This window comes from Pogona vitticeps, chromosome 2, assembly GCF_051106095.1.
Source record: "Pogona vitticeps strain Pit_001003342236 chromosome 2, PviZW2.1, whole genome shotgun sequence".
In the NCBI taxonomy this organism is placed as follows: domain Eukaryota; kingdom Metazoa; phylum Chordata; class Lepidosauria; order Squamata; family Agamidae; genus Pogona; species Pogona vitticeps.
This window is the reverse complement of record NC_135784.1, coordinates 312768035-313011827: the sequence shown is the minus strand read 5'-3', so window position 1 is coordinate 313011827 and position 243793 is coordinate 312768035. Positions and strand designations below refer to the sequence as shown.

General features: G+C 54.3%; 8 protein-coding genes and 1 long non-coding RNA gene across 27 annotated transcripts in view; 6 read left to right on the top strand and 3 right to left on the bottom strand.

The window, feature by feature from the left end:
• Window positions 1-810: 810 nt before the first annotated feature.
• On the top strand, window positions 811-17081 carry TMEM8B (transmembrane protein 8B). 3 transcript variants are annotated; one of them, XM_072993097.2, is made up of 13 exons: window positions 811-974; window positions 3226-3415; window positions 5816-6023; window positions 7411-7544; window positions 8021-8295; window positions 8923-9266; window positions 9610-9706; window positions 9898-10021; window positions 10683-10810; window positions 12106-12284; window positions 12879-13025; window positions 13452-13568; window positions 14125-17081. In XM_072993097.2, exons 1-13 carry the CDS (start codon window positions 899-901, stop codon window positions 14485-14487), a joined length of 2382 nt encoding a protein of 793 aa, XP_072849198.2. In that variant the 5' UTR covers window positions 811-898; the 3' UTR covers window positions 14488-17081. The 3 variants fall into 3 exon arrangements, with proteins under 3 accessions (XP_072849198.2, XP_072849199.2, XP_072849197.2); XM_072993096.2 differs by having other exon boundaries at window positions 813-974; window positions 10683-10825; XM_072993098.2 differs by lacking the exon at window positions 13452-13568 and having other exon boundaries at window positions 10683-10825.
• Window positions 17082-25387: 8306 nt separating this feature from the next.
• Window positions 25388-37217, top strand: LRPAP1 (LDL receptor related protein associated protein 1). Of its 3 annotated transcripts, none has more exons than XM_072993093.2 (8): window positions 25395-25612; window positions 26020-26170; window positions 28059-28183; window positions 28961-29081; window positions 30713-30874; window positions 31755-31837; window positions 32197-32373; window positions 35423-37217. In XM_072993093.2, the coding sequence occupies exons 1-8, from the start codon at window positions 25436-25438 to the stop codon at window positions 35486-35488; spliced, it is 1062 nt and encodes a 353-aa protein (XP_072849194.2). In that variant the 5' UTR covers window positions 25395-25435; the 3' UTR covers window positions 35489-37217. The 3 variants fall into 3 exon arrangements, with proteins under 3 accessions (XP_072849196.2, XP_072849194.2, XP_072849195.2); XM_072993094.2 differs by having other exon boundaries at window positions 25396-25612; window positions 26023-26170; XM_072993095.2 differs by lacking the exons at window positions 28059-28183; window positions 28961-29081 and having other exon boundaries at window positions 25388-25612.
• A 7604-nt stretch (window positions 37218-44821) lies between these two features.
• Window positions 44822-97632, top strand: LOC110082844 (uncharacterized). The gene is made up of 15 exons (XM_078384100.1): window positions 44822-45078; window positions 45164-45310; window positions 74857-74946; window positions 75520-75855; window positions 77208-77368; window positions 80435-80523; window positions 81934-82090; window positions 82274-82472; window positions 88785-88919; window positions 89849-89938; window positions 91255-91548; window positions 93067-93245; window positions 94629-94717; window positions 95783-95953; window positions 97047-97632. The coding sequence occupies exons 1-14, from the start codon at window positions 45003-45005 to the stop codon at window positions 95928-95930; spliced, it is 2190 nt and encodes a 729-aa protein (XP_078240226.1). The 5' UTR covers window positions 44822-45002; the 3' UTR covers window positions 95931-95953; window positions 97047-97632.
• Window positions 45319-63363, top strand: LOC110082823 (B-cell differentiation antigen CD72). Its single transcript, XM_078384199.1, has 5 exons — window positions 45319-45441; window positions 47829-48122; window positions 49118-49287; window positions 59344-59423; window positions 62010-63363. The coding sequence occupies exons 2-5, from the start codon at window positions 47996-47998 to the stop codon at window positions 62143-62145; spliced, it is 513 nt and encodes a 170-aa protein (XP_078240325.1). The 5' UTR covers window positions 45319-45441; window positions 47829-47995; the 3' UTR covers window positions 62146-63363.
• A 2983-nt stretch (window positions 97633-100615) lies between the features above and the next one.
• LOC110082841 (uncharacterized) lies at window positions 100616-116110 on the top strand. Of its 2 annotated transcripts, none has more exons than XM_020800741.3 (7): window positions 100616-100781; window positions 100873-100962; window positions 106999-107088; window positions 108856-109014; window positions 109963-110114; window positions 113717-113814; window positions 114626-116110. In XM_020800741.3, exons 1-7 carry the CDS (start codon window positions 100715-100717, stop codon window positions 114753-114755), a joined length of 786 nt encoding a protein of 261 aa, XP_020656400.3. In that variant the 5' UTR covers window positions 100616-100714; the 3' UTR covers window positions 114756-116110. The 2 variants fall into 2 exon arrangements, with proteins under 2 accessions (XP_020656400.3, XP_020656401.3); XM_020800742.3 differs by having other exon boundaries at window positions 114607-116110.
• A 1728-nt stretch (window positions 116111-117838) lies between these two features.
• TESK1 (testis associated actin remodelling kinase 1) lies at window positions 117839-143648 on the bottom strand. 2 transcript variants are annotated; one of them, XM_072993087.2, is made up of 10 exons: window positions 143197-143648; window positions 126754-126875; window positions 125486-125534; window positions 125212-125358; window positions 124997-125079; window positions 124762-124852; window positions 124492-124575; window positions 121908-121997; window positions 120559-120709; window positions 117839-119828 (listed from the first exon to the last, which is right to left on the bottom strand). In XM_072993087.2, the coding sequence occupies exons 1-10, from the start codon at window positions 143488-143490 to the stop codon at window positions 118843-118845; spliced, it is 2097 nt and encodes a 698-aa protein (XP_072849188.2). In that variant the 5' UTR covers window positions 143491-143648; the 3' UTR covers window positions 117839-118842. The 2 variants fall into 2 exon arrangements, with proteins under 2 accessions (XP_072849188.2, XP_072849189.2); XM_072993088.2 differs by lacking the exon at window positions 143197-143648 and adding an exon at window positions 143018-143133.
• Window positions 143649-185247: 41599 nt separating this feature from the next.
• RUSC2 (RUN and SH3 domain containing 2) lies at window positions 185248-227423 on the bottom strand. Of its 4 annotated transcripts, none has more exons than XM_072993078.2 (12): window positions 227284-227423; window positions 205968-207980; window positions 203213-203998; window positions 201792-201986; window positions 200473-200616; window positions 199272-199348; window positions 193492-193666; window positions 191019-191124; window positions 189861-189907; window positions 188428-189391; window positions 187563-187757; window positions 185248-186882 (listed from the first exon to the last, which is right to left on the bottom strand). In XM_072993078.2, exons 2-12 carry the CDS (start codon window positions 207871-207873, stop codon window positions 186702-186704), a joined length of 4776 nt encoding a protein of 1591 aa, XP_072849179.2. In that variant the 5' UTR covers window positions 207874-207980; window positions 227284-227423; the 3' UTR covers window positions 185248-186701. The 4 variants fall into 4 exon arrangements, with proteins under 4 accessions (XP_072849179.2, XP_078240320.1, XP_072849178.2 ...); XM_078384194.1 differs by lacking the exon at window positions 227284-227423 and adding an exon at window positions 224643-225125; XM_072993077.2 differs by lacking the exon at window positions 227284-227423 and adding an exon at window positions 218713-218953.
• On the top strand, window positions 220258-232312 carry LOC140705025 (uncharacterized). Of its 4 annotated transcripts, none has more exons than XR_013541005.1 (3): window positions 220258-222252; window positions 229046-229157; window positions 229271-232312. It is a non-coding gene; the product is annotated as an uncharacterized LOC140705025 (long non-coding RNA). The 4 variants fall into 4 exon arrangements; XR_012084598.2 differs by lacking the exon at window positions 220258-222252 and adding an exon at window positions 225309-226931; XR_012084596.2 differs by lacking the exon at window positions 220258-222252 and adding an exon at window positions 225640-226904.
• A 3701-nt stretch (window positions 232313-236013) lies between these two features.
• The window catches only part of LOC110082805 (phospholipid-transporting ATPase ID), a 64139-nt gene continuing 56359 nt past the window's right edge, over window positions 236014-243793 (bottom strand). For all 7 annotated transcript variants that reach the window (XM_072993081.2, XM_072993082.2, XM_072993080.2 and 4 more), the window contains 6 exons: window positions 243762-243793; window positions 239758-239841; window positions 239106-239351; window positions 238185-238323; window positions 237535-237665; window positions 236014-236855 (listed from right to left, as the gene is read on the bottom strand). The exon at window positions 243762-243793 is cut by the window's right edge and continues 192 nt beyond it. In XM_072993081.2, coding sequence (XP_072849182.2) covers window positions 236625-236855; window positions 237535-237665; window positions 238185-238323; window positions 239106-239351; window positions 239758-239841; window positions 243762-243793 — 863 coding nt within the window. In that variant the 3' untranslated portion in view covers window positions 236014-236624. The remainder of the gene's footprint in view (window positions 236856-237534; window positions 237666-238184; window positions 238324-239105; window positions 239352-239757; window positions 239842-243761) is intronic.

Here is a 243793-nt window from a genome sequence, read left to right as displayed (position 1 = left end):
CCAACTTCATGATTGTATGATTCTCTGAGACAGGAAAGAAATCAGAGTTCCCCTCTCTGGAGCAGAGTAAGCTCAACGTAAATAAGTGGGCAGTCAGCCCCACTGCAGACCCATAATAAAGGCAGAATAAGAAGTTACAAATCAAGTAACTTTTTTGGGGGGGGGTGAAATTACCTTGGAGGTGGAAAAGTCTAAATCCTGTTCCTAACGAGATAGGAGCCCTCCGCCGAGCAGCTCCCTTTCTCTGCGCAGCTCATTTCGGCCATCCCCGCGAGCTGTGGACCTGGGGCAGGATCGAACCAGGGCGGAGGGGAGGAGGTCCAGAGGCAGGACCATTTCTTCCTCTGGGGGGGGGCTCCTCCTATAGCAAGACCACGAGTACTGGAGGGGGAGGGCAAGGCGCCCGCGAGATCTTTTCCTCGCGGGAAGGCCATGAGAAGGGACGCGGACTACCGGCTCCCCGAGGGCCCCCCCAGAAGCTACCCTCCTTCGAGGCTCCGCCGCCCCCTCGGCCGCCCCCTCCCGGCCCAGCTGCGCCCCCTCCCCCGCCGTCTTCCTCCAGGCGCCCGGCGGCGGCAGCTGCGGCGCGGCGCGGCGTGCGTGCGAGTGGCACCTCGGGCAGCCAATGGGCCGCGCCGTCCCCGGCAGCCCCGCGCGTTGGGCCAATGGGGAAGGCGCGGGGGCTCCGGGGGCCGCGGGCCTTGACGTCACGGCGGCGGCGGCGGCGGCGGCTGCTTTCTGCTGCTGCTGCTGCTGGTGCTGCCGCTGCTCCCGCCTCCGCTGCCGCCTCCGCCTCCGCCGCCGCCGCCGCCGCCGCCGCCGCCGCCGCCGCCGTGGCTGGAGCCCGAGAGGGAGCGCGGGTGCGGCGGGGCGGCGAGCGGGGGGCTCCGGGCGCAGCATGGGCCCGGCGGCTCTCGGGCGGCTCCAGCTGCTGCTCCAGCTGCTCGCCTGGCTCAGCCTGGGACGCCCGGCCGGTGAGTGCCCGGGGACTGGGGGGGGGGGCGGCGGCGGCGGCGGCGGGCAGGGAAGGAGGGGGAAGGCCCGGCGCCGGTGGGGGGGGGGGAGAGCGGGAGACCCAGACCGGCCCCCTCGCCTCCGCCTCCGCCTCCGCCTCCGCTGGCGGGCGCCGGAAGGGCCGCGGAGGCTGAGCCGCCGGAGCTGTCCAGGCGGCCGTGGTGCTGAAGGCTCCCTGCCCGCCCCGCGCGAGGGGCCCTCGAGAGCCGCCCCGGCGCCCGCCTGCCCAGCGCTTGGGGAGGGGGGTCAGACGCAGGAAGGGGGCCCGGCGTTGTGTCCCCCCCGGGGGAGGGCTCTTCTGGGAGAGTCTGCCCGACCGACCGACCTCCGGCTGCAGCGGGTCCGAGGGAGCTCTCCACACCCCGGGTCCTGGACGCGAGCTTGGCGGGGCGGGCGATGAAGCTTCCTTCCGGGCAGGGGAGAGGCCGAGGGGTGGGGAAGGGGCGGTCGCCACCCACAGTCCCTGCCCCCCCCGCCGCTTCCACGCCCTCCCACGGCCCCGTCCTTCCTGGAGACTCCTCCGAGTGTCCGTCCCCTCCCTGTCCCGAGGCAACCCTCGCGGCCGGGAACTTCCCGGCGATCGAGGCTGGGCGGACGGAGACAGGTCTCTGCCCCAGGAGCTTCCAGTCGGCATCTCGGCAGCGCCGCGGGAGGTCCACAGGGCGGGGCGAGTGAGGGAGGGGGAAGGGGACGAGGGAGGGCAGCCTGGAGGGAAGAAGCCAAAGGGAATCTAGGGGGCGCGAGCCTTGCCCCTCATCCTCCCCGCCTACACCGCCCCCACCCCCACCCCCACCCCCACCCCCGCTTTCCTCTCCTCTCCGCTAAAATCCAGCCCTTGGTGCTCCCCCTTCCCCTCCCTGTCCCCCCTCCCATTTCTTGGCCCTTCTGTCACTGGCGTTAAAGAGGTGCGCGGGGGGGGGGCCGACCCTCCTCGGATATCTCAGGATCCAGGGCTTTCTTGGCCAGCCCTCTCCGCACACACTTTGAGATCGACTCCCCTCCTGGCCATTTCTCACGGCACCTCCTCCTGCCCGCGTCTCCCCGCTTGCAGGTTAGAGAGGGGACGGGAGGGTTTGCAGGCTGCCCCCCCCCGACCCCGCCTGGACTGGTCCCTCGAGGCTTGGCTGGATGGCCATCAGGCCCCTGGCCTCGGAAGGAGCGCTTGGCCGCCTCCAAACTGGGGGGAGGGGGCAGCGGGGAGATTTACTGATCCTGTCACCAGCAGCCCAAGACATTTAATTACCTGGTAATTGATGGCTTTCAGCAAGAATAATGAGATCATTTTCACGAGGAGGGAAATGGCTGGCGGAATATTATATATGCTCCCATGAACCTTTAAAAAAAAAAGGTTTTATGGCATCGGCTGGCAGCACTTACCGTGATTTACCGAGGCTCAGCCTTTGCTCCCTCCCTCCTGGCAACGTGTGTGCAATGGCACCCTCTGTTTACATGCAGGCCTGCCTTCGTGGCTGAGGTGGCAGGGCGCAGGATTTCTCCCAGGAAAGCCCCCTTCTCTGGCTGCTCCTCCCCCCCCCCACGAGACTCTGAAGAGCTTTCCCATTAGAGCAGCCAGTGAGCGTTGGGGGCGGGGGGCGGGCACTCCCTAACGAAAGCATGCCCCCCCATCCCACTTTGTCCTCTCAGAAGACTTGGAACGAATGCTTCGCTGATCTCTGTGAGGAAAGCTGGCGAAGCCTTTGCCCCGGGATATCAGACAAAGACAAAAACAGAGTAACTAGAAGCGGTGGAGCATCTTAGAGGCTAGCCTGCAATATTTTAATGCGAGCTTTGGTGGACAAATCCATTTCTCTGATGCCACGACTCTGACATCGGAGGAAGTGGGGGGGGGACTGCAAGAAGTCCCCTTGCAGGAGAGGCCCCTGGTCCTCAGCCCTGGGCCCCGAGATGTCTCCTTGCCTAACATGGTCTTTTGCTTTCCCTTTGGATTCCACCCCTCCCTCTCCAATGAGCCTTGCTCCCTGCACAGCCGTCCCTACGGTCTGCCCTCCTTGGCTGCAAGGTCCATTCCTGGCAGTGGACATTATGGGCAGGGTGGGGGCAGGGGAGTTCGTGGTCCGTGGGGAAGGCAGATGCACCGTGGGAGAAAAGGGCGAAGACCAAGAGGCGCGCTCTGCCCCCTCCTCCCGCCAAGGCTGCCTGAGCACCACCACCCCTTCTCTCTCTCTCTCTCTCTCTCTCTCTCTCTCTCAGGAGGGCTCTTTGTCACCGACTATTTCACCCGGACCCCCCGCAAGCTGAACGCCTTCCGCTCCTTCACCAGCATCGAGCTCTTCCATTTCCGCATCCCGGAGGACACGGTGGTAGCTGTCTGGAACCTCATCACTTTTAAAGAGCAGGGGGGCACCTTTGGCGACCAGTGCCCAGACCGGAGCATCACCGTGTGAGTCAGGGAACAGAGCTGGGGGAGGGGGGAGCTCACCTGATCTGCACCAAGAGCGTTATCCCTGCGTGTCATGCTTGCCGCCTCCTCTCAACCCTTGCCTGCGTGGCCTCCATAAGAGGGTCAGAAGGCGACAGGGTTTGGGCCCTGAGATCTCTGGGGGTGGGGTGGGGGATGACATCCACCTGGAGACCCTGCCTTCAGGAGGACTCAGGATCTGAGGACAGATGGTGGGGCTCAGCTAGTAGCTGAGAGTCCCTCACCTGTGCTGGATGGGGTCGCCCTCCTTGTGAAAGCACAGGTTTTTAGCTTGGTGGTGCTCCTGGATTCATCTCTGAGCCTGGATTGCCAGGTTTCAGAAGTGGCCAGGAGTCCCTTTGCACGGTTAAAATGAGTGCACCAGCTGCACCTGGTCCTGGAGAGGTCTAGTCTACCCAGGCTGACACACGCCCTGGTTACTTTCTGGCTGGATGACAGCAATGTCCTCTATGTGGGGCTGCCGGTGGGACGGGACATGTCAGGAAACCTCAGTGGGTCCAAAATGCAGTAGCCAGGTTGCTGACTGAGGCATTTCACAGGGAGTCAAAAAGCCCACCCCCACCCCACCCCACCCCCTTTACAGCAGCTCCCCTGGCGGCTGATCCATTTCCAGGCCCAAAGTGTGGTCCTAACCTCTAAAGAAAGCACTTACAGTAGCTTGGGCCCAAGGCGGTCTCTCAAGGACCGTGTCTCTCTTTGTGAGCCTGCTTATGTGCTGAGATGATCATCTAGTCCCACCAGGCGCCTTTTGGTGCTGCTTTTGTTTAATATTTTTAGTGTGATATTTGTTTGATTTTTTAAAAAAGATATTTCTATATTTCTATATTAATGGTTTTTAGCTTCTTAAACATTGACATCTACTGATGTAGGTCATTCTGGGTCTTTTTAAGAAGAAAGATGGGGTGAACATATTTTAAATCACTCAATCAATACATTTCTGGGATCTGGGGTTGATCCAGCTTTTGAGCCCTTACTGCTGGCCCTCCACATCACCCCTCACCAGATGCCAGCCTTCCTAAGGCATGTCTTGTCATTTCTAGCCAGCTGGGATGGGACTCTGGTGGAAATGAAGAACCTCTTCAGTGGGGGAGACTTCCAGTGGGTTTTTTGGTTTGTTTTTGGTCATGTGCCACATGCTTCTGAAGCTGGTTTGGCTGGGAACCTGCTTCTTTCCACATCCCGTGGTCGGTCCCTAAGGGGTTTGTGACAAGGCCTCCTTTAAAAGGGTGAATGGCAACCTGGCCATCTGTTGTCTGGACCGCTTGCTGAGATTTCCAGAAAAGGAAAGGGTCCCCCACATTAATCATAACTCTTTGGCTCCCTCGGTTCCAAGCCACACACGCATGCACCACAGGACTGGAAATCAATATTAATAACCCAGCACTGAAATGAAATTTTGTGAGTGCAAGCTGAAAGATGGGAAGAACCAGCTGCACGAGGGCTGAGAGGCAACCGCGCGCTCTGCTCTGCTCTGCTCCTCCTTTCTGCACCTGTGTCTCCTCTGGAGAAAATGAGCTGGAGGAGGAAGAACCACGTCCTGCCAAGACCAGGGGCGGCCTGCCCTGCTGCGGCCTCCCCCTCCCATCTGTTTCCCCCCCCTTGGGGGATGGGGGGCACCTTTGCAAGGACCTCCCTCTCTGGGCTAGCTAAATGGGGGGGGGGAGGAGAGGTTTGGAGGTGCCAGGGATGACTCTGGGGATCTCAGGCCGAAAGGAGCTTGCCACAGAGCTTCTGCCTTTCCTGTGCTGGATGAGAGGGAGGGCGAAAGACAGGCCGAGGGGCTGGGCCCTGCCTGCTTTTCCTTCTTATTTCAAAGAGGAATTGCATCCACGCCCCAGAGGGGACCGGCCAGCCCTCACGGCGACCAGGATGGTGCTGAGGTTGATTCCTGGTCCCCAGGGCCTTCTCTGCCTGTCCAGAACTGAGAGAAGAGCTCAGTCAGGAAACAGAAGAAGGGCCCACGAAGCCACTTCAGCCTTCTCTGTCTGAGAAAGACTCAGGCGTCCCTTCTAGGAGGGTCTCCCTGAGAGTCAGTCTGGTAGCTGCTGGGACAGCTATTGCTGCCGTGCTGCTCTGAAGTTAGACACCCCTCACTCACCCCCCCCCCCCCGTACATTAGACTGGTGCTGTCTTGCTGTCCCACACCTCCAATGGGTCGGCTTGCCTTTCCCTGACTGGGCTGGGCTGGGCCGGGCTGATTCCCCAAGTGGGCCCATCCTTTTCCTGCTCCCAACCAGTCAGCTGAGCTCCTGTTTCTCCCCCGCCTTCTGCCAGCCAGAGGATGATCTTTGCCCCTGCCTCCCTGCACCCCATTGCTCTCTCTGGCTCTCCCTCTCTCACCTTCTCCTCTCTCCTTGGCAGGTATTTCCGCTCAGGGGCCCCACCTGTGATCAACCCGCTGCACACCCACTTCCCCAGAGAGACAGCCGTGCCTGGCTCCTTCGCCCTCACGCTCACCTGGACGCTGCCCAACCGGACCACGGGCGTCTTCAACATCACCAGCCCACTGCCTGGGGACTGGTTCCTGGCAGCTCATTTGCCCAAGGAACAGGGGAAGATCTCTGTCAAGGTGCGGCCCCAGTGAAAGCCTGGGCCTTGGCCAGCCCTACGGGGAGGGGGAGGGGCTGCTGACCTTCCCCCAGTAGGCTGGGAGGGAGGAGCGCTGGGTTCGAACTGGTTACCTCCGGGAGGTGCAATTTTAGAGCCTGATCGGTAGGAAGATCTGGTTTGAACCCTCCCTTCATGAAGCCACCGAGACCTGATGTACCTTTGAATCCCCAGACAATGCAAGCCAGACTGGGGTGGGCTGGCACCCCGGGCGCTGACTTGCTCCGTCCTCCTGGATCAGTTCCGGTGGTTGAGGCCCAGGGGGCCTGGATCTGCCCTTCAGGCGGGCGGTGCGCTCAGCCCTTCTCTCACGTTTGCTCCTTGCAGTCCATAGATCCAGCCTGAGGACATGGATCCAGCAGGCGATCCATGCTTCCCAGAGGGGTGGATGATTGTCTGCCTCTTTCACAGAGGCAGTGGGCTGTGCTCTCCTGAAGACGCTATGGCTCAAGCCGGAGGACGGGCGTCCTTCTGCATCAGGGTGAACCACCCATAAGGGGGCCGAGGGACGCGGTCGCTAGTCAACTCCAGCTTTTCTTCAGGTTCCTCCTGTTTTGATGACACTGAGGAGAAGGACCTCTTTCCACTGGGCTTCAGCCCTCCCTGGTTTCGGAGCAGGGACAGCCTTGGTTGCCAGAACAAAGACGTGGAGTCTATTGCCCTTGTGGGTGGTCTCAGACCTCTCCATAGCTCTTGGCGGCTTTGGATCCCATGGGCTCTGGGGTCCTTCAGGAGAGGCTTTTCTGAGTGGGAAGGAGGAGGAGGTTCTGCCCCATCGTGGGTCAGAACTCCTATCTGGGCAGCCAAGTCCAGGAAGCACCGCTGCTGGTGGTGGTGAGGCCCAAGTCAAAGCCTTTGGGTTCACCCCCAAACCCTGGAAAAGTTTAGTGCCTGACCACTCGGGTAATGGCTTCCCTCACCTGGCCCTGATTGTGAACAGCTGCCTCCCCAGTGGCGCTTCTCCAGGACATGCTGCCTGCTGAGAAGACCCTCAAAGCCTTTCCACTGGGATGCTCTGGCGGGGAGACCCACAGGGCCCCACCCTCACTCTGCCCTCTACTGAGAAGTTCCCCAGGATCAGCTTTCTTTGCTGGCAGGCATTGAACCCTAAATGTGTCGCTTTCAATTCTGTTCTGCAGCTGACTTTTTTTAAAAAAACACCCTAGTATTTTGCCTCTGCTATTGTCCAAGTGGGCAGTTCCTTGATCGGCTTGGGCTCTTCTGATTGCAGACTGGAAGGGGGTCTTTTGAAGGGATGGGGAGTGGATCTGAGCCACTCACAGGACAGCCCCCTGCTTCTGACTGGTCCCCCCTCCCTCTCCTTCTTTTCTTGCCTGCCTGCCTGCCAGGGCCTTGCCGAGGACTGCCAGTACCTCTTCCAGCCCCAACTCATTGTCCAGCGGCTCCTGGGAATCACCGTGCTGTACCCTGGCTACGTGACGGAGCACGTCCTCTCGCGCCACAACCGCTCCCTGCTGTGCAAGTGAGTGCCAGGAAGGCAGGGGTCTTGGGGGGCACAACGTGAAGCCCTTCTAGGGGAGGGGGAAGAGAGGGGAAACAGTCTCCCAGCAGAGAAGCGACGGAGAGGAGCCGCCAGGAAGGGCCGCCGGACCGGCCGCGACCCGCACGCCGCCCTCCAGGGGCTTTGGCCGCCGATCCTGGCCGGCTGACTGGGCAGGTCACACCCTTCCCTTGCTCTGGGAGAACAGGACCGACACCCCGTCCCCCGCCGCCGTGCCCCACGATGTCAGTCCTGCTCAGGGGCCCTCCCGGTGCCCGAAGAAGGCGAGAGACGGCCACGGGGTGGCGCTTGGGGAGAGGCCGCGGAGGGAGAGGGTCGCCCTGCCCGGCACGCGCGGAGCTCTTCCCCCTTGATGCGCGGAGCGAAGGGGCCCCTCGGCCTGTCCCCCCCCCCCCCGCCGTCTCTTTCTCTCTCTCTCTCTCTCGGTCTGCCCGCAGGGTCTTCATCCCGAGCTACACCTCGCAGGTGCTGGTGGAGCTGCGCGCCTGCCGCGGGGGGGCCAACCAGAGCGCCGAGGGCTGCCCGCTGTGGCTCAAGGCGCGCGGCAAGGCCCCCCCGCTGCACAACTCCACCGCCGTCGACTGCCGGGAGCGCCGGCCCTGCCGCCTGGCCCTGCCGCTCCCCTTCTGGCAGCAGTGGTACTACCTGCTGGTGGAGAAGCCACCGGGCCTGGCCGGCAGCCTCGGCTTCCAGCTGGTGGTGCAGCTGAAGGGTGAGTGGGCGCCTCGGGCCCCGCGGGGCGGAGGGCGGCAGGCAGGCACGCACGCACCGGGACACACACGCAGAGGCACGCGACGGGGAGGGCGAACCGGGGCCGCCAAAGGCGCGGAAGCGGGCAGGCCGGGCGGGGCCGGAGCTCCAGGGCCCGTGGTCCCCGCCGGCGTCAGGACCTCCAGGCGAGAAAGGAGCCGATGCCTGCGGAGCGGGGGGGGGGGGGGAGGCGAGAGACTAAAGGCAGATGTAGCAGCCGCCCGGCTTTCGCCGTCTAGCACGCGTTAATAGAAAGGCGTGGCGTGGCGCCGGCAGGGAGGCGCGGACAGGACTCCTGGGTTCGCTTTCAGCAGCCCCCCCACCCCAGCCCACCCCCCACCCCCGGCCCTGCGCACCACTGTTCGGCCACCCGAAAGAAGTGCTGCGGCCCCGCGGCAGAGAAGAGGGAGCTCAGAGGCCGGAAAGCCTCCGGGAGGGAGGGACGCCCCCCCCCGGCAAGCCCCAAGCGGGCCCCCGAGGGGTCGGGCCCACCGATCAGTTGTGGGGGTGCGGGGGAGGGGGAGAGGACTGCCGGCCCCAGGGCCCGGCCGCCGCTCCGACCCACACCTCTCCCCTGCTCTCCCCACAGACTGCGCCCGGAGCGGCCTCAGTCGCGCCCTCCCGGCCCCGAACATGCCTCTCTCCTTCGGCTCGGCGGGAGGGGCGGTCTTGGCGGATGCCCCGGGCCCTTCCGCGCCGCCCCCCCGCCCCCACCGCCTTCCCGCCGCCCCACCGGCCCCCACCGCCCGCGACCACTGCTGGCCCATCCGGCCCACTCTTCGCAACGAGCTGGACACCTTCTCGGCCCACTTCTACATCTTCTTCGGCCCCAACGTCTCGGTGCCCCCCGACCGGCCGGCCATCTTCGCCATCAACCTGCTGCCGGTCCTGGACAGCGGCGGAGCCCTCAACCTGGAGCTCAAGCTGAACGTGGTGCGTCTGCGGGCGGGGGGGGGCGGGGGCGGGAGGGGGAAGGCCCCGCCAGAGGTAGGATGGGGTGGACGGCGTGGGAGGCAGCCCCTCCCCTCGCGAGAGGACAGGTGAGAGATGGGGAGGGAGGTGGGGCGCTGGGCGGGGGGGCACGTTTTTGGGGGGGCGTCATTGCCAGCCGCGGAATGGGAGGGGAGGGGAGCCCAGGAGGGGGCTCCGCACTGCAGCCGAGGGGCCTGGGCGAGGGAGGAAACTGAGGCTGCCTTTCCGTCACACCGCCCCTCTTTCTGGTACAAGGGCCCCTTTTGCAATGCGCCAGAACCTAACGGGGCGCCTCTTCTCTTAGTCCTCTCTGCGCGGGGAGAACGCCACCGTCTTTGCCTGCTTGAACCACGAGGTCCCCTTGGCCTCGGAAGAGAATTCCACGGTCACCTGTGAGACAGGTAAGGGCCCGGGTGGGGGGGGGCACCCTCCTGCACTGTTTTTGGGGCCTCCGCAGATCCCCATTTCTGCAGTGGTGGGGGAAGCTTCCAGAGGGGCAGGCAGGTCATCCGGGGGTGGGTGGGGGTGGTGGGGTGAGGAGGGCCAAGCCTGTGGGCCACTCTCTTGCTGACCTCCTGCCTTTCCTTGGCAGAGCTGCTGGCGGGATTCCTGCTCTCCATCCATGCCAAGGCCCCCCTTGCCCGCCTGCGAATCCCCTACCCACAGACGGGGAGCTGGTACCTGAGCCTGCGCTTGCTCTGCGCCACGGACAGGGGGTAAGGCCGCTGAGGCAGCTGAGCAGCAAACTGCCCCCCAACGCCCCCCCCAGCCCTTCCTTCCCTTCTCTTGACAGCGTCCCTACAAGACTCGTTAGGCGAGATAAAGGAAAGAGCTTAGGGCAGCCCAGGGAGGCTGCCTTCAGCCGCTCTGCCACCAGACCTCTCTCTGACCAGAGCCAGCCGGCTGCCTGCCTGGTCCCAGGGCCCCCCCTCCCAGGGCATCACTTCTGAGGACTCCGCCTCAGCTGAGGGAACCCAGGAAAGGGTCGCCGGAGGTGACAGCCCATAGCCATGCCCAACATCCTAGTGTTGGTTCAGGCAGGTTCCACCCTGAGTCCATCTTCTTTTCTTTTCCCAAAAGAGGAAGCCACCTTAGTGTTTTTTAAGGCATGGGTGCCAAACCCAAAACAAGACACGGGATGGTGTCACCCTCCTTGAAAAATCCCCCAAGAGTCGGTCCTTTAAATGGCTTCCCGTTGATTCTCCAAGACTTGGGCAGGGCACAGGCTTAGACACCACCCAGGGAGAATGAGGTACAGCCCCCCCCTCAGGCCTTTTACTCCGAGGCACCCCTCAGGCCACTCCACCCCCTGGATCCTCCCCCACTCCCCGGGACTCCAGGGGCCATGGCTGACTTCCACCGCTTCTTCCCTCCGAGGCTGGAGCCCTGTGGGAACGTGACCGCAGAGGTGTACCTGCGCACCTACCTCTCGCCCTGCATCAACGACTGTGGCCCTTACGGGCAGTGCAAGCTGATGCGCACCAACAACTACTTGTATGCTGCCTGTGAGTGCAAAGCTGGTGAGTGGGGCAGGGAGGGAGGGAGGGAGGGAGGGAAACCGGCCGGCTGGCCGGATGGTCTGCTGCCCGGCTGTCACTCTGCCATCATCCTCAACTGAGCCAGGCTCTGTTCAGGATGCCGGTGGGGCCGAAAAAGAAAGAAAAAAGATCCTCAGCGCCTGGGGAGGTGCTGAGCCTTGCCTCCGAGGCCCAGGTGCCTGGAGCGGGCTGCGTTTACTCAGGGCTAAGGGCACGGCCTTCTGCCCGTGTTTAGGGACCTTGCCTTGCTCTTTCCTGGTACGATCCAGGGCTGATCCGGAGCATGAAAGACCAGTTCCCGCTGGGAGCACTGGTGCAAAGGGAACGCCATCCTCCGTGAAATGACTCCAGGGTTCCTCTCCCACAGAGCCAGGGGTAAAAACAAACTTCGGGGGGGGGGGTTCCCCAACAGAGGGAAACCATGAGAGGCCAAAATGCCCCAAATAGTCTTTGAGTGGGAAAAGCCTGTGGTGACCCCCAAGCAGTGTCCTGCAAACAGACCTCAGGTTCATTGTACCAGTTTAGAGCATCTATTTTCACTTATTTCGTTCATGAAATGTCTATGCCGCACCATCTATTATTATTATTATTATTATTATTATTATTATTATTATTATTATTATTATTGTTGTTGTTGTTGTTGTTGTTGTTGTTGTTGTTGTTGTTGTTGTTGTTGTTGTTGTTGTTGTTGCCTGGTTCAAGAGCCTGGGCACTTAACACTTCCAGGCACAGGAGTGGTGGTGGCAGTTGGGAGGACAGGAAGGTTCTCTCTCCCTTCTGAGTTAGGACCGGTGGCCCCTTTTTTGTGCAAAGGCATGCTGCCCCCCCCACTCCCCCCGCCTGGTAGCTTGCCAGAGTGCAGGCTGGAGCCTCCGTTTGTTCCACCTGCTTCTCCAGGCTCTGCAGGCATGGACACAAATCTCAGGGTGAGCTGGGCCAAAAAAAGAGGAGGAGGAGGAGGAGGAGGAGGAGGAGGATTGGTCGGAGGGCTGCCCGGACAGCTGGCTCTTCCCCCTGCCCAGCTGGCACCAGGGCTCAATGGCCCCGGCATGAAGGCATTCACACCTCTGCAGTGTGAATAGCATATTTTCAGGAGGCAGTACTTCTGCCCCCCAAGTCCCAGCCACTGGGAAGCCGCTGGCCTGTCTGACCACCCCCTCCTCCCAGCCCAGCCCAGCCCCGTGGATAGTGGGGAGAGCCCCTTTTGTATTCTGGGCCCTCTGTGGCTGCCTGCCCTGACTCCTGACCACCCACCCACCCAGGCTGGAGCGGCTGGGGCTGCACAGACAACACGGCGGCCTTCTCCTACGGCTTCCAGCTGCTCTCCACGCTGCTTCTCTGCCTCAGCAACCTCATGTTCGTCCCGCCGGTGGTCATCGCCATGCGGAGCCACTACCTCCTGGAGGCTGCTGTCTACATCTTCACCATGTTCTTCTCCACTGTGAGTGTGTGTCTTTTGCCAGGACCCTTGTCCACCCCCCACCCCCGTAGGTCTTGGGGCTTAATGGAAAAAGAGGTCTCTGCAGGGGGAGGAGGGGGAGAAGGATTAAGCAAGGCTCCGCCGTTTGTGCTGGTTGGCAGGAGGGGCATCTTCCACCTGGAAGAGTTTTAGCAAAGCAAGCAGGCCCTGTCTCAGAAGGAGCCGGCCTCTGTGCAGGGAGGTTCAGCTTCCCTCTTTAATACTGATCCCTGCCGGGCGCACAGGACCCATCTCTTGCTAAAGGGACTGTAGCGGACGCAACCCAATAAACTCCTCCCCACTGCACTTGGCAGTGAATTCTACGTGCCAGAATTAGCCATTTTGAACCTGCTGCTGGTTGATTTCATTCAGGGGACCAAAGACAGGGGTGAAATGATCTCCTCTGATCACTGCTGTTTTATGCTCCCCTTTCATGTCCTTGTTCTGGGCTGCCTTCTTACTAAACTATCTGACCTGCAGCTGGAAGGAGGTCTTTCCCAGTCCCAGGAGGGGGGGTGGGGGGGAGGACAGGGGTTCTGGGGGGGGGCTGTCTGACCTCCACCCTCTTTGCTTTAGTTCTACCACGCCTGTGACCAGCCAGGCATTGTTGTCTTTTGCATCATGGACTATGACGTCCTGCAGTTCTGTGACTTCTTGGGCTCCCTCATGTCCGTCTGGGTCACGGTCATCGCCATGGCCCGGCTCCAGCCGGTGGTCAAGCAGGTGAGGGGAGGAGCCACACCCACACCCAACCTGGCCTGGCAAGAAGGATGGGGGAGGGAGGGCTCCCCCAGGGGTTGGCATGCGCCACCAGGGGGCATGGCTGCCCGTCAGAAGCATGCAGGCAGATGGGAGGAGGGGGCTCCCCTGAGTTGTGGGATGTCCACTGTGGACCTCAGGGGTGGATTCTCTGGGACTGGAGCAAAGGGGGCGGGGGGGGGGCGTGAAGAAGCAGCTGCCCGAAAACTGAAGGCAAAAATGGCCCTTTGCTAAGCACCCATTTGTCCTGTCCCTTTAAATGCCCTCCTCCACAAAGGGTCGTCCTGAGCTGAACCTGGGGCAGCCCACTCCCAAGCCAGGCAGGCAACCGCTTGTGCCCCCCTGGGGCTCCCGCTCACCTCCTCCCTCCCTGTTTTCCTCTCTGGGCAGGTGCTCTACCTGTTGGGCGCCATGCTGCTCTCCATGGCCCTGCAGCTGGACCGTCATGGCCTCTGGAACCTGCTGGGACCCAGTCTTTTTGCCTTAGGGATCATGGCCATTGCCTGGGTAAAGACAAGATCAGAGTGGGGTGCATGTGTGTGGGTGTCTGCTTCCCCCTCTGGCAGGAGAAGGGGGCCAGCCGGGTCCTCCTCCCTCCGCTTGGCAGAGACCAGACGGAGCTCCCTCGGCTCTGAAGAGTCAGGACATCACCAGGTTCTGCGCTGGCCTACTTTCTTGGACAGGTCATTTCGCCTGCTGTGCCGGTGAGGCCCGGGTCCAGGTGATCTGTTCCCACACAGTGGGTTACATGCATGCCAAGCATCCCGGGAAAGTTTGGTGGAGGGTGCCCTCTCTGTTCTGGCTGACAGAGGGCTTCGGATCTCCTCCACCTAGGTAGTGGTAGCGGGATGATGACCACCTCTTTTTGGCTCACAAATCCAGACTCGGAGCCTGGAGGGGGTAAATTGGAGCTGGACCTGGGCCTCACCCACACCTTTTTCATCCAGGACTAAGGCTTGTGCTGCCAAACACTCTTTTGAGAAAAGATGCCAAGGCGGTGGCCCACGGTTGGCAAGGGTGGGCTTCCGAGCTCAGACCTCCTGTCTTTCTCCTTTGCCTGCAGACGGCCCGGAGCATCCGCCGGCGGCACTGCTACCCCCCAACCTGGCAGCGCTGGATCTTCTACCTGTTGCCTGGGGCGCTGATTGCCGCCTCGGCCATCCTGCTCTACGCCTTTGTCGAGACCGAGGAGAACTACTTCTATATCCACAGCATTTGGCACATGCTCATTGCCGGGAGCGTGGGCTTCCTGCTGCCCCCCCGGGCCAAGCCCGACACAACGGCCACGGCAGCCGGTGGCCTGGCCGGCCCTCTGCCTCGCCGGAAAGGCTGCGGTTACCAGCTCTGCATCAACGAGCAGGAGGAGCTGGGGCTGGTGGACCCCCAGGCCGGGAGCGCCTCCGTCACCAGCGTCTGCACCAGCTGATGGGGAGGCTGGCCGGCCGGCCGGTTCTGGACAGACTGAGACTGGCCCTTGCGATGGAGGGCAGGGCTGTAATGCACCCCCACCCCCAGCCCCTGCCATGGCTGGGGCTCTGTGCCAACCTCCCCCCCCGAACACACTCACTCTTCACACTTGGGCAGCAGCCAGTGGAACTCCAATGCCAGCCTTCTCCGATGCCTGCCTGCTGGCCCTGACATGGGTGGCAGCAGCTGGAGCGGGAATGCCTTCCTCACCGGGGGGGGGGGGGAGAGGTTACCTCAGCCCCCAGGGCCACCATGGTCTATGGTAAGGCCCCTGGGTGGGAGGTTACCTCACCCCTGCGGCCCCTTTGCCCTGAGCTCCAGAAACCCAGAAGCCAAGCCAAGCAGAGCGGCAGTGACAGGAAAGGGCTGGATGGGTGCGTCTGGCTGCCTGCGTGCTGAGGTTCCTCCCTTCCCAGGCAGTGGAGGGGGGGGGGACACACACCCTCCTCTTCCTCCTATGTGGGAAAGGAACTGTGTGCGGGCAAGGCTACTCCTTGGCTGTCTCTGGGATGCTTCCGTGTGTATACTGGTGGCACTGGTTGGGGGGGGGCAGCAGGGGAGGGTGAAGCAGGTACCCCACTGGAAAGGCCCAGGTCTCATCGCCCTGATACTCACGAGGCTGCATGAGATGAAGGCCCCTGCTGCCTGAGGGGGGGGCGCTCTGCTCCGCTCCCCCCACCCACCCAGGGGCTGATTGCCATCCTCACAGCTCACCCTGGGGCATCTGTTCCTCCCCCTTCTTCGGGCAAGGGAGACCAGCTCCTGGTGGGGGGGGGGGCGTGGGTGTGTGTGGGGGGGGGAGAGACATTCCCTGACTTAGGAAGGACAGCCAAGCCAAATCCCCTGCTTTTCAAGGGCTGGCGGGGCTGATGGGCCCACATAAATGGAGAGAGGAGAGTCGGCCCCCTTCCTCCACCCCTGACCTCCGTGGCCCTCAGCAACTTCCCTTAAAGGGGCCACAGGAAGAGTCCCCAAGTCCTCAGTCCTGCTGGAGTCCCTTTCCAGCCTCCAGGATAGGTTGTTCTCTGCCCCCCCCCCAACTCCAGCTCCCCCCATTCCTCCTCCAGGCTATCACTCATGGGACTCTTCCCCCCTCCTCCAACCTCCTCCCAGTTCCTCTATTCCAGGAGCCCGCAGGAGCCCCTCCATGGGGGTGGTGGTGCAAGGGTCAGCATCTGCATGGGTCCATGGACAGACCAACCCTGCCCACCCACGGGGGTCTCTGACACGAAGGGCAAGGTCTGGGAGGGAGGAAGGCCATCCATCAGAGGGAGATCGAAGAGGGAACATGGCCGCGCGCCCCCTCCCAGTTGCCTCCTGGAAGCGTGCCTCCCTTCACAGCCCCTTCTCTCCCCCCCCCGCCCAACAACAACCACACCATCGCCCTTCCCTGGTTCACTTAAAGGCAGTACCGCCTATCGAAACACCCGGCGGTGCCCATGTAGGTGGATCAAAGAGGTCACTGGCAGCCAGGAGTTCCGGATCAGGACCACTGGGAATCAACTGGGGCCTTCCCTGTCAGGAGTCTCATCCTCCCCACCGAAAGTGGAGGGCCCCCGCATGTCAGAACGCGTCATGCCAGCCCAACACACCTGAAGGAGCGCAAGAGGGCAGCCTGCTCGTCCGAGGGCTCCAGAAAAGCCGTGGTGGCCACGGTCTGGGGGCCTCAGGGCACGGCCCCAAGGGGAGGAACCTCCAGGGACCCTGGACGGCTCCCGGAAGTGCCAGGAAGGAAGGCTGGAGGGTCCAAAGGTCTCCCATGGAGCCGAGCCCCCGGGCAGGGCTGCTGGTGCCCTGTGGCAGAGGGACGCTGCCCCTGCCCCTCCCTCTTGGGTGGTACAGAAGGCCCCGGACTGGCCCCCACCTGCCCTCCTCCCAGCAGCTGGGATGAGGGAGGGAGGAACCCACCTGAGATTCCCAGGACATGATCCTCAGGTTCTCTGTTGGCGCCGAGCAGCTGCAGGGGTTTCTCTCTCCCCCCCCCCGCCCAGATGGAGGCACTGCTGGTCTAGGGGGATTGGGGCAGGAAAAGGGCTGCTGCACCCCATTTCTTGGAAGTAGGCCTGAGGGCCCCTCCTCGGGATCAGCGAGGAGGAAGAGGAGACACCCTGTCCAGCTGGGCATGGCGGGTGGGGGGGGGCTTTGACCTGAGCAGAGGGGGCCGAAGTGCCGCTGAAGTGCTCCTGAGGACCACAGAGCCCTCTCGTGGTTCACCCCCAACTCCTCCCTGCCCCCCCCACACCCTTCCAGACAGGCTGCTCTGAGGCCTCCCCATTGAAGTGAAGGTTGCCTGCTCCAGGGAGGGGCCAAAGGAGAGTCTGCCAGGTCAGGAGATGGGGGGCAGGTGGGGGTGCCTCTTCCTCTGCCAAAGGAAAGGACTGGGGGGCGGGAGGAACCGCCTTCTGGGGTTTGGCAAACTGTGCGCAAACCCACACCGCAGGATTCTGAGATGGGGCCACCACCACCCCCATTCTGAGGCATAGGAAAGAAGTGTTTTATTTTCTATTCCATCCAGTTCTTAAATAAACCAATGGAATAAAGCTGCCAATAAAATGGGGTCAAATGTCTTTATGCCGGAATCACACCAAGGACTGAAATAATCCAGCCCAGCTGAGACAAAACACAAGAGAATTATCTGAAGCGACCCCCCAGGAAAGGAATGGCCAGCTTGCGGAACAGCCCGCGTGCACACGCACACACCCCATGCGGCCAATCTGGCAGGGGCACCTGGTAGAGGACAGAACCACGGCCGGCTGCGATGGGTGGGAGGGAGAAAGAAAGAAAGAAAGGAGGAGGGCACCACTCTGACTCTGTCCACATCTCGATGGTCCCTGCTGCTGATCCGGGTGGGAGACCAAGACACATGCATGCATGCATGCATGCATGCATCCTGCCACGGAGGATGCAACCCCCACAGTTACTGCTCTGCCCTTCCACCTCAGTTGCAGGGCCTGAGGGGGGGGGGGAGAGAAGCTGCTTTAAGGCCTGGGCTTCCTTGGAGGAGAACATGGGAGAATTCTGTGGCTCTCACCTGGCATGCAGGAACCAAGGCTCTTTTCAGAGGAGACACCTGGCTTGACCTTTGCATTTTCCTTGCCTGCAACCGGGATGCCAGAGCCATCTCCCAGGAAAGGTTGGCATTGTCTCAAGAACAGGGGCAGGCCGCCTTTGGGAGCAGAAGCTCGTCCTCAACCCTGGGGGAGAGGTGGCGTCTCCAGAGGGCAAGGAAACCAGGTGTGGTGGCCGGTTTGGAGGTGAGGCTGGGCCCAAGACAGGCTTATTTGAACTTCCCTGTTTGGAGTGTCTTCTCTTTATTTTCCGCTTCCTCAATGCGCCTGTCGGCAGCTTAACCATTTATTTATTATCTTTTAAAAGGCTTGTACCGGGCTTTATCTCTGCAGAGTTCTAGGCGGTATACAAGCCGCCAGCAATCCTTCCAATGTACAGCAATTTACAATAAAAAGAGAGGAGCTGATTTAACTGCCAGGCAAACATCTCCCACCTGGAAGGTGATCTATGTGAGATGCGGAGCAAGGCCTTCCTTGGAAAGGAGTGCCAATTCCTGGCACAGGGAACCGCTCCCTAACCATCCCCAGGCCTGTCCGGCCGGGCAGGCCAGAGGTGGACCAAGGAGCATCTGAGGGATGCCGGTGAGGAGGGAGCAGCCGGTCTCTCTGGCATCTGGTTCTTCGGCCCCTCCGGACTTTACTAGCCCTTCAAAGTAGAAGGAGAAGTGTGGCAACCCCAGACCTACTGGAGTATCCCACCCTGTAGTTATGCTGCCACCAACCATTCCCTATAAGGAGTCACACAGACCAGGAATGGATTTTAATAAACAAAAGAACAAGGTTTATTGAAACAACAAACAGGGTAAATAAAAGAATCAGGTAAATAGGATACTGTAATGTGGCATAGTCCTAATCATACACATACAACAGATTGGTTCCCACTGAACCCTTTAAGGTAACGCACAGACCCTGAACCTATCAGTTCTGGCTACCTAAATAGAAACCTGAACCTATCAGGTATGTACTAACTGACAAACAGTTGTACCCAGTCTGACACACAGACTCCAACTCCTAACTCTCCACACAAGCTCCAAATATATATACAGTACAGCTCCTCCCCCCTGATGTCCCGCCTTCCACTCCCCATAGGATGGAACTTTCCCTCCAAACCCATGACAGACAGGTACCATCAGTGCTGTATGTGACACCTCCCCTCTTTATAAGTTGTTTTGCGGGGGAAAAGCTAAAGTGCTTTTCTCCAAAAAAACAACCAGGATCAAAACACAAAAACAGTTATACATTATAACACAATCCCATAACCCATACTTACTCTAAACATTAATATTTGCAATACATTAAGTTACCTTTATTAATACAAACCAAGCCTGTTCAATAAACAGGTACATTTAACTTTTGGTCACCAAAATATACACAGTCCATGGTTTCTTCGCCGTCTTCACTCGTCGGGTCTTCTTGACAAGGCGTCAGCAACACAGTTCATTGACCCTCTGACCACCTTCACTTCGAAGTCAAAATCTTGCAGGTTTAAAGCCCACCTCATAAGTTTACTATTATGGGTTTTCATTGTCTTTAACCACTGCAGTGGTGAGTGATCAGTGCACAGAATAAAATGTCTTCCCCAGATGTAAGGTTTGGCCTTCTGAATCGCGTATACTATGGCCAGGCACTCCTTTTCCACGGTTGCCAAATGTCTCTCACCTTTCTGGAGTTTCCTGCTCAGGTAGGACACTGGATGCTGGTCACCATTTTCATCCTCCTGGCAAAGAACTGCTCCTACCCCGCTGTTAGACACATCGGTGTAGATGATGAACTCCCGGTCGAAGTCGGGAGCACGCAGCACTGGATACTGGACGAGCGCCTCCTTCAACCTCTGGAACGCCTCCTCACAGTCGCTGGTCCACGGGATGCGGTCATCAGTCTTCTTCCGCGTCAGATCGGTCAGCGGAGTCGCCATCTCGCTAAACCTCGGGATGAACTTTCTGTAGTAGCCCACCAACCCAAGAAATGATTTGACTTTTTTCTTGGTGTTGGGTCTAGGCCAATCACGAACGGCTTCTATCTTGGCCTCTAGAGGTTTGATCACTCCTCCCCCTACTATGTGACCTAAGTATTTTATTTCTGGGCTACCCAGCTGACACTTGCTTGCCTTTACTGTTAGCCCTGCTGCACTTAACCTCTGCAGCACTATCTCCAGGTGTTTCAGGTGATCTTCCCAGGTATTGCTGAAGATCCCTATATCGTCAATGTAGGCCACAGTAAAGTCACTGAGCCCTGCTAAGGTCTGGTCCATCAGCCTTTGGAATGTGGCTGGTGCATTTCTGAGACCAAAACTAAGGACTCTAAACTCATATAGACCAAAAGGGCTGCAAAATGCAGTTTTTTTCCTGATCCCTGGGATCAATCCTTAATTGCCAGTAACCCTTTACTAGGTCCAACGATGAAATGAACCGACAACCCCCTATGGTTTCAATCAGGTTGTCTAGCCTGGGCATTGGGTAGGCATCAGGAGTGGTTACGCGGTTTAATTTCCGGTAATCTACACAAAATCTAATGCTCCCATCAGGCTTGTCCACCAGGACTATCGGAGAGGGCCAAGGACTAGAAGAGGGGACGATTATGTTCTCCCTAAGCATCTCGTCCAGCTCCTTCCGCACCTTGTCCCTATAGGGTCCCGTCACTCGGTATGGGGATACTGCTAGCGGGGTTGCATCCCCTGTGTGGATCCGATGCATCACTCCCTTCACTATCCCCGGCTTATTTGAAAAAACCTTATGATATTTCGTGAGCAGCACTTTTAGTTCTTGCTGCTGGTCTTGGGTGAGTGCAGGACTGATCTTCACCTCATCTGGGTTGTATTTCACTTCCCCTCTACCCTCCCAGAAGGGTAATTCAGCTTCCTCACTCTCAGCTGCTTTTATGGCAAATAAAACCCTCTGTTCCCCTCTGTAGTAGGGTTTCAGGGCATTCACATGTACCACCCTCCGTGCTTGGTGTTCCTCCTGTTCTATAAGGTAGTTCAGATCTGACATCTTGGAAATGACCCTGTATGGTCCTGCCCATTTGAGCTGCAGTTTGTTCTCTTTGCAGGGCCTAAGCCAAAGCACTTCCTCCCCTGGGTTAAAGTGCCTCTCCCTGGCTTTCTGGTCATACCAGGTTTTCTGTCTGACCTTCTGAGCTTGCAGGTTTTCTGCTGCTAGCTCTAGGTTTCTCTTCAGGTCATTCATTAAAGTGTCTATATACGTCACAACATCTTGTGGGTCATCCTGGGTGATCTGCTCCCAATTTTGTTTGATTAAATCAAGTGGACCTTTTACTTTTCTCCCAAACAAAAGTTCAAACGGACTGAACCCGGTACTGGCTTGGGGCACTGATCGACAAGCAAACAAAAGGGATTGCAGCTTCTGGTCCCAATTGTTTGGATTCTCTGCCAAGTAAGCCCTAATCATGCGCATCAGAGTCCCATTGAACTTCTCCGTTAACCCATTACTTTCGGGGTGATAGGCAGTGGTTTCCTTGTGTTTAATTCCACAGATTTGCCATAACCGTTTCATGAGCTTTGATGTAAACGATGTGCCCAAATCTGTGATTATTTCTGAGGCAGATCCCATCCTGGACATATACCCCACCAAGGCATCTGCCACTGTGTTAGTTTCGATGTTAGTCAAGGGTATGGCTTCGGGGTACCTCGTGGCATGGTCCACAATGGTGAGAATGAACCGGTTCCCCCTCTTTGTGGCCTTGGGCAAAGGTCCCACAATATCCACTCCTATACATTTGAACGGGGTGTCAATCACAGGCAAAGGGCACAACTTCGCTTTGGTCCTGTCACGGTTATTCCCCTGCCTCTGACACACATCACATTGTTTACAGAACTCCTTGATCTGCTTCCCTATTTCAGGCCAGTAAAAATTTTGTGTGATTCTCTGCTGTGTTTTGTTCACCCCTAAGTGCGCAGCAAACATGTCAGAGTGCCCCCTTTGTAAGATCATGGGGCGATACTTTACAGGTACAACTAGCTGACTTCTGATCCCATCTCCCCCTTTTGAGATATTCATCAGGGTCTCTCTATATAAAATTCCCTTTTTCTCGCGAAATCTCGCTGGGGTTTCAGGTGTTAGCTGGGTGTCTGTCACCTTTTCAAAACACTTTCGGAGAGTGGCGTCTGCCTTTTGCTCTTGGCCAAATTTGCTGTCTGTGGCTAAGGTTTCTGCCACGGCTTCGGGACTACCCTCATCTGCTTCAACCTCGGGCTCTTCAGTACCCCCCGAACTGTCCCCGTGGTAGCTTGTGAGCGTGTAATCACTAGCACCCGTTTCACATGTTCAGCCAGGTCATTTCCCACGAGCACGGCTGCTGGCAGAGTCGATGAAATTGCTAGCCGCCAAACTCCCCTCCAGCCTTGAAAGCTCACAGGTACCTCAGCTACTGGCAGTGAGATCACCTGCCCCTCAATCCCTGCCACCTTCAGGCTCTCATTTGGGATCACATACTTCCTAGGAATAATGTCTGGATGGCACAGGGTCACCTGAGAACAAGTATCCCTTAGCCCCCTATACTGATGGTCAAGTATTCCTACGTCCACCCCTGCGGTCTCAAATAATTGCGAATCTGTCCTCACTAGTAAGCAGCGCTTGACCTCCACAAGAGGACCATTTTCCCCAGCCTGATCAGCAGATGTAACTGGTCCAGAGTGAGTAGCCATAGTAACAGGCTCCCTCAGTGGCAAGGAGCTTTGCTCTGTCTGGACACAGAACACAGCTTTTGGCTTGGTTCCACTCAAATCATGAGGCAAATTTCCCTTTAGCTGCTTTAACTTCTCACACTCTGAGATTAGATGGCCCTTTCCTTGACAGAAATAACATTTTCTGCTGTATTTGGAGTCTTTCTCATCTGGTTTTGGTTTTCCCTCCAAAATCTGAGGTCTTGGTGGTTTCATATCCGAGGGCTTCCCTTCAACATGGGCCCCTCCCCCTTGCTGGTTTTTCCCTGGTCCCTGAGAGTACCTGCTGTAGGTTTCTTTGGGCTTATCCACAGATTTCCCCTCAGCACCTAAGGGCTTCCTTATTTGGGAAATAAAATCTGCGATCTCTGCCGCTTCTGTCACCGATTTAGGTTTCCTCTCCCTCACATGGAACTTTAGTTCCCCATGCAGGACTGAATAAAATTGTTCCAGCGCTATCAGGTCTTTGAGCTGCTGGAAGGTCTCTGTCCCCTCCTGAGACAGCCATTTCTCTAGCAGCCTCACCAGTTGGGCCCCCACTTGGGTAAAAGTCTGCTCTGGTTTTTTTGTGAGTGACCTGAATCTTTGCCTCAGCTGTTCAGCATTTATCCCATGCCGGGCAAACACCAGTTTTTTAAACTCAGCGAAGTCCTTCAGCAGTTCCACTGGCATCTCTGCATAGACTTCTGCCAGGCTGCCACTGATTAAAGATCGCATAATGGTCATCTTCTCAGTTTCCCTTACTGAGAAGTCCACAAACGCTCTTTCCACGAGGGAAAAGAACACCTCAGGGCAATCTCCCTTGTGGTACACAGGGAATTTCTTCAGGTCAGTTTTAGACAGGCTGCCTTCCCCATTCCCTGGGTTCCCCTCATTATTATTGTTATTCCCATTTCTACTCATTATCTCCAGCTTCTTCAGCTCAAACGCCATTTTTTCTAACTCAAATTGTCTTTGTTTCTCCCTTTCCCTTTCCTGTTTCTCTTCCCTTTCAAACGCCATTCTTTCTCTCTCTAATCTTTCTTCTTTTTCCATTACTAATTGTTTCATCCTAAATTCATGCTGTTGGGCTAGGAGCATTTTTCTGAGTTCTGATGTCAGTTCTCCCGTGCTCTCATCCTGCACTGAGCCAAATTCCTCCTCAGAACCTTGGTCTCCCTGTGGTTCTCTCACTTCCCCCATTTCTGCCATTTGGCTTCTAGTCAAGGGCATAATCCCCCCAGAACAGGCTGCCTTCAAAAGTCACGCCTCAGAATAAAACGACGACTTTTTTCCTTTTGCCTCAGAAACAGCCTTCTATAGACTGCTGCTGTTCCTTCAGCACCAACTTGCAACTGTTGCCAGGCAGAATCCACCCCCTCTGCTAGGCCTCTCAGCAGACAGGCTAGATCACTGTTACTTCACGCAGCTTTGCCTCAGCCCTTTCCCGCCAAAACGGGTTGCCTCAGAGCTCCCTAATCTAGTCTCCCAATCTGAGTTTGCACGTTCTTCCACTAGCCTACCTCCCCGTGAGGTAAGCCTAGAAGATTACCTACGCGCCCTCAGATCTTCCCTGACTAGACCCCCCTTGCTCTGGGCACACTTGCCAAGGCTTTGCTGGACCACTGGACAACTGGACTAGTCGTATCCCACCCGCTGGACACCAATCAATGTGGCAACCCCAGACCTACTGGAGTATCCCACCCTGTAGTTATGCTGCCACCAACCATTCCCTATAAGGAGTCACACAGACCAGGAATGGATTTTAATAAACAAAAGAACAAGGTTTATTGAAACAACAAACAGGGTAAATAAAAGAATCAGGTAAATAGGATACTGTAACGTGGCATAGTCCTAATCATATACATACAACAGATTGGTTCCCACTGAACCCTTTAAGGTAACGCACAGACCCTGAACCTATCAGTTCTGGCTACCTAAATAGAAACCTGAACCTATCAGGTATGTACTAACTGACAAACAGTTGTACCCAGTCTGACACACAGACTCCAACTCCTAACTCTCCACACAAGCTCCAAATATATATACAGTACAGCTCCTCCCCCTGATGTCCCGCCTTCCACTCCCCATAGGATGGAACTTTCCCTCCAAACCCATGACAGACAGGTAACATCAGTGCTGTATGTCAGTGGTTCTTAACGTGGGCGATAATGCCCCCCAGGGGGCGATTTCATTTTTCAGGGGGGCGGTAGAACGAAAAGGGGCGGCGTGGGGGCGCTGGAGCAGAAGGGGGGCGGTAGGGGGGTGCTGGAGCAAGCCAAACCTGTTAAGATGGCTGCAGCCTTTTTACAGTGTGCATGAATATATATTTTCCTCCAATCTTAATTTAGTTTCAGAGTTTTCGTCTTGAAATTTTTAGTTCCTGCATTGTGGTTTGTTTTTATGCCCTTTTAATATTTCTTTTTGCATCTTAAAATTCACTTGCAACTAAATCATTAAATGTTACTTTTTTGGGGCATTTCATTTTCTTGGAATTGAATTTTTTTTTAGGGGTCATTGGATTTAAGTGTCATAACTAACTAACTAACTAACCAACTAACTAACTAACTAACTAACTAACTAACTAACTAACTAACTAACTAACTAACTAACTAACTAACTAAATAAATAAATAAATAAATAAATAAGAAAGATATCACCGTGGGGAGGGGACGATGATAACTTCCTCAATGGCTCAAGTGGGCGTTTCTTTCTAAAAGGTTAAGAACCACTGCTGTATGTGACAGCCCTTCAAAGTAGAAGGAGAAGGAAGAGGGTCACTGGCACAGCCCCTCAAGAGCAGGGTCACGGGGGGGGGGGGAGAGAATGGACCGTGTGGGGGGGGGATCAGTCCAGCCAGGTCCCTCCCCTCCCCACCCACCCACCCACCGACCCCACCCTGGTGGGGGCAGAGGCCCCGCGGCGTCTGCCAGAGAGAGTCTGTGCCAGGGCTCCCGCCGCCCGCCTATCCCCTGAGGCGCCGCCAGGGGCCGCTCTCTCCTTCCTTTCCCCCTCTGGGACCGGCGGCGGACGGGGCGGCCAACCGGAACGCGGGGGGAGGGGCTCCGCCGAGAAGCCACGCCCTCCTTCCGCCCGCGCGCCGGAAGTCCGGGGGCGGGCCCCGAAGGGAGGGCGGCCGTTCTCTCCAGTACTGTAGTATTGGGAGCGGCGCAGGCGCGATGGGGTCGGCGTGGTGGCCGCTGCTGCTGCCGGGGCTGGCGGGGCTCCTCTGGGCGGCGGCGGCGGCCTCGGCGGGCAAGTACTCGCGGGAGGCCAACGAGGGGGCCCGGAACGGGGGGCCGCCCGCCGAGTTCCGCCTGGTCCGCCTCAACCAGGTGTGGGAGAAGGCGCAGCGGGTGAGTCGGTCGGTCGGTCGGTGGGAAGAAGAGGAAGGCAGGCAGGCGGGCTGGAGCCTCTCTCGCGGGGCGGCTTCCCTTCCCTTGGCCTCGCCCCGGGGAGCCTCCGCCGCTGCCTCCGGGCTGGTGCGAGGGCGGGGTTGGGGAGGGGTCCGGGGGGGGGCAGCGGCATCAGCCTGAGAGGCCTTCGTGCCCTCGGCCCCCCGGCGGGACTGACTGGCTCTCTCTCCCGCTCCGGGCCGCCCCCCCCCGGCCTCCCGTCCGGCGGGTGGGGGGGAGGAGGAGGAGGGCGAGGGCCCCGGGCGGGGCTCCGGCGGGGGCCAAGGGCCCAAAGGCGGGCGCTGAGGGGAGGGCCTCGGCCTCGGTGTGACCCGTTCCCCTTCTCCACCTCCTCCTCCTCCTTCCAGCAGCTCCCCCACCTCTCGGCCGTCCGGCTGGCGGAGCTGCACAGCGACCTCCGGCTCCAGGAGAAGGACGAGCTGCGGTGGAAGAAGCTCAAGGCCGAAGGCCTGGACGAGGACGGCGAGAAGGAGGCCAAGCTGCGCCGGGACCTGGACGGTACGAGCCCCCCCCCCCCAGGGAGAGAGAGAGAGAGAGGCGGAGGGGGGGGCCGCTTCCCGGAGAGTTGGAGGCCGGAAGGGGCTACTCGGCGCTTGGGAGAGAGAGAGAGAGAAGGAAGGAAGGGCCCGGGCCGGCGTCCTTGCAGCGCTTTCTGGCTGCAGAGTTTTTCTAGGGAGGAGGAGGAGGAGGCGAAGGGCCACCGTTTTGAGGGAGGGGGGTTCTCTGAAGAGAGGGGAACGGGGGGGGGCAGAGGCGTTGCAAGCCTTTGGGTTCCCAGGAACCCCCCCCGCCCCTTGGCCTCCATGGTGCAGAAAGCAAGGGGTGCCGTGGGCTGTTAAGCAACCAAAACTGACCATCATCCTGGTCCCATTCATGCCCAGGCCCTCCTGAGCTCCTCCCAGGACAGGCGGGAGCTGCTCTCCTTCCCCAGGGGGGAATCTTTCCCTTTGAGGAAGGTCCCTCTCCCCCCCCCCCCCCCCGGAAGCACCAAGGCTGCCAGATAGGAGAGGAAAGACAGTCGCCGGTTGTGACATGGGCACCTTGCTGAGAGCAGGGGTGGGCTCAGCCCAGGCGCTGACGTCTTGGTCTCGTCCCCAAGAGTCCTGCCTGGAGGAAGAAGGCTTTTTGTTTTTAAATATCAGATGGTGGCTTTCTCTTCTTCCAGAAGCAGTACTTTTGACCTTTGCGGGTGAGGAAACCTCCCTGCCCCCACTGTAACTGCCCAAACAAGCCCACCGAGGAGGAGGTCACGGGGACCAGAGGAGGCCCCTGCACTGGCTTTCCCCTCTCACGGGGTGACAAGAGGTGAAGTTGCCCCAAGGAGCAGAAACTGGCTCTGATAATTTGGTGCCAAATTCTTCCTATTGGATTACATGAGCTACTCTTATTCATTAATTAATGATTACCTAGAAGACCCCAATTTCTAAGGGCACTTCCCCATTGTTTACTCCCTTAGCTTGCACCCTTTCTTATCAGTAATCTGGGGAAGAGAGCCTGCACTGTCTTAACTTCATTAACAAGTGGGCTATTTATTCGAAAGGCATTTCCCAGCAGAAAGGGTCATGACCTCTCACCCTAAGGTCCCTGTCTTGGACTTAAGTGCTGGGTGATGACTACGATTAGGGTGTCTCCTCACTTTTCTGTAGTGCGCTGAGTAGGGCACAAGGACAAAAAAGTAAAAGAAGAAAGGGAAGGAAAAAACAAGGCAAAATCACGTAGCACTTGAAAAACTGAACTAGTTTATTTCATTGTAAGCTTTTCTGGATCAAAATCCTCTTATTCTGACCATTTGTCAATACATTTCAGTTATGAAACCCTCTCCCTACAGAGGCTCAGTGGGTAAAAGACATATGCTGCAGTCTTTTCCATGCCAAATTGAGAGTTTTTTGATGTGTTGTCGTATTTTAGTCATTTGAGGGAATTATGTCTTTCATTCAGATATCCGGAGGTGAGCAACTTTGGTGCCACAGCAGCACATCCCAAGTGTTCACCTCCTGAAGAACTCTCCACCAGAACAGGGGGGCAAAAAAGCAGAGCAAGGGGGGAAGCATGGAAGTGCAACAGCTTGACTGCATGTTTGGAGAAGTTGTGGCTTGTGGATTAAAACCTCTAGACAAATTGTCCTTGCCCCACCTGGTCAGAGACAGGCACGCTGTCCCTGCTGAATCAGACCGGACTCCCATCTGGAAATCTAGATTTCCTTCTCCTCTAGTAGCTCGTTTAGAGGGTTGTGGAATGGCAGCAAGTACTAGGTGGTTGACAAGTGGACCATTTGCCGATGTCTGGTTTTCCTTCGGCTCTTCCCTTGCTCTTGGAGACAAAACGTGTGGGTAACTTAATAGCCTTGGACAAAATGGTCAAGGCTTTGCTTGTGTTTCCGTTGCAGTAATTCTGGCTAAATATGGAATGAATGGGAAGAAAGATGCTCCACTTGGGGCCACAAACTACATCAAAGATGGTCTGGGAGATGATATACTTGATGACCCCAGGTTGGAGAAGTTGTGGAACAAGGTCTGTATGAATTCCCAGTGATGTGTGTGTGTGCACGTGCGCATGCATGCACATGCTTGTTTATGTTGCATGGGTTTTGCATTCAGCTCCTTTTGGGGGTGGGTTTTTTTAACTAAAGGAAAACAGTACTAACAACGCTAACGTAAAATACGTATACATACATACCATACATTACTACTAAAGTTTCCCCCATGCCACCATCACCAGTTCTTTCCGCTTTGACTAGAGAGCTTCTCCCCTTGAAGCTGGAATTTGTGCTATTCGTACTGGCCTTATGAACTGCTGCGTAGGAGTAGCAACTCGTTGCCCCTGCAGGATTGAGGAAGAAGGAAATGGTCTTCCCGAGGACAACACTGTCCTTCTTTCTGCCCTTCCTCATAATCAGAGACCAAAGCATAAGGCAGAAGTCATGACTCGCTGTCTCTAGCATCCTTGTGGTCCTCTTGGTGTTTGGCAGATGCCTGCCTGCTGCCTCAGGATGTGGGAAAAGACTGGTTGCCTTTCCGGGCACAGTGGAATACTTGCTTGGGCAATAGGGCTGCATTTCGCTCATGGAAGGCCTTCCATGACCCTTTTCTGGTTGTTAGTTGGAGATGAGGCACCACAGCGAAATGCTCTTGATAAGACAGCAGAGAGAACAAAATGGATCCCACAGAACATCTCCCAAAGTGCTGTTCTCCAAAAATAAGGGATGCGTTTCCTGAGGCTGTTTCATTTGGCGAAACGTGGCAGATCCATCCTGCTTATTGGTATCCCTTGGGTCTGTCTCTCTTCAAGGCAAAAGCCTCAGGCAGGTTCTCAGATGAAGAACTGGAGAAGCTGTGGAGGGAGTTTAAACACCACAAAGAGAAAGTCCACGAATACAATATTCTGCTAGAGACCGTGAGCCGGACGGAAGGTAACTGGAGGCCTCCCTGGTGGTCTGGGGCACAGGAGGGGGAGGGTAGGAACAGTATGTGTGTGTGTGTCGGTGGGAAGCTGAGTCTCGTTACAGTGTCACAGAATCAGGGAATCCTAGAAAAGGGAAGTTGGAAGGGGCCTAATGAGGCCATCAAGTCCAACTCCCTGCTCAGCGCATTAATACCATCAAAGCATACCTGCCAGGTGATGATCCCAGTTTTTCTTCAAGGCCTCCAGGGTTGGACCTCCCCTGGAGGTTGTGGGTTCCACGGTCGGACTGCTCTAGTTTGAAGTCTTGAGGTTTCGGCTGCATGTCTTTTATTTGTTGCTATTGTCCTCTTGCCTTGAATTAAGAAAAAGAGGTTAAGGTAGCCTGAACAATGGGCAATAACCAGTTGCAGTAATATAATAAAGGGATAAATCATGTGGTACGATTGTATAAAATCAGGTAAAACAGTTAAATGGTAATGAGTCAAGAAGAATTATGACCCAAGTCCTCGTGTGCAGCTTAATGTTGCTCAAGCAGTAGCTGTGTTGTGGCTGAAGGGGGGAGGTGGGATCCCCAAAGCTCTTCTGCCGGCAGTCCCCCTGAGGACGTGGAGCCGATTGCACAATTTCACGCCACAGTGCCTTATCGTGGGGCGTCATGCATGCTGCGTTTCTTTACGTTACACCTGTGCAAACAGGCTACTGGTTCTGAATTGTGTTTGCGCTAATCAAAGGCTGATCTTGAAATATTTTGTGTCATTGTTAGTGTTGCTCTGTGAAGTGCAATACAGCATCAAAGCTAGATTTTCCTACAGTATTTCCCTATAACCAGTTTTCCCAGAGAACAGGATATATACTGAGAATCTGTTTAAATGGGACTGTTTTGTGTTATATTCAAGAGTGGTTTTTACACTGTTTGGCACAGAGGTATCATAAATATTAGAAAATGATACCACAATGAAGCACTATGAGCTAAAACAGGACACACTGCCCACAGCATCTTGACGAGGCACAAGGCCAGGTGGAAACTGGAAGGTCTGGGCCTTTGTGTTCACTTTCAGGCTTCTTGGCCAAGAAGCCAATTGTCTGGTTTTGAATGTGGAAGGAATTAAAATCTGCAGGCAAAAGGCCACACATAATGTTCCTTTTGGTTCCAAGCAAATAAAGAGTGGGCGTTACTGCTGATGTCTCTTCTATTGCTGAATCCGGAGACACAAGTTATTTCACACTGGCTGCACAAGGTCACAGCTGTTCCCATTTTCAGTGGGGGGTGTTAACAGAGTTTCCGTAGTGGTTTTGTTGTCAAAATACACAGCAGTGAAGTCTAGAAGCCTGCCAAAGGTAGAACAGGACTGCCAAGAGGCCTCTACCTTTTGGCAGCCGGCTTCACATAGCGCTGGTCCCAGGGGTGCCACTTGGCCTCAGGTGGGTTTCAGAACAAATTTAGGAGCCCTGCTCGACTGGCCTGGTGGAGGGGGGGGCTTGTGACACTCTGCCCGCTCCGTTTTGCCAAGGGGAATCCTTCCTAGGAGAGCTTCTGCGAGGACACGGGTCCTTTCACCCAGACCAGCCGCTCCCTGCTGATGGCACCAGATTTCCCTCCAGTTTTTTCCCATTGACCATGTTTCTCTTAATTATCAGACAGCCACAAGAATGTGATCAGCCTGGCGGAAGAGGAGAGCCCCTTCAAGGAGGAGCTGCTGCACAACAAGCACTCGGAGCTCAAGGAGAAGCTCCACAGCATCAATCAAGGCTTTGAGCGCCTGCGGAGAGTCAGCCACCAGGGCTACGACTCCACCAGTGGTATGGCCCCCCTCCCCTCCCTGTGGCACTTGGTGTGGGAGGCAGGGAGGATTTGGGCCCAGGAACTGACAAAGGCCTTTGGTCATTCCACCAGTGCGCCCCCCCCCCCCATGGCCAGTTAGTTTTCAGACGTAGAAGCTCTGGAATGTGCATGGGTCCCGTGTGATCTCTCAGCCAATGCCGGAGGAAAGGAAAGTGTCTGCTCTCTGGAACCGGCCCCGTCGCAACCAGGGAGGGGAGATGTGGGCCGGCTGGTCGCTTTCCTACTGGAGTTGTTTAGGTGGAGGAGCAGGTGGGGGCCGGGGATCTGCTGTCATCAGCCAGGATGGACTTTCTGATCCAAGAACCCCATCCCAGAGGCTGTTCCTGGGAGGCTGGAGGGGCAGCTCTGTCCAGGGCGCCCCATAGCTCAGCAGACAGGCAGGCAGGCAGGGAGCGGAGAAGCCCGAAGGCCCTCTTTCGCCCTCTTCCCTCCCAGCCCAGGGCATGAGCTCAGCAGCCTGTCCCCTGTGCCCACACAGATTGCTCTCAGGGCAGGGAGTGTTTTTGAAGCCTACAGCGTAGCCGCTGTTTCTCAGCTCCCACCCTCTTCCGCCCATTCTCTCCCTCGCTTTTATGAAGACAGCCTCTGCTTGTTCCAGAATGGATTCCCACCTGGTGATGGGCAAGAACGTTCTCTCTTGGGAACTGAATAGAAAGGGTTGCCAGGGCAGGTTTTAGTTGGTAGCAGGGAACACGTTCCGACCAGCTGCAGAGTCAGGGGGCTTGTGCTGTGTGTTGTGTGTTTCCTCGGCACAGAGCAGATGGCAAGAAATCCCGTCATGCTGTCGCCGCCGCCGCTGCTTATTAACTGTAGGACTCTTCTTGTTTCTCCCTCCAGAATTTGAGGAGCCCCGAGTGATTGACTTATGGGATATGGCCAAGTCAACTAATTTTACACAGGAAGAACTTGAATCACTTCGGGTGAGTTTCCTAAAGGTCATACGTTTTTGTTTCTTTTGCCAGGGGTGGTGGGGATGGGGGTTTCTTATACTAATGACCCCAGTATCCTCCTTCTCATTCTCTTGGGTGACGTGAAGACCTGGCAGTGTTGACTCTCCAGGAGGGTTAATGCATCCAGACAAGCCCCTTTCTGCTGGACTCACCTTCTGGGAAAGGGCTTGAGGCCTCTGCCTCGCGTCATTGCCATGTCTGGAGCACAGAGTGATGGCCACCCAGGGTACAGGTTGGGAGGGGCACGAGAGAGAGAGAGAGAGAGAGACCGGCTGGCAGGGCGACTGCCCGCTGCCTCTTGTTCAGGGTGTCTCTGTGCTTGTTTCCAGGAGGAACTGAAGCATTTTGAGGCCAAAGTGGAAAAGCACCACCACTACCAGAAGCAGCTGGAGATCTCTCACCAGAAGCTGAAGCACGTGGAAGGGATGGGGGATGATGAGCACCTCAGCAAACACAAGGAGAAATACGCCATGCTGCAAGAGAAGACCAAGGACCTGGGCTACAAGGTGGGGAGAGAAACAGACCCAGCTGGGATGGATCCGCTTTTGGAGCGATGGCAGGGTCAGGTCAGGTTGGGTCGCCCTGTGGGAGAGAAACCCCCTGGAGCCTTCAAGCAGGCGCCCTTCTTTAGGGCCCACTGGAGTCCCAGACCGCTGGGAGAGGAAACAGGCCGTGCAGGCCCTGGAGTGCCAAGTTCCAGGAACAGCCCCTTGCCCTCCCCCTTCGCTTTCTCAGAGGCTCGTTTGCCGGTGGGCTCTCGCCTCCCGCTTGGGCAGGAGAGATCAGAGTCCAGAGCAAGAGCCACCGAGGCTTCTGGGCACCTAAAGGACTAGCAGTCGTCTGGCGGCTTCTGCTTTCATGGGCTGGAGCCCGAGAGCTTGATCTGATTTGGTAGACAAGGACTTCAGAGGAATGCTGCGCCGGGGCCAGGCAAGGCAGGGCTCCCGGGGCCAGCCTCTCATTCCTGCTGGGGCCCACCCAGAAACCCTGATGGGAAACGATAGGAAGGACATGAGGCCGATGTTGCCTTGAGGAAAAGGGGGGGGGGGGAGAGAACTGTATCTATATTTCCACTGTTTCACTCTAGTAGAGGCCTTAAGAAGAGCGACCATTAGACCATGAAACTAGAGCTACATCAATAATTAATTCAAGTTAAAATCTCTTAGAACAACAGGTGCAAGGGTAAAAAGTGGTAATGGCTCATAAAATAATGTAAGCTGAGCATGTTTTTATTTAATAACAAGAAGAATAAGAATAGCAATGCTTGAAGCATGAGAAATTGTGAAGTGACAATGTGATTAGTGTAAAAGGCAACAAAGTAATGCATGAAATGACAAAAAATGATATAAGGTTAATATATTATGGTAAGGAAAAAAAATAACTAGTGGCACTATTAAATAAGTGAAAAATAGGTATAAAGTTTATAAACCTGCCAGCATCCTCCAGGCAAAGTACCTTAAAAGCAAAACTGAATAAATCCTTTACTCAGCCGGTAAGGGATGACTGAAGTGTGCTAAAACCATAAAGGGGGGGGGGAAGCAGATGGGCATTGCTATAAACCACAGGATCTCCTGAAACCTGTGAGTCCCCAAGATGGTAGAATTAAGAAAATTCCAATGAAGGTTTCCAGGCAAGGAATCTAAAAACAGAATTTAAAAAAAAGTCAGAGGAAGCCTGGAGAAGTTCAGAGTCCAGCTTAGGCAACAGGGCGAGAGAGGAAAGCGATGGCCAATCATTACCTCCATGCGCCCCATATCCTGCCCAAGGATGGAAGGAAGATCTTAGAAGCAGTCTCAGCAAACAGTGGCCTTCTCTCCAGGAAAAAAAAAGCAAAGACGGCCCAAGAAAGTAAGGGCTGGGAAATACTTCACCAGGGTTGATAAATAGCCTTTTCTACTCTTTAAAAGTTCTTTGTCATTTCAGTGGTTTTCCCTTTCAGATTTTGTTAGGAACTTTCTCCCCCACTCCCTGCTCCGCCAGTTAAGCAGTGCTCTGAAAGTGTTAATTATTTCCTTGCTTTCTGCTTTTTTTAACTGGGACCATTCTTGTAAGAGCATTTGGCGATCACCAAACTTCACACCTGGAAACAGATGTGGGGGAAGAAAACCCGACTCCATTACTGCTAGAAAGAGGTAGTCATGTTAGTCTGTGCTCACATCTCAGGCAGAAACAAAATAAAAATAAAGAAGACAGAAATGTTGTTGCATGTAAAAATTAACTACTATATTTTAAGGTGAGCTTTTGTGGACAATCCACTTTCTAAGACATAAGGGTGGGACTATAGGGCAAATATTTATACCTTTATACATGGTGGCCCCAAATCAGAGACTGTATTTGGGCACAAGTTGTTGACCTGGCAGTAACCTTTAAAACTTGTTGCTGCTCAGTTCCCCTCCCAGGAAACACTCTTCTGTAAACAATGACAATCCCAGGCTATAGATGAGGAGCAGGAAGAATAGAGTACCAGTGGGCCTTGGGAAGTGGCACTGGTAGATAAAAAGGAAATATAGCTGGGAATTTCAGCAGGTACAACACAAGATCTTTCATTTTATAATGGCCTAAGAAACCTTGGCTTATATTGAGTCCACTGAGATGAGTTTAAAACATGTGTGTATATTTATCACCGTGTCATTCTCATGCTTCACAGAACCATCCTCCCTGGAGCTAGATAACAATAGGAGTCTTAAAGGTTCTTGCCAGGTCAACAGCTTGTGCCCAAATACAGTCTCTGATTTGGGGGCATGTATAAAGGTATAAATGTTTGCCATGTAGTGGCATGGCACTACATGGCAACTCTACTAGCTGCCATAAGTCTTTCTTCCTCACTAACGTGCTGGGCTTTAGAGAACCCATAGCACTCGGCAGAAATTCTAGAGTAAGACATATTTTAAAAGCAAATATCGGCATCAAGATTTCAGACCTCTGTGGTTGGTATAGAATATCTCCTTAGACATCACAACAATTCAGTATTTGTTGTTTAAAGATAACAGAAGAGACACCAAGATGTGAAACTACATTATTAATGTAAAGCACCTTTGTCTCATTGATTATCTACACCATTTGTTATTTCAGAGCCAGGCAATTGAAACCTACACTCCCCTTGGGGAGCTTATGCAGGAGTCCTGCCCTTCTTTCCACATAATCCTCAGGCAATTGAGCAGTCAAGGAACACCCCTTCTCTTTCCTTTAGTTGAAAATGTATCTGTAGTTTGCAGTGGTTCTGGTTCTGCTGTAACATGTCTGTCAAAGCTGGGGGGGACGACCCATCATTATGTTTAGGGACACCCGTCCCCTGAGACCTTCCACTGAAGAGAGAGGCAGATTGGCCTCCCTGCCTTTAGGGGAGCTGGAGGGCAGGCGTCCGCAGCGAGTGGAACGGCCTCTCGTGGTGTGTGAGAACTGGCTTCCTTCTTCATGCAGGACTTCCCCCCCTCCCCCCCCCCAGGTACGTGAACCTAGAGATAGGCTGTGGTCATCATATTTTTGTCTTGCCATCTTGACTTGCCTTTTGGTCTTGAGAAGCCAAGCCTAAACACTCTCTAAATATCTTTTCAGGTTAAAAAACACCTGCAAGACTTGTCCGGTAGAATTTCTAGAGGCTTTCAACACAATGAACTTTGAAACTCTCCCGTCATCGTAGGATCTCCCTGCTCTGGTCAAAATATAATATTGACTGTATGCTGAATTTTGTATAGTGACTTGAAATCCTGATGTAAATGGTCTTTGCTGACAAGATGTGTTTCCCTGCTGTGTCCCTTTCCTGAGACCTCCTTGTGTTCTGTAACTTTCTCTCCTGTCAATCCTGTTGTAACTTTCCCTGTATACTTTTAGAGAAAAGAAGCCATCGACATGAGGCACCATGCAGGGGGAAAAGGAGGGCTTTCAAGGTTTTGGCTGAAAAGGGTGTAACATTCAGTTGCATCCACTGAAAAATTAACAGCTCACTGCTGAGATTCTTGGAGGATGGGCAGACATCCTAGCAGTTTTCAGATTCCTAGTAAGGGTTCATTAATGGGCCGTTAGAAGTGACCGCATGAGGCACCATTTGCCATCTGCAGGCACAGCAAAGCAGTTGGATTTTGACCACAATGTCACCTTTTTTTGTTTGAATAAAGAAAAAGAAAAAAAGGACCAAACGGTGTGGTCGCTGAGCATGGAATAAGAAGGAAGGGCTGGCCTGTCCCCCAGTGTTCTTCCTGAGACCTTCTGGGCCTGCCAGCGCAAGGTTGTGCTGACTGTGTGTCGTGCAGATCGGAGGGCTTTTTGAGGAAGGGCCCAAATTGCAGCCTCTTTCCTCCAATGCTGCTTGCAAGACTAGGAGGAGCCGGGCGGGGGGGGGCAGCAGGAACTGCTGTGGAAGGCGTTTGGCTTCTGGGCGCCGGAACACGCAGAGCCTCGCCTGTTCCTACTTCTCCCGCCACTTCTTCTTTCTCTTTGTCGCCAAGCAGGCATGGAGCTGTCAGGACCAGTTTGACACCCTTGCAAGCCCGAAGTGCTCTTTTGTGGCAGCATTTTGGAAATTTGTGACATTCCAACTAAGCAAGAAAGTCAGAGGTGGAAGCCTGTTGGGGGGACATCTAGCAGGCTAGCTGTGGGAAGGAGAAGGAAAGCGTCACACTAGGAGATGCAATGCCAAGGGAGACTCATGGGTGCTGTTTGTTTTTCTGGCCATTTACTTGGGATGGGGTGGGGGCGCAATCCTACTCTCTCAGTCATTCCCCTACTTCTGCTCTGTCCCTGTGCTTTGCTTTTTTTGCCACATTTCTGTTCATGGAGGCTGGGGGGAGCCCTGGAGCCCAAATGTGCATCTCCTTGTCACAACCAGGTGGTATTTAGGATGGAAAAAAATACATTGCCTCCATATTTCCCTACAGAAATATCCTTTCTGCACCTCTGGAAGCTGGCAGTGCAGTTCCATGCATTGTACCATTGAAATCTCTCCACTACTGTGACTTGTGGAATGTTCCAGTGAGAAAATACTGTATGCTCAAATTGGTATGTGTGTTTTTAAAAGTACGTACACAACTGTGCATAGATTTCCAGCTGAGAAGAGCAAAACTGTGAAACTTCAGCACAGAAGAGTGATAAAAGGATGCTGGTCGGATTTCTGGAAATGGAATGAAATGAGGCGTGACTCATTTTCATGTGCAGGAGTTACTGGGGGAGCCTCCCCAGTCAGAGGGCAGCTCAGGACCGAAATGCTTACAGGATAAGCTTCTGTACCAGAGGCTTCCCGTATTGTTAGAGTAGGGTTGTCGTTTTCATTAGCTAGTTTCAACCATTCCTGATTTTGTTTCGTTGCGCCCTGTTTTTCATACATTGAAGTGTTCTAATAAAGTGGATGAAATAATAGCAGACTGCTGAAGTATTGACAGGTGGGTGGAGGAGACTCTTTTGGTAATGGTTGCTGAACCCCTCAGAAGACTTGGGCCAGGGAGGGAGAGGGAAAGAGAGGGGTTGTACAGCAGCCATTTGGGGGGGGGGGAGGCAATGTCGCAGTTCTTTCTGTGTGTCAGACACAGTCCACTTCCTCGTGTGCCTACTAGACGAAGAGAGTCTTCCCCCCCCATCAGACTGTGCAGCCACAGAGGGAGAGAAAATGCAAATGCAGATATAGAAAGAAAACACAGGTTTGCAATGAGCTTAGGTGAAAATGAAATGCAAGAGGCCGACCCTGTGAGGGTTAGCAAAACAGTTACAGCAACCTTTGGGGGGGGGGACAGCTTAGATGAACACCCTAGCTTTGAAAGGAAAGCAAACACACCTTTGCTTCCACCTGTAGCTCTGCCCTGAAACGGCTCCAGGACGGATGGCCCGTCCCCCCCTCGACGACACCCCTTCCCCAGGCCTTTGCTCACAGAGGAAAGCCCCTGACCCTCTGCAAGAACCCCTCAGCACCAGGCAGAAGAGGTCCACCCCGGAGGGGCTCCTGTCCCCTTCCAGGCCAATGCCAGTGGCTTCGGGGAGGTCCTTCGGGGGACATATCAGAGGCGAGCAGCAGCGAAAGGGAGGTCAAAAACTCTGACCTTCTGTCCTGGTCAACCTGTTGTTTCAGGATGTGGGAGGGAGGGGGGGACAGGGCGAGATTTTAGCCATGGTCTCCTGTGACTCCTCATCCAGACACTTGAGGATCCTTGGTAGTTCCTTCACGGCTGCCCTTCCGAATCTCGGCCCTTTTCTGATTTATTGCGTGCCTGAAGTCTGTTTGCATTGAGGATTGGACCACGAGGTACGAAGTCTCCGGACTGTTTCCATTTCTTCCTTACCGGCATTAAAGTGCCGCGCTTCTTCCATAGTCACCGTTTTAGTCTCCAGGTCGAACTGCAACCCTTTCTTCCCTGGCCTCCATCAGAGAGGGCTTCAGGTGCCGCTCCTGCTCTCTGCTCTAAGGCGGTGCCGGCGGTTGACACACATCGACCTTCCCTGCAGGGCTGAGGTTTCCCAGACGGGAACTCCAATCGCAGGAGTCTCTTGTCAAGGTGGCCTGAAGTCGCACCAGTGACTCGACTTGGACGCAACTCAGGCTTTTTTTTCTTTCTCAAGGACTCCGACACTCAAATCGCAACTCCCAACACACCCGCCCCGCCCCGCCCCCCCTTCCTTTTTCTGGTGGGGGAAAAGTTTGTTTTTAATAGGGACTCAGCCTTGGGACTTGGGACCAAAGACCGAGATGTTTCCCTCACCCAGAGAAGAGAGACGCTGCTTCTAGGCCAGCCGTTCTCGACAAGGGATATATATAGTCGGGGGGAGGTGGTGGGGGCTGCCCATTTGAAAGGGGGGGGGTTCACAGACTGGAAACAATTCCTCACCCTCCACCTTACAAGGTTTGTAACGCAATTTATACCATCCTAATTTGACCAGCCCCCCACCACCCAGTGCAGCGGGAGGACCCAGCGGGCGACCCTGAAAGGATGTCGTCGGCTGGGGGGGGGGGAGTTTGGAAGCAGGGGCTTGGTGGAAGCAGCGCTTCTTTGGCCCTGCCGGGAAAGAAGGGAGAGGAAAGGCGGCGGCGGCGGCTGCAGGTGATGGGGGGGGGGAATTCCTGGGGCGAGGCCCCCCGCACCCCCCCCCGGCAGGGGAAAGGGAAGTGGCCCCCCTCCCGCCCCGCGGAGCGGCACCAGGGGAATCCTCCACCCACGGGACGTATTCCTTCCAGACCCGTTCCACCAGGGGGCGCCTCTACTCGTTTGCATCTCTGTGGAAGTGCGCTAAGGATGCGGGTCCGCCACAGAGATGCACGAAGAAATAGACACGCCGACACCATTCCCACGGACATTTGGGGGGCGGGGGGGCAAAGTGCCTGGGAGAGTTACTTTATGGGGACAGCACCCCAGAGATGGCGCGTCCTCCCCACTGGGACACCCTTGGCGCATTGCGATCGTTTTGAGGCCCAGCGAAGCTCTTTGAGGTGGGGTTTTTTTTTGCCTTTGTTTCTTATTTAAAGAGGGAACTCTGTTCTTTGAAGATTTTAAGGTGATGGAAAGTTCTCATAAATGAATAAACAATGCTTTAAACGATGCGTCTTCCTTTTATTCCAGCAGGAAGGAGAGAACCCCAACGTGCCCTGTGTGTGTCCCTCCTCAGTGTCCTCTCTCTCCTGAGCACAGGGGAGGCTTGGATACTGACCCCTCACACCCAAGGCAAGGAAAGCCACACCAGCTGCGCTGTCCTTCCCTGCCATTCAGAGAGGAGGAAACAGCACGGCAGGGCTGAAACACTCGCGGAGGGCTTTAGAAGTCCCGCGGGGGGGGGGGAGGACCGAGGAACAGCCCCGAAGTCATCCTGACAGGAGGCGGCAGCCTCGTCTGGGTCTGTGTTAAAGGAATGATGCCCCAAGGGTGAAAAGGTACTGAGATATCTATATACGCCAAGCTTCACTTCTGGCAAAGCAGGACCTCTTCCCTGCTGTCATCTTTGTGGGTGAAGATTTGCCAATCAAGCTGTGTGTTGTTGTTGTTGTTGTTGTTGTTGTTGTTGTTGTTTTGTTTTGTTTTGTTTTGTTTTGTTTTGTTTTGTTTTGTTTTGTTTTGTTTTGTTTTGTTTTGTTTTGTTTTGATTGCCTGGTGCCAAAGCAGTTTGGCTGGAAGTGGAAGGAGAAAGAGAGACGGGCAGCGTCAGTCCCACAGTCAGAAGACTCACAGAATACATTTACCTGAGCACCTAGCAAGGCGCCAGGCGCAGGGCCCGGCCAGGGGAATGGAAGGGTGAGGCCAGGACAAGGGAAGGGCAAGACAGGCCCAGGGAAGGGAAGGGAAGGCAACCTCAGATCAAAGGAAGGGAAGGAAAAGGCAAGACTGGACAAGACAAGGGCCAAGGAAGGCCAAGGCAAGGATGGCCAGATGACCAGCAGATGGCCTTTGTCTAACGGGAAGGAAAGGCCAAGCCTCCTGGGTTTCAAACAGCCTTTCCTCAGGAAGGCAGCTTCCATTAAAACCTCTACGGCCTGAGGTCAAGCCCTGGGACACCCGTTCAAGGACAATTCTGGTGCTGCACCCTCTGGTCAGGATGAGGAGCCCAGTCTTCGGCTTCCCCCACCTACCCCTTGGAGCGTTGCGGTGCTTGGCCGAAGGAAGGGTTCCTGCTGGACTTCAAAGCTGGCTTCTTTCCCATATGTTAACAGCCCAGCGTTGATCTGTCAATTTTTAATCTGTCTTGATGGATAATTGATTAGCCGTGCTGCTTGATCATCTGGTGCCAGTCAGAGAACGTATTTTCAGGCAATAGGTGGTGGCCGCAGGCCTGCACAGGGGCTGCACAGCTGCCCTATACAAAGGCCACCATGGCTGGTTTACTCATTTATTCACTGTTCATTTTCTTTCTACACCTCCTTGGGATCCAAGGCAGCTCACAACAATTAAAATAACACATTGCTCACAGATTTAAAGCACTATACAAAAACTATACTAAAAAAATAAAATAAACTTCACTGTTAGGCAATATTAGAACCAAAATTTGCTGAGGGTGATACAACTTTTCCCCAGCTTGTGCAATCTCATAAAGAGAGGAGGGGATTTTTGAACCCTCAGTTCCCCAAAACAGTGCAGACCAGAAATTTGGGGAAGTCCCCTGCCTTCTAGAAGGACATGACAGTAATCACGCAACTCAGATGACTCCATGGAGAGGCTGGGCTGGTGCTGGGCTTCACTTGAGAGAGCCCGCAGTCACTACTGCCCTAGCATAAATATTTGGGTTTGGTGCAAGGAATGCAACAGCCAGACATGACCTTGTTCAGGACTAACACACACTGAGCTCCATCCTGCCTGGCCCTGGAGGTGCCAACAGGTCAGGAGCGTCACGGCAGCCTCTGCTCTGCACACCTTGGTGCCAAACAGGATGGTCCTTGAGCTGCCGCCCTGGTCTGCAGAAGCAGCGCTGAGTGCCTTTAAAAGTGGACCCTCGCTGCGCTTCCCTGGCTGGAGAGTTCCCACCAGGGCTGGCCTCCTCTTTCTCCTCCCACCTCTTGTTCAGTCCTCCATGGTGGGTGTGACCTGCGAGGGCTTTACCTTGCTTTCCTCTCTTGTTCTCTGTTTCCTTTCTTGATCCTCTTCACAAATGTGACTTCATCATCCCTCGAGTGTGTCTGTGTTGGAAGGAGAGCTGGGTGCAGGCTCCGATTCTTGGGCTGAATGGATACGTGCTGTAAGAGGGGCTCCTCTGGAGTCACCTTGGCCAGGGCACCTGTCGTCCCACTGGGATGCTTCCAGTACAAGGCCAGGATCCAGCCCTAACCTTCTTCCATCGCAATCAGCCCCTCTCGTCTGCAGAAGCCACCACTGGCTCCACACAGGTGTAGGGGGCGAGGGAGAGGTGGCCATATTGTTAGGTCTCGGTCCTCAGAGGAAGGGCTGGCCCGCCATGCCAAATCGCCTTTAAAGATCTTAAGAGCCTGGTAAGATGTTGTGGGGGAGGGGAGGGGGAGGAGAAACCAGACACATTCTGGGTCCAATCAGTGTCTGGAGAGGCGTTTTCTGCTTCCCTCCTAGATCCTACCTGGAAACAAGTGGTCTTTCTCAGTGCGATTTTAAAATATATATATAAAATCCATACCAATGTGAATGGAAATGGAGCCCAACATGATTCAGGAAAAAACAAAAACAAAGCAAAACCGAAGCAAAAGGAAAATGGAAAATCCTGCTGTGGCTCTTTAAAGGACAATGCATGTATCCTGCCCTTGCGGGCTTGCAATCCCCTTCCTCAGGCACTGAGTGGCTCCTAGGTTTACAGACCGTGGAGGTCCAGAGCAGGGAGGGAGGGAGGCAGCAGAGAGGGGCAGGATACTGAGAAAGAGGTACAGTAATGGCTCTTGGAACTCAAGCCTGTGGCTTCCTTAAGGAGACAATCCATCTCGGATTTGCTTTTCCTTTTTTTTTCTGTTGCCCTCAGCCTTTCCCAGCCTTTTGCCTTTTCATGAGGTCCCCAAAGAACACAATACAGGAATCTGTGCTAATTCTTCATGGAGCGGCTGATCAAGGAAGAGACCTCTTTTTTTAAAAACGAGAGTCTGTGCAAGCAGAGCGCAAAGATGCATCGGCTGTGGCAGGTTCTGAAGGGGACGAAAAAAGCCCCTCGGGCTGCCTGCTCTCAGAGACCTGCAGGCAGACCTCGACCTGTCCAGGCAACTGCTCTGTTGGCTAAGGTCAGCCGGCCGGAGGGACAAGAAAGGGTGAGAGAGAAGGGAGACCAGGAAGGAGGAGCTGAGCACAGACCTCGTCCCCAACCGGGGGCCAAAAACCAGGGTGTTCCAAAGTAATTCCCGACACCCCTGGACTGGGAGGGGGGTTCGATTCCACACTGTTTCCGCTGGCCCTCTGCCATCTTGGCCTCTGCTGGGTTTATATTTTACAAAGAGCATTTTATGTATTTATTTATTTTATTTATTTATATCCCGCCTATCTGGTTGGTTAAGTTAAGAGAGGGAAGGACAGGCAGGTGAGATTGATAAGTTGATTGACCTTGAGAAGCCCTGAACACCTCTGAGTAAGATCAGTATAAAGGCGCGCGGGGGGGGGGGCAGCAGCAGCAGCATCAGTGAGTGTGTGTCTGTCTGTGTGAGTGAAAGCATGAGCCGCAGAAGAAGCAGACTGGCAGGAGAGAGGAAGGAAGGAAGGAAGCTGCATAAGATGAAGGAGCTGCAGAACGAAGCAACAGGATGAAAATAGATGGCCAGGTGAACTGAGAGAAGCCTGCATGGATATTTCGTCAAGGGTGGGAGAATACAGAAAAGAAACTAAGGATTTATGAACCCTGAAATTACAGAGGCTGCAAGCAACTAATTTAAAAGCAAATAATAAGCAATGAAAAGCTGTTGTATCTTTTGGACTAATAATATTTAAATCACATGAATTAAATGTGAATCATGCTTTTGTAAAATAAATAACTAACTTTATTCAAGTTAAGTCTCGGCCATTGTGCACTCTGCTATATACAGAGGGGACTACTATGAGGCCTGACCTCATAGATGATTTCTAGGCTTCCCCAGAGGAGCATAACCTGGGAGGATCTTGAAGTGTGGACAGCCACAACGCCCACCTACTGCTATGAGTGCGAGGGGCTCCTGTGGGGCATTGCACGGCAGGGGATGCGCTGCACGGAGTGTGGGGTCAAATGCCACGAGAAGTGCCAAGACCTGCTCAACGCCGACTGTTTGCAGAGTAAGTCGCTGCTCTGGCTCCGCAGCTGGGGTGGTGGGGAGCTCTCCCGGGCCGTGGGGAAGAGCCGCTGCCTTTCTTGGCAAAGCAAAAGACGTCTGTAGGGAGGCCAACTTTCTTGGGCTCCGTGATGACTGCAGATGGTGACAGTAGCCATGAAATTAAAAGAGGTTTGCTTCTTGGGAGGAAAGCAATGTCAAACCTTGACAGCATCTTAAAAAGCAGAGACATCACCTTGCCGATAAAGGTCCGCATAGTCAAAGCAATGGTTTTCCAGTAGCAATGTATGGAAGTGAGAATGCTTTAAGTCTAAAATGTGGATTTCCTGCTTCCAGAAGGGCTTTGGATTCCGTGGCCCTTTTGAGGGGTGTTTGTCCCTTCCCTTCTACAGGGCTATGATTTGTCAACCTTGCAATCCCATCTCGAACCTTTAGTCTAAATTGAAATCCTGCATTTTTAATACCTGTTATTGTTGTGTGCTGTCAATTCTCTTCCAGCTCTTAGCACCCCTGTGAATTAATGCCCCTTGAGGGGGGGGTGTGGAACACCATCCTTTTATTAATAGTTTTAACAAAGCCTTACAGAGGTTCTTTTATTGAGTCAACCCGTCTCACGCTGCGTCTTCCTCTCCTCTCTGTGCTGAACTTTTCCAGCATTACCTGTACGCTCCTCACCAGGACGATCGGAGAAGAGGTCCCCCACCCCCGCCCCCACCCCTTCCAGGCCAAGATTCGCCATGTCCAGCCTGAGGAGCTCACGGTCTACTCAAAGTAGAGATCACCTGACCTTGATTTGGGGCCCTCCCCCCCTCCCCCCATCTATGGCCAGAGAGCGTCTCCCTGGGACAACGCCGGGTCTCGTGCTGATAGAGACAGCCCTGGGGCAGAACAGGGGCTCCCCTGCTGCTGGGGGTGATGGTGGCGGCGGTGCAACCACGCACACACGCACACACACACCCCGCCCGGTTCCTCCTTCTGGAAACCTCCGGCCATCCTTTGGTCCTTCATAACCTCTCTCTGCATCTTGCGGCTCCCTGTTTCTGTCTCGCTCTGCGTCTCCATGGCACTTGGGTCCCGGTTGGCGTGGATCGGGGCCTTTGCCTCCTCTCTCCGATCCTCTTGGGAACCAGCCCAGCTGCCACCCCCGCGCGCCCGTTCACGAGGCGAAGGCATCCGGCGCGGGAAAGAAGGCACGTGAAAGTCAGCAAACCCGAGAGGCCGTGCTGGGCAAGGAGGAAGGGAAACCACTCTTTCGGCCCCTGGGAGCACGTGGGAAAGGGCACGAGGTTTCCCTTTTCTGCGCCCAGCAGGCCCGCCACTTTCTGCGGGCTTTCCGGGACCGAGGCTCGGGGGACGCACTTCTGCTTTCCATCGCCGGCTCAATCGGAGGCTTCTGGGCGGGACGTGCTGCACCTGGTGAACCTCCGCCCGCCGGGCGCCTTCTCCTCTTTCGCCCGCTGGTCCTGAGCGGGTCCTCCCAGGGCCAGGATGTCCCAGGAGGGGGTGACCTACGCCGACCTGCGGTTCGTGAGGAGCCCTCCGGAGAAGAAGAGCCCCCCGAGAGGTAGGGATCCGACCCGCGACCCGCGCCCCCCACCAGCGCCCCCCTCTTCTCCCCCTGATCTCTGTCTCGCCCGCTCCTCCCGCAGAGCCCGGTGGTGGCGGCGGCGGCGGCGAGGGCGACGGGGAGCTGACCTACGAGAATGTCGAGGGCCCCCAACTCCGCCGAGGAGAGAAGCGGTTGGAGGAGGAGGAGGCGGCGGCGAGGAGGAGCAGCAGCTCCGGGCGGGCGCCGAGTGAGTAACCTCGGGGGATCTCTCTCCTGCGCCCCGGCGAGGGCCGCCTCTCCTCTTCCGTAGCCCTGCGGGGCAACTCCGGGCTTTGGAGGAAAAGGTCTGGAGGTCGGTTCCCCAGGAGGGCAGCGCCGGTAAGGGGGGGGGGGGCGCCAAGTGCGCGCCCACTTCTGCGCTCTCTCGCGCTCGCGCTCTCCCTCTCCGCCTCCCCCTGCCCCACCCGCCCACCTCAGGGAGAGAGAGAGGGAGGGAGACCGGGGAGCGGCCCCTTCCCCAGCTTCCCACGGACAGGCGCCTTTAGCACGGCCGCCCGGGCCGCTCTGGACGTCGCGTCTTTCCTCCCCAAGAGAGTCTCCGGCGAGCTCGAATTCCCTTCTACTCATCCAGAAACCGCGGAGAGGGTTAGAAGATCGTGGGCGCTTGTTTCCCGCGGTCCTCTGTCCTCAGGAAGCCGCTGTGACTTCCAGTCACCCGACACGGAGGTTTCTGCAAGATGTGCGGCGAAAACAAAACCACAATTTTAAGAAATAAGACATCTCAAAAACGAAGTGCGACATTTTAATGGCAGCTTTTCCTGGACCCCGCCGCTTCCTGCCTCATTCTTATGTCTGACCAAGTGGACTGATCCAGGAAAGCTCACATTAAAATATACCACTTGGTTTTTGAGATGTCACAATGTTTGCCTCTTCTTCATATTTTAATTTTTCTTTGGTTTTGTTTCGTTCCGAGATGCTCACCCAGACTAACAGGGATGCCTCTTCTGAGAAACTGATTTAGTTCAGGCCTTCAAGGACTCTTCTGTGATTGAGGCCCCAGTGTGAGTTCCCAGGGCTGAGTGGGGGTTTGAACCCAGGTATCTGGAGCCCTAGTCTTGACAGCTGCCCCCTCCATCACCTCATCCTGCGCAGGAATTGTCTAGCCATCACTTATTTCAATCCCTTCCTAATCTGCTTTTTTGGGAGGTCAGCTCTTGCCCAACCACCACAGATGGGGGGAAATGAAACCAAAATGATCAAGGACCAGTTCTATGATATTATTTTGAAAATATATTGCAGGCTTCAGCTTGGCACATAAACACATTCAACCTATATATTCATATATATGTATGTATGTATTCCGGCCAGGCAGGGCTTGGCATCTCTCCCACCCAGCTTCCCAGCTAACCTCCGTGAGTTTCTCTTGCAGAGTTGGGCCCTTGGACCTGGCCCCTGACCCTGGCACTGACGGGCGCCTGTCTCTTCCTCCTCGCCAGCATCATAGGAGTTGGGATCCGATGTGAGTGGTCGCAGGTGCCTCCTGCTCAAACGCAGTCCTGGGGGAGGGGGAGGGGGCAAATGGCCGAGAGGGCAGAGGGTGCAAACGCCTCCCAAATGTAGCCTGCTTGTCCACCCGGGGGGAGATTATGGAACGTTTCTGTGCAGTTTAATGCTGGTGAGCAGCTGGCTTGAGGGAGAGGTGGGAGGCCAGGGTCTCCACCCCCCCCACTCACCCACCATGCCAGCTGCTCAAAAGTCCCAGGGATGGGGGGACTGCCTGGTGGTGGAGCAGCTCCTTTCAAAATGATCTGGATAGGCTGGGTTGAAAACGACCAAATGAAACTCAACAGGGATAAGTGCAAAGTACTGCACCTCAGAAAAAAGAAATCAAATGCACAGGTACAGGACTGGGGTGCTTAGCTTAGCAACACTACAAGCAAGAAGGATCTTGGAATCGTCGTAGATTACAGTATGAGTCAACAGTGTGATATAGCTCCAGAAAAGGCAAATGCTATTTTAGGCTGCCTTAACAGAAGTATAGTTTCCAAATCCCACAAGGTGCTAGTCCCCCTCTCTATTCAGCACTGGTTAGGCCTAAATTTGAGTATTGTGTTCATTTCTGGACACCACATTTCAAGAAGGATGCTGACAAACTGGAACCAGTTCAGAGGAGGGCAACAAGGATGAGCAGTGGGCTGGAAGCCAAGCCCTGTGAGGAAAGGCTGAAAGAATTGGGCACACTTAGCTTTGAAAAAAGAAGACAGAGGGGAGATAGGAGAGCACTTTTCAAAGACTTGAAAGGCTGTCCTTCAGAGGAGGGGCAGCATCTGTTCTCGACCATCCCCAAGTGCAGAACAGACAACAATGGGCTCGAGTTATAGGAAGCCAAATTTCAGTAGAATATCAGGAAAAACTCCCTAACTGTTAGAGCAGTACGAGAGTGGAACCAGTGACCTCCGTGAGTGCTCCAATCCTGGGGGAGGTGATCAAGAGAAATGTAGACAACCCCCCCTGGCAGATCTGCTTTGATCTGGACTCCTGCCTTGAAGGGGTGGATGGACTGGATGGCCTTTGAGGCCCCTTCCAACTCCATGATTCTAGGACAGCTGTCCAAGAGGCCAGCCTCATCCCCAGGCAAGAGTCCTGTACAGCTGAAATGGGGGAGAGGTGTGACAGGGTCCGACGGGTGCTGTGCTGGGGGGCGGGGGGCCACAGGGTGAATGTCAGGGGCAGGGGGGCTGCCTCAAAAGGCCCTCTTTGTGCAGACTGGCAGGTTTCACAGCAGCTCCAGCAGGCCTCCCGCGACCGTGCGGCAGAGAGGGAGGTCCTGGCACAGAAGATCCGCGCCAAGGAGCACCAGCTGGAGGAGGCCACGGGGGAACTCAGCTCCCACAGGCTGACCCTTCAGGGCTGTGAGGCATCTGGAAACAGGATGCAGGCGCGGCTGCAGGAGCTGGAGCAGGCGCTGAGCCGAGCCAACGATAGCCTGGCTCTCCTCCGGGAGGAGAAGAGCCGAACGGAAGAGGAGTTGCTCCAGGCCAGATCCTGCCAGCAGGCGGGTAGGTCCATTTTCACTGTTCCCAGGCGTCCATGGCCCCCAACTGTGGGGCCACTTACTCTGGTAGGGCAGGTGGAGCTGCCCTGAGACCTCTTTGCCGATTGTCATTCTAAAAATGGCCCGGAGTGTCCAGCGAGTGGTTGGGAGGCATCCCTGGAATGGAAGCAGAGACCCTTGGACCCGGTGACCCATCCGTGAAGCTAAGGGGATGGGTCACCGGCTGGGGTGGGGTAGGGACACCTGCTGTGTGAGACACAGAAAGACAGAAAGATGCTGGGGTGCTGGTCAACCCCAGTGCCCCCTCACTCTTCCCTGTTCATCTTTAAGGACAAAATCCCAGTGATCTTCCCAAAGGGAGCAAGCCCTTTGAGAGGGCGGCCAAGCCCATCTTGGGGCATCAGCCAAATTCTCAAGGAATCTCTCGAGCAATATCAGAGGCTTGGGGGGTGCCTGGGGGAATCCATTGTTATTGTTGTCTTTGTGGTGGTTTCAAAGCCTGGGTGCCCTTGTCCGCCCATTCCCAGGGAGTGCCAGGGCTCCCAGGCTCCCAAGGAAGTCGTTTTCATGTGTGCGGCTCTTGCATTGCATTGGTACATCTAAAAGCCTGGCCTGAGGGGTGCAGGCCGGGCCAGGAGAGGGAAGGGGCCAGCCCCGGGGGCTCACGTGACATTTGGAGCCAGGCCAGGCATCGTACAGACGTGTCAGAATATGTCAGCTTTCCTGTTGACTATTCTAAACACCAGCTTCCATGCAGGCGGACAGACAAGAGGGCAAACCTGGGGCCGCTCATGCACGGGTGAATTTGCCTGGGCCCAAGGTTCTTCCTCCATGGGTGCTGCTGGGAATGGGTCACCGGGGGAGCAGCTTAATCTCCTGTGGACGGGGCCTGTTAGGGACAAACGGCTGGGATCGCTCCACAACAGCAAGGACTGCAGTGCAGAAAGCATCTTCTGGCCCCCTTTCTCTCTCTCTCTCTCTCCCCCCCCCACCAACCAGGCTGCTGTCCACTTGGGTGGGAGCACTTCCGGCAGAAATGCCTGTGGATTTCACTATATTCAAAGAACTGGGAAGACAGCAAGACAGACTGTGAAATGATGTCATCTCGGCTGGTCGTTTTGAAAGAATCCTGGGAGGCAAGCAACCTCTGGAATTCCATCCTGTCAAAGGTAAGAAGGAGGGAAGAAGGCCATGGGCCCCTGGGGCTCAGGTGTCAGGTAAGGCCATCAGGCAGCCCATGTCCTGGACGGGAGAAAGGAGACAGCACAGACAGCAGAGAGAGCCAGCGGAAAAAGCCAAGGAAGAGAGACCAAGGCCTCCCAGGGAGGAGGGACCCAGAACCCGTCCAGAGGATCATTCTGTCCCTGGCCCTGCAAAACCAGCCACCCTGTCCCTGAACCCCCCAAGCTTCCCACCTTTTACTGCTGGCACGGTCCAGGAGTGAGACCTTTTCGCCTCATATTTGACATCAGGGTCTGCCCTGATGGAGCCTCCTTGAAAGAGGCTTACACTCTGGGCACATTAGCTGCTTTATTGTTACCAATATAAAGCAATTTTGTATCTCCTGCCCATTGAATAGCAAATCCATCCACAGCAGCTTATAAATCACATGGGGAGGAAAAACACCAAGTTAGCACAAAATATTTTAATTTATTTATTCAAAAAGTCCTTCTGGTGTTGGAGAGCTCTATGAAGGAAGGGGAGCCTCCACCCACCCACCCACCCAGAGTCCACTTCCAAGGGAGCAGGGCCAGCCCCTTTGGCTCATGATCATCATAATCATCATCAGGAGTTGCCACCTTAAAGGCCTTGGCAACTGCCACGCCATGCTTGATGGCCACCATACCTATGGCCAGAAAGAGGCTCCACTTTTTGGCTTGGAGGAGGGGGTTTCCCATGGGGACCCCCCCCCCCCAGCCTGCTTAGGCCCACCGAGAGATTAACACTTCAGGACGAAGGAGAACGGCAGGACGTTCAGCTGCCCAGTGATACCCATTGCCCTCCCCCAAGGCAGAACCGGGATGTGCATCTGGCACAGCCATTCCTTCAACCCAGCAACTGAGAGACCCTCCCGGGAAAGGCTCCTTTCTCCCCCTGTGGTTGCTAAAAAAACAAAAATCTTCTTTGGGACGTCCACATATCTGGTCATATTTATTTGCATGCTTTGTGCACTTTTGAAGGGCGCACTAACCAAATTTCTTGGGTGGGGGCCCCTCTATTAAATTACACAATATTTTAAAACATAGCAGAAGTACAATGATGTGATGCCTCAAGAAACAGAGTACTGTGTAAGATGAAAGCAACCCATCAGCAGTGAATTTATTTATTTATTTATTGGATTTCTATCCCACCCATCTAGACCAAAGGTCTACTCTGGGCGGTTTACAAATTTATATATATATATATTATGCCCGGCCTGGCTGGAAGGAGTGACTGGAACAAGTCAAAACATTTCAACATATACATAAAACCAAGTTAAAGCCAGCAGAAGGATAAGCATGCAAAGTTAGAAAAAAGGGACCCTAATCAGTGCCTAAAATGGCTGGGAGCATCCAGGGATCTCCACCGGGCATGAAGATGACCGCAATGAAGGTGCCAGGCCAGCCTCTCTGGGGTGGATGTCATTAACTGGTCTAAACCACGCTGATCACCATAATCACCCATTCTCCTGAAAAGGACAAAAGCTGATCCCACAGCTATAAATACTGGGCTATCCAACAAACTGTACCAGAGCACAGACAGAGTTATGACTCTGTCCTCTGAAGAGGCCGGCCACAGAGACTGGCAAAACGTTAGGAAGAAAAACCTTAAGAATATGGTGAAACAGCCCAGAAAACCCACAACAACCATCAGATCCCAGCTGTGAAAGCCTTTGAGAATACATTGCTCATTTATTTATTTATCTTAAATATTTTTACTCTGCCTTTCTCCTTTAAAAAAAAAAAATCAAAGGCAGCTTACTTAATTAAAAAACAGTATTAAAGCTAACAACAGTGCTTATACAAATACTAAAAAGTATGAAATTAATACCACACTAAAAGACAGTAGACAAAAGCAATACTAAAAGCACATTGAATGCACAGCAATCTATTTAAAAACCCCACTCAGGCCATTAGTTAGTGAGGGAAAGCTTGCCTAAGAAGAAAGATCTTTGCCTGCTTGCAGAAAGACAGCAGAGATGGGGCCAGCCTGGCCTCCAGTGGGAGGGAGTTCCACAGAACTGGGAGCAGCCACAGAGAAGGCCCTGTCTTGTGTCCTCACCTAACACAGCTGTGAAGGTGGCGGGTGTAAACAGCCCCGTATCTCCAAAGAGATTTATGGGGGTGCAGGAAATCGGGACGAGTAAGAAAACCAGACAAACTTCTAATTGCTGAGCAGAGCCAATTGAACTCAGCCAAGTTCTGTCTAAATTTTCTTCCTCAGAGGCCAATCTCCTTATTAAGAAAGCAACACAGACATAACCATGAGATATACTCAGAATGATTTGGCTCTGAAAGTTTGGTAGCAAACCCACGTGGCCAATTAGACATTCAGCTGGTCTGTTCAAGAAACAAAGCTTCTACATAGAAATCAATCATTACTGTTTTATTAAAAAGAATTACTTTAGAAAAGGTTTCAGTTGATAGTAAATTAAGTCAGTAGGTACATTTTCATTCAAGACTAACGGAACACACCACACCCCCACTCCAGCTAAAAAAATAAAGAAATGAAACTATGCTAACTAACAAAAAGCATAAATCATCCATCTCACGTGTCTTGGGTCTTCAAAGGCTGATGCTAGATGAAAACCAGTCCATTATGGGAAAAGCACGTGTCTGCCCCTTTCTCAGGCAAACTCCATCTTTTTTCTCCCCTCCTTACTCTTCTTCTTCCCAGAATGCCTCCTGGGTCTTGTTGTTCCGCCTAACTTTCTCAGGGAGCTTCAGTTGTTATCATTCTTTGTGGCAGAATTATTTTGACTACGAAACTCTCTGCTCTCCACTCAGCTTAGCAACGAGATAACCAGAGAGCGAAGCTTCTCTGAAACAGCATTGAAAACTTTCCTACTACAGAACAGACTTTAAATCAAAATGGATGCTATTGGGACAATCTTAGGACTACATATCCCATTCTAATACACATAAAAACACAAATCATCACATGCCCCCCCTGATTATCGTTAAAATTCAGAACAGTTAATCTGATCTAATTTTAAGAAATCAAGTAAAAGTAACTAAAAAGTAATTCAAAGTAATTAACTGGTTACATTTCAAAATTCAACTACAGATTAACTATTACAATACTGAAACATAGCACACTGTTGAATACATTGTTTCAACGTTCAGGTTCATAAGAATCTTCACAGTACATTCTAGAAAGACCATCTGCCACTACATTCAATTTTCCAGGTATGTGTTGAACTTCAAAATCAAAATCTTGCAATGCTAGACTCCATCTCAACAATTTTTGGTTGTGAGATTTCATCTTCTGCAACCAAACTAAAGCTCTGTGATCTGTTTGGAGTGTAAACTTACGACCCCATAGGTAAGGTCGAAGTAAATTGAGAGACCAAAATATAGAAAGAGCTTCTTTTTCAGGTACTGCGTAACTTCTCTCTCTATCCAAGAGTTTTCTAGAGAAGTATGAGATAGGGTAAAGGTTCCCATCTTCTCCTTGCTGTAACAAAACAGCTCCCAGTCCTAATTCAGAAGCATCAGTTTGTAAAATGAATGGTTTGTCAAAATCAGGGGATTTCAGTATAGGCGCATCCATAATCTTAGCTTTTAAAGCTTCAAAGGCACCTTGACACTCTGGTGTCCACTTTACCTTGACAGGCTGTCTCTTCCTAGTGAGCTCTGTCAGAGGTGAAGCCAAATGACTGAAATCAGGAATGAATTTTCTGTAGTAGCCAACTAGGCCCAAAAATGAGCGTACCTGTTTCTTAGTTTTAGGGATAGGCCAATCATTAATAGATTGTACTTTAGCTTGCAAAGTCTGAATTTCTCCTTGCCCAATCAAATGACCTAAGTACATGACTTTTCCTTGCATCCACTGACACTTGCTGGCTTTGACTGTCAGTCCTGCTTGCTGAAGTCTGGACAAAACAGTTTCAATATGAGACATGTGAGAATCAAAATCAGAACTGAAAATGGCAACATCATCAAGATAAGCACTTGCAAAAGGTAAACCTTGTAAAAGTTTGTCTATCATCCTTTGAAATGACGCACCTGCATTCTTCAAACCAAATGGCAATCTGCGGAAACGGAAAGTTCCCACGTGCGTGATGAAAGCGGTCTTATCTCGTGAATCTTCAGCTAAATCAAGCTGCCAATAAGCATTCTTTAGATCGAGAATGCTGATAAACTTAGCCTTTGAAAGATGTTCAATTAAATCATCCATTCTAGGCAATGGGTATGGATCTGGAACAGTAACACTGTTTAACTTTCTGTAATCAACACAAAATCTTACTTCCTCGAGAATTTCACCCAAAGCGTTACGTTTTGGCACCAGAACCACCGGAGAAGCCCAAGGGGAGAATGACGGTTCAATCACCCCCAAAGATAACATCTTTTGTATCTCTTGTTCAATTTGGATAGCATGATTACCAATTGCTCTATATGGGCTAGACCGTATGGGCTGGGCGTTGTTCTCAGTAGTTATCACATGACTGATCAATTTGGTGTAACCTGGTTTATCTGAAAACACATCTTGGTATTGTTCTAAAATTTGAAACAACCTTTCCTTCTGATCAACGGTACCTGTTAAAACAAGATTATCAGACCATGTACCTGCATCTTGCAATTCAGACAACATATCAATAGGTTCATTTGCAGCATGAAAATATTCAGCATGACATTGGAAAACCATTGCAGATCTATCTTTGTACAGTTTCAAACTATTGACATGGTAAAGAACAGGTTTCTTATTAGAATCCAACATTTTGACAAGATAATTGACATTTCCCAGTTTTTGAACAATTTCACCTGGACCTTCCCAGACAACTTCTAGCTTAGAAGGTCTGAGTGGGTTCAGAACAAGTACCAAATCACCCACAGAAAATTCCCTGTGTCTGGATCTCTTGTCATGGAAGAACTTCTGACTTGCTTGAGCGTCCAACAAATTGTCTCTGGCTAACTCCTGGACAGCCAAGAGTTTCTCTTGAAGTTTTCTAACAAAATCAGCAACTGGCACAGTACTACTTTTAACCACACCTTCCCAATTGGATTTCAGGAAGTCCAATGGTCCTTGTAGATTTCTTCCAAACACCACCTCACTTGGAGAAAAGCCACCTAGTGACGAATGAGCTGAGCTACGGTAAGCAAACAAAGCAAAAGGCAAAAGCTCATCCCAAATGTTTCCATATTCTTGGGTCAAAGTTTTAATCATCCTAAGCAAAGTTTGTTGACCTCTTTCCACCATACCATGAGATTGAGGATGATGGGCCGTGGAAAAACTGATGGTTATTCCACTTATCTCGCAGATCTTACGCATAAGTTCACTTGTAAAGGCTCCTGCTTGATCACAAATTATTTTGGATGGTACTCCAATACGCGAGCACAAGTCCACAATAATTCTAGCTATGGTGGTAGCTGTCAGGTTGATAATAGCGTAAGCCTCGATCCACCTACTGGCAGAACAGATGAAAGAAATGATGTATTTCTTCTTAGATTTAGTAGGAACAAAAGGTCCTAGTACATCCATTTGCAAACACTGGAACACTTGGTCAGGAATTTCCATAATCTGCATTTCGGCCTTTACCTTGTCAGTTTGATGGCCTGTGCGTTGGCAATAGTCACAAGAACTGACATAGTCCTTTACAGTTTTTGAAATACCAGGCCAGTAAAAATGTTGAGAAATCCTCTTTAGGGTTTTTTGTATTCCCTGGTGCCCACTACTCGGATGGTCATGAGCCATTTCTAGTATTCTCAGTCTATATTCAGTAGGCACGACTAACTGTTGAACAGGTTGGGCATCCAAGTTGGATTTGGGGAAATATTCTCTGTACAAAAGTCCATTTTCTCCCCACAGGAAACTAACTTGCTGATGCGCAGGACGTTCAGCATAGTTGTCTGCTTGTGACCTCAAAGAAGCTAGAGAGGGATCATTAAGTTGCTTCAGTCTAAAGTCCTCTGATCCCTTAGGTATCACCTCCTCCATTTTAGTTTCAGTTGTAGCTGCATTATCAGGTTCGGTCACAAGAGGCTGCTGTTGGGTAAGGTCTCCATCTGAGCTATCCTCAGTGGATTCCTGCTCCCGTTCAAGATTATGTATCTCTCTACTTTGAGAACGCGTAACTACCGACATTGAAGTTGCATTTTGACTCTGCATGTGATCCAAAAAAGCAAGATCATTTCCAAGAAGAAAATCAGGTTTTCCCTCATGGGTTAAAATATGTTTTACCCCTGACCAGCTCTTATACGAAATTTTGACATAAGCTAAAGGAATGAAACGCTGATCAGTCTCTACAGATCCATAAGTTTTTACTGGACACCTCAGGTTGTTCAAGATTAAGGTGGGGTCTAGAAATCGTTTGCTTATCGAAGAAATGTCGGCACCCGAGTCACGAAAAGCACTTAAAGCCATATCACCTCCAGGTGTGTGAAGAAAAACCACCTCAGAAAATGTGCGGGTTGCCCAGTCCCTTTGTGCAGTTGGTACTATGCAATCAGGATCCATAACAGAAAACCTCTCTCCTGATGCAGTCTCTTTTACAATTTCTGAGGAAATTGAAGCAATTTGTAAGTCCAAAACTCTAGGCACATATTGGTTTACTGCTGCCTGCATTCCACTGGCTTGCGAAGGGGTTACAGTTAGGTTAACTCCTTCCTGACTCTGTGAAGGCACAATGCTTGACTGGTGAGGCACAGAAACTGCATTACTGGCAGCTGGCACTTGCTGAGTTCCTGCTGGCACAGAACTTACATACGCCATCTTGGGTGTGCCTGCTTTAGATCTGCGTGGAGCTGGCACAGGTGTTTTCCTAGCTGGCTCCTTAACTTGGCTAGCTGGCACATTCAACCTTGGGCAATCTCGTCGCAGATGAGAGCCACCACATTCAAAACATTTAAGAGGTGTTTTACTCTGGCTAGGAGCTAGACTCCTGCGTTGCTCAAATGAACTTTGCCTGGGCTCTTGAGGAAAAGACTTTCTAAATTCAGGCTGACTCTGTCTCTTAGGGACTATTGGTGTAGTCTTTGCCCTAACCAGTAGGTCATCATGGTAGTAAGGTAGATTGCTTCTATCAACACTGGCTGTTGAGTCCTCAGACTCCTCTTTTTCCTTCAGCTTATTAACCAAACGCTCCACCTCTGCCTCTCTGTACTGCTTCAATAACTCATCATCAATGTTCTGATTATGAATAGATTGAGTGTGACAAGCAACAAAATCAGCAAACATCATTGTTAACTTATCCACTTGTGATAGACTCTTGTTAGGATCAGGACGCACAGCACCGGCTGCTGCTGCTGCTGCTGCTCCTGCTGTCCCATCAGAAATGCCTCTGCCTGGCACTCCCCTCCCTACTGGAGTGCTGGCACCCGCCATTTCCTCTGCCTGATCCATCTGTTGCAACTTAGTCCAAGTCTGATCTGAATCAGATCTAAGTAGATCCTGGACGTCCTGTGCTGGGAGTTTAGCCATTATATTTCCCTTCTCAGTTGTGAAGAATCATAAGTAATCCTTTGCTTAGCACCACTTGGAGTCAAGACGTCCTGTTCAAGAGCCTCCAAAAGCTCTTGGTGCCAGGGCTTCGTATCTGCACTACCAATCTTAACTTTTCTCTGAGTCACAAACAGCTCTCCAGGCAATTCCAAAAATTCTTCTCCTGCTAAGTGTTGATCCATATAAGCTTCAACCAACGCAAACACCGAGCTGACCCAAAAAGTAAAATCTCTCTCTGCCCATGTAGCCGAAACTGTAGGGCGAGAGCAAAGCCATAAAACACTCTGGCAGGAACAGCCCTAAACTGGAGCTTCAGAAGGGCGACCGTTTACTTGCATGAAAATGCCCACTCATTAAACAGCCCAATTAAACAGATTTTAATGTCTGTTAAAACCTAAGCGTTGTTTCTTATCAGACCTCACTGCAGCTAAGTCTTTCCGTAAGATCCTTAGCTGGAAAGAGAAAAGCAATTTGGCTAATTTACAGCCTGTCAGCATGCACGCACTCCCTCAGCCAAGGCTTCCGGAAGAATGCCTGCAGCTTCACTTACAAAGCAAGCACCATAAATCCATAAATCACACTAAAGCACGTGTTCCGTCCGACCGCTGCCAACCATGTAAACAGCCCCGTATCTCCAAAGAGATTTATGGGGGTGCAGGAAATCGGGACGAGTAAGAAAACCAGACAAACTTCTAATTGCTGAGCAGAGCCAATTGAACTCAGCCAAGTTCTGTCTAAATTTTCTTCCTCAGAGGCCAATCTCCTTATTAAGAAAGCAACACAGACATAACCATGAGATATACTCAGAATGATTTGGCTCTGAAAGTTTGGTAGCAAACCCACGTGGCCAATTAGACATTCAGCTGGTCTGTTCAAGAAACAAAGCTTCTACATAGAAATCAATCATTACTGTTTTATTAAAAAGAATTACTTTAGAAAAGGTTTCAGTTGATAGTAAATTAAGTCAGTAGGTACATTTTCATTCAAGACTAACGGAACACACCACACCCCCACTCCAGCTAAAAAAATAAAGAAATGAAACTATGCTAACTAACAAAAAGCATAAATCATCCATCTCACGTGTCTTGGGTCTTCAAAGGCTGATGCTAGATGAAAACCAGTCCATTATGGGAAAAGCACGTGTCTGCCCCTTTCTCAGGCAAACTCCATCTTTTTTCTCCCCTCCTTACTCTTCTTCTTCCCAGAATGCCTCCTGGGTCTTGTTGTTCCGCCTAACTTTCTCAGGGAGCTTCAGTTGTTATCATTCTTTGTGGCAGAATTATTTTGACTACGAAACTCTCTGCTCTCCACTCAGCTTAGCAACGAGATAACCAGAGAGCGAAGCTTCTCTGAAACAGCATTGAAAACTTTCCTACTACAGAACAGACTTTAAATCAAAATGGATGCTATTGGGACAATCTTAGGACTACATATCCCATTCTAATACACATAAAAACACAAATCATCACAGCGGGGTCAAGAGAAAGGCCTCTCCTAATGATCTTTACACCTGAGCAGGCTCACAATGGGAGATGCAGTCCTTGAGATAGGTTGGACCCTAGTCATTTAGAGCCTTATAGGTTAAAGCCAGCACTTTGAATGGTGCTCAGGAATGGTAAACCATTTCTGAATATTCTCTACCTGGAAAACCCTGAGAAAGGTCACCATCACTCAGAATCCATTTGATAGTAGATGATGATGATGATGATGATGATGATGATGATGATGATGATGATGATGATGATGATGATGATGATGATGATGAAGATGATGATGATGATGATGAAGAAGAAGAAGCATAGATTGTTTTTTTTAAAAAATTCTTTGGTGCACTCCAGTGGCCAGTATGATGCTGAGTGCCTGTTCCTTTTCAAAATCCAGCTTGAACATCAGGTATTTCTCATTTCATACAAGGTAAAGCCTTTGTTACAATGCCTTGAGCATTGCTTCACCTGTATGGGAGATTAATGCAATGGTCCTATAATTACTGCACTCTTGGCATCTTTCTTGGGAATTGGAATATATAGTGAATGTTCCCAGTCTGTGGACCATTGTTTGTTTTCCATGTATGTAAGCATATTCTTGTGAGCATGCTGATATACTGTATTCCGTTTCTGTAACTGGGAATAGTCCTATCAATATCCCATCTACTACTACTGATTTAATTCATCCAAGTACTTTGAAAGCAATTTTCACTTTCTAAACTTGTCAGATTACGGGATTCTTCTTCAAAGGAATTTATTTCTTTGCATCTCTTTTGTATAGTTCTTTACTGCATTGTTTCCATTATGTCTTAATTTTATCCTAGTTATTTTATCCTTTGGTCCATCAAAGCAAGCTCAAATGAGCTCTCAACCAGTCTGTTTCTCCTCCCAAGCCACAGGGCAGACTGAGCGTGGGCTGCCTTGCCTGGGTTAGATGAAAAAAGGCGTGGGGAAGGGGCCTGGCCTGCCGACACTCGGCTCACAGAAGCAATTGCTTCATGGCAGGAACAGCCCGAATGCTCCCCCAAGACCTCCTGATGAGCAAATCACTTCTCAAACTTCTCAAACATGGGTTTATCAGTGTTTACTTTTCTCCTCTAGCTTTCTTGGGAACAATTTTGGATTGGCCTTTCATCAGATGGACAGTGGCTGTCTTGGGCTGATGGATCATCTGTTCATAGGTAAGTGAAGCATCTTTTGCTTCTTGTCAACCCCAGTCTTCTGGGCCGAGTGGTGGACGACCAGTATGTCCCACTAGGACAGGCAGCCTCTGAGTGCTTTTAGCCCCTGCCTTCCTCAACTGAGCCAAAGCACTAGTTTATCCAGCCCCATATTGAGCAGCAAGCCCCCCCACCCCCGACACACACACACTAAAAGACACCTCTCATGGCTGGAGAGCCCAAGAAGGGTGGTTGGAGCCATTTGTGCACAAAGTACAAGGGCGTGGCCTCCAAGTTCTGGCCCCTTTCCCTCGCCCATTCCCTTTGGAAACCCTTAAGGACTGACTAGGCGCCTGGATGAGGAAGAGATGAACGGCAGCAGGTGACTAGACATTAGTGCATAGAGAAGAGAGACATTAAAAAGGAGCACTTGGAAGGCAAAGTCTCTGGCAAAGGGAGTGTGCTTCAGCCGCTAGCATGCTCTCTAGGGCAAGAGGCTGATCCTGATGCCAGATCCATGCGAACCTCCTACAGTAGGCATGTGCACGCACCAGAGGCAGGATGCAGCCAACTCTCACTTGCATATTAACTTCTTGAGAGGGCTTAAGCCTGAGGAATGAGTTCCTTAGCACCTGTCCAAGAGGCAAGACCATGGATGATAACAAGAGGGTCTTGCAAGAGACCAGGCCCTGAGGAAGGGACTGTTCCTGGGGGCAGAGCCAGCTGGAGGCACACAGACTCAGCAGGTGTCAGTTTTAATCCTGGGGGCAGGAGAGTTGAGGGGGGGGAACTTTGTGTTGATCCACTGAGCCTTGTAGTTGCTGACTCAGAAACATGAACAACAGCAACTATTAGCATAGGGGTGAAAAAACTAAGGGAAGCCCAGTGGCCCCCCCACCCCCTTTCTCAAACTCAAGTAGGTTTTAAGGCAGACAAGAAATCAACTCTTCTCCCACCTACAGGCAGGCCCTAGAATGCTTTTGGTCCCCTTGCCTCTCCCAGTTTCCCATCCCGCCTGCTCCCCTTGCTCGCTTCGGCTCCAGCAGTAAAGGCTGCGGAGGGCGAGATGCCCTCTTTGGTCAAAGAAATGGGCTGTTGGTCAAAACAAGGAAAAGGGACTAACGAGGCGCCACGCAGAAGCCCACAGAGTGGAATAGCCCTTGGTGAAAACAATTCCCCATCCCCACCGGAGGATGCAGGCTCCACTTTTCCCTCTCCCCTCCTCCTTGCAAGAAGATCACCATGGTGGGACAGTGAAGAAGGGAGGTGGGTGGTTCATGTGGATTCAGAAATGGCCACTCAAGTCATGACAGTTACAGGGAAGTAACCGGTTCTTCTCCATAGTCTCTGTGGTTCACATCTGCTCAGTGACCAGCTGGGGGGCAGGGGGGGGCAGGTTCTCACACCAGAACAGAGGACCGTACCTGCACAGTCAAAGGAAGCATGTGCTGCGCATAGGTGTCCAGCCTGCAGTGGACCAGGTGGCAGCTTGACAAACACCTTAAAATTGTGCATCGCTCAGAAAGGTTGTTCATACAGTCTTTTTTCTACGTCAGAAGCCTCTGTGTGTGTGTGTGTGTGTGTGTGTGTGTGTGTGTGTGTGTGTTTGTTTGTTTGTTTGTTTGTTTGTTTGTTTGTTTGTTTGTTTCTAACAGCAAGCCACTACTGTGGGCAGATACAAAAGAAACAGAGGCAAGAGGGGTGACAACACAGGTTGACCTTGGCATGGGTCTTGGTGGCAGAGAAACTACTTGTTTGGTTCCCTAAAAGCTGTAGTCGTTAATATAAAAAGCCAGATACGGCAAGCATCGAAGGAAGGACAGGATTTTTCCAGAGTTGTTTGGCAAAATTCATGAGAACATCCTGCGAAATTCTGACACTTCTTTTGGAAGATGCCGGACCTTGTCTCTTTGCAGCTGCAGCCATGGTCTCTCCCCTTCTCTCACTCTCCCCTCAGTTTACTAAACTTTTACTCTCCAGAGCTGTACCACTTCGCTGCCAAGCCCTTATGAAGTGAAATGACACTTACCATTTTTTTAAATCATCGGTTTCCTCCTGCTGAGGGTGAGAACAGAGAGGGTGTGGGGGGGGCATGGTGGCTGTCAGGGAAGAACAGACCAACTAGGGCCCCTCTGAGGTGCCGTGTGGTTTCCTGTCCCAAAGCGCTGTTCAGAACGGGAAAACTTCACTGGGTAGCTGCTCTCGGTTGCTATTATGCTTTCAGCATATTGTGCGAAGACAGGAGTTGCTAGAAAAGAGAGCAATCCTGCGAAGAATTGAGGGAAGCAGGAAAAGAGGAAGACCGAACACGAGATAGAGGGACTCCAAAATGGAAGCCACAGCTTGAGTTTACAAGATCCAGATAAGGCTGCCAAGGGCCAGATTGTTTCTTAGAGTTTAGTAACTCTGACCATAAGTCAGAAGTGGCCTGATGGCAGAAATAAATGGCAGAAAGATGCTTACTTTGCTACAGGGAAGGGGTGGGCAGAGAACGCTCCCTCCCCTATCATTTTCCTGCTGCAACTCATTTCAATGTATTTTTTTCTCCAGTGAAAATGATATTTTTACTTTGGGCCTCCTTCCTCATACACTTTTTACACTTTTCAGCACTGATGTCCGGGGCAATGTTTTCTATGGGATCCTGAGTAATGGAGCCATATCAAGAAAGTACAGTGGAGCGTATTGTCGGTACATCTGTGAGAAGGCGGCCAGGCCCACACTGCCAGGGGCTTTGGTTTCCTGAATGAATTGACCCTGGCACATCTCAAACCTGCACCTTCTGGGAGGTTCCCTGGAATGTCCACACTGCGTGCAAAAAGGGTGGATGCGTTCTTTTATCCTTGTTAACCACCTCAAAATGTCCTACCTCTTAGACCAGTATGGCCATGGAACCAATTGCCTTGAGGGGTGTTGAGCCCCCTCCCCCCCCCACGGCTGGAGGCCTGCAAGAGAAGACTTGGGCCACCAGCCGCCTGTCCGACCAGCACCGATCTGGATCCCAGCACAGACGGAGCAGGGCTCTGGACCTGACAGCCACCTGGACTCCTTCCTACTCAGCTCTCCAATGATTCTAAGGGGTGCTTCTGCCTCTGGCCCTCTGGGTCTGTCCGTGTGGGTGGCGTTTGTTCTTTTTCAGCAGCTTAGACCTTGGCAGCCGCCACCGTGCCATCCTCCCCTGCCTGACCATGCCGCTCCTTCCTCGGAGCAGCAGGGCAATGAAGCGCGGGCGAGGCATGACCTGGGGCCTCTGTGCCCCACGGGGGGGGGGGGGGACAGGCTGGCCAGGCAGATCTGACGGATGGGCCAGAGACACCCCTCTCTGCTACAGGCAGAGCTCCCAGGAAAGCGGAGAGGGCTTTCATCGGGAGACTTACTTCATCTGGAGACACACACACACCCCTTTGCCATCTAGCCAAAGGCAACAGCTACAAGCAGGGTGGCCATGATTCAGGTGAGAAGGGCAGAGATAGCTAGGAAGCCTCCTCCCTTCCCTCCCTCTCTTGTAGGAGGCTCACCATTGCTGCAGCCACCCATCGCAACCCCATGAGACGCAGAAAGCCACGGGACACGTTGGGTCTCCCACACTGTCCCCATGTCCAGGCCCAAAGGCCACCAGAAGCAGCCTCTGTGGTTCTCTGGCCTTGCCCGTGGGCCCTACTGGGATTCCTGCCCCCACTGCAGCTGGCCCCTGGCCCTCTGGCCTCTGCAGCTTCAGTTCTAACAGTGGCCAGGACCCTGCATAGCAGAAGGCAGGATGGTACCCCCTTGCCCAGTGGCTGCCACCTCTACCCAGATGAGCAAGGACTGAGGGTTTTCTGTTTGGGAGAAACAGAGAGCAGAGACAGATCCTGCCTCCCACCCCCACCCCCACCCCCACCCCCACCCTGTTCACGTCCTGCCCATCTGGAGATTGATTGCACAAGATCCCTGACCTGGATTGTGAGGGATCTACTTAAGAGGTGAACAGTGTGACAACCCCAGACCTACTGGAGTATGCCACCCTATATTTATGCTGCCACCAACCATTCCCTGTAAGGAGTCACACAGACCAGGAATGGATTTTACTAAACAAAAGAACAAGGTTTATTGAAATAACAAACAGGGTACATAAAAGAATCAGGTAAATAGGATACTGGAACGTGGCATAGCCCAAACATACACATATAACAGAGTGGTTCCCACAGAACCCTTTAAGGTAACGCACAGACCCTGAACCTATCAGTTCTGGCTACCTAAATAGAAACCTGAACCTATCAGGCATGTACTAACTGACACACAGTTGTACTCAGTCTGACATACAGACTCCCACTCCTCCTTCTCCACATCAGCTCCAAATATATATATAGTACAGCTCCTCCCCCCTGATGTCCCGCCTTCCACTCCCCATAGGATGGAACTTTCCCTCCAAACCCATGACAGACAGGTACCATCAGTGCTGTATGTGACACCTCCCCTCTTTATAAGTTGTTTTGCAGGGGAAAAGCTAAAGTGCTTTTCTCCAAAAAAACAACCAGGATCAAAACACAAAAACAGTTATACATTATAACACAATCCCATACTTACTCACTCTAGGTCAAACATATCAGTTATGCATTTAAACATTAATATTTACAATACATTAAGTTACCTTTATTAATACAAACCAAGCCTGTTCAACAAACAGGTACATTTAACTTTTGGTCACCAAAATATACATAGTCCATGGTTTCTTCGCCGTCTTCACTCGTCGGGTCTTCTTGACAAGGCGTCAGCAACACAGTTCATTGACCCTCTGACCACCTTCACTTCGAAGTCAAAATCTTGCAGGTTTAAAGCCCACCTCATAAGTTTACCATTATGGGTTTTCATTGTCTTTAACCACTGCAGTGGTGAGTGGTCAGTGCACAGAACAAAATGTCTTCCCCAGATGTAAGGTTTGGCCTTCTGAATCGCATATACTATGGCCAGGCACTCCTTTTCCACGGTTGCCAAATGTCTCTCACCTTTCTGGAGTTTCCTACTCAGGTAGGACACTGGATGCTGGTCACCATTTTCATCCTCCTGGCAAAGAACTGCTCCTACCCCGCTGTTAGACGCATCGGTGTAGATGATGAACTCCTGGTCGAAGTCGGGAGCACGCAGCACTGGATAATGGACGAGCGCCTCCTTCAACCTCTGGAACGCCTCCTCACAGTCGCTGGTCCACGGGATGCGGTCATCAGTCTTCTTCCGCGTCAGATCGGTCAGCGGAGTCGCCATCTCGCTAAACCTCGGGATGAACTTTCTGTAGTAGCCCACCAACCCAAGAAATGATTTGACTTTTTTCTTGGTGTTGAGTCTGGGCCAATCACGAACGGCTTCTATCTTGGCCTCTAGGGGTTTGATCACTCCTCCCCCTACTATGTGACCCAAGTATTTTATTTCTGGGCTACCCAGCTGACACTTGTTTGCCTTTACTGTTAGCCCTGCTGCACTTAACCTCTGCAGCACTATCTCCAGGTGTTTCAGGTGATCTTCCCAGGTATTGCTGAAGATCCCTATATCGTCGATGTAGGCCACAGTAAAGTCACTGAGCCCTGCTAAGGTCTGGTCCATCAGCCTTTGGAATGTGGCTGGTGCATTTCTGAGACCAAAACTAAGGACTCTAAACTCATACAGACCGAAAGGGCTGCAAAATGCGGTCTTTTCCTGATCTATAAGGTAGTTCAGATCTGACATCTTGGAAATGACCCTGTATGGTCCTGCCCATTTGAGCTGCAGTTTGTTCTCTTTGCAGGGCCTAAGCCAAAGCACTTCCTCCCCTGGGTTAAAGTGCCTCTCCCTGGCTTTCTGGTCATACCAGGTTTTCTGTCTGACCTTCTGAGCTTGCAGGTTTTCTGCTGCTAGCTCTAGGTTTCTCTTCAGGTCATTCATTAAAGTGTCTATGTACGTCACAACATCTTGTGGGTCATCCTGGGTGATCTGCTCCCAATTTTGTTTGATTAAATCAAGTGGACCTTTTACTTTTCTCCCAACCAAAAGTTCAAACGGACTGAACCCGGTACTGGCTTGTGGCACTGATCGATAAGCAAACAAAAGGGATTGCAGCTTCTGGTCCCAATTGTTTGGATTCTCTGCCAAGTAAGCCCTAATCATGCGCATCAGAGTCCCATTGAACTTCTCCGTTAACCCATTACTTTCGGGGTGATAGGCAGTGGTTTCCTTGTGTTTAATTCCACAGATTTGCCATAACCGTTTCATGAGCTTTGATGTAAACGATGTGCCCAAATCTGTGATTATTTCTGAGGCAAATCCCATCCTGGACATATACCCCACCAAGGCATCTGCCACTGTGTTAGTTTCGATGTTAGTCAAGGGAATGGCTTCGGGGTACCTCGTGGCATGGTCCACAATGGTGAGAATGAACCGGTTCCCCCTCTTTGTGGCCTTGGGCAAAGGTCCACAATATCCACTCCTATACATTTGAACGGGGTGTCAATCACAGGCAAAGGGCACAACTTCGCTTTGGTCCTGTCACGGTTATTCCCCTGCCTCTGACACACATCACATTGTTTACAGAACTCCTTGATCTGCTTCCCTATTTCAGGCCAGTAAAAATTTTGTGTGATTCTCTGCTGTGTTTTGTTCACCCCTAAGTGCGCAGCAAACATGTCAGAGTGCCCCCTTTTTAAGATCATGGGGCGATACTTTTCAGGTACCACTAGCTGACTTCTGATCCCATCTCCCCCTTTTGAGATATTCATCAGGGTCTCTCTATATAAAATTCCCTTTTCCTCGCGAAATCTCGCTGGGGTTTCAGGTGTTAGCTGGGTGTCTGTCACCTTTTCAAAACACTTTCGGAGAGTGGCGTCTGCCTTTTGCTCTTGGCCAAATTTGCTGTCCGTGGTTAAGGTTTCTGCCACGGCTTCGGGACTACCCCCATCTGCTTCCACCTCGGGCTCGTCAGTACCCCCCTGAACTGTCCCCGTGGTAGCTTGTGAGCGTGTAATCACTAGCACCCGTTTCACATGTTCAGCCAGGTCATTTCCCACGAGCACGGCTGCTGGCAGAGTCGATGAAATCGCTAGACGCCAAACTCCCCTCCAGCCTTGAAAGCTCACAGGTACCTCAGCTACTGGCAGTGAGATCACCTGCCCCTCAATCCCTGCCACCTTCAGGCTCTCATTTGGGATTATATACTTCCTAGGAATGATGTCTGGATGGCACAGGGTCACCTGGGAACAAGTATCCCTTAGCCCCCTATACTGATGGTCAAGTATTCCTACGTCCACCCCTGCGGTCTCAAACAATTGCGAATCTGTCCTCACTAGTAAGCAGCGCTTGACCTCCACAAGAGGACCATTTTCCCCAGCCTGATCAGCAGATGTATCTGGTCCAGAGTGAGTAGCCATGGTAACAGGCTCCCTCAATGGCAAGGAGCTTTGCTCTGTCTGGACACAGAACACAGCTTTTGGCTTGGTTCCACTCAAATCATGAGGCAAATTTCCCTTTAGCTGCTTTAATTTCTCACATTCTGAGATTAGATGGCCCTTTCCTTGACAGAAATAACATTTTCTGCTGTACTTGGAGTCTTTCTCATCTTGTTTTGGTTTTCCCTCCAAAATCTGAGGTCTTGGTGGTTTCATGTCTGAGGGCTTCCCTTCAACATGGGCCCCTCCCCCTTGCTGGTTTTCCCCTGGTCCCTGAGAGTACCTGCTGTAGGTTTCTTTGGGCTTACCCACAGATTTCCCCTCAGCACCTAAGGGCTTCCTTATTTGGGAAATAAAATCTGCGATCTCTGCCGCTTCTGCCACCGATTTAGGTTTCCTCTCCCTCACATGGAACTTTAGTTCCCCATGCAGGACTGAATAAAATTGTTCCAGCGCTATCAGGTCTTTGAGCTGCTGGAAGGTCTCTGTCCCCTCCTGAGACAGCCATTTCTCTAGCAACCTCACCAGTTGAGCCCCCACTTGGGTAAAAGTCTGCTCTGGTTTTTTGTGAGTGACCTGAATCTTTGCCTCAGCTGTTCCGCATTTATCCCATGTCGGGCAAACACCAGTTTTTTAAACTCAGCGAAGTCCTTCAGCAGTTCCACTGGCATCTCTGCATAGACTTCTGCCAGGCTGCCACTGATCAAAGATCGCATAATGGTCATCTTCTCAGTTTCCCTTACTGAGAAGTCCACAAACGCTCTTTCCACAAGGGAAAAGAACACCTCAGGGCAATCTCCCTTGTGGTACACAGGGAATTTCTTCAGGTCAGTTTTAGACAGGCTGCCTTCCCCATTCCCTGTGTTCCCCTCATTATTATTGTTATTCCTATTTCCACTCATCATCTCCAGCTTCTTCAGCTCAAACGCCATTTTTTCTAACTCAAATTGTCTCTGTTTCTCTTCCTGTTCCATTTTAAACGCCATTCTTTCTCTCTCTAATCTTTCTTCTTTTTCCATTTTCTCTCTCTCTGTTTCAAATTTTCTCTGCTTCTCTCTTTCCCTTTCCTCCATTTCCCTCACCCTAAGCTCATGCTGTTGGGCTAGGAGCATTCTTCTGAGTTCTGAGGTCAGTTCTCCCGTGCTCTCATCCTGCACTGAGCCAAATTCCTCCTCAGAACCTTGTTCTCCCTGTGGTTCTCTCACTTCCCCCATTTCTGCCATCTGGCTTCGAGTCAAGGGCATAATCCCCCCCCAGAACAGGCTGCTTTCAAAAGTCAAGCCTCAAAATAAAACGACGACTTTTTTTTCCTTTTGCCTCAGAAACAGCCTTCTATAGACTGCTGCTGTTCCTTCAGCACCAACTTGCAACTGTTGCCAGGCAGAATCCACCCCCTCTGCTAGGCCTCTCAGCAGACAGGCTAGATCACTGTTACCTCACGCAGCTTTGCCTCAGCCCTTTCCCGCCAAAACAGGTTGCCTCAGAGCTCCCTAATCTAGTCCCCCCAATCCGAGTGTGCACGTTCTTCCACTAGCCTACCTCCCCGTGAGGTAAGCCTAGAAGATTACCTACGCGCCCTCAGATTGTCCCTGACTAGACCCCCCTTGCTCTGGGCACACTTGCCAAGGCTTTGCTGGACCACTGGACAACTGGACTAGTCGTATCCCACACACTGGACACCAATCAATGTGGCAACCCCAGACCTACTGGAGTATGCCACCCTATACTTATGCTGCCACCAACCATTCCCTGTAAGGAGTCACACAGACCAGGAATGGATTTTACTAAACAAAAGAACAAGGTTTATTGAAATAACAAACAGGGTACATAAAAGAATCAGGTAAATAGGATACTGGAACGTGGCATAGCCCAAACATACACATATAACAGAGTGGTTCCCACAGAACCCTTTAAGGTAACGCACAGACCCTGAACCTATCAGTTCTGGCTACCTAAATAGAAACCTGAACCTATCAGGCATGTACTAACTGACACACAGTTGTACTCAGTCTGACACACAGACTCCCACTCCTCCTTCTCCACATCAGCTCCAAATATATATATAGTACAGCTCCTCCCCCCTGATGTCCCACCTTCCACTCCCCATAGGATGGAACTTTCCCTCCAAACCCATGACAGACAGGTACCATCAGTGCTGTATGTGACAACAGGGAAGAGCGGCTGGACAGGCTTTGTCTGGGCATGACCCCCAGGATCAGCTTGTTGCCTTTGTGAGATAGTCGAGGTCTCCTCAGGCTGCAGTTCCCAGGAACGAACCCCACCACCACCACCACCCTGCTTGCCGCGGGCGGCACAGAAGGTGGGGAAGGCTGACTGGGCTTTTGGCCTCCCCTCTGCCAGGGGCGTGAAGGGGGGGGGCACAAGCACAGCCTGCCATGGTAGCTGGTTCCAGGAGGGACAGAAAGGGAAACAGGGGATGGAATTTCTCTCTGCGAGACTCCCGTGGGTCTTTCGGTTCCTAAGGAATCTGCTGGGAAGGAATGTCTGCTCCAGCGGGATCCCTCTTACACCCATCATCAATCAGCCCCTCCGTCTGCCTCCTCCAGCGGCTGCTTTGCGTGGAGTTCCGGCTAGTTCAATGGCTTGCTCTCCCGGGGTTCTCACTGCATGGAAGGGAATGGACAGCAGTCCCAGACATGTTTTGGAGCTCAGCTTCCAGAAAGGACAGCCAAATATTGGGAGGGCCCCCCCCCCACCACCACCACCACTTTATTCAAAGGAAGGGCCTCTCCTGGAGCTGCTCCGACCTGCCAGCCCTTCTCTGAGAGGCGATTCCTCGATGGGAGTCCAAGGTGGCACCTTTGGGCTTTGGGTGACCGTTCCCCCGCCCCGTCCTGATAGGTTCCCCTCGCTTGCTTGCTTGCTTGCTTCATGTGCCACCCTCCCCCCCCCAGGGAACCCACAATGGCTCACAACAATTAAAACTGCACAGCAAGTTAAAACACTGTACATAACCCTACATTTAAAAACAAACTGATCAAGATAACAAACATTAAAAAGAATATTTAAAAAGATCTAAATCTCAAAAATAAAGCATTCCTTCAATATCTGTGGCCTAAAAGCCTGCCTGAAGCACTGAAGGACCGGGGGGGGGCTTCCACTCCCCGCGCATGGTCGAGAGCCCCACTCAGGGTTCAGTCCAGGGTGCCCCCCCCCCCTTTGGTGGGTTCCACTGTCAGCTTCCCCGGCCACTAGATGGCCTGGGTAGGTGGAAAGGGTGGTTTCTTTCCCACGGATCTGGCCCAGGGGACGGGAGTTGGAGGCACCTGTTGCCACGACACCTTTCCTCCCTCAGAGGCCTTCCTTGTTTTGTTCTCCACCTTAAGACCACCCTCAACATTTTGGTCAGGGAGTGGGGATCATGTGTCCCCCGTACTCTGGAACGCTGGGGGGGGGGCTGGAATGGCCAGTCACAGGCCCCTTTGTGGGACGGGAGGCCCCTTTTGTGTGTGGGTGGGTGGGTGGTTTCCAGATCACGTGGCACAAGGCCCTGTTTGACACACCGAGTGGCATCGCTGCTGAAGTGCTCCTTCTTGTGGGCCGGATGCCCCTGAAGGGGCCCACCTCATCATCCACACCCACATCATCCCCCCCCAAGGCTACTTCTGCCACCCTTAGCCCCCTCCCCAAAATCAGGGCCACCAGCATCCACCAGCAAAATGCCTTTCAAGCAAGGCAGGGACAAGGTAGTGCCCTTCTCCCCTCTCCTTCCCCCCCATCACTGTGGGGCCCTCCAAAACACTTGCAGGCCTTTTCCCACCCAGTCCTTCTCTGGACACCTGGAAGCATTTCAGCCTGAAAGAGAAACTCCCCAAGCACAGTCCAGGGACAAGTCGCCGATGGACTGCCCCCGGCTGAGACAAGAAAAATGAAAAGGGAATCCCAAGGCCCCCCTGCTTAGGGGGATGAGGGTGGAGGCAGGAATGGGGGAGGGGAGGCCCATTGGGGTGGGGGTCTGAGTTCCTAATGTTTCAGAGATGCGGGGGTGGGGGTGGGGGGACCATCTAGGCTGGCAGCACCCGACCAAGGAAGGGACCCTGAGGGTGTTGAGTGCTGCTCCAGCGGCCACCCAGTCAAGGCTGCTGGGAGGAGGAAAGCAGAATCCATAAGGGGTTAGGGTTGCACCCACACGCGCGCACGCACAGACACAGACACAGACACAGACACAGACGCAGACACAGACACACACACACACACAGACACAGACACACACACACACACACACACACACACACACACACACACACACACACACACACACAGAGGGATACGAACCCCACATGACTGCCGTGCAACTTCAAACTGATTTCAACAAATCTGCTGCAGATTCCAATGGATTTCACGAATGTAACCACACTCTAGCAAAGCACAAAAACGTGAGGTGGCTTTCAAGCCCTTCCCCATCCCTTCCTCAGGGAAAGATGTTGCTAAGAGCAGGAGTAGGGAGGGAACAGCCCAGAAAGTGGTTGGAGGGAAGGGCTGGGCGTTAACATCCTCATCGCTTCTGCACGTTTTGTGAGAAGTTGTGGGAAGGACGAAACAGGGCCGATGAGCCACCAGTTCTCACCTGGACACCTGGGCGTCTCATTTTCCTGGTGTCGTCCCAACGCTTGGCTCTTGTACATGTTTGCCACATTCCCAAGACTGGGTTTTGCCCAGACTGTAGACCTGCCTTCTAGGGCCTCTTGTCTGCTGGCCTGAATCTAAGCCTTCCTTCCTTTTCAAAAGGAAGTCCCTGGCCCTGAGAGAAGCAGCGACAGAAGGCAAACGGGCTGCCGCTGTTTGAACCAGCCATTTGGTGTGAAGATACAGCCCTTTCCGTGGGATCAGACAAAGAGCGAAAGCGCCTCACCCGCCACCCTTTTAAGCTGGTACTCACAGCGATGTAAAGGGAAGACTGGTGGGCTGACGTTCCCATCAGTGGGCAGGCTTGGCCCTTGAATGCTGACGGGCAACCGCGGATGCTGCAGTCCGCAGAGCAGAAGTCCCCCCAGCCTTGACGTGGTGCACTTTCCTCCTGCATTTCCTCCTTTGGCCTTGGGGCTGGGCTCAGGGAATTCCAGAAAGATCGGCTCCTTTCTGGCTTGCACAGGGTTCTGGGAGCATTGTTAGGGATTTCGGTCGGTGCTGCTCTGAGGGAAAGAAAAGTGAGCTTTGGAGACATCTTGGCTCTCCAGGGTATCCGCCAAGCTCTCCTCCAGCACCACGTTTCAAATGAATCAATCGGCTTTTTTTTTCCTGCTGGCTTCTTCACGGTCCAGCTTTCTCATCTGTTCACTGACATACATTAGCGATTCTTTGTGGCTCAGCAAATGTGCACAGGAAATGGATTAGGAAGCAGAGACTGGCAAAGTTACTTCTTTGGGCCACAACTCCCAGAATCCCCCAGCCAGTGGTTTCTGAAATGAGCTCTGCTCTGTCTCTCATCCTCTGCTACTACACTGTGGCTCATAGTAATGGAGCAAAAGAGCCACGCACAGGAGATCGTTTTAGGAAGGAGACACCACCTCCGGTAAGGCCCTGCGCTTGTGTATACGCATGCCTGTGACTCTGTACCCATCTACGGGTATGCATCTGGAAGGGTTCTAGGACTAATTGCTAGTATTTATTACCTGTCTCTAACACATTAATCAATCAGCCAGAGATGGAGAGATCCAATAAATATTTGTTTATATTCAGCTGAAAATAGGCGCAAACTTCACATGCATAAGAAATGCGCCCCCCCCCCCGATACAAAATATACATTTTTATAAGGTATAACATGAAAGAAGGACCACGGAGGTTGGGAGGAGGCAGAGAAATGGGAGGGGTTCCGATCAGTGGCACACATTTCTGCATGTGGGCTGTAATTCAGTTCTCCTTGCCAGGTACTCTCCTTCCCAAGGACAGACTTCTCATTTAGAAATACCTTAATTGTAAATTGGAAGAAACTCTGATGGAGACCCCCTCCAACTCCCTTGTTCATTCTTGCCTGCCTAAGCAAAACATATAGCAAAGCAAGTTATAGAAAGCAAAATGGCTGCAGCTAGGGTAAGATATATTTTATATGTATTAACTGGACCCCTTCACTACCACCATGAATTTGACCAGACTCCGGGAGGCAGTGGAAGAGTCGGACACAACAAAGCAACAAGAAGATACTGTCAAATGTAGAAAAGAAATCTAAGTTAGGATGCTTTCCGGTTATAAGAATTTTTTTTCTGCCCGTATTTCTGAAGGAAGTGGCATTTTTTGCGTCTCCCGCCCCCCACTTTTCTCCACATTCTTCCTGCCACAAGGACTGCAGTGGGGCGCTTGGAACTGGTGGTGGCGGCGGGTCCCGGGGCCCCCATCCTCCCTGCCTGCCTGCCTGCTGCTCCTGCTGCAGGAGGAAAGGCAGGCCAATTCTCATCTCGGTTTTGAAACGGCGAACACTTTCCCCAAAGGGAAAGCGACCTGTCTCTGGAGAAATACAGACGTTTCACTTCAGGCAACAACCTTCTGGCCCGGCCAGGGCGGCAGGATGCAGGCTGCCTTTGCGGGGAGGGCTTCATCGGCTCCGCTTCTGCTTTCGGTCACACTGTCTTTTCCGCAGGAAGGACGAGAGTCCCTCACTAAGCTCCGCAAGTCATGCTCCTTTTCTTCCCACGACCAGCGGGGTCTGGTGTGTCTGGTCTGAGTGGGTGCTCCCGAAACTACGATGTCCCAGGAGGGGGTGACCTACGCCGACCTGCGGTTCGTGAGGAGCCCTCTGGAAAAGAAGAGCCCCCCGAGAGGTAGGGATCCGACCCGCGCCCGGCGCCTCCCACCAGCGCCCCCCTTCTCCCCCTGATCTCTGCCTCGTCCGCTCCTCCCGCAGAGCCCGGCGGCGGCGGCGAGGGCGACGGGGAGCTGACCTACGAGAACGTCGAGGGCCCCCAACTCCGCCGAGGAAAGGAGCGGTTGGAGGAGGAGGAGGCGGCGGCGGCGGCGAGGAGGAGCAGCAGCTCCGGGCGGGCGCCGAGTGAGTAACCTCGGGGAATGACCCTCCTCCGCCCCGGCGAGGGCCGCCTCTCCTCTTCCGTAGCCCTGCGGGATAACTCCGGGGTTTAGGCACCACCAACTTCTGTGCTGTGGCGCGCTCTCCCCCTCCGCCGCCCCCGCCGCCGCCCCCGCCGCCTGCCCCCGGGAAGAGGGAGAGAGAGGGGGAAGGGGGAGCCGCCCTTCCCCAGCTACCCCGGGAGGGGTGCTCGGCACGGCTGGCCGGGACAGCTTGGAATCCTAGGAGAATGAAGGGGCCTCGAAGGTCATTGAGCCCCACCCCCTCCCGTGCTCAGTGCAGGAGTCCGGATCAAGACTCGCCCGGCAGATGATGGTCCGATTGGCTCCTCGAGGCCTCCCGCGCCGGAGTGCTCGCCACCTTCCCCGGAGGTCAGGGGGTCCCCTGGTCGTCCAGCTTTTCTGCTTTCCCGCAGAGATTCTTTTTGCGGAGACGGAACTCCCACGGAAGAGATCCAATTCGCTCCCTTCTTCCTCCGGGCAGCTCCGTCCCGGCCCGAGACGCGCCCGTGAGCCCTGGTTCTCCCTTCTCCCCTTACAAAGCAACCCGGTGCGCGTTACGCGGCTGTTCCTGGGTAGCAAACGCTGGAATTGCACCTCGCCCGATAGTCGTCGTCGTCGTCGGCTGAGGTTAAGGAGGGCGACGACGACATGCCGGGTGGTGTCAAGTTGTGAGGGTGGGTGGGGGAGAGGCGGTACATCTCCTGCCCTGCCCCCCCCCCCATTCAGAGGGAAGAGATCTAGGGAGGGACGGCGGGGAAGCTGCAGAGGGAGGCAGGGAGGCCGCTTCCCACCCAAGGAGAGAAGAGGGATCGCCTTCTCCGTCCTCTTCTGTGCCCCCCCCCTTTGCAGGGCCAGAAGGGAGCAAAGCGCACGAGCCCCCGAGAAGGCGGCGGAGACCGGCGCCCACCTCCTCGCCCTGGCGCGGGGTCCTCTTGGCGGCGCCTTTCCCCTCCACAGCCAGGCGCCTGCCAGGCTCGAAGGCAGCCCGCGAGCCGCCCCGACTGACCTGGGAGTTTCCCTTGCAGAGCTGGGCCGTCGGAGCTGGTTCGCCGCTTCTGCCCTCCTTGGAACCTGCCTGCTCCTTCTGGGCACCACCGTAGGACTCGGGGTCCGATGTGAGTAACAGATGCTCTTCCCCAAACGTGTTCCCCCCGCCCCATCCTCTGTGGAAATCAAGGGTGGGCAATGGTTGGGCTGGATGTGGCTGGCATCGGGTTTGAGTCTTAGCCTGCGGGCACCACCGATGCTCAGGGCAAGGTATGGCACACCTGCATCTCCCTGGGATTTCTGCCTTGCAGCGGGAAGCTGTGGGACATTTTTTCTCCAGCAAAAAAAATCCGTCAAAGCCCTTGTGCCAAAGCAATCAAACTGGCTAAGGATGCCCACCTTGACCTCCTAATGTCCAGTCAGAAGAGAAAGGACGAGTTGATCTGTAGGATGTCCTGCACTGAGATAAATAGATGGCTTTTGTCTTCCCACAATGTTGATGATGATGCTTGGGGACCGCACCTGCCATCTAGTTCAGCCTTGTCCCTGCCGGTGCTCAGCTGGGCTTAACCCGCTGGGCCACTCTGCCCTGTGTCTTGTCCATGGTCTCTGCCAGCCCTTCCCCCAAGCTCCTTGTGGTGCTCAGTGCTCCTAAGGATGATCCCGGCTCCCCTCACACAACCCATTGCTCCTCTCCACAGACTGGCAGGTGTCGCAGCAGCTCCAGCAGGCCTCCCAAGACCACACAGCGGAGAGTGTCGTCCTGGCGGAGAGAATCGGCACCAAGGAGCGCCAGCTGCAGGAGGCCAAGGCACAGCTCAGATCCACCAGGGAAGCCCTTCAAGATTGGGAAGCAGCTGGAAGCAGAATGCAGGAGCAGCTGCAGAAAAGAGAAGAGGAGCTGAGCCGGGCAAGAGACAACCTGGATCTCCTGATGAAGGAAAAACGGCAGGAGCAGCAGAAGAGGGAGGAAAGTGAACAGGAGCTGAACGAAATGAGGCGTCAGTTGCAGGAGGCCCAGTCCCGCCCACAACCCTGTACGTTCACGAGGCTGGCGGGGTTGGCATGCTCTCTTCTGCTGGAGATGCGGGTAGCAACCTCTTGCCCATTTAATGCACCAGCCTTAGGCTCCTTGACAAGTTAAATCCCTTGCAGGAGAGCAATGGCTGGCTTTTATGTTACCCCAATGGGTTTCCTCAGGCAGCACTGCTCTCTTGGATGGAACCATCTTTGAGCCACAATTTTTTCCACACTTACCATCTTCCCAGATAAGCATGCACAGAAACCTTCATCCATCCATCCATCCATTCATCCATTCATCCATTCATCCATTCATCCTTTATTTATTTATTTATTTATTTATTTATTTATTTATTTATTTATTTATTTATTTATTTATTTATTTATTTATAGTCTCCCTTAAAAAGGGCTCAACATGGCTTACAACACTGAAAGACAATGTTTTAAGATAAAAACAATGACTATATAAAACTGACGTACATTATTAAAAGGCAATATTTAAAGCCAAAAACACTTAAGTATAGAAATATTTAAGAGGAACAAACAAATATCACTATGCTAAATGGGCAAGGCAAGCAATTCTAAAACACAGTCAAAGCAGTGATGCATAATACAATCCATCTAAAAGATCGTGTTTAGGCAGCCAGGCACTGAGGAAAGCTTGCCTGAAGAGAAAAGGCTTCGTCTGCTTGCAGAAGGATAGTGGAGGTGGAAATGAGCTTCCCTTTGGGAAAAGCAGAATTGTTCCGGAGAGAACCAGCTCTGCAGGTTTTTCCTCCCTCAGGAAGTGTGGTAATAAAAATAAGGACGGTGAAAAAAGGGGGGGGGAGGGACTGCAAAACCATAGGCTTTTCATGCACCTTCCAGTGTTATCTGCATGTGTGTGTGCGCACGCACGCACACGCACGTGCACACACACACACACACACACACACACACACACACACGCATCAGATCTAGGAATCAGGAAAATGGTGTCGGAGGAAAGGCCCTGCCTGGTTCTACTCTCCCCCCACCCCCTTGGGCTGAGGGAATGTCTCCCAGCAGGAGAGTTTGGAGACCCGCCATCATCCAAAGAGCATCCCCAGGCAAAGAGTGCTTGCCTGCCACAAGGCAACCAGTGACCTTCCCCGGGAGAAAGAGGCCTCCCTCCTGCAGTCCTGGAAGCAACAGGGGGTCTTCTGAAAGACTGGGGGCAGCCCTCAGGCTTCCGCCCTCTGCCCATGGTCTCCCCCACATTGACAGGGATGCCCTTAGTCTGCCATGGCCTGACCCAGACTGAAGGCTGCAGTTCTGTCTTTCATGACCTTCTCTCTCTCTCCTTTCCTCCCTCCCTCCCTCCCTCCCTCCCTCTCCCTCCCCTCCCCAGACTGCTGTCCCCTGGATTGGACATTATTTGGGTGCAAATGCCTGTGGGTCTCATCAGAGCAGAAAACCTGGAGAGAGAGCAAGGAAGACTGTGAAAAGAAGGAATCACAGCTGCTGATTCTGAAATATCCCTTCAATACTGAGAGACTCCTGGAGATTTTGGTGAGATGGGACGGGGGGGGGAGGGAGGGGAGGCAGAAGAGCTAAGGGCTCATCAGCCTTGTGGGAGACAAGTGCACCTCTCTTTCCTCCAGCAGAGAAAGCACAAGGGAAGCACCAATCCCAAGGGTTTGTATTATCACAGCCCAGAGGGATGCAGGCGATCATTCCAGGTCTCTGCGTCATCTCAAGGCAGACCCTCCTATGCTGGTTGTCTCTGTGCCACCCGCTGTCCTGGGGCTACATTCCGGGCTCAGTGGCTTCCTGTATAGAAACAGGGCTGGCAGCCAGCAGGAGCCCATACAGGCCAACCAAGCTGTGTGAGTCTGAGTGTGAATGTGTGTGTGTATGTGTGTGTGTGTGTTGGAGGGGGGGAGGGAAGACACAATTCCCTAGCCTTCACATGCCTTGCCAGCCACAGTGAAGGAAGAGCAGCCTCCATTGCCATTTCCAAAGAAGTAGCCCTCTTGGTCTGTCTCAGCATGTGGTCAAAAGAAAAGGTAAAAGGAAAAGGGGTGGGTGGGGAGGAAGCAGAGCAAAAGGCAAAAATATGGTGGCACCATATTATTTCAGGGTGAGCTGAGTAGTTATGGATCAAATGTCACTTCTCCAGACAGAAGAATTGCACTTATGTTTTCCCTAAATAATTAGTCCTACGCCACAGTGACAGTCATGCTCAGGTGATGATGCAGAAAACAGACAAAGTGACAAGCGGATCCTGAACCCAGGACAGCAGCTGTCGGACTGCTAATTGCTCTGTTTAGCAGGTCCTGGTGAAAGCAAAGAGCTTGGCCGTCACAGGAGAGCCGGGAGGTGATTCAGGGACTGAGATTGGAGTCTCTCAGGAAAGATACCCATAAGATATTTGACAAAGCTGGGATGTTAATCTCTGTCATTTGCTGAGAAGCCTTGATCCCTCCTGAGGTCATAAAAACGCACTGGAAGTTGTTTGTTTTCTGCAATAGTCACCTTGAGATCTACTGCAGAGTGTGGGGGGGGGAGGGAGGCTGAAGTGTTCTGAAAGATATTTCTCAGGCGCTGCCACCCTTCCTGATAATACCAGATTGGTGCTCAGTTTACTCTGCAAGATCGCTTTGACCCCTGCTTTCTCCTTTCGTGCTAAGCCCCGCAGGGCTTAGCAAAAGGAGGGGGGAAAGGATCAAAGCAATCCCGCAACTGCACAATCATTTTGATCCCTTTCCCCCTTATACAGCTACGGGATTGCTTTGATTCTTTCCCCCTTCCTTTTGTTAAGCCCCATGGGATTTAGCAAGCAGAAGGGAAAGCAGGGATCAAAGCAAACCTGCAGCGCTTTGATACCTGCTTTCCTTTTGCTAAGGATTAGCAAGTGGAGAGGAAAGCAGGAATCAAAGCCCTGCAGGGACAATTTGATCCTTGCTTTCCCCTCCACTTTTTTGTATTCTCCCCAGCTTACTTCTGTGTATAAGACAACCCTCAATTTTACACAGAAAAATGCGGTATTTCTTTTTTAATTGGTGCTAACTGATGCCACCCTTTCAAACAATCACTGATGCATTAGCAACAGTTTTGAAAAAAAGAAAACTTCCTCTCCCTTCTCCTCCTCTAGGGACTGGGGAGGAAGCTTTTCCCTTTCTCAAGTTTGTTCAGTGGCATAAGCAAAAGGACAGGTTCAGCCATGTGCCTTGATTTGATTCCCGCAGTCTCAACCACTGGAAGCAAATCAAAACAGAGCTATCCAACCCAGACCAAAATAACAGTAACCCTGACAGGGACCCAGAAAGGTACAGCTAGGCATCAATCAGGGACGAGCTGGTTCGCAATGGTATATGCATTGTACGGTCACCAAGAAATGGAGTGAACAAGCCCATCCCCGACTTGGACCAAACCACAGGATAAACACCCACTGAGTGCCTTCTGACCTGAGAGTCTCATCTTCCAGTACTATCTCTTATTTCATTTTAGACTGGTTCATCATGATGGGGCTTTCACGATACAAAACATTCAGAAATGATTTGCCCTTGCATTCTACTGTGCAATACTAACAAGAGTCAGCTTAAATGGCATTGCTGTTGTCTGTGAAAGATCCTCAGCGAGTGTCACTTCCTACTACACTTGCTGCCCAGTAGGTCCCGTCCAGGAGTTTCTCCACCACCACTCCATCACCACTGGAACTATCTCTTCTTTTCTGCTGATGCAGCTGTTTTACTCCTGAGGCGAGTGGATAAATCTTGGCTTGGGTTCTCTGTCGTGACCATTTCATCTCGCATGGTTTAGCTTCTTGGACAGTATTTCTCTCAGATTCCCTGACACTTCCAACCCCCTCACCACATAAAGGGGGACATTCAAGAGTTCGTACTACTGCTAGTTTCTTTGTTCTTTAATTGATTTCACACACTCTATCTCTTTCAATCTCTCTTTCTCTTTCCTTTTCATCCCCCCTCTGCCCCCACTTGATTTTGCCAATAGCTTAAAAGGGTTAAGAGGGTTCACCTCCCAGCCGTGCCCTGAAGGGACCCCGTTGGTGCACTTCCTGGTGGGACCTTTCCTGCCTTTTCTCAAAGCGACAGGAAGGACCATCTCCATGGTGGGCCATGGAGCTTCGAGGAGGTGTGCATTCCCCTTATATCTGATTATCAAAAACAGGGAAGCAGTGGGGGCATCATGTAAAATCAACTGGGAAAGTCCTGCCATTTCAGTTCGGACCTAAGGTTAGGCTTCTGTCTTCCGAGATGGACACGAAGAGAGGGCTGGTAAGAAAGGCAACCCACAGCCCTCAGGAGCAGAGCTCACACCAACACCCCCAGGGGCGCCCCTTGTCCTGCTCCCTGAGCCTGTGAGCCATCTTCCTTGGGTCTTCCCACCATAGGGAGGTGCGAAGGGCTAGGGTTTTGTTCTGCTCTGCAAATGCATATGCCATTTATCTGAATAATAATCATGCCCGGAGGAAGCAGAGCCCCCCTGGAAAGACAACCCTCACAGCTCGCTCCTTTCCAGAGCAGGAGGAACCTGAGTCGTGGGGCTGGGGATCAAGACCCAGGGCAGCCGAGGAAGTATTTATTCAGTTTGTTCTCCTTTTTTTGCTCTTAGCCTTCTGTAGAACGGACCCACCACTTCTGGATTGGACTTCAAAAAAGAGAGTATGATTGGTTTTGGGTTGATCACGTGTGGGCTAGCTGGTAAGTGGAGGTGAGGCGGTCCCTTTTCTGCTCCCCAGTCACATCCTTTTGGGTTCGGTCAAGCCCAGGAATCGCCCCTGCCTCCCGACTCCCAAAAGCCCCCACTAGAGCCTATGACCTCCTGCTGCCGCCACTGCCGTTGACTGGCACAGGGTTCTGCCTTCATCCTTCCGCCTCATGTGCCCAGGTGGCAACCTGCCGTGCTCTCGGGAAAGGGCCTCAGGCGGGCGGGCTCACATTTGTGTCGGTTCCCAGCACGGCTCCAGCCAGCCAGCCACGTGCTGTGGGGCCCTCGGGCCTTCCACCAGCAGGCTTGCCCTGCCGTGAGTACTGGGCAATCCAGTGAAAGGGAGGCCCTTTGCCAGAGCGTAACTGGCCAGCCCCTAGCAGGGTCAAGCTGAGGGAGAAACATGAGGGAGGTGGACCAAATCCGGCACAGGATGGAGGGAGCGGGAAGGCAGGGAGACATTGGAACCCATTGGAGCTGTCGTATGAAGCTGAGGAGACTCATCATAGGGAATCTAAGGAGATTTGTTATTCTGGAATGTACATGACTGAATGATGTAGCAGCTCATTCAAAAGGAGCAAGATGGACAGAAAGAGAAGAGTATGATAGCCGCCTAGAGTGGTCGAAATGACTAGATAGGAGGGATATAAATACAATAAATAAATAAAATAAAATAAATAAAGAGGAGGAACATTTTATGGGAAGAGGGTGTCCACATGCAGGGAGATCTGTGGCATAGAGCACAAAAGGCTGGTGGAGAGCACCAGAGTGAAAAATCAAAGTAGAGCGGATCAGCAGGGCCCTCAAGCCAGGAAAAGGCCCTCCCCAAAAAGCAGAGGCAGGCTTTTGGTTTGGGGCAAGGCCAGGAGGGGAGCTGCCCGCCTCACCTCCTGAGAGGCCAGGATGCTCCTTAGCCTCTTCCGGCCAAGATGTGTGAGTCTGTATGTCAGCTGTTGCTTTCTCTTCCACAAAGTCACGACTCCTCTTGTTGTTCTCCTGTGTGGCCTCCTCTCTAGTGACTGGGCAACCCTGTGGCTTTGTGGCCTTCTGTTATCAACAGTCTTCCTGGGCTCTTGTAAAGTGAAGCCTTTATGGAGTCAATCCATCTTGTACAGTATATGGTCTTCCTCTTTTCCTGTGGCCTCCACTTTTCCCTACCCTTATTGTCTTTTTCTAGTGAGTCTTGCCTTCTCATGAGGTGCCCAAAGCACAACAGTCGGCATCAGCTTTGTCCTCTTTAATTTGAGAGAGACAACTACCCTTAATGGAAGACATGTCTGTGCTGTACACTAGATCATATTCAAATCCTCTTTTCTTTCTTTCTTACTTTTCCTTTCCTTTCCTTTCTCCCCTACATTCAACACCACTTTTTACAGCTTCTTTTCATACTTCTGCCTTGCCAGGACCGAGACGCCTAAGCAATGCATGACTGGCCGTGATGGTAATTGTGCACGAATGAGCCGAGGGACTTGGGAGGGGTGTCATTGTTCTACACGTCACCGATACATCTGTGAGAAGGCAGCTGGGGCTGCACAAGCAGACCACACTTTCCCTTGGTGTTGAACCCAAAGATCAGAAGGTCCCAGTGAGTACCGAAGGCTTCAAGAGGGAGGGAAAACCTTTTGGGAAGGGCCTGAGGGGGGGGGGAGATGCAAGGAGAGTTGAGCACGGAGGAAAAGGAGACGGTGGACGTGAGCTTACCTCCGATGAGCTTACCCCCTTTGCCTCTCTTTTGCCTTGCAGCTTCCCTCTGGCCCAGCCTCCCGCTTCCCCCCTGGGGCCACCCGGTCCAGAGGCTCCCAGGGCTACCTGCTTCTTCCCACTGCTACGACCAGCCCCGCTGGGGGAGCCGCCATCCTGAGCCCCTCCCGCGAAAGGCCACTCCTGCCTTCCCCCACCAGCCCCCCTGAGCTCTCCCAGCAGGAAGGGCTGCCAGAGAGAAGTGACGGGGCAGCAACAGCACGGGCTCCCTGTTTGTTTCTGGGCCACGTTCAAGCTGCCCGTGTTGACCTCTGAAGCGCTTAACAGGCCAGCATCGTGCTACTTGTCTGAGCATCTCTCCTTCAAGAAGAATCCCTTGCAACCAGCCAGGAAGTGATGGTTCTCCCCCCCCCCCTCCAAGGGAGGCCTGGAAAAAATGTCTGCTCAAAACTGGGCCTTCTCTGTGGAGGCGGCATCACAAGGGAACTCTCTCTGAGGCCACGGGTCCCTTCCCTCCGTGGCTTTAAGAAACAAGTCGAAACATGGCTCTTTACGCAGGGCTTTAATTAGCCTTAACCTGGATTATAAAATATGTATACTTTGTATCAGGGTGCTTATTCCCTGAAAGTTTGGTGGGCAAAGTTGCATCTGTTTGCTTGCTTTCAGCTGAAAATAAACAAACGTATAGTGTGCATGTGTGTTTCCTTTTTTCGGTAATAGTTGTTTTACATTTAGAGATTTAGTACCTTATGAGAGATTTTTTATTTGTATATTTTTGCTACTTTGTTATATGCTTATATTATAATGTTATGGTTCTGTTAGCTGCCCATAGTAGTGACCTGGCCACTAGATGGGCAGGATAAAAATAAAATAAAATACAGATATAAGGAGCTTCAATGTATTCATTTTTATTTTATTTTTTATTTTATTTTTTTTATTTTTGTTTCTAGAGAGATTTCCTGCTGGATTTCATCAACTACAACCCACTTGTTTCTCTTTCTGGCAGCCCACAGTACTCACAAGCTCTCCTCCAGCACCATATTTTGAACAAATCATAGTTTTTTAGCTCTCTTCACTGTCCAGCTTTCACATCCGCACATACTAAATGGCAACAGCATTGAAAGAGATGACCGTGGCCCTGGTCATTTAGAGACACATCCTTACACTTAAGGATCTCGTCTAGTTCCTTCATTGCTGCCCTTTTAAGTCTGCGTCTTATCCTTGTTCCTTGACAAGAGATTCCATTGGGATGGATGGTTGAACCAAGGTCTACAAAAAGGTCTCTATTTCAATTTCTTCATTGTTAGCATTAAAGCTGTGTTGTTCTTCTGTAGTCAGGATTCTGGTCTTTTTCATGTTCACCTGCAGGCCTGCTTCGGCACTTCCTTCTTTCACGTTCCCTAACAGCCGTTTCAGGTCACTGTTGCTTTCTGCCAGTGAGATGATGTCATCTGCATATCTTAAATTGCCAAGGGACAGGAAACCAGATTTAGGCTGAAGATCAGGAAAAACCTCTTAACTGTTAGAGCAGTATGACAATGGAACCCCTGACCTCGAGAGGTGTTGAGCGCTAAAGCGCTGGAGGCAGTCAAGAGAAGATTGGTCCACCCTCTGTCATCCTACCTTGAGCAAGGGGATGGACTTGATGGCCTTAGAGGCCCCTTCCAACTTCATGATTCTATGACTGAATGACATTTCTAAGATCTTTCTTTTAATATTTTTAGCTCATATATATCCTTTTTCTATTTTATCTATTACATTACAGCCCCTGAAGAAGGCTGAAAATATATTAGCCGAATCGTATTGGGCTTTTATCTTTGAATAAAATAATGATACCCATTTTAACATCCTGGGACTATTGTCTCTCCTTGCTAGACAGGAATCCAAACCAAAGCAGATCTGCCACGTGGTGGTCTAAATTTCTCTTGAATGCCTCCAGTGTTGGAGTCCTCACCACCTCCCACGATCATGGGTTCCATTGTCGTACTGCTCTAACAGTTAAGAAGTTTTTTTCTTGATATTCAGCCTAAATCTGGCTTCCTGTACCGTGAGCCTATTATGCGTCCTGCACCCAGGAAGGGAAGAAGAGAGAAGAACCTCTCTCTTCAGGCAAGCTTTCCCTGAGTGACAGGCAGCCTGGGTGGCGTTTTTAAAAGGATTGCTGCACTTCACTGCTTTGAATGTGTTTTGGGTATTGCTTTTCTTTTTTAATATATTCATTCGACCCTTTTTAGTAATTGTATACTCGCTATTGTTAGACTTAAATATTGTCTTTTAGTAATGTAAGCTACCATGGGCCCTTTTTAAGGAGAAAGGTAGGGTAAAAATTGCTTAAAATAAATAAGATAAATAAATAAATAAATATGAGATGGATTGACTGCATAAAATAAGCCACAGCTTAACAGGGCTGTTAATAACAAGACATTTTGGAGGTCCCTGATTTATAAGGTCAGAAGCAACTTGTTGGTGCATAACCACAATTGCCGTGAACACCAGGGAAATTTCAGCTGCCTCTCCGAGGCCTGCCCAGGATGGAAGAGAAGGCAAGATGTCCGAGGAGGGGCTCCATCTTCCAGCAGCTTTCCGTGGAAGGAGTTGGTTTTTAAGATGGCCAGGTTCTACCTTGTTTTGGGTTTCAACGGCCAATGCCAGCACTTTTAAACTGTGCCTGGAAAGAGGGAGGTGACCAAGACAGAATAGGAATGCTTGTCATTGCCTGGCCTGGTCTCTGGGAGGATGTGTTTGAGACCAGCTACAGCTTACGAGCAGTCTTTAAAGGGACTCCCACACAGGAAGCATGGGTGCATGTGTCTGGGGCACAAGGGACCACGGACCCTCCCGGTCCTGGAAAAGTCTGGAGCTGGTAGAGGAGTGGGTGGAAAGCCCTCCCAGTCATCGCAACCACCTGGACAGGCTGGGGAAGTACTGACGGCAGAGCAAGGAGAGCAAGCCTATCCAGCTCTACATCCACTTCTGAGCAGCAGCCCCCCCCCCGGTTCCATAGCAATGTTTGGGCAAAGGACGAGTGAGCAGAAGCAGCCTAGCTTTAGCCATTGGGCAACACAGCCCTGGAAAGAGGAGCGGCTGCTCTTAACAAGCTGCAGAGGCAAGCTGCTCAGCCAGTTTAGCCCAGGGAAAGTCCCCGAGAGGGAAAGGAGAGCTTTCACTTCTCGGTGCCAAGTGCCTGCCTGGGTGGGGCAGGGGGCTTGGCTTCGCGCTTTGCTGGGCCCATCTGCTCAGGGGCAAGTGGCCGGTGGCCATCGCTGCTTGGCCAGTTTCATCTTGGCTGTGGAGAGCGCACAGGGCCCTGGTAGGGAAAGCGTGGCCTCCTCTCACGAAGCTCCAGGGGTGCCTCAGTGGCTCTGCAGGTTCTCCCGACTGTGGGATCCCTCAAGGTGCTGAGCTGGCCTTTTGCAGAGAAAGAACTACTGTACGAGGAAGGTGCCCAGGCAGGGCCGAGCCCCCACTTGCCCAGCAGCCTTCCAGAGACCAGATGGCTGCAAGAGGGGCAGTGGGCCTAGGAGGAACCCAGGCTCCAGTCAAGAAGGCGCCCCCCCTCCCAGGAGATCAGAGGGTGCAGGAGGTGGGGGGGCTGTCTAGTGTTCACTCAGTGGACCCTGCCAGACAAGGATGCGGGAGAGGAAGGACTTTCTGGCTAGGAACCAGGTGGGTCTTTTCAGCCCGGTCTTTTCAATCATCCTCTTCCTGAAGCAGACACCACCGCTTTTAAGTTGGGGGAGGGACATTTGGCTCACAGAAGGTGGCCGTCTTCAGGGTGCCCCTCCCTGGGTGCCTTGAGGTCACCTGGGATCCCGAGGGGACCCGTGTGCTCCTCTTCCTCCCTTGAGGCCAGCAGGGGCCCTTCCTTGTCTTCTCCACCTTCTCCAAGGAGGCCAGGAGCGCAGGAAGGAGCAGGGGTGGGGGTGGGAGTGGGGGTGGGGGTGGGGGTGCTGGCCCACGGGTTGCCTGGCTTGGTCTCAAAGGTGATGTGGATCAAACCGAACAACCAGGCCAGCCTCGGCTGCTAGCCAGCCTTCCTCCTCCTCGGGGCCTGCAGAAAGTGACGGCCCTCAGAGAGCTCTCTGCCAGATCAGATCCCTCCGTGGAAACACCCTGGAGTCCCTTCGTTCCAAGTCAGACAGGCTGATAAGAAAGGAGAGCTAAGGTGCAGCAGGCAGGGCATCACACAGGGAGAGACAGGAAGAGGAAGCCAAGGGGCAGTTCTGCTTTGCAGCCGCAAGGCCGGCAGACGGACGTCCCAGAAAGTTCCTATTTAGTGTTCACTTCTCTGGCATGGCTCCATTGTTTTGTATGTCTCAGAGGAATGCCTCCCATTCATATGAGATGAACAAAGAGTGCTTACAACGATCTGAACAGGTAGGCCAGTTCTAGTATTGGGCCAGGGCTTGTACCGTCACCTCCTGATTGATGCATACTTTTTCTTCCATCTCACCCAAGGGTGTGTTGCAGGTGACCGGGTGCAATACAGCTGGGGGGGCGGGGGCTTCCTGCTTCCCTGCCTCACTTAGATGGAATTGGGATTTCTATCATCCTTCCTCCCACAAGGCATGTCTCCAGTAAACGGAGCTCCCTTTTCGTCCTAGAAGAAAAAGGCTGGCCAGAATTTCTTTCCAAAGGGTGAAGCGAGCTTTGATGGCCCTTCCGGCAGGCTGGTCTTTCGGGCTAAACCCACAAGGCAACTCGGCGGCTGCTTGGGCTCCCTCCTGGGTTGAAGCCTTGCCCTCCGGCCATCCACGGGCAATGCCAGAGCTCTCCTCCCCTGCTGCTGTGGGAAGCCCAGCCTTGCGTTTTTGATCAATTTTTCCTTCTTTGCCTCCAGGCCACGTTCCACACTGTCCCCAAGCAGCCTTGCTTGTCCATGGGCACCATCGAGAAAACCCCGTTGTCCTTGGCTAGTTGTGGTCACCCTCAGCCCATCTCTCGCCTTCTCAGCTGCCCTCCCTGGAGTCCTGCCTCACTCACCTCCCTCTACCCTGAACATTTCCACCAGATAAGACTCAGGGTTGCTCAGCCTTCCTGCTTCCAGAGGAGCCCTTCCTCCTTCTCTTCAGAGCTCCTCAGGGCCCCTCCCACAAGTCTTTCTCCCAGGACACACGGGGGGGGGGCTGAAGCCAACCCCCCACACAGGGGTGTCCATCAAACACCCCCACACACACACATGTGTTTCTCTTGCAGTATGGAACCAGCCCTCCAGGCCCTGCTGGGCACCTGCCACTTTCTCAGACCCGAGATCCCCGTGAGCAACCACTTCTGCCCCTTACCACTCATTCCTTGGGAGGGAAATGATCCATGGGGATGGGGATGGGGGGGGTCATCATCATCTCTCTCTCTCTCTCTCTCTCTCTCTCTCTCTCTCTCTCTCTCTCTCTCTCTGTAAATATCCGTTAGGTGTTGGGTGCTGTTAATTTTGATATAGAACCTGACCTGCTCCTGGAGCTCAAGGCTCAGGCATTAGCCTTCCTTAATGCAAATCTGAGGAGCTTCTCGAAACTGGGCTGAGCCCACTGGGCGCTGCTCTCCTCTTTGAAGAAGCAGGGCGGCGGGTGAGGAGACTGGCTCGTCTTGCGTCTCTTTCTGTTTGTGAATCCTGCGCAATCGTTCTTTGCTTGAACGGGGATGGCACAAATAAACAGCTGAGAAACTCAGGGTGAGCGTTCATGGGCCCCCAAGGCTTCCATTTTCTCATGGTGGACCGGCCTCTTCTCTGTCGACTGGCTGGTCTCCCGCAGCTCCGACGAGCTTAGCTTCTCCAAACCCCACACCAGAGAGCGAGGCCCTGGCACAGAGCATCGTCTCCAAGGAAGGGACCCAGGCAGGATCACACCCAGGGTCAGCAGCACCAGGCCTAGACAGCGGGACGACATCATGCTGGCCCCTTTATACTGCTTCATACCGAGAGAGAGAGAGAGAGAGAGAGAGGGAGAGGGAGAGGGAGAGGGAGAGGGAGAGGGAGAGGGAGAGGTTCTAGACTCATGGCTTCCCGGACCAGTGGCCTCCTCCTGGCGGCGCAGCCAGTTTGGGATCACCCTATCTAACGCCCAACTCCCGCCTTGATCCTTTTGGAAGCCTCGCTTCTTCCTCGGGTCCTTCAATAACCTGCCTCTGCATCTCGCAGGCTCGCTGTCTGTCTGTCTGTCTCCACGGCACTTGAGCCACGGGCCGGCGGCGGGGGCGGGGGTTTCCCTTTTCTGTGCCCAGCAGACCAGACACTTTCTGCGGGCTTTCCGGGACCGAGGCTCGGGGGAGGCACTTCTGCTTTCCATCGCCGGCTCAATCGGAGGCTTCTGGGCGGGACGTGCTGCACCTGGTGAACCTCCGCCCGGCGGGCGCCTTCTCCTCTTTCGCCTGCTGGTCCTGAGCGGGTCCTCCCAGGGCCAGGATGTCCCAGGAGGGGGTGACCTACGCCGACCTGCGGTTCGTGAGGAGCCCTCCGGAGAAGAGCAGCCCCCCGAGAGGTAGGGATCCGTGCCTCCCCTCGCCCCGCGCCCCCCTCTTCTCCCCCTGATCTCTGCCTCGCCCGCTCTTCCCGCAGAGCCCGGGGGCGGCGGCGGCGGCGAGGGCGACGGGGAGCTGACCTACGAGAACGTCGAGGGCCCCCAACTCCGCCGAGGAGAGAAGCGGTTGGAGGCGGCGGCGAGGAGGAGCAGCAGCTCCGGGCGGGCGCCGAGTGAGTAACCTCGGGGGATGACCCTCCTCCGCCCCGGCGAGGGCCGCCTCTCCTCTTCGTAGCCCTGCGGGGCAACTCCGGGCTTTGGAGGAAAAGGTCTGGAGGTCGGTTCCCCAGGAGGGCAGCGCCGGTAAGTTCCCGCGGTCCTCTGTCCTCAGGAAGCCACTGTGACTTCCAGTCACCCGACACGGAGGTTTCTGCAAGATGTGCGGCGAAAACAAAACCACAATTTTAAGAAATAAGACATCTCAAAAACGAAGTGCGACATTTTAATGGCAGCTTTTCCTGGACCCCGCCGCTTCCTGCCTCATTCTTATGTCTGACCAAGTGGACTGATCCAGGAAAGCTCACATTAAAATATAGCACTTCGTTTTTGAGATGTCACAATGTTTGCCTCTTCTTCATATTTTAATTTTTCTTCCGTTTTGTTTTGTTACGAGATGCTCACCCAGACTAACAGGGATGCCTCTTCTGAGAAACTGATTTCGTTCAGGCCTTCAAGGACTCTTCTATAATTGAGGCCCGACTGTGAGTTCCCAGGGCTGAGTGGGGGTTTGAACCCAGGTATCTGGAGCCCTAGTCGTGACAGCTGCCCCCTCCATCACCTCATCCTGCTCAGGAATTGTCTAGCCATCACTTATTTCAGTCCCTTCCTAATCTGCTTTTTTGGGAGGTCAGCTCTTGGCCAACCACCACAGATGGGGGAAATGAAACCAAAATGATCAAGGACCAGTTCTATGATATTATTTTGAAAATATATTGCAGGCTTCAGCTTGGCACGTAAACACATTCAACCTTTAAATCCATATTATTTCTCCATCCCAGTGTGTATAGGTGTTGTTCTTAAATATATATATATTCCGGCCAGGCAGGGCTTGGCATCTCTCCCACCCAGCTTCCCAGCTAACCTCCGTGAGTTTCTCTTGCAGGGTTGGGCCCTTGGACCTGGCCCCTGGCCCTGACCCTGATGGGTGCCTGCCTCTTCCTCCTGGCTAGCACCATAGGAGTTGGGATCCGATGTGAGTGGTCGCAGGTGCCTCCTGCTCAAACGCAGTCCTGGGGGAGGGGGAGGGGGGCAAATGGCCGAGAGGGCAGAGGGTGCAAACGCCTCCCAGATGTAGCCTGCTTGTCCCCTGGGGGGAGATTATGGAACGTTTCTGTGCAGTTTAATACTGAGGACCACCTGGATTGAGGGAAAGGGGGGAGGGCAGGGTCTCCACCCCCCCCCACTCACCCACCATACCACCTGCTCAAAAGTCCCAGGGATGAGGGGACTGCCTGGTGGTGGAGCAGCTGCTTTCAAAATGATCTGGATAGGCTGGGTTGAAAACGACAGAATGAAACTCAACAGGGATAAGTGCAAAGTACTGCACCTCAGAAAAAAGAAATCAAATGCACAGGTACAGGACTGGGGTGCTTAGCTTAGCAACACTACAAGCAAGAAGGATCTTGGAATCGTCGTAGATCACAGTATGAGTCAACAGTCTGATATAGCTCCAGAAAAGGTAAATGCTATTTTAGGCTGCCTTAACAGAAGTATAGTTTCCAAATCCCGCAAGGTGCTAGTCCCCCTCTCTATTCAGCACTGGTTAGGACTAAATTTGGGTATTGTGTCCATTTCTGGACACCACATTTCAAGAAGGATGCTGACAAACTGGAACCAGTTCAGAGGAGGGCAACAAGGATGAGCAGTGGGCTGGAAGCCAAGCCCTGTGAGGAAAGGCTGAAAGAATTGGGCACACTTAGCTTTGAAAAAAGAAGACAGAGGGGAGATAGGAGAGCACTTTTCAAAGACTTGAAAGGCTGTCCTTCAGAGGAGGGGCAGCATCTGTTCTCGACCGTCCCCAAGTGCAGAACAGACAACAATGGGCTCGAGTTATAGGAAGCCAAAATTCAGTTGAATATCAGGAAAAACCTCCCTAACTGTTAGAGCAGTACGAGAGTGGAACCAGTGACCTCCGTGAGTGCTCCAATCCTGGGGGAGGTGATCAAGAGAAATGTAGACAACCCCCCCTGGCAGATCTGCTTTGATCTGGACTCCTGCCTTGAAGTGGTGGATGGACTGGATGGCCTTTGAGGCCCCTTCCAACTCCATGATTCTAGGACAGCTGTCCGAGAGGCCAGCCTCATCCCCAGGCAAGAGTCCTGTACAGCTGAAATGGGGGAGAGAGGTGACAGAGGCCAGCTGGTGCTGTGCTGGGGGGGGCGGGGGGCCACAGGGTGAATGTCAGGGGCAGGGGGGCTGCCTCAAAGGGCCCTCTTTTTGCAGCCCTCTTCTTGCTGCCGGGAGCCCTTGCGTCCCCTTTCTCACGCCAGCCCTGCCTCTTCTCTGCAGACTGGCAGGTTTCACAGCAGCTCCAGCAGGCCTCCCGCGACCGTGCGGCAGAGAGGGAGGTCCTGGCACAGAAGATCCGCGCCAAGGAGCACCAGCTGGAGGAGGCCACGGGGGAACTCAGCTCCCACAGGCTGACCCTTCAGGGCTGTGAGGCGTCTGGAAACAGGATGCAGGCGCGGCTGCAGGAGCTGGAGCAGGCGCTGAGCGGAGCCAACGACAGCCTGGCTCTCCTCCGGGAGGAGAAGAGCCGAACGGAAGAGGAGTTGCTCCAGGCCAGATCCTGCCAGCAGGCGGGTAGGCCCTCTTTCTCTTGAGCCTCATTTTCTGCCTCTGAAGCAAAGGTCTTCCATGAATTAAGAAACCCCAGGCTAGCCTGCATGATTTGCCTCCAGGGCGAGGGGGTCAAGGTAGGGCCGGAGTGAAACAGCAGGGCTCTGCTGCCCTTCCTCTAGGTCTTCTTCAACGAATCTGACTTCTGGATGTTTATATTCCCCATCTGGGTGCATCTCTGATGAAGGGGGCTGGAGTCCCTGAAAGCTTGCGTGAAAAGCCGCTTGTCACTTTATGTGGTTGTGCTTGCTATCAAGTCACCTCCCACCCGAGAAATAAGTGACCCCCAAAATGTCAGATCAAGCTATGGGGTGGGTGAGGTGCCCAGAACAGGCTTGGGAGCTCCTCTTGGCCCGCTGCTGCTTTAGGAGCACAGTTCTCCTCTAGCCAATGTTGCTGCCACCACAGATGTACATGCACACACATGCACACTCGTGCACACACACACAGAGAAACCATCATGGCACCATCCTATGGAATCCTGGTGTTTACACAAACTAGTGTAGTGTAGATACCTGGAAAGAAAAGGAATACATTTTTAAAAAAACTCCACCAAATTAACCTTCCCATAACTTAATTTGTGGACCCCCTGTGCCTCCCAGGAGAAGGGTAAACCCATGGGGGCTGTGGGCGAGCTGCATGGCAGCCCCACCAAAAGGAGGGAATGGGGAAATTTATAGCTGAGGAGCCTCATGATACAGTGGTTAAACTGCAATACTGTAGCGAAGCCTCTGCTCGCAACCTGAGATCAATCCTGTGGGCTCAGCTATCCAACTCAAGGCTGACTCAGCCTTCCATCCTTCCGAGGTTGGCAAATGGAGGACCCAGCTTGTTGAGTGTGTGTGCACAATATGTAGCCTGTATAATTAATTTGTGAAACACCCCCCCCAAGAGTGTTTTAAGTGCTATGAGGCAGTATATAGGCAGTTCGCTTGCCTTTTGCTCTGCTCTAGGAGACATTGCTGTATGTTGGAACACAAAGTCGAGCACCCAGAAGTGGCCCTCAGCCTCCATGCGGAAGGACCAAAAGGAAAGCAGGCCCTTGGCGTACTCCATTATTGGGTGGCCATATGACCTCTTTTAGGGAGGATGGTTCTCCACCCTCCTTTCTGATGGTGCATAAGTGCCCCCTACCTCTCTGAGCTCCCTCTGTGGCCACCAAAATCCATGTCACCCATCAGATTTAAAAAGGGGCTTGGGGAAGGGAGTAGGAATTAAAAGGTGGACAAATTAAAATAAATTAAATGTACACGTCTGTCTTGGGGTCACACATTTTCTTTTGGGGAAAGTAGGTGTGTGCTGTTCCAAACTGGGAAGCCATTCGCTGGCATCATATTATGGGGCCACGGCTGAAATGGCGCTTTTACTCCGAGGTTCCTTCTGTCTGCATTCACACAGACTTTTGCCCCACGGACTGAGCAGCAATCCAGCAGAGTCTCTCATCCCCTGCTTTGTCACCCCCACCCTCTGATTCCTTGCCAGGCTGTTGTCCCGTTGGATGGAAGCTCTTCCGGTGGAAGTGCCTGTGGATTTCGTGGTACTGGAAGAGCTGGGAAGACAGCAAGAAAGACTGTGAAGGGAAGGAATCTCAGCTGCTGATTCTGAAAAAACCCTGGGATGCTGGAGAAATGTGGGATGCGGTGGTAAGAAAAAGTGGCAAGGTAAGAACGAAGGGCCAGAAAGGCCTGGGGGAGCCGGGGCTCCCCTGTCAAGCCTTAACAGCTGGAAGGCTCTGTGGGCTGCACCGTCTCTGCTTCTGCCACCAAAGAAGGGCGAAAGAAAGGAAAAGCCTGCTGGCTTCTCTCTGCAATGGACACTTTAGACCACGGAGCTGTAGGGGTCGTCCTGCGTACAAGCCTAGCGCTCTGTGCGTATTTAGAAAGAGGAGCCTGTCTCAAGGGGGGGCAGCACCAGACCTATTCCCTGAAACCTAAAAGGTCATCTTCCCCACCTTTTTTTCTATTGCTAAACTAACCATAAGTCATCCCTTCTGAAATGCAGACCTCTTGCCTTTTTGTTCTGCTGACCACGAAAAGGAGTAGATAGCCGGTACTTGTTTCAGCACAAGTGAAAAGTAAATCACAGATCTAGTTTTCATTTTCATGATCAACAAGCAGATTCATTGTTTTATTAAGCAACTCGTGGGACCTAAGGATCATCTCTTCAGTACAGTATTCAAAACTATTGTCATCAATCTACATCATGTTGACACAAAAAATATACTCATAGAATACAGCACATTAGCGATGGGTGTAAATTAGAAAAATTGTCATTTATTTTGACTTGTGATTCATCAAAGTGGATGGATCACAAATTATGAATTTTTTCTGATGAATCAACAAATCAATTTGTTAATTGGGTTTTGACTCTAAAATCCTATAAAATGCCCTCCCCCAAGGACCTAGAGGCATAAAATTAGCAGGGAAGAGTCAGTAGAAGCTTCTCTTTGATTTTAGTGTCCCTAAGTGTGTAGTGTGAACTTTCCTGGGCGGGGTATGTGTGCGTGTGTGTATTTTGTGGGTATATAACTTGGACATCTGAAACCCAATCTTCACCAAACTGGGAGGGTCACAGGAAGCTTCCCTGTAATTTTGGCATCTTTAGGTGCCTTGGGAGCAATTTTTATAGTCAAATAAATCAATGAACCAAAAATCACTAAAAAAATTCATTGGTTCATATTTGTGGGGGGCATTGATTCGTACAAATACAAATCGATGAATTATCAATTTTTGAATGAATTTGTTGATTCATTTTTTAATTCATGCCCATCTCTATAGCACATGCATTACATGTCCACATACTTTGAGAAAGAGAGAGAGAGATGTATTGTGTAGCCCAAACCCTTCCTCAGTGGTATCATTTCCTGTATGAGAAGACTTGTTCTCTGCTAAACTTCCGCACCCTCTGCAGCCTGAAGAGGGGGGGGGTTCTGGATGAGGAAGAAAAAACCACAAATAGTGCCTTTGCAACTTCTGGTATTCACCACGTCTGCAAACCTGTAGTTGCTCGATCAGTGACGTTAAACATTTCCTTTTTTATGCTAGCGCTCTCTGCAATCTGATGGAGCCTGGATTGGGCTTCGGAAAACATCCCGGCAGCCTTTGTTTTGGGTTGATGGCTCTCCCTATGAAGGGTAAGTGCTGGAGAGACCCCCCCTTTAATCTTCTCCAAAGCAAGGGGTCGTAGTGTGGAGGGCCCCCCCATGGGCCGTGGCCGCAGGTGCAAAATCTTTAGGGGGTGCAAAGGGGCCCAAGCCTCTGTGGAGGCTCTGACCTTCTCCTTGGCGGGGGGGGGGCAGCTATCTTCAGAGGCAGGAGGCCAGGCATCCCTTCTGGGAGCCAAGGGCCTGCTGCCTCCCCCTCCCACTCACTTGTCACTCAGCAGGGGCCACTCAAGAAGGGAAGCCTCAGAAGCAGGTGGGGGGGTTGGAGGGGGCCGAGGGTCTTAGAGGGAATGGAGGGTTGTGTGTGTGGGGGGGTCAGGCCTGCCCAGCTTCCCTTCCAGGCTTGCCCTCTGCAGAGGCAGCATAGCAGCAGTTGCTGATCAGGTCCTGCAGGGGGAGGGGGGCCTTGGAAAAAGACAGGGGGGGTCACAGAGGGGGACGGGGGGGACGGGGGGGTCAAACCCGCTTGGCTTCCCTTCCAGGCTCAATGTCTGTGCAGACGTGGCAGGTAGCATGGCAGCAGGAGCGGGGGGGGGGTTGCTTTGCCCTGGGTGCTGGCCACCCCCAATACGCTACTGCTCTGAAGTGCCTCATCCCACCAGTTCTTCCGTCTGCAGGATCTTTAGCCTTCTCCCTGAAGTGTCCCTGGAGTGCCACAGCCTGTGTTCCTCATAGTGTGGCTTCAGCTGGTGCCACGTGGCCTCTCGGCAACAGAGTGACTTCTGCTGGTTGTGTTGCGTTAGGGTACTTGGGGGACTCATTATTCACCCCTGCCCTAACGTAGCAACTGCCTTTGCTGTACAGTAACAAAACTGGAACGTCTGTAAAGGGCATTAAAGCGAAGCGTTGCTTATGTCTTCCAATGTGCCCCAGATATCAGTGCGTCTTTTTTGCAGTGGGGCAGGAGGAGACACGAACACAAAAGAGGGTCCGCTCCATAGCTTCAACATTTTGGGAAGTTTCACATCGTGAGTTGCAACAGACTAATGTAGCTTGGTTACTCCTCTAATTATGAGGTTTCTGTTTTCTTTCCAGGACTAAACAACTACCCAGTTATTATAACGGCTATTGTGTAAAAATTAGAGACCGGGATCTGAGTTTTGGTGGCTGTTCTGCAACCCTTCAATATATCTGTGAGAAGGCAGCCAGCCCTGGACTCCCAGCGCAGGCGCCTAGTCCATAAACACCAAGGCCTGAGGTGTCTGGGTAAGTTAATGCGCTGGCTAGGAAAGTGCCCACTAACTAAAGCACATCTCTTTTTTGAAAAAAAGAAATTAAAAATTCCATGATTTTGGTGGTTTCCTTCTGCCACCAGGGCTCAAGGAGCAGCGCTTTGGCCCACCTGCCTTTACCTGCCCGCCTGTCATACAGAGACCTTTGGGTAGTGTGGGCAGCATAATAAATAAATAAATAAATAAATAAATAAATAAATAAATAAATAAATAAATAAATAAATAAATGAATAAATGAATAAATGAATGAATGAATGAATGAATGAATGAATGAATGAATGAATAAAAGAAAGAAAGAAAGAAAGAAAGAAAGAAAAGAAAGAAAGAAAGAAAGAAAGAAAGAAAGAAAGAAAGAAAGAAAGAAAGAAAGAAAGAAAGAAAGAAAGAAAGAAAGAAAGAAAGAAAGAAAGAAAGAAAGAAAGAAAGAAAGAAAGAAAGAAAGGAGGGCTCACCTTGTTGTGATAGGCATGATTCTGCACCTCTGGTCATCCCCTGTGTGGCGGGACAGACTGCCAGGAACCCTTTGCCAGGCTTTGAAAGCTCCGTGGACCAGTAGTCTGGGTGGAGTCAAAGGCCCATCCCATCCTTCCTTCCCTTCACACAGCTCCTGCGTGTCAACCATTTAATCCCTGTGTGTCCGTGACACTCATTTCTAATGCCTCCACTTTGATGCTTAGAGGGGGCAACCCTAAGAAGCCCCCATGAGCCCCCAGGCTTTGAGGGTGAGTCATGGGCAGCCCCCTAAAGGAGCCAATCTGTGGACATCTTTCGAGAGGCCCCTGGGGAAAGGCAGGGGCCACTATCCTATGGCTGCTAGTCCCAAACAAGAGGAGACTCTGGAAACAGCTGCTGCATGCAAAGTCAACGCGGATGTCCATCCCATTGAGTCAGCAGGTCTAAACCTAATGGAGACCAGCAATAGGATGCTGGCCAGAGGGAAGGAGCCCCGAGGGGCCATCTGCCACATGTGAGGGAAAGGCAGCTGGGGAGGGGGGAGAGAATCAACTCCCCCACCTCTCTCTCTCTCTCTCTCTCTCTCTCTCTCTCTCTGTGCTTTTCTCTTGCAGCTTCAGTGGCTCGGAGGGCTGATTCTGCACAACACCACCTTGGACCCTCCCTTGCCATCTGCCTCTTTCCTTGCCCACAACCAGGTCTGGAGGCCATGAGCCGGAGGTGGTGGTGGTGGAGGGGGGGCACCTGTCCTTCCTTTTCCTACGACACCATTTGCATCCCCTCCCCGAGACGCCCTGCGCCCACCTCCATGGAGCACCTCCTGGCCCCTGCAAACAGCAAGAGGGCTCCCCGCAGAGCTGAAGCCGGGACCCTGTTGAGCAAGGACGGCCGTGGGGCAGGGTGTCCAGAAGCAGCTCATTTTGCACCAGAGAAACCTCAGCGCTTGGCGTTTCAGCGTGAGCTTCGCCAACTCTGTGTTGCTGCTTGGGGAAGGATCCCTGCCCTCCCCCCCCCCCGCCACGGCCCCTCTGGACTGTTCCAATAACGACTGCAGGATGCCTTCAGGGGAGCGAGAGACCAAGTCCTGCGATGGGAAGACATTCACCTGCAGGGCCTCCTGTGCTGAGATTTCGATCCAAATATGTATTAAATATAAATGTTGTATACGTAGTTGGAAGTAAAACGGCTGATTGAACCTGAGTCCTGTCTGTGAGTCAGTTTGTTTCTGACCATGGACTCTCCCTGAGTGCATGGTCTGAGGGGGCGGGGCTTCTTCTGAGCCCCGGGGGGGGGGTGGAGCTAGCAGCTTAGCTCCCTACAAGGGCTCCTAGCAGCCCTGAGCTCAGTCCCTGCAGAGGGAGCAGAAGGAGAGCTGTGTCTGGGAGGCCATCCTCGATTGGATGTGGTTTTTTAAAAAGTTTCTGTGAGTAAGTCCTGGGTAGGTGGGGCTCATCAGCCTGGGAAGGCAGCCCATTTGGGAGAAGGAAAACTCCAAATTCAAACCTCCACTGCCTTGTGGCTATATGGAGGAAAAGGCTTCAGGAGTTAACCTGAAAAATCTGGAGCCGGAGTCCCGGAGGCAGTTGGTGTCATTCTGGCAACTCTTGCGACGTTGCTGGAACCAGTTGTATTGGCTCTTGCTTTTCCACTGGACTATTTCAGTGACGTGGAGAGGGGGGATTTGCTGACTGGGTAACAGCTTATCCTCCATATTATTTTACCCAGGCTTCGTGCTCTGGAGAGGACACTCCAGCTTCTCATACACTATTGAAACAACATGGGAAGTAGAAGTTACCAGTTATAAGTCTTTGTTCCATTGATGTTGAGCATGACACCAGGGGCTACTTCTGACAGTGGGAGAAGTCATTGCACCTCACTAGGTAGCTACCACTTGCCTTATGCTGGGCAGCCCCCAAGCCAGTAAGGTGCTGCCTCGCCATGGTCTGTTAACCTCACGGGGTGCATGGGGTTTAGGGTGAAAGCCGACAAGCAGATTGATAACCCTACACCAGTGATTCATAACCTTTGTTACTCCAGTGTTTTTGAACTGCAATTCCCAGAAACCTCAGCCAGCAGAGCTGATGGTGAAGGCTTCTGGGAGTTGCAGTCCAAAAAATATCTGAGTAACAAAGGTTAAGAACCAGTGCCCTACACCATGCAACAATCATAAGAAAACTTCTGCCCTAAAGCTGGGCACCTGGAATGTTCGGACAATGACCACTGGCTGTCATCAACATGGAATTGAGTAGACAGCAGATGGACATTGTTGTCCTGCAAGAGACGAGATTGCCAGATTCTGGCTCTATCAAAGAAAAAAAATTCTCATTCTTCTGGCAGGGAAAGCCATTGAAGGAGACCAGGGAATATGGTGCTGGCTTTGCAGTTAGAAATACTCTGCTGAGATCCATTGTTCCACCTACAGTGGGGAATGAAAGAATCCTGTCTCTGCAGCTCCACTCATCAGCAGGACCAGTCACCCTCATTAGTGCATATGTACCAACACTGTTGTCCACAACAGAAGTCAAAGACAAATTCTACAACAGCTACTATCAAAAAATCCGGGAGAGAGAGAGCCTCTGTTCATTCTCGGAGACTTTAATGTTAGAGTTCGTGCTGATCACAATTCCTGGCCCACTTGTCTAAGCTGTTTTGGCACTGGGAAGATGAACAAAAATGGCCAATGCTTGCTGGAGTTTTGTTGTTATTATGGTTTTTGTGTCAGCAACATGTTCTTTAATAAGAAGCCTCAACACAGAGTCGCTTGGAGACATCCAAGATCAAAGCATTGGCATCAGCTTGATCTGATCCTCACTAGATGCTCTAGCCTTCGTAGTATTACGATCACAAACAGTTATCAGGGTGCTGATTGCGATACTGATCACTCCCTGGTGTGTAGCAGAGTAAAACTGTGAATAAAGAGATTGCATCACACTAAAAAGGAAGGAAGACCACATATTAACATCAGCAAGGCTCGCAATCAGAAAAAAGTGGAAGAAATTGCTCATATGCTTGAGGAAACCCTTCCAGGCCCGGCTGGTGCAAATGTACCTGGTGCAAATGTACCATTTCAAGAACGCTGTTTATAACACCGCCTTGTCCACATTTGGCAAGAAGACCAAAAAGACAGGAGACTGGTTTGAAGCCCATTCAGAGGAGTTGATACCAGCCATTGAGGAAAAGAGGACAGCTCTAGCAGCATACAAAACCTGTCCTAGTGAGTACAACTTGCAGGTTTGATTTGCTCGTAGCAATAGACTGCCAGGAGATGTTCTAATGATTATTGTCTTCAGCTCTGCTCTCAGATACAGATAGCAGCGGACACAGGTAACATCAAGGGAATGTATGACGGTATCAAGCAGGCTTTAGGTCCAATACAGAAGAAATCTACTCCTTTGAAGACTGCTACAGGTGTGATCATCCAGGACCTTGTCTTGCAGCACAGCTGTTCTTCTCTCTTCAGCCTCTTTCGTGACACAACACGCAACTGTTCCATCCATGCACAACTGGGGAAATCTGTCGCTTTTTCTTCCTCCTGCATCTCAACGTTTCAGTGTCATTTCCATCAGGGATACTGTATTTGAAAAACATGAATGATGGCATATGCTTCAAAAGAGAACATGCCATGAAATTCTCTTCCTCTGCACTGGCCCAATTCAGTGGGTACAACAATTCCCATCATGGAGACGACCAGATGTAAGTCCTGCCTCCTGTCGCCATGTTGAAGCGGAGGAGCCTTTTCAGGAAAAAGGGGTGGCACCTCCAGCTCCAAGCAGATATGTTAAATACACCAAACTCAGGGGTTTAAGAGTCAAGCCCTTGGGGCCATGGCTGTGGACAAAGCGCTCTGCCATGATTTTGGCGGGGGGGGGGGCTGGGGAGAGGCTAAAGGCTGGATCCCTTTCCTACAAAGCCCTGGAGGTTGTTCCCTTCCCCTCTTAGGGTGACCTACCCCTTCCACACCTCCGAAGCTGTGCCTTCCAAAGGAGCCCAGCCAGACGCTCTGTCCGCCCCGGGCGCCCGCCCTGTCGACTCCCTTCTGCCCCCCAGGGTGGGTCTTGGATGCACACGGGAGGGGGATGAGCGCCCCCCCCCCATTTCTGATCTCCGAATGGGAGGAGGAGGAGCCGCAGCGGACGGACGGGCAGGGCAGGCCCTTGCACTCCCACGCACTTCTGCTTAGCCCGACCACATCCCTTTTGCGCAAAGTTCCCGATCGCGCAAGCAGGGGCCACTTGGTCGCCTTCCCGGCCCTGCCCGAGGGCCGCCGTCCGACCTCCGCGGGATGGCTCAGGAGGTGATCTACGCCGACCTGAGCCTCTCCTGGAGGACTCCTCCGGCGCAGCCAAAAGGTAAGAGGGGCGAGCCGGCCGCCTCCCCCTCCTCCTCCGGCCTGCCCCACTGGAGCCTACCTAGACGCTGCCGCCCGTCTCTCCTCTGCAGGATCCGACGACGGGGAGCTCACCTACGAGACCATCTCGGGGCCCAGCCCCCAGGCCGAGCAGAGCCGGAGCGGCCCGGGGCCGGAGGGAGGTGAGTCCCACTGCGCTCGCGTCCCGCACAGGGGAAGGGGACCCGGCCCGGCCGCTCAGTCTCTTCGGCAAGGAGAGGGGGCAGGATGGAAGCCCCGACGAGGGACGAGGGACTTCTTTCTGCGCGGGGCGGGGGGGGGGACTGAGAAGAAAGAGACCCACCCAGAGTATCCTCTCTTCTCTTCACTGTTTGTCCCCTGCGCACAGGCGCTGCCCGAGAGGGAGCTGCCCAGATCCGTGCCAGGGCGGGGGTGGTCTTTTCGGGCGTGGCCCTGGCAGGTGAGCCCGGCCGCAAGACCTGCCCTCCGCCCCCAGCCCCAGGTGGATCCTCCCCACCGCTCTGGCAGGTGCGCCGTCTCTGGCTTCGCTCTCCTCCTGGAAGAAGCGAGTCATATTTTAGAGGCACGAAGGGGAAGCGAACGAAATGGTGCGACGCAGCAAAGCTCATCCAAGCCCGGGCGAAAGTGGTGGCCGGCGCTCGACCTTCCTGGCTCTGCCCTCACCTTCCGCACAGCGTCTGGCGGATATTGGGCCCGGTCAGGAGGTGCGTCTCTCCTCGGAGCTCTTGGGAGCAGGAGGTCGGACGAGCTCCCCCTCCCCCCAGGACCCATCCCTCGAGCGCGACCACACACCCCCCGGAGCCTAGCAGATTTGCTTGGGCGGAGCGGAGCTTCTCTTTGATTCCCCTTTCCAACCGCTCTGAGACTTAACCATCGCCCCCCCCTACACCCCCACCCCGCAAGGAGTTGCTCCTCCCAGGACGGTCTCTTGCAGGAGACGCTCCCAGCAAGGCCTCCGCCCTTCCTCTTCCTGGCTTCCCCTCCAGCTCCGTGGGTCTTGGCACATCCTCTGCCCTCCTGAGAATCTCTGGCGCCGCAGAAGCCGCATTGCCAGGACCCTCGTGGGTCACTTGGGCATCCAGAGCAGGTGGTATCCTCTCCCTCCTGTCCGGCTGTGAAGCCTTGCACAAGCCCCCTCCCATGCGAAAGGGAGAGGAGAATGTGGAGCCCTCTTCGAAAGGAAAAGTGGCCCTTTCCAAAAGAAAGCTGGGAGAGAGGAAGGAAGGGCGCAAGGGAGGCGGGAGGTGGGGCTGCTTGTTTCCCTCACCTGAGGCTCCCTTGGAGACTTGGGCGCCCTGGGACGGCCGGTGGCCTTCTGAAGGCAATGCCCCAGACGCTCCACTCCTGATCCGGCTCTGGCAGGGGCTGCCCGGGGGGGGGGGGCTACCCTGGGTGGGATCCAGAGGCTTTGTTGGCTCCGCGTTCAGAGGCGCTTTTGTGGGCAGGAGCGAGCCAGCCTTTTCCAACCCATGTTGGATGAAAACTCCCACCATCCCCCACTGGCATGACCCTCGCTTTGTCAGAACTGGGACCATGAGCCTGGATGAGGAGGACCTGTCCTGGGGAGGATTCCAGGGGGAGGACTCCCATGGGAACTGCCCCTCCGATGGTCCACATATCTGAGGGGCCATGTCTGCCTCTTGGGGGGTGGGGGGAACCCACGTGTGACCGTTTTTGAAGCAGCCCAATTGCATGCATTCCTTTTTTTTAAAGTAAAAGTGTTCAGAGAGTGTGTGCAAGGCAGAGGAGGAGGGGGAGAGCAGCTGCACAGATGGGGCTGCGAGGGGCCTTCGTCTCAGCCAAGCAGGCCCCCTTTCTGAGTCCAACCAGCTCCAGAGCCATACAGGCCACTCCGGCCTCTACAACCCAACCAGCCTGCAAACTGGCCTTGCGGGTTCCTTGCACTATCCTAAGACTACCCATTGCCAAAACTGCCAGTGACAAGTCAAAGGGTCCCATGGGAGGGGTGGCCTGCAGCATGAGCCTCTGGGATTGCCATCAATCTCATGGACCTGAGCAGCCCCTTGAAGGCTCACTCAGTGCATCTTCCACAGAAAGGGAGGCCAGTCAGGCATGTGCTCTGTCCTAAATGCACAGGGCAAGCCTCCGCCAGAGAAGCACCACCCATCTCAAAAACAGGAGGAAGAGGAGGAGGAGGAAGCTCAGGGTCTCCCCTCTTTTGAAAAGGTACACCCGCCTTCTCACGCCGACCCTGAATGGATTCTGGCTCCTCAGATGCAGATGCCTAATATAGAGATTCAGGTGGATTTTGGGGCTCCAGTTTGGGCTGGAAGCTGGGGGGGGCACTTAGGACAATAAGTGCAATTCACTCCTGACTGATTTGTGCCCAGAGCTGGATCAATTTGCAGGATGGGGTCACACTCCCTCTGAAAACGTCAGTGTGCAGCTTGAGGGTGCTCCTGGTTTGGCCTCTGAGCCTGGATGCCCAGATTTCAGCACCTTTGCACCCTTGAAACTAGTGTACCAGCTGCACCCATTCCTGGAGAGGTCTGATCTGCCCACAGTGACACATGCCTTCATGACATCCCGGCCGGAGGACTGTAATATTCTCTATATAGGGCTGCCTATGGACACACTTCAAACCTCTGGTCTTGACCGATCAAGCCCTCAGCGGCTTGAGCGCAAGCTGTCTCAAGGACCGCGTCTCCCTTTATGAGCCTGCCTGGGTGTTCAGATCACCAGGAGAGGCCGCCTTCTCAGTCCCGCCACCTTCACAGATGCGTTTGGCAGGGATACAGGACAGAGGGCCGCCTTCTCTGTGGCTGCTCCCAGACTCTGGAACTCCCTCCCACAAGAGGCCAGACTAGTTCCATCTTTGCTGTCTTTCCACAAGCAGGCAAAGACCTTTCTCCTCAAGCACGCTTTCTCTCAGTGACTGGCTGAGTGAGTTGTTTTTTTAATGAACGGTTGTTCATTGAGTAAGTTTTTAGTATTAGTTTTGTTTACTGTCTTTTCATGTAGTATTAGTATTTGTATAAGCACTGTCGTTAGCTTTAATATTGTCTTTTAATGAAGTAACCTTTCTTTTAAAGAGAAAAGCAGGGTAAAAATGTCTTAAATAAATATAAATACTTGTTGTTGTCTGCATTAAATCACCTCTGACTTATGGCAAATTCATGGTGCTTCCTGCGGGTCCGGTCCTTGATAGCCCTGTTCAGATCTTGAAGACACAAGGGGGTGGCTTCCTTTAGGGAATCAGTCCATCTCATATTTGGTTTTCCTCTTCTCCTGCCCCCCTCAGCCTTTCCTGCCTTCTCAGGATGTACCCATAGTAGTAAGACTAGGACTGCAAAATGGAAACATCGATCATTTCTCCCACCCCGTTGATGTACGTGAAACCTGGGGACCACGGCTAGGGCAGTAAACGTACTGACTCCCAGACAGCCTGCCTGGAGGGCCTGCATACTAGCCCCATTTAAACGTTGCTTTTTCTAAACACAAAAACTGCTTGGCTAAAGCGATTCGTGCCCCAGATCTGAACCGATCTGTACATTTGCCCATGAATTGAGTCTGGCTTTGTCCTGCTTTGATCCAGACCTGATGCGAATTGGTCCAGATTGGCCTCTTTGGGTTGGGATTTGGGGCTTGTCCAAACACCAAGGGCATGGCCCTGGCTTGTGCGCAGACTCGGCGTGACTGAGGACAGGATGAGGATGTGCAGAAAGTATCAGCCATCCCGTCATCAACCTCCCTGGCCCTTAGCAGACTTCTCTGCAGCAACACAAGCCTCCTGGTAATAAAGGAAGGCCTTGCAACGACCAAGATACAGTAATCCATTATCTGATGCAAACCTCTGCTCGGATGTTTCAATGCCTCTGCAGTTCATCACTGGGCTGACGTTCCCACAGAATGGGCTGATGTTGTGAAACAGGATGTCAAAGTCCCAGGTCTTCACCTCAAAGGCCTCTAAGACTTCAAACGGAGGAACTGAGGGGATGGCAATTGAACGCCACTGTCATTTTGACTCAAGGAAGGAAGGAAGGAAGGAAGGAAGGAAGGAAGGAAGGAAGGAAGGAAGGAAGGAAGGAAGGAAGGAAGGAAGGAAGGAAGGAAGGAAGGAAGGAAGGAAGGAAGGAAGGAAGGAAGGAAGGAAGAAAGAAAGAAAGAAAGAAAGAAAGAAAGAAAGAAAGAAAGAAAGAAAGAAAGAAAAAAAGAAAGAAAGAAAGAAAGAAAGAAAGAAAGAAAGAAAGAAAGAAAGAAAGAAAGAAAGAAAAAGAAAGAAAGAAAGAAAGAAAGAAAAACCCTGTAGTCGGTTGTTGTTGCTGCTGCTGCTGTTGTTGTTGTGTACCATCAAGTTCTCTCCAGTTTATGAATACACAATCTCTAAAAATGTCCTGTCCTCAATAGCCCCTGTTCAGCTCTTGTAAACTCAAGCCTGTGGTATCTTTTAGGGAGTCAGTCCATCTCGTATCTGGACTTCCTATTTTGCTGCTGTTGTCGACTTTTTCTACCATTACACAAGCTTTCTTGAATTAAAAATTACATCTTCAGGCATGCACCACTAACTTGTGGGCAGTGGAGAAATTACAAATGGATTTCCCAAAAATTCATGGAAAAAGTTTGCCGGACATCACCTTAAGGTGAGTTTAAAGCTAGTTACAGGCAGGTTGTAGGGGTACGGTTTTGGTTTGGGCCAAAAAGGAGGAGGCTTATGCAGAGCAATGGACTGCCTCTGTATGAAGTACTGAGTGGTAATCTCCAACCACCTGGTTACCAGGATGAAGCCCTGAGCCATGTCTCCACAGCCGGCCTGTGAGCAGCTTTTAACTCACCTGAGTGGAACGCCTGGCAAACATATGCCGTACCTTTTGGGGGACATTCGTTTATCATCTTTCTGCCTTGCCCACAGGTTACTGGTGCAGCCTGAAGAAAATAAAAGCATTAAACCATTCTTTGATTTTAGTGGTCTAATAAAGGCACTCCTTAAAGAAATGGGAGTGCCTGACCACCTTATCTATCTCCTGAGAAACCTATACGTGGGACAGGAAGCAACAGTTAGAACTGGATATGGAACAACTGATTGGTTCAAAATTGGGAAAGGAGTACGACAAGATTGTATATTGTCCCCGCTTATTTAACTTATATGCAAAATACATTGTGCAAAAGGCGGGACTGGAGGAATCCCAAGCTGGAATTAAGATTGCTGGAAGAAAGATCAACAACCTCCGATATGCAGATGATACCGCTCTGATGGCATAAAGTGAGGAGGAATTAAAGAACTTCATAATGAGGGTGAAAGAGGAGAGTGCAAAAATTGGTCTGAAGCTCTACATAAAAAAACTAAGATCATGGCCACTGGTCCCATCACCTCCTGACAAATAGAAGGGGAAGATATGGAGACAGTGACAGTTTTTACTTTCTTGGGCTCCATGATTACTGCAGATGGTGACAACAGCCACGAAATTAAAAGACACCTGCTTCTTGGGAGGAAAGTGATGACAAACCTCAAGAGACATCACCTTGCCAACAAAAGTCTGAATAGTCAAAGCTATGGTTTTTCCTGTAGTGATGTATGGAAGTGAGAGCTGGACCATAAAAAAAGTTCCCTAGAAAAGACCCTGATGTTGGGAAAGGGTGAGGGCAAGAGGAGAAGGGGACGACAGAGGATGAGATGGTTGGACAGGGTCACCCAAGCGACCAACATGACTTTGACTTAACTCCGGGAGGCAGTGGAAGACAGGAGGGCCTGGCGTGCTCTGGTCCATGGGGTCACGAAGAGTCGGACACGACTGAACAACTAAACAACAACAACAAAGGCAGCTGCATTCTCCATTTGTATTGATGGCTGAAAAATCTACAACTGAGCCAGAAATGTCAAAATATAGGTATGCAGTGTGTAATCGAAATTGCTGGTACTCCTGAGCAGCTCATTCATCCAGCATGGAAGAGTCTAACGGGGTCGTTCCCATGCTCCTCCTCCCCAGTTCCTCATCAGGAGAGCAATAACTGACCCTACGCTGTCAGAAGAAACATTTACTCCCCTCCCCCAGTGCACTGGCCTCCCCAAGGGCTTCGCCCTCCTTTCACTTTAAAATTCCCTCCCAGTTCAGAAACGGGGTGCCCAAGAGTGGGCTGAGCGAGGGAAGAGGTGCAGTTTTCTGCACGCAGAGAGCTTCCAAGAGCCAAGAGAGCTGTGTTCAGATCCTGCCACTGATTCTGAGACGTTTCTCTTGCAGGAGTGAAGCGGCTGCTCCTGCCCATAGCGCTGGGGCTGGTGGGCATTTCCCTCCTCCTCCTGGCTGCCGTTGTAGGACTTGGAGCCAAAAGTAAGTGCCTCCTGAGCTTTCTGTCACTTTTGTGGGAGGCCAAAAGCTGATGTCTGGCAGGGCCTGGCATCACCAGGAAGTTAGTTCCCCAGTTGCATTATTTATTGCTAGAGGTGGCCCTGTTTTCTTTGGAACGGGGAGGTATGGGCTGTGTGTGTGTGTGTGTGTGTGTGTGTGTGTGTGTGTGTGTGTGTGAGAGAGAGAGAGAGAGAGAGAGAGAGAGAGAGAGACTGCACGCCTTCATCCTGGAGTCCCTTCAAGTGCGACACTGGGGGGTGGGTGGGTTAATGTGCTGGCCTCTACCCCAAGACTGCAGGCATTGGGGGGGAGGGGGTTAGTGGGAGAGGTGCCTGCCCTGATCTGGGAGCGCAGAGGAACGGAAGAGGACCACAGGGGAAAGGGGCTTTTCCAGCCGAGCAGGGTTTCAGGTCGCTTCCCAAGGGTTTTCCTCTTCTTCTAATTAATGAATAAAAGAAAAATTACAAACAACAAAATTAAAATCTAAACTAAAGAATACATTCAATTGTGACGACAGGCAATGCACATTGGACTTTCCCCACCGGTGCCACCTTCACCCTTGGGGACCAGTAATATCAATGTTTTGCCCCTTTTCACCCTATACTGCTCCAAAACGGCACGGGTGTTTTTTTTTGCTGGCCAAGGGCCTTTCCGCTTCGAAAAGACAGGCTCCGAGGGTCTTCCGAGGGTCTTCCTCCCCCACCGGCTCCGGTCTGGTCTCGTCCGTCCTTCACCGCCTGCTCTCCTCCCAGGAAGGAAGGAAGGAAGGAAGGAAGGGGCCAGAGCGGGGCAGGGGGCTGCTTCTTGGAAGCGATAGGCTCCCCGTCGTTGAACTCCCCAGTCCCGGGGAGCGTCCTGAGAACGCACACCTTCCTTGTCTGCATTGGGGTGGGCAAAGAGGGGGCCCTCCAGGAGTTCTTGGGCTGCAGTTCCCCCCACACACACACACACACCCGCGTTCCTCCCTCCCTCTCTACCCAGCAACATCTGGGGGGCCGCCCAGTCCCCATCCCTCTGGATGTAGAGCAAGCGCCCGGGAGAATCCTGGCGGCTTTCCTGCCCTTCGGAAGTCAAGCGTGAGATGAAGGGGGGGGGGCTAAACTCGGCCCCCTCCCCTCCTGCTCCTTCAGAAGTTCCAGGGCTCTTGGGCGGGAGGGAGGTCTTTGTTCTCGGAACTGCAGAAGCAGGGGAAGGACGGCTCCCAGGGTGGAAGACCCTCCTGACTCTGGAGGATTCTTCCCCTGCTCCCCCCCCCCCCAATTTCCTTTGCAATGCTTCCTGGAGGAGCCTCGTGGCGTAGTGGTTAAACTGCTCTACTGCAGCCAAAACTGTGCTCACGACCTCAGGATGAATCCCAGGTAGCAGCTTAAGGTTGACTCAGCCTTCTATCCTTCCGAGGCCGGTAAAATGAGGACCCAGCTTGCTGGGTGGTGGTGGGGGGCAATGTGTAGCCTGCGTAATTAACTTGTAAACGGCCCAGAGAGTGCTTGAAGCGCTATGGGGGGCGGTATATAAGCAGCATGCTTTGCTGTTTTTGCTTTTGCTTCGAGAAGAGCCTGGCTGGTTGCCTCCATGGTTTGGGGACGGGGGAGGGAAAGAGGCGCTCTTTGTTGGTCCTCTTCCTCAGGCAGCACAATGGGTCAGGTCGGCACTGGTGCCACACACACACACACACACACACACACACACACACACACACACACACACGCATATACTGCCCTGCTGGGCTCGTGCCTTGTGATTTTCCAGACTGGCAGCTTTCCCGGGAGCTGCAAGAAGCCTCCCGGGCTCACGAGGCACAAAGCCTTAGCCTGCAAGCGCAGCTGGAGGCGTCCCGGGCGGAGCTGGAGCAGCAGCAGCAAGCCAGGGAAGTCCGTCTGAACGCCACCTGGAGCACGGCTTGGAAGGGTAAGCCCCCCTCCCCGGGCGGCTCGTCCCCGCTGTGGGGCCCGGCCCGGCCTCCGCCACCGTCTCCCAGGGCCGAGGGAGGGGCCCGAGGAGGGGGGAAGCAGGACTCCCTCCGCTGCCAGTGGGAAATCTGACGAAGACACCCCTGAATCGAGAAGGATGGGTGGAAGTGACCCCCCCCCCCGGCCTGGTCCTGAACCCCGGAGCCAAGGTTGTTTCATGGGCCATTCCGGGGAAGCGGCGGGGGGATGAGAGGAGGGAGTAGCGTCCTGCAGCCCCCTCCGTCTCTCAACAGTCCTGGGGGACTCACTCAGAGCGCAGCGCCTTCTGCTTGCAGGGTGTGCATGCTCTGAGCAGGAGGGGGTTGCACCCCACCGCTGTGGGACAAGGCTTCCCTTTGCTGGGGCCGCGGGCCCTCTGGGCCCCCTCCCAAACTGGCTCCATGCGGGGCAGGGATCCCCTTCACCCGAGAGTCCCTGGCGAAGGGCTGCCTGGGAGCGGCGCCCCTTCTGAAGGCTGTGGGCGGAGGGAAGGGCTTGTGAGGCAGCCGCTCCTCTCACACGCCAGGTGGCCGCGGCTGCCTCCGGTCTGGGACCGGTGAGGCTCCCTGCCGTGCGGCATCCTCGTTGCCTTTGAGCCAAAGGACACCGTCCCCCGCCCGCTTCGCAATTTCAGCAACCGACCTGTTGGGTCTGATCTTTCCAATCCTGCCGGTGTACCTCCATCCGGCGGCGCCGTGCTGGATCGTAACCCGTGGGACAGGGAAATCATGCACCGGGTGGGGGGTGGGTGGGTAGAGCCTCAGCCCAGGGAAGGTGCAGGCTCCGTGGTGAGGTTGCGCCTGGGGCGACTGCCTAGAAAGAGCCCCCGATCCCCGGGACCCAACCACCTGGGGGGGGAAAGGGGGCGCACCTGCGAGCGCCCGCCAGCCCTTTCTGTCTTCTCTAGACCTGTGCCCCAAGGAGTGGGTCCTCTACCAGGGGAGGTGCCTGTTTTTCTCCCGAGAAAAGAGGAAATGGGAAGAAAGCCGGAACGATTGCGAGTCGAAGGCGGCTCGGCTGCTCATCCTCGAACCCCCCACGGTGCTGGATCCTCTCCCGGTACGGTACTCGAGGTCATCACACCGTCGGTCGTATGGGTAGCGAACAGCTCCGGGTCCCTTGGCAGTCACGCGCCTGGTCCTTCACAACCAGGGAAGGGGGGGGGGACACGCATGGGCTGAGATTCGCTGCTGCCAGCTGGGGGGGGTGGAGGGGGAGGGGTGGATGAGAAGAAGCAAGTCTGGCCGGGGCAGTCCCGCTTCCGCCTCTTCTTCAGGGCGGAGAGGGGACATCAGCCCAGCCCAGCGAATTTCCCAAGGGGGGGAATGAAGCCGGGAGGAGGAAGAGGGGGAGGATCTTGGCAGAAGCACAGGTGGCCCCGCTGCTCGGTTTCCCTCAAGGATCCCACCTTGGATGCACCCAGGGGACCAACAAAAATGGTTCTCAAGGACAGGGGAGAGAGTTAGGGTTAGGGCAGGGCAGGGCAGGAACAAACCCAGAGCGACCTTGCTTCCCAGAGGGGAAGTGCAGAGACCCAAGAGGAGGCAGGAGCGTTCTCTCCTCGTGAAACTTCCATGCCCAGCAAGATCTGGCCACTTCAATTATTGTGACAGGAGGCTGGTTGTGTGTCATGTGCTGCTGACTTATTGCTGTCCACCTTTGACATGCTTCCATAGTAACTGATAATACAACCGTGGTACTCCAGTGACACAGCTGTGCACTTTAGGATCTTTTTCAGTTCCTTCTGAGTCTCAGTCTACTTTTCATTACAGTTCCTGTAATTTTGGATTTCCTTTCTTTTGGGATTAGAATGTATATTGAATGCTTCCAGTCTGTAGGCCCTTTTTTTAAATGTATAACTCTTAGCAAATTCTTGTTAGGACTTGAATAGATTCAGTCTTAGCAGCTTGAAATAAATCTGTTGGCATCCCATTTGCCCCTGTGATTTATTTTTCCCAACTGTTTTCGTAATAGTTTTTACTTTGCTTTCTTTATCAAATTACTCTTCTTTGAAGAAATCTGTCATCCATGCATCTCTTCATATAGTTCTTCCATATATTGTTTCTGGCCTCCAGTGTGGTGGAGTGGACAGAGTGGCTGACTAGAACTCAAGAAAATTGGGTTCAAATCTCTGCTTACACACAGAAACGCACAAGAGGTGCCCCTGGTAAAACCATTCAAATACACAGTATGACTTCTCTTGAAACCCCTGTTACAGTCACTGTAAAGGGGATGTGACTTGAAACCACATAACACACATTGTTTCTACTTATTTTATCCTGATCAGTTCATACATTCCCCTTTTGATCTTTCAGCCTCCCTAATCTTGGTCTGTTTCCCTTTCATTTCTTGGATCTTCTGGAAGAGATCTCTGGTTTTCCCCTTTTCGTTCTTCTGTTTCTTTACATTGGTCACTATTATAGCTCTTTTTGTCTCTATGTGGCAGGCGGTCACTAAAGAGCTGCATGCAGGATCCTGATCCTACTCCTGTCACCTTTTACTTTTGCCTCTCACCTATCATTAACCATTTTGTTTCCTCAGTCATCTGTCTAGGCCTTTGTTTCTTACGGAAGAGAGGAATAGTTTTGTGTGTGTGTGTGTGTATCTGTGTGTGTCTGTGTGTTTCTGTGTGTGTTCTTCCATGGTAACATCTCTGGTTTCAAGCCACAGTTTCAAGGTTCATAGTCAGTCCAGTTTAGGAATCCAAACCTATTCTTTCATATGGACTTCAAATTAATCAGAAATATTATTGAAATTATATTTTGACACTATGTTTTTGTGCATGTGTTCTTCAGCTTTACATTGATTGGTTGGTTGGTTGGACTTCTATACTGTCTATCTGGCCATTCTGCACAATTTATAGCAATAAAAATCATAACAACAGTAAGATATGAAGGCAAAAATGGTTAGTACCACAATCTCTTCCTGGTCTACTTTTCGCAAAGACAGCATCTCCATTTACTACATCCAGTTTTGTAGATGATGTTTTGATGATTTCCACACGTAGAATTGTCTGGTCAATGCTTGAGCATGTATTTGGAATAAATAGACGCTGGCTTAGCAGAATTCTGTGAGTCATTCTTCTGCTTTGTTTTTGATCCATAGGCCAAATTCTCCAACAATATTTGGTTCTGCTTTGTTTCCTATATTTGTCTTCCAGCCACCTCTGTTTATCAGCACGTTTTGGTGTTTGTTCAGTTTCTTCCCTACAGTTTCTTCCCTACAGTATCCATAGTTAGAACATAGACTTGGATGATGCTTAGGTTTTCCAAGAAGTATAATTGATATTATTCGGTCACAGCTTTCCCTATAGCTTCTAATTGCTTGTGCTACCTTTTGCTTCTGTATTAGAGCCCCATGGTTTCTTTCGATTTAATCATTTCCAGATAAAAACTCATTTTAGTTACTTGATAGAAAGTGTCTTCTTCTGGTTCGGTTTAGTGCACTTACACCAAGTACTGTGATATTTCTACATTTCTTGTTGTAGGATTTCAGGTTTACCTTGATTCATACTTCTCACATTACATGTTCCAAATGCATGTGCATCAGACTTTCATGTCTGTGCATGCTGGACCACTAGATGTTTATACCATTTTAATCTAATTGTGTCATTAGCAGCTGTGCCATTTGCCCTTTGCTTTTCCCCAGTAGCTGGTTGAATGCCTTCCAACCTAGGAGTCTCATCTTCCAGCAGTTATCTCTTGTTTTATTTTGAGCTGTCTTGTCATAGGGTTTTCCAAGGGAGGAAAGATTCAGCAGTGGTTCACCAATGCTTTCTTCTGTGAAATACTAACAAAGGTTAGCTTGAGTGTCACTACTGTTTTTCTGTGGAAGATCCTCTGCAGGCATCACCTTCAGCTACAGCTGTTGCCCAGTTAGTTGCTCCCTTCAGGTGTTTCTCTGCCCCCATCAGTCCCGCTGGAACTTCCATCCTCCTGATGAGAATGGATGCTTCTCAGTGTGGTTTCTCAGCTGTGGCCATTCTGCCCTGGGTGGTGCTGCTGGTGGGGGGGGGGAGGAGAGAGAACATGGAGGTTTGGGTTCATCATAAGTCTGGCCTCCTGGATGGTTTTATTTGCAGATTTTCTGACACACTCCAACCCCATCAACCCACTGAGAGGTGCATCCAAGGTGGGGGTCTCCAGCCCTACCAGTTCAGAACGAAGGCATCCTTAGCCCAGCAGCCTTCTGTTTCCAAATACTTCCAAGGATCTTTTGGGGAAACCCTGCTAGGGTTCAGCCTGAGACCAAAACAGGGCACTGTGGCATCAGATCCAGACCCATCAGGCCCAAGAGGGTTTTGGCAGAATGACAGTCCCTGGGGCTGCTCTCAATGCAGCAAGCGTCTCCCATATCCAGCGCCCAAAACCATCTTCCGGCAACGACTGACTGCCTCCTTGACTCTGCAAGATTCCCAACCCCCACTCTTGGGATTGGCATGGGAATGAAAGGAAGCCCTTCTCCAGTTCCACAGGGCTACTCATGGGCGCTTGATATCCTTCACCAGCATGAATCACCAGTCATTCTGTCCCGTCATCAGTTATCCTCTCACTTGAACTGTCTATCCAGGTGATTAGAAAAAGCAGCCTGTGCTTAAACATCCTGTACAAACCTTTGTATCTGGTGCAACCCTTTCTCCTCTTTTCATCTCCTCACTCAAGGGTTTTCTATATTCATCCGATTATTGGATCGGACTGCGCATGATACAGTCTCAAAAAGGACAATCCTGGGTCTGGGTTGACGGCTCATCCTCTTCCTGGTAAGTCTGGGACAAAAGACGGTCCCGCAGGAATGGCTCTGGCAGGGAGGGAACCACGGACAGAGCCCCAGTCCTTCGGCCATGAGAACCCACAACCTTGCCCGGTCCTGCCCCCTTGGCGATAGAGGACCCTGCCTTAGGAGGCTGCCGGCCCACCGCCCTGTCCTCTGGCCACCAAGAGGCTCCGAGGCCTCAGGGAAAGGCTCCTGCAACCCTCTTCGTTCCACTCAGGTGTAGCCTCCCGCAGACCAAGGCCCGGGCGCTGCTCCCTCCGGCGGCTGTTCTGCCTCCTGCCCAGCACGGTCTTTATCCCACACCTCAGAGAAAAGGCACTTTGGGGCGAGGGGGAGGGAGAAACAAGTGCCCCTCCCTGCCCCGCCCCCAGCTTCTCTGCTGCTCCAAGCAAGCCCACCCCCCACACCCGTTCTGGAGACCAGGACGCCCACAGGAAGGCCAGCAACCGCAGCCTGCTCTGGGGCAGGGAAGGGGCCACCGCTTGGGGCTCAGGTCTTAATACACCTGGCGCGTGGACGCTGCAGGGTCGGATCCCTGGGAGCCCTGCTTGTTAAAAAAGTTGCAGATTGGGGTGGGTGGGGTGGGTAGGGGGAAGCCCCTCTTACCGAGATCCCTTGCCAGGAAGACCGTGGCGGGCAAGAAGGGCCAGTGGTGGGCCCTGGCCAGCAGACAGCCGCTGTTCGCGCAAGAACGGGGTTGGCAGAAGGTGGGCGCTAAGGAGTCTGTGACGGGAGGGGAAAGAAAGGCAGGAGCTGACATGGCTGCTCTTTTCCCGAGGCTGCTCTCTACCTTCCAGGACTCCAGTTTACTACTACAATTGTGCAGCCCTGGTAAAAGGCAGATTAGAAGACAAATCCTGCAGTTCCAGAAGTCAGTACATCTGTGAGAAGGCAGCAAGGACAGAGCGGAAGAAACGTCGGGCCTGAGACGGGCGGCTGCCCTTCGGCCCTTCAAGGCTGGGGCTTTCGGGGAACCCCCTGCTTTAGTCCCGGCTTGTGACACAGGATGATGGCCAGCTGGTGTTACATCAAGAGGACTCCGTGCTTAGGGGAGCTTCCAGCAGATGGGCAAAGGCTCCTGCGGGGCTCACCTTGCGAGCGAAATGGCGCGTCTTCAGCGCTTCTCGAGGGGGATGTCTTGAGGCAGGGTGGGTGGATGGCCCCCTTGCTCAAGGAATGCCCCACCCACCCCCACCACAGCCCCCAGTTTGCTTCCTGTGATGCTTCCTGTGAACAGAGATGTTTTCAAGTCTGGACAAGAGCATGCCGTCCACAGGGAACGCACGCCAGCTCACGGCAGGCGGGGGCTGTCGCCTGCACTGCAGGTTCCCTTTCTGGCCTTTCACCCAACAGCCACTGAAAGGCTGTCCCAGAAACACATCGGGAGGCTCACTCCGACCCCCATACCGACCCGAACGACTCCACTACGGGAGCCGAAGAAGGTCCGCTGCCTTGTGCCAGGGCTTGCATGCCTGCTCCCCAATGTCCCAGCCTCTGCTCTCCCTGCCCAGCCTGCCTGCCTTGTGCTCTGGACAAAGAGGAAGTGGCTGCCAGCCAGAGATCAGGAAGGCAACCTTCTTCAGGAAGCCATGGACAAACTTTCCAGCCACCAGGACAGGATTGCTGGACGTAAGACTGTACATTATTGAAGGAAAGAAAAGAAAAGCCCAGCTTTGAAACAGAGAGATTATAATTTACCAAGAGGCGACTAACTGTTTTCACTTGCCCCATCGATCAGAGGGACAGACTCTCCTCCTAGTATACATCCGTTACTTAGCATACCAAAGCCAGGCGTGTGGCCACACCAGTGTTTCTCTGCAAACAATCCACAAACAGGAAGCCTTTAACGGAACTCTCTCTCTTCACCTTTTACACGTATGTCCTTTTTTGGGTCTAACATGGCTGCCTACAACTACATCCCAAGCCCAACCTCCCATCGTGTTCAACGTGTCTATGGAAGCCAAGAGTCCAGAGGGCACTGCAAGCGCCCAGAGCAGGACAGGTGCCCTTCTTGGTAGTGACTCCCAGGCAATGGAACTCCCTTCCACAGGGAGCGGGAGGCGCACGCGCTAGGCTGGCCTCCTCCCTCCCTCCATCCCATATTTCCATGAGCAGGAAAAAACTATTTTACTCCGGCAGACCTTTTTTCAGATGATTTCACACCAAGGGAGAGGCTCCAAGTGGATTGGTGGGCTTTTGTTTTGTTTTTAAAACCAATTTTCTCCTAAATGGCTTTTTAATCCAACAGTGCTTTTAGTTTAAATTGTGTTTTAACCTTCTGACTCTTGGGGGCTTTTATTTGTACCTCTTTCGATCCCTGCCAGTGACCATGAATCCGACTTTGGAGAGAATGATGGCACGTTAAGTCCAAGCGGTTCTGACAGGCCAGGAAACAGACAGCATAATAAGTACGCTAGTACATAACATAGTCCCGGAATGCGCTTTGGGGTTACAGCGGAGGGCAAAGACGCAAGCCTTCTCCAATTGGGGAACGGGCTCCTGGGCTGCTCTGGAGGAGGGCACGATGGCGGGCTGGCGCTAACTGGAGCCCCACGGAGTTCTTCCAGACACTGGTGGAGAACCACCGGGTCTCCAGCCGGGGGGGGGCAGAGCCAGCACCCGCACCAGATGGGGAGCCTGCGCCGGCCTTCCACAGAGCAGCCTGTTTCGACAGAGGTTTCTCCATTAGTGCTGCCAACTGAAGTGCACACACACACACACACCACCCCAGGCGCAGTGGTGGGGTTGATTATCCTAGAGGGCACAGAGTTTCCCCTTGGAGGAGGAGAGGCAGGCGAGGGTCAGGCCAACAGAGAGGGGCACCTGTATTTGCCAGATGGTTTTTTACAAATTAAGCGATAGGCTGCCTTTTAGAGTTGTTGTTGTTTAGTCGTTAAGTCGTGTCCGACTCTTCGTGACCCCTTCATGGACCAGAGAGCACGCCAGGCCCTCCTGTCTTCCACTCCCTCCCGGAGTTGGGTCAAAGTCATGTTGGTCACTTCAATGACCCTGTCCAGCCATCTCGTCCTCTGTCGTCTCCATTATTCTCCTCTTGCCTTCACACTTTCCTAACATCAGGGTCTTTTCCAGGGAGTCTGCTCTTCTCATGAGGTGGCCAAAGCATTGGAGCCTTTTGGAGTAAGCCCTCCTGAAGCAATGTGCAATGACTTAACCCCCCACCCCCACATGGTATAGGATGAAGGGCAGTGTGTTGAGAGACTCATAACAAGCCAGGCCTCATCCTGCACTGCAGCCAAACCCAGGCTAGACATGCCTTGCCAACACAGCAGTTGGGACTGCTGCAGTCCTCAGCCCAGGGAGATGTTCCAGGGGAGAGGTGGGGGCTTACTGGCAACTCTCATCCAGAGCTGGTGCCCTGGGGACAGTGTGTGGGGGGGAAATCTGGTAGGGATGTTCCTGCAGCTCCAGGTGGACATGGGGGGGGTGACCCCCCTGCCCAGAGAGAGTCTCCTAAAGGAAGCTCAGCCCACCTGCCTGCCAGTGCTTCCGTCCTTTCTGGAAACAAGCGTCCGATCGGGCCTCACAGAGGAGTGTTTGGGAATCCCCAAGGCAAAGGTATCCCCCCCCCATCTGCACGGAGAGATCCACTCGGGCCTCTGCAAGGCGGGCAACAAAACAGAGCGCAGCCCTTGAGGAAACCGCACGTCTCGCACAGCACTTCAGAAGGAAAGATGCGCAAAACGAGACTTCCCTTTAAAAACATGCAGGACCAAAAACACAGAAATCTGAAAGTGGGCCCAAGCCTGTGGGGTCCCATCCTAAAAAGGTCTATGAAACCATAGGTACTGTATATGTATGTATATAAAGGGTCAAAAATATGACCACATTTGTAGGCAGGGATTGGGGGGGGGGAGTCTCACAACCTGGTACAGGAATAGGACTGCATCATCATAATGCTGGAAAATGGGGGGAGGGACCCAAAGAGAATCAACAGAATTTGAGATTCCCCCATCTGGGTCTGCAGCAAAAGCCAGTCCAGCCCAGAAGCATTTGACCATCGTCAGGTTTTATTTCTTCAATACTTTAAATAAGCTGAATATATTAAGTTGCCTTTGTCGTTATGAAAACGCAGCTGCATTCTCCACCAGTGCCTGGAATACCCAAGGGCGGGGTGGGGATGGGGGGTGGGGGCTGAGCCCCTGCCAGGCACACCTCTGGGCATCGTTATTGCACCGTGAGCAAAGGGGAAGGGATGTGTTGGGAATGTATGCCGGCTTCCCCCACAGCCCACCCCACAGCCCAGCCCCCCACCTCCCCAGCCCTCCCCCATGCCAAGAACTCACTAACCCTTTCCCTGTTGGAGAAACATGCTTGCACGCCTCTGCCTGTGTTGGGGGGGGGAGGTGGTGGCCACCCCTCCCCAGTCCTTTGATCCATCTTTCTGTCTGTCCCTCTCATGTAGGGCAAGAATAGGGGCGTGGTGAGGCCACCCCACACAGGGATCAGCCTCTCCCACTGCCACCCAGCCTGGCAAACTGCCCCATGGCACAGGGGAGCATAGACTGGTTGGGGGCCTGAGGCACAGAAGTGGGAGGGGCCTCCGCCTGGACGGTCCCCCTGGGTGAGCAGCCCCCCTTCCCTTGGGGGGGGGGAAGACGGCAGCCCCACGGGGACATGGGCCCACTTTGTGTGCGTAGGAAGCAGCCCTGTTATTGCACTTCAGCCTGGTGTGGGGAGGGGGGAGAGTGGCCTTCCCTGCCCCCCCTCCCACACCACACCCCCTCCAGTTTTCTCAACGGCACCTGCCAGGGCTGGGATTCCTTGGGCAGGAAGGCAACCGGCTGGCGCTGAGCCTCCTGCTGGTCCCAGTGGACGCAAGGACCCGGTGACCCCCTTCAGACGCTGCTGCCCGAGGAGGAGCCGTGCAGAAGGCAGGAAGGCCAGACCACGGGGTCTCTCTCTCTCTCTCGGGGCCCTTTCCCCTCCACCCAGGGGTGAGACAGGGAGCATCCGTCCGTCCGTCCGTCAGTCCGTCCATCCCCGCCACTCCGTCTTAGGACTGTGCTTCGGGCAGCTTGAGGCTGGGCTCCGTCCGCACCGGGCCCAGGGCCTTGCGGGGGCGGGGCGGGCGCTCCGGGCACTGGAGGCTGTTGGCCTCGCAGTTGAGGTTCTGGTAGCGCGGGGTGCTGGCGGCCGGCCGAGGGCAGACGGAGGCCAAGCTGAAGCTGAAGGGCCCGAGGCAGCACGCCGGGCACGACACCACCTCCTCTGGCTCCGTCACGCAGCAGCTGCTGCTGCTGTGGTTGCTGCCCGCACTGCCGGGGGCGCTCGGGGCCAGGGCGGCCCCCGCACACTCCGGCGGCATGCCCTCCGCCCCGGGGGCCAGGCTCAGCTCCGAGAAGCCCCCGCCCCAGCCTGGGGGCCGGCTGTTCTTGTTCAGGAGGAGTCCGTTGGGGGACCACGATGGCTGGAGGCCGGACACCGTGGTGCTGACAAAGCTGCCGTTGCTCGGGGGGGTCACAGCCGGCGGGGTGGGGTCCGGGTCGGGGCTGCAGTCCATCAGCTCACTGGCGGGGGAGCCGGGGGCCTCCAGGCGGCTGCAGTCCAGGGCGAGGAGGCCGTCGCTGTGGGGCTGGGACCGGCCCCCTCGGCGGGGCAGCTCCGGGGACGAGGGCAGCGAGCGGCACCGGCGGTCCAGCGGGGGCGCGGCCTCCCAAAAGTCACACCGGGTCTCCACCGCCGGCTCCGGAGTGATGGGCGTGCCCGGCGGGAAAGGGGAAGGGGGCGGGAGGTCAAAGGTCAAGGAGATCAGGGACTTGCTGGGCGTGTCAAAGAGCTTGATCCTGCCGCCTTGGAGGTCCTGCCGCTGGGAGAAGGGGTTGACGCGCTGGGGGGTGTCCTGGGCGCGGGGCGGGGCGGGCGACCGAGGCGGGAACACGTCCGACTGGCTGCGGGAAAGGCGCTGGTCTGGAGGCAGGAGGTGCTGGTCCAGCAGGCTGGACGGGCTCTGGGGACACGCCGGCTCCCTGACCGCTTTCCCTGCACAAAGGGAAAAAAGAGGCCTGCGTGAGCATCATCGGGGAGCCCCCCAACGGTGGAACTCCAGGCCATTTCTAGGACCGTGACAGTGAAAGACCAAAACACTTCCACCACTCAAAGGCAGATCCACAGGACCGGATCCTGTAGGTCTTTAAAGACCTCAACGGGATCCCTTCCAGCTCAGCTCTTCAGTGGCTGAAATCTAGTAAGTTGCAACACTGAATTTGTGGGGATTCAGTGAGTCAACACCTACGTAAGTTCCATTGACTCAATGGGCCTACTCTTGCTGTCCCTTTCTCCTGGGCTCCAGATCTGCCTGCCTGCAGACTCTTCTGACCTCCCAAAGCCAGTCTTTCATCTCCTCCACACCATCCCGTGGTCGGCTCTGCGAGGAGTGAGGTGGGCGGCAGGATGAGGCTGTGGTGTTTACTTGGGGTAGAAATTAAAGTATCAGATGCACACAACGTGCCCATGTTTTGAGCACGAAAGGAGATTGATCTCTCGTTCAAATATCCTTAACATTTCTGGGGTACAACTTCTCTCCCTCTCCCCTCTCCTCTTTGGGAATTTCTCTGCTTTTCAAACCACACACACAATTCCACGCAGATTCCTGACAATCTTTTTCTTTACAACATATATAAACTGGCATGCTGCAAAAAAAGGGGGGCCCCAGCAAATAAGGCCCTGCACGTAGAAGTCATCTTGAAAAGCTTGACTGCGAAAGCCGTACCGTTCAGCACAGGCACTGGGCTCCCCGGAAGGAGGGTTCTGCTACCGCTCTGCCGGCCGGTGCCGGGGTCTCCACCTGCCAGCTGCTGCTCCAGGATGGCCTCCAGGCACTGTGTGATCTCCAGGAAGGAGGGCCGGGAGGTTGGCTCCATCTGGGGTGGGGAGAGGAAGAGGAAACACTCAGAGCAGCTGCCAGGCCAAGGCGGGCAAAAAGGCCACCAGGGTTGGACGGCATCCCGCCTCCCTCGAGGACCGAGCTTGGGGGCTCTCCGGGTGGCAGCCGGGAGGCCCGGCTTTTGCCAGGAGCAAGGTGTGCATTTGAGCAGCTGCAGCACTGGGAGTATGCCCACCTGCCAGGCTGCCCAGCAGGACCACAATGGCACCTGTCCCGCCTCTCTTCCTTCCGCCCCGCTAGCGTCTAGTTATGCCAAAGAGAACGGGCAGCTCCCAAGCTGTGGGACTCTTTGCCAAGGGAGGCCCAGCAGGAACTGCTCGGGGTGGGGGGGGGGGGCTTCCGGATGGCCAGCCGGCTTCAAGGCAGCTCTCCGGGCAGAGGCCTGGCCTGACGGGCTGACCAGTCATGCCCACTGGAAATCCAAGGGGACTTGCTTCATTCAGTTCATTCTCATGGGCTGTATTTCTTTTATGGATGTGGTTTGTTGCTTTGTTTGTTTAAAACATATCCACACGGCCTTCCTTCTTAAAAGGACTCAACGCAGCTTACATCATTGAAAGACAATATTTAAAGCTAAAAACAGTAAGTATACAAAGACTACAAAGGATCAAACAGATGCCACTCTGAAAAACAATAAACAAAAGCAATACTGTACTGCACATTCAATGCAGTAAGACACAACAATCCATTTAAAAAAGCCTTGACTCAGGGAAAGCCTGCCTGAAGAGAAAGGTCTATTTGACTTCTTGCAGAAAGACAGCCTTCTTGCAGTAAGACCAGCCTGGTCTCCAGTGGCAGGGAGTTCCACAGTCTGGGAGCAGCAACAAAGAAGGCCCTCTCCCGCGTCCCCATCAGACGCACCTGTGAAGCTGGCAGGATGGAGAGAAAGGCTTCCCCGATGATTTTACCCAACCTGCTTTTCTCATTTTTAATTCGTGACTTATTTCTGGCTCAGGGCAAGTGTTTCTGTGCTTGCTCTTAATTCCTAGGTTCATCCAGTGGGAGCTGGGAGCCCAAAGCTTCAGCCGGCCCTCCTTACCAGGCCCCCCACCCACATGATCCCATCCTGCCCGGGAGATGTGGGGAGAAGGTCCAGAAAGGCACTCCAAAGGCTCTATGGAGATGCTGGCAAGGGTCAGAGGAGGGGGAAAGGAAGGGGGGTCCCTGGGGCTTACGCTGCAGCAGTGGAAGGCCAGCTGGAGGAATGCTGCCGGGCAATCCGGCCCCACCAGGTTGCAGAATGCGGCCACGTCAAGCCCAAAGTCCTGTGGTGAGAGAGAGAGAGAAGAGAGAGAGAGAGAGAGAGAGAGAGAGAGAGAATCCTTTTTAGTACTGTATGAGTCAGGCAGAGGTGGGATCCTAGCCCTGGGGAGGGAAACGCTACATCTATGACTGGCCCACACTTAAAAAGCAAAGGCTGGGGTGAGGAGGGGAGGGGAACATGCTAAGCAGCAAACTTGCCCCAGCCTGACTGCCCCTTAAATAGGGGGGCCCACTCCAGAGAAGGGCTGAGGTCTCCCGGTGGCTGACGCTGCCTGCATCACACTGCCTGGGGAACCGCCTCGTGCCAAACTGGTCCCACCGGCCCACGGCTCAGGAGGCGCCCACCGTCAGGGGATTTCCACCCCCAACCTCTGGCTCCGCGGCCAGTGACCTCCTAAACCACAGAGCTCTCCGGCCTGGCTCCTGAAAATGCAACCACCGATGGTCACACTCCTGAAAGGGCTCCAGAAAGACAGACGGGAACTCTCCTGAGTCTCCACCCTTGGCCAGAATCTTAGCAACACCAGAATTTTTGGCCCATTTGATAGTCATAGAATCCTAGAATAGTTGAGCTTTTATTAATGACGTGGATAAGGGAGTGCAGGTCACGGGTTCTTTCATCTTACTGCTCTGACAGTTAGGAAGTTTTTCCTGATAGTCAACCAAAATCTGGCTTCCTTTAACTTGAGCCCATTGCTGTGTGTCCTGCACTCTGGGATGATGGAGAACAGATCCTGCCCCTCCTCTGTATGACAGCCTTTCAGATATTTGAAAAGTGTGATCCAATCTCCCCTCAATCTCCTTTTCTCAAGGCTAAACATGCCCAGTTCTTTCAGCCTTTACTCACAGGGCTTGGCTTCCAGCCCCCTGATCATCCTCATCACCTTCCTCTGAACTTGTTCCAATCTGTCGGCATTCTCCTTGAAGTGAGGTGTCCAGAACTGGGCACACTACTCAAAGTCAGGCCTAACCAGTGCCTCGTGTACAACTAGCCACACAGGCCCATGGCTCAGGGGTGCCGCCGCATGCGCCCCCCCCCCCCACATACAGCAAGGCCCTGGATGCCTGGAGTGAGGAGGGGTCAGGGGATCCCTGCCCTTTCTGAGCAGCCCCTTCCCCCCATACTCACCCTTGGAAGGAGGAGCCCCCTTCTTGACCCAGACCAGCTGCAGCAGGGCAGGGTGGGGGGCATCAGAAGGGGGGCTGCCCAGCCTGCCCTCCCCACCCCCAGTTTCCCCCGACACCCTCGTGGTGCTCCCAAGCCAGCACACGGATGGCGCGCTGGCGTCTGCACCCTCGGCAGCTGACACCCAGGCCAGCTCTCTGGTTTCTCACACAGGCACCCACCTGCAGGCGCACCTGAGCGCGCGCGCACAAACACATGGGCATGGGGGGGCGCAGGGGAGCAGAAAGGGAGCCAGAGCCCACAGGGAAACCCCCAGAGTGTGGGATAAGCACGCAGAAGGGACGGCCAGGACCAAGCTCAGCAGGGCTTCGGGGCTTCTCCTCAGACTGACTGGCGCTGCACCAGGCCAGCAACGCTGGGGGGGGGGGAGGGCAGGCGCCCCGTCGCGCCGCCCCTGGAACTCCGGCTCTGCCCACCCTGAGGGTTGCTGTGGGCATCCACGAGGCCTTTAGGGAGCTATTTCATGTCTGCTGGTGCACCTTGCGTTGCTCCCGAGTCCTCCCCTGAGGAGGTCTGAACCGCGACCGAACACCATAAAGATTTCCAACAAAGTTCAACACCCGAGCAACAGCACTCCGCAGGGGAACTATGGGGTGGATGTTTAGAACAAGAGGAGCAGATAAAGGCCGGCCAGTGCCTAGAAAAAGTCCCTCCGCAGGAACAAGGGGATCCGGTGAGGCTTGCCGAGCCAAGCAGATGTGGGGGGGGGGGGACTGGGAGAACGCTCCGCGACTGGCCAGGGAGAAGCCCCCAGCCGGCCGGAACAAGAGGAACGCCACACAAAACTCACGCTTGCAAAAGAAAGTCATCTCGGAGCAAAGAGCGCCTCAATCCCTCCGTTTCCTTCTTGGGACAAAAGTGTACGAAGCCATTTCTCTGGAGGGACCTCCTGCGCACGCACGCACGCACGCACACACACCCCAGCACACACTTCTGAGTCCAGGGAAGCAACATCCTCCCCGTCTCTGTGACGACCTCAGGACTCGCTCAATTCAGCCACGGGGTTTCAGACCTTTGGCAAGAATCTTTTCCTGTCGCTTTTGTAGCCTCAGGAAGTCTCAGTTACTCCCTCCTCAAGGTGCCCCCCCCCGTTTTTTTAACCCTGTCTGTGCATTTCACTTTGGACCAGGCCTCTGGGCATCCCAAGGGCCCCCCTTCCCTGCTGTCAGGAGCCAACCCTCTCTTCACTCCCTCCCCCCCCCACAGCCCAGCCTCTTCCCAAGTCTTGCCTCCCCCTTCCTAACCCCCCCAACCCCAAACGAGTGGGCTAAGGCATGGGGGTCCTCTGGGGGACACCCAGAGGGACTGACCTCTCTGCGGGGAAGATAGTCTGGGTCAGCTGGCACCCGGGCAATCGTCTCGCAGACAATGATGCCATAGGCGAAGACGTCTGCCTGGAAGGAGGGAGGGAGGGAGGGGCGCCCATCAGAAGGGGCTGCCTGTGGAGGGAAGGAGAAGAGAGACCCCCCTCCCTTCCTCTGCCCCCCCCAGTCCCAGCAGGAGGGCTGGGGCACAGCGCCATCCCGGCAAGCATCCCACCAGCGGTCCTTCCCGGGCTCTTTCTCCCCCCCCTTTTTTACCTTCTCATTGTACAGCTCCCCGCGCAGGACCTCTGGCGCCATCCAATACGGGGAGCCCACCACGGCCAGGGGCTCCCGTTCGCCCCCCTCGCTAGCGGAAAGAGAGAGAGAGCCAAGAGGAAGAGATGAAGGCCAGAGAGGAGCCCTGCCCCCCCCCACGGGCCCCTTCCCCCCTCCACATAGACCCAGGCCGGACCCACGCCTGGCAGGCGGTGCTGGGACAAGCAGGACCCACCTGTAAGTGGGGATCTTCTCAGCCAGGCCAAAGTCGCCCACGACCGCCGTGTAGCCGTTGTCCTCACACCTCACCAGGCAGTTCTGGGGGAAGGGATGGCGGGGGGGGGGAGGGAGAAGAGCAACAGGCCATGAAGCCTCTCTGCCCCAAACAGAGGTGCAAGAGAGGAGCCCCCCCTCCCATGGGTGGGGCCCAGGTGGCCAGAGGTGCCCTACCTTGGAGGTGAGGTCCCGGTGGAAGATACCTTTGCTGTGCAGGTAGCGCAGCCCCCGGGCGATGTCCAAGGCCAGCTTGATGCGGACGGGCCAGGGAAGCGGGGTGGGGCTGTCCAGCAGCTGCTCCAGGTTCCCCCCGTTAATGTACTATGGGGAGAAATGTGGGGGGGAGGGGGCTGTAGTTACTCTGAGCCCCTTCTGCCTCCCCTCCCCTCCCACCCAAGGTCCAGCAGGCTCTGCCGGCAGCTTCTCCCCCCCCCACCCTCTGGCTCACCTCGGTCAGTGCGTGGAGCTGCCCCTGGTGGACGCAGACGCCCATGAACCTGTGGGGCAGAAAAAGATGGGGGGGGGCTGAATCCAGACTGCAGCCCCTCTCGACGGCTTGGACTCACGTCAAGCCTCAAGGCCCTCGCCCTCCCCCTCGCAACCGGACATCTCAAGCACCCACCCACCCGCCCACCCATCGCTGCAAAGGCCACCCCCCAGGCTCCCCTTCTTCCCAGGCCCTGGTGCCCAAGGGGGCCACGCTCCAGTCCCAGATCAGCCCGAGGAGCAAGCGCCACCAACCTCGGTTTCCGATCCGTAACTTGGGAACAGGGGCTCCCCCAACAGCCACCCCACGTCTGTCTTCCACCGCTCACGCGTCCCAGGTGGGATCAGGCGGCTTGGCACTCACTTCTGGAATCCACACCGGACCCCTCAAGGCTTCAAGGTTCACCCCCCACCCCCCCACCCGCCACTCCACACAGTTCATGCACGACCCAAAAGTGAAGCTGGGCCTCTTTATGGAAAAGCCACCTGCCGCCGCCATGCCTTCATTTCCTTTACACTGGTGTAAGTTAGGGAGGAGGATTCTGGTCACCAGATGAAAAGCATCTTCAGGAAGGGCGGCTAGGACCGGAGGGGGGGGGGGAGCCCGGCAGCAGGGAGGGCCCCACGGGAAAGGATGCGGGGCTGAGCAGAGGTGGCCTCACAAAAGCCACAGAGCGCCACGGCCTTCTGCAGGAAAGGGCCACCCCATTCCCCCCTCCCCAAAACACCTCTCAGGTGCTTTAAAAAGGAAGCAACACAGGCCCTGCTCCGAGAGGGGTGGAGGGGCTCCAGCAACGCCCCTCCCATCGGCCCCCTCCCAGCCTTGCTGGAGAGCTCAGACGACCGGGGGGGGGGGGCACGGTGTGGCACTGCACAGCCCAGACCCTGCAGGGGCACAGGGGGGGAGCTGGAAGAGCCGGGCCAAGCCCCCCCCAAGCCCCCTCCCAGGGAAGGTGACACAGCCACACCACAGGGTCCCACGTGGGGCCTCAGCAGGAAGCACAACCGACTGAGCTGCCACCTGACCAAGAGCAGCACAGAAAGGAGGGGGAGGGAACAAAACCCCCACAGAACAGCTACAGGGGGGAAGAAGGGCTTTCCTGGCATCATCCTGCAGGAGGGGGGGTGTTTGTGCGTGTGTGCGTGTGTGTGTGTGGAATCTGAGCCTACCACCACCACCAAAAAAGCCCACGGCAACAAAACATCCCCCCTCCTCCCCTCTCTGCGCACCGGAGGATGTTGGGATGGGAGAGGCGGTTCATGAGCTGCACCTCCCGAAGCATGTTGCCACGGTTACTCATCAGCTTGTTCATCTTCAGCACCATGATTTGCCCGGACTGCCGGTGCCTCACCTGCACAGAGAGAGAGAGAGAGAGAGAGAGAGAGAGCAACGAGGATGAGGCAGTGTGCGTGTGAACGTGGGGGGGTGCAATACAATATCCTTCTCTCTCCGCCCCCCCACCTGAAGGACAAAGGACCAGAGCCGGAGCAGAGCAGCCAGAACGGGTTGCGGGCGGGGGAGGGGGAGAGAGCCGGGGGGGGGGCAGACATCCGAAGGCAGCCCATCGCCACCGCCAACACACACACACACACACACACACACACACACACACACACACACACACACACACACACACACACACACACACACACACACACACACGGAACAGCACAAGGCAAATAAGAAAGAGACAAACAAGAGGGAGCTAGCAGGAAAGAAGGAGAAGGTGGAAGCTCGGGTGAGGAAGAGCTAAAAAAAATATCAGGCAATTGCCCCCCCCCACATCTCAATTAATCTCCAGAGAAGCTCCTGGACAGGCCGGTCGAAAACAGCCGTCCCAGGCATCCATGCGCGCACCCACACACCCTGCCGGCCCCAACGACACAAGGAAACACAGCACTGCAAGCGAGCCGAGTACATTCGGGGAGCTCAGAGGCGTCTGCGCCCTACGACCGACCGCTGCGGATCCAGCCCAGCGGCAAGAGTGGCAACGAAGGGCGCCGTCCGACCCGTGCGCTGCTGCTTGGGGGCCTCCGTGGGCCCTCAGAGACTCCGCCTGATCCCACCTCAGTGCAATGCTTGTGGTCTGAGTGTTGCCGCTGCTCCCCCCCCCCGAGAGAGAGAGAGAGAGAGGCTGGTCCAGGGCTCTGGAAGAGGGATGGCTCCACCGAACCAGCCACGTACAGGCCCACGTTTCCAGGGCTGGGCTAAGCTAGAGAACTAAGGGCAAGCGAAAGCCACGACAGGGCTGTCAATTGGGGGGGGGGGGGAGACAGCATCTCAGGACTTGCTCCTAGGGAAATTTTGAGCACACAGCACATGACACTGGCCCCCCCCTCTCCAAAGGGTGCTGGAGACCGGAGACCCAGCGAGTTTCCCGGCTGCCGACAAGACCTTCCAGTTCCAAAAGACCTTTTCTGCCCTTCCACGAGGGCAAGATTGTCCTGGAAGACCCCGAATCCATTCCTGCTGCACTTACTATCATCACCACATTCAGAATCCAGAGGGCCGCAAGGCCTGCCGGAGGGCCTGAAAAGTGGAGGTGAGGCCAGGACAAGTCCTAGAGGAGGAGGAGGAGGAGGAGGAGGAGGAGGAGGAGGAAGGAGCGAAAAGGAAGGGGGGTCCCGGAGATAAGAAGCCCGGTGTGAACAAAGGCGGCATCTCAGGGAGGAACTTGAAAGTGGACACAAGGTCGAGGGCGGGGGGGGGGAGAGAGGATGTTTATCAAGGCACTGTTTTTCATTAATTTTCCTTACCACTTCGAGGAATGAAAAAAAAGAAGGCTTTTGAATAATTAAATCAACGAAAGTCAATTGTGCATGGCAACAGGACTTCCTTGGTGGTGGTGCCAACTCCCTTCGGGGCCTCCCGCCAGCAGGCCAAGCCCCTTCCTGGTGCAATTTAGCAGACAATTGAAGGCTTCCTCTGTTCACAACCCTTGGCTAAGTGTTTCCTTTAGCTCTCAATAGCACGTTTCAAAGGGTGGAGAATTCAAACATGACACCCACACCCACACTCCACTCTACTTGTCCCCCCCCACCACCACCACCACCACACTCCCCATCTGGCTGAAAGACTTAGCTCTAGGCTGCCTGAGGTCCAGCCAGTGGAGAGAAACAAACTCCAGGACACACACACACACACCCGTTTGCACAAGAAAAGCAGGACCAAACCCAGGCCCACCCTCCTTCCCTCCAAGGCCCAAAAAGGCAGCCAACGACCAGACCTGAAGACTCTGTCCTGGGAGCATTTAAAGGGATCAGCAGCAGGCAGGCAGGCAGGCAGGCAGGCAGACACACACACACACACACACACACACACACACACACACACACACACACACACACACACACACACACACACACACACACACACACACACACACACACACACACACACACACACACACACACACACACACACACACACACCGGCTGCCCATCATGCAAAGGATGCCAGCAGGCGGGGACCCTGGGCATCCTCGTTCTCGTGCCCCTCTAAACTTGCTGATGTTCGCTTTGTCAGACAACTCAATCTTCACGCAGACATAACAAAATAATTATGTGCCAACTTAATTATGCCATATAGCAACCCTTTCCAAGCTTTTCTAGATTTTCAGTACTCAGAATGGGGCCCCATTCTCTTCTTCGCGGGATGCCCTGCAACCGTGCAGCTCACCCAAGGGCGCCACAAATTGGCTCTTCTCCCAGGAGGCACCGTCAGGGGATTCCCACCCCCAACCTCTGGCTCCATGGCCAGTGACCTCCTAAACCACTCAGCACTCCAGCTCGCCTGATGAAAATGTAACCACCAATTATGACACTCCTGAAGGGCTCCAAAACCCATCAAGATGGACCACCCTTTCGACAGATGGGAACTCTTCTGAGTCTCCACCCTTGGCCAAAATCTTAGCACCACCAGAAGTTTTGGCCTACTTGATAGTCATAGAATCCTAGAATAATGGAAGAAGCCATCAAATCCAACCCTGTTCTCGATGCACGAAAACAAATCAGAGGATATCTGCCAGGTGGTTGTCTTAAGTTTCTCTTCAATGCCTCCAGTGTTGGAACGCTCACCACCTCCCCTTGAGTTCATGCGTTCCATTGTCTTACTGCTCTAACAGTTAGGAAGTTTTCCCCAATATTCAACCAAAACCTGGCTTCCTGTAACTCGAGCCCGCCGTTGCGTGTCCTGGACTCTGGGATGATCAAGAGTAGACCCTGCCTCTCCTCTGTACAGCTATCCTATCTGCCCTCAATCTTCTTTTCTCCAGGCTAAACCTGCCCAGTTCTTTCAGCCTTTCCTCTGATGACTTGGTTTCCAGCCCCCCCGATCCTCCTTGTTGCCCTCCTCTGAACTTGTTCTGATTTGTCAGCATCCTTCTTGAATTTTGATTATTTATTTTTATTTATTTTATTTATATCCCACCTATCTAGTCGGTTAAGACCACTCTAGGCGGCTTACAAAAAAACATACAACAATATGTATAAAAACAATACTACATAAAGAAAAAACTTTCAACAAAGTAGGACAAAGAGTAGGGAAAGGAGAGGGGGGGAGGTCAGGAACTGATTGAGGGAAAGGCCTGCAGGAACATCAATGTTTTTAGTTGCTTTTTAAAAATACCCAGCGAGGGAGCCGCGCGAATATCAGGAGGTAGATTATTCCAGAGGCGAGGAGCCACCGCCGAGAAGGCCCGATTTCTTGTCTTTTCCTTCCGGGCCTCCCTTGGCGTTAGGCTCCTCAGCCTCACCTCCTGGCTCGCGCGAGTGACACGGGTGGATCTTGGTGGGAGTAAGCGTTCCGCCAAGTATCGAGGCCCTAAACCGTTTAGGGCTTTATACGTAAGCATCAAGACTTTGAAGTTGATGCGGAAGCAGATGGGCAGCCAATGCAATGCGTCCAGAGTGGGTGAGATGTGTTGGTATTTTCTCACACCATTGAGAAGTCTGGCCGCTGCATTCTGCACCACCTGAAGTTTCTGGAGCAGCCTCAAAGGCAGCCCCACGTAGAGCGCATTGCAGTGGTCTAATCTTGAGATTACGAGCACATGCACCAAGGTAGTGAACACCCCCACATTGAGATAGGGCCGCAGCTGGGCTATCCTCCTAAGATGGTAAAAGGCGTTTCGGACCACCGACGCCACCTGGGTTTCTATAGTGAGCCCCGGGTCTAGATGGACACAGTACTCAGGATTAGGCCAAACCAGTAACGGATGGAGGGGAACTAGTACATCACGGGATTTGAAGACTATACTTCTGTTAATGCAGCCTAAAATAGCATTTGCCATTTTTTGCAGCCACATCACACTGCTGGACCATATTCAGCTTTTGATCTACCACAATTCCAAGATCCTTCTCACTCGTATTACTGAACCAAGTATCTCCCATCTTGTAACTGTATATTTAGTTTTTTCCCTTAGGCGTTGAACTTAATTTCATTCTATTGTTTTGAGTACAGTGCTGAAGTCTATCAAGATCATTTTGAATTTTGTTTGTCTTCCAAGGTATTACCTATTATACCCAGTTTTGTGTCATCCACAAATTTGATACATATTCCCTGCACTCCCTTATCCAAGTCATTAATAAAAATGCTGAACAGCACCAGGCCCAGGACTGAGCCTTGGGGAACCCCACTTGTTACCTCCTCCTAGTTAGAGAAGGACCCATTAATCTGAGTACAATTCTGTAGCCAAGGGTTTATCCAGACAGTTGTTCTGTCAAGCTCACACCTAGTTAGCTTGCTAAACAGAATATCATGGGGCAGTTTGTCAAGAGGTTCGCTGAAGTCAAGATATATTATATCTCCAGCATTCCCTCTGTCTATCAAGAAAGTTACCTGATCAAAACATAAGATTAGTCTGGCAGGATTTGTTCTTGACAAATCCATGTTGGCTTCTAGTTATTACTACATTGTTCTCAAAGTGCCTGGTGAGGGACTGCTGCATAATCTGCTCCAGAAATTTCCCTGGGATTGATCTCAGGCTGGCCAGTCTGTAGTTCCCAGGTTCTTCCCTTTTGCCCTTTCTGAAGATAGGGACATTAGCCCTCCTCCAATTATCTGGCACTCCACCCATCCTTCATGATTTCAGCTTTCCTCCCCTCTATTTTGGTCCATAGTATATCCACACCAGATCACTACTTTTTACCTTAGCAACAGCTCTCCCGATCTCAAGTCCCATGTGGCCACCTCTGGGGCCCTGCCTTGCCCTGTGATTATTCCTACCTTCATGGCAAACAAACAAACAAACAAACAAACAAACAGGAGCAGCACCATCTTTGTATCATCATGCTCAGCCGCATCAGGCTGGGCTAATCCCTGCAACCTGAAATTAGTGGCCCAGGAAGGGGGGGAGTGGCGGCTTTGACTTGGACTGTATGCGGAGAGGGTGCCTTCTTAGGGCACCACCCAGCAGCCAGTGACAGATTGACACTGCCATCATTTATTACTCATGGGTAAAAAGGAGAAGGGGAGAGGTGTGTGGTCCAAAAGCAAAGGCAGGTGACATCTTTATTTAACCACTAAACATTCCACTCAGAAGTTAGCTTTCTACCCATACAGACCTTTGTCAGGATGTGTACAGGACGCCTCTGGGCAGAAAAGAGATACAAGTTCCACAGAGGCCAGGCTTCTCTGCTTGAAGCACGATTCAGTGGTTCCTGTCATCATCTAAATGGCCACAAGAGAACAGCTGCTTTGTGAGGGCCAGGTCAACGACAGCTGTCTTCTCTCCAGCCAAGAGGGCAAGGCCAGCCGGAAGTGCCCACCCTCTCTGGCTTGGCACCTCCGGGCAACTGTGAGTGATGGCATTAACACAGCTGACATGGAAGTTCAGCGGCTGCTCTGAGCACATGGCAAACAACGGTCAGCAGGGCCCTGGAGGTGGGTTCCCTCCTCGAAAAGAGGGACACTTCTCAGCACCACATGGGGGCCCCTCAGGGGCAGCTTCCCAGAGCAGTGCCCCCCATCCCCGGTGAGCCTCCTGAAAAGGCAGCTGTGGACCAACAGTGGCCGAACCAGGCTTCGCCAGCTGGTCCCAGAGTGCAGCTTCAGGGAGGGGGTCAGGAGCGTGCCCGGTGGGCAGACACGCACTTGAGTGAAGCAGCAGCTCCCCCTCGCCACCCACCCATCTTCTCCTGCAAAAACCCAAGGACCATGGGGGGAGGGGGCAGCCCTGGCCGGGAGTCAATCGCAAGACCCAAGAAGAGGCCATGGGCGACCCCCCCACACACACAGGGAGAGAATGGGCCGCTCTGTCTGCCCGTTCCCTCTGCCTGTACCCTGGGGGCTGCAGAGGGGGAGGAGGGTGGGGGGGCAGGCATGGCACCTCTCTTTCCAGGAGGTGAGGCTGGAAGCCCCCTGGCGGAGAGGGCATTCGGAAGCCTCTGCTGCTGCTGTTGGGCCCCCCCAAGGCAGACCCTGCCCCCCCCCGTTTCCACCAAGCAGGGCCAGAAGGACCTTTGGAGGCAGCTGCAAACCTCATGCCCTATATTCTGGGGAAAGAGGGAGGGAGGGAGGGAAGGAAGGATTGCTCCCGCCCCCACCCCCACCCCCACCCCCACCAGGGCCTGGCTCCCTAAATAGCTGCCATGGGCGGGGCTGAGCCGCTGCCCCCCCTCCTCCTCCTGGGAGCCTCCCAAATTCCTGGGCGCTGCTGTCAGCCGACCAAGGACGGACGGCTCCTGCCCTTTTTAGTCAATACTCTTGTCAAGCTGGGCCAGAGCAGGCCTGCCCCCTCCCTCCCTCCCCACACCCCCCCCCCCAGAGACCTCTCCGTCCCACAGCCAGGCTGCCAAGCCTTCTGCTGAAGAAGCTGGGGAGGAGGTGGCGATGCTGGCGGTGGGGTGAGGTGGGGCAGGGGGCTGGCAAAATCATAGCCGGGAGGCAGACCCCCTTCCTCGCCCAAGGCAGGCAGGGCCTCTGTGTGTCGGTGATCTGGACAGGGTCAGGAAGGGAAGCTGGCTTTGGATCTCTGCCCCACCAGAAGGAGGAGGGAGCGCCACGAGCCACCCTCAGCCCCCAGCCTGAGTCCAGAAACGAAACACAGGGGTCTCCAGTACATGCTGGGCGGGAAGCTGACTGCCCTGACTGGAAAGCCCTTCTCCCAGTTCCTGAGGCATGGGAGGAAATTGCACTCTGCACATGCTTTGGGCTACCTGCTCCATTCCTACCCTTGCTTCATCAAGGAGGATCTCTGGATGTCTCTGGAGCTGCAAGGCTCAGCGCCAGAACGGCCTGTAACTGTTCCAACATCCCTCTTTTTATGTCTGTGTGCGTGCGCATGCGTGCGTGCTCATGTGTGCTGGAGAGAGTGGCATCGTCCCTTGGCAGTGCTTGCCCTCCCCTCCCCTCTCCTCCGTTCTCTTCTCACCCCCAAGCACGTTGTAGCCTACGAGGGAGGTCTCTCAAATGCAGTCAAGCACACACTTTGAGAGGAAGGGAGGAGAGTGCTGGCGGGGGGGAGGGGAGAGGGGGGGGGAAGAGAAGCTTCCACCTGGCACAGGCACCCGACCAACTGCCTGCCTGTCCCATGAAAGGCGATCACCCGGCCTCACTTGCAGGAGCTCTTCCATTATTGAGTGGTTCTGCCCACCTCGCCCGGGCACAGAGACCACGTTTCACCCGGGTCAGGTTCCCTTCTGGGCCAGGTGGCCCAGAGCAGAAGCGCTCAAAGGCAGAGGTCCCTGCCCCACTGAAGAGGAAACCAGACCAAGCCAACCCATTTGAAATATCATATTTATACAGTGTTCTTCCATCGGTTGCTCTATCTGTCGTATGCTGTCTTCTTGAGTCCCCTGCAGGGAGAATGGCAGCAGATAGTTTACAGAAATAAATAAACCCTGGCACGGGGGTGGTGGTGACAGGAAGAACACCTCCACAGCCCTCTGCACTGGCCCAGAAGGGCACCGTGGAGTCTTCCCGGCCCTGGGAAGAGGGGGCACCTGGGACCCGTCCAGAGCCCCATCCCACGGCCCCCGTTCCCTCTACAGAAAATCCTCCCCAAACACCAGGGTGCTGCTTCCCTAAACCCTGCGGCAAAGCATGCCACTTTTTGCCAGTGCCCCTCCCAGAGAACCCACTGGGCCCCCAAAGCCACACTCTCGGCCCCAGGAGGGTCTGAGCTGGAGAAGGCCAGGGCCTCCTCCGGACTAGCACCCGAGCAGAACGCTGCTGGCCAAGGGCCTCAGAGTCTGCAGCCCCTGGGTTGCCGGGTGAGGGCTACCTCCTCCAACGGCCAGGGACCAAGGCCGAGGCTGGGCAGGGCAACGGGCTTCCACCTGTCGGCCCCTCAAGGCCAGAAGACACCTGATGTGCAGGGCCGTCAGGCAAGAGGCCCCGGGAACAGTGGGCTTTCAGAGAAGCCCTCCAGTAACGCCCAGCCGCCGCCAGAAAACCCACAGAGGTGCCTGGCGCAGCCGGACCAGGCCTGCCAGCCGTGTTTCCTGGGTGCGGCTGGTTTCCCTTCAACCTGGCACGGACACAAGCAGCCAACGCAGCACAGACCCGGCAAGGGGAGCCTGAACACAACCGGCTGCAGCCAGGGATCAAACGCAGGGCCTCTTGCAGTGCGGGCAGGGTGGGTGGTGTGTGGGTATGAGTGAACATCTCTGTGTCGCACGCACGCCTTGACGACCTGGTTGGCCTCCGAAGGCTGTCCATCTCTGCAGGCAATACTCGGGCAACTTTTTATCACACGCCTTCCAGCCAACCCAAAGCTCATGACAAAAGACGAGGAGGCACAATGACGTCCGTGAAAAGATAAATGGGAAAGCAAGGTGTGGGGACCCACCACCGTTAAAGCAGAAGTTGCCAGGGAAGAAAACCAGACAACATGGGACGTCCTGCTCTCCCCTTTCCGCCCCCACAGTCACTCGCTCTGCGCCCCCCTTGGGGCCTTCCCCCCCCCGAGCTCTCACCCCCTACCAGCCCCATCTCAGCAGAGCCTGACACCCCATGTCACATGACAGGTTCCCTCCACCAAACCCAAAATCCTGCCAGGCAAAGCTCGGCCAGGACCCACATGCAAGGTGGCAGCAGCAGCAGCAGCAGCAGCAGCGGGAGGTCCAGCCTCTGCTTAATGGTCACAAGGGCAGCTGTGGATGACAGGTAACCGGGGGGGGGGGGGAATGGACACACCCACACCCGCCTGCGAGGAGGACCCTCTGCTGTGGAGAGGCACAAGGCAAGAAGGCGGTTCTGAAGGCCTTTGAAGGGGCCCTCCCTCAATGCCAACCAGGGACGCAAGAGGGAGATCGCCCGCCCGGGTGACGCCCCAGCCCAGGAGGGAGCCAAGCCTTTTAATGAGGCTGTGGTGGCTGCTCTTCCCAGGCTTCCTCTTGGGAGGGGCTGCCAAACCCAAGGCTGTCAGCAACGCTGGGGCTGCGGCTGCAGAGCTTCAGCCAAACCCTTGCTTCCTTCCCTTTTGCACAGCTCAAGCGGTAGGGATGATAATGGGGGGGGGGGGGGCTGCTCATAACCTTTAATGCAGCCTGACTAACTCCCATCCCATCCCATCCCTGCTGCCCCTCCCCCGGCCATGACCTGCTCCCCTTCCTCTCCCTCATTTACACCTGTGTCATTATCTCTGGAACATCTTCCTCAGGTGTGCACAGCCCTTGCCTGGCAAATGGATGGGTGAGCACAAGGCACAGGAGACCCCCCTCCCCATCCAAACCCCATCGGTGCACACCAGTTCCAATGCTCCCCAGTGACCGAGACATCTCACCAGCCAAGCTATCTGTGAGCATTTAGGCAGATGAGAACATTTCTCAGCAAAGGCGGCGGGTGCGGGGGGGGGGAGGGCGGGCGCCCACCTCAGCAAGCACAAAATCGGCCAGTGGTGGTGCCCAGGTGCCTACGGAGGGGACCTCGGAGAGCAGCCAGCAGGCCACGAGCAGGGCAAAGGCGAGCCAGGAGGACTGAGCCAGGCCACCCCTCCCTCCCTCCCCCCCCCCGAAAGTACTTCCTAGGCTGAAACAGAAGTCCCCAGTCTGTGCAACAAGCCAGAGAGGAGACAGCGGCGAGGGCCTGGCTGGGGCCAAGCAGTGGAGGGAGAGAAGGGAGACCAGGAACCGGGGGCAAATCTCCTCAAGAGGCAGAGGCTGGCTTGGGGTGGTCTCTTTCAGGGGACCAGCATTCCCACAGTACCCCTGTGCTTTCCCCTCCCCCGACGCATCACGGAGGTCCCGTCGAGCAGCTGCTCGTGGCAGAGGGAGACGTACGTGGCCGCCGGGAGGGTGCCTGACCGTGGCGTTGAGCCCGGGTAGGACGGCCGCCTACTGGGGGGCGGGGGCAGCTGAGATTCCTGCCGTGATGCCACCCATGCCTCCAGCACTGCCCGCATCCCCATCTCCTGGCACCCGGCCTGGAATCCAGGCACATTCCTGGAGCCGAGCTCAGCCGGTTGCTTCCGCCCACCTCCGAAGGGCAGCCAGAGACCCACCCCTGTGCTTCCCCAAAGGCTTCCATTCCCTGAAGGACACCAGGCTTCCGACCCCCCCCCCTCCACACCCTCCAGCCCCTCCTCCAGAGACCTCCCTGGGCCGATCCATCGCTCGGACAAGAGAAAGTGTGGGCTTCCCTGCAGCAAGAGCCTGTCCCAAGCCCCTCAGCTGGGCCACGCCTTCCTCCTCCTCCTCTTCCTCCTCCAGGCCTCTGCCCAACTATAAACACACACACACAAACGTGTGCACATACCTGTGGGTGCCTGCAAGCAAACACACACACTTGGCCAGGCCAGGCCTGCACAACAGCGACCTTCCAAGCTGAATGCAAGAGCTCAGGCAACTTCAGGAAAGCGGGGGGGGGGGGGGGCAGAAGGGGACTGGATCCATAGGCCCCATACACACACACACACACACACAGGAGGCAGGCCACGGTCCAGGGCTAGTGCCCTCCATTCAGGCAGGTGGGTCACTAGATGGGTTTGTGTGTGTGTGTGTGTGTGTGTGCGTGTGTGCGTGTGTGTTTATAGTTGGACAGAGGCCTGGAGGAGGAAGAGAAGACAGGAGGGCCTGGCGTGCTCTGGTCTATGGGGCCACGAAGAGTCGGACACAACTAAACGACTAAACAACAACAATATGGGATGGTGGTGGACACTGTCTGTCTGTCTGTCTGTATATATTATGTATGTACATTTCTATCCCGCCCAACTAGTAGCCAAGCTACTCACTCTGGGTGGCCAATAGAAGGACACACAGTCATCAACAATAACGATAAAAGCAATAAAATAACAGTGGGAAAAAGAGGTTCCTGACGTGGCTACAGGAACCACAAAAGAGAAAAGGAACATTAAGGGCAGACTGGTGGCTGGAGAGGGAGACACAAAATGGCTCGTTTAGGGACAGACGATGGAAAGGCTCGGGAGGATCACCTGCTCTTTGGTGGCCTCTGAAAGCCCAGCCGGGACGAGGCCGGCCACACCTCTGGGGGCACGGAGTCCCACAGAGAAGCGGCCACCACAGGGAAGGCCCTCTTTCAAGTGACCGATTTCCGACACTCCCTCAAGGCTCCCAATACGAGAGGTCCAGGTGGGACAGGTAGAGGTGCTCAGCCAGGTTTCTCTCGCTCACCTTTCCCCCCTGGAAAAGCAAGACAACAGAAAGAAGGGGGGGACCCAAAATCCGGTTCTATGCGTTTGGAGGTTGCTCCAAATTACCAATACAGGTTTTCTGTGGGGAGGGGGGAACAGCCCCCCTCTTAATTCTTCGATTACTTCTCTTTCTGAGAGGCTGGAAACGCTCCCTGCGCTCCTCTAGATGCCTTTGACCCCTCTCTGGGTGAACTCTTCCCACCTGCACATCGCAGCTGCCCCAAGGGGAGGCCGGCTCAAATCCCAACATCAAGCTAAGCACGACAAGTCAAAAAGCCCTGACCTCTGCTTGGGAGACGTCTGTGAAGCCTCAGAAAAAGGCAAGCTTCCCCCCCCCTCCCCAAATGGGACAGCGACCCCGGGCTCCTCTTCCAGTTGACTCAAGCAGGCTGAGAAGCCCAGCCGGGACTCTGGCCCCGCCGAGCCGAAGAGCAGCACTCTTTCTGCTGCCTGAAGATCTCTCCTCCCACCCCCACCTCAGGAAGGAAGGAAGGAAGGAAGGAAGGAAGGAAGGAAGGAAGGAAGGAAGGAAGGAAGGAAGGAAGGAAGGAAGGAAGGAAGGAAGGAAGGCAGGCAGGCAGGCAGGCAGGCAGGCAGGCAGGCAGGCAGGCAGGCAGGAAGGAAGGCAGGAAGGCAGGAAGGCAGGAAGGCAGGAAGGCAGGAAGGCAGGCAGGAAGGAAGGAAGGAAGGAAGGAAGGAAGGAAGGAAGGAAGGAAGGAAGGAAGGAAGGAAGGAAGGAAGGAAGGAAGGCAGGCAGGCAGGCAGGCAGGCAGGCAGGCAGGCAGGCAGGCAGGCAGGCAGGCAGGCAGGAAGGCAGGAAGGCAGGAAGGCAGGCAGGCAGGCAGGCAGGCAGGCAGGCAGGAAGGAAGGAAGGAAGGAAGGAAGGAAGGAAGGAAGGAAGGAAGGAAGGAAGGAAGGAAGGCAGGCAGGCAGGCAGGCAGGCAGGCAGGCAGGCAGGCAGGCAGGCAGGCAGGCAGCCTGCCTCCCAGATCTCTGGAAAGGGGCCAGGTGCCTTCCAGGGCTGGAACTGGCTCTGCCACACAGAGCAATTTGGGGTTCAGCCCTTCCAGCAAGAGAGGACAATCCGCTGCCAAGGGATGATCCCACACAAGGACCGCAAAGGTGCTTCCTAGCAACAACAGCTGACCAAGCAGGAGGAGTTAATCCAGGGAGGTGCTGAGCAGAATTGCCAGGGGGCAAGGGAGATCTTTGGCCGAGGAGGAAAACTGGAAAGGAGGAAAACCTGCTCACGTCAAAGGTTCCTTTTACTCCTGCAAATACTACAATCTCAGCCACGGTTGCCCTGAGCTCTCTGTGCACCAGCACCCCCTCCAAGCCCCCCCCCCCGCCAGCACTCCCCAAAAGGAAACGCTCAGGAAGGCCTGGGACAGAAACCTGCTTGACTCCAAACTCCTGTCAGCAAAGCAAGGAGCAGCTCCTGACCTGGATTAAAGACTGGGGTAAAAACCAACCATCCAGACAGTCCCTGCAGAACTGATACCTCCCCCCCCGCCCGAAAGTGTCAGCATAAGAAGGAGAAGGAGAAGACGATGACGAGGAGGAAGACCCAAACCCCCCATTTGGCCTCTCCTGGAACGCCCTTCGCTCAGCTCAGCTCCTTCACATTAAAGCAGGCGAGAGGGGTGGAGCGGCCCCACCCACTGCGTTCGCCTGAAATCAAGGTTTCAACGCCAAAGGTGGACAGCAGGCCGGCTTTCAAATGCTGCTGGACTACATTTCTCAGCTTCCCCCATTACTGGTCCTGCCGGCTGTGGCTGCTGGGAGTTGTAGTCCAAGAACCGCTAGAGGCCCACTCGCTGCTCATCATCCCTGTCTTAACTGAAGCGGGTCCCACCACTAAAAACACTTTTGGAAGAGTTTGTTGTTATAATGGTTACAGTAGCAAGATTAATATTTGCAAAAAGAAACCTGGAAAAGCAGCAAACAACTTAATCTTGATCATTGGTATAAATAAATGTGGAGCTTAGCAATTAATGATAAGTTAACATGTGAAGCGAAAATAAGAAGAGGAATGGTGTAATCTGATGATTTCAAGGAGCTATGGAATATTTGGAGTATGTCTTTTTGAAGGGAAAAGTCTATAGGCCAGCGAAAGAATCAATGTATTTTTGTGAAAGGAATGGGGTGAAAACAGACATAAGCGGATATTACTGGTCGCTTAGTCCAAAGGGTGAAGGTGGCAATGGGTGGGGAAAGTCCAATGTGTATTGTGTGTAGTCACTACTGAATTTATATTTTAGTTTTAGCTTTTATATACAGTATTAAGTTTTCATTTATTTATTAACTGAAAAAAGACACTTGTGGAAACAGAGAAAACCCAAGGAGGTGAGCGTGGGGCAGGGGACACACCAAGGGCAGCAGAACGGGCCGAGGAGTGCTCCGAGGAGGCCTGAGAACCGCCTGGCCCAGCCGGGGACGGAAGGCTCCCAGGGAATTAGGGCTGGAAAAGACCAAAGGAGGAGCCGCTTAGGGAGAGATTCCCTTCTGTCCTCCCCCCTTCTGCCACTCAGGAGGGAGGGACGTAAACAGTCCGACAGACCGCCCCGAACAAGGCCAGGCCAGGGGCCGAAGCCACACAGAGGGCAACACCAGGGAGCTTCTCGCAGGCTTCCGCAAGCATGCAAGCAGCCTCTCTCTCTCTCTCTCTCTCCCTCTCTCTGCAAAGGCCGAAAAGACCCTCTGGCTCGACTGGGCAGGGCAGTTGCCGGGGTGTGCGTGTGTGGCAAGCCCCTCAAGACCTGGAGGGTGCGGTGGAGGACAGAGGCCGGAACTACACCTGCCTGCAAAAACAGCGCACCAGAGATCAGGCCCAAGCCCTAGGCCACCTCCGCCAGCCCTGAGCCTGGGAATGGGACCCAGTCATGACTCCTGCAGCCTGGAAAAGGAGACCTTCGCCCCTCCCTCCCTCCCTCCCTCCCTCCCTCCCCCAGGCAGCTAAGGAAGCTCCACCACACTCCTGGGCCCTTGCCCCCCCTCCGGACCCCCTGCCCCCTTCGCCCTCCTCCCAAGCCCCCTTGACGGGAGGGGAAGGCCCGGTCCCTGCACCTTGTCCTCCCAGCCCCTCCCTGGCCCCCTCCCTCCCCCGGGCGCCCACGTCCTCCCCCGGCCAGGCACAGAGGGGACTTTGCCACTTTGGCCCTTTTCCTTCTCCTCCCCGAGTCCTGCCAAGAACAGCCAGCCAGCCACCGGCTCAGCAGCATCCCAGGGCGCCCGGTGCCCACAACTAAGGCCCCTTCAGGGCCACGTCCAGAGAGCTCTGAGGCCTACACTTTGCGGGAGGTCAGGGAGGGGGGGGAGGCTGTGGCCGGACAAACCCACCCCCTCCCCTCCAAGCCCTCAGTCCAGGGAGTCCTTCTGAATGACAACCCCCCCCCTTGAGCCAGGAGAAAAACAGGCCACCCCGCCAGGGAGAGGCAAAGCCTGCCCGCTTCACCCCGTGGGACCAGCCTCTCTCCCCCCCCATGGAGGAGACCCAGCACTAAAGAGCCACCCGGACAGCGGGGGGCAGCGAGGAGCGTGGGGTCAGGGCCAAACCCGGCAGGAGCCATCACGAGGACCCTCTGTTCGGAAGAGGGGATCCGCGCCCGGAAGACGAACCAAAGGCTGGCATGTCCCACAGACTAGAGAGCGCCTCTTGCCCTTTCCCTCGGGAGTGGGGGGGGGAGAGGAGGGATAAAGCCCCAGAGAGCCGTCACAGAAGGCCCCCCTGCCTGCCTGCCTGCCTGCCTGCCTGCCTGCCTGCCACCCCCTGGGGGGCACCCTGGCCTGCCACAGCCCCGAATGGGATGGAGCCCCGGTCTGTCTGTCTGTGCCATCTCCCATCGGACCACTTCTGCCACAGACAGAGGCCAGAGTTTGGCCCTCAGTTTCCCTCCCTTGCAAAACACCCTCAAAAGGTTGCTCCTCATGCGAGGAGACCCCAGGCAAGCTTTGGCAAGGCAGCCCGCAGGGAAGGCGCCTGCCTGGCCTCATGAGCCCCTTCCTCAAAGGGAGAGGGGGGCACCCCAGGGGAGAAGCCCTCCCCCTCGCCGGGCAGCCCCAAGAGACCCCCCAGGCCGGGGAGGGGGGGCGCCGAGGCAGGAGGCCCGCCGGGCTGCGCCTCCCGGGTCCAGAAGGGGCTTCTCGGGTCGCCCCTCGGGACCCGAAGGAGGGGCGCAGCCTGGCGCGGAGGGCTGCAGGCACACCCACCCACCCGCCAGGTGCGCGCAGGGACCGCCGGGGTCGCTCTCCCTGGGGCGGCCGGGAGCTCCGAGGGGGAGACGCCTCAGAGGGACGCCCTCACCCCTCTCTCCGCCTGGGCTACAAACCCGCCCTCCCCGCAACTCGCGGCTCCCTCCTGGCCTCCTGACCGGGAGCAGCGGCGAGCGGGGGAGGGGGCGGCGGAGGGCTGAAGGGCCGAGCCCTCCACCCTGCCCTCCCCTCCCCTCCCCCCCCCCGGGGCCCACGGCCGAGGCGGCGTCCTCAGGGCGCCCTTAAAACGTCCGACGGCCCGAACGCCTGCCGCTCGCGCCCCGCCCGCCTTCGCGGGGCTCCCGGGACGCCCACCTACAGAGCCGCGCCGCCGCGCCCACTCCCCCGGCCCGGAGCCCCGGGAGCAACGGAGGGCGCCGCCTCACCGGGCCAGGGCGCCCACTCCCTCCTCCCGCGGCGCCAGACAGGCCGGGAAAGCGGCGGAAACCCCCCCCCACACGCGCCCCCCACCCCCCGCTCGGACCGAGCAGGCCACGACGGCACCCCCGCGCCCCGGACTGGCCAGGCCGGCGACAGCGCGGAAGAGTCCGCCCCGCACGACAGGCAGCCGTCCCCGCTTCTCCTCCGGGAACCCCCACGCCCCCCCTCCCGGCCAGCTCTCCCCAAAGGCCCGCCGAGCCGCCGCCCACCTTCCGGGCAGCCCAAGCCGGAGGAGCCCCGCCAGCCGGTCAGCCGCCCCCGCCGCTCCGCGCGGACTCGGCCCTTCCGCCGCCGCTGCCGCCGCCCCCCACCCCTCGCAAAGACGACGAGGCGGCCTTCCCTCCCTGCCTCCCTCCCTGCCTCCCTCCCTCCGCGGCCCCCGCCTCACCTTGAAGACCTCGGAGAAGAAGCCGGCGCCGATCTTCTCGCAGTAGAAGTCGTCGATGCGGGCCAGGGTGGAGACGGCGCTGCGCAGCGCCCGGTAGGAGGAGGGCCGCAGGCGCCCCCCGCCGCCCGGACAGCCCCCCGCCGGCGGCGGAGGAGGAGGCGGCGGCTCCCCCTCGGGCCCCTCCGCCTCCAGCCGCAGCGACAGCCCCGGGCCCGGCCCCGGACGGCGCGCCGCCTTCTCCCCCTCCATGGCCCGCAGAGGCAGAGGCAGAGGCGGCGGCGCCCCCGGGGCCATTCACATGCCGCCGCCACCGGGCGGGCAAGGCGCGGAGCCCGGCCACGGCGAGGCCAGGCCGGCGAAGCGGGGCGAAGCGGGGCGGGGGCGGCGGCGAGCGGCGCGGGCTCTCGGCGCCTCTGCGGCCCGAGCGGAGGGCCCGGCGGAGGCGGAGCCGCGCAGAGCAGGCGGGCGGGCGGGCGGGCAGGCAGGCGGGGCGAGCCGAGCCGAGCCTCAGCTCCGAGCCTCCCCTCCCGCCGCCGCGCCGAGAGCGCCGCCCTCCCCGCGCGCCACCAGCCGGCCAGGTTCAGGCGCGACGCTTGGCGGCGGCGGCGGCGCCCGGATCGCCGGATGCCCGCGGCCTGGGCGCCTCCGCCCCGGCACCGCTCCGCCCCGCCGCCGTCCGGCGAGCCCGCGTCCCGGTGGCCTCTTCCTTCGGCTGCGGCCCGCCCGGAGGCGCTTCCCGGGCGGCAAAGCCCCCGCACTGGCGCGGGAGAAGCAGGCAACGGACCTGGGCCGCGCTCCGCCGACGTGCCGAGCACCCCGCGAGGTCGGCCTCTTCTCCCGGTGGGCGGCGAAGTCCCGCCGATCGAGCACCTGCGCTCGGAAATGGCCTCGCCGGGAAAGGAAGAAATGGACCTGCAGTGTCCACATCTCGGTATATTGGTAATTTAAATAAATAAGCCTTGAAATACTATCCACGGGGTTTTCATGTGGGAGATGGAGTGAGCTTCCTTTTTTTGCAGGTGAAGAGGACGGGACCTGCGCACCTGCCCTGGAAGGTCCAAGTAGCAATGGGTTTGAGAGGAAAAGAGAGTAACTTGACATGTATATGGGGGAGAAAAGTCCTGTGGGCATCAAGGGAGCCTGTTCCCTGCCTCCTCTCCATCTCAAGGAGGCTTTCCTCACTCTGACATCCTCCAAGCCGCCGCCCCCCCCCCCCGCTGCCTTCTGTGCTGGGGGAGAGGAGGTTGGTGGGGAAGTGGCAAGTAGAAGCCTGCAGCCATCGGGAGGGACGCTCGGATGGGAGAAGCCGCCGCAGCGCCAACAGTTGGAACCGGCCTCTTGATACTTTGTACAGTAGGTGGATCATCTCAAGGAGTCTCCGTGTACAACTGAGTGGGGTCCGTGCTGAAAAACAGCAGCAAGAGTGGCCTGAACACCGTGGCCTTTGTGGACAAAGTCCTGTGGGAGTGAAAGGAAACACACAGACTGCTCCTGGTGTAAAGTACCATGGTTTCCCTCATCTCGTGAAAGCCACTTAAGGGTGGTCTACTCTTGCTAACATCACCTTTTGGAAATTTTGTATGTATAGAATGCTAAAATATTCACTGGGACTGTGAAAAACGCAATCCTGGAAAGGAACAGGGTGCTTTAAAATGAGGTTTGAACAGCAATATATGAAAAGTCACAGCAAAACAATCAGGCAACTCTCCAGCCACATCTAAAAGCAAGGTCAACCCAAAAATAACAATGCCTCACAAAGGAATCTCTTTCATACTAAGCTGACCCTTGTCTGTGTAAACAAATGATAAGGAAAATGAAAACACAGTGCTAAGAAAGTTAAAACAGTCCTAAATCTTAAAGAGTTTTAAAATGCAGGTATGGCAAACTGGTGCCTCACCACGCCTGAAGAAGGGGACTTGTCTACACATCAAACGAGAGCAGCTTGTCTTTAAGGGGCCACGATGTTTTTGTCTTCTTTATGTTTTATTTTTATGTTTTATGTGTTTTTCCCCTTTTTGTTTAGGCCTGATATGCTAGCACAGACTAACACAGCTACATCTTCTAAAACTACTGACCAAACTTGTTCACTAGAACTTTATGCTCCTGCCATTTTGCTCACCAAGCAAAGCATGGGGGGAAATAAACAAATCAGGGAAATATAAATAAAGGGAAGCAAGATATGACAAAACACAAACACACCAGATGCCAACAACACAGATACCAGGTGTGAGATGCCAAAGAACCAGGCAGGAAAGAACACAGAGACATCGCGGATCGCCTGCCATAGATGCCAACTGGAACATGGCTGGCTCGACAGGGCTGAGAACACTGTAGAATACATGTTCTGTGTCTGCTCTTGTGACCCTTAAAAGCTAAGAAATCTGTTTTGTTTTCATGTAGTAGGCATCCTTCAGTCTCGAGAGACAATGGCTGCATGCTCTGAATAGAGGTCTTGGAACAGAGTCTAGTGTGGCTGAGGAGGCCGATTCAAGAGTGGCCATCCCTTCCACATTTTCATGTACAGTATTCTTACATAAAAGAACTTGTGATATTTTAAGACCTGTAGTCTCTGCTTCTTCAATGTGCCATTTTCAGCTGTAAGTTCCTACATTTTTAGAATGCATGCTACAGCAATTTTGAAACATAGTTATCACATGATTTTTCTGCCTACAATGTTAAGTTTTGCCTTTGAATGGACTTTTGTTTGCAATTCTCCATTTCTCTAAGGTTTTTGACAGTCCTTCTTGCAACTTTTCATGAATGAATTTTTGTTTAAGCATTTGGAATCATTTAAAAAATGAAGAAAATTGTACTTTGATACACAGATGAACATTGATATGATTGGGAAAGTTTATCTGGTTCACACTGAAATTTACCCTTCAACATTGCAATAATCCAAGTTTATGCACCAACCACCATTGCTGAGGAGACTGAAATTGAACAATTTTATGAAGATTTACAACACCTTCTAGAACTGACACCAAAGAAAGATGTTCTTCTCATTCTAGGGGACTAGAATGCTAAAGTAGGGAGTCAAGAGATAAACGGAACAACAGGGAAGTTTGGCCTTGGTGTACAGAATGAAGCAGGGCAAAGGCTAATAGTGTTTTGTCAAGAGAACAAGCTGGTCATCATAAACATTCTTTTCCAACAACACAAGAGGCGACTCTATACATGGAAATCACCAGATGGGCAATATCGAAATCAGATTGATTATATTCTCTGCAGCCAAAGATGGAGAAGCTCAATACAGTCAGCAAGAACAAGACCTGGAGCTGACTGCGGCTCTGATCATCAGCTTCTCTAGCAAAATTCAAGCTTAAACTGAAGAGAGTAGGAAAAACCAATGGGCTACTCAGGTATAGTCTAAACCAAATCCCTTATGATTACACAGTGGAAGTAAAGAACAGATTTAAGGAACTCGATTTGGTGGACAGAGTGCTTGAAGAACTTTGGACAGAGGCTCGTAACATTGTCCAGGAGGCAGCAACAAAAACCATCCCAAAAAAAAGGAAATGCAAGAAAGCAAAGTGGCTGTCCAACGAGGCCTTAGAAATAGCAGAGAGGAGGTAAAGGTAAAGGTAAAGGTTCCCCTTGACAATTTTTGTCCAGTCGTGTTTGACTCTAGGGGGCAGTGCTTATCCCCGTTTCCAAGCCATAGAGCCAGCGTTTGTCCGAAGACAATCTTCTGCTTGGTCTTCTGACCCTGCAGCACAGGCTTCTGCGGTTTAGCCCGCAGCGCCACCACGTCCCTGTAGCAGAGAGGAGAAGGGAAACAAAATGCAAGGGAGATAGGGAAAGTTATAGAAAATTGAATGCAGACTTCCAAAAAATAACAAGGAGAGTCAAGAGGGCCTTCTTAAATGGACAATGCAAAGAAATAGAGGAAAATAACAGAAAAGGAAAAACCAGAGATCTGTTCAGGAAAATTGGAGATATTAGAGGAACATTTTGGACTGCAAGGAGAACAAACCTATCAATTCTCAAGGAAATCAACCCTCAGTGCTCACTGGAAGGACAGATCCTGAAGCTGAGGCTTCAGTCCTTTCGCATTTCATGAGAAGAAAAGACTCCCTGGAAAAGCCCCTGATGTTGGGAAAGTGTGAGGATGCAGGAGGAGAAGGGGACAACAGAGGATGAGATGGTTGGACAGTGTCACCAAAGTGACCAACATGAATCTGACCCAACTCCGGAAGGCAGTGGAAGACAGGAGGGCCTGGCGTGCTCTGGTCCATGGGGTCACAAAAAGTCGGACACGACCAAACGACTGAACAACAACAATGGAGAAACAAGGCAGGCAGGCAGGCAGGCAGGCAGGCAGGCAGGCAGGCAGGCAGGCAGGCAGGCATTTTGCTTCCTGCTGGTGGATATGTCCCCCCCACTAGTCTGTCCATGAGAGCTCAGTCCCAAGACACCTGTGAAGGCAAGAGGAGAAGGGGACGACAGAGGACGAGATGGTTGGACAGTGTCGTCGAAGCTACCAGAATGACTTTGACCCAACTCCAGGAGGCAGTGGAAGACAGGAGGTCCTGGCGTGCTCTCTGGTCCATAAAGGGGTCACAAAGAGTCGTACACAACCAAACGAACGATGATGAGGATAAATGGTAGCTGTGAGGAGCACAGGCTTCTGATTTTCCCGAAAGATCTATAAAGGTCTAACTCATAGATGGGCTCTTAGGAAAGTGTTCAGTCATCAGACTTTCTGACCTGACACTCATATCCAGACATTCGCTGAGGAATGAGTGCAGCCTGCTGTTACCAGGGCCAAGGAGGGAGAAAAGGAGGTGAGCAGGGGGAGCCCTGATACAGCCACAGGCTGGGAAGAAGCCCAGCTCCCTTGCTTGACACCATCGCTTAGAGAGCAAGGCAGGGAAAGTGCAGGGCTTTCCAGGTGAATGGGTCCATGCGCTGAGAGGGTTCTTTAGACACCGTAGCTGCAACAAATCCCTCACCTTTCTTCTGGGACATTGTCCCTATCAATGCGGTAGGGAGACTCATGGGCAGGGAGACTCATCGATAGCCACATTCTTGCTGTCGAGAGCCTGCCTCCATGACCTTTCTGGGTTCAGAAAGGGCAGAGGCATCATGCACGGCTGAGTCCATGCGCTGACTGAACAAGACGGGGGGGGGGGGTATGGTGCCTGCAGGCAAAGAGGAGGAGGACCTTGGCCTTGTCCCCTGCATTTTGCAGCCAGAGTTCCAGTAAAAGAAAGGAGCTGCGTGCCTCCTCCTTGTTCTCTCGGCTGGCATTTTCCTCTCCTCCGCAGGGAGCCACGGAGAGCGGCCTCCCAGCCCCCGGGTGGAAGCAGAAGTGGGAGGGAGTCTCAGCTTGGTTGTAGCACAGCTCGTGGGTGGAAACGGGGGGGGGGGAAGGTTCTGGAGGCTACAGCACATGCGTGGGGGTGGGGGTGGCAAAGGCTCCCCTTCCAACCCCTGCACACAGTGTGTTGCCCAGATCCTTCCTGACACCATCCTGTGTCAGTTTGACAGCATGGAGAGGAGGGTGGGGGGGTGGGGAGTGGGGGGCGCATGCGCTGGTTGTTCATTGATTAAGAATAAGAGATTGTCAAACAAAGACAAGATGATGAAGAAGGAAAAAAAACGAAAGGGAACAGTTAGCGTAATTTATAAGATTTTTAGTATATTCTGGATTCAAACAAATGATGATGAAAAACCAGTGGCAGGAGGACTTTGAAGAAGAGGTTAAAAGGCAGGATTGGAACAAGATATGGTCAAAAGAATAATGAAGAATATGTCAATAAGGGTAAAAGAAAATTGTTATAAGGTAGCATAGAGATGGTATTTAACTCCAGCAAGACTGATCATAATATGTAAATAAAAACATACCATCTCAGTGCTGGAGATGCAGAAAAGAAAAAGGGGCCCATATGCCTGTGTGGTGGACATGTGAATTAAGAAAGAAAGGCCACCGGTTTTCAAAGAAATTAGAGAAATGATTGGATATAATATTCAGAGATCACCAATCATCGCCCTCTAAATGTATAAGAACGACCAGAGAATCTATGTATTTTTGGAGAGGTATGGGGTGAAAGGAGATATAAATGGATACTTCTGGTCACCTACTCCCCAGGGTGAAGGTGACACCGGTGGGAACAATCCAATATGCATTGTGTATAGTCATTGTTGAGTTTGTATTTTAGTTTTAATTTTGTAAAAAATTAAAAAATTATTCTGGGCTGAAGTTACAGCTGGTATGTTCTCCAAAGTCACCACTTTTAGGGTTGCCCGAGGGGGAACCGGGGGGCTTTGTGGGGAGGGGGGCTCTGCCTTGCTTTTGGGGATGCGCCAGCTCAGGATTCCCTGCACGGGGCAAATGGGGCAGAAAGGGGACTGGACGGGACGCCCGGCAGGGCTTCTCCCATCTCTCCGACCCTCTGTTTTTTTATTTTTTTAATTATTTTTTAAATTTTTCTTTCAAAATTTTTTATTAGTACAACATAAACCTACTACCACACAAAAAATATAAAAACAATTTAAAAAGACAATGAAAGAAAATAAAATACAATTTCACAGGGGAAAACCCTTAATTAATTTTTTAAAATAATGTTTTTCCTCAATGTACATCCAGCATAAACAACATAAACCTAACACCACAATAAAATGCAATTACATGATACACCAGTGCCACCTTCACCCTCAGGGCTAGTATTCATAATATTTTTATATTTCATGCAATCCATTTTCTCTCCAAAATTTCATTGTTTCTTCCCTCAGCGTATACCCCTTCCCTCCCTAAAATACATGTTCCAGGAATACATTCCATGTTTTCTTAAAATTGTTATATTTTGATAGGCCTCTTCTTATTTTCATATCACATGTCAGTTTATCATTAATTGCCATTTGCCATAATTCTCTGTTCCATTCCTCTAAATTAATTAGGTTATCATTTTTAATTTCTTGCAAATATTAACCTTGCTGCCGTAACCATTATTACAATTAAATCCTTATTTTCTTTCAACAATAGATCTTCCTTGACCATATTCAATAAGTGTTTGAATATTTAATCCACTTATTTCCCTTATTTCTTTTAAAAAAATGCTTCCATTCTTTCTTTCTTACTTCACTTAACCACCACATATGTAAATATGTCCCCTTCTCTTTTTTACACCTCCAACATAGTGATGATAAATTTTTATTTATTGTGTTCAGTTTTGCCGGTGTTAAATACCACCTCCATATTACCTTATAACAGGTTTCTTTTATCCTTACAGACATATTCTTCATAATTCTTTGGTCCCACATTTTATCCCACTCTTCTCCTATTGCTTCCTTATTGCCACTGTGCTTTTAATCCTTGTGTATCCGATTCAGCCTGAATTAGTAATTTATATATTTGACTTACAGATCCCTTTCTGTTTTTTTCCTCTAATTTCAGTCTTTTTTCAATAATCTCTTCAAATTTTATTTTTCTACTTTTCCCTTCCTTACTTTTCCATTCCCTTGTCCACCTTGTCTATCTGAAGCATATTAAACCAAGAAATCCCCTCTCCTCCCAAAATATTTTTTATATTTCCTAATATTTTCTCAGCCTCCTTATCTGGGCAGGGAGGAAGGGGACGATCAAAATAACCGAAAGTATGAAAATTGTTGAATAATTTATCAGGCAGGACAGGAGTGACCATTACAATCCGTGCCGAGCTTGAGTGGCGTCAGAAGAAGCCCAATCTTGGCCCCCACAAGGGACCAGGGCCTCTGCCCACTTGCCCCCAGCCACCCTGGGCAGGGTTCCCTCACTGCTTCTCCGCAAAGGGAACCTCCCGCCGTCAACCCTTCAGGCCAGGGAGGCTGCAGAAGCCCGTGCATGCACACCGTTCCCACTCTCTTGCTTTGTGGCTCAGAGGGAGCAGGCCAGGGACACGGATCCCCCACCAACCGAAAGGCCTTGGCAGCCACCCACATTTTGGGCTTGCCATGTTGGTGGTGGGCCCACCTCTCTGCTGGGGGGGGGGGTGGCATTCCACCCTTGAGATGCCCTGATAAGGAGGCAGTGCCACTCAGGGGCACAGAAGAGTTGTGCCAGGGAGGTTGGCAAAGTGCCTCCCTTGCAGCGCCAGCCCACTGGCAGCCTGGGACTCCCTCAGCTCTATAGCAGGCCTCGCTGGGCCAAGCCTAGAATGCCATCCTGCTGCTACAAGTGTCCCCTTCCCTCTTCTGCCACAGCCCTCACCCCCACCCCACCCCTGCCACACCGTGGGAGGCTGGGCATCTGGCAGGAGGGAGAGGCAAGCTGGTATCTCGGAGGCATCCAAAGTGGTGGCTTGGCTGGGCACAGCCTGCGCCCGCGAGTGGGGCAAGGCCCACTTTGCCCTAAAAGACCAGCTGCCTCTGAGCTCCAAGTATTGCACTGGTGGGCCTTCTGGTGTTCGATCCCAGCTGTGCGCCCTACGTGGCTCCCTTAATGTCTCCCACCATGTGCCACATTTCACAGCCTTCAGCGCCAAGTCTGTCCCAGGGATTGGTGGCTGAGGCCCAGAGAAGCAAGCCAGTGCTCCCACACTTCCTCGGCTTGCTTCTCTGCCACGCTGGTGAAAGCGGTCCACGAGGAAGGCCAGTGTGGCAAGAAGCACCCTGCCTGAAGCTCCCCGGAGCGTGCCCTCCGCCATCCAGAGTGAGATGCCGTGGGAAGGTCAGCAACTCTGGAAGAACAAATGAGAGGACTAAGTGGACTAAGAGGATGAAGGCGAACAGTAAAGCCCAGGAAAAGGAGAACCGATGGGGAGACGTTTGGTGGGAAATGGGGGGGGGGGAATGTAAAAGAGCAGGAAGGGCAAGAGGGGGAGCAGTTGGAAGCGGTTAAGGAGGGAGCCTGTTGTGGGCTGGCAGACAAAAGGTGAAAAGAGTAAACGAGAAGAAGACTGGGTTGAGATCATGCAAGATGACACGTGGACAGGGGAGTGGAGGGCCCTTAGAGTTCCTAGAGAATCTGCAGAGGAGTGGAAGGGACGGGCCTACCTGTGAGCTGCCCCATTGGGGAAGAACAGAGGAAAGGGAGCAGAGGAGGAAGTTCAGCGAGGGGCAGAGGGGCGCAAAAGTGCGAGAATAAGACATGCCCAGAAATTCCTGGGAGGCTCCGCGGGGGGGGGGGTGAGCCCCTCCCAACCCCATTTACAGCCAGCCCCAAGCAAGAAAGTTTGGGAGGCTCTGGTGGGGTGGATCTTTTGCCCACCCCACCCCCAGTGAGAAGCAACTCTACTGTAACTGAAGAAGAACTGAGTCTCCTACGCAGGTGGAGGCACCAAGTGCTTAGTTCAAGGGCACTCGCAGTTGCTGTTTCGTGAGGAACTGCCTGGGGTGGCGCCTCCGAAGCAAGAGGCCGAGTTGAGTTTGTTGAAGAATAAAGAACCGTCGTCAGGACCCAGCGGCCTTTTGGAGTCCTCTGTGATGGGCAAGACGGTGGGAGATGACAGAGGAGGGATGGTCCCCAGTCACCCTGGCCCTCTGGAAACGGGGAAGGGAGAGCCACGGGGGGGGGGGCAGCAGCCCTGCCCCAGCCCGGGCCAGTTTGGCTTTTCTCCTGAAGTGCTCCTTTTGACAAGGACCGGCAGGGGAGGGCCACCACGCCCCATCCTGAGCAGCCTGCCCCACAAGCTGGTCTCCCCCTCTTGGGTGACTTGGGGGTCTTTGAGATGAGAAGTCAGGAAGAGGAGAAAGGTGGCAAAGCCTCCTTAAGGATTAGCCCTCTGAGGGAGGGGTGGCTGCCTCCAGGAAAAGCTTTGGCCTCCTGCAAGCCCGGCTGGGCAAGAAGATCCCCGCCAGCCTCTGTGGGGTTTGCTGGGGCCACCTGGCCAGGAGCCCTGCTTGCCCCCTCCTCCCTGCTTCCAGCAGAGGCAGCACCGCTAGCGGCTCAGGCAGGGCGGCAGGGCCAGGGGGAGAGGGACAGGGGCCGCCTTCCCGCCCTGACCTTCCACCGCCTGGGGTGGGGGTGGCTCCAGGTTCCTTCTTCCTCGTTCACCTTGTGGGACCCTCTTTGGAAGCCACCATGTTCTGGGGTGGAGAATTCAGTCCCTGTGTCGGTTGCAGGGTGTTCCGTGGGACAATTTCCTTTCCCAGCCTGGACGGCTCCTCTGGCCCCTTTGAGAAGCCCAAGGCCTCCTGGCTCTTAAGGTGTTGCCAGAGGACCTTTGCTTGTTTTGGAGACCACGCTGCTGCCGCCACTGCAGCTACCACCACCACCACCACCACCCCTCCCCTGTCAGAAGCGGTGGCCAGAGGTTTGTGTGGCCGTGGCTCTCCTCCTGCCTCCCCTCTGCCCCCTCCCCAGGTGCCCTCTCTGTGGGGCTCGATCCGCAGCTCCCTTTCCTTCCGCCTTGGCTCTTCCTCCTGGGCCCAGATGTTCTCAGCCACTTCCCTGTTCCCTCGGATCATTCAGCAGATTCATACCATATTTTAAGACTGGCAAACGCAGCATCTTTGAAGAAGGATTTCCTTCTCCAGCTCAGAAGCTGCCAGGAGGACTTTGCCTCTTCGTGGCCTGTGGGGGAGGGGGGGCTCCTCCACCACCACGCACCCCCACGTTGACCCTCAGGACACTTTAGGGGGGCACCAAATTACTTTGCCATCAACAGCTGCCAGGCCAGGCTGCCAGTCTGAACATTGCTGGAGTTGTCCAAGGTACTGAATGGCCATTCCAACCCAAATCCCTTCCCCCCCCCCGCGCCCCAACTGGTAGAGCACCTTGAACAGGCCCTTTTAAATTTTGGATTAAAATCCAGAGTGGATGCATTGAACCCTTCCCCACAAAACGCCCGCACGCACACGCAGGCAAACACACACGAGAGAGAGACAATGGAGTCACCAGGTTCTACTGGGGAAAACAGTGTTCCAGAGCGAGCGACCCAGAGCCTTGGATGCCCCTGACCCTTCTTCCCTCCCCCTTCCTCGGTGCAGCTGGACTCCGGAGTCAGGCAGGAACAAGCCCTCCCACGGAGGACCGCAACCAGCCTGCCTTACCGGCCGGGGGCGGGCGCGGGGGCTTCCAGGTGGAGAACAGAGGACTAGCGGTTTCCTGCCAGCCAGCAGAAGGTCAGGCAACCCCAACGGCTTCGGGGGTGGTGGTGGGGGCTCGTGCACGTGTGTGTGTTTTAGGGCCTAGGACTTCTTGCCATCCCAAAGCCACGGCTGGCACCTGGGTTTTTAAGCCCGTGGGGAGGCCCGGGCACTTTCAACGGAAGCCCTCCTGCCCTCCAGCGCCTAAGGGAAGCGCCCTCCCCTCCCTCCGTGGCCCTCCGCGCGCCCGCCTCTTTCCACGGGGGCGCCTGGGGGCCCCATCCTCAGCCGCGTTCCCAGGAGCGCCTGCCGGGGAAAGTCCGGCCGGCCTCTGGTCGCGGAGAGCGGCGGCTGAAAGGGCCCGGCGCGGAAGCGTCGGGGACAGCAGGGTTGCCAAAGGGGCAGCCCGTTGCCCTGGGAGGAGGACGCCCAAAGGCCACGCCACCACCACCCCCAACACGCGTGGCAGGTCTCTGCTGCTGCTTGGCTGCAAGGCCACCCGGTCCCCTGGGGCCCAAAGAAGGGAGCCTGGGTTCCTTCCCAGGAGGAGGACAGGAGGCTTCCACCTAAGGAGCCTCTGATGGAGGGCAGCGCCGTCCGTCCACCCGCGGCTGCACCCTTTGCCTCCGCCCGCCTCGGCGGCCGCTCTCGCGGTCTGCGCGTCCCTGCCCGCCGCCGCCTCCTCCCGCCTCGGGTGGGCGGTCAGTCCGCCAGTCCAAGCTGGACGGGGCGGCGGAGCCAGACCCGGCGCCGCTCCCCTGGAGACGAGGCGCCCCCTGCCGGCTGCTTCCACAAGGGCAGCCGGCCCCCCCTTGTGGCTCCCCCGCCCCAGCGCAGCCGCGCATTTCATCTCCGCTCAGTATCTGCGTGTGGGCTGGGGGAGAAGTGGGGCGCGGGGGGGGGAGGGAGGGTCCGGCAAGGAGGGGGGGTCCGCCACTTCCCCCTCACCAGAGAGAAGGGCAAAGGGGCAGACCCCGGTTTGCATAAACTGCCATGCGCTGATTTAGACGCCCAGATGCCTCGTGAGAAATGCTTTTTTTTCTTTTATTTTTATAATACAAAATAAACCTACTACTACAGAAAAAAAACCTATATAAAATACAAAACAAAGCAAAACAATAACATACGATTACCCTTGTGCACCCAACACCTTCTGTGCACATGTGAGAAATGCTTTTTAAAAAATGGTCCAAGCAAAATGCGTCTCGCTGGGGGGGGGGGGAGGGGGGAGGAACAGTGCCCCCCCCTCCGCCGCGCGCGCCTGCTGCTGCCCGGGGCTCTCGTGCGCGCGCCTGGGAACGAGCAGCCCCTTCCGGAGCGCGGCTTCCCTTTGTCGCTGGCGGCGGCCCTTATTCCGCTTGCCGAGCAGACACGCACCGGCCGGCGGGCGGTGGGTCGGAGAAGCCGCGGGAGCGCCCTTGGCGGCGGGGAGGGGGCTTCTTCAAGGGTCAGCGCGGTCCCCTCCGGCGCCAGCTGCGGAGCCCCTCTTCCCCCCCCCAGCGCCCGACCGCCGGGGGTCGCTGTGCAGGTGGGGGCGAGGGGTGGCGGGCCAAGGCGGGCCAAAGAGCGAAGGAATCCCTGTTGGTGGAGAAAATCGGGAGGGGGAGGGGCAGAGAAGGGAAGGGGGGGTCGAGGCTGCCTGGCACAGACTCTGCTGGTTAGCCCACCCACCAACCCTCCCACGCTGGGTAAAGCAGGCCGTGGGGAGGCGAGGGGGGCTGCCGGGCCCTTTGCAGGCCAAGGAGGGGGTGGGTGGGCTCAATCTCTTCAGAAGGTCCTGGGTGCCAGCCAAGGCCCTCCTGCTGTCCAGCCCCCCCACCACCACCACCTCAGGCCAGGCCCCTCTCCCTGGGAGCCTGGTTGGCCACCCAACGTGCCCAGGAAGATCGCAGGGACCACGCTCTCCCACCGGGACCTACGGCAGGAAGGAGTCCAGCAAGCAGAGGGGCAGAGGGTAGCACAGGCGTCCTCGCCTGCCTCCCTCCCTCTCTTCTTCCTCGCACCAAGGGGAAGGGCCAGCCCAGCTCCCGTGGGGAGGGGAGGGGCCGCCCGTCCTCCTCTCTCTCCAGGCTGGGGTGCAAAGACTGCCCCTCCAGCCGGACCGCCTGCCTCGGGCAGCATTTCCCGGGACCCCAAGTGCTCTGCCCTGCCCTCCCTTTAGGGTCTCACCTGCTGATTATGGGAGACCGTGAGTGTGCGCAGGATGAAGCCGCCCTGCACCTCCTCGGAGGAAAGCTCCACACAGAAGGCGCCATAGGTGGCTGTCCCGGATGTGGGCCAGAACTCAGGGTATGCCTGGGAGGAAGGGAAGGAGGGCACAGGCACGTTAGCTTGCGTCTTTGGGGGGGGGGTGTGTGTGTCTCATGCCTCCTCGGTCCAAACCAAAGGAGCTGCAGGTGGGGTGCCACTTCCTGTCCCCATCTGTGGAACAGCCATCCAGGGGCCACCTGGTGCCCCTCCTCCAAGCCGACCTTTCCCTTCGACCCTTTGGGGTGGCACCCTCTTCCTCTGCCCCATTGCAAGCCAGCCCAAGCGAGTGCCCTCCTTCCCCTCCCTTTCCCCTGTTCAGCCCACCCAGCATCAGCTTCTCTGGATCGTCACCCCCACCCACCCTCCTCACCAGGGCCGATCCTCTCCACAGCCAGGCGGGCTGAAGAGGTGCGGGGCCGTGGGGCCATCCACCTGGGGGGGGGTCCAGGTCTCAGAGGGGATTCAGCAGGACCAGGAGGAGCAGCCATAGTCCCAGGCCAGAGCCCAAAAGTTCGCAAGGGTTCCTGGCAGGGGCAACTGCATGGCGATGAAGTCCTCCTCTCTGGTATACGCCTGCCGTGCACAGAGGGGCTCAGAGACCCACCCCAAAGAAGGCCCAGAGAGAAAGCCCAGAGAGAGGACCCCCACGCGCTGCTTCCGGATGCCCCAAAAGGCCAATCCATGGCCAGCCCACCTGCCCAGCCTTGCTCCCTTGTCTCCTGCAGGGCAAAACAAACACTCTATAGGGGGAAGGGGAAGGGGAGATGCCCCTGGACTTTTGCCGGCTGAAGGGAAAGAAAGGGGAAGTCCAAGACCAGGCGCGGGACAGCCATCAAGTGGCAAGAAATCCCGGGCTGGGCCTGTTGCTGCTTCCTGGCTGCTCCGGCTGTTTTCAAACTGAGTGTGAGAAGCCCTGAGTCCTCTCACTTGCAGGGTCCACTGGAGTCCCACCTGGGCAGAAAGTGAGGTCTGAATGGGAGGGAGGGAGGGAGGGAACATATCTCCACTGGGGTGTCTCTGTGTCTGCCTGTGTGTGTGTCTGGGGGGCGGGGGGGAGCAGAGGAGTTTCCCAAGGCAGGTGTTCCCAGAGCTTCACATCCACAAAGATGGCATTGATGTAGCCTGGCGTGCCCTCAGGTTTCCGGGAGGACATCAGGACGGGTCGGCTGAAATCCGCTGCAGGAGGAAGGTAAGCAGGAGGCAGTCAGAAGAGAGAAGCAGAGGTGGGCAAGGGCCTGGGGGCCGCTCACGGATCTGGGCCAACGACAGAGAAGGTGCATGTGGGGGGGGGGGGCAAACATCAAGGTCTGGAAACTGGGTTCCCAACAGGTTCTGTGCACAGGTGTCTTGGGACTGGGTTCTCATGGACAGACGGTGGGGGGGGGGAATATTAACCAGCAGGGAGCAAAATGCCTGCCATCCTTCCTTCCTGCCTGCCTGCCTGCCTGCCTTCCTGCCTTCCTTGTTTCTCCATTGTTGTTGTTCAGTCGTTTGGTCGTGTCTGACTTTTTGTGACCCCATGGACCAGAGCACGCCAGGGCCCTCCTGTTTTCCACTGCCTCCCGGAGTTGGGTCAAATTCATGTTGATCGCTTCGATGACCCTGTCCAACCATCTCGTCCTCTGTCGTCCCCTTTCTCCTCTTGCCTTCACACTTTCCCAACATCAGGGTCTTTTCCAGGGAGTCTTCTCTTCTCATGAGATGGCCAAAGTATTGGAGCCTCAGCTTCAGGATCTGTCCTTCCAGTGAGCACTCAGGGTTGATTTCCTTCAAAATGGATAGGTTTGTTCTCCTTGCAGTCCAGGGGATTCTCAAAAGCCTCCTCCAGCACCACAGTTCAGAAGCATCCATTCTTCGTTGGTCAGCCTTCTTTATGGTCCAGCTCTCACTTCCATATATTGCTACTGGAAAAACCATAGCTTTGACTATTTGGACTTTTGTCAGCAAGGTGATGTTTCTGCTTTTTAAGATGCTGTTGAGGTTTGTCAGCACTTTCCTCCCAAGAAGCAGACATCTTTTAATTTTGTGGCTGCCGTCACCATCTGCAGTGATCATGGAGCCCAAGAAAGTAAAAATCTGTCACTGCCTCCATCTCTTCCACTATTTAACAGGAGGTGATGGGACCAGTTTCTGATCATGGGGCGTTCTTGGCAAAGATACTGGAGTGGTGAATGCTCCAACTACCGCACAATTGCACTCATTTCACACGCTAGCAAGGTTATGCTCAAAATCCTGCAAGGTAGGCTTCAGCAGGATGTGGACCGAGAACTCCCAGAAGTACAAGCTGGATTCCGAAGAGGCAGAGGAACTAGAGACCAAATTGCTAACTTGCGCTGGATTATGGAAAAAGCCAGAGAGTTCCAGAAAGATACTTCTGCTTTATTGACTATGCAAAAGCCTTTGACTGTGTGGACCACAACAAACTATGGGAAGTTCTTAAAGAAATGGGAGTGCCTGACCACCTTATCTACCTCCTGAGAAACCTATATGTGGGACAGGAAGCAACAGTTAGAACTGGACATGGAACAACTGATTGGTTCAAAATTGGGGAAGGAGTACGACAAGGCTGTATATTGTCCCCCAGCTTATTTAACTTATATGCGGAATACATCATGTGGAAAGCTGGACTACAGGAATCCCAAGCCGGAATTAAGATTGCAGGAAGAAATATCAACAACCTCCGGTATGCAGATGATACCACTCTGATGGCAGAAAGCGAGGAGGAATTAAAGAACCTTGTAATGAGAGTGAAAGAGGAGAGTGCAAAAAACGGTCTGAAACTCAACATCAAAAAAACTAAGATCATGGCCACTGGTCCCATCACCTCCTGGGAAATAGAAGGGGAAGACATGGAGGCAGTGACAGATTTTATTTTCTTGGGCTCCATGATCACTGCAGATGGAGACAACAGCCACGAAATTAAAAGACACCTACTTCTTGGAAGGAAAGCGATGACAAACCTAGACAACATCTTAAAAAGCAGAGACATCACCTTGCCAACAAAAGTCCGAATAGTCAAAGCTATGGTTTTTCCTGTCGTGATGTATGGAAGTGAGAGCTGGACCATAAAGAAAGGAGACCGCCGAAGAATTGATGCCTTTGAACTGTGGTGCTGGAGGAGGCTCTTGAGAATCCCCTGGACTGCAAGGAGAACAAACCTATCAATTCTGCAGGAAATCCACCCTGAGTGCTCACTGGAAGGACAGATCGTGAAGCTGAGGCTCCAGTACTTTGGCCATCTCATAAGAAGAAAAGACTCCTTGGAAAAAACCTTGGTGTTAGGAAAGTGTGAGGGCAAGAGGAGAAGGGGACGACCAAGGATGAGATGGCTGGACAGTTTCTGCGAAGCAACCAACATGAATTTGACCCAACTCCGGGAGGCAGTGGAAGATAGGAGGGCCTGGCGTGCTCTGGTCCATGGGGTCACAGAGAGTCGGACACGACTAAATGACTAAACGAACGAACGAACGATGGGACCAGTGGCCATGATTTTAGTTTTTTGGATGTTGAGCTTCAGACCTTTTTTTGCACTCTCCTCTTTCATCCTCATTAAGAGGTTCTTTAATTTCTCCTCCCTTTCTGCCATCAGAGAGGTATCATCTGCATATCTGAGGTTGTTGATATTTCTTCCCGCAATCTTAATTCCTGCTTGGGATTCATTTAGTCCTGCTTTCTCTGCATATAAGTTAAGTAAGCAGGGAGACAATATACAGTCTTATCATACTCCTTTGCCAATTTTGAACCAATCAGCTGTTCCATATCCAGCTCTAACTGTTGCTTCCTGTCCCACATATAGATTTCTCAGGAGATAGATAAGGCACTCCCATTTCTTTAAGGACTTACCATAGTTTGTTGTGGTCCACAGAGTCAAACGCTTTCATGTAGTCAATGAAGCAGATGTTTTTCTGGAACTCTTTGGCTTTCTCCATAACTCAGTACATGTAAGCAATTTGGTCTCTAGTTCCTCTGCCCCTTCGAAATCCAGCTTGTACTTCTGGGAGTTCTCAGTCCACATACTGTTGAAGCCTACCTTGTAGGATTTTGAGCATAACCTTGCTAGCGTGGGAAATGAGTGCAATTGTACGGTAGTTGGAGCATTCTTTGGCACTGCCCTTCTTTGGGATTGGGATGTAGACTGATCTTTTCCAGTCCTTTGGCCACTGCTGAGTTTTCCACACTTGCTGGCATATTGAGTGTAGCACCTTAACAGCGTCATCTTTTAAGATTTTAAATAGTTTAACTGGAATACCATCATCTCCCCTGGCTTTGTGGTTAGCCATGCTTTCTAAGGCCCACTTGACTTCACTCTTCAGGATGTCTGGTTCAAGGCCAGCAACCACACTATCTGGGTTGTCCAGGACATCCAGGTCTTTCTGATATAATTCCTCTGTGTATTCTTGCCACCTCTTCTTGATGTCTTCTGCTTCTGTGAGGTCCCTACCATTTTTGTCCTTTATCATGTCGATCTTTGCACAAAATGTTCTTTTAATATCTCTAATTTTCTTGAACAGACATCTGGTTTTTCCTTTTCTGTTATTTTCCTCTATTTCTTTGCATTGTTCATTTAAGAAGGCCCTCTTGTCTCTCCTTGCTATTTTTTGGAAGTCTGCATTCAATTTTCTGTAACTTTCCCTATCACCCTTGCATTTTGCTTCCCCTCTCCTCTCTGCTATTTCTAAGTCCTCATTGGACAGCCACTTTGCTTTCTTGCATTTCCTTTTCTTTGGGATGGTTTTTGTTGCTGCCTCCTGTATTATTTATTTTTATTATCTCATTTATTTTATTTGTACCCCGCCTATCTGGACCAATGGACCACTCTGTACAGTGTTACGAGCCTCTATCCAAAGTTCTTCGGGCACTCTGTCCACCAAATCTAGTTCCTCAAATCTGTTCTTCACTTCCACTGTGTATTCATAAGGGATTTGGTTTAGATTATACTTGACTAGCCCTGTGGTTTTTCCTACTCTCTCCAGCTTAAGCTTGAATTTTGCTATAAGAAGCTGATGATCAGAGCCACAATCAGCTCCAGGTTTTGAGCCAATGCAAGGTGAGTCTGCATCAATCTGTACAAGGTGCAAATCTAGTGAAGCAGTAGTATGACTCTACACTGTTTTTGTCAGATGTCATGTGGAATACTGTGTGTCATTTGAGATACTATTCATTTATTATTATTATTATTTCAAATACTTATACTCTGCCTTTCTTCTCAAGAGGACCCCCCGCAGTTTATAATATTAAAAACAAAAAATATAAAAACTGGAAAGTGAGGGGAGAACAAACAAACAACAATCCTAAACAAGGTAAAACAGCTGCTCAGCCCCTTAAGTAGCCAGTCATTAAGAAAAAGCCTGCCTGCCTGGAAGTCTTCGCCTACTTGCTGAAAAACAGTCAAGATGGGACCGAGCTGGTCAGGAAAGCAAGGGTTAGAGAGGAAAAACCAATAGAAGTGGCGCATCTGATGACGGAGCTAAGGGAGGAGATAAAAGGAGAGGTAGATTGGGAGACACTGGGAGAACAGGATGGGGGGGAGAAAAAGAGAAGGGAGGAGAAGGACGGAGATATACCCTTAGGATGGGGGTGGCTAGAGATGGAGGATCCCTGGACCAGGGAGAGAGTCCGTATGAAATTGCGTACTACAGCCCTGATAGAAGCTAAGAGAGAGAGAGAGAGAGGAGGTTCAAAAAGGGAGAAGAGGTGGAATAGCCAGGCAACTGGGAGAAAAAGAACCAATAGTGATGGGGCCGCTGGCACAAATATGTTTCCAATAAAATAATTAGAAAGGGGTGCAGTTTCTCCACCCCTCCCTTCTAAAAACTGACTGGGACAGTGCGGCCTTGATTAACATGACGCCCAGCAAGACAATGGGAGGACCAGGATTGCTGCTCATTCGCATCTCAACAAGAACTGATAGTGCTGGTAGTCACAGCAGTATTTACTCAAATTTACATAGATTCCCCGCCTCCTGGACACTCCACACTCTGCCCGCCTGGACAGGTAGGGAGGACCGGTTCCTCTATGCTAATGAGCTTCCTGAATTGTTCATTAAGTAACAATGCAACTAGCCACGGACCTATTGTTGGCAGCTATTTCCCCATGATGTCCCCTAACAGCTGTGCCCAGGTGAAACAATATAACCAATTTAAATCCTATTGTCCAAAGGAAGATGTTCCCATGATATTGCCCAGCTTATAGAATAGTGCCAGATGAACTGCCTTCCAGGTCTCAGACCACACACACACACACACAAACACACACACACACACACCTTGTATGTACATCCTATAGAATTCTCTGTTCACCATTTCCTGGTCACATATGCTGTATCCCAACTCCTGATTCCGGAATACAGAAGGTATAAAAACCCCTGCCACCATTCCTCAAGGCAGGCGGTCTACCTCTTGCTTGGGAGAGGGTGTGTCCCGTCAGGCTACGAGATCTTTATCTGATATATCAAATAAACAAAAGCCTTTTTGAATTCTCTCTCCAGTCAAGATTTATTGGCAATTAATTTTGACTGGGAAAATCTAGGGGCTAGCCTGGACTCAACAATAGAATGGACCATATATATGTGTGTGTGTGTGTGTGTGTGTGTGTGTGTGTGTGTGTGTGTGTGTGTGTGTGTGTGTGTGTGTGTGTGTGTGTGTGTGTGTGTGTACACACACACACCCAAAACAGGAGGATCGTGTGTGTGTGTGTGTGTGTGTGTGTGTGTGTGTGTGTGTGTGTGTGTGTGTGTGTGTGTGTGTGTGTGTGTGTGTGTGTGTGTACACACACACACCCAAAACAGGAGGATCGTGGGAAGAAGAGGATACCTACAGAAGGAGAGTGGGCTTGACACCCTCATTGTGGGACCCTTTGCCCCAGCCTAAGGAACGCAAGGGCTTTGGGGTGAACCTCTGTTGTTGAAGTCGTTCTTTATGCCAGAGTTCAAAGAGAGTTGGACAAAGAGGGACACAGTAGATGGACTCGTTGGTGCTATGGAAGTAGTTGTGCATGATTCTCCATTATCGTTTCATAAAAATTTTATGCATTTTGAAGAGCCGTCACTGCTTTTGGGGGAGCAAAAGGGAGGTTGGAAGGAATCTAAGCTTGAACCCAGTGAGAACTGGACCATAAAGAAGGCTGACCGCTGAAAAATTTATGCTTTTGAATTGCGGTGCTGGAGGAGACTCTTGAGAGTCCCCTGAACTGCAAGGAAAACAAATCTATCCATTCTGAAGGAAATCAACCCTGAGTGCTCCCTGGAAGGACAGATCCTGAAGCTAAGGCTCCAATCCTTTGGCCATCTCATGAGAAGAGAGGACTCCCTGGGAAAGACCTTAATGTTGGGAAAGTGTGAAGGCAAGAGGAGAAAGGGATGACAGAGGACGAGATGGTTGGACAGGATCACCGAAGCGATCAACATGCATCTGACCCATCATCTCCAGGAGGCAGTGGAAGGCAGGAGGGCCTGGCATGCTCTGGTCCATGGGGTCACAAAGAGTCAGACACAACTTAACAACTAAACAACAACAACCATCTAAGAAGGAGATCAGCAAGCTCTCTGGTGGAGAGTGTTCCAGATGGATGACAAAGGGACTGAAAACCAAACCCTCCCTGATGCTCTCCAGCCCCCTCAACACCTTATGATGTGCATCCAAGAGGACTCGACTGCTTTATTATATCAAGGAAATCAAGTCATCTTTTCCCACAAATGTGTAAAGCAGCTCCCACAGTAATCTAGAGGCCCTGCTGAAGCACTTTCAGAAGTATGAAATTCAGCCTGTACTTCTATGTACATGCGGGGAAGTAGATTTTCACAGCCAGCGACCCTATGTTGTTGTGGTTAGACTGCTATCAACATTTCCTCACAAACTGCTAATATTGGCCCCACACCCAGCCTCACAGCTATGTGCTGATACAAAAGCTTCCAGTTCCTGTAGCAACCAAAGGGGCAAATTCCTGTAACTTTGGCACCAGTGATGGAAAACGAGCAGAGATCCACAGAACGCATAGCCACCCACCTGCCCCTTCCCAGTTCTGCAGCCCCACCACCACCAAGGCCAAGCCACCATCATCTCCAGCACATCCACATGCCGCAAAGCTCAGTGCAGGAGCCCAAGGAACTCCTGCGTTTGCAAGGCTGCAGGGCAGGCGCCTCCAGAGGAGACATCCTGCAGGGGCTGAAAGCAAAGCCATGCCTTGCGCCCCAGCCGGCCAGGGCAGGGGCCCCTGCCCTTCCCAGGCACCCTTCCCCCGTCCCACAGGGGTGATGCTTCTACCTTGACTGTCACGTGGGACACCTGCACCGAGTCTTCCTCCTGCTTCCCCCAGTCTTTAGGGTGAGTGCAGGCACACTGCCCTCCCCTCCTTATCCCAAACTCTGATGGAGGAGGAGGAGGAGGAGGAAGAGACAGATGCTTGCAGTGTCCCGACCTCTTTAAGTGTGGGAGACACGGTTACCTGCACGTGGGTGTTGCCCAGGTTCCTGAGTCCAGCATTCCTTGCAGGGTGTGGCTCCTCAGCCACTCCAAGGAGGCCCTCCTGAAACAGAAGCTCCTTGCTGGATCTTCCATGGTGGGGCTGGCCCACAGACCAAGCTCGCTTCCCAATTCTTCCCATGCTCAGCAGTTCTTCCCCCCCCCCACACACACACAGCCCTTCCCCATGGGGCAAAACCCCTCATGACCTACCTGCCCTGCTGGGCTCCACTGGCTTCAGACCCACTGAGCAAAGGAGGAAGAGAAAGGCCAGGAGGGGGAGAAAAACCCTTAGATGACCATGTTGCCGGGCTATGGCCCTGCGCACCTTCCTGGCCCGCTCTGATCCTTTCTGCCACTGCTTCGCAGAAACCCAGCAGAGAAGAAAGTGTCCTTCCTGTTCTCGGAAGGACGTCCTCTTCTGCAACAAGAGAAAATAGCACAAACCTGATACTCTGGACAAGAAGCAACGGTTAGGATGGAATATAAGGAGAGGCAGAATGGTTCCCTTTGGGCACAGATGTCAGACCAGGGTGCATTTTATCCCCGCATCTGAGCATATCACACAGGAAACTGGACCAGATTCACAAGAAGGAGAAGTGTTAATGGGCGCAGAAACAGCAATAATCTAAGATAGGCAGATGACACTACCTTACTGGAAGAAAGCAGCATGCCCTTTTTGATTGCTGCCTCCTAGCAGAGTACAGTGGGGGGAATAAAGCTGAGGATAAAGCTGACCCAGGGAGAATAAAGCTGACCCAGGGAGCTCGCTACCAAGGGAAGACTGCGTTTGGCCACAGCATGAAGAACTTCACCAGGAGGGCTTTAAACTGAATTGGACGGGGGAGGGAGACACAAGCACAGAGGTAAAGATAGACAAAGCCTTTTGCACAATAAGAGGAATAGATCGGACAGTTCTAATGGGAGTCGATAATGATATTAACATTAATAATCATATTCATAAAAATGCACAAAGAAAAGCAGTCCACATATCACACAATCTCTGGTGTCTATATACAAATGCAGGAGTATGAGAAACAAATGAGAAGAACTGGCGGGGCCACCGTGAGATCCAGGAAGCTGGACTAGAGGGGCCCTTGGCCTCATCCAGCACAGGGCTTTTCTGAGATTCTTATGTAACTGGAAATCTTAGCTCGGAAGGGTAAATAGGACTTGATAAGAATAACTGAAACTGGGTGGGATGACTCCCACGACTGGAATACAGCAATTGAGGGATATAAATTGTTCAAAAAGAACAGAGAGAATAGAAAGGGAGGTGGAGTTGTAGTATATATTTAAAAATACACATTCCTGCACAGAAATACAAGAGTATTTCCCATTGAGAACATCTGGATCAATCTAGTTGGGGCAAAAAACAAAAGGAACATAGTAGTTGGAGTCTACTACTGGCTGACTAATCAAGGAGAGGAAGCGGGTGAAACTTTTGAAAAACAAATTGCAAGGATGTCAAAGAGATACAATGTAGTATTGATGGCTTTTTGTGAAGCCACGCTGGGCTTTTGTTGTTGTTGTTTTGGTTTTGGTTTTTGATATCTACAAACAAATCCAACAAGAAAAAAAGGCAGAAGACAGCAAGAAAAAAAGCCCAGTGTTGCTTCACAAAAAGCTCAGGGAGGACCTGAAAATAAAAAGGACACATATAGGAAGAGGAAGGAAGGCCAGGCCACAAAGAAAGAGTACAGACAAGTAGCAAGGAATTGCAGGGATGGTCTTAGGAAGGCAGAAGCTGAGAATGAGCTGAGGTTAGCAGGAGACACTAAAAGCAACAAAAAAGCCTTCTTCAGGTATGTGAGTCGCAAAAGACATCGTGAAACAGCTCTGCAATGGAGATGGAAAAATGGTAACAGAGGACAAAGAAAAAGGCAGAGGGGCTCAATTCCTGTTTTAGTTCCCTCTTTTCCCGTAAGGAAAAAGAGTATGAACTTCCAAACAAATTGGAAGTGCAAGTGGTGGAGACAGGATTGCAGCTGGAGATAGATAAACAAATAGTCAAGGAATACCTTACTGCCTTGCACGAATTCAAATCTCCAGGGTCGGATGAACTGCATCCGAGAGGAATGAAGGAACTGGCTGAAGAACTCTCAGAACCGCTGTCCGTTATTTTCTTGAAATCATGGGAAACGGGGGATGTGCCAGAGGATTGGAGGAGGATTAGTGTTTTCCTTAACTTCAAAAAGGGCAAAAAAGAGAAACCTGGGATCTACAGGCCAGCCAGCCTGATGTCCATCCCAGGCAAAATTTTGGAACAGTTTGTCAAGCGGTCATTGTGCAAGCACCTAGAAAACAAGGCAGTAATAATTAGAAGCCAACACTGATTTGGAATACCCTTCCAACAGAAACCCCTCGCTGGGTGTTTTTAAAAGCCATTTAAAAACCTGGCTCTTTAGGCAGGCCTTCCCTCCAGTCAATTAACTTATTTTCTGATTCTGTTTCTTAACTATCCCATCTTGATAATGTATATATGTATATAGACACCTGTTACTAGATTTTATTATGTATGTTTATTTTATTCTATTTTATTCTGTTTTATTACTCATGTAAGCCACCCCGAGTAGACTTTGTCTAGAGGGGTGGGGTATAAGTTCAATAAAAGTAAAGTAAAAAAAAGGATTTGTCAGGAACAAATCCTAATTTGATCTCATACTTTGATCAGGTGACCTCCCTGATAGACAGAGGGCATGTTGTACACCAGAGATGGCGGACCTAGGGCACGCATGCCACAGCTGGCACACAGAGCCCTCTCCGCGGGCCCGTGAGTCATAAGTTGCCAGATTGCTTTCCCCCCCCCCCAGCCAAACCTGAGGAGGTGGCTGCAGCCGCGGTGCTAGCGCCCTGACAGGTGGCAGGCCAGGATCTGGAGCAGCTGGCACTGGCGGAGTTGGGCATGACTGGAGGCGACCGGAGGTACCTCTGTGCCCGGGATTCCCCCTTCCACTGCCACTTCCACTTCCACCGCTGCCACTTCAGCGCTTGGTTTTTGATTTCAGTTTGGGCACCTGGGCTCAAAAAGTTTTGCTGTCACTGCTTTAGGCGTCGTATATCTTGACTTCAGCAAAGCTTTTGACCAAGTGCCCCATGATCTCCTGATTAGCCAACTAACGAGGTGTGGGCTGGAGAGATTGGTCCCAACAGCTATCAGGATAACTGAAAGGCTCACACTTTGTTTTTCAAAGGTTTCATCTGCATCCTCTCCGTCTGGTCTGTTGGTTGGAGGCAGACGCCAGCAAGCACTTTCCTTTTGTTTGGTTCCTTTGCAAAGCGATGCCCTGAGGAGACGTCCTGCCAACCCTCCCCACAAGTAAAGCAAAGCAAAGCGTGCTGCTTATATACCGCCCCATAGCACTTCAAGCACTCTCTGGGCAGTTTACAAGTTAATTATGCAGGCTACACATTGCCTGGTAGGCTGACCTTTGTACTCCCTGACTGCATGGTCTGAGGGGGCGGGGGTTTGGCTTTAAATTAGTGCCAGCAGAAGCTTCTCTCATTCTGTTTTTGACTCTAATCTGCTAAATAGGATAGCCAAATAGCATTTCATACACCTGAGGGCAGGAATGTTTCAGGAGTAGGATCATACTTCCGCACTGTTAGGGAGCAGGGTGGGTAGGTACGACTCGTCGGCCATGTAAGGCAGCCCATCAAAGAGAAGGAAAACTCTGATTTCAAACCTCCCCTGCCTTGTGGATATATCCACTGATGGAAAAGGCTTCAGGAGATAACCTCGAGGCAAAATCCAGAGCCGGAGTCCCATAGACAGTTTGTGTTGTTCTGCCAACTCCCGCGATGTCGCTGGAACCAGTTGTATTGGCTCTTGCCTTTCCATTGGACTATTTCAGTGACGTGGAGAGGGGGGATTTGCTGCTTGGGTAACAGCCTGTCCTCCATATTATTCTACCCAGGCTTCATGCTCTGGAGAGGACACTCCAGCTTTGCATACAGTGTTGAAATAACACAGGAACTAGCAGTTACTGGTTTATAAGTCTTGCTCAATTGGCGTAGAGCATGATGCAAGGGGCTACTTCTGATGGTGGGAGAGCCGAAAAGCAGATCCATAACCCTGCACCATGCAACAATCAGAAGAAAACATCTGCCCTAAATTTGGGCAGCTGGAATGTTCGGACAATGACCCCTGGCTTTTCTGACAACCTGCAGGAAATAGACGACATGCGCAAGACAGCTGTCATCAACATCGAACTGAGTAAACTGCGGATGGACATTGTTGCCTTGCAAGAGACGAGATTGCCAGACACGGGATCTGTCAAAGAAAAAAACTTCTCATTCTTCTGGCAGGGAAAACCATTGAACGAGACCAGGGAATATGGTGTTGGCTTTGCGGTCAGAAATACTCTGCTGAGATCCATTGTTCCACCTACTGTGGAGAGTGAAAGAATCCTGTCTCTGCAGCTCCACTCATCAGCAGGACTGGTCACCCTCATCAGTGCATATGCACCAACACTGTCATCCACAACAGAAGTCAAAGACAAATTCTATGACGATTTGGCGGCTACTATCAAAAAAGTCCCTGAGAGAGAGAGCCGCTGTTCATTCTCGGAGACTTTTAACGCTGGAGTTGGTACTGATCACAACTCTTGGCCCACCTGTCTAGGCCGTTTTGGCATTGGGAAGATGAATGAAAATGGCCAACACTTGCTGGAGTTTTGTTGTTATTATGGTCTTTGTGTCACCAACACATTCTTTAAGACAAAGCCTCAACACAGAGTTTCCTGGAGACATCCAAGATCGAAGCATTGGCATCAGCTTGATTTGATCCTCACTAGATGTCCTAGCCTTCCTAGTATTACGATCACACGCAGTTACCAGAGTGCTGATTGTGATACTGATCACTCCCTGGTGTGTAGCAGAATAAAACTGCAAACAAAGAGATTGCATCACACTAAAAAGGAAGGAAGACCACGTATTGACATCAACAAGATTCGCAATCAAAGAAAAGTGGAGGAATTTGCCCAAGCACTTCAGGAAACCCTTCCAGGCCTGGCTGATGCAAATGCACCTGAACAATGGGAACATTTCAAGAACGCTGTTTATAACACTGCCTTGTCCACATTTGGCAAGAAGACCAAAAAGATGGCCGACTGGTTCGAAGCCCATTCGGAGGAGTTGATTCCAGCCATCGAGGATAAGAGGGGAGCTCTAGCAGCATACAAAGCCTGTCCTATTGAGTACAACTTTCAGGCTCTTCGAGCTGCTTGTAGCCAAGTCCAACAGATTGCCAGGAGATGTTCCAATGATTATTGGCTTCAGCTCTGCTCTCAGATACAGATAGCAGCAGACACAGGTAACATCAAGGGAATGTATGACGGTATCAAGCAGGCTTTAGGTCCAATACAGAAGAAATCTGCTCCCTTGAAGTCTGCTACAGGTGTGATCAACCAGGACCGAGCACAGCAGATGGAACGCTGGGTGCAGCACTACTCTGAGCTATATTCTAGAGAGAATGTAGTAACCAAAAAGGCATTAAATAACATTGAGTGCCTGCCTGTCTTGGAAGAGCTGGACAGTGAACCAACTTTAGCAGAAATAAAAGCGGCCTTGGATTCCCTTGCCTCTGGCAAGGCAAAGGACAACGTCCCCGTTGAAGTTTTGAAGTGCTGTAAAGAGATCATCACCACCGAGCTGTATGAAGTCTTTTGTCTTTGCTGGAGAGAAGGTGGAGTACCACAGGACATGAAGGACGCAAACATCTTCACATTGTATAAGAACAAAGGCGACAGGGGCGACTGTAATAGCTACTGTGGTATCTCTCTTCTCAGCGTTGTAGGGAAGCTGCTGGCCCGTGTTGTGCTGAAGAGACTCCAGGTGCTTGCAGATAGAGTCTATCCAGAATCACAGTGTGGATTTCGAGCTAATGGATCCACCACCGACATGGTATTTTCCCTCAGACAGTTGCAGGAGAAATGCAGGGAGCAACAGCCACTCTTTGTGGCCTTCATAGATCTCACAAAGGCCTTTGACTTGGTTAGCAGGGACGGACTTTAAAATACTTCTCAAGATTGTATGTCCACCTCAACTCCTTAATATCATGGTCCTTTCATGAGGATGTGAAGGGCACTGTAGTTTTTGATGGCTCAACATCAGATCCCTTTGACCTCCGAAGCGGAGTAAAACAAGGCTGTGTCCTCACACCGACCCTGTTTGGGGTCTTTTTTGCTGTCATGCTGAAGCAGGCCTTTGGAAATGCAACAGAAGGTGTCTATCTCCGGACTAGATCAGATGAAAAGCTCTTTAATCTCACTAGACTGAGAGCAAAGACCAAAGTCCAACTGAAATGCATGCGGGACCTCCTCTTTGCAGATGATGCAGCCATTGTTGCCCACTCTGCTGAAGACCTCCAACAACTCATAAATCATTTTAGCAAGGCCTGCCAAGACTTTGGACTAACTATCAGCCTGAAGAAAACACAAGTCATGTGCCAGGGCGTGGACTCACCTCCCTCTATTACTATTTCCATGCGAGAATTGGAGGTTGTTCATGAATTTGTGTACCTTGGCTCAACAATCTCTGACACTCTCTCCCTAGATGTCGAGCTGGATAAACGCATTGGGAAAGCAGCTACCATGTTCTCTAGACTCACAAAGAGAGTATGGCTTAATAAGAAGTTGACGGCTGTGACAAACCCAGACCTACTGGGATATGCCACAGTTTCACTAAGCTGCCACCAACCATTCCCTATAAGAAGTCACACAGACCAGGGATGGATTTTTAACAAATAAAAGGACAAGGTTTATTAAATAACACACAGGGAAAAATAAAAGGATCAAGTGAATAAGATACAGTAACGTGGCTTAGTCTCAATCATACATACACACAGTTTGGTTCACACAGAACACTTAACTTGAAGCACAGACCCTGAACCTATCAGTTCTGGCTAACCATACAGACACCTGAACCTATCAGGTTGGTACTGACTGACACACAGTAGTACCCTGTCTGACACACAGACTCCCACTCAAGCTTCTTCTCTCAGCTCTTCTCCAGCTTCTCTCTCCTAAACTTCTCCACACAAGCTCCACATATATATACAGTACAGCCCCTCCTCCTGAGGTCCCGCCTTCCACTCCCCATAGGATGGAACTTTCCCTCCAAACCCATGACAGACAGGTAACATCAGTGCTGTATGTAACACCTCCCCTCTTTATAAGTTGTTTTGTAGGGGGAAAGCTAAGGTGCTTTTCACCAAAAAACAACCTGGACCCAAAACAAACAAAAACAGTCATATAATAACATACAATACCATACTTACTTATACTTACACTCTATTAGGCATTTAAACATTTACCATTAACAATACATCAAGTTACCTTTATTCATACAAACCAACATGTTTAATAAACAGACACATTTGACTTTTTGTCATCAAAATATATACATAGTCCATGTTTCTTTCGCCGTCTTCATTCTTCAGGTCTTCTTGACAAGGCGTCAGCAACACAGTTCACTGACCCTCTGACCACCTTCACTTCAAAGTCATAGTCTTGCAGGTTTAAAGCCCACCTCATAAGTTTACTATTGTGGGTTTTCATTGTCTTTAACCATTGCAGTGGTGAATGGTCAGTGCACAGAACAAAATGTCTTCCCCAGATGTAAGGCTTGGCCTTCTGGATCGCGTAGACTATGGCCAGGCACTCCTTCTCCACGGTTGCCAAATGTCTCTCACCTTTCTGGAGTTTCCTACTCAGGTAGGACACTGGATGCTGGTCACCATTCTCATCCTCCTGGCAAAGAACTGCTCCTACCCCGCTGTTAGATGCATCGGTGTAGATGATGAACTCCCGGTCGAAGTCTGGAGCACGCAGCACTGGATAGTTGATGAGCGCCTGCTTCAACCTCTGGAACGCCTCCTCACAGTCGCTGGTCCACGGGATGCGGTCATCAGTCTTCTTCCTCGTCAGATCGGTCAGCGGAGCCGCAATCTCGCTAAACCTCGGAATGAACTTTCTGTAGTAGCCCACCAACCCAAGAAATGATTTGACTTTTTTCTTGGTGTTGGGTCTGGGCCAATCACGAACTGCTTCTATCTTGGCCTCGAGGGGTTTTATCACTCCTCCCCCTACTATGTGACCCAAGTATTTTATTTCTGGGCTACCCAGCTGCAGTTTGTTCCCTTTGCAGGGCCTAGGCCAAAGCACTTCCTTCCCTGGGTTAAAGTGCCTCTCCCTGCCTTCCTGGTCATCCCAAGTTTTCTTTCTGACCTTTTGAGCTTGCAGGGTCTCTGCTGCTAGCTCTAGGTTTCTCTTTAAGTCATTCATCAAGGTGTCTATGTATGTCACAACGTCTTGTGGGTCATCCTGGGTGATCTGCTCCCAATTTTGTTTGATCAAATCAAGGGGCCCTTTCACCCTCCTCCCAAACAAAAGTTCACACGGACTGAACCCGGTACTGGCTTGTGGCACTGATCGATAAGCAAACAAAAGGGATTGCAGCTTCTGGTCCCAATTGTTTGGATTCTCTGCCAAGTAAGCCCTAATCATGCGCATTAGAGTCCCATTGAACTTCTCAGTTAACCCATTACTTTCAGGGTGATAGGCAGTGGTTTCCTTGTGCTTAATTCCACAGATTTGCCATAACCGTTTCATGAGCTTCGATGTGAACGATGCGCCCAAATCTGTGATTATTTCTGAGGCAAATCCCATCCTGGACATATACCCCACCAAGGCATCTGCCACTGTGTTAGTTTCAATGTTAGTCAGGGGAATGGCTTCAGGGTACCTCGTGGCATGGTCCACAATGGTGAGAATGAACCTGTTCCCCCTCTTTGTGGCCTTGGGCAAAGGTCCCACAATATCCACCCCTATGCATTTGAACGGAGTGTCAATCACAGGCAAAGGGCACAACTTTGCTTTGGTCCTGTCACGGTTATTCCCCTGCCTTTGACACACATCACATTGTTTACAGAACTCCCTGATCTGCTTCCCTATGTCAGGCCAGTAAAAATTCTGTGTGATTCTCTGTTGTGTTTTGTTCACCCCTAAGTGCGCAGCAAACATGTCAGAGTGCCCCCTTTGTAAGATCATGGGGCGATACTTTTCAGGTACCACTAGCTGACTTCGGATCCCATCTCCCCCTTTTGAGATATTCCTCAGGGTCTCTCTATACAAAATCCCCTTTTTCTCTAGAAATCTCACTGGGGTTTCAGGTGTTAGCTGGGCATCAGTCACCTGTTCAAAACACTTTTGGAGAGTGGCGTCTGCCTTTTGCTCTTGGCCAAATCGGCTGTCTGTGGTTAAGGTTTCCACCACAGCTTCTGAACTCCCCTCTGCTTCCGTCTCTGGCTCATCAGTACCCCCCTGAACTGTCCCCGTGGTGGCTTGTGAACGTGTAATCACTAGCACCCGTTTCACATGTTCAGCCAGGTCATTTCCCACGAGCACGGCTGCTGGCAGAGTCGATGAAATCGCTAGCCGCCAAACTCCCCTCCAGCCTTGAAAGTTCACAGGTACCTCCGCTACTGGCAGTGAGATCACCTGCCCCTCAATCCCTGCCACCTTCATGCTCTCATTTGGGATTATATATTCCCTAGGAATAATATCTGGATGGCACAGGGTCACCTGGGAACAAGTGTCCCTCAGCCCCCGATACTGATGGTCAAGTATTCCTACGTCCACCCCTGCTGTTTCAAACAACTGAGAATCTGTTCTCACGAGCAAGCAGCGCTTGACCTCCACAAGAGGACCATTTTCCTCAGCCTGATCAGCAGATGTAACTGTTCCAGATTGAGTAACCATGGCAACAGGCTCCCTCAGTGACAAGGAGCTTTGCTCTTTCTGGACACAGAACACAGCTTTTGGCTTGGTTCCACTCGAATCCTGAGGCACAATTCCTTTTAGCTGCTTTAATTTCCCACACTCTGAGATTAGATGGCCCTTTCCCTGACAGAAATAACATTTTCTGCTATATTTTGAGTCTTTCTCATCTTGTTTTGGTTTTCCCTCCAAAATCTGCGGTCTTGGTTTCATGTCTGAGGGCTTCCCTTCACCATGGGCCCCTCCCCCTTGCTGGCTTTTCCCTGGTCCCTGAGAGTACTTGCTGTAGGTTTCTTTGGGTTTATCTACAGATTTCCACTCAGCACCTAAGGGTTTTCTTATTTGATAAATAAAATCTGCGATCTCTGCTGCTTCTGCCACAGATTTCGGTTTCCTTTCCCTCACCTGGAATTTCAGTTCCCCATGCAGGACTGAATAGAACTGTTCCAGCGCTATCAAGTCTTTGAGCTGCTGAAAGGTCTCTGTCCCCTCCTGAGATAGCCATTTCTCTAGCAGCCTCACCAATTGGGCCCCCACTTGGGTAAAAGTCTGCTCTGGTTTCTTGGTGATTGACCTGAATCTTTGCCTCAGCTGTTCCGCATTTATCCCATGTCTGGCAAACACCAGTTTTCTAAACTCTGCAAAATCTTTCATCAGTTCCTCTGGCATCTCTGAATAGACTTCGGCCAGGCTGCCACTGATTAAAGATCGCATAATGGTCATCTTCTCAGTTTCCCTCACTGAGAAGTCCACAAACGCTCTTTCCACTAAGGAAAAGAACACCTCAGGGCAATCTCCCTTGTGGTACACAGGGAATTTCTTCAGGTCAGCTTTAGACAATTGGCCTCCCTCGGAATCCCTATTGTTATTATTGTTCTGGTTCATCATTTCCAATTTTCTTAACTCAAACGCCATTCTTTCTTTTTCCAGAGCAATTTTCTCTCTCTCCCTCTCCATTTCCATTCTCTCTCTCTCTAATTCGAAATGTCTCTGTTTCTCTCTTTCCCTTTCCTCCACTTCAAATTGCCTCATCCTCAGTTCATGCTGTTGGGCTATGAGCATTTTCCTGAGTTCTGGGTTCTGTTCTCCCGTGCTGTCACCCTGCACTGAGCCAAATTCATCCTCAGAACCTTGGTCAACCTGGGGGTCTTTCACTTCACCCATTTCTGCCATTTGGCTTCGAGTCAAGGGCATAATCCCCCCCCCCAGAACAGGCTGCTTTCAAAAGTCAAGCCTCAAAATAAAGCGACCACTTTTTTTTTCTTTTGCCTCAGAACCAGCTTTCTATAGATTACTGCTGTTCTTCAGCACTAACTTGCAACAGTTGCGAGCCAGAGTCTACCCCCCTCTGCTAGGCCTCGCAGCAGGCAGGCTAAATCACTTCTACGTTACAGTTTTGCCTCAGCTTTTTTCCCGCCAAAACAGGCTGCCTCAGAGCTCCCTAATCTAGTCTTCCCAGTTGGCACGTTCTTCCACTAGCGCACCTCCCCGTGAGGTACACCTAGAAGATTACCTACGCGCCCTCAAATTGTCCCTGACTAGACCCCTCTTGCTCTGGGCACACTTGCCAAGGCTTTGCTGGACCACTGGACAACTGGACCAGTCGTATCCCACACGCTGGACACCAATCAATGTGACAAACCCAGACCTACTGGGATATGCCACAGTTTCACTAAGCTGCCACCAACCATTCCCTATAAGAAGTCACACAGACCAGGGATGGATTTTTAACAAATAAAAGGACAAGGTTTATTAAATAACACACAGGGAAAAATAAAAGGATCAAGTGAATAAGATACAGTAACGTGGCTTAGTCTCAATCATACATACACACAGTTTGGTTCACACAGAACACTTAACTTGAAGCACAGACCCTGAACCTATCAGTTCTGGCTAACCATACAGACACCTGAACCTATCAGGTTGGTACTGACTGACACACAGTAGTACCCTGTCTGACACACAGACTCCCACTCAAGCTTCTTCTCTCAGCTCTTCTCCAGCTTCTCTCTCCTAAACTTCTCCACACAAGCTCCACATATATATACAGTACAGCCCCTCCTCCTGATGTCCCGCCTTCCACTCCCCATAGGATGGAACTTTCCCTCCAAACCCATGACAGACAGGTAACATCAGTGCTGTATGTAACAACGGCATCCACCAAAATCCAGGTCTATAGAGCCTGTGTCCTGAGCACACTCCTATACTGCAGTGAGTCCTGGACTCTTTGTGCACGGCAGGAGAGGAAGCTGAACACCTTCCATATGCATTGTCTCTGACGCATTTTTGGTATCACCTGGCAGGACAAAGTTCCAAATAGAGTGATCCTAGAACGAGCTGGAATTTCCAGCATGTATACATTATTGAAACAGCACCGTCTACGTTGGCTTGGGCACGTCGTGAGAATGGCTGATGGTCGGATTCCAAAAGATCTCCTGTATGGAGAATTAGTGCAGGGAAGCCACCCCCGAGGGAGACCACAGCTGCGTTACAAGGATATCTGCAAGCGGGATCTGAAGGCCTTAGGAATGGACCTCAACAGATGGGAAACCTTGACGTCTGAGTGTTCAGCCTGGAGGCAGGCGGTGCATCATGGCCTCTCCCAATTTGAAGAGACATTTGTACAGCAGGCCGAGGCAAAGAGGCAGTCCCGAAACCAGCCAAACCAGGGAGCTGAACAGGGGACAGATTGTATGTGTCTTCAATGTGGAATAGATTGCCACTCTCGAATTGGCCTTCTCAGCCACACTAGACACTGTTCCAAGACCTCCAGCGCCCTCTTCCTTCTCCTCCTACGCAAGGCTGGGGGGAGTCGCTGAGGGCACCTTTTGCAAGCAAGGAAAAGTACCCCCCTCTCTCCGTGTGTGTGTGTGTGTGTGTGCGCGCGCGCGCGCGTGTGTGCGTGCTCCGGGAGCCGCCCCCTCCCGGCCTGGACTGCTCAGTCGCCGAAGAACCTTGAAAGACCTCGCCGCCGGGCACTCCGGGAGATGGTGGTGGGCTCACGGCCACTGCCCTCCCCCCCCCCGTACAAGTTCACGCTGGGCCAGAAGTACAGGATGCTCGTGTTGTCGCACCTGCGAGGTGGCTCCTCCAGCCAGCCCGCCAGCTCGCCCACCGGCAGACGCTGCTGCTGCTGCAGCGGGACCGCGGCCTCCCTGGCCATGGGGAGCAGGGCGGGAGGGACGGCTGGGGAGCAAGGCCCCGCCTCTGGGCTCCAGGGTCATCCCAGGACACACAGGGGAGTGCGGGGGGGGGGGAGTGGGCAGGGAGGGGCCGGCCCTCAGGGCCGGGCTTGGTTGGGATGGGATGTCTGGCCTGCCGGCTGTGGCTGCCCCCCCCAGCCCATTCTGACAAAGTTCAGACTAAAACCTGGATTGGATTCCCTTCTCCCCTCCTGCGCTGGCCTGCCCAGAGGCAGACCGCACGGTCCTTGTGGGGCTGGAGGCCAGGCCCTGAGCGAGGCTGATGGTCGGCAGGCAGGGGCTGGGGAGCTCCTGAGGACGCAGGGCGGTCTCTCTGAGAGGCTGCCCAGAGGCTGAGACCCCTCCCAGAAGCCAGCCTCAGCACCTCCAAAGGGCACGTAGAGGGGGACACAGATTCAAGGGGTGCTCTGGCCCAGCCCCCCCCCGCACACACCGGGCCTCTCCCAGTGAGCTACACATGGACTACCTGCTCCCCACCCCGCCCCCATTTTCATCCCATTCTACCTTTACCTCTCGTGTGTCTGGGGGCAGGATTCATCCCCTGGGCCCAGAACCACTTTGCCAAGAGCTACAGTGAGATCTGCAGGGAAGCCAGAAATGAGTCTGCCTGGCGGCTGGTGAGGGAGGCTGGCAGGAAGCAGGTCTGGCAAATGGCTGAAGGGAGCCCCCCCCCCGAGTCCCAAGTGAGGGGCAGGCCCTTCCCGGGGCTGGAGAGCAACCCTGGACCCCTTGGCAGAGTTTGCAAGCCACTGACAGGGCTTCCAGCATCCCTTCCTGCCCCAGGGGGGAAAGGGCCTTTTTCTGACCCCCCTTCCCATACTTCCCCTGCTCCTCCCTGTTTGGCACAAGACCCCGCTGGCCGCTGTCTCCACAGGTGCTGCCCCCTGCGTTTATCACAGGGCCTTCCATCCCCAGGCGTCGCTCTACTCCCTGGAAGAGGGCAACCCACAGAAGCCCTGTGTGCCAGGGAGGCCCTCTGTGTCACGTGCCCCCCCATCCCCTAGCAAAGGTGGGCAGGTTGTCCTTCCCAAGGCACAGGGGAGCAAATCCCCTCCGGATCTAGGAGGGGAGGGGGGCTGTGCCTCCACCCCCAGCTCAGGGGCAGGATTCAGGCATGGCTTCCCAGTGGGCTTTGCCCTGAGTCCGGCCCAGCCAGAAGGTGGGTGGGTGGCTGTATGGAATGGCCAACCCGGTGATGAGAGTAACCAACCCAAATGGGCTTCTTAACGCTGCACCTGCCAAGCCTAGCTGCAGAAGCTCTCTCCCCTTCTCCTGGCGTCCCTTGTGGGGTGACTGCTGGGGAGGCGCCATGCTTGCCACCCCCTCAGGCCCTGGCTCCCCGCCACTTCCATTTTCTCAAGTGCTTTGCAGAGCACCAGCCCCCCCTCCATGTCCTGGGAAAAGGAAAATGTATTTTCTTTTAAAAGGTACCCAAGAGGAATGGGGGGGGAGGTGAGCTAAAGAGAAGGGAACAGAGCATGACTGCCCCCAATTAAGAGGCTGCCTGCGTGGGAGAAAATGGGAGAGACGTGGCTTGCAGAGAGATATTAGATCGGAAATTCATGCAAGAGGAATCAGTTGAGCAAAAAGGATTTGTTGGTGGCCATCCTGTTAATCTGGAGGAGTGGATGAATTTTAAAGAAATTGGTTTAGAAACGAGCTGGGCAAATAATTTGCTTACGATGGTTGCTGTGGGTTTTCTGGGCTGTTTGGTCATGTTCTTAAGGTTTTTCTTCCTCAACTATCCCACAAACTGCACCAGAGCACAGACAGAATTCCAACTCCTGTCCTCTGAAGATGCCCATGGCCACAGAGACGGGTGAAACGTCAGGGAGAACAACCTTCAGAACACGGCCAAACAGCCCGGAAAACCCACAACGACCATCGGATCCTGGCCGTGAAAGCCTTTGAGAATGCATTTGCTTACCTCTTGCGAAATGGAGGGGGCTCGGACCCAGCCTCTTGCCAGTCACCTGTCCCTCTGCATCCTGCAAAATGGGGGGAGGGGCAGTTGCTGTGCCAGGTCCGAGGCTGTGCTGGAGGCTCCCATCCAGCCTACCTGCTGCTGCCTTTCTTGGGCAGGTTCCATCCGGTGTGTCTAGCCAGCAATCAAGGAGCAGAACTGAGACCCAGGAAGAAGTGGGTGCCCTCCCCTCGCTGGCAAAGACCTGCCCCGCAGACAGGGGCCTCCTGCCCCACTAGGAGGGTTACATGCCAGGTAAGCACACAAACCAGCCTCCCCCTTCCCCTCTTTGGGCAGTCGCCAGCTGTCCTCCTGCTGCCTGAAGGGCTGCCACCTGGGGCTTCCTCTAGAGAAGGCTGCTTGGCTCCTTGCAAGATCCCCTTGCCCAGGGTGGCTCTTTCCCCCTGCCTGCCTGCCTGCCTGCCTGCCTGCTCTGTGGGTGGCGGCAGGGACGGTGTGCTCACCTCTGTCTCCTCCAGGCCACACGGAGGTGTCCCAGTCATGAAGCTGCCCTGCCCGGACATCTTGCTCCATCCAGGTCTCGTGCCTCTCAGGCTGGCCATGCCAGGAGCTAAGCCAGGCCTGGCCCACTCAGGGGCTTTCTGGACTCTACCCTTTCTTGCCTTTTCGTCCTTCTTCAAAGGGAGTTGCATGGACAGAGGATGGAGGGGGCTGTGATGTTCCACAGGCATCTGTGGGTTCCCATCCTCCTCCTCCTCCTCCCTCTCGTCAAACTCCAGGCTTAGCCTTGTCCATTCCCACAAAGTCTCCGGGCAGCCTCTCTCCTTCCCTGGGAGACGAACCTCCTTTCCCCTGCAAGGGGATGGCGCTGTGGGCAGGGCGGCATCTCTGCTGAGGGCCAGCAAGACATCGCTGGAGGGCTTGGTGATTTCGGCCTCTGGCTGGGGTGCCAGAGGGTGGGAGATCGATTCCCCCAGTGGGCGTCCCTGATCCAGAGGGTCCCTTCCAGCTCTGCAGTTCGGAGGTGATGAAGAGGACTGGCCCGAAACCTTGGCAAGGCCAACTGGTGGCCACTCAGCCAGTGCCAATAGTCAGATCCTGCTGTGATCCAGGAGGAGAAGGATCCTGCATTGGGGTTTTTTGGTGTTGTCGTCGTTCTGATCTGCTCTGTTTTGAATGAGTGGCACACCTCACCCGTATAATCCTCAACATCTCCACTGACTTCTCCCTCAAAGCCCCAGCCAGCTCACAACTCCAGCCATTCAAAGGACAGAAGGGTAGCAGGCAAAGCAGCCGCACCTGTGCAGAATTGTGCCCCTTTTCCCGTTTCGGTGATGAAAGTGAGCCCTTTCAAGGGTTGAGATGCCACGGGGAAGCCAGCGGCAGTCCAGCTATAGCTGGCCTTGTAAAGAGGGAGGCAAGGAAGGAGGCCGCTCGTCCCCACCTGGGCCCCTGCTCACACCGCGGCCCACGCATGCACGCATGCATGCACGCACACTGAGAAAGCAGCAGGCAGATAACTCCGGAGGATTCTGGTCTTTTTAGAAAGAAAGGAGAAATGAGGATTGGGAGGCCTATGGATCACGGCCATTGAGCAGGTGCTTCAAAACACAGCTAGGGGCTTTGGCGTGTCCACCCACTACTCCCGAGGAGGCAGTGCCTGCAAGTGGCACGGACCTAGCTAACTCAGCGCTTTCCATCTTGCAGGTTACACGTTCCAGTTGGGCCGCACCTCTGGCCACCTTACCCAGAATGCCCTGGGACGCAGCACTCTGGAGAAAGACGCCGGCGCTGGAGGGGCTGCCGTAGCAAGAGCCTGTTATGGAGGAACCCTCGCCATCTCTCGGCTTTCCCTTTTCCCATCTCCCCACCCTCTGCGTAGGAGGAGAGAGGCCGGAGGGCTCGGTGTGCCTGCCGTTGGGCATACAAGCCAGAGGGGCGGTTGCCCTCCCCTTTTCCATCTGGGCTGCTGTGGGCATTTTGGGTTGGGTTTGGGTTCTGACAGGGCTCTGCTTGTGCCACGGCAGCCTGAAGAGTTCGCACCCCTCAGCCTAGTCCCAAAACCAGAGAAGAACCACAAGGAAGCCAAACCTTTGGGGAAAGGAGGGTCACCCCACAGCAGCCTTTGGGACAGGGGCTGCGCCAGGTGCCTTTCTGGTCCCTCTCCCCCACCCCACCCCCTTCCAGCCCCATAGCCACCCTGCTTTTCTGAGGCCCTTTACCCGCCAGAATGTTTGCAAGCAAAGAGCTGGTCAGATGGGGTAGCCTTGATGGAAGCTCACGGCATTGGCCCAGGATGCGGGTGGCGCGGGGAGGGGGCCCACGTCACCCGCCGTGAAGACAGGGAGGTGGCTGGAGAGATGCTGGATCCGCCTCGCTGGAAGGATTCTGCAGAGCAACCTTGGACCCTTGAGCCCAAGTCCACCTGGGCCGAGCGTTTCCAATACTACGAAGCCGGGCGTTTCGTCTGTTTGCCAGGCAAAAGGAGGGTGAAAGGGAAAACTTTCTGCTCTGTGGCTTGTAAATGCATCATCACACGACTAGGAGATTAAACTCTGCTGGAATGAAACAGGCCTCTGAACTGGAAGAGACACAAAGCAGCTAAAAAATTGTAACACTTCAGTTTTTGTATTCACTGAGCTAAGCAATAACAGGTTGATGTGATGCATCCCTTGTAGAAAACACCCTAAACGTGGCTTTTCCCTCTCCAGAAGTAAGATCGTCAGGTTTCCGAGGAAAAAGTAGCTGACCCATTAAAGGGGCAGATAAAAAGTTGTGGGGAATAAGACATTCTGTAAACATCTAGATATGGGAGGGGCAGTGTTGTTATGTGCTGTCAAGCTGCCTCTGACCTATGGTCACCCTATCAATGAGAAATCTTCAAAATGTTCTGTCCTAACCAGTTCTTGCCAACTCAAGCTTGGGGTTGCCCTTAGGGAGTCAGTCCATCTTGTATTGGGTCTTCCTCTTCTCCTGCTCCTTCTTCCTTTCCCAGCATTATTGTCTTTTCCAGAGAATCCTGCCTTCTCAGGATGGGCCCAAAGTACGAGTAAGGCAGCCTCAGTTTCAACATGTTGGCCTCCAGAGATAGTTCAGGATTGGACCCACTTGTTCGCCTTTTGGCAGTCCAGGGTTATCCACAAAGCTCTCTTCCAGGACCACCACATTTCAAATGAATCGTTTCCCCCCCCCCCGTCAGTTTTCTTCACAATCCAGCTTTCATACTTGATGATCTCGTTTAGTTTCTTCATAGCTGTCCTTCCGAGTCTCTGTCCTCTTCTAATTTCTTGGCTGCAGTCTCTATTTGAATTGATAACTGAACCAAGGTATACACAATCTGTAACTATTTCAATTACTTCATTGTGAGCATCAAAGTTGTGTATTTTGTCTGTAGTCATAATTTTGAAAGGGACGTGGTGGCGCTGTGGGCTAAACCGCAGAAGCCTGTGCTGCAGGGTCAGAAGACCAAGCAGTCGTAAGATTGAGTCCACGCAACGGAGTGAGTGCCCATCGCTTGTCCCATCTCCCGCCAACCTAGCGGTTCGAAAGCATGCAAATGCGAGTAGATAAATAGGTACCATCTCGGTGGGAAGGTAACAGCGTTCCGTGTCTAAATCACACTGGCCATGTGACCACGGAAAGATTGTCTTCGGACAAAACGCTGGCTCTATGGCTTGAAGAGCGGGATGAGCGCCGCCCCCTAGAGTCGGACACGACTGGACCAAAAAAAAAAAGCTGTCAAGGGGAACCTTTACCTTTTTACCTTTACCATAATTTTGAACTACAATCCTGCTTTGGCACTTTGTTCTTTCATTTTCACTAGAAGTCATTTCCAGTCATTGCCGCTTTCCACCTGTCAGATGGTGTCATCTGCATAATTTTAATACCTAATGTTTCTTCCACCAATTTTCACTCCACCTTCACCTGAATCTAGTGTGGCTTTCCGTATGATAAGGTTCTGTGTACAGACTGAACAGATATGGGGATAAAATGCGTCCTAATCTAACACCTTTCCCTCTAAGAAACCATTCTGTCTCTCCATGTTCTGTCGTAGCTTCTTGTCCACAATACAAGTTACACATCAGGGCAATCAACTTCTGAGGCACACTGATTTCTTCCAAAACAATCAGTTGTTTCTCCTGATCTACACAGTCAAAAGCTTTGCTGTAGTCTAGAAAGCATAGACTGTTTTTCTTCTGAAATTCTTTGGTGTGTTACATCCGGGAGCCAGCGCATTGTGCAACGGAGCAATATTGAATATCCTACAAGGAAATTTTTAAAAAATGTAAAAAAAATGGGGGCAGCGCCAACAAAAAGTATTACTTTGAAACTGGACTTCAGATCAGCATTATGTTTGGCACAAATGTAGGAGACCATCTGCCCTTGCTCTTTGGCAAATTTGAGGGAGTCTGGGCAAAGGGTTTGCAAAAGACCCTAATCATCCCCACATTTAAAACAGCTCATTTCCAGAGTAGAACATATTGAAAATGTCCCATTCCAGTCCACTTCACTGATGCCAAGCACTGCAGTATTTGTAAGTTCCATTTCATGCTTTACAGTTTCATTCACCTTGATTCATACTCTTCACATTCCATGGTCCAGTTGTACATTCTGTGTAGCATCAGACTGTCCTTTCCCCTCTGTGCATGTCAGCCACTATATGGCCTTTTGGCTTTAATCTAATTGCATCATTAGCAATAGAGCTATTTGTACTGTACTTTGCTGCTCCCCAGTAGCTGATTCAGTGCTTTCCCACCTGGGAGCCTCATCTTCCAGCCCTATCTCTTGTTGCATTTTAGATTATCTGACCATAGGGCTTTCTTGGCAAGGAAATTTCAAGCAGGGGTTTACCATTGCCACCTCCTGTGCAGTATTAACTAGTCAGCTTGAGTGTCACCCCCATTGCTCCTTCTGCCAGTGTCACCTTCAGCTATGCTGCTGCCCGGGAGCTGCCTTGACGAGGATGGGTGCCTCTTCGTCCGCTATGGCTGCTCCACCTTGGGTGGCCCTGCTAGGTGCCCAGGCTTGTCGTGGCATTGCTCTCAGCCTCACTGCCACACTCCCACCCCTTCACCCCACAAAGGGGCACATCCAGGAAGTGGAGAGCGCACAGCCCCTGGAGAGGCTGGCCCTCCTCCTCCTCCCAGCCGGCTGGCACCAGCAGGAGGGCTGGTATCAGCTCCTCCTCCTGATGTTTAAAGAGAATGAGCATCGGTGTCTGTGTGTGTGTGTGCTCTTGGGGGGGGGGTCGTCCCCAAACGGTACAGGAAGCAGGCGAGTGTGAAGCAAGAGATGGCCCCAGGGAAAGGCTGCTGTCGTGACACCCTCAGGACCGTTCGCGCAACACTGAGCCAGATGGTTGAGCCGTCAAACACCACCCAGAGCACACACCCAGGGCCCACTCGGGAAGTCACCGCCAGTCCCCGCTGTAGAGGGCAGCTTTTAATCAGCACCTCTTTTATTAATTAATATGCATCATAAATAAAGAAATAAATAAAGGCAAGACACCCTGTTCTAATGCCAGAAGTACAAATTAAATACAGCGCCACTTCTGCAAGAGCCGTTATGTACACACAGGAGCAAACCTCTTCCCTCTGAGTGGAAAAGGCCAGAAGACCCCAGCTAAGCCCCCCACCCCCCACCCCGAAATACTGTCAGGTCTTTGCAATCATAACCCCCCCCACACACACACACACACACACTGGCTGCACGACAGGTCAGGGAAGGGCATGGAGGCCAGGCCATCCTCCTGCCCATCTCTCTCTCACACACACACACACACACACACACACACACACACACACAAACTCAGGGAGAAGACAGCGCAGAAAGGGGACAGTGAGGTTTCTAGCCCCCGTCCCCAATTTGTGGCAGGCAGTTTTGCCAGCACTGCCCTGCTTGTGCCTGGGGATTCCCCCCCTCCCGATCTCTTCTGTGCCATGACGTCCACTGAAATCCCGTGGCCCAGGACGTGAGCAGGTGGTCCCCTGTGGTTGGGAGCACTGCCCCCTCCCTCCCCCTCTCCAGCAAGGCCACCCCATTCCCTCTTCCCCTCTGGGGGTGATTCCCAGAGATAAGCTACTTCTAACACCACCAGTCCCCCCTCCCCATCCCACCCCAAAGCCCAATACCCACCAAGGCCAAAGGACTCGTCCCCCTGCTTGGGGGAGACTGTCACCCCCCTTCCTCCTCTTCATTGGAGCCAAGGGTCCCGGAGGTGCTGCGCTTGTCTCACCTGCCTTTGACCCCTGACCCCAGCAGCACGGGCACCCCCTCCTGCGTCGGCCCCTGGGCGGGAACCTCAAGGTGCCCTTCGCCTCCGTTCACCCGCACTTCCAAGGGACACCCCCGGCCCAGGGCTTCCAGACCATCCCCCTGCAATGGCCCGGAGCGGGGTGGCCCACCCACCCACTTTGACGGAAGAGGGATAAAGATATGCTGGGATCAGAGCCTGGTGGAAGCCCATGCCAAGGAGGGCTCGGGGTCTGGACTGCCTGCGCCTCAAGAGTCCCAGCAATGTCCGGGGTGGCAGGTGGCATGCAGGGGCCAAAGTCTCCAGGAGGATGGAAATGGTCCAAGGAGGGCTCCCCGGTAGAGAAGGAGGAGGAAGGCAATGGAGGAGGCATGCATGGTGGTCACACTTGGCAACAGGAGGAGAGCCCCCAGCCCCCCAGGAACGAGGGGGCGGCCCCTGAGGAAGAAGGGGTTGGTCGGAAAGAGAAGAGCTACAGCGACAGAGTTCCCTGCGCAACCAGGAGCCCGAGGGCAGGAGAGCAAGGCCGTCCTTCCGTCCTGCTGCCCGCCGGGATCTCGTCCGCTGGCCGGCTGGGCTCGGGGGGTCCGAGCTTCCCTGTCCAGAGCGGGCAGCCCCCCGGTCAGCCAGTCAGTAGTCCTCGTCCTCCCGGTGGGTGACGTACATGATGGGCACTAGCCCGCTCTCGGCCCCACGACCGCACCGCAGCCAGTCCGCATCGACTTTGCCCATGACCTGCAGGACGTCGCCCTTCTTGAAGCTCAGGTGACCGGCCTCCGAGGCAAGGTGGTGGCAGAGGGCCTTCACTTCGCTGGGGGTGGGGTGGGGTAGGGTGGGCAGGAAACACGGAGAAAGCAAGAAAGTCACGTCAAGGGTGGCCACGGCAGCCGGGAGACACCCGCTCAGACACACACACACACACACACACACACACACACACACACACACACACACACGGCCGTGAGACCCAGGGAGGGCTGAGTACCGGACCTTCACAGGGGCACCTGGCGGGCCACCTCAAGTCGGGATGGAGGGAAGCTCCCCCACTGAGCTGGGGTCCGGGGCCAACACCCTCGTGCGCGCAACAAGCCCTCGAGGAAGGGCAAGGGGCGCGGCTGGGTTTTCTGCTTCCTGGGCTCTCCGTTGGGCAACGGAGGGCAAAACCTGAGCCAAGCAGGCGGCTCCTGCCTCAAGAACCCTCTGGGGAGCTGACATGCAGAGGGGAGGGCCACTCATGGCCCCCACCCCACCCCACCCCACCCCACCCCAGCCAGCCAGCCAGCCGGGCACGATGGACCCGAGGGACGGCCCTGGAAAACCGCTCCGCGGAAGGTGGCCATGGAGGACGTGGAAGGCGCTGGCGGACCGCGGCTCCCTCCCAGGGCTGATTCCGGGCCCTCCAGCCTTCTGAAGGGCCCAAAGGGGCCACGGACATTCGTTTGGGGTCCCTGCCCTGGCGTGCTGCATCGGCCCCAGGGCCCCATTGCTCACCACGAAGCCTCGAGGGCTGCGCTCCGGTCAGGTGGCCTCCGTTGCTGCCGCTGCTGCTGTCTGGGGTGCAAAGGGGGCACGCCTGGCACCAGCCTCTCGGGCTGGGAGGCAGCCTCTCTCCACACGCTGGCGCCCACGGTCTGGGCCATCAGCTGGAACACGGAGCGATCCAAGCTCAGCCAGCCGGATGGTAGCCTGCGAGGAGAGAGAGACCCCGGGTGAGCCAGGGAGGGCAGAACAGAGCCCACAGAAATAATTCCTTTTAAGTCAAATGCTCAAGGGGGGGGGGAGGGGACGGGAAGCGAACCAGACCGTAATGCCAGTCCCATAGCATTTCCTGCATTACAGGTCAATGTAGTGGCACCCTTAGCCAGGTGGCGGGTATCACAAGAAGGGCTGTGTGATTTCCTTAGCTGACAAAAGCCTCTCCCCCCTCCCCATCTGCAGTGGCAAAGAGGGGCAGGGATCCAGAGGGTGGAAAGCCCTTCCATTCCCCCCCCCCCCGGCACAGCCACGTAGCTGCCCACACAGCCTCCAGGCAGGGCTTGGTTTCCTTGGCAGCCTCCCTTGGAAATCCACCTGTGTTTCCCCAGGCCATCAAAAAGAGAAAGAGGAGGACGAGATGCCCAGCCCTGCTTGGAGCTGTCCCCCCGCGGGGGCCGGGGGGGGCACGATTCTTGCCAGAGTGCTCAGAATTGCACAATCCTTGGGGGGGGGGACATGAGGGGTGAGTGTCTTGAGCCCCCACAAATTCTGGGTCCAGTCCCAAGACGCTTCCCCATCCCAGAGACACCCCCCTGCATCCGTCTCCCCCTCCCCAGCCAGGAGCCCCGAGCGCCAACCGTCAGAGCCTCCCCCCCCTTACCTGCTGGCATGCTTGGGGTCCTTGGGCACCTTCCTGGAGCCAAAGAGGTGCCCCCACTTGGGCAGGCTCCCCTCCAGGGCGCTGGAGCCGCTCCCCCCCAGGCTCCCGGCTGGCTTCGGGGCTGAGCCACTCTCCTCCTCCGCCACCTGCTTCAGTTCGGCCAGCACCGAGTCGGGTGGGCTGCCCATCCAGAAGGGGTGGCCCTTCTCTTTCGCTTCCCCCTTGGCCGGGGGCTCCTCCTTCGGCACGGGCTCTCCCGCCGGGTTGTCCGCCTCCCTCGGCGGCCGGTCCGTGAAGGGGGCCTCGGTGATGGGGCAGGCCTCCGCCCCTTCCACCACTCCTTCCCGGGGAGGAGGCCCCTTTTTGGGTACCCCCTGCCTGGCGGCAGCCCCCACTTTCTTCCTCTGCTCGTAGCGAACGAAGCGGGCGCCCTCCGCCGAGCCCTCGATGTAGACCTGGGAGCTCCGCATCAGCTGATACCACCAGCTGGCCTGCTTGTCCTTCTTGGGCTCAGCGCCGCCCTGCGGGGCCTCCTGCGGCTGCCCGTCACTGCCCGCGTCCTCCCTTCGTTCTGCCCCTTCAGAGGGGGCGCCCTCGCCCTTGGCTCTGCTTCCGGCTCCTTCTCTCGCCAAGGCTGCGGTGGCCTGCAGAGCCTGAGCCCGGGGGTCCCGGCCGGAGCCCCCCCAGGCCTCGCAGATCCTCTCTGGGCTGCTCCCCTGGGTCCGCATGAGCTGGAGGGTGGAGTGGGCCGAGAGGGCCAGATCCCGCTTGACGCGGAGCAGCTCCTTCTGCTGCTGCTGCTCCTTGCCCATCTGCAGCAGGCGGTGCTCGAAGAGGAGGTCCAGGCTGAAGGGCAGGAGGGAGAGTGGCTGGAGCAGGAGCAGCAGCTCCTCAAAGAGGCCCTGGCAGACCCCGTGCGAGAGGGGCAGGAAGCCCACCGGCTGGTAGTGCCCCTGGACGATGTCTGCAGGGAGAAAAAGGACCCCAGGAGGTCACCGCCTGGCATTCTCTTATGACTCCCTCCAACTCCACTCCCCTGACCTTCTGGTACCGCTGGGACTCCGCCTCCCCCACCGGGCAGCTGCCCTTCAGGATCTGCAGCCAGGGAGGGGGCTCCCGGCCTCCCCCTGCTTGATGCCTTGTGCAGGACAGGGGCAGTGCGCCAGACCCCCGCCCAAAGGCAGCTTCTCCTCCTCCTCCTCCTCCCTGGTGCCGACCCAGCAAAAGTGGGCTCCTGGGTGTCCAGCACCCCCGTGGGGGTGGGTTGGCTCCCTCTCCAGTTCCAAACGACCAGGCCTCCCCCCTCCAACCCTGCCCTCCTTCCGCTCTCCATGTCCCCCTTCCTGCTCTTCCAGCCCTCTTCCTTTTGTCATGGCCAAGACCATGCCCACCCGTGGCATCATTCCTCCAAGCCCTTCCTCAGGTGCCCTTACCTTCATGGTTGTAGAGGTGATTAAACCAGAACTCCAGGGACCTGATGCTGTTAGAAAAAGGGAGGGAGGATTAAAGATAGACAGGGTGAAACAAGAAAGGAAGGAAAAGAGAATGGAGGAAGTAAGAAAGTCAAGAAAAGAGAGAAAGGGGGAAGGAAGGAAGATAGACAGGGAGGGAGGGAGGAAGGAAGGAAAGTGAAATCTAGGAAGCAGCACATGTGGCACATCTCTCTCTCTCTCTCTCTCTCTGTGTGTGTGTGTGTGTGTGTGTGTGTGTGTGTGTGTGTGTGTGTGTGTGTGTATATATATATCTTAATGCAAAACCTGATGGGGAAGCAATGACGCGCAGTCCCAAATGGGAGTACTAACTCAGAAGCATAGAGTCCAAAGGAAAGGCAGGCCACCTCCCACACCTGCCCCTTGGTGCAAGAGAGAGTTGCGCGCGTGCACGCGCGTGCGCGCGCGCGCACACACACACACACACACACACACACACACACACACACACACACACACACACACACACACACACACACACACACACACACACACACACACACACAGAGTGCCCTCATTCATGGCACAGGCAGCCAGGAAGTCATTCTGGGTGGGGAATCTTCTACCCAAATTCCCTCCAGCACAATAGGCGCTCCCAAGCAAAGGCCAGACCGTGGAAAGCCGCCCTCATGGAAGCGGACCTGTCCTGATCTTGATGGAACGCCACAGGAAGAAGGACGCCCGCTCTTGTCCAGGCTCAGCTTAGAATCTCAGCTGAGATGCTTTGCTGGGGAAGAGCTGACAAAGTTGGCTCCCCTTTTTTTCTGCTCTATGGTAGAAGGAGACCCTCAGACCCAATGTCTTCTCCTCCTTCTCGCAGTGGCTTCTGCTCCCCCACGTCCCCCCCCAACACTTCCGGGTCACCTGCCAGCCTCCCACAGCCCCTCAGGCACCTGCCCTTCAGCTCCCCAGAACCTCCTGCACCTGGAGCTAAGAGTTTGGCATCAGACCAGCTGCGGGAGGAGAAGGAAGGTCCCCGAAATGTTTGCTCCTTTGCCTCCCCACTTGCCCCCTTCAGATTAAAGGAGAATCCAGCAGCCCCACTGCCACCCTAGTGCCCCCAACCCTGGTTTCCAGCCCCCCTGTGTTTAGCGCACTTACTTGAGAAGTCCAAAGATGAACGCATTGAAGCGCATGGTGTGGCTGGTGAGTTCTGGGTACTGGCTCACCTTGCTGTAGAGGGCATGCACGACCTTGGTGGAGGGACCTGTTGGGTGGGGCAAGAAGGGCAACGTGGGGTGAGCCTGGGCCCTGGGCCAGATGGAGGAGTGCCCTTGGGTGCCCACAGGCTCGGGGCGCCAGCAAGCTTCCGAGGCTCCAACCGGAGGGCTCGGTGTCAGGGGTCACTTCCGCAGGGGCTCAGTGCCTCTGGTCTATAACAGGGACACCAAAGGCTCTCAAGATGGGCCCCGGCGTGGCAGGGCCACCGGGGCAGGAGAGCCAGGATCTGACCCGCAGGAGCACCTGTTCCGAGGGAGCACCCTTCTCCAGGTCTCTAAGCAGCCAGAAGCCCCCACCTCCCATGGGGAAGGGAGCCAGAGGCACTCCCCACGCCCAGCCTGCCCCCCGGCCGTCCACCCATTTAGCAACAGCAGCAACAATATAACACAATCTTCCTCCTCCTCTTCCTCTTCCTCCAAGGAATTAGTGCTAACAGCAAATGTCAACTCTGCCAAGGAAAGGATGAAACTGTGTCACACCTCATCTGCGAATGTCCAAAGACTGAACAAACAGATTACAAATTTAGACATGATGGAGTGGCAACATTAGTGCACTGGGCATTATGCAAACATTAGAACTCGCCGGCCTCCAAAAACTCATGGGACCATCAGGTAGAGAAGATGTCAGGAAATGACAAAGTCAAGATCTTGTGGGATTTCCAGATCCAAACAGACAGACGCCTTGAACATAACACACCAGATAGAGCAGTAATAGAACGAAGAAAGGTCTGGATCATTGACATTGCAATTCCAGGGGATGCCAGAGTTGAAAATAAAAAAATGGAAAAAATGACAAAATACAGAGATCTGGCCATCAAAACATCTCGCTTGTAGATGAAACACACTTCAATGGTCCCCGTCGTCATCGGGGCTTTGGGAACAATATCAATAAATTTCACACAGTACTATAAGCAGTTGCAGAACTCAGAAATCACACCTTCAGAGCCACAAAAAAATGGCAATGTTAGGAACAGCATACATACTGTGCCAACAGTTAACAGATACTTATTTATTTTTATTTATTTATTTATTTATTAGATTTTTACCCCACCCCTCTAGACAATGTCTACTCGGCACAGCTGTACTTAGGTTTTTCGTTAAAACTTTTATCTCTTATATAATACCAGTCAATGTTTTTTTTTTTTTTTTTTGTAATCTTGATTAACTGGACCTGGCGTTTTTGAAGAAGAAGAAGAAGAAGAAGAAGAAGAAGAAGAAACCCTTGAGAGGAAGAAGACATGGGGGGGGGGGAGAACCAGGCAGAGCCACATGTGGAAAAGGGCCCTCCAGGCTTCCGGTCCCCAACAAATCTCATGGCTCAGAATTCCCAAAGAGCTAGCCGGTCTGCCCAGTCTGCTTTCAGTGGGCTCAAAAGACTCGTGTGCCTTCCAAGAAGAGCAACAGGCATGTTTTGTGGACTGCAGGCCCCCTACCTCTGTGGAATCTCGTGCTAAAAGCAGCCTAAGATCCTTCTCTTTTCTGTTGAATTTGGTACATGCTCAGAGACACGGGATTCCTTATTTCTGAGTCTCTGTCTTTTGCAGCTATTGGGAGAGGGTGGAGACCGGGTTCTAATTAAAACACAAAAAAGTAAAATAAAGCAGATTCTGCCCCTGCCCGCACTAAGTCCTCTCCCAAGCTATGGGGGGTTGAGCTGTCAAGCAACCTGGGCACCTCAGGGAGAGATGCAGCCTCCCCCACCCCCTCAGAATTCCCGAGGGGGGCGTTGGCAAGAGAGCAGAACTCTCACCCACCCAGCCACCCACCTTAGGGAGGAACCGAGCAGTTGGGCTCCTCTCCTCCACCTCTGACAGATGCCAGCCCCCTCTCTCAGGAGCCACTTTTGTAAGTAATCCGAGACAGCTGGAGAAGCTTTGTGTGGGTGTCTGTCTGTCTGTCTGTCTGTCTGTCTGTCTGTCTGTCTGTCTGTCTGTGTCTGTGTGCACGTCAGCGAGTGTGTGCGTGTTAATCTGGGTTTTCTCTCTGTTCCTTCTTCTGCATTGGGAAGCATGCTCTCTGGCTGGGAAAGCAGCAGAAAGCACCTCCCAGATCTCCACCACACTCCCCATCATGTCATAACAATTTGGAGCACACCCTGCCTCCTTCCAGCCTCAACCCTGACTCTACCTGTGGCTGAGACAGAGAGGGAGAGAGAGACAGACGGAGGATCCTGACTGGGCTTTCATTGTAGCAGCTTTGCTTTAAAAGAGACGTCTTTCAGTTCCTCCTCCATGCCCTCTAGCCTCTGTAGACCAACAGTCCAATATAGGGGTGAGGAGTGAGGGGTGGCCGAGAAAGAGACTCAGGGGCCAAATTCCTCAAAACAACAAGGCGGAGCCTGAGGGGCTACTTACCCAGCTGGGTGGAGGCCTCCACGACGCTCCAGGGGATGTTCCGTCTCTGGCCGATGATCACGTCCAGCACATAAGCCTTGAGCCCATCGCTCAGGATGTCCCGAATGGCTGGGCACAGATATTTCAGGATGAGGTGGCCCACATTGGGGCTTACTGAGCTATTTCCTAGTTTGGCCTGGAAAATGGAGGAGGGAAAGAGAAGGTGTTACAGGGCTGGTTGGTGCAATCTCTGCCTGGAATCTTGTTGGATGCCTCCTGAGCAGCAGGCAGGGGCTGCCCGAACAACAGCCCATGCATCCTGCCACTTGGGAACCATTCCTGAAATATGGAATTCAGTTGCTGGACACTTCTATGCTTTTGTGAGTGCTGGGAAGCTCGCTGAATAGGCAGAGGCCAGTGCATTTCAATAATAATAACAATAATAATTCACACCTTCAGCTTATCTCCTGTTATGGAACACTTCAAAGAAAGGACTAAATGAGGAACAGATGCCTCCATGCTTATCTTGTATCAGAGGGCATTTCAAAGCCTCCCCAAAAGGACTCCAACACCTTACTAGAACTCTTGACTTGAAAGGAAACTGTCCACTTTTTCCCCAGAGAGTTATGCAGATTTGGCTGGTGGAGCAGGTCTAGAAAATGGCTTTTGTCCTGATGGAACATGAAAGGGGATTAAGATGTTGTTGGCAACAGGTCTATAATGGGCCGTTTACTTGTACAAAAGGGATTAGGAAAACTAGTTAGTTAGCCTAACATATTTCTAAGGAAAAAAGTGCTTTGCTCCCCTGCTTTTCTATGATGCCTTGAAGGGACTTAGGCCAACTCTAAGGAGAGACTGGATCTGTTTGCTGTCCTGTGAAGCCATGCTGGGAGGGTGCACCATGTGAACATCCCCACAGTATGCTATCTCTCTGCTAAGGTGTGAGTATTAGATAGGGTAGATTGACGTCTATTATTTTCGGATGTGTTTTCATCTCTTTTTTAAAGTTTTTTATTATTTTTAAGACATACCTACATACAAACAAACAAAAACCTGTATTTTCCATACAGACTTATCTATTACATATTTCTGACTACAGTAGATCTTATACCCTATTTCCATACTACCTCATGTTTTACACATATATTATATTTCATATCTATTTCAAAATATCTAAATTAGTATCTATCATTCTGAATTTGTAATAAATTTTATAAATTATTTCACCTGCATTCGAATCTATCCGATACTCATCATAACCATTCCTAATTCTATCTTTAAGATTGCTTATCCACCAATACGATCCAAGCCAGGACAATACATTCCTCAAAAATCTCCATTTTTGCAGACAAAAAGATATTATATATCTAATCTTATCTATAAAAACACTATGGTAAATTCCCACATATTTGATCTCTATATCTGTGCCTTAAAAACAAATGCATCTAATGTTATTATTCATCATCAACATTTCTAAAATTAATAATTACATATGCTTGTCTACCCTTGAGATTCCTACCTGGCCATGATTGCTTATGGTATATTACTCATATTGCTTTGAATGTAAATATATATCTCTCAAACCGATGATTTTTATTATTTAATCAGCAAGTAATTTCCTCCTTTTTCATTTTTCCTTAACAGCTCTAGTATCATAAGTCCAAGATTCGTCTCTTGCCCCTTTTTGCCAGTTTTAAAATGCTATATAGTGGTGCCTCGTATAACAAGTGCCCCGTTCAACGATGAATTCGCATAGCGATGGCATTTTTGCCATCGCTTTTGCGATCGCATTACGAAGTGCCTATGGGGAAAAATCGCTTTGCGATGTTTTCCCCATAGGCACCATCTCCCCCCAGCTGAGCGGGGGGAGCCTCTGAAGGGGCGCTCCCGCCACTCAGCTGGGGGAAAATGCTTGTGGCAGCCTCAGAAGGACCCTTCCGAAGGGTCCTTCTGAGGCTACCGAAGGGATTCCCCTTCGGAGGGGGCATTTTCCCCAAGCTGAGCCCCGCCGCTCAGCTGGGGGGAAATGCTGGCAGTAGCCTCGGAAGGACACTTCCGAAGGGTCCTTCCGAGCATCCAGATCCCGCCACCCTCCCACCCTACCCCCGCGGCTTGGATCTGACTCGCGGCGGCTACCTCAGCCATGGCCGGACTCCCTAGAGTCCGACCGCGGCTCGGATCCAAGCCGCGAGGGGAGGGTGGGGAGAGTGGGGCGATCCGGATCCCTTTCAGGCATCCCGGCCTCAATCCCACCCGCCGCCGGTTACCCATGGCTGGGTAACAGGTGGCGGGTGGGGTCCAAGCCCGGGATGCCTGAAAGGCATCTGGACCCCCCACCCTCCCCTCGCGGCTTGAATCCGAGCCGCGGCGGCAACCCCAGCCATGGCCAGTCCAGCCATGGCTGGAGTAGCCGCCGCGGCTCGGATCCAATCGGGGACTGAGGTGGGGGGAAGAAGGGAGGGAGAGCGAGCCCCCTCCGCTCTCCCTTCCCGGGATCGGGGACTGGGGTGGGGGAAGAAGGGAGGGAGAGCGAGCCCCCGCCGCTCTCCCTTCCCGGGATCGGGGACTGAGGTGGGGGGAATCCCGGAGGAGAGGCAAGCCCCGGCTGTGCTCCCCTCGGGGCATCGGGGACTGGGGTGGGTGGGAGTCTGGAGGAGAGGCAAGCCCCAGGAGGCAGGAGCCAATCCGTTGTCTTTTCCCCACCATCGGGCGCAGCTGTCAGAGAAGCCTCCCGGTGGTGGTGGTGGTGGTAGTAAGATCGGATCGGCTCCTGCCTTCTCCCCCACCACCCGGCTGCTCCCAAAGGGCTGTCCCGATGGTGCTTGCAGCAGCGGAGGAGGTGCCCGGTGGGGGAGAAGGCAGGAGCCGATCTGACCTTTTTCCCCCACCGGGCACCTCCTCCACTGCTGCAAGCACCATCGGGACAGCCCTTTGGGAGAAGCCGGGTGGTGGGGAACAAAGGCAGGAACCAATCCAATCTTCCCCCCCCACCGGGAGGCTTCTCCCAAAGCGCTGCGCCCGATGGTGGGGGAGAAAACCGGATAATCCGTTCCTATTGGAACGGATTATCCGGTTTTCAATGCATCTCTATGGGAAAACGTGTTTCACTTAGCGATGTTTTCCCATAGCGATGTTTTTTGTGGAACCAATTAAAATCGGTAAGCGAGGCACCACTGTATATAGAATCTCTTTAATGCATTTTCTGAATTGCTTACAGTAAATTACTCATGCTACTTTATATGTAAATATGCCTCTCTCAAACCAATGAGTTTTCTTATTTAATCAGCCATGTGTTTTCTTCTTGAATGCTATTAAATCTTTGCTCCTGCATGTTGAAAAGTCTTTTATAATCTTCTCTTAGGGCTGCACGCTGGAAGGGGCCCTTGGGATCACAGAGCCCAGCCCTGTCAAGCAGGCACAGAGGAGGGGAATCCAACTCCCAACCTCTGGCTCTCCATGCCTAAACCACCGAGCTATCCAGTAGTTCTTGGAACCATTGGAACATTTACTCTTTGGTCTTTTTGAATTGTTTTTCCCTTTTCTTTTTAATAAACTACAGAAATCCTTCCAAGTTGAGCTACTAAAACCAGTCCTTGCCTCAACCAGCTACCGGGGCTTTTTAGCATTCGTGATGGGAGTGGTGGCAGCAACCTAGCAAGGTTGGTGTGCGGGTTCTAAGCACCGAGCCTTGAGGATTCCTTTTGTGTGAAGACTTCTTAGAGCACCTGTAAGTCTGAGAGACCAGAGAGTCGTTTGTTGGGAGTGAGACCATTCCAGTCCAGATCCACAGTCTTCACCCTATCGGACTCCTGCCTGGCCTCTCCCACCCCAGGGTGAGCAAGAGTAGTGTAGCTGAGTGGCTATAGAGAGGGAGGCTTGATGGGGGGGGGGACTGCGACATCATCTGAAGAAGAGCGTTCCCCCCTCCTTCTCCACACCTGAACTCTTGTCCTTCAGCTGCTGGAAGTCTCACCAAGTGAAATCAGAGACACACTGGCAAAACTTACACCCTACCTGCAGAACCGCAAATGCTCACACCCAGAGGGGAAAGGAGGTGACACAATCACTGCCAAGTCCAGAGGCAGTTAAACTGCAGTACTGCAGTCAAGCCTCCACTTAGAATCTAAGTTCAATCCCAACAGGCTCAGGTTGCTGGCTCGAGGTTGACGCAATCTTTCCTCTTTCCAAGTTTGGTGAATTGAGTACCCACCTAGCTTGTGAGGGGGGGGGGAATATATAGTCTGCATAATCACGTTGTAAGCCCCTCAGAGAGTGCTTTAAGTGCTATGGGGCAGTATATAAGTCAAAACACTACCAACAACAATAACTCTGTAAATGTGGGGGCAATGGCAGCAGAAAAGCTCCACAGGAAAGGAGCAGTCACTAAGATCGTGGCAACTCCATTTTGCACTTCCTTCCCAAAAATATTTTGATTCCCCCCCCCCTCACCAATACCAGTGGCGACCCTGAGTGGGTTTCCCTGACATGGCTTTGGGTTTGATCCCTGGCATCTCCAGGTAAAGGGATGAGGTAGCAGGTGATGCTGCAGCACCAGCACGAGGAGAGGAGACAGTCCCCGGCCAGACGGAGAAATAGGTCTGCCTGGGAACGAGGCCACGTCTGGAGTCCACAGCCTTTTGGCAGAAAGCTCCTCCTCCTCCTTTGATTTCTGTCTTCTGCCGCCGCGAAGTAGGGCCCTGGTACTTTACAGAGGAGCCACAGAGGCTGAGAAGGGACTCAGCCAAGGCCACACAAGATGAGGGTGGGAATGGGTAGGATTTGAACGCGGCTCTTCCAGCCCTGAACCACATCCAGCTTTTCACTGATTTGTTGTCAGCTGGGTGGAACCCCTGCAAACCTACGCTGCCCTGACCCCATGCACTCAGAGTGTGGCGGTGTTTTTCTCCAACGTAAGGAGGGGCATCCGGTTTTTAAAATAGTGCTGAATAATCTGCTTTGAAGTCGGCCAAAGCAGCGCCAGGCCAGAGCCGAGGTCAGCAGGAAGCCTTCGGCTCCAAAGGGTTAAGGGCCTCTCAAGCTGGCAATCTGCGTCCAGCCTGTAAATCTTCCTTGGGATTGCTATAAATAAACATGACGAGGCAAACCTCTGGCTGGAACGGAGAGCAGCCAGAGTCCGAGGGAAAGGGGCGCTCACGCGGCTGCTCCTTTGGGACCTTCCAGGAACAGGACAGAGAGAACAGGCCGGCCGGCCGTCCATCCGTCCATCCGTGGGAAAGCCAGCTTTGGCCAAAGAGACTTCCCCCCCCCCCAGCCGTCCTTCTCGGAGCTCCAAACTACAGCCTGAGACGTCCTCCCCCCCAACCCCCCCTCCAAAGCTCTGCTCTCACGATGGCCTTGCAGTGGCAGTGCGGGGGGGGGAGTTAGCAAGAAGACATCCCACTCTGATGCCCCCACCCCCACCCCAGTTTCCAGGAAGGTCTACTCTCTGTTCAGGGGCAGATGCAAGAGAGGCTTTTCCTCCAGGGACGGGAGTCTTCCGCCCCCCCAAAAAAATCTCTGGGGACACACCAGGGATTCACCAAATCCCCACAAGGTTCTCGTGTCCCTCCTCCACCTGCCCTGCAAAGACCCTTCAGACCTGAGGCCCCGAATGGCAAGACCCGACGGCAGTCGGCAAGACGGCCCCCCAGGGTTCCTCCGGGAAAGGGCCTGATGCTCTGCAGACAGACGGACGGACGGACGGACAGGCGGGCGGGCGGGCAGGCGGGTGGGCAGCACCTCCCCCCTGACTTGCTGGAGGCAGAAGGAAAGGCAGGTCGTAAGGGGGCCACCAGGCTCACCTTCACCCTAGGATCTCGGCTGGTCCCAAAATGTGCCACGATTAAATCCACAGCCATGTTGACCGCCTTGACAAGACCTGGTGGGCAGAAAGAGAAGAGAAGAAGTGGGGATGACCGTCCTGGCTCAGCTGGGCAGCCAAGGCCTCCTGGCACTGCCCGAGAGACACACGTGGCCAAGACCACCCCCCAAAGACCCCCAGGCTTGACCCAAAAGGGCTCCCTCCCCACAAAAGCTCTTCCAAGGGTTCAGGAAGACACAGAGTCGGCCAAAGAGGGGGTCAGGAGACTGCCAGATCACAGCCCCCCCCCATGTCAAGATTTTGGGCATGTCTCTGCCTCCCCCAACCACTTTTTCCTTCCACTGTCTAACCCAGGCGGTGAACAGCCCTGCCACTGCTCCGAGAGGGGCATCAGGTGGGGGTTCCAAGACAAGAATCCCCCAAGGAAGGGAGGGGAGGGGGCAGGAAGCTGGTGGGGGGAAGCTAAGATTCACCTGCCCTGCCCTCCCCTCGCCCACCAGGCCTCAGAGAATAGCACGGGCGGGGGCGGGTGGGAAGAGCTCAAAGGGCCTGGCGCCCACAGTGCCAGAGTCCCGCCCCAAACGCAAGGCAAGGATGCCAGGATCGGATCCCGGCGTCCTGCCACTGAAAACCCGAAGGAAGGCCTCCCGGGAGCCAGAGGACCCCTGCCAGCCTCCGGGAGAGGCGCCTTCCCCCTCCAGAGCACGCCAGGCCTCCCTCCTGGCAGGCGCTGCGGAGGGAGGGCCGTCCCCCCACCAGCCTCTCTGCAGACCCTTTGGAGAGCTTGCGTGCGCGTGCGTTCCTTCTGCCTCTTCCCTCCTCGGGACCTTTGCTTATGGGAGCCTTGCTCTGGGGCACCTCCCTGCCACCCCCTCTCTTCCGGTCACTTTCTTCTCACGTACCACCACCCCCGGCCCTTAAGAGGACACCCCCCTTCCATGCCCCAAAGGTCCCTGGTTGGGCCACCATCCGCTTCCCAGGCAAAAGGGCCCCGAGGGTCAAAAGGCCATGCTTTCGGACTCCATGCGTCTCGCCAAGCACCACGGCCCCCACAGGCGGCACGGAATGGGCCAAGAGAAGACCGTCGCCGGGGGACCCGAGAGACCGGCCGTCCCAGGACTGAGGCCGCCTCCGGGCTCCCCCGTGCACGCAGGGGCCAAGCGGCGGCCACAGGAGCTCACCTTTCTTTTGCGCCAGATCAACCGAGATGGACTCCGTGTTGCCATCCGGGGAGAGGCAGAATTCGGCCGGGGGCTTTTCAGCCAAGGAGAAATAGTCCGGGAAGAAGTCAAAGTAGTTGAGGGGCGGTGGTCTCACCGAGTGTCCTGCATTCACCCCATCGGGGCAAAAAAGGGAGGTGGGTCAGAGACACAGGTGCCTCCTGGCTGCCTTCCCTTCCTCCGAGGAGAACGGACCGAGCCAAGCCCTTCCTGCTCCTCCGAAGGCCCCTGAGGACGGGGAAGGGGTGGAGGGCGGGCGAGCGAGCGGGCGGAAGGAGGAGAGGCCCGGCCGGCGCCTAAGGGCCAAGGGGATGCTCCCTCCCGCCCCGCGCCTTGCAAAAGGTGGCCTGGGGATGCCAGATCCCCAGGAAGGAGCTACACCAGGGCTAAAGGACCCTGCCGCCCTGCGCGAGAGCATCCGAGCAGAGCTTCGGGACGACAGCCTCCCGGGGCCACAAGAGAGACGGCGGGACCGACCAGCGCTACAGCTGAGAGAGAGAGAGAGAGAGAAGCGGGCCAGCCCTTCTCTCCCCTTTGGCCTGAAGCTTGTCTGCTGGACCCCTGGAATCTCCATGACTAAAAGACATTTTTTACTTTTCATACTTCAGGACTTATAACCCTCACCTCGAGTCTTATTTCATAAAGTGCTCACTTCGGAGAGGGTGGAATAAATGGCAGAGTCGTGGACTCCTTCGGGAGCTCCTTCTGACCTGAGACGGGTGGCCGCCTGCGGGGCCCTTTGCCTGCGGTTCCAGCAAGTTCCCACAACGCTGAACACAACTCACAGCAGCCAGGGGGCACCAGGGGCCGGCCGGACGCCGTCCAGCCCTGGAAAGCGAGGGCTGCCAGTGGCAGCCAGAGCCCCCACCCAGACCGGCCCTGACCAGGCTAGCCGACCCCCGGCCCTGCTCCTAAGATCAATTGCTTCAGATCCAGAGGTTTCCAGGGGCCTCTGTTGTGCGGGACACGGGCCGGCAGGCGCAACCCTCCGCTTGCACACCCCACTGGGAGAGCATCTGTCCAGCCATGGGCTGCGGAGGCTGCAGGCAGGAGGTGCCTCGTGCTGCAGCCAAGAGCTGGACCTGGTCAGCGCTGACCGGGACCTTTTCCATCCATCAAAGAGGCCCACGGGGGGGGGTTGTGGGTCCCTCCCTCTAGAGTCCTCCAGGAAAGCCCTTTCCTGGGCCTGAGCATGGGGATTGGGGGACGGGGGACGGACAGACCATGCAAGGCCAGACTGGCAGCAGAAAGGGGGGGAAGGAGAGGGGGAGGCTGCGCACCATTGAGCCTGCAGCTGGAGCGCCCCATGTTCAAGGCACCCGGGAACTCAAAGATGGGGTTCCTCCAGGGGGGGAGCCGCCCCTCCTGCTGCTTCTGGTCCAGGCTGCCCGTCAGCCCCGAGACACGGTCCAGTCCCAGGGGGTTCCTTCGCCGGTACTCCCGCCACTTGAGTGCTTGCGGAGAGAGGTGGTTGGCTGGCCGGGTCCCCGAGGAAAGGCAGGCAGGCAGGCAGGCAGAGAGGGGGGGGGGACAGGAGGAGAGAGATGGAGAGAGAGAGCGCGTGACAGAGGCAGCTTGTTAGTGGCAATCCCACAGCCTCCACCCTTCCCCAGAGGCCACAAACGCAGGAAGCAGGTTGGAAACAGCCCCTAGACACAGGCACACCTGGGGGGCTGGGGGGGGGGCAGAGAGAGAGAGAGAGAGAGAGAGCGTGCGAGAGAGCACTGCAGGAGAGGCTGTCCAGCTAAGGCACAGATCCCTAACATGTGCAGCCTCCTAACTTGAGGAGAGGGTTGGACTGGATGGCCTTAGGGGTTCCCCTTCCAACTTATGGTGATTCTATGATGATAAAAAGCCATATCCCAGGCTTTGGGACAGGGTGAGGCCTCGGAGGGCCCTCAGCTGTGGCTGCCCTCACAGGCTTAGGTAGCCAGTTCTGACGTGATAGGAAACGGACCACCTGAAGCCAAGGAGAGAGAGGGGGAGAGAGAGGGAGAGCTTCTACTCCATTGATGCACCAGAGAGAGGTGAGGTGCCTGCCAGGCCCCCCAGGGATGAAGGAGCCCCCCCCCATCCTTCAAGGACACGTCAGGCGCAACTCACGTGTAGGGACGTCTCCACGTGGGCCATCCCTGGAGGCCACCTGCCCTTGTTACCTGATGGGAGGAGGTGGCCCAAAGAGGCGTTGGCCATGCCCACGAGGAGGAGGAGGAGGAGGAGGAGGAGAGCGCCCCCTCCTGACCTACAGCAAGTGGTGGGCCAGGAAAAAAAGCTGTCTAGGCTGGCGGGTGTGTGTGTGTGTGTGTGTGTGTGTGTGTGTGTGTGTGCGTGCGGTGTCTGTTGGAAACAGTCCTGGAGTTGCTCCAAAAGGAGAGCAGAAAAGGGGGGGGGGGCTGATGAAAAGTTGGTCCCAACCTGGCCCCTGCCCACGAGGAAGCCCAGCCCTCTTGTCCCCACCCCACCCCGCCCCCCCAGGGCAGAGCAGCCAAGCGAGAGGGGTTTGCTTCTGGCTCCTCTTCTTTCAAGGATGAAGACAAGCCCTCAAGGCTGCCGGAAAGGTCCTGCTGGGACCTTGTGGGACCGCCCCCCCCAGAAGCTCCCTGCCATCGCGGCTGCTGGGGGAGATCGGTGGCGGGGGGGCAGAAAGCCCCGGGGCAGCCCCAGCCCCCTGTTCCCCCCCCGCTCCACCCCAGCTACCTACCGTTGAGTGGCCGGGAGAGCATGGCGCTCAGGGGTCCCCCGCCGATGGCCTCGCTGCAGCTGCCCTTCCACTGGGGCTCCGGGTGGCCCCCGGCTCTGGCCAAGCTCCGTCCGCACGACAACACGGGGGCCAGGGAACCGACCGGGCGCTCGTACTTCAGTTCCTGTGGCCCTTCTTTCCCGGAGACCGGCGGGGGGCTCTCCTTTTTGTGCAGGGCGTCCACGCGAGGGCCCACATTGGAAGCGTGGCTGCCCGTGGCCGGAGAGGGCCTGGTGGCGGGCAGGAGGTTGGCTGAGACCGGGCAGGACCTGCTCCGGGGCGGGTGGCTCTCGGGGGTCGGGGAGCCGGAGGAGGAGGAAGGGTCCCGGCCTTGGAAAAAAGGGACGTGGCTCCGCACGGGGGAGTAGCTGCCCAGCGGGGAGGGGCGGGTGGTCTCCGGCACGGGCTTCTTGGGGGGCCCCTCGCCCAGGGCGGCAGCCCCGTCGGCAGAGCGCGGCTGGCCTGGCACCAGGTGGGCCCCCGCCCCGGGCGGGTCGGCCGAGGGGGCCGAGGCGGAGGACTGGGAGGTGGAGGAGAGCGGCTGGCTGGCCGAGCGGGCGGCGGCCGCGGCAGAGGCGGCGGCGGAGAGGCTGTAGAGCTGGGAGAGGCTGGCGGCAAAGTGGCTGTGCAGCGCCCGGGCCTTGGACTGCTTGGGGAAGTGGTGCTGGAAGACGAAGGGCTGGATGGGCAGGGTGGTGGGGCGCTGGTCCTTGCTGTAGCGCACCACCTTGCCCTCCGCTGCACCGCCTGCAGGGGGAGAGACGGAGAGGTGATGTGGGGTGGGAGAAGGGGAGGAGAGCTGGCCCCAACCCAAGCACACACACACACACACACACACCCCACGGGGTGGGCCCAGGAGCTGGAGAGAGAGAAAGGCAGCCTGGCCCTCGGCCACAGGAGGAGCCCTGGCCTCGTCGAGCTTTGCCGGCTGGGTTTATTTGCTTGCTTGTTTGTTGGTTTGTTTCATTTGTACCCCGCCTGTCTGGTCTTGCGACCACTCTAGGCGGTTTAGGCAGGCCAGCTGCGAGCAACCCCCCAGGGAGGTTCCAGGCCTTCCCACGGACTCCCCGTTGAACCCTGCCCTTGCCAGCCCCAAGCGCCTCTCCCTGCCCAGGAACCCTGCCCTGGCACAAAAAGTGCGTGGGGCCACGTCTGCCCCACGGGTATGGGGAAGAGCTTGGGGTGCCCAGGGGCAGGGGGGGGTTGAGCATGGATCTGCTCTTCCCCCAGTGCCACACAGCCACTCAGGTGCCACGGTGCCCTCTCCACTGCCACGCTGTGATGGCTCAGAGCTGGGCACAGGAGGGCAGGGCAGGGCAGGGCAGGGGGAGGGAAAGGAGAGGCTCCTCTGGAGGGCGAGGCAGTGCCAGCGGAAGAGCATCGCCCACCGTGCCTGGCGCTAAAAACCCCAAGGGTGTCTGTCTCGGTGGCAACCGGTGGCCTTCCTTCAGCTGAAGAGGTGGGCTCAGCCCTCGCTACCTCCGCCCCCCTCCCACACAGAATACCTGGGCCCGGCTGCCTGGCTGGCCTTGCCCACACACTGCCCCAGAAAGACGTGGCTTCTCTCAGAGCTGCTCCTCCTGCCCTGCCTCAGTGCCCCTCTTGGCTCCTCCACAGAGTCCCACGCAGGTCCCCCCCTTTGTGGACAATCTGCTCCCTCTCCCCCTCAAAACCTTGTCGGCTGGGCTCTCCCTCGCTCGCTCACAAGCCCTGCGGTGCAGGGGTTGAACTGCAGTTTGGCAGTCAAGGATGCCACTCGGGTCCTGGGTTCGATCCCAACAGGCTCAGGTCGCCCGCTTGGGGTCGGCGGCTCAGCCTTCCCTCCTTCCGAGGTCGATCCATTTGGGGGAGGGGGAGAGAGGAAGGTGTTGTAGCCTCCTTAATTAAATAGTAAACCGCCCAAGGAGAGCTTTTAAGCGCCAGGGAGCGGTGCATAAGTCGAAACGCCAGCAGCAGCTGGAATGCAAAGAGCTCCTACCTGGTAGGAGCCCTGCCTCCTCATGAGAAGGAGGGGCAGGGAGAAGATGGACAAGGAAGGAACCTCAGAGAAACCACTTGGGGAGGGGGGTGGAGAAGGGCTGTGGTGGAAGCGCAGGGGCTGCCTCTGGCCCTCTCCGGGGCTCGGGAGGCAGGAACCCCCAGGCAGGGTCCTGGGTTCAGGAAGCCTTGGGCACACACATGCACGCACGCACGCACGCACGCATGTGCACAGACACACACACATATAGGAGGGACTCCTGCTGACTGAGTTACTCTGGAGTTAAAACACTGACCTCGAGGCACACAGCAAAACCCCAAGAATTCAAGAACATCATCAACAACAACGAGGTGCTAAGCAAAATCCACGCTTCCTCCCTCCCTCCTTCCCGCAGGAAAGCGCTCCACCCCAGGTGAGGAGGGTCAGGGAAGCACCGGTGGCTTGCCCCTTTTTCATCCCCCCCCCCGCAAGGCAACCAAAGCCCCCAGACCTCGTTTCGTCCTGCTCGCCAAGGGGAGCCCAGCTCAGTGAGGAGAGCCACCGGTGCCCGCCTGTGCCAGCCTAAGCCCACCTGATCCAGAAGGTGCCTTGGCCCCACCTCCCCGCCCCTGTGGGACCCCCGCCTTCAGGGAGGGCCCTGGCTGTCTGGGTCTTGGGCGATCCGGGCAGGGGCCCCTCTCCGGTTCTCCCGGACCGGCGGCCAGAGGGAAGCCGCCACCGGCAAGTTCAAGCTCTTACCATCAGCTCTGGCCCGAATGTCTTTGTGGCCAACGCCGGCCCCCGTCTCTGTTGCCACCGAGAAAAAGGGCTGCTCGGGCACCTCCCCGGAGGCCAGGCCGTCCTTCCGGGGGGCAGCCGTCCCACGTTCGGAGCCGGGGTTGTTCTCGCAGCTGCGGTTGAGGGAGTGGGCCAAGGGCATGGGCGGGAGGCTGTGGCAGTGCCGGGCCGCCCAGTCGTTCAGGAAGGCGGCGCTGTCCTTCTGGCACTCTGGGATGGGGGAGAACTCCAGGGACGAGTCCCTGCTGGCCCGGAGTGGCGGGGAGGAGCCGTTCTTCTTCCGGCCCTTGGCCAGCTCGGCGAAAGAGGTGACCCGCTTGGGCGGGGAGCTCTGGGCCGCCACGCCGGGGGTCTCGCTCAGCTTGACCGGGCAGCTCAACATGCGCTCCAGGGAGCCCAGGCGGCCTGTGGGGCTGCGGTCCAGGTTGCGGTCGTAGCTGCGGGAGCGCTGCCTCCCCCCAGAGAGGCAGGGAGGGGAGACGTTGACGTAGAGCTGGCCCTCGAGGGCCTCTTTCTCGGCCTCCCCCTGGGACTCCGCCCGGGAGCCCTCCGTGTCGCTCCCCCCCGGCGGGGGCCCCGGCTGCTGGAACAGGTAGTATTCCGTCGGCTGGACCAGCGGGCTGCCTTTGGCGGGCTCCTCCGAGCAGCTGGTGATGGACGAGCCGGCCGGGCTCGGAGAAGACTGGGAAGACAGGTCGCAGGTGACCAACTTGTAGTAGTTCTGGGTGGCCACCACGAGCCGCGCTTGGCTCTGGAAGCAGGCGGTGAGGTCGGAGCCCTCCGAGGCGCACGGGTCACAGAGTGGCGGGTAGGAGTTGCAGTTGGCATCCAAGACGGGGGAAGAGGGGTGGCGGCACCCGCAGGCCTTCCCTGAGCCGTCCGGGTCGTGGGACTCGCAGGACATTTTGGAGTCCCTGGGCGAGGAGTGGAGGTCCAGGTAAAAGGCTCCCGTGTCCGAGTGGCTGCCGGAGGAGGAGTCGTCGCAGGACAGGGGGCCCGAGTTCAGGTTGGGATGGGCGTGGCCGTTCATCTTGTTGTAAAGGGCACTGAAGTTCACCAGGACCCCATCGGAGCTGTTGCAGGAGGAGTCGCTGATGTAGCCCATCTGCTGGTCCGGCGGCTCGGACTGGCTCGAGAGGCTGTAGCACCGGCAACGCTGGAACTCTGAGCTGGAGCAGCTGCACGTCCGGCTGCAGCTCGCCTCCTGGTGGGGCATCAGTTCGTCTGAGTCGTTGGCCCATTCTTGGTCAAAGGAGAAGGTGGTGGCGTCCTCGTGGTGGCAACTGTACTCATCCAGCTCCATGCTCTCTGGGGCAAGGCGGTTCCTTGTCTGAAGGTCGTCACTAGTCAGCTTGTCCTCTTGGCCCTCGGCCACGTCCAGACGGCTGGTGGCGCTCCACGGCTTCACCACCGGATTGGTGTCGTGCAGGCGGAACGGCGGCAGCGTCATCTCATGCAGGCGGAAGGCAGGCTTGCTGCTGTGCAGATGGAAGGATTTCTGCTCCAGTGGGTCATCTTCGTAGAGGTCCTGGGCCTCTTTCGCACTCAGCACGAAGGGATTCTGCCGCTTGTGGGTGCCGGAGAGGGCCGGGTCCTTGGGGGCGTTGTCCTCTTTGTCCTCCGGGGCCAGGGTCAGATCAGCCTCGGAGGCCAGCTGCTGTAGACAGCTGCTGTAGACCAAGGAGTCGGTCTGCAGGAGGTCCCGCTCCCGTTGGGAGCTGGTCCGCACCACCCCCAGGTCTGCCTGGCAAAAGGGGTTGGTCCTTTTGCTGGAGGGGCAGCACTGTCGGTCGGGGACCTGGCAATGCACCAGGGGAATGTGGTGGACGATCAGGGTCTCTCCAGTGAGCTTGGGAGGGCTATCCATCGTCAGCTGTTCTCTTCTGGGCCCCCGCAGTGGTGAAGCTACCCATGGAAGGGCCTTGGTGAGCAGCAGGGACCCCAAGCAGGCATCTCCTCCAGGTATTCAGGGTCCTGAAGAGAGATCAGAAAGAACAAACAGGGTGTCATCACCCAGAGGAAGGGGGCGCCCACCGTCAGAAGGCACCGTTGCCTTACGGCTGCTACAGGGTCCTGGGGAAGACCCCCGTGCCCTTCTCCCAAAAAGCCCTGCTGGGCAGTTCTGTGCCACTAGCACTGCGCCCGGAATAAGAAGCTCATGCATTTCTTTTCTAGTCCCTGTTTCATAGGCATTTGCTCTCAAAGGCATCAGTAAATCACCAAAGACATTCCTGTGTAACAAACATGTTCCCTTTTGTTGCATCACTGTTTCAGCAGACAAAGCAAGCCACAAAGGCTTCTCTAGTGGTGGGGAGGTTTCTCCGTGATAATAGGGACAGGGAGGAGACCGGCTTGCTCCGTGCAGCCAAACTAAGTGGGAGGGAGGTCCCCGCTTCGGCATCTGCACCCCACCCTGCCCCTGTCCCCCACCCCCGTTTGAGCTTTTCAGTGACCTTCAGTGGTATCATTCCTAGCCTTCTGTTCAGTTACTGGGTGCTGAACTTTTTTATGTCTTTATAATTTGAATGTGTATTTCCTGAAGGTGATGGGGGCACTTGTGAAATTGTATCTTATTGTTTTGTATTTTTTTTTATTGTTTTTTGTGTGGTAGTAGGCCCCTTGGTTCTTGTGCCGCTCTGCAGCAACCCTCCGCATCCCCTTCTTTCCTGGATTCCGACTCAGACCGTCTGCCCTCAAACGGTGCCCTTCGCCACCACCCCAGCCAGGCAACGTTGTCCACGGCCGGAAGCGCACGCCGAGCTCAGGCCTGTTCAGAAGCGACATGGCCCCACATCGCCCCACCCCAGCCCTGCGGACAACCTGCACCGCCAGCTTTATACAGATGTTCTCAGAGGATGTGTGACACCCCAGAGTGCTGCGGCAACATCACCCCACATGAGGCAGCCCCACGTTCCTTCCCCCTCCCCTCCCTTCACCACCCGGCAACCGTCAAAGAATTCTGTCCAATATCCGATAGTCTCAAAATCAACTTGAGCCTCCCAGGAAGACGAGCAGCGTCAGGTTTGCCCTGACAAAGTCCCATTTAGCTGGTCTGATCATCGAAGCGGATGTTAGTAGAAAGGCATGTCCAGAATTGGGAGTGAGGGAGAGAGAGAGAGATGGAGCGGTCGGGTTCATGCTCAAAAGGGCCTTATCCACCGTGCTTTTTCTCTCACTGGAACGATCCTTCCATTCACACTGATGGATGGTTCTTCTCCCATGAATCACTCCAGTTTGATCTCCTTTTGGTTATTAGTTATATTTTATTTATTTTAATTATTTTACCCTGCCTCTCTCCTTAAAATGACCCAAGGGGGAGGGATTAATGACCATCTCCTTCCCACTTCCTTTCCCACCTATTTCCCTGGCCATCATTCAGCTGACGGTGGTGAGTTTCCTTTCCCTCCCCCTTTTCCTCTTTTTTCTTAATTAAATGAAGTAAATGACATAGCAAAGCAGCAAGGCGTCTGCCTAGAATGGTAAACATAATGCCACCAACGTATCTCATTTACAGTACCTAAGTTTGGTTTTGAAGTTTGAGGGGTTTTTTAAATACAAGTTGATGTACTTGTTTGTTTTTATGTTATTGTTAAGGTTGTAAACTACCCAGGGTGACCATTGGTCAGATGGCTAGTATAAAAATCAAACAGTCAGTCAAACAAACAGAATTTTAAAAACTCAATCTACAACAGCACTGCATCAATAGGGAAATACAGTTTTTAAAAATTAAAGCAGCAGAGGAAAATGGAGGAGGGAGGGGTTCTCCACAGTCGCTTTCCATGCCACAACCTACCAAGTTCCTCACAGGGTTGTCACCTCAGAGAAAACTGCCCACAACTCCGTTTTGGTGCAAATCAAGCATGCACACGGGCTACAGAATGGGCTAATTAGAAATGCTCTGAATTGCACCAAAATGACTGTAGCCCAAGCGGTGTGCCAACAAGGAGCGGGGCCGCTTTTAAAAGGGGCGGGGTGGATCGCTCAAAGTCAAAGCCCGTGTGGATGCTGCCGTTTGATCGGACCGCAAGCGATTCGACTAGCGATGTGCTTTTTGTCCCAAAACCAAGGACTGGAGCTTTCTGGAGCTGAGAGAAGAACAGATGAGAAGGAAAGCATTCTGTGAGGCCAGAGTCATCGTCCGCCCCGCCCCCAAAGCAGCCCTCCCCTGGAAGCGGCCACCTGCTTCCATGCAGCTCTGTCCTCAACAACCAGGTCTTTCACCATTTCCTTCTAACTTCCCTGAACTCTCTGTTTCCCTCCACATCAAAAGGAACAGACTGAAAATCAAGGGGGGGGGAGGAGCATTCATCATCATACGGGAAGGATGCACAGGGGTGGGGTGGGCCTGGAAAGGCTCAAGCAGGGAAGAAAGCAGAACCAAATGCTGATGGAAAATTTGACCAGAAGCAAAGTCAGAAGCAAAAGAGGATGACGGATAGAATTCGGTGGAGCCAACCACGTCCTTTCCTGCCAATACAGGCTTCGAGCAAGGCAACAGCTGGCTGTAATGTGGACACCAACGTGGTGGTGGTTGTAATATAGGAATCAGATAGATAGACGACGTTATTGGAAGCAGGAGAGGTAGAAGCTGCTTTCCTTCTGCCAGAAGAAGACCAGAAGCACACTGTGGCATTGACCATGAACGAGTGAGTGGTCAGGATCAAAAACAAGAGCGAAGCTGGAAAAGAAATCATATCAGGCAAAAAAAAAGAGAAAAACAATTTAGAAAACACACACATTGTGGCATCTTAAAGACTAACTACTATATTTGAATGTGAGCTTTTGTGTTCATGAAAGCTCACGTTCAAATATACCAGTGATTTCTTGAGATGCCATGACGTTTTTGCCTTTTTTAAAAAAATTGTTTTTCTTTTGTTTTTGCCTGATACGCTAGCAAATATTAACATGGCTACCTCTTCTAAAAGAATCATAGTGTCAAAATATTATTTAAATAACATTTCTGATTAATCTGAACTCTATAAAAAACAGTTTTGCATTGTTAAACTCAATTGAACAGAACCAGAAGAAACGTAGATTGAAACAAAAGATATTAGGGAGGAATGCCAAAAAGACATTTCCTGCAGTCCAAAGAAAATAAAAGCCGAAGTGGATGACTCGGTCAACCCGGAAGGGGGTCATCTCCCCAATTCCACAGGTCAGCCAGGGTTTCAACATGATCACCAGCTCTAGCTCTTGGAAATTCCCCCAGAACATTCAGGAATTCCATCTGGATCCATATTCCCATTCCGAGGATGGACAATCTCAACTGATCTTCTGCTCCTGAAGAGATCCAGAGCCCTTACAAATCTTCACATGCTAATGAGAGATCCCTCCATGACCCCTTTCAGACTCTCCTCAGACCATTTCCATCATGTTGAGAGAGAAAATGGAAACTCTCTGACCGTTGCTGTCTCTTATTTGCCCCATCGCGCCTTGAACAGAAATGTGCAGGGCACATTCTTTCCATTCTTATGGATGACGACCTGTTTCGTGACGTCTTGGTCCAATCCTAAAGCGGGTTAATGGTGCATGGCAGAAACGTGCAAAGACTTCCTGAGGATTGGCCTTCTGGGAAGGGGAGCAGGGAGGTCTCCTCGGGCAGGGCAGGGCTCCAGCCTCTAACCCCACCTGCCTTCCCTCCATTCGAAAGACCAACCGAGGGACCCCCTTCAGCCGATCCAGTACTTGAGAACTTTCCAGCTGGCACTGGGAGACGGGGCGGAAATAACCTTCTGGTTGGAGAGAAACCCCAACCCAGGAGCTGCCCTCGTGGTGCTTGCAGGGGTGTATTCTCTGCTCTTGCCTGATGAAGATATGTCCCCCGGCTCTGAATGGGAATTCAGGGCTCTCTCTTGCCACACTCTGTAGGCCAGGAAGAGACACCTCTGGGTGCCTGTTCTGTGTCTTGAGTCAAACCCTCCTGGCACATCTGTCCACTTGGACTTCTGTACCGTCACGATCTGTGGCCCTGCTCTAAGGGCTCCTCCCTCATTCCAACGTTCCTGCTCACCCTGTCACGGACCAACGTGAATCTCAGTGGGTCTCACTCAGGAAGAATGACGACTGCTCACAAATTGAATCATTGCCACGCCTGTCTAAACACGCTGCTCCCGCTGGAATCAGACCTCGGTGCAGACAGCCACACACACCCCTCCCGGCCCCCAACCACCCTTCTCAGCCAAACCGCTCGGAGACGGGCATGCCCTGCTCCCAAGGAGAGGAATTCTGGCTGAGAGCGAGGTGCCAGACAAAAGGAGCTTCCGAGATGGAAAGCCCGAGGGGGAGGGTCTGCTGCTCCCTCTCCGTAAAGGGCCCTGACAGCACCTTTTGCACTCAAGCGCTCTGATAGGCTCTCCTGTCATGACTGGGGAGGGCAGGGATGCGGGCAAGGCCCTCATCAGCCCAGCCTATGACTCACCCACTGGATGAGATGATGAGACCAGAAAAGGGGATGAGGAAAGCAGAGCCGCCCTGCCTCCACTTGCAGCAAGAAATCTGGCAAAAGTGGCTGCCGGAGAAGCCAAGGGAAAAGCCCTGAGATGGGCAAGGGCGGGTGGGGTTCATCCTTGCCCTCCTACCTGTCCGTCCGTCCGTCCGTCCCCCCATTTCACCCGGTCTGCCTGTCCCATCCTCTTGTTTTACTGCTCCACACCTGCCATACCTGTGCACTTCTATAGTTTTTGTAATAGTTTTTTTTAAACTCTCTCATCAATAAGATAATTCCTAGTAGCCCCAAAATAATACAGCAATGATATTTATCAAATAAAACCATATACAACTATAGGAGATGAAACAGTGAAAGCTTCCTGCTTTTGTCCTCCAACTGATTTGGCCGTCAACTCCCAGAAGCCCCGTCTAGTCTGGAAAAGAGCCCAGGGTTCAAGGAACTAAGATCCCAAAGTGGCGTTTTCCCCCAAGAGAGCCGATGGAACTTTTCTGCAAAGGGGGGGGGCGGGGGCATCTTTACCCTGACGCATCTCGAGAAAAACAAATGAAAGATGCTGAAAGGCGAATCAAAGTGAAGTGGGCGAGAATAGAGCAAGAGACTAAAAGACAAGCTATCGGGACACTTTAAAGGCTTGCTGATTTTTTCATGTAAGGTTTCATGGCGCAAAATCCACTTCTGTGGCTCTTGGCGTCTGAAGGAAGGGATTTTGATCCAGGAATGCTCTTTAAACTACCGCTGTATTCCCTCTGTGTGTGTGTGTGTGTGTGTGTGTGTGTGTGTGTGTGTGTGTGTGTGTGTGTGTGTGTGTGTGTGTGTGTGTGTGTGTGTGTGTGTGTGTGTGTGTGTGTGTGTGTGTGTGTGTGTGTGTGTGTGTTTCCTGTTTCCTTTTAATTCTGCCAAAAGGCTGAGACAGTCTAATAACAGGGCAACTTCTGAAGCCATTTTAAAAGACAGCTGGAGCCTTGCTTGACACAAGGCTGAGCCACACAGGAGCTGAATGTTGGGCCATGTGAGAGGAGGAGGAGGAGGGAAAGGGGAAACGGGGCAAGCATCAGGAGCAGCCCTGGCGGCAGAGGCACGAAAACATTCAGCTGGGGAGCTGTCACGCCAGCGCCACGCCTGCTCAGCTGAGGATGACCCAGCCCTTCCCGAAGAAGGAAGCCCAGCCTCCATTCCCAGGCGGGCGGGCGGGCAAGTGGGGGGGATGGAGGCTCAGCAGGAGAGCTGGGCTGCAAGGCCTGCTTGGTCCTGGCAGATTCTTTGCCTCTCGCTGCTGCTTCTGGAAGTGGCCATTCCCAAGGAATCCGGCCGACCGGCACCACCGCTGCCCTTGACTCCTGCCAGCACTGCCAAAGGCTTTTCTGATTCAGTGGCGCCTGCCAGGGATTCTTTAAGCGCCAGCAGCAGCAGCAGCAGCAGCAGCAGCAGGAGGAAAAGGGCTTGAAGCTGAAAGGCAGCGGGACCAGAAGGAAGGAGGGACAAAAGGATGGACGGACGGGTGCATCTGCCAGTCAGAAGCGTCAGAGGCAGCCAGTGGCCTCAGAGAAGGAGGGGGCCCCCAAGCTCATAAGACAGGAGGAGAGAGAGGGAGGCTATTCTAAGAGAGAGGAGACAGGGCAGCCGGCCAAACATAACCCCAGGAACATGTCCTGCGATGTGCTGCTTTAAAAACATAAACAGAAGTGGCCACTCAAGAGCGGGAGACGCATCCCTGAGGAGCCCAGAAAAGGCTCCAGCCCACAGGGAGACCCTGGGGGCTTTGCTGGGAGCAAGCGGGATGAGGTGATGGCGTGGCTCTGATCCTCTGCAGATCCCGGCAGAAGACGTCAGGCGCCGGGCAAAAGCCAACCCAGCCCCAGCATCTCCTCTGACCAGGGACTCAGCCGTTACATGGAGGCTGTTCCAATGTACTGTGAATTTATTAGTCTTCTTGGCATCCTGTCCTTTACGACAGTTCTGGAGGGGGGCTGCAATATTTCAAAACATTAGAGAGCATATCTTAAACCTACTCATCAAAGCAGATTTTTAAAAATATCATAGTAAAGGTAGGAGAGAGATAAAAACAACAAACCCAGCAGTGACTACATCCAAGGGGGACTTGCATCACGCCTGGAGCGACGTCCTCAAAGCCCGAGGTAACCCTTGCCCTTCGACCCCAACTGACTTCTTTTTACCTAACAGGCACCAACATCCTACTTTCAGCACCTTGCGAGATGGCAGGATTCTCTGGGAAAGACCCCCATGCTGGGAAAGGTGGAAAACAGCAGGAACAGAGGAAGAGCCAATATGAGATGGGCTGACTCCCTCCAGGAAGCCACAGGCTAGAGCTGAAGAGGGCTGTTGAGGACAGGACATGTGGCAGATCGCTCATTCGTGGGTTCACCATAAGTGACCGGACAGCATATAACAACAACAAGAACAACCACAACAAGTGAGGCCAAAATCTAATTCTCCAGTTTAGCTGATACAGAGGCTGCCATGTCTCTCTCTCTGTGTTTCTGCTCCTAGCAGGGGGTCAAGCCAGGGACCAGAAAAGCAACAGCCGTTGTCCAAGTCTCATCTGCACCTCTGGTCACCGATGGGGGACAGAGAGAAGCCCCGTTGTGCCTCCCAGCCTGCTGCAAGCCGTCCTGTCGGTCCCTGCTCTCCTCACCAAGCCCTGCATACAGGCAGCATCTGGCAGCGACCGAGAGCAGCACAATGGATAATATTCTGTTCCAGGGTTTTCTGACTCCCTCCCTCCCTCCCTCCCTTTGCACCCCCTCTGCGTCACTTCTGCTGTACAACAGCACTCTGAACCGAAGGCATCGTCCAGCTCTACGTTTTTCTCCTCCTTTATGGACCACCCGGGAGGGAAGTGAGGGGGGGGGAGGAGAGAAAGAGTCCCTACTCAGAAGCCCTTCACTGGTTTGGCCCCAGGTGAGTGAGCCGTGCTGGGCACTGCCGCCTATGAAAGGAGGGGCCTTTCTACCAGTCAGCTCTCCCTGCTGCCACATTAAAGAGAGCAGGGTTATTGGGGCGGCAGGGGGCCCAAGGCAACCCCTGGCGTGGGGGGGGTGAACCACTGTGTTCCCCAGCTGTGCTCTCCTCTCTCTCTCTCTCTCTCTCTCTCTCTCTCTCGCTCTCAATCTCTCAATCTCTCTGATGATTCCTTCGCCTTCTATAAAACCCGAACGCTACCAGCAACCTTTTTCGCAAGGCTGCTTGGAAGAGGCTCTACTCACAAGGAGGCACTATTCCCATTTATTTATTTATTTATTTATTTATTTATTTATTTATTTATTTATTTGTTTGTTTGTTTGTTTGTTTGTTTGTTTGTTTGTTTGTTTGTTTGTTTATTAGGTTTTTATCCCACCCTTCTAGACATATGTCTACTCAGGGTGGCTCACAATAATTTATTCATAAAAACAATTAAAACAACAATTTACATTGACAATATTAGTATTAATCAAAATGGAGAACAAGAAACAAAAGATTAAGTAAAAAGTAAACGTCAAGTATTGGCAGGAGGGAAGGCGTGCCTAAAGAGCCAAGTCTCCTCACACGCCTTTCTCCCTAGAACTGTCACGCACCCACCCTCTAATCGGAGCGCCTCTCCGTGAGATCCAGTGCCTGTGACCCTTGCCCCTCTCAGGCTTTGATGCGATGGGCGTCCACCCCAAGGGGGGCCAGGACGTCCATGTCTAGGAACAGGGCCTCCTCTGGGGTGGCCACTTCTCTGTGGAATGGTCTCCCTGAAGAGGTGGGCCAGGCCCCTTCCCTTCTGGTTCTGCAGAAAGGGCGTAAAAACGCTGATTTAAGGATATCCACCCTTTATAACTGTTATTCAGTTTCATTTACTGTTCCATACTACATTCAGTAGTCTGTGTTGCCCTCCTTGTTATACAGTTTCTGTATTCTGAGAGACATCCACAGGCAGTGCCTCCAGCCCCACTCCTCCGAGGGCTGACAGCCTGGGCCGGCCGCCAGTGGCCCCCCAGGTCCTGGTCCCACTTCTGCTAAGTTCTGTGTAACAGGAGGAGATACAGAGGGAAAACAGAAAGGTGGATAGGCTGGACCTGGCAAAGACTGGGGGTGTGTGTGTGGCAAAAGCAGGATGCTACAGCACTGCCTGCGACACACACACACACACACACACACACACACACACACACACACACACACACACACACACACACACACACACACGCACAGAGACCTCTCTTCCTCCCAAGGAAATGTGAGGCAAGCCACAAAGCACCCGGTTCTCCATGCCTGTAAAGTGGAAACAATCCTGGATGGTTTTCAGGGAAGGGCAGGTCCACATCCATCAGGAAGAGAGGGAGCTACTTGCTGCCCACCCTCCTGCTCATCCCCCCGCCCCACCCTCCTGGGGGGCCTGGGGGGGCTCTGCCCTTCTCCGTTTCTCATGGAGAGCTGAGCCAGAAGGCAGCTTGCCCATGGCTGGCCCCACCCCATGGGCACTTGTGACAGACGCTCTCGCTCTCTCTCTTCCCCCCCCCGCAGCTTCCTCCCCCCCCCATCGCAAAGGGTCAGTGTTCATTCAGCCTTTCGGGCCAGAGATGGTGTATGGACTACCCCTCCCATGAGCCCTGGCCACCCTGACCCCCTGTGGGGAGTGCTGGGTGCTGGAGTCCAGCCATTTCCAGAGGGAGGCTTTTCCCCCTCTGAATGCCAGGAGTGCACCTTGGAAGATGCCAGCAAGGCCTGGCTCAGCACGAAGCAGTGGCACACACGCACCCTCCTGCCTAGGGCCAGGATGCTGCCTTTCCGCTGCCCATCCGAAGAGTGCCAGCCCCTCCCTGCCAGCCCTACCCTAGGGGGGAGGGGGAGGGGAGGGTACCTGGAAAGGAGCGGATGGAGGAGAGCCCTGGGGGTGCTTGTCGCCCCTCCAGCTAGCCTCCTCCTCGCCGAGGTTGCCAAAGACCTGAGCCCAAGAAGCGCCACCCTTGCCCCAAGGCGCTTTGATCGCGGACAGGGCAAGGGAATGGCGGAGGGGGCTGGCCTGTCCAGCTAAAGGACACGGAGCTGGGGGCTGATGCCCCTTCCCCGTGGCCCCGACCACCCTCGGCCCCTCTTCACCCTCTCGTGCCAGCCTGCCAGCCGCGGCCCCGCTCCCGCCCAGCCCGGTCCCTTCAGGGGGCGCTTGCCCGGGCTTCGCACACAGAAGGGGCACCGCCTGGGAACGAAGAGGCTGCCCGGAGCGCCTGCCGAGGCCCCCGGGCCGCTCGCCGCACCTGCCCGAGCAACCCGCCCGGGTCCGCCAGGCAGCCTTCGGCCCCGACCCCGTCTCCTCCCCGCCGCCTTGCTCAAAATGGCAGCCGCCGCCGCCGCCGCCGCCGCCGCCCCTCCTCCTCCTCCTCCTCCGGCCGGCTCCCCGGTTGCGGGATCTCCGGGCTCCCGGAATGTGCCAGAAGAAAATGGTGGCCCGACGCGGCGGCGAGGATCCAGCCCGGGGCGCTGCTGCTGCTGCTGCTGCGGCTCCTGCCGCCAAGGCGAAGCTTTGGGCGGGGATGCGGCGGCAAGAAGTGTTCCCCCGGGGATGGGGGGGTTTGCCCTCGCGCCCCCTCCCCACCCGCCGCTCCCAGGTACCTGCGCCGCCGCCGCCCCCCGCCCGCCCGCCTCTCCTCCGGCCCCCTCCTCGGGCAGAGTCTGCCGCAGCCCCCTCGGCCAGGGGCGCAGCTGTCACCGGTCCCTGCCCTCCCTGTCATCCCGGGAGGGGGGAGGGGAGCGCCGCGGTCGAGCCATCCTCAGCAAATCCAACACACACAAACACACACACACAGACACACACACACCGCGGCCTCCATTGTCTCTTCTCCCCGGCCAAGCTGCCGCCCCCTCCTCTCTCTCTCTCTCTCTCTCTCTCTCTTTTTTGTGTCCCCCCCCCCGCACGCGAGCTCAGCATCCTCCTTTGTCTGCCGCGGGCGCCGCATCCGCAGGTGAGGATGCGCGGGGGGGGGGGTTTCCAGAGGAGGGCGGGCGCCCGAGAGGGGGGGGGGGGCGCCGAACCCCTGCAATGGACACACACACACACACACGGAGGGACGCACAGCCGACCTCCCCGCGCGCCCGCCTCCCTCCCCGGCAGCCCCGGCGGACACACCCAGGGCGCCCCAAAGGCGGCCGGGCGCTCGGGAGGGACGGGCACGGCGGGCGAGGCAGGGCAGGGAGCCGGTCGCCTAGGGTGGGTGCCCCCTCCCTCCCCCCTCCGCCCCCCCCAGGAGCAGCGCCCCCTCCCCGCCCGCCGCCGCTCACCTTCGCCCGGCGCAGGGCCCGCGGGACCACCGAGCGAGCGAGCGAACGGGCCAAGCGGCCGGCTGGGAAGGGACGGGCAGCGGCGGCAGCGGCGGCGGCGGCGGCGTCCCGGTGGCGGTCCTCTTGCCGGCGGCCGCCCTCCTCGCTCGGCTCACGGCTGCATCCCGAGCAATGCGGCGCGCTGCGCAATCTCCGCCGCTGCGCCGCCGACCCTCCGCCCTCCCGCCGCCGCCGCCGCCGTGACGTCGCGGGCATGCCCACAGCAGCCCGCCCGAGCCTGGCCCTCCAAGGGGGGGGGGAGGGGGGAGGCAAGCGGGGTGTCCGGGCGCCCGGAGAGCAGCCGGCGGGAGGCGGCGTCCCCGATGCCCCGGGCGAGGCGCCTGGGCAAGGCAAGGGGCCCGGCCAGCTGGCCGAGGGAGGCTCTCTTTCCCCCCCCCGCCCGTCGGTCTCCGGGCGCCCCGGGCCGGCCAGGGGGTGGCGCGGGGCTGGGGTACGAGAAGGTGCCGCCTGCCCGCCGCTCCGCCTCTCGGCCGGCTTCCCGGCGGCGCCCGGCCCCAGCCACCCTCCGCGGCCGGCGGTCAGGCAGGCCCGGAGGAGCTCCGGGCCCGAAAAGGGCGACGGCGGGTCAGCCAACCGGGGCGGCGGGCCGGGAGGTGGCTGCGGATCGGCCCGAAGGAGGAGGGGGAGCAGCCGCGGGGAGAGGGGTGGGGGCGCCCAGTCCGGAAAGCCTCCCTGCAAAAGGACCCCGGCTGGCCCGCCCGCCTGCCCGCCCGCCTGCCCGCCGCTCCTGGGCCGGGGTTTCTGGGAGCGCGCCCGCCTTCAGCGTTGCCCTGACTAGGCGCGATCCTACACGCACCTGCTCTGAAGGGGGTGGCGTGGCTGGCTCTCCGGGGGCTCCTGCTTGCGCTCTTGCAGCGAAGGGGGTCCCAGGAAGCCTAAGAGAGTCCTGGAATAAAGTGATTTTCCTTATCCACCGATAAGGCCGAATATCAGCCCGGGAGCCTTAGCACTGGGGGGCCCCCAACAGACTCCTTTCCCCCCCCCCAATCCAGAGTCGTTATTTTTTATTTGATAAAAAAAGAAAATTGCAAACAACAGAAATGAAACTAAAATACAAACTCAATCGTGACTAGACACAATACACCTGACCAATGGGTCTGACCCCCTCATATCCGGCTCCTCTGTTTGGGGAGGGGGTGTCCTTGAGTGACCACTCAGAACAATCACCCTCTCAGGGTTTCTTTACAATAGCATACTTATGACCGTGCTGTAGTAAACAGGGAGAGTCCTTTCTCTAGACATTCATATTGGCACACTTGCACCCCCCCCTCAAAGACCACCCGTTGGGCACAGCACACGCCCCTCCTCCCCCCCCCCCAAATTCCTCCATCCTGTAGCAGCTCCTGGCAAGGCCTCTGTCACGGTCTGGCCAGGCCCAACCCCTGCCTGCTTCCACAGGCCAGAGTCCTCTCCACAGGAGCCGCGCCGTTCCTGGTCCTGAGGACCAGCCAGGAGGCCCCACCAAAGCAAAGAAGAACTGTGGGATCAAACCCAGATAAGGGGCCTTTGTGATGACCGCCAGGCCCTGGGCTGGGACTTTGCTGGAAAGACAGAGCTGATGGGCAGGACTCCTGCACTTAGGCAGGATAAAAGAGGGGTTACCCACCTGTAACCATGGGTCTTCTAGTGGTCCTCTGCGAATCCACACATCCCGCCCATCCTCCCCTCTGTCCATCACGTTGTACTTTGAAACAGCTCTTTGTCAGCGGCAGATTTTTTTAGAGGAACTGAGGGGGATCAGTGATGGGCGGAGCAGGCGCTCCATGGGGGAATGTCCCACTAATCATGGGTCTTTAAGCTCTAGAAACTTCCGAGAGGTTCAGCGCAGGCGCAGAACAACCCAACTGTGTGGATTCACAGAGGACCACTAGAAGAACCATGGTTACAAGTAGGTAAACTTTCTTCTTCGTGGCCTCTGTGAATGCACACAGTTGGGTGATTAGCAAGCTCACTTACCGGATGGTGGGATGTCACAGTAGAAAGGAAGCCAAAACAGCTCTGCCAAAACCAGCATCATTCCGTGCCCTGACATCGAGACGGTAATGTCTGACAAAGGTCGATGGAGTAGACCATGTCGCTGCAAGGCAGATGTGAGGGAGTTCAATCCCACACTGGAAGGCAGTGGATGTTGACAGCGCTCTGGTAGAATAGGCCTTTAAATGTTCAAGAGGTGTTTTGACCGTTAATTCATATGCCAATGAGAGTTTGGACAATCCTTCTAGAAATAGATTGAGGCGAAGCTGGAGCTCCTTTATGAGGGCTGTGAAAACACAGGAAAAGTCTCTGTGATTTTCTGAATGATTTGGCCCTGTCAATGTAAAAAGAGGTAAATCCTCTGATGGAGAGGGTGGGTGGTTGTCAGTGACATCAGAAGTTGGTGTAGGTAAATTAGATGGTGATTCTTCTGATACGTCAGAGGCAAGGTCCTGAACTGATGGAGATGATGAAGAAGGAGATTGGCGTCAAGGTTCTGGCATCGATATTTGCATGGAGGAAGGAGGTTGTGCTGTGGGAACCATCTGTGTGGGATATCTCTCCATGTTAGGAGGAGGAGGGGGGGACTTTTATAAGTAGTAGTAACTTGCAGTGATGCCTGGGGAAGGTGTTTAGAGGAATGTTTAGGACACTTTGATTGAGAATGTTCTACAGTCGATGAAGGGCATTTCAAGGTTGGTTTAGACGGAAGGGTTGTATGAGTCGGTATCGAATGCTGAGGCTAGTGTCGATGTTGAGGAGGAGATGGAGAGAGTGAAGGTGAGGATCGGTGTGGTTATGGTAAATTGTAGCGGACCCTCATCATAATATAACTGTTCTTGAGGATCATCATGTAGATATGGGTCATATTGGTAGTATCTATCTCTTCTATCATCTCGGAAGTGGTGTCGAGAGGATTGTGGATAATAGTAGTACTCCTGGTATGGGAGGTTGTACTGAGCAGGTGATAGATGCCGTCTCTTCTCCTGGTTTTTTCTAAGAGAGTGGCGAGATGAATCGGAGCTGGATAATTTGAAAAGAATTGCCCGCCCTGATGATGCAGGGCTCGAATGGGCCAAGGCCTGGCTGGAATGAACTTCAGCTGGAAAGAGGCCAATACCGGCGGAAGTTAGACCTTGGGCCGGAAGTAGAGAAGGGTCATCTCTGTCAGACAGAGAGCCCGGAGCATCTTTAGATGATTCTTCAAGAATGGGAGGTGGAAGAGTCGGCTGTGGTGGGTCGAGCTGAGTGGACTTTGAGGTTTTCTTCAATTTCTTAGAAGTCCTCTTGTCTTTTTCTTCTTAGAAGAAGAATATAGAGAGTTGAGGCCTTTGACAGCGACATGGATTTCGATTTTGAAGTGCACTTTGACTTCTCCTTAGGAGTGGGAAAAGGAGTCGCAGGGCTGGAAGCAGGCATGGGTGGATTTTGCTGATCTGGTTGAGGGTCTGGAGATCGTGAAGATTCCGTAGCGACCGGAGGTGGATTCAGAGATTTTTCCCAGAGGTAAGACCTCAATCTTTGTAAACACAGTTTTAGAGCTGGATTAGTTAGCCTTTTACACTCAGAGCAGGAATATGTAGGATGTTGTTCTCCAAGACAGAAGAGGCAACGGTCATGGCCGTCCGTTAGCAGGATATTTTTTGTGCAGAGAACGCACTACTTGAAAGGCCTGAAGGGGGCCATAAAAGAGCGGGGGGAAACAGGAGGGGAAAAATGGTGGGGGGGGGCATTGGCAAAACACGGGTAGAGAAAAAACTGGAATAAACTCACAGAGGAAACAGCCAATAAAGAAAGATAATTGAAAGGAATTTGAAGTAAATAAATGATGATTCAATATGAAGTACAGTATTAATTCAACAGATCGCTCTAGTCTCCGAAACAGGTCTACCCAACACGGCGGAAAAAAGGAACTGAGGGGAGGAGTGATGGGTGGAGCAGGCGTTCCATGGGGGAACATCCCACTAATCATGGGTCTTTTAAGCTCTAGAAACTTCCGAGAGGTTCAGCACAGGGCGCAGAACAACCCAACTGTGTGCATTCACAGAGACTGCAAAGAAGAACCAGATGCACAGGTACAGGACAGGTGGGACCTGGCTCGACAGTCGTACCTGTGAGAGGGATTTAGGGGTCCTGGTGGACTTCCGCCTAAGGATGAGTCAGCAGCCGTGAAAGTCCACACCGTCCTAGGCTGCATCAACAGGGGGACGGCATCAAGATCATGGGAAGTGAGAGTACCACTCTATACCACACCGGTGAGGCCGCACTTGCTGTGTCCAGTTCTGGTCACCACAATACAAAAAAGATGCCGAGGCCCTGGAAGGGGCGCAGAGAAGAACAACCAAGATGATGAGGGGACTGGAGGCTAAATCCTATGAAGAACTAGGTATGTTCAGCTTAACAAAGAGAAGACCGAGGGGGAGACATGATAGCAGTCTTCCAAGATCTGAAAGGCTGCGCCAGGGAAGAGGGCATCTATTGATTCTCCATGGCTCCGGAGGGTAGGACAAGAATCAACAGGTGGAAACTCATCAGAGGGAGATCCAACCTGTAAACAAGGAGGAATTTCCTGATGGTGAGACCCATGAAGCAGTGGAACAGCTCGCCTCCCGATGTGGTGGGTGCCCCATTGCTGGAGGTTTTCAAGCAAAGATTGGACAGCCATCTGTCTGGGATGGGAAGAGGTCCGGGATGAGATCAGGTCTCCGGACTTGGGCAGGAGGTTGGACTAGAAGACCTCCAAAGTCCCTTCCAACCCTACGATATTCTATGATATGACTCTGGGCCCTGTACTGTGGTCCCTGCCAGCCTCCTCATCTCTTCCCTTCTCTCCCTGCTTAAGCAGGCAGGGAGAGCTGTCCTCGTTTTGCCTGCCCATCCCCCTCCGCCCCTCCACCAGGGAAAGAAGGCCTGGGCTGCTAATGAAAGGACCTAGTGTCCTGACAAATATGCTGGCCGTTGCAAGGCGGAGGGGGGGGGCGGGTTGGAGAAGAAGGGCTGGCACGAACTTGTCTGGGCTGGGGGGGGGCAGGGGAACTGCCAGGAGAGAGGCACCCTGCCAGCTTGCACACAATCTGCCAGGACAGCCACTCTGCCTCCTCAGCCAGCAACCCCTTTGACAGAATGCCCCCACCGCCCAGCTGGAGAAGGGCTTCTCTCCCATGCCCTTCTGGATTCTCCACATACCCTCTGCTCCCTGGCTGGGGCATGGCACGAAAGCCACAGTGTTCTGCTTCTCCTGAGTCTCTGAGCCCAGAACCCTGGCTTGCAGCTCGTGAGCCAGAGTCCTCCAGCTCCTGCCTAGCTCGCTCGCTCGCTCGCCCACACAGGTCCAGGCAACTGCTTTTCCCTCCTGGGGTCTCAGGGATGCCAGGAAGAGATGAAAGGTGTACTTATTACCTGGTCCAACAGTTGCAGTAAATATGTGTTATGCTCCATCACGCTGTGCCCAAATTACAAGTAGGTAGGTAGGTAGGTAGGTAGGTAGGTAGGTAGGTAGGTAGGTAGGTAGGTAGGTAGGTAGGTAGGTAGGTAGGTAGGTAGGTAGGTAGGTAGGTGACGTGGTGGCACTGCAGGTTAAACCGCAGAAGCCTCTGTGCTGCAAGGTTGGAAGACCAGCCATCGTAAGATCGAATCCACGCGACAGGGTGAGCTCCCATCGCTTGTCCCAGCTCCTGCCAACCTAGCCATTCAAAAGCATGTAAATGCGAGTAAATAAATAGGTACCACCATGGTGGGAAAAATAACAGTGTTCCGTGCCTAGTCACGCTGGCCACGTGACCACGGAATCTGTCTACAGACAAATGCTGGCTCTATGGCTTGAAGACGGGGATGAGCACCGCCCCCTAGAGTTGGACACGACTGGACTAAATGTCAAGGGGAACCTTTACCTTTACCTTTATCTAGGCAGGCAGGTAGGTAGGCAGGCAGGGTCGGTGTGCCATCAAGGCTCTTCCAACTGATGGCGACCCCTTTCTGAAGGAAGAGAATGTCCAGAAGCGGCTCCCCACGCCACTCTTTGGGGGGGGCACCCTGGGACCAGTTCCTGGCTTGAACAAGGCCACATAGGCTGGCTCTTCTTCTAGGAGTCCCAGTGGGGGTTCAAACTCCCAACATGCCCCACCCCAGACAGAGACCTAAGCCATGGAGCCATCCAAACTAAAGTGACCCTAAGAAGAGGGGTTTCAAGGTGGGATCCTTAAGGATTGGCTTCACCCGTCCTTCCTCCTCATGAGTTTCCCCGGACAGGTCTCCGGAGCCTTCCTCTGCCGCTCTCTCCCCCAGAGCACACTTGATATGAAGCATACACAATTGCTCAAGCCCGATCCACCAGCATGCCCTTTTCTCTAACAGCAAAACCACAATGGCAGGAAAACCCAACCCCGAGGGCGCAAAGGGCTTCTAGCTGGATTGCTGTGTTTAAAGGCGCTTGCTTCTGGCTGGAGCAAGAGGTGCGGCAGCCGCGGGCGAACCTCCCGCCTCCCCCGCCCCGCGCGCGCCTCCTCCTCCTCCTCCTCCGCTCGCCTTTGTGCTCCACGGGCCGTCTAAGCACATTTCAGGCGACAGGCAGGGCTTGAGCCGAAGCAAGGCTCGCGTCCGTCCGGTCTCCCGCGCTGGGCCCGGCGGCTCCCAAACCGCAGAGGGGTCCGGCAGCACTTGGGGGCGCGGGGAGCAACCCCCGTCCGCAAGCCGGGGCTCCCTCCGCCTCTCTCCGCTGGGGGGAGGAAGGGCCGGCACAGGCGCTCCCGGGACGGGCAGGGGGGCGAGCCTCCATCCCCCAGAGGTGCACGGGCTTCCTCCTCCCAAGGCCTCTGCGGAGGAGGAGAACAGCGGCCGATCCAGCCTCGGCTGGACCCGGAGCGAGCGCTCGGGAGGGAAGATGCTGGCGTTCGGGGAGGGGGGGCGCTCCGAAGGATAGGCTCCCCATCCGCTAAAAGCCCCCCCCCCCAAGGCGGGCGGGCGGGCAGGGTCGGGGCGCCGAAAGGGGCGAGGGCGGCGCTTCGGGGCCAGAGCGGGCAGGCGGAGACCCGGCGCCGCCACCCGAAGGTCCCGGGGCCGGCAGAAGCGCCCGCAGCCCCGTCGGGTCCCCCGCCCCCTCGGCGCGGCTTCCCCCCTCGGAACGCCTGGCCGGAGAGGGTCCCGCGGGCATCCCGGCCGAGCCTCGCCCGCCCCTCGCGCTTGCTCCCCAGCTGCGGCTGAAAGGGAGGCCTCCCCGATCCCCGGCGCTCCCTCACCGGAGCCGTCCTCGGCTGGGAGGCCGCCAAGCGTCCGCGCGGGGGCGGGGCTCCCCCCCCACACCCCGCGCGGGCAAAGGGGCCGCCGGACTACAGCGCCCAGAAGGCCACGCGAAGGAGCCGGTGACGTCACGCCCCGGGGGAGCCCGGTGGAATCGGGGGGGGCATCGTCCCCGAAAGGCCACGGATGGGGCTGCTCCGCTCCCGGCCGCGATGCTGGCGCGCCCAGAGGGAGGCTCGGAGGTGCCCCTCCCGCTCCTTCCCTCCCTCCCTCGCCCGGACGGCTGGGGTCGCGCGGGGGGGGGGGGAGTCTCGTCCGGCTGCTTTCAGGCGAGGATCTTCTTTCTGGCGCGGGTTCCCCCCCCTCCCTCCCTCCCTCGGCGGAGGACAGACCCCTCGGCCGCCCCCGCCGTTCTGCCGTTCTGCCGTCGGGCCCCCGCTGCCCCTTCCTAGCCTCGGGGGGGGGCGCCTGCGGAGGTCCCGGAGGTCCCGCTGGCGCTGGTGGGCGGCGGTCGCCGGGGCTTTGGGGCGAAACGCTCCCTGGGGTCCCGCTTACTCTTCCTCACCCACAGATCTCCCCGGATCTTTGCCCTCTCGTGACCCCCTTTCCTGGGCCGCCAGGGCCATCGCCGCCTGCTTTTCAAAAACGCCCTCTCCCCCCCCCCCGATGTTTAGCTCGCGAGATGAGCGGCGGCGGCGGCAGCGGCGGGGGGGGGGGCGCCTACCTAGGCGGCTGCAAACGGCGCGTCGGCAACGGGCCAGCGAGTGAGGGCTAGTGACATGAATACGCTTTAAAATGAAAACACCCACAGAACCGCCCGCCACTTTTGGCGTGTTTTGATTTTTAAAACCATAATATTTGAGTTCACCGCAGACCGTGCCGCTCCCACCCGCCGTGAGAGAGACCGAGCCACACGCTTCGAGGTAGGACGGGCTGCACAGGTACCCACCGTGCGTATCCGGATGTACAGAAACACCACACCTCCCCGAGGGGGTGTGTGTGCGTGCGTGTGTGTGCGCGTGTGCGTCGCTCTCTCTCTCTCTCTCTCTCTCTCTCTCTCTCTCTCTCTGTGTGTGTGTGTAAGCACAGGGGAGCCGGGTATTGCCGCTAAAACCTGCTTTCCCCAGCCAGCAAGGTACAGCCTCCCCCTCCAAGCGCCAGAAGCCTTTGGCCCTCCAGTCCCATCCCTGACCATCACACACACGCAGAGGGCACCTGCCCTCGTCCGCACCACGGAAATGCTGAGCCAAGGCCTGGGGACGGCCACCCGCCCAACAAAAGGAGAGCCCTCCTGTCACTCACCAAATGTCGGTAGCTGCCACCGCCGCCGCCGCCACCGCCGGGGCAGGCTCCTCAGGGGTCCCACATCACAGCCCCCCCCCGAACCTGGCGACCTCCCTCCCTGCTCCAAACTCCAGCAAGCTGGGCCTGTCACTGACAGGCTAGGCAAGGGAAGGGAAGGGAAGGGAAGGCGGCCGGCTGCAGCCCAGGAAGGGCAGGGCCCCGCCAGCCAGCCTCGCTCCACCCTGGAATGCCAGCAATGTGGAGCACGCGGCGGCAAGCATGACTTCAGCCTGTGCCCCACGAGGCCCTGGAAATATCAAAACAACCACTTTGGGATGGCTCCAGGCAAGCGCTCAGTTTAGAAGCCCAGCCAGCTGCCCGCCGGTTTTGTTTACTGCGTTCCAAGGGAGAGCCTTGTCCACCCACCCACCCCCAGGACGGTCCAGTCCTCGGGACCCTTTAGTCCAAGAGCAGGGCCCGAGGGGGGGACGGGTGGCTCACAAAACTGGACGTTGTTTTGCAAGACTGGCTAGAGAGGTCAATATTCTGCCTCTCTCGTCCAGCCAGAAGATGGAGCAGGAGATTCAGGATGCTCCCCGGAAGGTGTGGGGTGTGCTCTTCCTGACCCCAGGGTGAGTCAGGCTGGGATGCACTGGCGTTTGGAGCAGGTCCTGGAGCCAGGCAGAGAAGAGGGGCCGGAGTCCAAGGAAGAGACCTGCCAGCCCCTCTCATGGCCCCCTGCCCCTCCACACCCCTCCAGCCCCAGGCCATTCTCCCCGGAGAGAGGAACTGAGCGAGCGGACGGGGCTCTCTGGGAACAAGCCAGGCGGCCTCTTTCGTCCCAGAGAGACTCGTGGCCCAAGGAAGCGACCCAGAACCTCACCGATGGGTGGCTTTCCTTCAGGAAGCTCGCCGGTCACCTTGGGCCCCTCTGCATGGACTACATCACCGGGTTCGCAGAGGAGAAGGGCCAGGCTTATGGTTTGTTTGTTTTATAAATTTACCCCACTTTTCTCCTTGGAAGGACCCAAGTCAGCTGGAGCTGATTGTGGGAAAGGGCAGATGTTAAGGTCGCAAAGAAAGAAAGATGGGAGTATCAAATCAGCTGCCAAGTTTCAAAAAGTCTTAAATATGGTCTCCATTAAGGTTAAATACCCTACTTTGCATACGGTATTCTAATACGGCACATATTACAGCACACTGAGTGGAACCACCTCAGTGGCCACACAGAGAAGCTGGAAACATAGTGGAATATTTTTCATTTTTGTTTTTAGCTGGGAAATCTCCTTTTTTAGAATCCTAGAATCATAGAGTTGGGAGAGGTCTATAAGGCCATCGAGTCCAACCACCACCCCCCTTCTTGGCTCAAGGCAGGAATCCAAATCCAAGCAGATCTGACAGGGGGTTGGCTAAGTTTCTCTTGAAGGCCTCCAGCCTTGGAGGGCTCGCCACCTCCCCCTGAGGCCAGGGGTCCCATGGTTGCACTGCTCTAACAGCTAGGCGTTTTCTCGAAGGCTTTCACGGCCAGGATCCGATGGTTGTTGTAGATTTTTTGGGCTGTTTGGCCGTGTTCTGAAGTTAGGAGTTTTTTCCTGACATTCGACCAAAATCTGGCTTCCTGTTAATTAAGACCATTGTTGTGTGTCCTGCACTCTGGGATAATGGAGAACAGATCATTTCTCTCCTCCGAATGGCAGCCTTTCAAGTATTTGAAAAATGCTATATCTCCATTCCGTTTTCTTTTCTCAAGGCTAAACATGTTCAGTTCTTTTTCTCTTAGGCTTCGCTTCCAGCCCCCTGATCATCATCCTTGTTTCCCTCCTCTGAACTTGCTCCAGTTTGTTGGAATCCTTCTTCAAGTGTGGTGTCCAGAACTGGACACAAGACTCAAGGTGAGTCCTAACTAGTGCTGAACAGAGAGGGACGACTAGCATGTCATGGGATCTGGAGAGTATAGGGTACTTCTGTTAATGCATCCTGAATTTGCTTTTGCCTTTTTTTGCAGCCACATCACACTGTTGGTTCATATTCCGCTTGTGATCTACGACAAATCCAAGATCTTTCTCCCTCGTAGTATTACCGAGCCAAGTATCCCCCACCTTATAATTGTGTATTTGTGTGTTTTTCCGCCCTAGGTGTAGAACTTGACACTTTTCCTTGTTATATTTCGTTCTCTTGTTTTCATGCCCCTGCTTGAGCCTCTCCTCCGGCCACAGCTTGTTCCTCGTCATCCTTTCCACTCATCCACCCTTTTGATTGTGCAACCTGTGGACTGAGCCAGTAGGAGGGGAAGGTGGCCGTTCCCTCTTGCCCGTAAACATGAGCCTGGAGCCCATAGCTGGTGCTCCCATTTGGCCTGCTCCGTGCAGCTGGGAGATGGCGGCGGCAGCAGCAGCAGCAGCAGAGTGAGTCCTGCCTCCTGCCGGATGACAGCTTTATGGAGAGGCTCACAGGCTTGGCTTCTGGCCGGAAGATGAAGGCAGCCTGCAGGGATTGGCAGGGGGAGCTCTGCCCGAGGTGACCCTTTAGCCTAGTCTGGCCTGCCCTGCCCAGGAACCTGGGCCTAGCAGGGTGGCCCCGTGTCTTCTTTTAGGGGTGAATAGGCCTCCTTCTGAAGGCCTCTCCACTTCTTTCTCTTATTTAAAGATCACAAGAAGGTGGGAGATCAGGAGCCTTGAAGGGGCCCATCGGCCACTTTGAGCAGCCGCCCGGCAGAGGCCACTGGATAGACCTTCTTGCTCACTTGCCGGAGAGGGACTCTAATTCTGTGTCTTCCTAGTTTTGCACCTGGACATGAAGCCAACCCTGTGCAATTTGATGCAAATGTCCTTCTTGCCACCCTTTTCAGTGATGTGTGAGCAGCCAAGGGCATCAGCCACATCCATCCCAGGAGGTGGGGGTCTCTAGTAAGAACGTCAGAAGAGCCCTGTGCTGGATCAGGCCAAGGGGCCATCTAGTCCTGAGCTTCCTGTATCTCACCGTGGCCCCACCAGATAGATGCCTCTGGGAGCACACGAGACAATCAGATCCCTGTCTTCTGATACTACACTCCCGCCTCTGGCCTTTGGAGGTCCCTTCCTTCTAAGCCTGGACATTATTCCTCCCCATCATGGCTGGTCTCCTGCAATGGACTTTTCCTCCAGGAATCTGTCCAATCCCCTTTTAAAGCCATGTAGGCCAGATGCCCTCACCTCATCCTGTGGCAAGGAGTTCCACAGACTAACCACAGACTGGGTCAATAAATGTTTTCTTTGGTCTGTTCTCACTCTCCCAATGCTCCATTGGAATGGATGTCCCCTGGTTCTTGTATTGCATGAGAGGGAAAAGAGTTTCCATCCACTGCATAACTTTATACATCTCCATCATGTTCCCCCCTCAGGCGCCTTTTCTCCAGACTAAAGAGCCCCAAACGCTGTCGCCTTTCCTCATCAGGGAGGTGCCCCAGCCCAGTCATCATTTGAGTCGCTCTCTTCTGCACCTTTTTTCAGTTCCACCATATCTTTTTTGAGCTGCGGCAACCAGAACTGTACACAATAAATACTCCAGGTCCAGCCTTGCCAGCGTTTTGTACAAGGGCATTAGAATGTTGGCTGTTTTATTTTCAATCCCCTTTTTAATGATCCCTAGGATGGAATTGCCCTTCTTCACTGCTGCCACACACTGGGTTGGCCCTTTCATCGAGCTGTCCACCAGCACACCAAGATCTCTTTCCTGATCTGCCACGGACAGCCCAGAACCCATTCGCTGATAACTAAAATTTTGATTCCCCCCCCCCCATGTGCATTACTTTACATTTTCTTATATTGAAATGCATTTGCCTTTTTGCCACCTGTTCTCCCAGTTTGGAGAGATCCTTCTGGAGCTCTTCAAAATCCCTTCTGGTCTTCACCATCCTGAAAAGTTTCATGTCCTCTGCAAACCGGGCCACCTCCCTGCTTATCCCTGTCTCCAGGTCATTGAGGAACAGGTTGAAAAGCACTGGTCCCAGGACGGATCCCTGGGGCACATGACTCTTCACCTCTCTCTGTGGTGAAAATTTGCCCATTGACACCTATTCTCTGTTTCTTGGTTCTCCACCACTTCTCAGTCCATAAGAGGACCTGCCCTCTCATCCCCTCACCGTGGAGTTCTCTCACCAGCCTTTGGTGACGGATTGTGTCAACTGCCTTCTGAAAATCCAGACAGACCATGTCCACTAGTTCACTCTCATCCATGTGCCTGTTGACCTTTTCAAAGAATTTCAAATACTGTAATTTGTGAGGCAAGACCTGCCCTTGCGAAGCCATGCTGATTCTCCCTCCACAAGGCTTGTTCTTCTCTGTCTTTTAAGATTTTATCTTGGATGAGGCTTTCCACCATCTTCCCTGGAACAGATGTTAGGCTAACTGGCTTGTAGTTTCCTGGGTCCCCCCTCCTCCTTCCCTTTAAGATCGGTGTGACCTGTAATAATCCATCGGGGCCTGGTGACTTATTGATCTTCAATTTATCAATTAGGTCTAAAACATCCTCTCTTTTAACCTGTATCTGATTGAATTAATTAGTCAGGAAGGGGCCGTTCAGGCTGCTGAATCTGCCCAAGGTCTTCTGTCGTGAAGACAGATGCAAAGAACTCATTTAATTTCTCTGCCATCTCCAAGTCCCCCTTCCCCTCCCTCCCCATCCAGAGGGCCTACTTCTCAGGCAGGTTTCCCGCTTCTAACATATTTAACGAAGCTTTTATTATTCCCCTTTATATTGCGTCATATTACTTTTGTTGTCTTTGGAAGAGCCTCCCTCCTGAGATTCGCATGGCCCCGTCGCCGCTGGGCATCTTTAAATGCCAATTGAAAACCTGGCTGTTTAAGCAAGGCTTTCCTCCACCCGTCTGAATTTTTGTTATCTTGTGTTTTCTCCCATCTTGGATCATTGTTTATTTAGTAATATATTGTTATGATTTTAAATTGTTACATGATATGTTGTTACCCACCCAGAGTAGTCTATATGACTAGATGGGTGGGCTATAAATGTAATAAATAAATAAATATAAATAAATATTCTTTGCCTTGTATATCCTCTTCTTACTTTTTTTTTGCCAGAGTTTGTGCTCCTTTTTATTTTCCTCATTTGGGAATGATTTCCATTTATGGATGAACCCCTCCTTGCCCTTTAAAGCCTTCCTGACTCCCCTCGTTAACCATGCCAGGACCCTCTTGGACTTAGTTGAGCCCTTCTTCCTTTGCAATATACACTTCCGCTGAAACAGGCTCCACGCACTCTGGAGAGACTGGATTCTTTTTAGCTTCCTTTTCCACTCCTTTCTAACGACTTTCCTCATCTGAGGGAAGTCCGCCCTTCGGAAATCAAGGGGTTTTGTGTCAGATTGGCTTGACACTCTCTGCCCAACATGCATGGCGAAAGAGATCAAAGCACGGTCACTATTGCCTAGCGGCTCAGTGACATTCACGTCCCCAACCAGGTCCCGAGTCCCACATAATACTAAATCCAGCGTGCCCTGTCCCCTGGTGGGCTCCGTGACAAGTGGGTCCAAGGCACAGTCCTTTAGCCTCTCTTCCTTGACCCGAGCACGCCTTGAGCCAGCCTCTCCGGCCGATCTGCCTCCTGTTCTCTAGAGCGCTGGCTTGGGAGGCAACTGAGTCAAAGATTCCCACACCCCTTTCCCGGGTGAGTCATTCATGCGCAGCCTTCAGGCTGGCCAGTGCTGAGCCCCTCCCTCTGAGGAAGAGATGAGCCTTCCTTCCTGTGGAGAAATCCTGAACCTTCTCCAACCTGACGTAAGAATCCTGCAAAAGCAAGGGTTGCCTGAATGGGTGCCGGTGGAGCGCTCTGGCTAGGTGCAATGGCATGACACACATACACACACAAACACACGTGCCCACTGGCTGGGGTGCGGGAGGGGGTTGCTGCCATGGCCACAATGGATGCGTGGGTCATCCCCTCCTTAAAACGTGGCTCAGGCCAACCTTTATTTATTTATTTATTTATTTATTTATTTATATGCCACCCATACTACCCAAAGGTCTCTGACCTTTCATGATCTAGGCAGCTATTCAAGTTGCAAAGAGCAACTGCATCAAGCAAATGTTCCTGTACAGCATGATTTCCATGTTGTATGCTCTTCAGTTCAGAAGAGCAGGCAGCATGGAAAACAAACACAACCATCACCCAGAGGGATTTCTGAAACTAAAAACAAAGCAACCCACCTCCCACCAAAAACAACCCGCAGCAGCTGCATATGTAAAAATATTAATTGAACTGCATTCAGATGCCAAAAGAGATTACAGATACTGCCCAGCACTAATAATAGCAGCTCATTGGCAGCTAGACAGAGAGCAAAGTTGGTAACCCATGCAACTATTTTAAGGAGTGCATCCATAGTTATGCCTTGCAGACCAAGCAGCCATAAACATGGCCAGCTAATTTTAAGACGCCGCAAGCTTAAGGGCTGCCCCGTCCATCAGCAGCAGCAGGTGCTAAGGGTGAACCAAAACAGGTGGTAGTGCCCCCCCCGGGGGGTGGTTAGAGAATATTGCTGTTTAAACAAAAGACAACCTCGGATGCAGACAGCAAGGCCTTGCTTAAAAGGCAGGCCAGAGATATCCTGTGCCCCTGGTATTTTCCCCTGTGATATTTTCCAGATGTACACACACATTAGGACGTTTCAGCCGGCTGCTTCCTTCTTGTCTCTCTGAAGTGAGTTCCCGCTTTCCTAACAGGCAGGAAGGGAGGGAGAAATCCAGGGCAGCCGCAGGCCTGGGTGGCTTTGCAACCAGATCAAGACAAGAAGGGCCCCAAGGACTCCTTTTACAACAACAAGGCTGTCGCCGCCACCGCTGTCTTTAAGCCTACAAAAGACTTCATCCTTTGTCCATCTTGGCTCTCCCCCCCCCCCCCCCTTTGGCTGTATGTACTCGAGAAAGGCAGCTGCTCCCTCTGCTGAAGCACTTATTGCATCCAAAGATATTGAAGGAACTGGCTGAGCAGATTGCAGAACCACCGTTTAGCATTTTCTTGAAATCATGGAGGATGGGCGAGGTTCCCCGAGGACTGGAGGAGAGCTAACGTTGTTCCGTTCTTCAAAAAGGGCGAAAGGGGGAACCAGGGAAACAGGTCAGCCTGATGTCAATCCCAGGGAAAATTCTGGAGAAGATTTTGAGGCAGTCATTCCACGTGCACCTTGAAAACAATGCAGTGAAAACTAGAAGCCAACACGGATTTGTCAAGAACAAATCCTGACAGACTAACCTGACTTCATTTTGTGATCAGGTCACCTCCCTGACAGGCAGAGGGAATGCGGTGGACGTAGCATATCTTGACTTCAGCAAAGCCTTTGACCAAGTGCCCTCCATGGTATTCTGATTAGCAAGCTAACTAGGTGTGGGCTTGATAGATCAAGTGTCAGGTGGACACACCGTTGGTGACATAATCGTACTCAGAGAGAGTGATGATTAATGACTCCTTCTCCAACTGGGAGGAGGTGACCAGTGGGGTACCCCAGGGATCAGTCCTGGGTCTGGTGTTCTTCAGGTAACTGTGTGTTTGGTTTGTTTCCAGGGTGCAGGATTTTGCACGTCTCCCTGTTGAATTTCATTCTGTTGCTTTCGGCCCCGTGCTCCATCCTATTAAGGTCATTTTGAATTTTGTTTCTGACTTCTAGGGTATTAGCTATTCTGCCCAATTTGGCATCATCTGCAAATCTGACAAGCATTATCCGCACTCCCTCATCTAAGTAATTAATAATAATGCTGAAGTCCACCAGGCCCAGGGCTGAGTCTTGGGGATTCCCCCACTTGTGACCTCCTCCCAGTTAGAGAAGGACCCACTAATCATCACCCTCTGAGTACGATTCTGTAGCCACCTGACACTTGATCTATCCAGCCCAGCTTGCTAATCAGGATATCATGCAGCACTTTGTCAAAAGCTTTGCTAAAGTCAAGATATATTATGTCTATAGCATTCCCTCTATCAGGGAGGTTACCTGATCAAAAAATTAGATCAGATTAGTCCAGCAGGATTTGTCCTTGCCAAATTAGTGCTGGCTTCTAGTTATTACTAATAATTATTTATCATACTTCTTCCTAGCCCCAGTTTGAAGCCATGCGATATGTGAACTGTCCTTTCTGGGAAAGGGCGCAGAGCTCCATCACCCTCCTGCTTCTGGCGTCTCAGCCCATGTGTCATCTTTGTCCAGAGCCTTCTCTCTGGGCTACAGCAACACAGCTGGGTGCTCCTCGGTTACTGCCCCTCGGCCGCCGCCCTGCCCCAGGGAGCCCCTTCCCCTCACCCCACAAGTGCCCCACTTCAGCCCTGCCTGAAGAGCCACAGGAGCAAGGCCTGCACTGAGCCCCGGACGCCTGGGGCCAAAACCCACCGGGAGGGAGCATCAGCCCCCTCAACTCGCCCCACTGGTCAGAAGCCACCCACCCACCCCCTGGCGGGCACGCAGGTCAGGGGGAAGCTGCCGCCCAGCCTGCCTCATTTGTTGCGGGGCACTGGGGAGTAGAAGGCAAGGCCTGAGGAAAGACACACTCACACCCCAGTCTGCGGGTGGAGCGCTCCGCCCAACCCGGCGAGCCCCCTGCCCCCGCGGCCCAAGGTGGCAATGCCCCACCCCGTTCACCTGGGCACCAGCGTCCAGCACACTTCTCCCTGGCCCCAGATGTCGCAGAGGGCCCCCTCCCACCTCCCCCCACCCACCGCTCCATCTCCTCCGGAGGTCAGAAGGAGCAACCAGGCTGCACACCGGGGGCGCCCCTTGGAGGCTAGGCTTTTATTCGAAAGTCTTGTACAAGGCTGAGCCCCCTCCCCCCCACCCTCAGCCCCCTTGCGGTCCACTGCCACTCCCCATTCCAAAGGCGCTCCCTCGCCCCACGGCAGAGTTCAAGAAAGACCTTTGGTGACGTCTTGGTTGCCCCACGGCTCCGGCCACCCCAAAGGGGCTGCGGGCGGGGACTCTTGGCATTGGAATCGGCAAAGGTGGGTGCCCTTGCCACGTTGGCCAGCAAAAAGAGGGGCAGCCCCCCAGGTGGACGCCAGCCCTTCCTTCATTCCTTCCTTCCTTCCTTCCTGGTCACCCCTCGCCTCCCCCAGGATCAGGGGGGCGGCGGCTCTGGGTGGGGGCCTCCAGCCAGCCCTCTGTGCCCCAGCGTCCTCCCAGGCACAGCCTGAGCCCCAGAGTGTGCTACAGCCTTTGGGCGCCCCACTGCCTGCCTGCCTGCCCGGCCACTGGCGGGGCCTCCGTCCTTCTTTCGCGCCCTCTGCGGTCCTTGCAAAGACCCTGCCCGGGCACTCCCGCTCCCAGAGGTCCCTTTCCAGCTGCCGGTCCTGCATGCCGGAGCCTCGGGCCCATGAGAGCCCCCCCCTTAGTGTGGGTCGGCCCACTTCAGCTGGTGCCTCTCGCTATTTGGGGAGTAGGAGCCTGTGAAGCTGAAGGGCGACTTGGCCCGCATGTTCCGTCCCGACGTGATGAGGGCCCCGAAGCCGTGCTGGTGCGAGAAGGCGTAGCCGGAGCGGCGGGAGATGCTGCGCCTCAGGCGGCGCTGGGGCGAAGGTGGCGGCGGCCGCTTCTGCAGCTCCCGAACCCGGCACAGGACCTGCGAGCAGAGGTGGAGGACCTCAGTGTGTGGGGGGGAACCGGGGGGGAGGCAGCAGAGCTGCATGCTGGGCCCCAGTGCGCAAAAGGGAAGCCGCCCTCCAGACCCAAGAAAGGGCAGGCAGGTCCAGGGCACCTGCTGGGTCACAAGCCAGCACAGCGCAGCTCACCGGTGCCACGGCTTCTGGCTCAGACCGGGAGCGGCAGATGGGGGCACACACACCTGCCCCACTCCACTCCAAAGGGGTGTGTGTGTGTGTGTGTGTGTGTGTGTGTGTGTGTGTGTGTGTGTCTCCTTCCAAGCCAAGGCACCCTTAGGCTTCCCTGCCAGGATCTGAACATGGGAGGAGGAGGAGGGGAGTGTGTCTGTCACCAAGAGGCTGAGGGCTGGTGCCCTTGTTTCCCCCGTGCCCCATTTCCCTCTTAATCTCTGGCGGTAAACTGTCCCCCCCCACCTCCCGCCTTGTTCCTTCCTGCAGATGACATGACCTGGGTCAGAATCACACTTAGCCCAGGGGCACAGGAGTGTGTGTGTTTGTGTGTGTGCGTGTGGCACCACTATACGCAGAAGCAGGGTAGAGGGATGTGTGAGACGCTCCCCCTCTCCTCTCTCACCATCCACCCCCAGAAAACAGGCACCTGCCAGCCCTGACCCCCACCCCCCCACCCCAAAGGGCTACCTGATCGCTGATGGTCGGCCGGAGCTGCATCTTGATGAAGCGGAAGCCGACGACCGGCAGGACGCAGAGGATCACACACAGGAGGACCGAGAGCCACACGTTGGGCTGGTTCAAGGTATTTCGAGCCGTCCCTGGAAGGGGGGGGGCAGGACACAGACAAGGCAGGTCGCACAAAATGCTCTCCCCCCCCCTTTCCACTGGCACCCCTATGGCTGTGGCTGTCTGGAAAGGGGGGGGGATGTTGCTTCTTCCAAAATAGGGTGTGGGTTTGGGGGGGGGCTTTCCCTCCTGACGCGTGATGCCCAGAGCATCACGCATTCTTCAGCAGGGAGCCCGATTCTGCTGGGCCATGAAGCCCCAGGTCGTGTGGGCCCACCCCATCTGCAGAGGCCACCGGGCGGTCCCCCCCCCCCACCGAGCTGCGGCTGCCCTGTTTCCAGGCTGCATGGGGGCAGGGTGGCTGACGGCACCGATCCCAGTCCCAGGGAGGTTGGAATCCTTCCAGCTTCCTCCCTCCACAGCCCCCAGGACTGGGACCCTCCCGCTGGTCTTCAAGGGGGGTGCGTGCCCCAGGGTGGGTGTTGTTCTGCCTCCTGGAAAAGAAAGGCAGCTCTCCCCCTCTCTCCCCCCCCCCCAAATGAAATACATACCAACGAAAGGGAAGGAAGCGGTGAAGATCAAGTAGGTGCCGTTGCTGTGCATGGTGAAGGTGATGCCGAAATACACCCCCAGGCTGCCCCAGATGAACATTTGGTTCACAGCCGTCCAGTACGCCGTGTCCAGGCCCATCTGCAAAAGACCGGCCAGCCGTGGCTTCAGGGCAGCCTCTCGGAGCGGACGGGCAAACGGGGCGTGGCACCCGTGTCCACCACCCTCCTCGGGGGCAGGCGGCTGTTGTGCGCCCGATTAGGCTGCTGGCCACGGGAGCCCCTCACGACCCTCCCACGGAAAGGAGAGCCTGCAGGGGCCGGAGAGCAGCTCTGGCCACGTTCGTTCCTCAGCCCTCGGGTACCGGCCACAGGGGGCACGCTCCACCTGGCTGGACCAGCAGGGCCGCCGTTCACGTCCCCCGAGGGGGCAGGAGGGTGTCGGCCGCCTCAGGACAAGGCCCTGGCCCTCGCGCATCGCACACGAGGGTGCCTCTCGGGACAGGGGCCTGTGGAGGTCCAAGGGCTGCCTGCACACCCGGCCGTCTAGTTCTTCCCAAGCCCCAGGACCAGCCCGATAAAACCAGGGCCTTGGGGTCCCCTCCTCCCTGTGAGCAGCTGCTCTTAAAGTGGGGAGGAAGGAGCCTTCGTGGCAAAGTTCCACCTCACCGCTCGCTCTTGAGCCTCACGACAGCAGAGTGGTGAAAGCCAGCAGAGACAGACAAGAATGAATCTTACCAGAATTAATTGCATTTTGTATTTAAATGGGGTTCCTAGCCTAGTCGACCGTAGAGATGCCGTGCGCGTATTCTACCTTGGCTCCAGCGCCTCAACGCTTCTTCCGCACAAGAGGTCACCAGGCCTCACGGAGGTGTGTGCAGTGCCTGGGGCAGCCCCCCCCAGCGCCACCCCCCCCCCAGTTACCTGGACAGACACCACAATGAGCAGGCAGGTCTGAGCCATGAGTGCGAAGGAATGGTAGTCGTCGATCGCCTTCCCGTCGCTCCGCACGGAGTTGAACAGGGTCCCGTAAGGGACAAAGAAGAGCACCAGGGAGCTGTAGACGCTGTAGAGGGTGCACTTGACAAACTCCCTCTTGTTGAAGGAGAGGTTCTGCTGCCCGGGGGTGTAGAGCTGCGGGAACTGCAGGCTCCAGTGGTCGTCCACGTCCTGGGCGGGTGGGGGTGGGGGACAAGAAGAAGAGGAGGCTGACCACTATCTCGTGAGGAGAGCTGGCCAAGGGGAGCGAGGGCTCCTCTCCCACCCACCACCCACCCCAGAGGTGTTGCCCTTTGGCTCCATTCCTCCACCACAGCAAAGCCTACAGATCTCTTCCCCCCCCCCCCCTTTACCAGAGGACGGATCCCACACGCCCGAGGACAGCAAGCGCCCGCACCCAACCGCGTGTGCCTCTGGAGCCTTGGCCCAGCCGCCCGGCCCTGTGGCACTGCCTGCTCAGGGCGGGAGCAAGCCCTTCCAGCTAGACGGGGCGCTTGCATCAGGACCGGCGGGGTCCCACCTCCAGCATCCACAGGTGGCCGGACACCCGGCCGAGGCAACCCCCAAGCTCCCCTACCTGGTCAAAGAGGCTCATTCCGAGCACAGGCATGGAGGTGTACACCATGTTGTAGAGGGTGATGAACCATTCGTCGTACACCGTCTGCGGAGGAGAAAGGCCGGTGGGGGAGGGGCCAGCTAGCCACCCCACGGGGCCCCAACAGGGGCGCAAAGGGGCCCAAGGGGCGAAGGGAGAGCCCCCCACCCCGCCCCCCGTGGCAGCTGGTGCTCGTTCCTGAGCAGGGCGAGGACTACTAGCAAGAGGCACGGATCCTTCTGGGCAGGAACGAGGTCCAAGCCGGCCTTCGTCACTCGGCTCGGGCTGTTGAGAAGCCAGCGGGGCAGACAAGGGTTGGCGATGCCCTGGAGAAAGGTACGCCAAGAAGCCGCCGGGGGAGCCCCAAAGTCAAGGGTGCCTTGGGGTTGGGCTGGCAGGGAGTGCGAGATCAGGCACTCGGAGGTGAGCCTGGTGGGGGCGGGGGTGGGAGGGAAAAGGCTTACGGGATGACCCTGACACCTAGTTTAGGCCTCCTTCAGTCTTGAGAGACTAAGGCAACCTGCTCTGTATGGAGGACTAGTGTGGCGGAGAAGGCCAGTTCGAGAGTGACCGTCCCTTCCACCCTGAAGGCACATGCAGCTTGTCCCCTGTCCAGCTCCCCGATTTGGCTGGTTTTTGGGACTGCCTCTTGGCCTCAGCCTGACACCAAGGCAAAAGCAAAGCAGGTTCTGGCCACCGAGTCAGAAGCTGATCTGGCAAATGGCGGCAATTCCTGGCTCCACCGTTTTTGGACCCCAAGGGCAGCCCAGGCGAGATGGTGAACTACTTTATCTAGGTCAGAATTAGAGACTGGGATCTTTTTGTTCATATACGAATACCCTCGTCGCAGCTGGCCCTAAGGAAGGCCCTGCTCGTCCTGCCTGGGGCACCCAGGGCGCCGCTCTCTCCCCGCTCGGCTGGCCACTCACCATGAGGCCCCGCAGGGAGACTCGTCCTCCCGCCCCTTGCCTGGAGTGGCCAGCCGGGCAGGAAGAGAGTGGCGCTCCGGGCGCCTCGGGCAGGATGCCTGAGTGGACGGCCCGCTCCCAGGGGCCAGACATCTCAGGAGGACTGGCTGCAACAGGGATATTTGTATTTGTATTTGTCCATGAATTTCCCCATCTCTTATGTTTATGCAGCTTACACTCATTACTGGTGTTAATACGGCCGCGGGTCCCCTGAACATTTTCTATGCCGACGTCCCCTCTCCTGACACACAGGATGTACAAGGAGAGCAACAACCAAGGCGAGTCAGAGCAACCCCCTCAAGAGTTCCCAAGGCCCAAAAGGCTCAGACGTCCCTTCTCCTGGGGATGATGCTCTGAGACCCTCGTGCATACAGCTTGGCCAAGGCCCCCTGGGTGGCTGGGCACCTGGCTCCCTCCCCCTCACATGCTGGTCTGGCCTCTCTCCTGGGGATTCAAGCTCCCAACCCCCAGCTCTGAAGGCAGGGGCTCCAACCCAGTAACCTCCAGCGAGGCAAAGCAATAGCTCTCAAGTCATGATGACCAAATCCCTGCTCTGATTCTCCCCCCCCCCCCCCGTTTGCCCCTCTGGTCAGCAGGGCTGTTGTTACTTTGTAGCCTGGGAACTGACATTATTCATGGCCGGAGAGTCTTGTCCCCTTGCTAACGAGAGCCGTTGCCCATCATTTTGCCCCTTATCTGTGTCCCCACCTGCATCCTGGGGGACCACGTATGAATACGACAGTCGTGGCGTCTCATGACGTCTCAACTTGGGTCTGAGGAAATGGACTTGACCCACAAAAGCCCCCATTAAAATGCAACACTTCGTCTTTAAGGCAGTTTTTGTCTCTTGCTTTTGGGTTTGTTTTCTGTCTGGTATGTGTCTGCTTGCACAGTCTGCTTTCAAAAACTGCAGCTCTCCAGAGTTTATACTTGCACGTTCTATTCTTTCAAAAGCCTCCAGTGCATGAGGGTAGGATCCTGCTTCATGGCTAAATATACCAGGAAACAGTCCAAGATTACCTTTCCCTATCATGCCTGCCTTGCCAGCAGGAAAAAAGATGCTGAGCGGGACACAGCAAAGAGCAGCCGAAATGCTGACGACACCCATGCCAGCTGTCAAGATGGTCATCTCTCCAGGGATGCCTTCTTGCTCACTATCACTCCCAAAGAGTCACCAAGCAAGGGTGACTCCTCTCCCACCCATCAGCTAACTACATCTCACCCCAAAGGAAAGCATCTGCCATGGCTGGGTTTTGACAAGTTATTTAGATGTTTGCTGCCTGGGGTAGAAAGCAATCTCAAGTGTGTAGAAGAAACATTCTGATCAAATAGCAATGTCTATCATCGGGCACTGTGATCAAACACCTGCTTGCAGTTATTAAACCACAGCAGCTAATTTACCCAGGTGAGCAAGCAGAGGGATGTGTGAACTAGCCCTTGGTCTGGCTTCTCCCTCTCCCTCTCCCCTCTGCACCTCCTCTCGGGGTGTTTCTGTTTGTTCAAAGCCACTTGTTCCTGTGGGAGAGCTCATCTTGCTCAAGGGTAACCATTCCTCTATGAGAGAAAGCCATGAACTTCCTAAAGCAAGAAATTTGCCAATGGCCATGGAATACACCAACAAGCAGGTGAAGCCAGAATTTATGGAATTTTTCCTATTTAAAACCAGTATAGCCAGGGACCTGGATTTTCTAAATCCATGGTCCCCAACCTTTTTAACTCAATGGACGGGTGGGGAAGGCAGGGCACACACACACACACACACACACGCGCGTGCTCGCGCAAGTACGCAGAGGAGCAGGCTCTTCGTTCTTATTACCCCTTCAAAAGGCTACCCCTTTGAGAACTCCAGGCAATTCCCCACTGAATCCAGAAGAGGGCAGCACCAGCCTGTGAAACCAACACAGCTGCTGCCCTGCAAGAAAGGGAAAGATTCTCCACCCACCCGGGCTGAAATCTAAGAAATCTCAGCCTCTTCGGTGGGGGGTGCCCTGGCTTCTGGCTGCTCCTTCTGGGACCATTTCTGCCCCAGACAGCTAACCCATCTGGGGCACCTCCAGCTCCCGGTCCACGTGCCACGGAGGGAAGCCTCCCACCACAAGCAAGAGATGAATGCCAGGGCCTCTTCCTCTTCCTCCTCAGCCCAGCCCAGATTTTCAGGGTCCCCCAAACCCTGGATCAGGGGAGCTACAGATGGCCATTTTCATCCGTGGCCCTCTGTGGCCTTCTCTTCTCTCCCTGACAACCCCCCCCCCGCCTAAGATCTTCCACTCCAAGCTAGGGTCCAGAGCCCCCTGAAGATGGTGTGCCTCCTTAAAGAGAACCAGGGCTGTTAAGTGGCTGCAGGGGCCAGTCCCACCCGTGGCCTCTTTAAACCGAGCCGTCTTGCAAGACAAGAACACCGGGGGGGGGGCTCTTTTGGGGAGCAAAGGACAGCCTGAAGCGAGAGCTGCCTTTGGCCTCCCGGCTGGCAGAGGGCAAAGAAGAGGGTCCCTGGGCTCTGTTTTCTTCCAGGAGGGCTGGGGGGAGCCCGCGGCGGGCAGGGGGTGCCGATTCCCACCTGTGGACTGGACATCTGCTGGACTAGGAGGAGAGAGGGAGAGAAGGAGGGAGGGGCAGCCCTCCCCCCAACAGGTGTCTTGGACACAAGGTGGCCTCTGTGCCAGGGGGACTCTGTGGGACACCCAGCATCCCTCTTGAGGGGGGGGCACGTGGGTTATACGCAAAGTCATATTTTGAAAGGGAAAGAAGGTGATAAGCCAGGAGAAGAATCGAAGTATTTTTGGAGTGGAATGGGGCGAAAAGTTTTACAAGGGCCACCTGGTCCCAAGAGTGAAGGTGGCACAGATAGGGAAGGTTTAACTTGCATTGTGTCAGATTATGTACTTTATGTTAGTTTTGTTACTGTTATTTTCTTTAATGTTAAATGTTAGAAATTGATCAATAAATGACATTACGCACCTCTAAAAAAGGAGGGGGGAGGGGGGAAAGCAAAGACGTGTCCGGGGAAGCTGGGCCTACCTGTGCCGAGAAGCCGGAGAAGAAGCCGTACC

Coding starts and splice junctions, on each gene's coding strand:
- TMEM8B (XM_072993096.2), top strand. CDS start 899: ATGGGCCCGGCGGCTCTCGGGCGGCTCCAGCTGCTGCTCCAGCTGCTC. Junction 6,024..7,410: donor AGGGGAAGATCTCTGTCAAG/GTGCGGCCCCAG, acceptor CCTGCCTGCCAG/GGCCTTGCCGAGGACTGCCA. Junction 9,267..9,609: donor TGGAGCTCAAGCTGAACGTG/GTGCGTCTGCGG, acceptor CTCTTCTCTTAG/TCCTCTCTGCGCGGGGAGAA.
- LRPAP1 (XM_072993093.2), top strand. CDS start 25,436: ATGGGGTCGGCGTGGTGGCCGCTGCTGCTGCCGGGGCTGGCGGGGCTC. Junction 25,613..26,019: donor TGTGGGAGAAGGCGCAGCGG/GTGAGTCGGTCG, acceptor TCCTCCTTCCAG/CAGCTCCCCCACCTCTCGGC. Junction 26,171..28,058: donor GCTGCGCCGGGACCTGGACG/GTACGAGCCCCC, acceptor TTTCCGTTGCAG/TAATTCTGGCTAAATATGGA.
- LOC110082844 (XM_078384100.1), top strand. CDS start 45,003: ATGTCCCAGGAGGGGGTGACCTACGCCGACCTGCGGTTCGTGAGGAGC. Junction 45,079..45,163: donor GAAGAAGAGCCCCCCGAGAG/GTAGGGATCCGA, acceptor CTCCTCCCGCAG/AGCCCGGTGGTGGCGGCGGC. Junction 77,369..80,434: donor AGAGACTCCTGGAGATTTTG/GTGAGATGGGAC, acceptor TTTTGCTCTTAG/CCTTCTGTAGAACGGACCCA.
- LOC110082823 (XM_078384199.1), top strand. CDS start 47,996: ATGCAGGCGCGGCTGCAGGAGCTGGAGCAGGCGCTGAGCCGAGCCAAC. Junction 48,123..49,117: donor CAGATCCTGCCAGCAGGCGG/GTAGGTCCATTT, acceptor CCCACCAACCAG/GCTGCTGTCCACTTGGGTGG. Junction 49,288..59,343: donor GGAATTCCATCCTGTCAAAG/GTAAGAAGGAGG, acceptor TTTCTCCTCTAG/CTTTCTTGGGAACAATTTTG.
- LOC110082841 (XM_020800741.3), top strand. CDS start 100,715: ATGGCTCAGGAGGTGATCTACGCCGACCTGAGCCTCTCCTGGAGGACT. Junction 100,782..100,872: donor TCCTCCGGCGCAGCCAAAAG/GTAAGAGGGGCG, acceptor TCTCCTCTGCAG/GATCCGACGACGGGGAGCTC. Junction 110,115..113,716: donor CGGTGCTGGATCCTCTCCCG/GTACGGTACTCG, acceptor TCCTCACTCAAG/GGTTTTCTATATTCATCCGA.
- TESK1 (XM_072993087.2), bottom strand. CDS start 143,490: ATGGCCCCGGGGGCGCCGCCGCCTCTGCCTCTGCCTCTGCGGGCCATG. Junction 125,535..126,753: donor TCCCATCCCAACATCCTCCG/GTGCGCAGAGAG, acceptor TCTGCCCCACAG/GTTCATGGGCGTCTGCGTCC. Junction 124,576..124,761: donor GGGAGCTGTACAATGAGAAG/GTAAAAAAGGGG, acceptor CCCTCCTTCCAG/GCAGACGTCTTCGCCTATGG.
- RUSC2 (XM_072993078.2), bottom strand. CDS start 207,873: ATGGATAGCCCTCCCAAGCTCACTGGAGAGACCCTGATCGTCCACCAC. Junction 193,667..199,271: donor GCCGAGATCCTAGGGTGAAG/GTGAGCCTGGTG, acceptor TCCATTTTCCAG/GCCAAACTAGGAAATAGCTC. Junction 189,392..189,860: donor TCACCTCTACAACCATGAAG/GTAAGGGCACCT, acceptor TTCTCCCTGCAG/ACATCGTCCAGGGGCACTAC.